Genomic DNA, 222,015 nt, shown 5'->3' with positions numbered 1-222,015 from the left:
TGGCACAAGCCCAAGCAAACCATATTACTCCACTCAAAACCACACCCCCTCCAATGGCACAAGCCCAAGCCAACCCCATTCCTCCACTCAAAACCACACCCCCTACATTGGCACAAGCAAAAGCCAACCCCATTCCTCCACTCAAAACACCAGCCCCTCCAATGGCACAAGCCAAAGCCAACCCCATTCCTCCACTCAAAACACCAGCCCCTCCAATGGCACAAGCCAAAGCCAACCCCATTCCTCCACTCAAAACACCAGCCCCTCCAATGGCACAAGCCAAAGCCAACCCCATTCCTCCACTAAAAACACCAGCCCCTCCACTGGCACAAGCCAAACCCAAAGCCAACACAATTACTCCCAAAACAGAAACCAACACGAACACCAGCGCTCCAACCACCCCAGCCTTGCCTTCTACCCAAATTATCCCAAATAAAGAGGAAGCAGGACCTTCAAAGGCCTTCAATGTCCAAAGAAAAGCACCCCGAAATTTGAAAACTGATTGGTTAACCGATGTCATCAAAACCGAAACCAACAAAAACTCCCCTTCTTTGGCGATAGTTAAAAAGGAACCTGAAGAATGCATCTCCAGTCTACCACCGCCACTTCAAATGGCCTCTTCTTTGGAGATAGTAAAGAATGAACTGGAAGAAGGCATCTCCAGTCTACTACCCGCCACTTCAAACTGGCTCTTCTCGTCCAACCATGCAAACCAAAGAATGGGTTAAAGCATTGGAATTGCCTCAAGCTTTGAAAACCCCATTTTTCAATAAAATGTTTAGGGATGTAAAAAAAACTAACAAACTTTCAGAAGATTTTTGTGGGTTTCGTATTTGCTGGAGGACTTGATCCAAGGTAATGTTTCCTGCAAATGCTTAATTATTCCTAAAAAATAGGATTTGTACACCATTTTGAAACATGTTTTGCTGTTTTCATGCAGTGAAATGTTATTTATTGCGGATAACCTATGTCTACACGTGACGCGCGGGGACATGCTTACAATGGCTGATCAAACATGGGTAGACAGTATGATTATTGACGTTTGGTCATACATTTTGCACGACCATTCTAGGAAAAATGTCAAACGTCAGTACAAGAAGATTTTCTACACAACCGTGCTCACCGTAAGTTGTACTAGCACTGTTATTTATCAATTATGTTATTCTTGTGAGACTAAAGACTGCTATAAACAGATTTTTCGTGAAGGTGGGATAACTACGCGAGAAAAATTCAATGACAGGTTCTGTCTAGAAGGTCGGGCTTTCCAAATTTCAAAAATGGACCTCTGGGAAGTGGACCTCGTAAGTACATCTCTGGCTGTCATACCTTATAATATCATTTACCACTCAGTTCAAATCTAATCTTTTTTAATTCTATCCACAGTTGTTTTTCCCAATCATTGATGACAGCCATTTCTACCTTGTTTGCTATAACTTCATACAAAGGCAATTTCAAGTAATTGATAACCGGCAGTCACCTATGCAATCGCCCTTCGAAAGAAGATATAAGAATGCACAAATCTTGGTATGACACTACAATTAAAATTTAAAATAGTTCAATTTTGGAATTCTAGTAGCACTAAAATACATTACATAATGTTGTTTGTAATGATGTATCAGGATGACTACATTCAACAATATATGAACGACGTAGACCCCGTTCTTGCTAAAAAGTATGGCGGTTTGGAAAAGATATGTCTGAAATTGCCATGGCAGGATTCAAAGAATTACAATGACTGCGGCATTTTTTGCATGAGACACATGGAGACGTATGAAGGTGAGGTGAAGGGGTGGAAAACTGGCTTTGGAGTTAAAAGAAATGTGAGGAACCAAATAAAGACATTGAGGATGGAATACTGTTGGCGTGTCATTGGCTCGGAGCTCAACAAGGCCAGGAGCGAGGTCTACAATTCCTTTCGTAAATGGATAAGTCAATGAATTAGGAACTGTATACATATTGTGTAATTAAATTTTACAAAGAATTTTAGTTCACATGAGTACAATAATGTACTCATAGACAGATGGGGTAATTAAACTATTCCTATAATTGTAATGATTTATTGTTACAATAAAGAATATGTTGTGTAATTTCAATTCTAAAAAATTGTTACTTCACATCCTCACACTTATGAACGTGTATACATGAAGTGTGTTTTTTATGAAATTTGATTTTCAAATACTTGTTCAATTATGTGTTAAATGAATAAATTAAGTGAAATAAACATGAGCCGCATAAATATTCGCTTCAAAGACCTTCTCTTCATAAAATATGTATGTGAAGCCTCGAATTTCATGAAAGAAATATGAAGAGAATAAATATTCGCCTCTAATACATATTTTCGATGAAGCGAATACATTTTCGCCTCAAATTATTGATAATGTAAAGCCACCATCTCATCCATGAGAAGCGGGATGACTTGTCATGTCACTGCACTTACCAAGACTTGTACATACCAGTTTGAACATAAAGATCAATTTCATCAGACAAATATGAGGAGAATAAATATTCGCCCGAGATACATGGTGAGGTTCGCAGCGAACACATATTCGCCTCAGTTTTATGTTTCATTTTCTCAATTTGTAACTAAAAGGATACTTAATATTAGTTGACTGGGGGCGAAGTAATATTCGATTGATTTAGGTGTTTGTAATTTTTTAGAAATGAATTAGTGTGGTCATTCATTTGGTATTTCATAAAACTTCGAATGCATAAATTCGACCTTATTCTTTGTTTCAAATCCAACGTACATACAATACTATATACATATCGGATTTCACATGAAACTGGAATTCGATAGTTGAGATGACAAAAGAACAGTGAACGGAGTATTGGCGTCCATGCTGAAACTATCGTCCCATTGTTGAGGAGTTGAGAACTGAGGAGTTGTCGTTGGCATTGCACTTGATGGCTGGAAAGGAATATCAAATTTATTTAAAAGTATGTTATTATATGAATATCAATAACACAATTATTAGTAAAGAAGGTAAGTCAGCAATTTCATACCGGAATATGTGATTCACTAGTTATTCTTGTTGATTTTCGTTTTCTTGAGTTCTTCTCCAGTCCACCTTTCCTTCTCTTACCCGACTTTGTTGGCTTCTTAGTTTTCATTCCTTTTGCTTGAACAGGGGCACCCTCGGCAGAACGTGATAAACCGGTTGGTGGAGTTTGCATATTTATACTCTCCTGCAATTTTTTATCCACAAACGTGCACTGGCTCAGCATGATTTCTTTGACATGATTGTAAGTGTCATCTCTTTCGGCTGCCTTGTTAAATAAATGCATGGACAACCCACACAAATCTCTGTATCTTATGTTATGAAGCTCACTCGGATCAACATTAGTACTGTCCACGATTGGATCAGTTCCAAATATTCCATCTTTGGCTGTTCTTGTCCACCTCTTCAGTATCAACGCCGGAGGAATCTTCAACACGTCAATCGTTGTGAAAATCTTTAGGATGTGAGCACACAAAATCCCTCCAAATTCAAATTTACAGCAGCTACACTCGATATTCTTATCGTCATTCTTATGAACTGTAACTGTATGAGAGCATCTCCTAGTGTGGGGTGTTACCTTGTATTTTCTGTGTGTGTCGACATCCTCTAACATTTCAACACCACAATCATGCGACATAAACCATTGTTGTTCAAAGCACTTAAAGACCTTTGGGGTGTAAACTTTGCAGGCATCCTTTAAGATCAAAACTGGATAGTTAAGACTTGGTTGGCTGGTAATTGATTTGAAATCAGCCTTCAACACATCATATCTTCTTTCATCGAGTAGTCTTTCAAAGTGTTTGAAAAATTCTAAAAACTTGTGTTTGTAGGAGCAGTACCTTTTCAACATACTGTTCATACTCTCACTTCTCTGTGTTGTCGTCATATCAGCACAAAACATTTGTCGTCCATACACTAATGCCCACTTTCGCCTGATGCTAAACATGCATTTCAACCAATCGTTGTTTTCAAGCCCGTAGTTTGTCAACATTTGATTTCAAGCTTCAACAAACTCTATCTCTTCTTCAAAATCATATATACACGAAGAAAAATCCTTAGAAAAATCTCTGAAATTATGGAACACCGAGCTAAGATGTATGGCTGCATTTTGAAATATGTGCCAAATACAGAGACGATGATTTGTTTCGGGCCATTGAGACGCCAAGGCCTTAGCCATGGCCGCGTCTTGATCTGTAAGAATGGTTTTTGGTTTTTTCCCATGCATAGCTTTGGTGAAAGTCTCAAACAACCAATCAAAAGTCATCGCAGTTTCATCGTATAATAGAGCTGCTCCAAAAAGAATTGATTGTTTGTGATGATTGACACCTACAAAAAGCGCAACTGGACGACCTTCATTATTCTTCTTGTATGTGGTGTCAAAACTGACCACGTCTCCGAAGTATGAATAATCGGACCGCATGTTGGAATCACACCAAAAAATATTCGTTATCAAATCGTCCGCATCAAGTTGAAAAGCATTATAAAAACTAGGATCATTGGATTGTTTGTTCTGCAAATACTCTAATACACCCCCTGTTTCCCCAAAATTACACTCTCTGGTTCTTTTCGTGCGCAGGTAATTTTTGTAATCCTCAGGAAGAAAACCTAGATTCTCCCTTCCACCGATTTGTTTAGACATTAGAGCATGTGATGACTTAGGAGGAATTCCCACGTTAGTGGCCATCTCGATATGTAAGCCTGCAACTGCAGAAATATTCCTATGGCATCTATACAGGTGAGTTTTTTTTGGACTTGCAAGAGGATGACTATGATCACTAATAAAATTTACCACTTGGAACTTTCCATTGTCTGCACGCTTTATCCTCAATTTCGCTTCACAACAGAACCGAGTCACAGAACGTCTACGTTTCACATAGACATCACGTTTGTCCTTTCCCCGTTCACCCTGTGCACTACAACAAAAAACTCTATCCAGTATTTTACCCTCCTTGTCTACATGTTTTGAACTGCGCCTTATACCAAATCCTATTAGTTTAGCGTATGCTAAGTAGAATACGTAGCCTTCTTCTTCACTCTCAAATTCTCTACCTAAAAGTGGAATTAAGTTGGATTCGATGTCCTCCAAAGGTTGGCCGTTTCCATCGAAATTCAATTGACGACGACAAGTAGCAGATTCGCTGTTCAGTTTGAACAAGTGGAAAATAAAGGTTTGTAGATTATTGGAAAATGAAAACAATATAAGCGAAGAAAGCTTCACTTCAACAGTATGAAGATTGTAATATTAGGCGAATATAGTTTCGCTTCATAAGATATTATCTCATAATATAGTAGTGAAGAGATCTTCGCTTACATGTGCACTACAAAATTGGAGAAGTTAAACAATGTTACCTTAAATCAATAATATCATTCTCGTCCATATCATTCTCGCTGATACGTATTCCTTCCTGATAATCAAAAAGAACAGAACATTTCATGTCGAGTATTCAAAAAACATAGAAAAGGTTGGGAAGAAAAGTAAAGGAGGTATAGATGACATTCAAAAACATACCATTTTATAATTTAGGAAGATGGATTGATATTATAATGAAGTCTCCGGCGAAGGAGAGGTCGATGGTAGACAATGTAGTATAACTCCGGCGAAGAAATGGTCGTACAGTAGAGAGAGAGAAGAGTACAAAGTTGTCTAGCTTAGCAGCATGGCTTGCTGCATGCAGCATTTAATGAAACGCAGGTGTTAGGTGGCGGTGAGGTGACTTGTTAAAAAAATTATTTCATTTAAATAATTAAATGACAAAAATTATTATGAAATTAAATTAATAAATCAATCAATCAATCAGTAAGCGAAGATTTCTTCACATTATTATTTTGACAATTGTTTTACAAATATTATTTTGACAGTAGTTTTAAAAAATATTAATTATTTATCAAATTTATACTTCAAGTTATACAGTATTTCTTAATGTTTCAAGATTTAGTTAAATATAAGGCTGATGTTTAAAAAACACAATTCTAAGAACAAAAAAGAGAAATCTGAAATCAAATATAACATTAACAAATTCAAGAATGAAAACTATTCAAATATTCAGTAACAAATTCAACCAACACATGTCTATTACAAAAACAAAGGCTGCAAATCACAAGCAGCAATGGATTCTAGCAAGCTTGTGTGAGGAACACCAAACACATCCAAATATGTCTTCAGAGGATTCTCTGCCTCAAATACCCAAACAAGTTCATTAACATCGTGCCGAGACTTGTCGTATACAACTATAGTTTTGTCGTCCTCGGGCTCGACAAATGGATTCTCCATTTCTTTAGTTGTACCTCCTCCAGCAATTACAAACCCCATAAGATCAAGTTTGTAAGCCGGGATGAATTCCCCTGCAAATATGAAGGTGTAACTGTCGAAGAGTTTGGGCAGCTGAAAGAAAATACAATACATTATTAGTAATCATGGACAATTGAATATCATATGGAGGAGTAGGAATAAGACAAAACTTACATTGTTCAAATACCGCATTCTGCCAGCTCTTGGACCGCCCACAGTCCCATGATTATCTCGCTGCACCTCGTATGGTTCCTCGTCCACGTAACAGTTAAATCTGATTGATGATTTTATCCCTGTATAAAAGCAATAGGTGTTTTTAGTTTCATATATGTGAAAATGAATATTGAGTTAACAGTAAAGGGTTAAGAATAACAGAGTCTCACAATCAATGGTAAGGACCCAACTCCCGTTCAATATGCCCTTCAATACTTTGATAGTGCGACCGCATCCACCATTAGAATCGGTGGATGCTATGACGTGGGTAACATCGTCTCGCCACCTCATTGACACCGTGGCACCACATGTGTTAGCATATTGTTGCATCAAGTGCTGTTTAAGAACAATCATAAATATTTCAGTTAAACAGGATGAAAACTTAAACAATATGGAAAAAAAAAAGGGAGAAATGTAGCGAAGAGTACTATCTCTTCACTTGTTAATTGATTTGGGCATAAAATCCAGTCTTTACCAAAGTTTTGGACGGATGCTGAGGCAGTTGCCTGCACGTGCATGAAAAAAAAAAACGGTCTTTGTGAGTATGTACTAGGGTTTCAGGGAAATAATATCACAAAACACAACACTAGGTAAGTTTTCCTAAATAACATTGATTTACAGTCAAGGTGACATTTTGAGAGTAGGGTTTCCTAAAGATTAAAGAGACAACAACATCACATAACAGAATCTATTGTAGTAGTTCCATAATCCTAAATATTAAAAGTTACTAGTCAGGAATACGTACCATTGTGGAGTCGTGAAGATGTGGATTCAGGTTCGGTCGACGGGGAGCCGGTTACGAATCGCCGTGAAAAGGAGGCAGGAAGAGAGAGAGATGAATCGGGCGGAAATGATAATAAAATAATCATATTAGGGGGTATATATATTCATGTAACCGGGGCGAACATGTCTTCTTTCGAAAAACGACTATTCATTCCATGTAACATGACACAGGGACCAGGGGCGAATAAGTGTTCTCTCGAGAAGCGACTATTCAATCCATTTTACATGGAACATGGTCTAGGCGAACAAATGTTCTTTTCCACCGAAAAAATTTAAATAAATAAAAAAAAGTAATGAATTAATTGAAGCAAATACATCTTCGCTCATGAAGGTCTCCAGCCAAAAAAAATGAAATAAAAAAAAATTATGAAAAAAAATCTAGCCGGTAATTGAGGCGAAGATTTGTTCGGTTGCTGCATGTCATCTTCAATTAATTGAATTAATATTTAATAAACGGAAATATAAAATCCTTGTCATTTGGGTCTTTACATAGACGGGGAAGTGTCTTTACATGGTAGTCAAGCGGTCTTCTCATGGGTGGGTAGGGGGGTTTTACATGATGTTTTTATTAGAATGAATTGAAGCAAATATATCTTCGCTCCAGAGAGTCTCGAGGCAAAAAAAAATGAAATAAAAAAAAAATAGGAAAAAAAAACTAGCCGGTAATTGAGGCGAAGATTTGTTCGGTTGCTGCATGTCATCTTCAATTAATTGAATTAATATTTAATAATCGGAAATATAAAATCCATGCCAGTTTGGTCTTCACATAAACGGGTAAGTGTCTTTGCATGGTAGGCAAGCGGTCTTTACATGGGTGGGTAGGGGGGTTTTACATGAGGTTTTTATTAGAATGAATTGAAGCAAATATATCTTCGCTCCAGAGAGTCTCGAGGCAAAAAAAATGAAATAAAAAAAAAATAGGAAAAAAAAACTAGCCGGTAATTGAGGCGAAGATTTGTTCGGTTGCTGCATGTCATCTTCAATTAATTGAATTAATATTTAATAATCGGAAATATAAAATCCAGGCCAGTTTGGTCTTTACATAGACGGGTACATGTCTTTACATGGTAGGCAAGCGGTCTTTACATGGGTGGGTAGGGGGGTTTTACATGAGGTTTTTATTAAAATGAATGGAAGCAAATATATCTTCGCTCCAGAGAGACTCGAGGCAAAAAAATTGAAATAAAAAAAGTAAATAAAAATTCCTAGAAAATAAAAGATTGAATTACTTGAAGCGAATATTATATCGCTGCCTGTGTTATTTAATAAATTAAATTAATATTTAATAAACGTAAAGAAAATATGACTGTCAATTCGGTCTTTACATGGACGTGTAAGTGTATTTTCATGAACGGCAGGCGTTCTTCTCATGGGTGGGTATGCGGGGTTTACATGAGGGTCATGGCAACGGGCGTGTAGATCAAAGCGAAGATATCTTATCTGGGTATTATCTGAATATTATATTATTTCCTGGCGTTAACGGGCGCTTCCGTTAACGGCGTCTTGTGTGAACTCGGGCCTAAACCCGGATTCCGGATTCTCCCTCCCTCCGTCTCCTGCCCAGATTGATTTATTATTAAATTAATAATGCTGCAATCTGATTGGTCCGCCACAGGGGAACACGGCAATCGGTAGCAGAAGATCTGAACTGTCATTTTACAGGTTTATATGGAGGGGTGAGCAAACGGGTAAATCCAACCCATATTCAACTCAAATTAAATTTATCCAATCCATAATTCAACCCATATTATTTACTAATATGGGTTGGGTATAGGTTTGGTTAAGTATGGATTGAGTAACCCAATTTATTTTATTATTATTTTTTATTTAAAATGTATTTGACTCATTTAACACATTTTTATTCGTTTAACACGTTTTTGACATATTTAATACGTTTTTCACATTTTTCATGTTTTTAACACGTTTTGACATGTTTAACACATTTTCACATTTTTGACATGTTTAATACGTTTTTCACACGTTTAACACGTTTTTGACACGTTTAACACGTTTTTGGCACGTTTAACACATTTTGACACGTTGAACACGTTTTTCATGTTTTTGGCATGTTTAACACGTTTTGGCACGTCTAACACGTTTTAACATGTTTAACATGTTTTTCACATTCTTAACACATTTAACACGTTTTCACACGTTTTTCACGTTTTTGGCACGTTTAATACGTTTTGACACGTTTTCCACGTTTTTGACATATTTTGACACGTTTTCCACGTTTTTAACACATTTTGACACGTTTTTGACATGTTTCATACGTTTTTGATACGTTTAACACGTTTTTGACACGTTTAACACATTTTAACACGTTAAACATTGTTTTCATGTTTTGACATTTTTAACACATTTAACACGTTTTTGACACGTTTGACACGTTTTTCACGATTATGACACATTTAACATATTTTGACATGTTTAACACGTTTTTGACATGTTTAACATGTTTTCACATTTTTCACATTCTTGACACGTTCAACATATTTTTAATATGTTTAACATGTTTTTTAACACGTTTTCCACATTTTTGGTACATATTAACACGTTTTCCACATTTTTGGCACATTTTAACACGTTTAACACGTTTTTGACACGTCTAACATGTTTCTCACATTTTTATCACGTTTAATACATTTTTCACACGTTTGACGTGCCAAAATGTGAAAACATGTTAAACATACTAAAAACGTATTAAACGTGAGAAAAACGTGTTACAATTTATCAAAACGTGTTAACGTGCAAAAAAACATGGTAAACATGTCAAAAATATGTTAAATGTGCAAAAACGTGTTAAAATGTCAAAAACGTGTTAAACGTGCCAAAAACGTGAAAATGTGCCAAAAACGTGAAAATGTGTTAAACATACCAAAACGTGTTAAATATGCTAAAAATGTGTTAAATGAGCTAAAAACGTATTAAACGCATTCAACATGTCAAAAACGTGTTAAACGTGCCAAAAATGTGAAAAACGTGTCAAATATGTCAAAAACGTGTTAAATATGCTAAAAACACGAAAAACATGTTAAACGTGTGAAAACCGCGTTAAACTTGTTAAACATATCAAAAACGTGTTAAAATGTCAAAAACGTGTTAAACGTGCCAAAAACGTGAAAAGCGTGTTAAACTTATGAAAAACGTATTAACGTGTTAAATATGTTAAATGTGCCAAAAACGTAAAAAAAACGTGTTCAACTTGTCAAAAACGTGTTACACGTATTAAAAATATCAAAAACATGTTAAACGTGAAAAACGTGTTATTAGTGTGAAAACGTGTTAAACGTGCCAAAAACGTGAAAACATATTAAACGTGTTATAATAGTGAAAACGTGTTAAAAATATTAAAAACGTATGAAAATCGTGTTAAACATATCAAAAACGTGTTAAACATGTTAAAATGTCAAAAACGTGTTAAACATGCCAAAAACGTAAAAAAACGTGTTAAATTTATCAAAATTGTATTAACGTGTTAAATATGTTAAAACGTGATAAACGTGCCAAAAACGTAAAAAAAACGTGTTAAACTTGTCAAAAACGCGTTACACGTATTAAACATGTCAAAAACGTGTTAAACGTGTTAAACGTGTCAAAAACGTGAAAACATGTTAAACGTGTGAAAAACGTGTTATAAGTATGAAAACATGTTAAACGTGTTAAAAACGTGTTCGACTTAAAGTTGGAAGATGATTAGTTTATATTGGATTAATAATAGAGAATTAAATTAAATTTATATAATTCGGGTAATTTGGGTAACCCTAACCCAACCCAAATTAAACCCAACCCATATTCAACCTAACCCATACTCAACCCAATACATATTAATCAACCCAAATTAATATTTTGGGTTTGGGTTAGGGTTGGGTTTGGGTAAACCCAAATTATGCTCACCCCTATTCATATGTATTTGTACTTCATCATGCGGCCAATGGACATGTTCAGGGCAAGGAGTTTCAGACCCTCCTTTTCCAGTTTCGTTTTCGATTCTAACCGTCAAGCACCCAAAATTTAGCCAAAAATCAACATAATTTAACAACTAATACATCAATATTAACAGACATTGTTAACAATGTTTAATTAGCCAATCTCAAATTAATCCTTCTTTGATAACTATATAATCAATATCAGTTAACTACCGCTCAATATACTCACAATCACTCAAGAAGGGAAGAATGATATTCTGAAAAGGCTTTCGAAATATCAGGGATGAATTGTGCTGGAAATCCTCTATGTTCTCTCTACCTTTCTCTTTTTCGTCTCTAGCCTCCATTTATAGCTGTCGGGGTCGTCTAAATTCTTCTTCGATTCGGTCTTATTGGCGGGCAACGGGGAGACTAAATTCAGTCGAAGAACAGGAAGATCATGGCATCATGAATTTGAGGAGAATCTGTTACGAATGTTAATTAAAAGATGGTCGAACGGAAATTATAGAGCCACATGGATGCTAGAGATCGATTGGATGAACTGTTTTAGTTTTGAGTTCTTTATTTTGTATTCTTCTTTTTGTGTATGGATGTCACTAACTTGTTTTATCTTTTCATTTTAGCCATAGTCTATTTGGTCAGCTAATCTACTAAGTTGTAATAGAATTTTGTTAGAATATGCAGACCTTTCAGATAAAAGGATCTGAATATTCTAATTGTTCAATACGTATTTTGCAATTAAATAGCAGTAGCTCAACATCTTTATTCTCATCTTCCGTATCAATCTCTTCTCTCATTCACCCTTGAAACTCCTAAATAATCTCTTCAAGGAATCAATTGATACAAGGGTGAATGAAGATTGATCTAACGATATTAAGAGATTCATGTGGGAGGACTCAGAGCTTACATTTTTTTTAATTTAACTGTCTATCTTAATTTCTTTTAGTCTTTGAACTCTTTTATTTTATTATTTGGCCATTATTTTGTTAGACCACATCATCAGACAGACTATGTAACAGAATTAGGATCGCTGAGTAGATTGTTAATTAGCTGAGAGAATCTTGCTTATTAAGTTTTTAGGGAATGAATGAGCAATAGCTCCCTTTTGTTTTTCGCTCATTTTCTGTCAAATTCTCAAGTTACCTCATGTACGAGCTTTTGATCATCAAATTCACCTTAAAGAGGGTACTTAGCCAATATGTTAGAGATCCTATATTTATATTGTCATTCAAAATGGGGAAATTGAGATCATGGTAGATGATATGCTAGATAAATGAATAATACAGCATAGTCATAGTGCATTTGCGGCACCAGTGGTCCTAGTACGAAAAAAATATCTTTCGTGGAGACTATTTGTCGATTACAGACAACTAAATGCAACTACAGTTAATGATAAATTTCTCATACCGATCATTAAAGAACTGCAAGGTTTAAAAGTTTTTTCCAAACTCGATCTTCGCTCAGGCTACCATTAGATTCGAATGAAATAAACAGATTGTCACATGATTGTCTTCCGTACTCATGAGGGGTTGTACAAGTTTTTAGTGATGCCATTTTAATTGACCAATGCGCCATCTACTTTTCAAAGTCTCATTAATATAGTGCTAAAGTCTTTCCAGAGAAGGTTTGCGTTAGTATTTTTTTATAATATTTTGGTATATAGGCATATAGCACTAATTAGCAAAAACATGTGCACCACTTAAAATAGGTAAATGAAACCTTGAGAATCAATACTCTATTCCTCAATCGTGAGAAATGTGAGTATAGAAGTTGTCATATTGTTTACCAATGCCATATTATTAATCGAGAGGGTGTAGTTGCTGATCCGGAGAAAATCAAGGCCATGGAAAGCTGTCCAACACCGGGTTCGATCAAACAACTACAAGAGTTTCTAGGTATTACAGGATACTATAGAAGATTCCTCCAAACGTATAGGGTGATTGCTCATCCTTTAATGGAGTTGTTAAAAAAAGACAACTTTGCATTAAACGATCAAGCTAATGAGGCATTTAAACTACTCAAATCACGTATGATGACCCCTCCAATCTTGACTCTTCCAGATTTTTCTATTCCATTTGTGATAAAAACATATGTGAGTGACTTCGCATTGAGGCAATTGTCCCATAGCTTTTATCAGTCAAGTGATATCTGTTGCAAAAAAAAACTCTCCGTCAACATACGAAATAGAGTTGTTAGCTCTCACATTTGTAGTAAAGAAGTGGAGACCATATTTACGCTATAAATCGTTTGTGGTGAAAATTGATCATTAGTCTCTTAAACACCTCCTTTTATAGCGAGTTCAAACCTCGCCTCAAGAGAAGTGGTTGTACAAGTTGGTCGGCTATCATTTCTCTGAGCAATACAAGAAAGAACCTGATAATGTTGTTGTTCATGCTCTATCCCAAAGACTTAAAAGAAGTTCAGTGTGCCCACCTTTCACTGTATCATTCACCTGTCATAAAATGAATCAACATAAGTTAGAATTCTGATCTAAATTTAATCAAACTAATTCAGGAGATAAAGGAGGATAATGAGGCGCACCCGAGCTTTACCTTCATTGATAGAACACTGAGTAAAATAGAAAATCAGTGGTTGGCAGTAATTCAGAGTTAAAACAATCCTTATTGACTCTATGCATAATAGTCCCACTAGAGGTCATTCAGGTATGTCAGTAACACTAAAGAAATTACAACTAGTATATTGCTGGACAAGTTTTGTAAGAGATGTTCAAGAATTCATACGTATTTGTGATATTTGTCAACAGAATAAGGCTGACAATGCATGCCCAAAAGGCCTTCTACAACCTTTGCTCATCCCAAATAAAATTTGGGAATCAATATCAATTGATTTCATTGAACACTTACCAAAAATAAGAGAAAAACAACTATTCTGGTTATGATTGATCGTATTTCAAAAATGGCTCACTTTGTGGGTCTTCGACATTATTTTTTATAGAAAAGAAGATAGAAGGAGGTGTTCATTGAAAACATCCTCAAACTCCATGGGATGTCACTCTCAATTGTAAGTGAACGAGACAAATTTTTTCATAGTATCTTTTGGCATGAGTTTTTGAAATTGCAGGGTGTACACCAAGCTTTGTCTTCGAATTATCATCCATAAACGGACAGACAAATGGAGGTAGTAAACGTTGTTTGTGAACTTACTTGAAGTGTATGGAAGGACAATGTCCACACCAATCAGATAAATGGTTTGCTCTCGCAGAATGGTGGTACAACACTAACTTCCACTCAGCCATCCAAAATTCTCCTTTTAAAATAGTATATGGTTATAAACCACCGGTACATGTCCCATATCTGGCAAGAGACTCGAGAGTTGAAAATATTAACCAAACTCTTCTAACGAGGGAGACAACACTTCAACTTCTCAAATTCCATTTGGAAAAAGCTCATAATCGGATTAAACAAGTACAAGATAAACAAAGAAAATATGCATAATTTGTAGTGAATTTGCAGGATTCTAATTAAGTTACGACCCTACCGTCAATTATCTATGAGAAATAATTATCACAAACTTTTTGCTAAGTACTTTGGACATTTTCGTGTTATGGAGCGAATTGGAGAAAGTGGCATGCCGATTGGAATTGGAATAAGAGGCAAAGATACATAATGTCTTCCACATATCTCAATTGAAGAAATACATGGGCACGCCGAGTAGGGTGGAAGAAATTCTGAGTTTGAACATGCCTGATGGGATTCCGGAGACATTTGAAATGAAAGGGAACTGATCATGGAAGACGGACGACGTCGTCAGATGATGATTAAATGGTCAAATCGCGGAGAATAGGAGAATTAATGAAAAGATGTAGAAGCACTGATTTTTCAATGCCCGGAGACATTTCTGGCTTAAGGAAATAAGAAGAAACGTTCGATTCAACTCCGACGAGGACGTCGAAGTTCTAAAGAAGGGTGTATTGATAGAAGGGTGAATGAAGATTAATCTAACCATGGTAAAAGATCCACTATGAAGATTGAGCACCAGGAGTTTACATATTTTTTATTTTAACTATTTGTCTTAATTTTTTTTTAGTCCTTTAGCTCTTTTATTTTGTTATTTTGGTAAATGTTTTGTTAGGCCATATCATAGTAATGATGTACCATTTTTTTAGTCCTTTTAACTCTTTTCTTTTGCTTTTTTTGTCATTATTTTGTTAGGTCATATCTACTATGTAATAGAATTAGGGAAATATTTGTTAAGTAGATTGTTATTTCGATGAAAATTCAGTCGAAGAACGGGCAGATCATGGCGTCATGGATTTGAGGAGAATCACGAAAAAATCGTACATACCACGTTCTTCGCAGCAACTACAACTTCACTAAGGAAATCGACGAGTTGTGATTGTTCTTTGCTCGACTACAAAGAACTGGAGTTTCTTGCTTTTCTAACCTCCATCTTTCGCCTTCTTTGTCGGGTCTGCCTCCCTAGTGGAGCTCTTGTTGATGATTTAATTCTTCAGAGTTACATTAGTGGTAAAGATGCAGGCTTCATATTTTTCATAGATGGGCCTCTCTAATTCATTTGGGCCTGAATTCAGTGAATAGTTTGGAATTTATTTTATTTTAAATAAGATAATAAAAATTAGTAATAATAGATAACTTAACTCAATTATTTTTTTTATTTTATTATTTGATATACTTTATCTTTTCTAAAATACCTAATAAATAATAATAATTCTTTTAAACTATTATTCACCTTAATTATTTAATGGTAACACTTGAATTTTTCTTTTTTGAAATAGTCCCAATTAATTGTTTTAAAATTTAATTGATACAATTGTTCCTTAAAATAATTTATAATTCTCATGCATTTAACATGTGCATGATTTTAAACAAATATTTTTATAAGTTTAGAATTATTAAAAAATAATAATAAATTTGAAGTACAAAAATAGTGTCTATACAAATGTGAAATCTAAGCTGGATCCAACATGAAAATATGTAATATTACTTGAGCATATGGATAAAATATCAATTCAATACACTTTTTGTGAGAAAATTATTGTTAGAGGAAGGATCTCAAGGTTCAAACAACACTTAAAGGAGAATAAAATGAGATGTTGCAAAATAAAATTTTAGGTGAAGTACGAGAAAAACTTATAAACATAAATTCAGAAAATTCCAACAAGTTGTTATTGACTTATAATAAAGATATTTGGTGTGATTATTGTTTTGATTTACGAAATTATAAATATTTTGTGTGATATTAACTGATAAGTTAATTTGTTGAATATTTAGTTTAATCAATATTTTATTTGATAATTTTTTTGCATATATCTAATTGATTATATATAGAATTTAAGTATTTAAAAAAATATATATCCGGTCTGATCTGTGGTTTGATCTGTGGTTGAACTAAATTTATCGAAAAACCAATCAGAATTGTTTTCACATATTGCGTTTATATATATATATATATATATATATTGTCATTTTTATGTTTAAAAAAAACATTATTAACAAAAAAAAATGATTAGAGCTGGTTTTATTTGGGATTAAGGCTGTTATTGAAAGTATTAAACAAAAAAAAAAAACTTAATAGAATAAGATTGTTGAAATTAAAACTATTCTAATGGTTTGATAGATATAATATTTAAATTATAGATATTTTTACTAATGTTAACCAAATAACAAAAAATTTATGATTACTATATATTTGTTATTTTTTTTTTGTATTTCATATATGAAAATAAATATTCAATGTTTTTGTCTTAACATTTTTTAATAAAAAAATGTATATTAAGGAAAGAGCTTGTAATTTTAACTTTAGAATAACAAGAAAAAATAAGTTAATGTAATTATGAGTGGATCGATACGGTATACTGTAACTTTTTATTCATACTGTATATTGTATTGTATTGAAAATTTCGGTATAAAAAAATCATATTGTTGTCGTACCGTTATTTCGGTATACCATTATTTTGGTATACCGAAAATTCAGTATAATACACGTAACATACCGATCTTATCGAATATTGATGATATACCACAGTTTCAGTACAATATTAATATTATACATTTTCTATTGAATAATGTTAAAATTTAATTAGATTTTTAAAATTTAATTTTTTTATAATTATATTAACATTAAAGTTAATTTAGAGAAAGATTATTAAGATTTGAGAGAAATAATAGACATTTTAGAGTTGAGCTTCAAATATATTGAGAATTTATTTATTTTACTAAGATTTGTTGATTCGTTGATGTCAGATTAATTTTGTTGAAAAATTTAAAATTGTTCTTGAAATAAAAATTAATTTTTTTATATACCAAGATTTTAAAAATTGCATATCTTTATGACACCAATAGTTTCGATATCAGTATCATATTTTACCATATTTTTTGGTATATATATTTTTAGTATTTTTTGGTACGGCATTTTGATATACCAAAATGTCGTTAAGTTTATCACAATAATATAATAACAAAGACAATAACTCTACACACTAGGTAACTCAAGTGTCAAAATTCGGTGTTTAGGGATCACATATTAAATTGGAGTTAAATTCATAATAAACAAACAAATGTTATTAAATTTGATAATATATACATAATTAAAAATATATCATAACATTAATTTACCTAAACTAACATAAAATAATATAAATAAATATAATTTAAAAATAAACTATCCAAAAGGTCAAAACAAACAAAAACAAACTCTCAGAATATAACAAGTTGTGCGAGTTCAATTTGTAAAAGTCATGCTCAGTAGAACAAAAATAAAATGTTCCATTCCACCAAAAACAAGATGAAGCTCATAACCGAAGTCTTCCTTCATGGGCTAGCACATAGTAACTTTTGATATAAGGTTTTCCTCAAATTTATATGTTTTCAATAAAAATCAAGCTAAATATTGTGAGTGGGCCACATAACTCTAAAATCATAGCATGATAAACAATATTATGGGCTGAATTGGGTTGTTTAGAGACTACATAAAAATATTAATTGGAGAAGAAAATAAAAAGTGTAGTAATATTTCATGAAAAAATATTAAAATAAAAATAGATATATATATAAGATATTTTGATAAGTGAAATGATTGTTAATCTTTTAAAAATTATATAAATAAGTTGCTGAACAAGGCCTTATCAATGGGACATGACTCTATCAGTGGTCAAAATTCAAAACTGGAAGTGCCGCCATTTCCCCCAAATGACAGATGGAGAAATGGAAGAAAAGCATGTCGAACGATTTTCTAAAAAAAAAAAAAAAAAAAAAACATTATTACACTTTTTCTCGTTAAATATATTACTCAATTTACTAATTAAAATACTAAAATATTTTTTATTTTAAATTATTATATTTTATTTTATTTATATATATATATATATAATCTTTAAAAAAAATACATATTCTTAAAATTATCAATTGTTATTACATTTTTTCTCTCATTTAATTTTTCAAATAAGTCACTCCAAAACAAAAACAAGTCCTAACTCACAAATAATAAATTGTGTAAATTATAATTCTCCCGCTAATTTTATTTTATTTTTATGTTTTTATAAATATATTTTTATGGTGATGGATGAGAACGATATGTGTGATTCGTCTAACCACACCAATCTCACTCTAATTCTGTATTTAAACTAATAAACTGAATTAAATATATAAATTCATGAAAATATTTATTTATTTTACATATTTTATAAAAATAAATAAAGTTTATTTTTTTATAATAATATAAAATTTTAAAATATGATAATATATATTATATTAAAAAATCATTTATATATAAATAATAATAATAATAATTAAATATGCTATAAATGGTATTCCGTGGTGATTATCTGAAACCGAATAAGACACAAAAATGATAATAAAAAAATTATAAAAATTCGAATTGAGATGAGACAAGTACGATAAATGTATTATCCATTATTCATGTTTTCGTGCATACTTAAGAATAAAAAGAGTTAGAAATAGTTTGATACTAATTTTTTCTTTTATATAATTTTTTTTTCATTGATTTAATTTATTAACTAACATATTAAAATACTTTTACTTTATTATTTCTAAATTTTATATAAAAAAATATTATAATAATTCAAATAATTAAAAACTACATTAACTTATATTTCTTTATCAAATAATTTTTTTTTAAATAATAATATTTTATTTTGTTTTCAACTTTTTATTTCTCATTTATTAAATATAATTTATATATATATAGTTACGTACATAGTATAGCAAAAGAAATCATATCCCATTAGATTTTCAGAACCATTTAAAAAAAAAAAACTAAAATAGTATAGTTAATGGTGATATCCCAGTTAGTTATGTTTTGTGTTATAACTCTTTTATCTTATATTATTTAAATGTCTTTTTATTAAAAGAAAAACTTTTAACATTCATCATTTTAATATCAAATTTCTAAAGCTCATGAGCCATTTACTCGGTGGTGTGGCCAACTTTAAAAAAAATATATATATATAAAAATAGAACTAATGCTTTTATCTTTCGTTTTTGTTTTTATGTGCCAAAGAAAAAAAAGAAGAAACTTTATGTAATTAAAGCTGACTTAAAAGCAAAAACAAAGTGAAAATTATTAAAGCCATTTCAAACTTAAAGCAAAATCTTACCATCCTTTTATTTCCCCTTTCCACTTATTTATATAAATAATTGAGTTTTCTTTATTTTATATTTTTTAATTTATAAACAATCTTAAATTAGTAAAAATTTGATCTCTTAAGTACTATTATTGTATAAAAAAAACTTAATTTCTCTAGCCCAAATCATAGGTTTTATATATTTATTAATGTTAAAAACATAGAAACAGTGTTACCTAACCATTATATATACAATCATTGTAATTAAACAGTTAAACTAAAATTAAATTATTAACAAGTTACAAACTTGTAAATATTTTCACAAGAACAACAAAAGTAGACAAAAAAAACCACAACACAGGAATTTCCAAGACTTGTTGTTTTGTTTAGATCAAACTATATATATTATATAGTCTATGGTTAGTTAATATTTATAGTATTGATTCTTCTTGAAAGTAGATCTTAAGAAGAGTAAACATGCAACTGTCAATCCAAAACATGCAGATCCTCCAAAAACAATTGCCACAATTTTCTGGGTATTTTGTCCTGTCCCTGTCCCTGCAAATTATTAATTTTACACTCAATTTAGAACAAGATGGTCAATTTATTATAAATTCTAATTAAAATTACCTGATTGTGTTCTTGGAGAGACTCCATTTGGGTAATAAGTGTAACTAATATAACACTTTTGAAGATAAATTTGAGCAGAAATTGAATTTCCACATTCAATCTTTACCTTCTCCACAGCATTTTTAACACATTCAACACAATCAGAGTTTCCCAAATCACCTTCACATTGACCCAATACAAAAACCGATTCATAGCTTCCTGCATAGAACCCATCTCCGGTCATCATCATCCCTTTCTCGATCTCGCCCAGCGCCGTCCAGACGGCGCTGGGAACCAAACCCTCTTCCGGTTTGCAGACTTTATGCAGAAATTCGGTGCCTGATACCTGCCGGAATCCGGCGATTTCGTACCGGAGATAACAACCAACAAGCTGGATTCTTACAGCAATGGCGTCGCCGCCGCAGAGTTTGAGTGAGATTTGTGGAAGCTTGTTGACGCAATTGTTGCAGTCGGGGATTGAGAGGTCACCGCGGCACTGAAAGAGACCGGTGATTGCTGACTGGGAATCGCCGGCGGTGGATTTGAAGAATTTGGAAAGGGAGGATTGGGAATTGAGGGAAGTGAAGAGGGAATTGAGGTTTTGGATGTAGATGGATTGTGGGTCTGGGAATTTTTGATTGGCGCATCCTTTTAAGACGAGGGATGTGTAATCGGTGGTGGAATTAGAAGGAGATATGAAGAGGAAAAGGAACAACAAGAGGAAGGAGGAGAGAGAATGAGAGAGATTCATGTCAGTCAGTGTATATTCTTCTTCTTCTTCCTCTGTACTGTGTTTTCAAATAAGATTCTAGAAAGAACAAAAAAAAAAACAATTAATATTGTACTCTCTTCATTAATGGATGACGGTTGGGAGCCTAGAGGAAGACATTTGACGCTCGCTGAGTTTATTTATTTATAATTTATCCCCAAAATTAATACAAATATATATATATATATTAAATTATTATTTTTTAAATATTAATAATAATAATAAAATATAAATTTAAATATATATAATTTTTTCTTCTTTTGTCCACATAATAAAATACCAATATCATACTCTTAAATTATTAAGCAAAAATTTAAAAATTAAAACAAATATTTAGATGTAATTTTTTGAATTTGTATTTAATGATTTTAAACATACTTCTTTGTTTAAAAAAGATATTATTTATTTATTTTATTAATAACAAAATATAAAAAGTAATATATTTATATAATTTATTTTAAAATTGTTTTTTAATTTTAATACTATTTTAATATTTAAAATAAAATTAATAAAAATTATATATATATATATATATATATATTATTACAAATCTAAAATAAACTGTAGGCATAAGCTCAACCAAACTTATACAACACCAAATCAAAATAAACTAACTAAATCAGAGTTTGCGTCGAATTTTAGAATTTCAGTCCTACAAAAACGGTCTAATTTAAAAAATTGATAAAAAATAATAATTTTAATGAGATTTGAATCACTATACTAAAACATTTTATAATTAAAAAAATATACTTTTAAATAAATATCTTAATTTTTTCAGTTAACTAACCCGATGACGACTTGTTGAGCAAACTCTGTGTACCACCAAAAATAAGTTAAATAAGTTGAGTATATGGTAAATCAAATTTACTCGTAAATTAACAAATATTTTCAGTAATCGGTAATCGTAAGGTTAGTTTCCTTATGATTGATTAAAATCGTAAGGTTAGTTTCCTTATGATTGATTAAAAGTTAGTTAAGTTTTATAATATTTCCTTATTTAAATGATTGTTAATATTGAATTACATTTGATAGGCTTAAACCATAAGCTTATTTTTATATGTTTGTAATAATATTTAATCATTAATATTATATATATTTGTTTTAAGTAGAAGCTATCATAATCTAACCCTCATGACATATATATATATATATTGTTATATATATTTAAATATGACATTTTAAAAAATATTAAATATTTTTTTTATAAATAATTGTTAATAAATAACTCATTATTCAATTATACATTATTTAAAAAATATTAATATATATATATATATATTAAAATCAAATAATATATATATATATATATATTAAACTCAAATAATATATATATATATATATATATATATATATACATTATTTTATCTTCTATGTCAAAATACATTTTTCTACACATTTTTTACTAAAATAATTTATGTATTATAAAGAAATGAAAGTTGTTTAAATTTAACTAAATTAATAATTATATAACTTTTTTATTAAATATATAAACACCAAATTAGGTCAAATAAACCTAGAGATTAAAAGAACACAAATTCATTGAGAATAGTCATGTGCTCTACAAATATGAACTAGATAGAATTAGGAGAAAATAAATAACCAATTAAGTTAATCTACTTTATTTTTAAAATTTTAATATTAAACTAATACATATTTTTTTTTCTTTTTTATAAAAAATAGAAGTTGCATAGGACATCAATATTAACTTTCGCGGAGAAATTACCTTAAAAATATAAATATAAGTTACTATAATAATTTTATATAATTAAGTGATTTAGTAAATATATAATTTAATTTATTTTTGTTAATAATTAAATTGAAATATTTAAAAAATAAAAGAGAAAAAAATATTAAAAAAAAAATAACAAATAAGAATATAATTTAAATGGCTACAAGGTTAAATAATGAGAGATGAGGTAGAGGGTTATTTCTTAAATGTAAAATATGTTTAATTAATTAAAACTAGTATAGATAATGTAATTGATTTTTCAGCCAAAAACATAATTTTAATTTGATGGCTGGATCATATAGTAATATTTTCAAATTACACAAATTTCATAGTAATTAAATAGTTGAATGGGTGATAGACATATAATGTTTATGATGTATTTCACTGTTGTTTAAATGGTTAATGGTTAACCTTACTGTCTTTTGAGTGTGTTCTAATATTTTTTATACTATATTTTTGTTTGTTATAAATAAATGGCTCTTATTTATATTATATTGTATTTTTTAAAATAATATATTTTAATTATATATTTATTAAGTGTCATTTTTTAAGGCCTAAACTAAAGTCATTATTTTTATTCAATTTAAAATGTTTTAAAATAATTAAACATTTTAAATAAAAATTAAATTAGTAACTGATTTAAAAATATAAAGTTATAATAAATTATTAGTTAGACATTCATCTAAATTTTATTAAAGTAAACCATTATTAGTTCGATCAAATACATAATTTTTTTTATAATAAATCCAAATCAAATTTCTAGTTAAACTTACAACTCACCCTTGAAATCCACAACAATTCTTCCAAATATGTGTCAATTCATTATTAAAAGTTGCAATTAATTAATTAATTTTTAAAATTCAACTCATTAACTAATTTTTGTAGAGTAATCAAAGTAAATCAATCTTATTTAATAGATTAAAAGTTTTGAGTTCAATTTTTAATAAAAATATTTAAATTAGAGGGTATGATATAATTATAAGGTCGTAATAATATTTTTATTTTTTAAGCATTTAATATTTGTGTTTTAATTTTTTCATAAGAGTTACTTGAATTAAATGAAAGTTGAGTAAAATATTTTCAAAATAAAATAAAACACTTGATTGGTTATACAAACTAGGAAGATTCTCGTGCGATGCACACGGATAAAAATATATTGTTACAACGTCTCGCGTTCATCAAATTTGATGTTAAATTTAAAATATATGGTGTTATTAGCTTGTTTAGCTAAAGAGTTGTATTTGTTTTGTTAGTTTTGTTAGGATGGGAGTTCGAAACATACTTATACCATTTTTAATTTTATTTTTAACCGTTTTAAGTTTATGAGCGGGTCAACCCAGAATCCAACTCAAATATCAATTTAATCTTACATATATATCCAAATAAACCATAGCTCTCGACCCGGCAATCCGGACACTTTCAAAATTAAGCATTATTATATATATATAGATAGATTAATTAGTTAAAAATATCTCGCGTCCATCAAATTTAGTGTTGAATTTAAAATATAATGTGTTATTAACCTAATTAGTTAAAGAGTTGTATTTGTTTTGTTAGGTTGTGAGTTCGAAACATATTTATATCATTTTTTTATTTATTTTTAACCGTTTTAAGTTTATGGGCGGGGCAACCCAAAATCCGACTCAAATATCCATTTATTCTCACGTATATATCCAAATTAATCACAGCTCTCGACCCGGCAATCCGGACATTTTCAAAATTAAGCATCATTATATATATATAGAGAGAGAAATTAATTAGTTAAAATTGTCCCACGTTCATCAAATTTGGTGTTGAATTTAAAATATAAAGTGTTAATAGCCTAGTTGGTTAAAGAGTTGTACTTGTTTTGTTAAGTTGCGAGTTCGAAACATACCTATAACATTTTTAATTTTATTTTTAACCGTTTTAAGTTTATGGGTGGGTCAACCCAGAATCCGGCCCAAGTATCCATTTACTCTCACATATATATATATCAAAATTAACCATAACTCTCTACCCGACAATTTAGACACTTTCAAAATTAAGCATCATTATAATTATATATATATTATTAATAAAAGATTAATCCCTTCATAAATTAGTTAATGTATTTAAAATAAAATAAAAAAAGGAAATGATATTAAAATTAAACAATAAAAGCAATTTACAGACTCATGTGTAAATGACAATAAATATGGAATAAGTTACAAATCTCATATATATTTTTATTAAAATGCATAAGTTGAATGTAATATGCATAGTATATTTCATTAATCTTATGAAAGTAAAATATTATTGTAAACAAGATAAAAGTTGAAACTTAAATTTAAAGTTGACTACATTTAACCAATTTTAAGAAATGCTTATATATTTTTTTTAAATACCCATTTCGGTTGGGTTGAATTTTTTTATTTTTTATAAATTTATTTACAATTTCTTTTGTTAAGTATTTTATTAAATATTGAATTAGATGAGATAATGTTCTATAATTTTTTTAAACTATTTTGTTATACATTAACAAATTTAATAATATTTTTTTTAAATTAAATTAAAATTTTAAGTGTTTCAAATAAATTAAATATATAATTTATAAAAACAAAAACACACAATTATATAAATGATAATCTGATATTAATTACATAATATATTTGTAGTTAATTTACAATAAACAATTTTCATTATTTGATAGCTTTAGTTTATAAATGAATATTTATTGATAAATCAACATGTTTAAGTTGTTTTTAGTATGAAACAACATAAAAACTGTGTGCTTGAAACCAGACAAAGATCCAAATTATGATTTTAATATATTTTTTTATCTCATCAGAGAAATGATTAATTGAATTTTAATATATTTTCCTCTCTTTGTCATTTTTCATAATATAATATTCATCTCATATGCATGTTCTAACCAAATTAAACATCATTTCATTTTCTCATCAATTATATTACCTAATTAATTAATTAAAATATTAAAATATATTATATATATATATATATCATTAAAAAAAATTACAAAAAAAAAATCATACCTCCTTAAAATCATCTCTCGGTATTCCATTTTTTATCTTCTTGATATTTTTAAATAACCCACTCCCGACACTCCCAAAGAAGGCCTAATAATTGTAGGTTATATGGATCATTATATGAAATTATTTGAAACTAAAATTTATTCTATAGAGAAAATCACATCCAACTTCAAACTATAAGTATTAGTATTAAAATTTATTACAACAATGTTTGTTAGTATTAATTCGATCTCAATTATTCTTTATAGTCTAATGACAAAATATGTGAATATCCCAAGCTTATTTAAAGTTCTGAGTTTGAGTCGGTTAGACGACAAATTTTGCTCACCTAATTAATTTGTTAAGTTTGTTTACGGGCAAAACTGAAGTGGTAAATCCGACAAACTCACCTTCCACAGCCCACAGGTTAGGACAGTCCACCAGGACAACCCATTTAATTAAAAAAATAGATTTTAGATAAAATTATTATATTTTTAAACATAAAAATGTGTAAATTAATAATTTATGATGAAAAATTGTATTTTTATTTGGTTATGAGTTTTAATATCAATAAAAAATAATTTTGTTTAATAAATTTTTAACTGAAATGAAAGTAGACAAAATTATTTTTCACAATTTTTCTACGTGGAGATGGGCCAACTCAATGTTCGGGGCCAACTCCGAAAGAGAAATTTTTGGTTGTCAATTAATTGGCCCTATTTGGAAACGCGAACTCCGGAATTGAGATGGGTTTGGGCCAACTTCACTACACTATGTGTTTTCAAATAGTAAATTACGCGTAGATAACCTAGTTTGGGATAAATGAGTCATTTTCAATATAAATCATGTTAAAAGATTTATATAACATAAATTGACAATATATTTATAAAATTATTCTGAAAAATGATATATATATATATTTTAGATGAGCAACATATATATAAATTTACTTAGAAAATAATATTTTGATAAAAATAAAATAAATTTCTGAATTAAAAAAAAAAAAAAAAAAGTAAGAAAAGCTCACAATGGAAAAGGGGATAAAAACTCTGACTTGAAGAAGTTGAAGTGGTAGTCTGTGGGAACACACAATTGACCACCATAGATACTCCCTCTCTAAAACCCCTCCTCTCCAAATACTCCATCTTTTCTCAAAACTCCATTTCTCCGCTTACCTTTCTCCGCCCGCCGGTTCTCATTCACGAAATTACTGGTACGGTTTCTTATTACATTTGTCTTTCTTCTGTACCCATATTCTTGCAATGTCCAAGATTATTCTCTAATTGGTTTTCTCTTTTGTTCGTTAACTGATCGGTTTTGTTAATTTGAGAACTATTCGACGGACCTAATTTCAAGCGATTGTTTTGAGCTAGATCTGTATGGAATATCGTCTATTTTGTTTGCCTCTAGGGTTCTGATGATGTTTAGAACACCAGTCACACTTCTCTCACCGTTGTTAGATCCTAAAGATTACGTCAATGTCAGATGTGCATTGTTAGATTAAAGAACCTGGATTAATTGCATGTCGTTTAAAAGAACAGAAATGGAATAATATGAAGACAATGATACTGAGACAATGAAAAATAACTTGATGATGTTAGTCATATGGTCTTTCACTTGATAAACTCGAGATGGGTTTGAGTCTGTTCTAGGGGATTGACTGATGAATGGAAAATATTGAGTTGGGTTGTTTTGGATCTTCTTGATATGTACTTTATTTGCAGGTATATGTACATATATTTCTTGATTTTGTGGAACACATGGACAATGTTTTCTAATGTTAAAAAATTGTACATTTAGTTATTACATGATATGCTTGTTGGGTACATTTAGTTATTACATGGACAATGTTCTTCACCAACTGTTTTGAACATTTGGAATCTATTTTATTTGGCACCTGTTAATGCTTCATTTGACCACCATTTGCAGTGATTGTAGTATGAATTTGTAGTTGTGCTCACATACATCAATTGTGACTTATATTAATTTTTGTAGGAAAAGTGGTCTGGGAAGAAAAGTCATGGCTCCAAATCCGAGAGTTGCCAAGGCATTTCGCGCGATGAAGGATCTGGGCATCCTTGAGGAGAAGACGAAACCGGTGTTGAAGAAACTTTTGAAATTATATGAAAAAAAATGGGAACTGATCGAGGAAGAAAATTATAGAGCCCTTGCCGACGCTATATTCGACCAAGAGGAAACACAGGTATCTTCTTTTTTATGACCATCTCCATTTCCTAGTGGAGTTCCACTAGGCATTTCTCCCTGTTGTCCAGAAGCAACATCTTATATTCATTTTTCTTTCTTTTGCTGGTTTCAGGTGGAAGAAAAAAAGAACCCCCCTGAAAATAATGATGTATGTTTATGTTCCTCATAATTTGCAAAGGTTTTGGCTGCATTAGTCACTGAAGTTTGTCCTCTTTTCTCTTCTTATTTCTTCTATGGTTAACAGGTTAACACTTTGGAGGCAGAGGCATCTGAAGTTGATGAGACTGAGCGGCCCTTGAAAAGGTTGCGTCTAAAGCATCAAGATAACAATGGCTCAGTCTCTATCAATAACCCTAGTCCCTCAACTGGTGTAACTCCCCTGAAGCACAAACTACCTGGAGAAGGCTCGTTACCAGAAAACCAGTCTCCATTGACTAGAAACAAAACAAAAGCTTTGACCATACATGAACAGTCCGAGGCATCTCAAAAGGGTGCGTCTGACATAAGTCAGCAACTTGTCATTAGGGGAACAGGATCTGATCCAGTTTCTCCTACAGCACGCTACAAGGACAAAGGAAAAGCACCTCTTATTGCTGAAACTGTGTCGGGAGACACAAACTCAGCTTTGCAAAAGTCATCCCAAGCTTTGTGTTTGAAAGAACCTAAGCCTGAGCCTGGTACAGAACCATCTAAAAGGAAAAGATTAAATACAACTCGGGTATTGATCACGCCAAAAGACGAACCAATTACTGATGGCATGCCTGAAGTCGTTCTTCCAATTTCCGTGATTCATCCAGGTGCATTTAATCTCGTTGTTTGGACTGCTCACTCTTTATCTGCCCCTTTGGACATTGAAACTGTGCTTCTTATTTATTAGCCCTGAACAAGTATTGAAGATTTCAATCTGCCAAATGTTCTAACAAACGATTGTCAACTGTTGCTATGAAAAGTCAATGATAATTTCAACTTCTCTTCCGATTCTTCCGTGTCTTATGGCGATTGTGTCGTTGATACTCGCAAATTGTCAAACAATTGATTTTGCATTTGTTGCAAGCTTAAATTTTCTATAAAGTAATCAATAGTATATTTATATTGTTGGACTCTGTTCTGTTATTGGGGTTCAATTCTTCTGTGTACCTATTAAGAAAAACTTACTAACATCGTTACTTACATCCCTTGGTGTAAGTCAGTCATCTAAGTTTGAGTATATTTGAAAAATCGTTTGCTGGACAAGTAGTACCACAGAATGACTGCAACAACCCACTAAAAAATCTAAGTTATTATTATCATCTTTTTCTGTTGAGGCAGTTATAAATTATTGATTTATTTTCTAATTTCAGATCCTTCAGACAATGAAGTTTCTTTACTTGAGGAACACAGAGTTAGAGATGACGATTGTCCAGATGAAAATCAAGAAGATGGACATACTTTGCTGAATAAAAAGGGTGCAACTGAGAAGGCTGCAAATATTGGGGATGGCCCTTCTTCTACTGATATACAGATAGCTGCCTCACCCTGTGGAGAGGTGAAAATTTCTTTGACTTGTAGTAATTCAGCTATGGGAAGGTCTGATTTCCATATGCCTAGTATAGATGCTGTTCTGAAAATGGTGCAGGATAATTGCCTCAGATCCTACAAAGTCATGGACCCAAGTTTCTCTGTGACCAATCTTATGAGAGATATGTGTGAATGTTTTCTGAAACTAGGAACTGACTCTGCAAATGAATCACAGGAATCGGTTGATGTCACACAAGCTGCTGGTTTATTAGAGCATTCTGATACAGTAGGTGGAAATAAAAAGGCTATTGATCCTATACCTCTAACTAATTCTGCTGATGCTGATCTGGCAGAGGATCATATTTCACTGCCTTCTACTGACGCTGATCTGGTAGAGGATCATATTTCACTGCCTTCTACTGACATTGATGATGGCCAGCAGACTGACAACATAACTGCGGAGAATGGAAGTGCCAATGAAGTAAATGGCTCTGAAAATGCTTCTGATTTGGGAGTTCAAAGGAGGGATAATAGGATTCAGTATGACCTTGACATTGCCAATGGGCACGAAAAAGTTGTAATTTCACTCATGAACGAGGTTAATGATGAAAACCCACCATCTTTTCGTTATATCCCCCACAACGTGGTCTTTCAAAACGCGTATGTTAATTTCTCATTGGCCCGACTTGGTGATGATAATAGTTGTGCAGCTTGTTCGGGTAACTGTTTATCATCATCGCTACCTTGCGCATGTGCCCGCGATACTGGTGGTGATTACGCGTACACTATAGAGGGTCTTGTTAAAGAAGAACTTTTAAAAGAGTGCATCTCCATGAATCGTAATCCTCAAAAGAATTGCCAATACTACTGTAAGGAGTGCCCACTTGAAAGATTGAAAAGTGAGGAGATCATTGAACCTTGTAAGGGTCACTTGGTACGGAAGTTTATAAAAGAATGCTGGTGGAAATGTGGCTGCAATAGACGATGTGGTAATCGGGTTGTGCAGCGTGGAATATCTATCAATTTGCAGGTGAAACACAATACTTTATATTTTTTTTTGGGAAAAGATAAATATCCATGCATAACATTGATTTCCTCTATTACCATTACCATTTGCATTGGTATCAGGTTTTTATGACACCAGGAGGCAAAGGATGGGGCCTTCGCACACTGCAGGACCTTCCAAAGGGTGCCTTTGTGTGTGAATATGTGGGAGAAATATTGACAAATGCGGAATTGTTTGAGCGAGTGTCAGCCAGATCAGATGGTGAAGCACATGCATACCCTGTTTTACTTGATGCAGATTGGGGTGCAGAAGGCGTCTTAAAAGACGAAGAAGCTCTATGCTTGGATGCTACTTATTATGGGAACGTTGCAAGGTTTATCAATCACAGGTAAGTTATGAACTCTGCATCATCTATGTTCCCCAGATATAGGGCCATGACACAATTTTCAGTTTTTTTGTCTTTCTTTGCTCCTCGCATAAATCACAATATAACGGGTTTGTTTTCTTATATTCTGTTAGATGTTTCGACTCCAATATGGTTGAGATACCAGTGGAAGTGGAGACACCTGATCATCACTATTATCATGTATGGTATCTTGTTCATTTTTCACATCAATATTACTCTTGTGATTTCTTTTCATTTCCTCCTTTTTGTACAGCTTGCTTTCTTCACGACAAGAAAAGTGCAAGCGATGGAGGAACTGACCTGGGTAAGTTATTGATCATTTGTTCTTGGAGGCTGGTCCGGTTTATTGCTCTTTCTCTTGTTAAGTACATTTTAATCTAGTTCTTTGATTTATGCACATTTCATTTTTACTTTTTTGAGTGCAGGATTACGGTATTGATTTTGATGATCATGAACATCCAGTCAAGGCCTTTAAATGTCATTGTGGCAGCAAGTTCTGCCGGAATATTAAACGCAACAGCAGTAAGTCAGTGTGTAATTGAATTTCAACATTGACTGCACTTGTTTTTGTTATAAACCCTAACACTGACACAGTTTTATAACTTTTTGGAACAGGATCAAAATCTAGAAAATGAAGTCACTGAAATATAGCTGATGTCTTATGGGAAGGAGCAGCAATAGCGTTTTTGGCTTTTGGATGCTATTGTTGACAACCTATATTTTGCATAAAAACAAAAACAAAGCGATCAGCGAAGAAACCTGTTATTTTGTTGCGGTTTAAGTTGAAACAGTATGTTATTCTGAATTAGTTCTAACTAGTTCATGATTATGGGCTTTAGTAGTAAGCTCTTTTGGGATACTTAGTTTAATCTTTACTCTAGACCTATCAGTTTTTAAAATGCTTACAACTGTCATTTTTGTTTAATATTTACTCTTGGGTTTTATAAATTATGGATTTTACTTGCATTTAAAATTTTGTAAAAAAAAGACAACTTACATAAAGCTGAGGATATTTTTACCTACTACTCCAAAAAAGAAATGAAAAGAAAAACTTTCTAGATTATTTCATTTGATGACCTGTTTTCTTTCTTCAAACCCTAGTAGCTTCATGTGGAGCAATTTGCCGTATCCTGGATTAATGATACAGTAAATTGCGTGTCAAACTATTTAATGCTAATAATGTCAAACTATTTCTGGATTAATAATTGTCATTGTTATTATTTTTCAAATTCTCAAATATTTGTTGTATAGTCAATTTTTACTTGTTATTTTAACTTAATCAATCAATTTTAATCATAGAGCACAAAATCAATCATTAAAAAAAATAACCTAAATTTTAACTTTTAACAAACATTTGCAATTCTATCATTGTGGTTCTTATGTTATGTTTTTATTTTATTTTATTTATGACAGAAATCGGTAATTTGTTGATCAAATTAACTCCAAAGTTTGAAACTTGGTTTGTTTTGGTAATCATGGAATTTGTAGGGAAATTCTCCATTATCAATCAAATAACTGAGTTATTTAACAACAAACAATTACAAAGAGATAACAACAACATAATATTTGATATTAAAGTTCGACCCAAAAATTGGTCTACGTCTTCGTCGAACTCGGTTAAAAAACTCTATTCCACTATCACAATTAAAATGTTTCAATTACACACTTGTACTTTATATATCACTCACACTTATATTATATATATTACTTGTGAATTACTTATGTATTTATAGAAGAAATTTCTCCCAACTTCCTTAAAAAACATAAGGCTTGGACACTTCATTTAAATTTGAGCATGACCCATTAACTCAATATCAACAATCTCTACATTGGGTTGACAGGTCGTTCTCTTGTTCTAGTGGAATCGAATATATTCATCACTTTATTGCTCGAAGCCTTCATTGTACTACGTATCTTGAACTCTAAGCAAATCCAAATAATGTTTGAATTTACTTAGAGGTAGTAACATGGGTTCCAACATCAATCGGATTGTTTTATGTTCCAACATTCCTGATTGAAACCACCCATTGTGCTATCTTCTGACTTCTTTCGAATGAAATGGTGCTTTATATCCACGTGTTTTGTTCTGTCATTGAACACAAGATTTTTGCACAAGTGTAGTGCACTTTGGTTATCTGTGAACATTGTTACATGTCCTTCAAACACTTTCAGTTCTTGTAGCAGATCCTGCATGCACGTTTCTTCTTTATAGCTTCAGTTGTTGTGATATATTCGGTTTCTGTTGTTGATAAGCCATTACAGATTGCAATTGACTATTCCAACTAATACGATTACCATTCACCAAAAAATAGAAAGCCGAAGTTGATTTCCTTGAGTATTTATCTCCCGTATAGTCTGAGTCCACGTAACCAATTACACTAACCTTTGCACCACTTCTTTTCTTGTAACATATCCCCCACATTAGTAGTTGATGATATATATCTCAATAACCATTTCATTGTGAGCCCATGTTCACGACCTAGACTCGCCATAAACCTGCTCAAGACACTAATTGTCAAGTCTGGCCTGGTACAAACCATTGAGTACACTGCACTCGAATACAGAACCTTGTCCATGTAAGTCTGATCTGACCTAGTTTTTGCCCAGTTCACAGACGACATCAAATACTGATTCATGATCGGTAACTTTGTTGGCTTGACTCCTCAAATCTCAAACTCGTCAATCACCTTCTCGAGATAGCCCTGCTCGCTGAGAGTCATTACACCATTCTTCATGTCTCTACTAATCCTTATTCCTAGAATCTTAGCGCTTTACTTAAGTCCTTCATATCGAACTCAAAATTTATAACAATCTTCAACTTATTCACACTCGAAACTTCTTTGCTGATTAGTAGAATATCATCTACATCTAGTAGAAGATAATCAACTTCTAATATACTTTTCTATTTGAAGTATATATATATATAAAAATAAGTATCATAGTTGCTTCTCATAAAGCTTGATTGAGTAATAAACACATCAAACCGACTCACGCGATTTAGATGAAAGTGAGAGAGTGATATTTCGAGTCTTTCCATTAACGTGAAATACCACTATCTTATTTTCATCTAAATCGCGTGAGTTCAAACTTCAAAGACTCGATTTATATGAAAGTGAGAGAGTGATATTTCGCGTAAATGAGCGATAAAGGGAGCGCGCGAGGGGTAATACGGACATTTTGTAAGGCGAAAATGCCCTTTTTGCAAAGTTTATCAGGCGGGGTCCTTTTTTGGATTTAGACCCCTTATAAGGGCAATTTCATCAAATTTCCCGAGCAGAGGTGGAGGCAGAAGGGCTAACTTGTTTAGGAGGAAGAGCTGGTTTGACCTCTACAAGTTTATTGTTCAAATTGTGGAAGGTTTTCTAGAGAACCTTATCATCCTCTAAATCGAAAGTCACGAATCCAAATCCATGCGGATGATTTGTATTCCGATCACATTATTACAACATCGGTTACATTTCCGTAAGTTTGGAAATAGCTACAGAATTCGTCTTCCTCCAGCGGACTGGGTAAACCTTCGACGAATATCTTTCTCCTTCTTCTTTAAGAGTTGCAGGTAAGTTGTTGCTCATCTTTTACAAAAGATCTTTAACCTCAACCTTATTTTACGGACAATAAAATCATATATGTTGTTGTTAGTTGTAGACACCTCATTTTTATACCTTAGAAATCCAATGAAAAAAATCCGGTCTAATACGATACTCATGTTTGTTATTAGACCGAGAAAGAAAAAATATATATCTTTGTTGAAGTTTGCTTGAATTATGTTATTTTCCATTATTTTTAGTAATTCAGTTTTAGTTAGTGGTTTAGTGGGTGGTTTTAAGATAGTTTCTAGTAGATCATGTCCATGTATTTCCCTATTTTTTTAGTTCCAATATCTAGTCATTTAGTAGTATTTAAATGATTTCAATATAATGAAAATTATTAAGTTTTCCTTCCATCTCTTTTCTACTTTAAAATAACCAACAAATTAGTATCAGAGCCATCTTCTTGAGGGACCTGTGAGTGAGAGATACCTACCACGACATCTACCTTTTTCTACGGATTTAAATATACCATTTACATCATGTCTAGGTAACAATTACCATGTCATGTGTTCAATGGTAACAATTACCATGTCTAGTCTGTTCAAATGAAGGCTCATCTTGAGGCAAATGATCTTTGGGAAGCTGTTGAAGAGGAGTATGTAGTGCCAAAACTACAAACTAACTCAACACTGGCACAGATGAAGAATCACAAGGAGAAGAAGACAAGGAAGTCAAAGGCAAGGGCTACTCTGTTTGTTGTTGTGTCATCTGAAATTTTCATCAGGATAATGACCATAAAGTCAACATTTAAGGTTTGGAATTTTCTCAAAAAAGAGTATGAAGGAAATAAAAAGATTTAAGGGGATGCAAGTCCTTAATTTAATTAGGAAATTCGAGATGTTGAAGATGAAGGATTCAGAGACCATCAAAGAGTACTATAATAGATTACTCACAATTGTCAACAATGTAAGATTACTTGGCACTGAATTTCTGATTCTAGATTGGTTCAAAAGGTGTTGGTAACTGTCCTGAAAGATTTGAGGCTACCATTTCCTCATTAGAGAACACTAAAGACCTATCAAAGTCAGTCTTGTAGAAATTTTAAGTGCCTTTCAGGCACAAGAACAGAGAAGATTGATGAGGAATGAAGGGTTTATAAAAGAAGTATTGCCAGCAAAAGTGCAGTCAAGCCAAAGTGAAAAATGGAAGAAGAACTGGAAAAGCAAAAAGAAAAGTGTAGGTTCAAATTCTCCAAGCACAAATAGAGGTTCTAAATCAGACTTTCCTCCTTGTAAGTACTGTGAGAAGAAAGGTTATGCACCTTTTATATGCTGGAGGAGGCCAGATGTGCAGTGTGAGAAGTGTCATGTGATGGGCATCACCAGAAAATTTGCAAAAGTAATCTTCAACAGAAGGATGTGACTTAAGTGAACCTTCAACAAAAAATGTGGCTCAAGTTGCAGACCAGGAGGAGCAGCTCTTTGTGGCAACTTGTTTTGCAGCAAATAGCTTAAGTAATAACTGGCTTGTGGACAGTGTCTGCACCAACCACATGACATTTGATCGAGGCCTCTTCAGAGAACTGGACACATCATTCAACTCCAAAGTCAAAATGGGCAATGGAGAGTACATTACAGTCAAGGGAAAAGTACTGTGGCAGTAGACAGTTCCTCAAATACTAAGTTAATTAAAGATGTGTTATTTGTGCCCAACATCAATCAAAATTTATTAAGTGTTGGTCAGCTACTCAAAAGAAGTTTAAAGGTAATCCTTGAGGGCAAGGAGTGCCTAATCAAAGATGCAGATGGAGTGAATGTGTTCAAAGTCAGAATGAAAGGGAAAAGTTTTGAACTAGATCCACTAAAGGAGGAGCAATCAGCCTATTCAACTACAATATCTCAACCTGAGATTTGGCATAAAAGGCTAGGCCATTTCCATAATAATGCAGTACTGAATTTGCAGAAGAAAGAGTTTGTAAAGGGCTGCCTCAATTAGAAGCTAACTTGCCAGAATGCAAGGCTTGTCAATTAGGGAAGCAATCAAGACTTCCTTTCAAGCCAGCAACCTGGAGAGCAACTGAGAGGCTAAAATTGATCCACACAGACCTTGCTGGGCCTCACAGAACTCCTTCACTGAATAGGAGTAAGTATTACATATTTTTCATTGATGACTATACAAGGATGTGTTGGATCTATTTTCTCAAGTTCAAGTCTGAAGTTGTTGGTGTGTTTTTGAGATTCAAACAGTGGATAAATGCTCAAAATGACTGCAAGATTCAGGCCTTAAGGTCTGATAATGGCAAGGAGTACACCTCAGAACAATTCAATCAGTTCTGTGAAGAAGCTGAGATTCAACACCAATTGACAACCCATACACTCCTCAGCAGAATGGAGTGAGTGAGAGAAAGAATCGCACTATCATGAAGATGGCAATGTGTATGCTTCATGAGAAAGACTTGTCAAAGGAGTACTGGGCAGAGACTGCAAACACTGCAGTCTTTCTACTCAACGGGCTACCAACTAAGGTTGTGGAAGGAAGGACACCATTTGAGGCATGGTATGGTTACAATCCTTCTGTGAAAAACCTTAAATATTTAGGTGTTTGTGTTATTCTTATATACCACATATCAAGAGAGATAAATTAGATAAAAAAGTTTAAGCTGGAATCTTTGTGGGGTACAACACAGTTTCAAAGGCTTATCGAAATTTTCAGCCTCAAACCAGAAAGATTATGATAATTCGAGATGTGCACTTCTTGGAGAATGACAATTGGAATTGGGAAGAAGTAGAACCAACTCCATATCCTCAACTGAATGAAGAAGAGTTGGTGGATGATGAACCAGTGAGGGGCACAAGATTGCTATCTGATATCTACCAGAGTTGCAATGTTGCAGTCCTTGAGCCTGTAGATTATTGGGAAGCTGAAAGGATTACAAAATGGTGAGCTGTAATGAAAGAGTAGATCACTATGATCGAGAAAAATCATACTTGAAAGCTTGTAAAGAGGCCAAGAGACAGAAATGTGATAGGAGTGAAGTAAGTGTTTAGAACCAAACTAAATGCAAATGGTTCCATTAACAAACACAAAGCAAGACTTGTTGTTAAAGGGTATGCTCAAATTTTTGGTGTTGATTTTTCTGAAACATTTGCTCCTGTAGCTAGATTAGATACCATTAGATTGCTACTTGTTTTGGTTGCTCAAAAGGGCTAGAAAGTGTATCAGCTAGATGTTAAACCTGCATTTTTGAATGGAGTTCTTGAAAAGGAGATTTATGTTGAGCAACCTGAAGGGTTTGTTGTGAAAAGGCATGAAGATGAAGTCTATTTGCTCAAGAAAGTCTTGTATGGACTCAAACAGGCTCCAAGGACCTGGTACAGCAGAATTGATAAGTATTTGATGGAGTTGGACTTCAGAAAAAGCTAAGTGAATCAACACTTTATGTTAAAGGTGATGAAATCAATTTTATTGTCATCTCTTTATATGTTGATGACATGTTAGTAACAGGAAGCAATGATAAGCTTGTTAAAGAGTTTAAAAGGGATATGCAAAGTTCTTTTGAGATGACAAATTTAGGAGAGGTGAAATATTTCCTTTGGGATGGAAATTATGTAGAAAATTGATGAGATCTTCATTTACCAGAAAAGTATGTCAATGAGATCTTAATGAAGTTCAAAATGGAGGATTGCAAAAGTATGCCTACTCTTATGTGTCATAAGGAGAAACTGAGCAAAAATGATGAAACTGATAAAATTGATGAGGCTCTCTATAGAAGGTTGGTTGGCTATCTAATGTACTTGAAGTAACCAGACCTGATATACTGCATGTTGTAAGTCTTTTGTCAAGATTTACTAACTGTGCAACTGAAACTCATTTTAGAGCAACTAAGAGGGTTTTTAGATATGTTAGAGAAACACTAGACTTTGGCATTAAGTTCAGTACATGTCTAAAGTGTTTTGCAGGGTTATTCAGACAGTGATTGGGTTGGATCTATTGATGATATGAGAAGTACTTCGGGCTATTGTTTTAATTTTGGTTCAGGAGTGTTCTCATAGTGCTATAAGAAACATGAGATAATTGCACAATCCACAGTAGAAGCAGAGTTCATTGTTGCTACTGTTGCTGCAAATCAAGCTTTATGGCTGAGAAAAGTGCTAATTGGTCTGAGCTTGAGACAAGAAAATTGTACAGAGGTGTTTGTTAACAACCAAGCTACAATTTCTATCTCAAACAATCATGTTTTCATGGGAAGACCAAACATTTCAACATCAAATTATTCTTTCTTAGGGAAGTGCAAAAAGAGTGATTTGTTAAGCTGAAGTACTACAAGACTGTTAGCAGAAATATTCACCAATTGGCATCTACAGCAACTCAAGCAAGGAGGAGTGTTGAAGTTTGCTTGAATTTTGTTATTTTCCTTTATTTTTAGTAATTCAGTTTTAGTTAGTGATTTAATGGCGGTTTCTAAGAGAATTTCTAGTAGATCATGTCCATGTATTTCCCTACTTTTTAGTTCCACTATCTAGTCATTTAGTAGTATTTAAATGATTTCAGTTTAATGAAAAATTTTCCTTCCATCTCTTTTCTACTTTAAAATAACCAACAATCTTTTGAAAACCGACCTAAAAAAGCTTAAAAGATAACGATCCAAAGATCGAATTTTATAACGACTCTATTTTCCCAACCCGTGACACGTTCATGTTATATGTTTTAGAAAATTTTAAATTTTGAGTATAATATTGTTGTTTACAAATTTGTGCAGAAGATGCTCAAAAGAGGAGAAAAGGAAAGAACATGTCAAACCCTAGTTAACTCGCCAATCGACGAGTCAACCCGTGCCAAAAAAAAGGGTCAAATACAAGTCAACCCATTGGAAGGAGTAGTTGACCGGTCTTCTGAAGTTGAAAATTGGCTCATTTGAAAAGGGAGTGAAAAAATTTCCAACTTTGGAACTCTCTCAAGTTACCAATGAATCCAGGAGCTTCATAAATTCATTCTGACTCCAATACTGGATGCAATTCGATGGTCTCAGACGTTTTGAAAATAGAAATGGGTGTCCTTTCATCGTGTTCAGCCCGATTTCTCGATGATGTCCTTGAACTAGGTAAAATATCGTCATAAATGAAAGGTGTTTTGAGAGATTTAATCTGAACACCCTTTCACTTAAAAATTTGTAACTTGAGCTATGATTGATGGTTTTGGGTGATTCAAGTTGGGTTGGTAAGCTGATTCACATAACGTTCGAATGCAACCATCCCCGAACCTTGACTCGACCACTAAGGCACTCACCCGATCAGTACAAGAGAGACAACACTAAGGATCCGAATCCCAAGAGCTAACTAGGGGCATGCTGCGCTTCTAGAAATTATATCTTGTACACAACTGATCCATTTCGAGTGTATGATCTACCATTGGAAATCTCGTTGAATTAGATTTCCAATGATATCAATTATTCTTCCCAGTTCGCGACATAGCTCATCCTAGGTTGCCCGTAGTGAAGCTGGTACATGAACCGGTGACATATTTTTTGCAGCCATTCTCCTGAATAGCATAGATCGTATTAAGTCTTAGGTAAAACACGAAAGTTGTAGGCAAGACTCCCACCTTTCCAATGCCTACACTCTCATCATGAGAAGATTCATAATTCCAAAGATATGGGCATACAAAGTTTCGGGTACCAGAGTTCTGGGATGACTGAAGTTTAAATGGACGAAGAACTTTGGAAAATTATAACTCGGGCTAGAAATGACCATTTGGGTCAATTCAAAAAGGAGATTCATGTTCGTTGTGTTGGGGATTCTCCATAAAAATTTCGCGTCTATTTGTGTTGGCAGATCCGAGGCCAGAGAGATTTGTTAAAAAAACGATGGTGCAAAAGGGAAAAACCGGAAAATATGAAAATTTGGACATTTGTTAAAAATTCTTTTCCGAGCGCGCCCTGGTTTAGTGAAGTAATTCCAATTTGACCCCTTTCAAAATTGAAAGAGAAAATATAAAAGCGGAAATTACAGTTGAGGTGAGAGGAAAAAGAAAGCGGTTATCAAATCGAGAGGGAGCGGTTTCTGATCACAAGAAAGTGATTACGTTCTTGAACAAAATTCGTTCATGGAAAGCTGACGAAGAACGAAGAACGATTGCAGCAGGAAGATTCGTTCATGGATAGCTGCAATAATCGAGCACCAGTTCTTGCGTGGAAGAAGGAAAGCTGTATTTGAAGAACACCTAGGAAGGAAGGAGAAACAACATCAACAAAGACGAATTGCTAAGAAACAAGAAAAGGCCGGCAAAATCATCTGTACTTCGGATTCATTCAATCTATCCTCTCTGTTTTAACTTGCTTTGCTGTTCAGGTATGTTCTTCTTCAATATGATACTCGTCTGATGATTGAAATCTGTTTACAGTTGCTGTTATTTTTGTTTGTTTTCTTTTTGGTCATTCTTGCTGTGTTTTGGTTTAGCCTTGGCTGGTAGATCTTTGATTAGGAGTAGCTAGGATTGAGGATAGGATTAGAATAAGCTCTGTCCAAAATCACAATTTCATTTTGATGAAACTGTGAAGGTTCTGTCGATTGAAAGGAAGAACAGTCGAAATACTTTCTTTTAGTTGTTCTTCGGTTGGAACCTTGCCGATCGAACGACGATCCCGGCGCGCAGGCGAATTCCTAGTGATCGGATGGACTGTCGCGGCGAGCTTCGCAACAGTCGGGAGGTTAAACGAAGCAGGAGGTTTGATTTTCGTCCACTGGAGGATTGGATTTGTCTGGATACGCGGGATGAACTGCAGCAGGACGCAGGCGGGGCTCACCGGGAATCGTCTTTGGTAGGAAATCGCCATCGCCGGAGGGAGAACGAGAGGCCGCCGGAGACGGGAGAAATATTTCATTTCTGAATTCCTTAACTTCTTAGGAAGTTACAAAGAAGCCCCTGGGCTTCTTTAATTTTTAAATAGGTATTTCTATTTTAATTTCGAATTAAACATTTAATTCGAAATTAAAATAGGCCTCAAACCTTCCTTCTATTTTAATTGAACCCCTTAACTTTGTTTCCCTTTTGTTTTAATTTAAAACTTTAAAAAATCAAAAATAAAATAAACTTTAAGGACCTGTTTGTTTTCTAGATTTAACAAACAGCTTTAAAATGAGGATTCAAGTATCCAAACCACTTTCAAATTTTCTCAAATCTTCCCAAGAATTCAAATCTAAAATTGTCCTAAAGTGGCGACTCTAAAGTCAATTAGATCGATACATTCTCGAGTGTATCGATTTAAAACAAGTACGGGTCAATTCAAAAGGCATATGCCTAAAAAAGGGAAGGGAACGAAAAAAATGTACATTATTAAAAACACAGAGTTTGCAAAATTATGAAGAAGAGATAAAAACTAACAGATCTGCCATCAATAAAATGTTTGTTATCTCGAATTACAGTTTTGATGATAGAAGGATCATCGAAGACGATGAATCTGAAATCTCTGGCTCGTCATGTGTTTGTATCCTTGAGGATTACAATATGTTTAACTCTTCGCCATACTTGTTGACGAAGTATTCTTTCAGCTTCTCTAATGTAGTATGAGAAGTTATGCCTCCCGCAAACAACTTACCTTCATCTTCTTCATTAACTTTTTAAAATTTAATCATTGAAGATTAATAGAGTCTAATGAAGAAGATAAATAAAAGTAGTTTGTGGGATGCATAACTTCTTATACGACATAAGAGAAGTTGAAAGAATATTTCGCCAACAAGTATGTTGAAATTAAACATATTGTAATCCTGGAGAATACAATTACAGGACGAGCCAAATGTTTCATCATCATCTATTATGATCATTCTATCATCGAAAAACTGTAATTCAAGATAACTGACATTCTATTAATGCCAGAGTAGTTAGTTATTGATCATCTTCTTCTTCCTAATTTTTGCAAACTCTGATTTTTTTACTAACATATATGATTAATGTGGATTCAAACATGGTCATATGGATTGCCTACATATGATAAGTATGGTTATTATTATTATGGTGTTTATTTTACAAACCCTACTTATGTGTATAATAGTTGAAAACTACATTACAAATCTTTTCTGAATGTTCATTTTGCTATGTTGTTTTTCTTAACATTCTTCCATATTTTAATTATTTAGACACTCATCATTCATAAGAAATCACAAAATTGGATTATAACATTAAAGATTGAAATTGAGCTTTCAATAATGTTAAGAGTAGCTAGCTAGCAAGATAAAAACAAGTCTAAACAAGAGGCTGCAACTGACATGCAGCAATAGATTCCAACAGCCAAGTGTGAGGTACAGAAGCTTGAGACCCCATTTCTGCTGCAAACTCCTCAGCCATAACTGCCCCTCGACAAGAAGAAGAAGATCCTTTTATCGTCGTCTCGCCGCTGCAGTAAACTACTATGCTTTTCTCTACACTTGGCACCACCATCACAAACTCTTCTTCCCTCTCTATAACATTACCACCTCCAGCAATTACCAATTCTATAAGATCCTTCTTGTAAGCTGGAATGAATTCCCCAATGAAATAAAACCTGCAACTATCAAACAGATTCGGCAGCTGCTGAAAAACACAACAAATTCAGTTTTCAACTCATAAACCAGACTCTCTGATTACGGATGAGAGGACTCGGATAGAAAGGGAACTTACATTGTTCAAAGACCGGAGTCTGCCAGCTCTAGGGCCACCATGACACCCATGGTTATCTAGCTTAACTTCGTACAGTTCTTCATCAACTGGACTCTTTAATTTCATTGATGCTTTTATCCCTGTGCACAATACCATTTTTATTAATTTATTGTTTCTAAAAGTTTCTACATTTTGAAATGAAAAGAATTGTGTGAAGAAACTTACAATCGATTGTAAGAACCCATCTCCCGTTCAATATTGCCTTGAGGACTTTCAGAGTTCTACTACATGCACCATTAACATCAGTGTCAGCTATGACATGAGTAACATTTTCTCCCCAGAACTTAGACACTTTTGCACCACAAGTTCCAGCAAATTTTACCATCAACAACTGTGCACACAAAATTACATTTACCTCTTAGAAAACACAACATCTATTTCAAAACAATCACAAGTTTTGTGGATTATTATGTTATCATACAAGCATTGTAGACATATTAGATAGATGTGGATTAAACAAGACCAAATTTCATCTCTTTCACAGTAGTATAATATGAACATTGCAAGTAGAGAGAAATGTACCTTATCTTCAGCGGATAAGGCAGAACCACAAAAAACCCATTCTTTGGCATGGCAGGGTGAGGCCGCCAAAAAGTCAGGTGGATTTGAATCTCTGGATTCAAGAAAAAAGTAAATTAAAACTGAGCAATGCCAATAATGCAAATGAAAGTAAAATAAGCTTAAAATAAATGAAGATTGTCCTAACTTGCAACCTTAACTTAAACACAAGAAGCTTTTTCACATTATCTAAAACACTTCAACACAAAAAGTAATCGTACATTTCTGCAGGCAAAGCTGTCTTTTCTGTTGAATGATTCCCCAACTTAGATCTTTCTGAAGGAAATTTATCAGAGGCATGACTTGGACATAGAAGTAAAAAATTAACCTGAAAAAGAAGAAAATTGAAACTAAGATAATCTCAAAAGATCTCACACTAATGTCATAATGTATGTAAGCTTCAATTTAATGATGGCTAACTTACAAAGTCCCATCTGCATTTCTTAATGTTAGCTGCACACGGCACATGATAACTTCTGCGGCATGAAGTAACAAGGCAACCAAGAGCTGCTCCTTTTTGGCCACAGCTGCTGCACTTCAGCTTTGCAGCCCTTGTTACCTCTGGCTTCAAATTTTTTACAGTGTCACCCACAAAATAAGCTTGAGGCGTCCTGAAAATCTAAATATTAGTCTCAAGGCCACGCCAACAGCATTAAGAACTACACCATGCAATACAAATAAGAACGAATCTTTATTAACAATAGTTTCAATATGAAAAAAATCTATTGATGGTATGACAACCTAATTTGATTCAACTTGGCTATATGAAAATCATCTAGTGATGGTAAGACATCTCCTTTAAAATTATAATAATAAAACACAAATTTGTGTGTAAAACAAAGGTAATTATAAATCTTAATGTTAGTGTTGAATTTGTTGACAGAATCTGCCGATACCTCCTTCCCCACGGGTTTTATTTTCTAATATGATCATTTCTACCAGCAATATCAAGCATTTCTTTGTCTGAAAAGAGAGAACATAAAGAAGAATTCAATGACATACCATTCTAGGCATATCTTGTGTACATGAATAATGTTAGTGTTGAATTTGTTGACAGAATCTGCCGATACCTCCTTCCCATTAACATAATGCATCATGGGGCCAGTTGTCTGTTAGTTTCCAAACAAACAAAATGAAGATTTTACTTTGGAGTATATAACAGATATTTAGATTAAAAATTTAAGGTAAGTACTTGACATCTAGCAAAGGAAACTCACATCAGTGATTTCAGATTTCTGACAAAAGACACAAATGCTTTGAAAATGTGAAGTTCCAACAGTCTTCTCGCCTGAGAGTCCATCAATTTTGGGACTAACTTTGGGTTTACAAGTTCCCATGCCTTCAGAATGAAAGTCTTTTGTTTGAGTGGTCCCATTGCCATCAGCATTGACCTCTGAAAAACCAGAATTTAGAGTTTTGGGTTTCTTCAGGGTTCTATAACCTGCACCAGATTCGAGTGAAGAACTTCTGTTTTCTTCACTAGCCCCAACTTCATTGAGGATGTTGCATAGAGGTCTCTTTGATTGATTTTCCAAATTCTGCTAAGCAAACATAAAATTAGCTATCTTTGAATAATGAAGCTCACCAGATTACTTGGAATATTAATTATAATAAGAAAAGGATAAAGTAAAATTATGTTATATACACAATACTAAAGATATATAGCATTTACAAGGCAGCAAAACATATAGGTTGTTTCAAGCAGTTTGGTAACTAGCCTTGCAATTTTAAATTAGGACACTTGATTTATTCCTAATCAAATTACTAGTAAATAAACCAATTATGAACCCTGTATGATAAACAAACCATGTCTTAATCCTAGTACTTTGGTGCTTGTGTATATAGAACATTAAGACAAGAACAAATCTTACACTGTTGGTGCTCAATACAGGGTCCCTGCCATTGTCAGTACAAGATGGAGAGTTTTTTGGTGATGATTGTACAGCAGGAACTAAAGTTACTTCTTGGAAGGCAAGTTCAATCCTTGCACCTTCAGATGAAACAGGAGAATCAGAAGAAGTCCCATCAATTAATTCTTCTTCGTTCATTTTCACTGAATTCACCAACTTAGTATCATGTGAAATAGTATAATTCTCAGATGTTCTCACAGACTTAGACCGATCTGCAGTAAACAGACAGAATATATTCACAAATCATTCGAAAAATTAAGTCTCCATCTGTGGGAAGATGGAGAAAATCAATCATCATGAAAAACATACCCGAAGGAACAGACTGAGTAAGATTGGCACTAAAGGCAGCATCAGAACTTTTGTAAATAGCGACTATGTTTTCAAGGAAAGGAATAGATCTTACATCTGTAAAAAGAACACATGCATATCATTACATTCTCTCATCAACTATATGAAGAAATCGTCACACAAAGAACTAAACGACATACCTCGATCAACACACTTCTGCTTACAAACTGGACAATCGAATCCGAACTGAGTAGATTTAGGTATGCAAACACTAAACATAGAAAAAATACTATATAAGAATCAATCAAAGGTATGAAATATAACACTTTAGAAGAAAAAAGAAGGTACGAACTTGCAGAATATGTGATCGCATGGAAGCAACACCGGGCGATTGAACAGGTTGAGGCTGAAAATTTCATAAACATTAAGAAATTAATCAATCTAGGTTAGTAAAGGCGGTATTACATTTCAGAAATATATTAGTTTATGGAGATCGTACCAGATAGTGCATTTGAGCTCGAGGCCGAGTTTCTGGTGATTAAAAAACTTAGCACGGTCAGATGCGTCCGCCATTGATAGAAATAATGGAGTCGGCGGCGGCGGCGTTGATGAATAGATCGCTGAAAAGACGGGAGGGGATAGGGTTTGGGAAAATGAAACGTCGGAATGTATAGAGAAGAAGAGAGAAAGAGCGCTCTTCTTCTTTCGAGCTTCCCGCGCCGATATACCGCAAAACCTAGACTAGTCCCGCCATTATTCTCACTTTCGCGGGTTTTTCATTTCTTCAAATTTCATATTTATTCATTTCATACGTTTAAACTACATTAAAGTATATTAAATTAAATCAAATTAAATTTGTATGTGTTTTATACATTAAATTTTATTTAATATTAGAGGAAAGATAAACTCAATTAAAATTTCAGCCAGGTCCACGAATATTGTTTGTCCCACGTCATGAAAAACTCATTTTGGGACTAGAATTATTATTATTTTTTGTCTCAGACTGTTTCAAGACATTTTTAATTTTCTCTCTTCTACCCCATATACACGTTTTAGGACCGAAATGAGTTGGACATTTTTAATTTTCTCTTTTTTAACCACTTACAATTCAGAACATTTTAAAAAATTTATCTTTCCTACCTACATAACATGCCACGGAACTTGTTTTTTTTTTAAATTTTTGTTGAATTTATCATTTTTCTTAATATTATATGTATTTATAAATAATTTATAAATTTATTAAAATTAAAATGATCCCATTAAGAATCTTTTAACATGAAATGAGAAATTATTAATTTTAATTTTTAAGAGATATCATGAATAGGGTTTCTAATTTTCCAAACTAAAAGATTTGAAAACCATTGTATCAACTGTAATTTTAAAGATTATTATCTTTAAAATTGCAAAAATATATATAAAAAAAATAATGATTTTCTAATGGTATCTCTAAAGATGTCTCACAAAATAACAAATTTAAAAGGACATAATGATCAATCATCATCAACTTCTTCTTCCAAAAGGACATCATCATCTTTCCAAAGATAATCTTCCATCTTCCTTATCTCTTTCTTGACAATGGATTCATCTTGGGAATATTCATGAATTGTTTCTTCTTCATCATCATCCTCCTTTAGAATTGTTTCATCTTCTTTATATTCAACACTATTCTGATTGGTAGACTCATCAGAGAGGATCCAACCCTTTTCTTCTATTTCTATCAGTTTCTCAAGAGCTTCTAAAGCAGCATTTTTGGCCCATCCATCACTAGAAATCAAATTGTTACTCACATAAATAGGTACAATGGTTTCATAGAAAAATCTAAATAAATCAATAAATTCAGATGACATAACATTTGGAAACCTGAATCTAACACATATTCAAAATTTGATAGACAGTTTCACAAACAATGTTTTTTTTTATGTGACTAATAAGTTTAGTTTTCAAACATAATTTCATCTTGATCCAAAATTTGTATCTAGGTGTTACCAAATATGGGGCCAAAGAAAGACTTCATTTTTATTTTTTGTATCCAGATTCAAATGACAAACAACCATAACTTTTTTAATGTCTCTGATTAAGCTTTGTTTTCAAACATAATCCAGGAATTTTGTATCCATGTACCAAATAACCCCCCATAAAGTTTTCCTATCTATCTTCATTTGGGAAAAGAAGAAATGAAATAAAGTAGAAATCTCACCTTCTTAGTTCGAAGCCAGCTGAAACAATCATTGATTCCATGCGGGATACGAGAGACATTGAGGCAGTCATCAGGTTGTTGGAGTAGTAACCTCCGTGCCTAGCAAGTTCCACCAGGAAATGCATGTCCAGTATAAACTGTCATATGAATGAAGTTAGGTCCAAGACAATAGCAACCAAATAACATCAGCCTACAATATATCACCAGGGCATTCATTGTTTGATGTGGGTTATTTTTCGATTATTTTCAAATAATCGTTATCCACTCAACCGACAACCATCACTTCTTCAATCTATTTATTCAAATTCATTAACAAAAATACAAAATAGTCTTCCTTTTGTCATTTTATCCAAATAATCCACTTTTACATCAAACAATATATATTTTATTTTTTTCAAATAACCAAGATCAAACAAGGCCCATAATCGGTTAAATGTGTGACATCAAAAAGAGCATATACCTGCTCAAAATCTTGAGAACATTTATCAATTGAACCATTCTCTTTTGTTGTCCAAATCTCTTCACTAGTAGAAATGTAATTAATTACAGCATCCATCAGCTCTCTCAGTAGCTCCATCAACCACTCCCTTTCGACCAAATTATCATCAGCAATCTTATGCAATTTCCTGAGTTCTGAAAAGAGTCCCTGTTGATAATCACATATATTGTAAATGCAAATGGGTGATGAAATTTTGATTTCTGTGAAGAACAGATTCACCTTTCTCAAACATACCTGGAAAACATCTGAGGGCATGAAACCAGATTCTTCATTGCCATCAATCCAAATGGTTGGAATAAGTCTAGTTCCACTTTCATAAAATATTCTGGGAACAAACTGCTGGACAAAACGAGTCCTGACTTGATCTGAGGCTTCTTGCATATGTAGTACAAAGTTGTCAACTTCAAATGCCAAGTGGTCGATGGACTTGACGAGGCACCTAATTAAGCTGGGTAAAATATGAACAAGTGTTGCCACATTTAAGACTAAAGAAAATTGCTGTGCCAGTGACACAGCTAAAATGATTCTCGGACCTTGACTTTCAGAAAAGATGGACTTTCCTGGTAAGGCATTTTCAAGCAAGTTGACATACTCCGTTACAAGTTCCATGAGACCTTTGAGGATTGGAGCTTCTAATTGAAGAGGTAATAAAGGTGAAATATCTTCTATAAGAGTCTGAAAAAAAATTGGCAAGGTTATACAACATTTTGAAACATTTCCTTATCAAAGAAATATCCCTACAGAGTGTTCCCAAAGGCTATCTCAAGTCATAAACGAGTTTGAGCAATAAAGTGCCCAGGTAAAACTATCAGTTATTCTCATTTCTCCTAGCCATACAACTGAAGATAATAACATTCAACTGAACAGGTTGTATAAAACATAAATATTAGTTCAAAGAACACATATGATGGACAATATTATGTAGAGGTGAAAATTTTATCAATATAAGATGAGATCCGTCTCAACCAACACTTAGGAAAATGCAAGCCTGTTCACATAATGTTTTTTTTTTGGGTTGCTCAATCTGAAATATGATAAAAGTTAAAAATGAACAACATAAGGAGCAAACCTCTTGTTTTTGATACATGTATACACAACAAAACATATGTTGCTGCATACAACAGAAAAATCAACAATAGTTCTGTATATAAGTCAATAAGAAGAACATGGGATGGAATAAACCTCTAAGAGTGTTACGAATTTCCGACCACTGCTAGTGAGCAGGCAATACTCCAGCTTCTGCGCTATAACCATGGAATAGTGACTACTTTCAGTCAAAATTCCTGACACTTGGTATCTTCCGACAATCCAAGCATCTGATGATGTGAAAATACCAATTACATTCTTAAAATGATCAATATGAACCAGCATAACCTCTTCCAGACAAGGCCGTATAAGCTCTATCAAAGATGACTGGAGCTTTATCCTTTGAAACTCTAACAAAGAGCAATATGACAAAACACATTTCACTGCTTCTACCACTGTTGTCAATCCATCGCTTATTTCTGAAATGGACTTGACATATTTAATGAAATATTCAGCAAAATATTCAGTCTGTCCACAAGCCCATTGAGTAAACTCAAAAGCATCAGAAGAATTTTCTCCAAACAATGCTTGAAAACTCTTAGCAGCTTGCACAATCATAGAAAACACCAATCTTGCAAGTTTATGCACATATAATCCACCAAATGGTTTCACATTTTGCAAAGCCACCGTACCATTTATAATGCGTGAATGATAATACTTAAACAACAAATGAGTTGCAAGATGATAATCACCAAGTCTACAAAGTCCAACCAAAGCCTTGTGTAGTTCTCGTGCACAAACTCTACTATCTCCAGCCACCAACTTCAGTTCATCTACTAGCATAGCCTTCCTTTCAGTAATAGCAGTGCCATACCACGTTAAAAGATCCGAGGGCGAATTTCCTTCCAACGACATGTTCTCAATCTTTTCAGCTTCAAACTCTAGGACTGCCAACGCTTCATCAAATTGTTTTTCAGATAGATAAGTATCTAACGTTTCTAAAATACCCTGGATGTGGATTTCAAATGTGCTCGAACTTGTCAGGTCAATAGACACATCCTCTGAGAGAATAGTGTCCGGGTTTCCCACTAATAGAGCCTTAACATAAACGTTTTTGAGGTCTTCAACAAGTTTCTCTTGTGTTGAAATATGTTGTTTCATTTGCAACAGTTGATTTTTCATGCTATCAGCTTCCTTAAATATCCTTAATTAAGAAATAACATCCATTAATAAACACACGTTTGACTACAAAATTAAGTTAAATTGGTAAGTTACCTGACAAATGCAGTGTAATTTGCAAATATACTTTTGTGAAATTCTTCTTCTGATACTCTTTTCAGCTCAAGAAGCTCGGTACATAGATGCTTAATACCCTAAACCGATGAGATAAAAAGGAATAGAAGTAAGCTGGAGTGAATTCTTGGTACAGTGTGTATATAATTTACCTTTCCGGTCATGGACTCTAGTTCGGTGTCATGATCAACGGCGCTTCCGTTGGAGACGGAAGAGGAAGAGTGAGGGCTGTTATTGTCATCAAATTCGTTTCCGTAGTCAGCCATAAGGCCACCGTGATCTCGGAATCGAAACCTGGAAGCAGAGGCGGAGGAAAGTTGTTCCATGAAACTGAAACTATTGGAAGCCAATTCGGCTGCCTACAGCTGGTGCTGTTTTGATGGATCATATTTTGGAGCGTTATCTTCATCATTCTAGCTTTGATTCCATCGCCCAAAGCTACTAACAAAGCCTGCATGACGGACGGTTCAATGCAATGCCTTCTTCCTCTCTCTATCTCTTCTTTCCAGTTCGGCGGCAAATTTGGATCGAATTTGACCGTTAATTATTATAACTTTATTTTATGTTAATATTTTAAAAATAATATAGAGAAATTTAATAAAAATGACAATGGTAACACTCCTTTGTTTTTTCTCTAGATCAATTTTTCTATAATAAAATTCAAATCTTAAATTCCAATTATTTTAAGAAAGAGGTTACAATTATGTGAGGTTTGAAAAATAATTCCCAAATTCCAATTGGATTCAAGAAAGAATTCAACATATTTTATTTGAGCACTTAAACTTTCAAATATTCTTAAAATTTAGAATTTTAAAATTCTAAATAATTTTTTAACTAAAACTAGTTAACTAATTTTATAGGAAGGACAATCAGATTCAGATGGGTTAGGGTGTGGGATGCATTTACTTTCCAGTCCACGGGAATTTAGTTTGTAGAGAATTTAGTGTTCGATTTTGGAGAATTTCCTCGGAACACCATATTATATTAGGAAGGACTGTCATCCCTATGCTTAGATCCGCATTCCGAAGTTTTTGTATGAGAGCTACACGGAGAACACAGGGATTCACATTGTCGACATCTTCATTAAACTGACAAGCCTGGATTGTTGCCGTCTGTTATTATAGACTCCCCCGAATATGAGCATCAAGTGCCATCTTCAAACTTAGTTGTGCCCTTCCCTCACAGATGTGCTTGCTTCGGCACTGAAAAGTGAATCCTCCTGGATTAATCAAGACATCCTCAATATCAAACAACTCGAGGATGTAAGCTCCGAAAACAGACCTCTCTACGACGCCGTTGGAAAGATGATAGTCAAAATGATTCGCAAACACAATGCCCAAAAGTATCTTCAATATCTCCAAGCTAGGTATCTTGAACAACTTCGAGCTTGTTAAATGTATCTTTATGTTTGTTAGTTGGTTGTGAGCATTTTTGGCTCATCTTTTCAATTGTTGATCTCTAATGGTTAATTTGAGTTTTACAATAATAAAATATGACTGGGAGAGAGCTCTTATTATAGGACAGAAAAAGAAATTTAAGAAAAGTAAGAAAATATCATAATAAAGAAGATCTTCTGATCTTATAATAAGGGCACAAGTGAGTGAGAATCCGGGCAAGTAAACGACAGTCCAAGCCAATAATATAAATATTTATATCTATAAAATATCATATTATGCAATATTTTATAAATAAGTAATAGCAAGTCTCAAGTAATAAAACCTTTAAAAGAACAATGGCATCATCTTCAAGAAGCTTTGAGATCATCCAACCCCACACTAGCCTAAAAACAAGAGAAAACATATTATTATTATTATGACACACCATTATTGAATTCTCCACATAAACTAAACAACCATTTGGTCTTAAGATCATACCAAGAACTTGTGGTTCTCCTCGAGAAGTGGACTAAAAGTGCTGCAGAACCTTTCCATGTCAAGATGAACGTCGCCTGCGCCTTCAATTACATCCATGAATTTCTTCCTGTCTGGAGCAAGCTTCATGGCTATCTGAAAAATCCATTCACAGATAGATAGATGCCAAATCAGGAAATTTTAATGATCACTTTATAAATAAGTAAACTAGGTACTTTCATGTTAGTTTGATCATGTATTGGTCACTTGAGAAGTAATCTTTTAGCTCATTGCATCCATCCATTTTATACTTACCGTGAAACTTGAACTGGCTAACCAACCATGCCATTTCTTAAGGGTGTTGGTATACGAATCTGTGCAAGCTTGTGACATTGTCCAATCCTTATGCTTCAACAAGTTGTGAAACAATCCAACCAGGAAATCCATAGCCCTGATTCCAACAATTGCACTTCACAGTTTAGACTTCTAATGTATAAATTATGATAAGATTATTGCACAGCTGGTTGACAAATCCTATTAAATCAGAAAAAACAAATGCCATAAGTTACACAACTAACCTTGTCAACCAAAGAAGACCATTTGTACAACTGGACGAAGCTTTAGCGGTCTTAGCTTCAATCTCTACTCGTATCATGCTGTATAAGTGATTAAATTTCACTGGGTCGGACAGATATTTGTTTTCCAGCCTCTACAGAATAAAAAAAAGAGGTATAAGAATAAATTAATTGAATAAATCAAGATAGATTTGATGAGATTTATGATAAATCAATATGAACAAAGTTGACCATAACATCATAGAGCAATGAAAATGAAGTAGCAGAGAAAATGGAAAAGAATAAACTGCCTTACAGTAATATTGCCTCCTATGTCAGCTTTAACAAGTGTCATCGCAGCTCCAAACTTGTCTAGACGTAAAAAGTAAACATGAGTATATCCATTCTTGCAGACAAACTAGAATATTACCTCAAAATCTTTTCGAAGAAAGAACAAAAGATGGGACTCTCAACAATTACAACAATTTGCTTAAGGTCCAAATTACTGTAGTTAGCTCCACAGATATATAATGTTTACATTGACATCATAATTTCATATAGCGCATCACCAAACAAACCAAACTGAGATTTCAGAGCAGATGAAAGAAAATAATGCAGGGTATGCTCTCCGAAGGAATAATTAAATAAAATCATTTCATCATTGACCATTTACCTAAGAACATTATGTGCAAAATAAGTGGGATAAGGAAGAAGCAAAATAATGAATATGTCAATATGATTATGTTGAAGTCAATGCATCCATATAAAGGAGTTTAGTTCACAATTATATCGTTTTACCTATAACTGGTAGTATTTGTTGACAGACATTCAAGAAAGACTTTGTGAGTATCTCTCCTTCTTCAGATTTAACATGCTTGATTCCTTCAATAGCTGGACTGAACACCGTTCCTTCCATTATCACTTTCCTGCATCAATATACAAACGAAATCAATGTCATCTATCTATTCAGAAGCTAAAAACATAAGAGGTTCTTATTATGAAACTGAATCCATTCATCATCTGATTCTAATTCGTTATAATAACTACAACACGATGAGCTTAATCTCTAATTCTACCAAAATGCTATCATAATGCTTTATTTACCGAATTGAATATGATTTTGCATTGACACATGAACTAGCGATGAGCTTAATACCTAATTCTACCAAAATGCTATCTAATGCTTTATTTACAGAACTGAATATGATCTTGCATCGACACATGAACTAGCGATGAGCTTAATCCCTAATTCTACCAAAATGCTATCATAATGCTTTATTTACAGAATTGAATACGATCTTGCATCGACACATGAACTAGCGATGAACTTAATCCCTAATTCTACCAAAATGCTATCATAATACTTTATTTACAGAATTGAATATGATCCTGCATCAACACATGAACTAGACGGAACCGAAACAGAACAGCAAAGAAACGCATTAATTATTTTAAATAAACAGGTTGATCTTATGCAATTGGACGAAGAGTGTACATACTGGATCTAGAATAATAATATAAACTCAATTGTAGCATGCTTTTTTAAGTAAATGCTTGAGTTATTTCAAACGAAACGAATCAGATCGAAAATGAAAAGGAAAACATCATCATCATCAAAGTATTATATAAAACAAAAACGTGAAACGGAAGGATGTACTGATACGGAAAATGGAAGTTAGATCTGGACAAGAATGAGATAATGATAGATGCACCTTAATTGAGGATGGATCGAAGTCGTCAACCTACCTTCTTCTTCACTCGATGCTCTTGAACTTCCAAAGTGCGATGGACTTGAAGTTGAATTATCTACGCCAAATTTGCAGAGAGAAATGTGGTGGCGTAGATGTAACGAGATCTTACAGAGAAACGATTCCTTTTATCATATAATAGATATATACTTTCAAATAAATATATTTTTCTTATGATTTTTTTTTTATGTCTATTTTTTTTTTAACAAAAGTAATATTTATTTTCAATTTTAATGAAGAGCTATAGGTAAGAAAATTTATGAAAGGTAACTAGAAAAATGATAAAAGTTACGAGAAAGAAAGAGAAAATTTATTATTTTTTCAACTAATCAAATTGGTCACGTACTAAAATTTTATATCTCAAATTCACTTTTCCAATCGTTTTTTTCGTTTTAAATAAGAAAATAATACTTAAAATTTAAATATAGCATCAAAATCTTGTAAGTTAATGAGATTTTTATATTTTAGATTATTTTTGTAATGTATTTTGAATTAAAACTGAAATTGATTTTAACTGTGTTCAAATAATAAAGAAATATTATTTTATGGCCTAAAGATTTTAAATTTATTCAAATTTGAGTCTATAAAGTTAGTTAGCATATAAATGGAGAGATAAAAATTACAGATATTTACATCCATAGATAATGTTTTTATAAATGAAGAATCTATATATATATATATATATATATATATATATATATATATATATATATATATATATATATATATATATATGATGCTTAATTTTTAAAGTGTCCGGATTGTCGGGTCGAAAGCTGTGATTAATTTGGATACTTGGGTCGGATTGTGGGTTGACCCGTTTTTAAATTTAAAACGGTTAAAAATAAAATTAAAAATGTTAGAGGTATGTTTCAAACTTACAACCTAACAAAATAAATACAACTCTTTAACCAACTAGGCTACAAAGACTTTATATTTTAAATTCAACACCAAATTTGATAAACACGGGACGTTTTAATATTAATATAAGTTCAACTTTTTAACTAACTAATCTATATATATATATATAATGATGGTTAATTTTTAAAGTGTCCGGATTGCCGGGTCGAGAGCTTTGGTTGATTTGAATACTTGGGTCGGATTGTGGGTTGACCCGCTTTTAAATTTAAAACAGTTAAAAATAAAATTAAAAATGTTAGAGGTATGTTTCAAACTTGCAACCTAACAAAAACAAGTACAACTTTTTAACCAACTAGGCTACTAAAACTTTATATTTTAAATTCAACACCAAATTTGATAAACGCGGGACGTTTTAATATTAATATAAGTTCAACTTTTTAACTAACTAATATATAATGATGTTGAGTAAATTGATACTTGGGTTGGATTGTGGGTTGACCCACCCATAAATTTAAAACGGCTAAAAATAAAATTAAAAATGTTATCCGTAATTTTTTTTCACGGTTTTTTATATTATTACTCGTGCAAATGCACTGCCTAAATGCTAGTTATATAAATAGCCACTCCATGTAAATATATGTAAATATATACAAAGGAATGATTGGGGGATTGAATTTGAGGGAGGAAATGATGTAGCACAGTTTGATTAGTCAAAAAATAATAAATTTTTTCTCTATTCTCTCTCCTCACCTTTTATCTTTTTTCAATCAGTGATGTAGTGACACATCATTCTCTCCCTCATTCCTTCCCTCAAATTCTCCCTCCTCCTGTCCCTCCTCCTCGTATATATATATATATTTAAAATCACTCATATTTAAAAATATTTTATTGTCAAGTATCTCATTTAAATAAAAAAATATTTAAAAATATATAGTAATTATATATATATATATATATATATATTAAAAAAAAATCTGATAAAAATGGAAGACTGAAATTTTTGTGTGTTTGGTAAGTCTATAAAGACCAAACAAGACTATTTGTTAACAAATCTCATACAGATTAAATCAATATTATTTACCCAAAATAAAAAAAAAACAGATTACATTAATCTAAATATATTTATTAACTTTAATTTCAATTTTAACGAGTCTAAAGTAGAATTAACATGACAAACCACGTTTATGTTTTCGTTTCAATTTCTCATTTTAATTAATTTTAATATTCTATACATACATAATCTTAGTAAAGATTGTTTTACATGTGGTTCATAAATTTAGTGAAATAAAATCATACATTTCCTTCAAATTTATAATGTGCTCAAGGAAACATTTTTATAGAGTTGGAAAAATATAGATAAATTTTTTTAGATAACTTTTTTTGTGTGTGTATCACTGTATCTAATTCAAATGTTAATTTATATTAAAATTATAAAAATAATTTAATTAAATATATATTAATAAATTTATTCATATTTGTTTTTGATAAAGAGAAGTTAAAGAAATTAAAATCATCTTATGCAAGTCGTCACTAATGGGCTTCAGCTCAGTTTGAAGCAGCCCATTAATAAGCAGCCCAGTAGCTTCGTGTCTACAAAAGTCAAAGAATGGGTTTAATTTGCTAAGAAATATATATATGTAAAATAAATTAAAACAATTCCATAATAAATATTAATTAATATCTTCATTAAGTTACTTACCAAGTCTTTAAACTATAAATGGTATATAAACCCTCTGAGTGAGAACAATTTCATAAAAAAAAATCACTTCCACCATGAATTCTTCGAGTGCAACCATCATTAATCTTGAAGAGGGTTACGACTCGAGTAATGAAAGTGGGATTAGAGAAGCCAACTTTGTGGTTCCTCAATACCCTCCAACATTCCGTCCTTCTCCTATTACTCATAACATAGTCAGGTACCTCGAGAAAGATAAAGAAAAAGTAGTGGTGAAACAACACAATTCCGCTGCAGAACAACTAAACGATAGTCATTCAAGGGACCCTCTAGAATTGACACTATCGATGTCCTATATGGCATCACCGCTGTCGTTAGACTTGACTCTGGGCAATCCTTGGACGATCGGAAACAAACCCAACCAAAGGAAATCAAATGATGATAAGGAGAAGAAGCCTATACATGATCTTAAGTTATGGCATTAAGTTCTCAATAATTCATGCAATTTTAGTCAATAATAATGTATGAGTATGTTTATTATGACCATTGATCTCTTTATATTGGTCAATTTTAGTTCATTTTAATGCAATTTACTTATTGTTACATGAATAGGATGACATTTTACTTCAGTTTATTTAATATTTTTTTTTTTGTTTATTATTGTTTTTGAATGAAAGCGTCTCATTTAAAATAAAATAAAATCAAAGAAATTGTAATGTGAAATTCAAACTTGAGGTTAAATTTATTTAAAAATCAATTTAAACTTAATCAAATTCTTAAAATAGGTTGAAACATAGACTAATTATGTTATTAATAGTTTTTTATTGATACAATACATTGTCGCATCACCTCACGGGTTGGCAAGTGGAAAAAGTCTACATAAGCGATTAAAATGTCAAAAGTTTAATTTTCACAAAAAAAAAAAATTAAAAAATGTTTTAAATGAAAACGGAAGGTAACGGCGATAGGTGTTATCCTAGTTCACCAACCAAATAAAAAATTATTCTTATCCCCATTAGGTTAAAATGTAGACTTTGAATTGTAATAACTTTTTAAACTAAAAAAACATTTCATTAAAAATAGTCAAAATTTTAATAGAAGGCTAGTGTAATATTTTATGAATTATTATTCAAATTGTATTGTGAATTTTAATTTTATTTAGGGATAAAAATATTATTTGAATCATCATATAAATATTATCCAAATTTATTTCTAGATTGTTATTACTTTTAATAAACATAACAAATTCAATTTTTGTGAGATTAGATTAATATAAAAATATCTATATCAAAACATCTCTATTTGGACACAATGATCATGAAAAAAAATAAAGATTGATATTTATATCTGATAAATCTTATTAAAAATTTACAAAATCAAAATAATTAAATATTTATAAAATTAAACTTTCTTTTAAATTATAAGTCATATATCAAACAATAATAATAATATTTTTCAATTTTTAAATAAAATATTAATTTTGACATAAATTGTGACCAAACAATTTCCAAACATGCTCAAACCATGTAGTCATTTGTTTTAGAACAATCTTAGGTTTAATCAATCATAGTGCATAACCAAAATAAAATTTAAACAAAGTAATATTCAATTGGTTAACAAAACAAAATATAACTAAACAATTCATTTAAATTGTCAATTATATTTTAAATGAAACAAAATATCAAAGTTAACAAGAATATATCCCCAAACCTGCTGTTTTTATTATTTGCAACTTACTATAATTATATCACCATTACAATATGCCAACCTTCAAATAGAAAAGGCCTTCAAAATCAAATTTAGCTAAAATGGTCTCTTTTCGAATGAATGATTTTCGATTTTCACTAAACGTAGATAGATAATGCACAGTCTCTATATTGGGAGAGATCACCTGTTATAACCCATGTGTCTAGATGCACCAAATGGGGAGGCACCAAATGAGGTAGTTTTGGGGGCAACTGTTTTTATTGGGGTCTTCTTCTTCTTCGCTATCTTTGTTTCAGCACGGAGCCATGACTCCACCACTGAGAGCAAATTCCCCGCGTTTTTCAACTCCTTGAGATCGCTTAACTTTTCGGTCTTATTCAATTCACCATCTTGGATATATGCCAGATCTGTTGCCCAATCCTCTAGACCATCAAAGATATGGGTTGCATACACAATTATAGCTCCTCTCTACATTCACAAATGATCGAAAACAAGTAAAATTCCAAGGTTATACCTTTTCTTCACATTCATCATGATTCTAAAAGATTTATATCTGTTATTTTGTAAAAAATCACAATAATGTATAAAATAATCTGGATCATGATTATCTGAAGCAAATGAAACAAAAAATCGAGCATAATTTGGATCATGATTTAGAAATATGATTTGTATCCCAAAATAAAGCAACCAAAACAAATCTTATACAAAACGAAAAAAAAACTTTCAATTTTAACTCGCACGCACAACTAGATTGCAACATAATACTAGTTTCCAAATTGACTCGTTACCTGCTCGCATTCTTCCTTAAAATAGTTAAGCAAATCAATCCTTGCAACAACATCTAAATCAACTGTAACTTCATCAAGCAAAAGGACCTGCACAAAAGCATGACAAGATAAGAAAATAATCACAGTATAATAATCATTTAAAGAAGGAAGAAAAGGGACATGGGTAAAAGGATTATTTCATGTTTACAAACTCTAAATGCATTGACCAACCACCAGTAATCCACATAAAAGACACAAACGTAACTATAAAGATCCTTTTGCAACTTCTGGATATATAAAGTGAAGTATTGTCTATTAACTTACCTTAAAAGGGTGCAAAAGACCCATGCAGATTTGAACTCGACGACGTTGCCCATCAGAAACTTTATGCATTCTCCATTTCAGGTCAATGTCAAGCAGTTCAATTAGCTTCTCTCGTCTAATTGGATCAACACCTTCAACTGAATCGTAAAAGGAAAATAAGAAGCAGTGTTATTGAGCGGTTTACAAGCTAGACTAAGAGTAATGATACAAAGAGTTTGGTGTTGCCATTGCTCATACTTTGTCTAAAAAGAGAATGAAATTGGAGATACTATATATATTTATTCTCGAGACAGTTCTCTTCAATGAATGTTTTAAGGAAAGTTTCAATTACCTCCAAATATCATGTGCTCCGCAGAGAAGTCTCCTTGAAGAGGAATCTCTCCCTGAATAAAGCATACAATGTATATTTAATCATGTACCACTCTTTGAACAGGAAACAAAGGCTGACCACAAAGAGTTTTCAAGAAAATTCAGAACACCTGTAATTGGTGAACAATATAACAGTTGGGAAATTGTGATGTTGAAACTCAAAAGGAAATTTAAACTCGAAACTCGACAGTAAACTTCCCACAAAGACAATAAAATCATTATAACCCAAAACAAAGTTTCCACTTTCCAGGACATTTCAACTTGTAAATCAAATACATACAACAAGCTAATTATCTGATGCCTTGGTGGACTAGGATAATACTTACAGCACATCCGACAGTTTTACTCCAAGATTCTCCCAAATAAGCCAAGTCGCCGCTGCAAACTAGATGTGTATCATGAAAAGCAGAGCCATTTAGCACCTGAACCACATCCTTACCACCGACCATATGCTTTCCTGCTAAGATCCTTAGCAAAGTTGTCTTTCCTACACAATATATGACAGTGAATGATTAAGTTCCATAAGGTGAGCTTCACCACATGATCTTTAATTATGTTCAAAGGAAATTGGAAAAGATAACCAAGCATTTTCATATTAATGAAATCAACAATTCAATGATTGCAACTAAATAATTTCAGTAACAAGAAGATATTTGAATCATAACAGGGTCCAAAAGATAGCAGAAAGAAGAAGTAATACCAGATCCATTGGCGCCGACAAGAAGGCAGCGCGATCCAGGTGAAATGTTGAGGCTAAAGTCCCAAAACAGGGGAGATTGAGTATCATATTCGAATTGCATACCAGTTACACGAATTCCTTTCGACACTTTCTCCATCTGAAAACAGCGAATTTCAGAAGCTCTCTCCTTCTAAAAAGTGACTGACTTGGATTTCCGGTGATATCCCACTTCAGCTTTGCGCTTCTTTCTTCTGAAGTCCTCTTCCCGCCGGGGTTATAAATGGAGGAGAGATCCGCTTTCAAATTCTACCGCTGCCCACCTAACTATTGCGCGGTCGACGTGTTTGTTCTTGCTCCACATTCAATATATATATATATATATATATATATATATATATATATACTTTATTTTCTTAGAAATTGTATGATTGAAAAGATTATAGTTTTAAAAATGTCTTCTGTTTTATCCAGATTCTAATTATATATTTTTGTTACAAGGAAATAATGGAAAATTGTATAATTTATAATTATAAATTATTTTGTTTAATTAAAATAAAATTATTCTACAAGTTAGATATAGAGATGTGACAATTGGAAAGTGGGAGTGCATTACTAATTTATCATTCCTATTTTTTTTTTAATTAAGAGATTTTCATGTGGTTATTGAAAAATGTTTTGGGGATGTTTTTTTATATCATATAGTAAAAGGAAAATTATATACAAGGTTGTTTTTATATAATATATTAAAATTATATATTATTATAAAAAAAATTAAAACTCTGATAAAAAAATTAAAATTGTTGATGTTATATATAAATTGCGACAAAGGTTTGTGATTAATCTAGGCAAAATTACAAAATTGAGAGAAAGTCTGGTTTCATCTATAATCAACTACCATTAAACTATTATAAATTTTGTCTTTAATTAAGAAAATATATATATAAGAGATGTTAGGTAGATGAAATTTGGAAAGTGAACGTGAAAAGAATAGGCTTAATTTGATGGTTAAAAAAATAAATAAGTTTTTCTAACCAATAACTTTGTTATCCTCCCCTATTATTTCTCATATATATATATATATAAATATAAATATAATGTTACAAAAATATGAAATAAAATGTACAATAAATGACCAATTTTAGAGATTTATTCATGAAATGTGTTTAACATACTCAAAAACTAAAATATTTTTAGATTGATAACTGATTTGTCTTTTAATAACTGAAAATATATAAGTGGTTAGAATGTTAAAAATAAAGTAAAGTGTACGATTTAACGAAGTCATCTAAATACAATCTTGATTGAAGACACGTGTTATAGACATTTTTTTTTATAATAGTTTTACTCTCTTTGTGCTGAAACTTATAGTAGATGGTTGTCTCTCAGAGTACACTGAATCTAGTATTGATTCAGCACTAAAATTACTGCACAACGAACTTGACAAAATATCTGAATCGATCACTGAATTTAAAAAAAATATGTCGAGTCAAGAACTCAAAGAACACTCAATTGAGTGAATGTCTTATTTTGTCAAGTTCATTTAAGAGTGAATGTCTTATCAATTAATACCAGAAATTTGTTTGAATTTGGTCCGAAATTATATTATGAAACTAAATAATATAAATTATATTTTATGATTACAGTGTTATTTTAAGGGGCTTAATTACACTTGTGGGATTTATTTGAAGAAAAAAAAAATGGAAAAATTCTTCCGCCATTAGAAGCAGACGCGAATGCTCGTTTCCCGCCGTGACAGTAATCCACTCTCAACTCAACGGTTCCAGAGACACGATCGATCGATCGATCAATCGATTCAACCAAAACTCCATGAAAGTAACCTCTCATCAATTGTTCACTTTTTTCAAATCCCCATCTTAATTCAACACCCCTACTCGGAACCCTATCTATTTCTCACCTAGGGTTTTACATCCCCAAACCATGCCGTCCGTCCCATCTCCAGGTAAAATCATTCGTCTCGAGCTCGAGAACTTCAAGTCTTACCAAGGACACCAGATAATCGGTCCATTCTTCAACTTCACTGCTATAATCGGCCCTAATGGCTCCGGCAAATCCAACCTCATGGACGCCATTAGCTTCGTCCTCGGCGTCCGTACTGGTCAGCTTAGAGGTTCTCAGTTGAAGGACTTCATTTATGCTCTTGATGACCGAGATAAGGAGCAAAAAGGAAGGAAGGCGTTTGTTAAGCTGGTTTACTTGCTCGGTAGCGGAACAGAGATTCAGTTTACCAGAACTATTACTCCGGCCGGTGGAAGTGAGTATAGGATTGATGGGAGGGTTGTTAATTGGGATGATTATAATGGAAAGTTGAAGTCGCTTGGCATTCTTGTTAAGGCACGCAATTTTCTGGTCTTTCAGGTACTCTATCGAAACCTTAACATGGATAAAGTTATTATATTGTTAATATTGTTTTTGCTTTCATCTTGATAATTGTTGCTCCTTGGATAAATTAACTGCATATAGAACCTCTAGAAGAACGATTAGACGTGAATTAAGTAAAACATCATAAGTTAACTGCATCCTCTGTAGTCTGTCTTAAAAAGGCTTAAACATGAGCTCAGTGAGGTTAAATATTATGTTGCATGCTAAATGGAGAGGAAGGGAGGATGTGGTTCATATTTAATTGTACTCGGCAATGGCTTGAGAAGAGTGCACGATGCTACTTTCTTTGGATTTCTTATTCTTCATCAAGTTTCTATAGTAGTTCTCTGCCTTTACGTGTAGGGTGATGTGGAATCAATTGCATCAAAAAACCCCAAAGAACTTGCTGCACTAATTGAGCAAATATCTGGGTCTGAGGATCTCAAAGACGAGTATGAGAAACTAGAAGAGCAAAAGGCCAGAGCCGAGGAGAAAGCGGCACTTGCTTATCAGAAAAAAAGGACAGTAGTGTCTGAGAGGAAGCAAAAGAAAGAACAGAAAGAAGAAGCTGAGAAACATCTTCAGTTTCAAACTCAACTGGTACAGATAAACTTTTCTCAACTGATTTCCTGTTATATTACTTTTTTTTTGGTACAGGCAAGCTTAAAAATCTAATCAATCAGGAATAAATGTATGTGGCACATTTATTTTTGTGAATAATCATATGGCAAATATAGAACCTTATTGCAAGAAATCAGATATCAATATCGCCATATCCCGCTTGTGACTGGAGACTTAGAGTTCTCACTTTTATATGATTGACTGATTTAGATGTGGTTCTCTCATTCACGACACCGATATCAACTGCAACTGATTTTGCTTTGTAAAAACTGGGATGGTTTTCTACTCTCATTGGCTTTGTAGTGTTCTTTGTGATAAATAGAACTGTTCTCACAAGTATTCTTCTGCCAGATTAGTTCCAACTTTATAGTTAAAATGCTCCATTTAAAGGAACACCTTAATTGGAACTAGTTATCCAATAATGATTAAAACACATGCATATTATTCTAATGGTTCTAACTCGATTGTAAAATAAAATAATGATTATGGTTGACGTTGTATGTAAGTTGAAATTATATCATCAGGCATCATGCCAGTTGATGGATTCCAGCAATTTGTGTGCTGTTTTTCTATTTTTTCTCTAGAAAGTATTTGTGGATTGCAAGGTTATTTTATTATGTTAGATATAATAAAGGTTTCTTTGCAATCTTTTTCATTTGTATAACCCACAATGATGGTTTCCTAATATATTTTTTCCTACTGCAGAAATCTGTGAAGAAAGAACACTTCCTTTGGCAATTGTGGAATTTTGAAAAGGATATTGAGAAGGCCAATGAGGACCTTGAAGATGATAAAAAAAGTCGAGAAGAACTTGTTCAGGAATCTTCAGGTTATGAACATGAAGTGGCCATAAAGAAGAAAGAACAAGCTAAATATTTGAAGGAGATTGCACTATGTGAAAAGAGAATCTCAGACAAAAACAATAGAGTTGACAGGAATGTATGTTCTTCCCTCAATGTCTCCTTTTAATCAATTACTTACTTGATTTTTCTTGACACTAATTTTCCAGAGCAAATGCATTATATGCCCTAAGGGCCACCCATTTATATATATAACCTCCAACTTGTGATAATCAAGCAAATTGCCCCAGAGTTTAGACAGCTTGTAGTCAGAAAATTTGTCAACAAACCCTCATATGCATGCTTTCCTTGTCATCAGTTTTTGTTTAATGTATTGTGTTGACATGGCAGTCACTTCAGCAAAAAATGGCTAACATGACAGCCATGCATGTGGGCGTTTGTTGACCGTTTCATTTATTGTTGCCATTAAATCAGGGAGGTTTAATTAAATGACAATAAGTCATTTCCCAAAAAAAAATCAAAAAAATCAGGGAGGAAATATGTTCCAAACGGGTTCACATTAGGTTTGTATGTCAATTTTCCATAAATTCAGATTATATTTATATATTTTCATATTTCCAATCGCAAAACTAATAGTTTGGTTTTAAACATGACTCATCTTTGGTATATGCGGCAACTCGTTATGCCTTATGGAATTGTATACTCCTAGAAAGTATCCAAAACTGTAATAAGAACAAGTGTAAGTTGCCAATAAGAACTGGGAATCAAACTAGAAATATGTTTCCATTACTTCTATTCTTGTCTCCTTGCCTTCACGGGTGAGTGTGATAAGGACAACCAGACAAGCAAACTTTTCTGAAGTTAGCAGCCTGTCTTTGGTTGGAAGAGGGCATGCTTTCCACCCCGATCATAGATGCATTTGAAATTGATTAGAACTGTTCAGTAATAAATGAACATAGACTTATACTTTAAAGGGTTGCAGAATTCTGTAGTTCTGGGAATTTACCTTAGTTTTTTTTGCTCATTCCTGCGTTATTTTGTAATTGTTTGTTTGAATCTTCCAGCCAAGGTTTTGCTTCTTTTGCTGTCAGAGATAATAAAGCAAGCATATATCAATTAACTCCAATCTGAAACCATATTTGTGGTTCAAATTTGCTTTATAAATCTTTGTTTCTTTTGCTTACGAGGCATATGATGCTTAACAATTTCAAACTAAGCCAATTTAGTCATCTAATGCAACTTCCAACCATTGTGACATTTGTGCCAATGCTGTTAAAAATAGACAGATATTTCTAACATGAATGCATATTTCCGGCTTAACTTGCTCTCATTTTGCAGCAACCTGAGCTTCTGAAACTAAAGGAGGAATCTTCTCGCATTGCCCACAAGATCAAAAGTGCTGAGAAGGATCTTAAGAAAAAAAAAACAGAAAGAAGGAACCATGCAGAAGAAATAAAAAAGCTGCATAATGACTTACGGGACCTCACTAAACAACTGGAAGATCTACATGAGAAGAGTAAAGAAGCTGACCAGAAGCTCCAGTTAGTTGGTGATCAATTAGCGATATATAACAATATGTATGTGGTAGATTTCTCTTAGTTTGCTGAAACAATTCAATTTTGCTTCTATACACAGACTGTTAATTCAGCTGTTATTAGACTATGACATACAAATCACATAGACCATGGGAGATGAGATTAGCTGTTAAATTCGTAATTTTCGCTCTAAGATCGTTTTATTCGTAAAATTATCTCAACTTGTCTTTATTGGTCTTGGATTGGCAGAGTAACAACAAAGAATCCCGGGAATGCGGCACCATTATCCTTCAAAATTAAATGATGACATTTTCCCTAGAAGTATACTATTGAAAGTGCAATGCTTTGCATGCTGATTTCTTGCAGAGATAATTAGTTATATTACTGTGTTTGGCATATACATTAGCAAACTCATGCACAGCTGTTTGAGCAATTTAACTTGGGAATCTGTATATTTTGCTCAAACAACCTTGAAATTTTTGCTTAAATGTTACACAATAATCAATTTAGTTTCATAGGTGAATTACTTTTTTTTTATTGTGTTTTTTCAGAAAGGAAGAGGCTGGGATGAAGACTGCAAAGTTAAGAGATGAGAAAGAGGTCCTGGACAGGCAACAACATTCAGATATTGAAGTTCAGAAGAATTTGGAAGAGAATGTGCAACAGTTGGAGAATAGGAGGCAGGAATTGGAAATGCAGGAGAAACAAATGCGAGCAAGGATGGAGAAGATTCTTGATTCAGTTGTGAAACACAAGGAAGAACTTACACGGGTGCGAAAGGAACAACGTGAGATGAGTGAAAAACTTGGAACTTCCAGGTTAGTCAACATAAAACTGTAGAATACTTTTAGACTGTCCAATAATTCTTGCAACTTTTCTGCTTTGATTTCTTTTAATTTGACCAGTTAGATTATGTGCGTGCACACATTTAGTTATATTTTTGAATTAATACGAGATAAACAATGCACCATAATTATACATGTTAGATGGCAATAATAATTTCATATTAATTTCTTCAGTAAAAAATGTTTCTCATAGATAAGGATAGAGATAGTTATAGGTAGGATGATCAATCCACCCGCCAAAACAACCAAAACTATATCTAATGTATTCTATCGGCTTAGGGTCAGATATTGATTGTGTACAACGGATTTAAGTTAATTGGATTGCCCTATATAACATCCCTACGTCCCCACCACTCTTCTTCTTCGATTCTCAATAGCCCGAAGCCACCCAAATGTAAATCAACTTTAAGTGATTCACACATTAATAGAATTGCTTATTGATTTTGCTGCTCCTTACTCTTTCTGTCTTACCTTGCAGTATGTTTTATTAATGTCTAATCTTTTTTCTATTTATTTGCTGTGACAGGAGGAAACATGAAATGCTGAAAGCTAAAATTAATGAAGTTGACAACCAGCTTCGTGAATTGAAGGCTGATAGATATGAGAACGAGAGGGATGTCAGGTTGTCTGAGGCTGTTGAAACTTTGAAGAGCCTGTTTCCCAGTGTCCATGGTCGCATGACTGATCTTTGTAGGCCAACACAGAAAAAGTATAACCTTGCTGTTACAGTTGCAATGGGTAAATTTATGGATGCTATTGTTGTTGCAGATGAACATACAGCTAAGGAATGCATCAAGGTACTCTTTTATGAATGATATACTTATTTATGTTCTCGCCTTTTCTTCTTGTTCAATGATGCATAGTTTTGGGTTTTAGTTGCATGTCAGTTCACCATTCATCACACACTTTGATATCTTGCACATATTTTGAAATAGATACCTAACTTATAGAGTGGACCATATTGACCTATCTAGCAAACACTTGATAATACTATTAGCATAATAAGAACAATATCCTTTACAATTGGTAGTGATAATCTCCTTTCTGTAACATTAGATGGTGTGATTTTATTTTGTAAACCCTCCACAACTTTTAAAGTTCAAACACCTCCTTTTTTATAGCATGATATTAGAACTGGCTAATATAGATAATAGTATTAATGCAAACACAACTTGTTTGGTTGTCTTTTTAGTATTTAAAGGAGCGGAGGCTTTCTCCTTTGACATTCATACCTCTTCAGTCAGTTCGTGTGAAGCAAATCACTGAGAAGCTGCGAGCCTTACGGGGGACTGCTAAGTTGGTCTTTGATGTAATACAATATCCTTATTATGGTCTGTTGTCTCATTTTTGTCCTCTTAAGCAGTTACCTAATTTTTATGCATGCAGTATTTTAGTTATGAGCCTTCTATATACATTTTATTTTTCTGCTTCTCTTTTTCTGTTTCCTTTTTGTTGTGTCTCTCTTACATGCTTTCCACATTCGACATTATAAGTATAACCTATATGCTAGAGAATAAACTTGTTGAAATGTTAAGTCCTAATCTTGGTTCTCTGGTAAGATATTTTGCTATTTTAAAAACCCACTTAAAAGCTAAACTTTTTATGCTCGTCTTTGATTGACATTTAGAGAGATTAGAAAAGTATGAGAGAAGATAAGTTGTCATTTACGTTATTATCTTCTAAGTGGAGGGGAAGTTAGGAAATGAGAGTTGTATGATTTCAACTTATTTTGTTTACCTTGATTTGGAGGATGAATGAAGGAGAAGAGGGAGAATCATTAAAAATGCGTGGAAGATGCTTGCTATATCTCTGGTGTATTGTTTAATCTCATAACTTACTTTTCCAAATACACAGTAAAATCCTTCATTCTCTTTTCTTCTCCCTTCCATGCCTGATGGATCCTAGATAAATAAATGTTTAGTAATGTACTCAATAATAATGTCAATATAGTCCCCCTTCACATGCTACTCCCACTTGCATTTGTAGAAACGAACTTACATAATATAATAGGAGAACACTCATTGTAGTAATACTATAGCACATTGGCTAATAGAAGGTTACTGGTAGGGGCTAATATAATGCTTATAGTGTTCTAGGACTTATTTTCATTTTTGGCACCATATTCTTGTTCTTTGCTGAGGAACATTCTATTCTGTATTGGTGGTGGAAATGAGTGATTGTCTTGGGACTAGGGTTGTTTACTTAACAATCACACATTTGACCCAACTTTGGAGAAAGCTGTTCTATTTGCTGTTGGTAATACCCTAGTTTGCGATGATCTTGAAGAAGCCAAGACTCTGAGCTGGAGTGGGGAGCGGTTTAAAGGTATTATATAGTTTGTCATTGTTTTCCTTTTTCTTGATCCTCCTTTATTCTCCACTGGACTTGTGTAATATGGTTTATTGCGTTCTCGCAGTTGTGACAGTTGATGGTACTCTTCTCACGAAAGCTGGTACGATGACTGGTGGTACTAGTGGTGGCATGGAAGCAAGGTCACATAAATGGGATGATAAAAAAGTTGAAGGTTTGTTGGATTAGCAACCATCTGTATACTTGTATATTTTCATGGAAAGTATTGAACTTTCTTTATACTTGTGGCAGCTCTGAAGAAGAAAAAAGAGGGATTTGAGTCAGAACTGGAAGAACTGGGGTCAATTAGGGAGATGCAACTTAAAGAATCGGAAGCATCTGGTAAAATCAGCGGACTTGAAAAGAAAATCCAATATGCAGAAATTGAGAAGGTAACTGAATTGGTCTTGTATCTCATATATACTTTTGCGCCTTCCATTGGGTCTTGAAGACAACTAAAATTTTGTTATTATATGCCCTTAGAGTGGAGTCTTGTCCATCTTTTTCGACTCTGAGCATGATCCCTAGACTGTGCTCATGTTTCTTTTGTTAAGTTGCTTTGTTTACATTATTTTTTCATTGTCACCTTGTCATGAACAACCCTTCAAAAGTATGACATGAAAGCTTGTTAGGCATGGTCACTTCAAATTATAGCAGCTTAAGTGCTTTACATAGTTGATTGGCCTACTCTTTCCTTGTGACTGTTTTTTTGTTGTGTCCTCCAGATTTAGCATTTACTTATCATTATCCTTTCTTCGCTTAATTGGATTTAGCATCTACTTGGTCCATCGGTTCATCTGTGAATCATGGCACAATTTTATGTAATAGAGTGAAAAAAGCGTAGTGGCTAGCAGATGCAATGCATACCCCCAGGTTCACTGGATTTTTTTTTGTAATATGTGAAGATCTTGATTTGAAGGGAGAGAGAGGGGTGAGAGACAAACAGGTTGGAGTTTCCATGGAGGTTGATTGACTTCAAGTTACTAATTGAGTGTTGATGTGCATTGATGTTGTCTACCATAAAGGAAGCATTGCCGACTTCCTCACAGCACAATGTAAATTGAACCTCTTAAGTGCAATAATAATGCTACTTCATTTTCGCCATGATTTGTTAGTTAGTCTTGAAACTTTTTCATCTTCAACTTTATGATTGCTGCTAGTTTTGCATGATGGTAGCATCGTGATAAAATGATACCATAATAAGATTAGGTCCATCTAAGCAGAGTAATATGTGAGGGAATACCTAAATTCTATGACCTGACAAATAACAGTTTCGACAGTTGAATCATGTCTTTGTAGAACTTGGTCAAATAGAAGATTTATAGGTGATTCATTAGTTAAGATGACAACCAGAAAGGCCTTAATTGGATTCAATACAATAGCTTTTGTTTCTTGTACCTTTTTATTTTTATTCACTTCTAAACTTTCTTTGATCTCTGTATAACATGCTAGTACTTGCATTTATTGGCGATGCATTTTAAATCATTTACATTTTTATGATCTGTTGCAGAAAAGTATTGAGGATAAGTTATCAAATTTGAAGCGTGAAAAGGCAAATATCAAAGAAGAAATTAACCGCATTAGGCCCGACCATGAGAAGGTACTATTCTGATCATTTGCTACATCTGTATGTATGTCAATGATAACCTATAAAAATAAAATGTCCATTATGTTCTTTGTTGATGCAATCATGTTCACTGTGTTTTTACAGTTCAACAACATTGTTAGTGAAAGGGCTTCAAGGATTTCATTGTTAGAGAGGAGAATAAATGAAATCGTTGATTGTACCTACAAGAAATTTAGTGAGTCTGTTGGTGTGAAAAATATTCGCGAGTACGAAGAAAACCAGCTAAAGGCTGCTCAACAGTTGGTAGACCAAAGGCTAAGCCTAAGTAGTCAGCAATCGAAGCTAAAATACCAGTATGTCTACATCTTGTTCTCAATGGTTGTGCTTTTGTGTATTATAAGTTTTCATGTACCTCTTGAGCTGAATATTGGGAAAACAATATGCATGAGCATTAAAAGTTATTGATGATCTGACATGTTAGGTTCCCTACTTTTGATCATTGATGGGGATCTACTTTTGGGTAGCTCTTATTATTGGGTATTATAAGTTTTCCTTTGTTGTATTGGTTCTAATTCTATTTTTTTCCACCGATTATATATGAAAAGAAAGCTGATTACAATATTCATTTTCTTTTGCCTGCCTACACTTACTGTACAGAAAATTCTCATTAATTATATATATTATTATCTTTAAAAGCTTGTCCTAATTATTAGGAATAATAATCATCTTTTGTTAAATGTAAAATTCTAAGGATAATGATCCCGCCAATATAGGGATTAAGGGTTATCGCAGGAAATTCTTGTAAACATGTATTTGAAGGGCACTATCCATGGAATAAAATTAACACACAAGTATTCCAAATTTTGCATAATATCAGAGCCTTGTGAGTCTCACAAGTGATTTGATCATCCTGAAAAACCTATCCCACACTAGTACACCTTCAAGGTCACCTATTCCACAACTTTTGGCACGTTTAATACGGGAATTTGGAAAAAGATTCAGGCTGACTTATGTACTTTGATTTGACATGCTTATCATTAATATAGGGCTCGCCTTCCATGGTTAGAGAATCTCCTCAGGAATATAAGATTTTCAGGAGGCTGATATTTTTATGTTGTTTTTTTTCTTCTTTCTCCAGGTTGGAGTATGAACAAAATCGTGATGTGGATGCTCCTATAGCAAAGCTGGAGTCTACTCTTGCTACTTTAAGAAATGCTCTAGAGGAGGTTAAGACTAAGGACTCTGCTCTTAGGTTATCAATGGAAAATGCAACTGGTGATATTGACGATTTGAAGGTGGAGGTTCAAGGTATGTTTCAATTTCTTCTTCCACCCCTTATTGTCTTGCTTATTTATCATGTAGAATTCATACCATGATTTAAAGTCTAAAATTTCATCAATGGTCTGACAAATATGTGCAGTCATTTTTGTCTTCATTGTATAGATCATCAGTCATCCTGGTTCCTTTATATATATGTACCCCTTTGCATATCCAAATCTTTTGTAATTCTTGTTCATTGTTTGTATTCAGGCATTTATCCCTTGGTTCTTCTTCAAGGATGGTTTTGCTCACCATTTTTCTTCATTCATGACTTGTATTTTGGTTTACATATTTTTGTAGGAGCTAACTGATCATTTTTCACTTTCTTAAGCCTTTTACTAACCATCCAAGTAATGAAAAAAATAATCTAAACGTTGGATTAGTTCATATAACCTGTCACATATTAATCATAATAGATAGCTATTGTGGATTGTCACAAATAATTCTTCAGGGATATGATGATAAGTTGATAACCAAGTTTTTTCTGTAACAATGATTTCATTAAGCTAGGATAAATGCAAAGGACACATCTACTGTAGAAAATCAAACAATTTCAGTACAAGTCACGGCATGAACTGCCACGAATTAAGCCAAAAAGGTAAAACATCATAAGATATGAAGTACCAAAGGTACACTTGTCACTGCATAAAATGCCATTAGAAATTAAAATATCTTTAAACTGAAAAATGATAAATACTCTTAAGCTTTAAAACTTGATGCTTAGCAGTTGCAGCTGTCTTTTCTCATCCAGTCATCCTTCATTCTTAGTATGATGTGTATTAAATTGATGTGTTATAGGTACTTAGTAGCTAGAGGTTATAGCAGTTAGAAGCAGTTATTGATAGTATTATAAATAAGTAGTGTGTAATATGTATTATGTTGAATATTGAATCATTTTTCATCCTGCCTAAGGGTTCTTCTCTTCTTTTTAATGAATGTGGAAATGCTTAAATTGTTCTCTGCATTGCTGAACAAGGGAACCGAGCAATAGCTTTCATCGAACATGAAATCATTACCAAATAACCTGCACATCTTGCTGATTCCGATTTTCCTTTTTCCTAATGGATAGAGTGGAGGTCTAAGTCAGAGGGTTGCGAGAAGGAAATACAAGAGTGGAAGAAAAAAATTTCCAATGCCACAACTAATATAAGTAAACTTAATCGCCAGATTAAATCAAAGGTCAGACTAATGCCAAGTTTTCCTAATTTCACTTAGAATTATTAGATCATGCCAAAAGCAAACTGTAACAATTTCAATTCTTGGTTTACAGGAAGCGCAGATAGAACAGCTTACTCTGTCCAGGCAGGATACTTTGGAGAAATGTGAATTAGAACATATAGACATTCCGACTATATCGGATCCAATGGATGTGTCATCACCAGTTCCAGCACCAGTAATCGACTTTAGTGAATTAAGTAGATCACATTTGCATGATAAGAAACCTGCTCAGCGAGAGAAACTGGAGGCAGAATTTAACCAGAAAATCAGTGCCTTAATTTCTGAAATTGAAAGAACAGCCCCAAATCTGAAGGCCCTGGATCAGTACGAGGCTTTGCTGGAGAAGGAAAAAGGTGTAAATGAAGAGTTTGAGATTGCCAGGAAAGAAGAGAAGGAATGTGCTGATAAATTCAATTTAATTAAGCAGAGGAGGTAATGACATTGCCTTTCTATGAACCATTTTTATTTTGGAAGAAGGTAAAAATAATTTTTACATAAAAAATTGATAGCACAAAAAGGCTATACTCTCATGCCTCAAGAAAGCAACAAATAGGCTGCTCTCATGCCCATAATAAAGTTAAAAATACATCAATGTGTGTCTATTTGAAATAAACTTAAAATGAAAGTTAGCACAAGCCAAACAAAAAACTAACTGAATAATTATGGATCATTTCATTGACTATGTTAAAACCTCCCAACCAGATACGTTCCCAGCCCTTTAAAAAAATGACAAAGAAGTGAAAAACAATCTTTTGATTCTATCTTTCTTTCAAATGCCCTTACATATGAACCATTGTTCAAACTTGATCAGTCTTTCTCCTGCTGCATGATAATTTACTGTCAGATATAACCTATTTTGAAAGAAAACCTTGAGAAGATTTTATTAAGGTTATGAGGAAGAAATTATTGCAGAATAATTGTTTCGCCTTCATTTCAAAAGGAGATAAGGGTTTGGATATGTGTTGATCTTACAAGTAGAAACACATCAATTAATTAGCCCAATCATTTGGCCTGTGACTACTCCCCTTTGCATGCACAAAATTCTCCTCTTTGCATTCTACATACTGCAATATTCTTTTGATAGTGTTGTACTTGATGTCTTGATTTGCGCTAGAGCTTTGGAGCTCTAACTAGGTAATAATGTTGTCTCTATATAGGTGTGGACTGTTTATGGAGGCATTCAATCACATATCAGGAAATATTGACAAAATCTACAAGCAACTTACAAAGAGCGACACTCATCAGCTTGGAGGAACAGCATATTTGAACCTGGACAATGAAGATGAACCGTTTTTACACGGCATCAAATATACTGCTATGCCCCCAACAAAGCGTTTTCGTGATATGGAGCAACTTTCTGGTGGTGAGAAGACTGTTGCTGCTCTTGCATTGCTTTTCTCCATCCACAGGTTTGTATACTTTAGTCCAAACATATGTAGTTTTTTTTTCTTAATCTTGTTTTCACTATATATTATTATTATCATTACAGTTATAGGCCATCTCCATTCTTTATATTGGATGAAGTGGATGCTGCGTTAGACAACTTGAACGTGGCTAAAGTTGCTGGATTCATCCGATCAAAATCGTGTGAAGGAGTTCATAATAATGAGGATGTCCCGTCTGGAAGTGGATTCCAAAGCATAGTGATTTCTCTCAAGGATATATTTTATGACAAGGCTGATGCTCTGGTTGGAGTTTATAGAGATTCCGGAAGAGGGTATGTTCCATAACCCTTATTATATTATACAAAAATACACTAGTTACTGTCAATAAACTTATTGGGACTCTGCTCCTCCTTATTGTTCTGCCTTTTATTATTATTATTCTCTGTAGTTGCTCGGGGACGTTGACTTTTGACTTGACCAAGTATCGGGAGTCATAAACGCGAGAAAGGAAAGGTAAGGTTTAATTTGTAAAAAGAAGTTGCACCAGTAGGTTTGGATTATTAGGAGGAATTACTTAAATATGTAATGATAGAGATAAGAAACATTCTATTATTAATGTTTTATGTATTTGTGAGATACATCAACTATTCTCGTTCTCCATTTGGTATCTTTTATTAATCTCTTTTGCCACTTTTTTCAAATAAATACCTAATGTAATCATTGTGTAATTGTCGTAACCTACTATTTGGCATTTAACAATTGAGTGATATTGCTCCAAAGATGATTGTCATTTAACATTTACTTTATATGTAAATTGTATGTTTTCATTGTGTTGAGTTAACTACTAAATTAGGTTAGATATAAATTTTTTGTTTAATTTATATATAAGTCTTATTGTTTTTTAAAATATAAGTTATATTCTAATAATCACGAGTTTTAAAATAATTAATTATAAAATAATCATAGCTTATATTATATGTTAGTTGTTAAAATTTATGAAGTTAGTTAATAAAATATACTAGTGAAATAAAAATTGAGGTAAAAGATTTTAATGATTGTATTAATGTTTTTCTCTACCACCTTTTCAGCTTTTATACATTTATTACCTAAAATTGTTTTATCACACACTTTATTTTATACAAACTTTAATTTTTATTTAGAGCGAACAAATATTAAAAAAGATTCCAAACTATATATTATATTAAAAAAAAAATCAAGATAATTTAAGAGTACTTATTTGTACATTTAACTAAAGAATAGGGATTAGTTTAATTAATAATAACTAGATTGAAGTTGAACCGCTCTTAAAATAAACCGGTTTCATTGGCTATGACTTGGTCACCAGCTTCGATTCGAAGCAGTCGAATCCCAAAACGTGTTTTCTCTTTCTTTCTCTCTCTCTGGAGTCTGGATCCATCAACAAGTGCCTGAGAGGATCGATATTTTCTTACAAGGAAAAGGAAACTGAAGGAATTCTCTTCATCGGATAGTACTACCGTTCGAGATCGAGCTGTTTTTCCATTTCTTGGCAGAGCTATCACTCTCAGTAATCATGTATTCTACACCTCTCTTATCTTTCTTCTCAAGTTTTTTTTACCTTTTGATGAACGTCTTTGGTGTTTATAGATGATTGGATGTTTTTACGACTAAATTCTGTTCAGACTATTAGGCAACTCTAGTTTTAATTTATTTGTTTCTCATTCAAGGGCTTTTCCTGTGAACCTGTTTATTTGTCTTGACAATTTTGTTGATTAGACCTTTTTTTTAGATTTTAGATTTTAGATTATTCTGATTGCCAAGACGATAGATCTACTTGTTCAATGGAAGAAGAAATCGAAACACGAATCTATGTTCTAGTTTTTGAAGTTTTGTTTTGTTCTTTATTCTACAAATGGTACTCTTTTGTGGCTGGTTGTTCCAATTTATTGTATTGTTGCTTGCCCTGAATTCATTCTATTTTGATATACATTAAAAGTGATATTGGATAATGGAGGTGTCGTATCCTTCTTCTTATGTCTCTGTGCCCTATTTATTGCAGAAATGTATGATAATCCGAGACCCCAAATGGGGATGCCAAGACCGGCAGTACATCCTCAACAAACTCCTTTTGGGAATGATTTTGTTGGAGTTGGTTCGGGACTAATAAGAGGTGGCCTAGGTGCTTATGGAGAGAAAATACTAGGATCAAGTTCAGAATATGTCCAAAGCAATGTAAGTAGATGCTATCAATAGGAATTCTCACCTGGATATAGGTAGTAGTTTCTCTAAAAGAGGAATCATTTTTTGTCATATAGACAATTTCTGCACCTTTATGCTAGATCTTATTACATTTTCTAACTTCTTCCTTTCCTTATTAGCTTGTGTTTTTGTCTTTCTTGAGTTTCCATAAGGAATCTATTTGGTGCTTATTTGAATATTAGTGACTAACCAAGGGTAGCTCAAGTGGTCATTGACTGTGCTAGCCTCTTCCAGTGAATAAACACCTGTTATATTAGTGACTATGTTAATATAGTCAAAAGAGTATAATTGTTTACTATATAATTCCAATACTTTCCTGTTTCGTATGTTCTTATATATTTTTCTTCAATGGGCAGATAAGTAGATATTTTGCTGATCCTCAATACTATTTCCAAGTTAATGATCAATATGTGAGAAACAAGTTGAAGGTTGTCTTCCTTCCATTTCTGCATAGGGTAACAATTCGATCCATCTCTCTTTTCCTTTTAGTTAATCACTTATTTTTGTCATATAATCATATCTTTCTTTTGCTTTCAATTTCCTAGGGTCCTTGGACAAGGATATCAGAACCAGTAGGAGGGAGACTTTCTTACAAGCCTCCCATCTATGACATTAATGCTCCAGACCTGTATATTCCTCTGATGGCATTTGGGACATATGTCATTCTAGCTGGAATCTCACTTGGGCTTCAAGGGAAGTAAGTAGTGTCATAAGCATATATCTATATTTGGATTGTTTGATGAAAAAAATGGTTATTTGGGTTTAAATGTCATTTGTAATTTAGTATTTTGATGATGATGATGATTGGAAGCAAAAGGCCTAGGACTTGTTATATTAAATTATAAGTTGAGATGATATTGGGTCTGAATTGGCTGGTGTACTGGCAGGTTTAGACCGGAGTCTCTGAATTGGCTTTTCATAAAAGGTTTGTTGGGTTGGTTCATGCAAGTATCCCTTCTAAGGGTGTCCTTGTTCTCATTGGGAAGTGGGGAAGCACCCTTACTGGATATCGTGGCATACGGAGGGTATACGTTCACAGGTATGTGTGTGGCTGTTTTGGGGAGAATTATATCGGGATATTCCTACTACTTCTTGATGCCTTGTACCAGCTTGTGTATGGGTATATTCTTGGTGAAGACAATGAAGAGAGTTTTGTTTTCGGAACTAAGGACTAGTTATGACTCCACTAGGCACCATTATCTTTTGCTTTTCATTGGTTTAGCTCAGTTCCCACTCTTCATTTGGCTATGTAATATTAGTGTTAACTGGCTGTTTTAGATATTTTTTTTTACACTTTTGTTTTTGGTTTGTGTATTTATTTTGTTTGCAATTAGAAAAGAAAAACTAAATTAGTGTTTGGGTATATTATTTTATATAGGTTGCTTGTATTTCTCATTTGCTATATATATATATATCAAGTTTTTTGTTTTACTATTTGTCTTTGGGCTTGCATATATATGTCTTTATTTTGGTCTGGATAAAAACATTTATAATGTTATGTATGTAAAAAATTATAATGAATAAGAAAATAATGTTCATGATCTATAATAAATAAACTTGGATTATGACTTGTATAAATGAAGTAAAAAAGTCACATTATAATCTATAGTATGATCTATAGTATGATTTAGAAAATATTTTAATCATGTTCTAAAAAGTAATCTTATACCAAACAAAATACAAAATTAAGTTTATCCAGATTGGGTTAGGGTTAAAAATAGGTTTATCTGAAATATCCAAACATGAAATGGATTTTTATATAATGAATTTAATATTTTTAATATTAATTAATTTAATTATGTTAATAGATTTTTAGATGGGTTAACTCTTTGAATTATTTGGATTTGGGTATTAAATATATTCAAGAAATTGGTTAAACATATCAAAATATATATATATATATATATATATATATATATATATATATATATATATATATATATATATAATTCATTGTTAAAAAGGTAAAAAAAATTAAACTAGTCATAAACATATTAAATATGTATTGAAGTGATTAAAAAACTTAGTTGAATAATTTTATTTTGTAAATAAATAATTTTTAGTAAAAATTATTTATTTGAAAATTGATGTTTGAATAATAATGAAAATTAGTGGGTTAGCCTCTAAAGACAAGTATGCTTAGAACTCTTAAGAAAAATTGAAGGATCCTTACTTTCACCATGAATGATTTTCTCAGAAAATGTTCAATCTCCAAACAGTTGGAATCAGCTTATGCTTTAATGCTTAAGACCAGTTTAGATCGAGATTGTTTCTCAATGAATCAATTTCTCACAGCTTGTTCATCTCGCGGTTTCATAGATTATGCATTTCAAGCTTTCACCCAAATGGAGAATCCTAACGTTTTTGTCTACAACGCGTTAATTAGAGGCTTAACCCATTCTTCTTCTTCTTCTTCTCCAGTTCGAGCTCTGCCAATTTACATTGACATGTTGAGAAAAGGAGTAAGTCCATCCAGTTATACGTTTCCATCCATTATTAAAGCTTGTAATTTGTTATCCGCTAAAATGTTTGGGGAATCAGTTCATGGACAGATTTGGAGAATTGGGTTTACATCTCATTTACATGTTCAGACTTCTTTGGTTGATTTTTACTCAAATCTCTGTAGGATAATTGATGCCAGAAAGGTGTTTGATCAAATGCCTGAAAGAGATACTTTCGCAAGATCTACTATGGTTTCAGCTTATACTCGACTTGGGGATATGACTTCTGCAAGGAACCTGTTTGATGAAATGCCTGAAAGAGATATTACTTCTTGTAACACGATGATGGATGGTTATTCCAGAATTGGAGATGTTGATTCTGCAGCTTCTTTGTTCATTGAAATGCCACAAAAGGATTTAATCTCATGGACAACTATGATTAATTGTTATACTCAAAGCCATAGATACGAAAAAGCATTGTCTGTTTTCGATGAAATGAAATCCAACGGTATCAATCCAGATGAAGTTACGATCGTTACCATCATATCTGCTTGCGCACATTTGGGGGCTCTCGATTTCGGAAAAGAATTATATCATTATGTAATGCAGATTGGTTTTCATCTCGACGTCTACATTGGTTCAGTATTAATTGACATGTTTGCGAAATGTGGAAGCTTGGAAAGATCCCTAGTAGTGTTCTACAAATTGCAGACAAAAAATCTCTTCTGTTGGAATTCGATCATTGAAGGACTCGCTATGCATGGATTTGCAGAACAAGCTTTGAAAATGTTCGACAAAATGATAGCAGCAAACGTGGAACCAAACGGGGTTACATTTATAAGTGTTCTCAGCGCTTGTACTCACGCAGGACTCATCGAGGAAGGACAAAGGATGTTCGAAAGCATGGTTAAAGATTTTTCTCTTTTGCCAGAGATTCAACACTATGGATGCATGGTTCATTTACTATGCAAAGCAGGTTTGCTTGAAGACGCGTTGAGATTAATTGAACAGATGAAAATCGAACCAAATTCTGTCATTTGGGGGGCTTTACTTGGCGGGTGTAAACTTCACAAGAATGTGGAGATTGCGGAAATTGCAGTTGAAAGGCTGGCGGTTATGGAGCCTAACAATAGTGGGTATAGGACGTTATTGGTTAATATTCATGCTGAAGCAAACCGATGGAGTGAAGTGTCGAAAATTAGGTTGGATATGAAGGAAAGAGGTGTAGAAAAGACATGTCCCGGTTCGAGCTGGATTGAAATCGAGAATGAGATTCATCGGTTCACTGCTTCGGATAAATGTCATTTTGCTATACTTGATATATATGTTATGTTGAATGAGTTGAATAGACATATTAAGTTAGTTGGTTATATGAATGAACTAGAACTTGTCTAGTAATCTTCACTTCAAGATTTTCTTTGGAACAAATCTTGTTGCGATGCATTCATGATTTTTATAATCATTTTTGGTTGATCCACTTGATTTGACGATCATTTGACTTACAAAGTTTTTTAAACCAATATATGTTCGATGTATTAGGTCAACTCTCTTTTTGAAGATCTTACATTTTTTTGGTTAGCCACCTCACCAAATCTTAATTGAGGCCAAGGTATTATATTATCCTAACATTTTATAATTTTTTGTTTTTTTTACGTCAACTTCACTTTTATCAAAGTTTTTAAGTTCGATTTAATCAAAATGTATTAGATTCGGATACCCACCAACATATTATAGGCGGCCCTAGGGTAAGGTCAGTTAGGCAGCCATTTAGGACTCCCTTCCTACGGGTACCCAATTCCTAGACCGAATAAAGTTCCTCCCTAAGTCATTATACGTGTTAATATCATTTAACCAATTACATAATTGTTACTCAACTCAAGTGTCAAAATGTGTTATTTACTAAAAATTTTAAGTTTGATTCTCACTTAAAAAAAATACTATGATTAAACTAAGGTCTAAGGATAGATTCGACCTAAGAATAGTTTGATTAAACGAAAGTCTTAACTTCGATTCTCACTAAAAAAAAATAATCTAACTAAACAAATGTTTTAATTGTCTGGTCATGATAGTCACCCCAAAATAAACTCTGTTAAAAAAAAAAATCCTAATATATTTGTGTTTCTTGAGTTGTTGGTATTGAATAAATTCCAATTAAGAAAGAAAAAAAATAAAAAGAAAGAAGATCAAGGAAAGAATAGAGTTTTTAATTTACTGTAGTTTGAGAAACAATTGTATATAACCTGATTGTGTAGGGATATGAATATATATATAAGTTTAGGATAAAAATGGTAAACATAAAAGTGATCAAACAAGAACGCATTTTGATTTCTCATGCATCCACCGCCACCGGCACCGTTCGGGCCGCTCTTCCTCTTTCTTCGCCGCCGATAACCTTTCGTCGCCGCCGGCGCTGCTTTCGTTTAGGTTTCTTTTACTCTCCCTGACTCTCTTGTTCGCTCACGATTCCATTATATTTCTTCGCAAGCTTCAGTGCTACCACAAATGGCGAAGCATTTCCTGAAGCGGTTCGTCAGGAGCATCGGTAAATTCGTTATTGTTCATATCGTTCTCGCTTCTTATTTCTTTATCTCGATACCTTTTCATTCGATGGAAGTTACGCCTTAGTTGCTGTTGTTATCCTAATATTTTGTAATTTAATAAAATCTTCCTGCTTGCTTGCTATCATTCAGTAGTTGCTCAAATGGAACGTGATAGATACATAGAGAGGAAATTGTGTCCCAATTTGCTCGTTTTCTGTTTACTAATGCAATTCCATTCGACCTGAACAGGAATCATAGTGATTGAATTAGATTTAACTGTAAATCCTTTTTTAATGGTCACACAGATGTCAGTTTACAATTGTCCAAGAAAGAGGAATCATACAGAACTTTCACACATAATATACTTATTAGGCATGAGTCTCACTGCGCAGAAGGAAAGAAGTTTGATACAGGAGTTGTCAAGGAAGACAAGAGCATCGCACAGACAGGGAAGCCTAAATTGGATGAAAAGGCGATGCGTGATTCTAGCTCTTCGGTTGATGACAATCCCAGTGATCACAAGTGGAAGCTAGAAATTGAATGGCTAAGCAAAGCTCTTCGACCTGCTGTAGAATTTTGTAGACGGGCTCTTCCAACAGGTTTGTCTTTCACTTCGTATTTATTGTTGTACTTTGAATGATGTTTATTTCTTTTGTTCTTTAATCAAAGAGCTGTTACCTTTATCTTTCATTGATCCCACTCCATTTTATTATTTTGCACAATACAATTTTCTTGCTTTTGTGAAAATATAAGGCTAGATTCTAGTGCATTCGTGCTCTGATTATTTCATGTACTTGGAGGCTAATAGACTTGTATTAACTATAATATTGTATGCAGGTAATGGCACTGAAAACAGACCCCCTACTAGCAGTAAATCGTTTTCAGAGATTGTTGCATATATCCAGCAGAGTAATTTCGGACTCCAAGATTGGAGCTTGAGCGATCTAACTATAGGTTTATACCTTATATATCTTCAGCAAGCGGCCAAAAATCCATTTGAAGATGTTAAGGGTGTCCAGATATCATCAGATCCAATAGTAAAGACTAGACCCTTCAGAAAATTCCATAGAAATATTATCATCAAAATACACGAGATGCATTATGTTTTTCCCAGAAATGGAGATCATACATCCAGGAAACACCTGAACCAAGAATTTTTGTTCACAACTTCACATGGACTACTTACTAAATATTGTTCATGTGATTTAGGTTCATGATTTAATTTATCATCTAGAATTGGCGAGGGGGGCATACAGGGATAATGCCGCTGGTCTTGCAAGGAAAAGCATGCTTCGGGAAAGCAACATACTGAAGTTCATCAAAGACTCTAGTATCATGCGGCCTGGATACTATATAGGCATCGATCCTCGCAAGCAACTTGTGATTCTTGGTATTCGTGGAACTCATACAGTTTATGACCTTGTTACTGATATAATTTCTTCAAGCAGTGAAGAAGTCACATTTGAAGGCTACTCTAGTCATTTTGGCACTGCTGAAGCAGCTCGTTGGTTCCTTCATCACGAGATGAAAACCATAAAGAAATGCTTGGACAAATACAAGGTTAATGGTTGTTTTTAATATGTTTTGTTAATTAATTATTACCCTCCTAATATTTTCAATGCTAGTCATCCCTACTTCCTGCTGTTTCTGTTGTTGTCTAGAAAGGCAGCAGTTTCCTGTTATAGGAGATTCTAGGTTCAAAGTTTATTTCTTGTTCCTTTCCTGTTTCCTGTTTTGTCATTTAATTGTTTCACTATACGCAAAGCATAGATCAATACGAAACTGTGAAGTTGATATCTAGTAGCCCATCCCCTAACAGTTTGAATTTTGCAAGAGATGATAGCTTAAACGTTTCATTGGATTTAACTTATCCACAGGGTTTCAAGTTGAGGTTAGTAGGTCATTCATTAGGAGCAGCTACGGCTTCTTTGTTGGCCATAATGCTCAAAAGAATGTCTGCTGAGGAGCTGGGTTTTAGCCCTGATATTATCTCTGTTGTTGGATATGCTACCCCACCTTGTGTCTCCAGAGAACTTGCTGAATGCTGCTGTGATTACGTCACTACTGTTGTAATGCAGGTTGGTGAATGTCTCTACATAAGCATAATCAGATTTTTTATGATATCGCCACAGTTGATATCTCTCTTTTTGTTACTTTGAATAAACGCCTTTTTCATAGAAAGAAAAACCTTCATTTTAGAAAGAGCCATGCAAGACCTTAAAGAATTACTCCCTATTTGCAGGATGATATCATTCCGAGATTGAGTGCAGTTTCGTTAGCAAAATTGAGGAATGAAATCCTTCAAACTGATTGGTATGGTTTGTGTTCATATCTTTGAGTTGTATATACATGCCATGCATTCACCTATATGATACTTTCTGCAATCTAAACAATTAAGGTGATTTACATTCCTCTGTTTCAGTAGTCTTCAATGTGGTCCCAGTACTGTGTATAATTAACGTAAATGAAATTACATCTAGAATTCTCAGTAACCATGCGTGTTTTACTGATTTTTCTTAACAGCTAGAAGATGTATGCATGTGGTTGAGAGCCTCAAATATAACCTTAAGCTGAGACCTAAAATCATTTGTGTTTTAAGAGACTCAAACATTATTAACTCCAATAATCTGTATTTTTTCTTTCCAAATCCAAATTGAGACTTCAAGTTTAGTAAGATATTCAAGTCCTGAATGAACTTTAAAGACAGGCCGGTTGAATAAGAGGTTATGTTACACTACATCATCTCCAACAGACCTTGGGGATCAAAATGCTTCATTTAATTTTGAAAATATTAAAAGTTAAAAGTTAATTATCCATCCCATGTCTAGCAAATATAAAGACCAGGAATTGAACATATCATTCATATTCTGTGCTAAATGTTCTTAACAAGTCTACAATAATTTGAGAATTTTCTTTATTCATTTGCTTAATCTCAGGTTGAGCGTGTTAGAGAAGGAAGATTGGGGAAGTGTTAAGGATTTTGTAACGAATGCAAAACATGTTGTTTCTTCTGTTCAAGATGCAACTAGGAAGCTCGCCGATTACACCAATTTCAGAAGTGAAGCGAGTGTTCTTTCGAGTACGAGTAGGCACATCTATTGTGATATTTTTCTAAATAGTCACCAGAAACCAATTTGATTTCCTCTGGATTTTGGTTTGAACAGGAGATTCTACCAAGAGCAAAACAAGAGAAGTAGAAGTCTCCAGTTCTTCTTGTTCCGTTGTTAAGGAAAATGAAGAGCCTTCTGGTCATGCGTTGCCTGAATTGTTTGTTCCGGGGACTGTTTATTATCTGAGAAGGAACATGGAAGGCGGGGGAAGTACAAGGAGAATGAAAGGAAAGGCGTATTTCAGTTTATGGAAAAGAGATAGAGGGGAGCATTTTGAAAGGATTCATCTATCGAACAACATAATTTCAGACCATAAATGTGAGGCGCATTTATATGCTCTAAGAGATGTCATCAAAGGTCTACCTGGTACCCTCCAAGATTCCATTTTTAAGTAATCCATCCTAATGTCTTTTAGGTTCAAATTTTCTATATAGTAATAATATATATATATATATATATATGTATATATATATATATATATGTCGAGTTATGTATTTTTCTTCAAATTTCAAGAGGAGATATTGTTGTTGTACACTTGTGTACATATATGCTGGATTATTTTTCTTTCTTGTGCATCATTTGCTATAATTAGATTTAGGGTTGCAAAACCGACTCAACTTTCAAAACCGATAACCGAACCCAACAGAACCATTGTGGTAGTTACAATTAAGAGTTAAACTTGTCTCCTAATAGGTAAAATGTCAACTGTTTGGAATCTTTTACATACTTAACCATGCAAATGATTTGTAAAGTACCATGTTGAAGACAAATAGAGACAAGACAAAAAGTACGTTAGAAAGAACAACAATTAACATTATCCACTCTCTTCTTTTCCACTTCTCTTATTTTGGTCACATTCCACAACAAGCTATATATAATATAAGGTAGAGCTTCTCATACATCAACCATTTCTCTACAAGTTTAATATTTTTATCTTAACTAGGTTTTCTGTCTTTGCACTTTGTACCTTTTTTATTTAAATATCCTGTATTTTATGTTATTTTCTTGAGGAGGTTAGCCCATCAAATTTAAATGAGAATATAACCCGCTAGTTAAACTTTTTGTTTTTGCTGATACAAATAATCAAACAAATTTATTACAAATCATTACTTAAACAAATATACACATGCCCGGGCATTGTATAATTTAATTTGAATTTTAGAAAATTAACATGATTCATCAATCGTCACTTATTTCATCTTAAGACGTTATTATTGTCACTTTCACTATTAGACGAGACTCGTATTAGTATTAACAATTAACTCAACTAAGGGTATGACCCGTTTTATTAATACAAATATTATTTCATTTAAAAATTCAAATAATGCAAATTAAAGAATAACATTTATTAAATATAATCAGTACCTAGCTACATGACATACCCCTCTATTGAAATTTATTTGGAATCATAATATTAATCTCCAATTCCTCATGCTAGAATTAATTTCAAATTAATTGTATCCAAGCCTAAGCTCCAAATCCAACTTATCATCATGGTCTTCCCTCTCGCCCAATATCTTCTTCTTCGTCGCTAAGTCGACTCCATGAACTCGACCAAAGTTTGAGCTCAAACTCATTTGAAAGGCAGCATGAAAAGTAAGAGGAGTAATCAATCCTTGATCCAAAAAACGATTACCATGAAAGTTGGGCAGTTTTGCAATAATATTGGCACACGAGGAATTAGGAGGAGAAGAAGAATCCATAAACTTGTAGTAATTCGGTTGGATCGGTTCGGTTTGTTTGAGTATTGCGTAACTCTTGGTGGCCGAGGTTGGCTTAGCTTTTGCTCGATCTTTCCTGTGTATGTTCATGTGACCTCCTAAAGCCTGGGCTGTGGTGAAACCTCTTTTGCAGAATATACAATCGTAAGATCGGCCCGTATCGATCCAATCTTGATCACGATCACGATCATTATCATTATCACCAATATCATCCCTTGTTCTTGATGATGTTATTGAGTTTTTCATATTCATGGAGGCTTGATCTAGATCAATATAAGTTTCCATTGAAAGAAAAGATAGAAAAGATGAGATATTGATGAGAAAAATGGGGGGATTAAGAAGACAAATTTTGAAGGGTTTTAATTTAATTAAAGATGAACTATAAGTAAAGATGAAGTTTGGTGGAGTATTTCCTTTCAGATGGCCGGCCGGCAATTGTATAACATACAATTAATTAATTAAACCATAACAATAATAATAATAATAATATAGTGTTATATATATATTAACATATACCTTTCATTGTCTTTACATTAATTATATTTATATATTTGTATCTACCAAGGTTTTTCAACAAGTTTGTCATCTTTCTATCTATCTTTTGTCTTACCCTTTTTTTAAAAAAACTTAATTCATTAACCATCTAATTAAGAAAAAGAAACTATGATGATGTGATGTGTCACAATCATGTATATTATTGAAAATAAATAAATTGAGTATTAGAGAAAATTGTATACATATATATGCAACCCCCAATTATTTAATAATACTATTCATTTTCATTTATAAATTATAAGAACATGCATGCATGTGCAATATATGTATCATTGGAGATCCACCATATAAAGGAAAATAAAAAGATTTATTCTTAACCTACTACTTTAAAACTCTACTATTATTATCTAATTAAATAATCTAAAAACGATAATTTAAATTGTTATTCCTTTATTTTTCTCTTCGGATTCATGAATTAAAGTTAAGGTGGGATTGAAAAAATATTGTGATAAGTTTGAAATATATATTTTTTTCGAAAAAGTCTTAAGCTTACTTGAGTCCTGACCTAATGTAAATCCACCCCTAATTTGATCCAATATCAATGGAATAATAAACTCAAACCTAGGAAATCAATACTAGATCCAAATATTTAGCCAATAAATTAGTACAAGAAATCTGTATTAGATTATTAATATTATTATAAGTACAAAATAGTGAAGTAAACAATGTGATTGACGTCATAGTAATGTAGTAAGTAGTATTGAATTTGATTGTTTCTGTTTGCATAACAAAGTAGCTAGGTTTAATTAATTAATTAAGATATACGCTAAATGAATAATATATTATATTTCCTTCTATATATATATATATATAAAAACATTTTTTATTTTGAGGAGGAACCTTCCTTTCTTCAACCATAGGCCTAGCTAGCTAGCTAATTAATTATAAGACCAAGTAAATTATTTTAAATTATTACCAATGTTAATTTACTGAATTTGTAATATATTATTAATCATGTAGAAATTTTGTATTTAACAAAAAAAAAATGTAAAATAATAGCTCTTATAATAAATAGTAATGAATTAATAACAAAAGGAAAATAAGAAATAATAATGAATTACAAAATAAAATATCATATTTTAATAGTGAAGATAGGGACAAAATTACATAGTGTAAATATTAAGTAGTTAAACTAAAATTGAGTGAAAACTGTAGGGTAAAAATAATTAATAAATAAATAAATACCCTTTTTCAATTTTAACCGTAAAATATCATGATCTTCACTCTATGGGAAAAAAACCACAATTAGTAGTTAATTAGTTAGTTAATCCGAAGAAAAGTTGTTGACGAGATCTGAGATTGCAAATCTCTTAAATGGCTGGTTTTTTTCTTTGTTTTTTAGATGAATTAGTAAGTTACCTATACGGAAAATTTGACAAAATTACCCTCATAATATAGGTAAATGAGCTGTCACCAGCGCATAATTTTAAATGCGTTGGTGACCCTTCATATTATTATTTTTTTTTATGAAATTGTCCATGTGTCGCGAGACGCAACCGGATGTCATGTGAAAAGTCCACAATCGCGAGACGCAATTTTTTTTAATTTTTTTTTTGGACTTTAAAAAAAAACAAATTTCGTCTCGCGAATGGGGTTGCGCGATTGTGGACTTTTCACATGGCATCCGGTTAGGTCTCGCAACGGGGACAATTTCGTCCAAAAAATATGAAGTGGTCGCCAACGCATTTAAAATTATGCTCCGGTCACCGGCTCATTTTAGTTCCTTTATAGGGTCATTTCGTCAAATTTCCCATCATCGATCAAAACTTCAAATCATTAACAAAACAACAGCCTAAAAAAGTATACAAATATTCGGCTTCATTCATTACATCATATAGCAAGTCTCTCCATCGATCTTTTATGTCTCTCTGCCAACAAACTATAAAAAGGAAAATGTTTTTTTTGAAAAAGAATGGTAGGAATTACAACACCTTTCTTTCTTCCTTCCTTCTCTATATATTATTATATAAGAAGATAGCAGCACCATATACAAACAAATCCAAGAAAAGTGAGTTGAGCTTTACATATTTCACCTGAGAGTTTCCCGGAATAAACAAAATTTCTTTCTTTCTCTCGTGCCTCTTTTTCCCGCAAGCTTTTCCTGGGAAACTCACATGAACCTGCAAAAACAGATAGAACAAATCCAATGCCTTAAATGAATGGTAGGAACAAGAATGAGATGATTCTATTAAATTGATTTATTTTTACCAATAGAAAGAATGGGCTCCTCATCATCAAGAGCTTGAATTCAGACTTTTCGTGTCGATTACAGCTCTCCTTAACTCGCTAAGTTGTCGACACACTTCTTCAATGAACTGCAATCCATGTCCGTTCTTAAGCGAATACAGAATGTGTGACAAGAGTTCGCGATCAGCCTCCAGCGCTTCCAGCCTCACATTAAGATCTGCAATCTCATTCTGAAACGAATTCAATGCTTCCGACGAGTTTTTCACCAATTCCTTTTTATCATCATTTTCTTCTATCAAAACCTTTTCATCATCCTTCTGTTTCTTACCATTTACGCAAAAAATATGATGCAGCTTTCTCTCCAACTCTTTAAGACAATGCGAAATGTACTCCTTTTCTGCATTGAAGTCCAACAACGAGTTCTTTATCTCCAATATCTTTTCGTTTATTCTATTCTGTTCTATTTTATTGTTTCTGCTCTCTGTTTCATCTTCATCCATCCTATAAATATCCAACTCAGCTTCCATATCCTGCATCTCCTTCTCCTTCTCGGCTAGGAGTTCGTTTGCTTTCTCTAGTGCATCCATATCGTACTCGGCCTGCTCCTCCATCAACCTCAAGTACTGTAAAGCCTCCATATGAAGTGCAGCTTTCTCTTCTTGCAAACGAGTGATCATGGACATGGCCTCATTGGCAGCTTCTGCTGAAGCGTTCCTTTCTTCCTCCAATTCCTTGCACAGATTCGCCATAGATTTTCTGTCATGCTCGTGCTGTCGTTTCAACGTGTCAACCATACTCTCGCCTTCGATTTCACTCACGCTGCTTCCCTCTATGTATTCAGAACCTGATATATCATCCCTTGTCATATCGTTCTCATGCAAGGGATCCGGATTAGCTGTTTGTTCTGCAACCTTTGATGTATGATCAACATTTTCAGTTGATTCTATAGTCTTTGAAACTTCGGTGGGTTTTTCATCAGATATCGCTGCCATCTGACAAGTTCCAATACCACAAGCTGTCAAAATAAATTTAAGAAAGGCGGGTGAGCCAAAATGCAACCCACAAAGAAAAACAAAGCAATTAAAACACAGTAATGAAGGAAGATTATTCCTCCAAAACCGTCCAGTTCGAATTCAGATACAGATGAAGCAAAGTCCATAGAATGCACAATCCACGAATCAATGAAGACTCCATGTGTAGCATGCTGCATGTATTATCATATTTTATGTTTTAAAACTAGCCTTATATCTCTATAGAATTTGATGATACATCTCCTGAGAAGCAAAACAAATCCAACAGCCTTTAAAATGTATAATTTCAACTCTAGTTCGAGTTGTCTTTTTTGCATTGAATGCTCAGTTATTGTATTTCAGCATGCAACTCTCTTTTTGTTGTTGTAATAATATGAACTTATTAGGAAAAAAAACAGAGATGACAGAAGATTAACTTACATTTCTCATCTGGGTCTGGAACAGAAGAACTTGGATTATCGTGGAGAAATGGCTCGAGTTTACTTGTTGGTTTTTCATCGTTATTTAATCCGTTGACGAGAACAATATTCTTACCTTTTGATTGTTCCCATTTGATATCTTCAAGACCATATCCAATTGTAGATACCCAGCCCTTAACATCACGAGAAACATTTTCGTTTTTCTGCAAATATTGATCTAAAAGTGAAACCCCAATATCAGAAGCTAATTCGGTATTCTTCTCCACGGATTTCGTATCTCCATTTTGCATTTGATCTTTACCATGTCGTAGGACAATGAGATTCTTGTCATCTATAATTTCTCTAAGGACAGAATTCAAATCATCATCATCTGAAAATGGGAACTCAGACTCTGTATCAGAAGCAATCTTAAGCTCAGTATATCCAACATGAGAGAAATGATCGCCTTTATTACCAAGTTGAGGATTTACTGGCCCAGAAAATCTGTCCCTTATTCTCTTCAAACTGTCCTGATGATTTAAACGAATATTTCTTGGAGGGTGGTGAGGCAAAGGTGGTTTTGGGTGGGTTCTAATGCTGCGACCAATTGGAGGTAGCGGTTGCAACTTAAGGTTTGGTTTGACTGTACAAAGCTTACTACAACATGTACAAGTTTTCGAACTTACAGTGCTGGTCAGACCATTGTGATATTGTTCAATGTCCATACCTAATTTGTCTGAGTTTGATCCATTCTGCAAAGGCAACGACATCATACATTCTTCGCACATTCCTCCTGCATCAACAAGTTTGTTGTGGATGTGACAGTATACCAATGCTGATATTCCAATTTTATGATTCTTACAAAGTAGAGTCGTATAGAAATCAATCCTCTCATCTGCAAAAATATGATCTAGCCTCGAGCATAATATGCAAGGAATTTGCAGCTTACAATGGTGAGCAAATCTAGTAAGTAGATACGAAAGTGCAGCGTCAATTAATAACAGTAGAATCAACAGCCATTCAGAAGCCATTGAATATAAGCCATTAACAAATCCTCTAGGATTCCTCTCTAGAGTTATCTGTGATATACTACTGGTCTTTTCCATTCCAGAAACAGCAAATTCCCAATTAAGAAATGATATTTCAACTTTAATCCGAAAATAATGAACTGATATTTCTCCCCCAGCCTGGAGATGATGCTGACAAACGCATGAGACAACTCATTTAGAAAGAAATCTAGCATCGACATTTACATGCACGGAAATTATACATCGCAAAATCAAGCAACAGAGAAATCGATAATCTGATATCGTTGATGAAGCAAGACTATCTATCTATCGAATCGAAGAAATTTGAAATGAAGCTAAACGCCTAATTGAACAAATGCCAATCAATCTCATCATCAAGAAACCAAAATTCCACAGATATATCAATTGAAGTTTACGAGAATTGCGCATTTTGATTCTGAAATTCCAGATTACGAGTCCGGGAAAACGAAATCACAAGATCAATCGCATAATCACATATACATTTGATTTGATTTACCTTTAGAGAGCATGAATTGAACAGGACACCCCCTACTTGGCAAGAGATAGAGAGAGAAAGAGAATGAAAACATCCTCAACCGTTAATCGTCTCATTTTATGAAGAAATCATTATTATTATTATTTTTATATAAGTTTTTTTAAAAAATTTATGATAATAAAATAATATAATTTAATAAATTCAACAGAGAGCCATGTGATGGTAAAATGATTAGACCCATTTGCAATAATATAAATTTACTTTTACCAACTTGACATAATCATTCAAAGTGTGTGCCTTTTCTTCCCCAAGTAAAAAAAATAAATTATATACCCAAAAATATTTTCACTTATTATTATGTATAACTTTAATATATATATATATATATATATATAAAAGATAATTGAATACAAGAACTTAAATTAGACCACAGCTATTCATTTGGATAAATATGAGTACATAATATTTAACAAATTGAGGAAGAACAAAAAAAAAAAAGCACACAAAATTTGTTGCGAATTCATAGAAGCAGCAGCCACTCCAGATGGGTAGAAACGCGTACTCTTTTGTGATCATGAGAAGCCGTTAGTTAAAATGATGCATATTCGTCAACTGACAGACCCCTTAATTGCGAGTTTGAGTTTTGATCGCGATATGATTCCATTTTAGTGTCTAGGATACCCAACTGAGCCTTTACCCATGGTGGGTTATATCTTCCTTCAATCCACAAAGCCTCGCCGGTATCTTTGTGCTTAAAATCAGGATACTTCGGGTTTCTCTGCAAAAACATGTCGTATATTGAGCAACCATCATTAAATCCAAAGACTATTACCATATGGAATCACTCTTGATGCAATCTTGATACAAACCATTACCAAAAAAAGAATATGAACTCCAAAATTGAATTTCACATTAATGTTAGTATGTTATTTCTTTTTAAGAAAGCCTTTTACCTTTTATATCTCCAAATCAAGGCTTTTCCAATGAACCGAAAACTAGGACTAATTGATGTTTTCTACTACGAAAACTCTGTTAAGGGAACTCATTTCTCATGTGCCTATCCTATTACATCATTCGTGGAAATGAGTACCTTGTTCTTACGATTATCCCACCATTCCAATGGATTAGCAAAGAAAGCTTGCCATAATGCTTCAGTAGACCCGGAAACGTTCCCATTTTGACTGTTGATTGGCTTACCTGTTAAATAATGAATTAATGAGCTCAAGCGAGGTTCCAGATGAATCATTTTGCAGCAATAAATAAATGTACCTAATGATACTGCCTGATTCGAGTCGCCATTGACCAAAGTGTTAGATGGCTGACTCCTTTCAACAAAGTTCAGCTGCTGAACAACAATCTGTAAGCAAGATCAAAAAAATATCAGACCTTTAGATAAGTCACACAAGAAGGGGGAAAAGACCGTGGTTCAATTACAAACCTTAAAAAAAGTTTGTTGTTTCCCATCATCGTTCTCAACTATATCTGAGATCAATCTACCAGAAACAAAGATTTGATCACCTTTTTCAACATGCTGAAAAGCAGTTTGAGCTAATTCATCCCAGAATGTCAAATTAATCCTGAAAATCATTAGTTTTTACACTTTGATTTGACAGAAATATCAATAATTGACACAAGTATTTGACTAATCAATGATCAACAAGCTAACACAAGTATTTGAAGAGTTTGTTCTTAACATTCTAACGAATACATAAAAACATAATGCACGCACTAATCGATTAATATACTCAAGAATCACTATACCAGGAGGTTTCTGTGGATGATTTCTTGAAGGCGAGACGAGACCAGGCTAATGCCTTGCCGGAGCTAAGTTTCTTAATCTGAACAGGTGAACCTACGGTGCCGATGATCTGTACGAAGTTACAAAGCTCCTTCTTCCACTGAATTTCAGAAGGTCTAGGAAACTGTTGATCTTCATAAGCGCCATATCCATTGCTTTCGTAACCAATTGAACATTTAACACCAAGTTTGGAGCATAATCGTTTGTTCTCTATCTTAATAACAGGAGATCGAAATGAACAAATGGATACTGAAGAATTCAATAAACTAGGGTTCTTAAGATTATACAAATGTATAGAACTTGAACATGATAGTGTTTGCAAAATAACCATTTCGTCTCTTTCTCTCTCTACCTGCGAGCGGGGAAAGGAAAGAAGAAGATATTTTGTATCAAGATGGGCCGGGATGGGCCGGGCCTTTATATATAAGCCCATTAAGAAAGATTGTTCATTTTGTTTCCAACAAAACGACAGCGTATTCGTATTCGATCTTATTCTGTCTTCTTCTCCATAATCCCCAATAACACCGCTCTTTCCTTTCATCTCTCATTCATCTGGCTCGAGGATTTTGATCCCTAATTCCTTACGACCGTATAATTCAAGTTGGTCTGATCTTAATCTACCAGGAAGGTATGTCAATTTATATTGATCTTCAAATTTGGATCGAGTTTAGATAGTTCTTGTGTGTTTGAAGTATGGTCAATGGGTTTGATGTAAGATTGATGATCTGCGAACCTCTACATTGTGTATTAAATTTGTTCTTTTGCTACTTGTTTAGTTTTCTATGGCGAACCGAGGTCAAATTCCCACGAAGAACTCAGCTTTGATCGCCATGATTGCTGACGAGGTAAAACTTTCGTATCTGACTATGTTTAAAGATTTCAACTTTCGTAATGGGGATGATTTGGGTGTTACTGAGAATCATTTGAAACTTATATTATTAGATGTGATGTATTGGCCATTTGGGTATCTGTTTTTGTTTGTCAAACTCCAAGAAAACTGGATTCTTAGTTTGGGATAAATCTGACTTTCCAAATTTGTTTGTTGTAGGATACAATAACTGGGTTCTTACTGGCTGGGGTTGGTAATGTTGATCTGAGGAGGAAGACGAATTACCTCATCGTTGATTCCAGTAAGTTTGATTCTGGGAAATGGATTTTTTTCATTTTATGGCTTTCATCTTCGATTAGATTAGCCATTTACAAGAAATCAGAGGGAGTCTGTCTGTCTCTTTATGTTCTTTCTAGTTCTTTATGTTTATTTTGCTATGATTTAGAAACAACGGTTAAGCAAATTGAGGAAGCGTTCAAAGAGTTCACAACAAGGGAGGATATCGCAATTGTGTTGATCAGCCAATACGTAAGTTTTCTCTTATGTTGTTCATACTCATTGTTTTGAGTGTAAAAGAGTAATCTTTGGAATTGAACTGTTTTTTTTCAGGTGGCAAATATGATAAGGTTTGTAGTAGATAGTTACAATAAGCCTATCCCTGCTATTCTTGAGATTCCTTCCAAAGACCACCCATATGATCCTGCCCACGATTCGGTTCTTTCGCGAGTCAAGTACCTATTCTCTTCCGAATCTGTTGCATCTGATCGTCGCTGAAATATGTTTATGTCATGCTTCAATCGAGCTCTCTTTGAAGGAAAATTTGTGCCAATAAAACCGTGCTTTTCGCTATTATTGTTCATTACTTGAACTCTTGATTGTGATAAATTCAGTCTCGTTTTTATGCTCGAGCATGTATCTTCTGTTTTCTTTGAATTTAATGTGATTTCATTCAATTATACTGTATTATTTGTCTGCAATTCGTTTTCGAGATGAGTTCATTTCATAATATGATTTGATACAATTTTTTTCAATTGAATATATACATGTTATGCATATTGGCTTTCTTCAATCTTCGAGAGTAACGACATGGGAACGAAACTTTAGCAAAATCATATATCTAAACATATATATATATATATCAAAATGTTCGAAAATAGGAACATGAAGTGACACTAGTTCATGTTCTCTCATGGGGGCACAAGCACAAAGTCGATACAAAAAACATAGACTGCACCAACACCACACCATTGGAAAGGTATATTCCATTGATTGAGCAGCAAAAATAACAAAGCCAAATACACTAAATTCAATCTTCATCCATCTTGTCCCACTTTAATGAGCTGATGATGCATGTTTGTTCCTCTGATTATCCACAAGTATCTGCCCATCTCGGCATTCAGAAGAACAGAACGCAAGAAATGTACTGCAAATCAAATTACAAATGCTTCAGATCACATACCATATCAAAACAAGCAAATAATTCAGCAAGATAAACATCAGATCCATCAATTATACTATATACCATATCAAAACAAGCAAATGAATCTCATTTAAAATGTTGTAATAACTTTAACCTAATCTAATACAAATGAAAATCTTTTAATAACCTAATCTGCACAGAGATTAACCAAAACTATACCAAATAGAAAACGGATCTGATTGATAAGAGATGAGAAGATGATTACCTATACATGAAAACCTCATCATTCTGGAGGAGCTTCTTTTTACAGAAGTGGCAGCTATCGAGAAATCCGTGAATCGGCACACAGTGATTAACCTGATTCGGAGGAGACGATACAACCAAAATCGAATGTTCCGATCCTTCTACCCTTACTTTCTTTGCCATCTTACTCGGCGGCGGAGGAGGATCCTTGCGGTTTCTCTGATGACGGCCAGGTAAATCATCGGAGAGTGCTAAGACGCTGATCCGGCTGAAGCTGGAAGATCTTCCGATTCTGGTACGCTTGATCGTCATATTGTTCGAATTAGGGTTTGAAGTCGAAACTAGTCCGCGTCTACAAGAGGGGCACTACGAAAGGATGATATGGACTCATAGGTGTCACCTTTTTATAGGCTCTTGTGGGACCATTTATTTTATAACTCACTTCTTATTTTTTTCATCAATATTAATTTAAATAATTCTATTTCTTTTATCACATACTATTTTTTACAAATAATTCTACTTTTGAAAATTTTCTATTTTTTAACCTAATCAAAATAAAATAGTAAAATTTTATTAAAAAGTATTTGAGAATATTTATTATTAAATTGATATATATATATATATTTTAAAATTAAGAAAATAAACACGGCACTACCCTTTGTGGATTATTTTGATGATGTGAGATTATTTTTAAGTGAAAAGACTTAAAAGTATTTGAAATATATATATATATAATAAAAAAATAATAATAATTTAAAATATATAATATTTTAGTATTTTGGTTAATGATTTAAGTGATTTGATGAATAAAAAGATAATGGAACGATATTTAATTTTATTTGGGTTTATCATAAATATTTTAATTATTTAATCAAAATAATTAAAAAAATTAAATATAATAGTTATAGTTTAAATTTAAGCATCCAAGAAAATAAATTAAGGTGACTTATAAGAATGAAAAGAAATATTAATAAAATAGTAGATAAATATATGTTTTATTTTTTTAATTAAATAAACAAATATTGAATTAAATTTTAAAAAAATTATAAAGTAATTTCATATATTTACAGTATAATTTTTTTTTCATATCTAACTTAGAACCCTAACAAAATAAAATTATATTAAATGATGGAGTATCAATACTTCCAAACAAAATTAATACATTTAAACTCAAAACCTAATATAAAAATAACTATATGCCCCTCTTTTATAATTAGTCATATTTATTACTATTTTTTTATTGTGACATCACAATCTTCTTTTTAATTGCGTGTTGTAGTTGTCATCAATTCATAATCTCATTTAGTTAGATTATAAAGTAATTATTTTTATTGATTGTAATCTTTATTTTAAAAAGCAAATTAGTTTTAGTCTTTTTCCTGTTTCACATTCTCTTATTAATTTTGCTTATACAAAACTAGTCAACTTCAAATTTTATTTTATTTTTTTACAATTTCTAAATCAATTCTAAAAGAATCTCAATTCTCTTTCTTTTACAGATATATAAAACTTTTATAATTAAGTTTATTATTTAAAAGTAATATTTATTATTTATCTGAACTAAAAAAAAATATTGGTCTTGGGTCATTGTTGATTGTTGCTGTCCCCGACTTGTTCATGAAGAAAATATATTATAGATAAATCAAATCACTAAATCAAACAGTATAAATATAAAATATATTATTTATTAACAAATCTTATATATATATTATTATATTTGTCAGACTCATAATTCTTTTTTTCTTTCTCAATTTTACTTGAAAAAAACTTCATTCAATTCAATCACAGTTTTCTATATACAATACAAATATACACTTATTTTTATTAATTTTTAATATTGTTTACAAAGAATATTAATAAAAAAAGTTGAAGGAATTTATTATAAGTTTTGAAAAAGTTGAGGGGTGAATAAACAAATATATCCTTCTTCAATAATTACTCTAATAAACATCATCATGGAGGATATGGCAAAGTTCTTTAAAAAAGAAAGACGATAAATTCTCTCACTTCTCTCTAGCCTTCACAAATGTTCCGATTAATTCAATATTGATTTCATTTCTTTGTTTTATTGATTTGAATATTGATTTTAGAAAGCATGGAGGCTACTGAAGTTGAATTGATTCATTCTTTGATCTCGATTTTGATTCAATAGTAGTTCAGTTTCTGTAATATCCAAAAGGTGAGTTATCTTTCGTGTATTTCTATTCATAGTTCTTCGATCTTCTTCAAAATCGTTGCTGATTTGATATACAAATTCAACGGCAGTTATGTTGCGTAGTAGATTTAGAGCTCTGACTAGGAATCATCAAGCTGCTGTGGCAGATCATGGCACAGTTCAATCGCCATTTCAGAATCAATCAATGCCTATTTTGTTCTTAGGAAGTTCACCTAGGGCATTCAATGGATTTCTATCTAAATTCTTCGTTCATTTTGAATCTAAAATTACTTATCCAGTTTTTTACTCTAACCTATTTCAACCTTCTACTGGAAACAATCCATTTGATTATGCTAGAATTCTCTACTCTGATCAAACTCCAAAGTTTTCTCCAATCAATGAACAGAAACACTCTTGGGAAGAAGAATCAGATCTGAAAGGCATTTGCCTTGCACTAATTGATGAGAAGAAGAATGAATCGGTCCTGTTTGGATCAAAGCTTAAGGTTCAATCCATTTCGATTCAATCTGTTAGAGAGATGGAGTTATCAGAGGACTATACGTGTGTGATTTCTCATGGACCTAATCCGAAAACTACTCATATTTTTGATAACTGTATTGTTGAGTGTGACTGTAATGGTGTGCCTTTTGGTGGTGGTGGTGGTGTTTCTAAATCGAACAAGAAAATGAAGATGAAATCAACTTCTTCATCTTCATCTTCTTCATCAGATGGATTTCTTAGATTCTGTTATGCTTGCAAGAAAGATCTTGGGCATGGAAAAGATATTTACATATATGGGTTAGTAATTTTTCATTGATCATGTTCATATCATTAGATTAATTAAGATTGTTATCGAAAGTTGACTTGTGATTATAATGAATTTTGATTTCAGGGGTGAGAAATCATTTTGCAGCCGTGAATGCCGTTGGGAAGAAATGCTTTTTGATGGATTAGATATTACAGATTTGGAATGAATCAAAAATTCATCTTTCTTCTTCTTTCAGGTTATTTTCTTGTTGTTATCCTCTATTCTCTCTCTTACATCATTTCTGGATGGTTTATTATGTATTTTAGCATGTAAGCAACTGTTTGATTTATTCCATTTCAAATAAAAATGTTTTTTTCCCTTTTATTATCTTGTTATAAGTTTATCTCATTATTCAATAAACTATTTTTTTATTTAACAAAACTAAAAATAAAATAAATTTAGTGTTTTGAAACTTTGGTTTTACATAGCGTTGTCAATTTGGGTCAGTTTTCGGCTGGCGAGTTCAGGCGGGCGGACATGTTAACAAGTTGAACGATACTAATTTAAATAGCGTTGTCAATTTGGGCCAGTATTCGGTTGGCGAGTTTCGGGCTGACAGGTTAACAAGTTAAACGATATTAATCTAAACCTCACTTGTTTAGTAATTCATGTCAAAATCTCTAACCTAAACTTAATTCGTTTGAACCAATTACCTAACACAACTAGACCTAAATCCGATAAAAATTAATTCATAAAATAAAATTGAAGCTAAATCATAAATATACTTATAAAATTTTAAAAAAAAAAAAAAATGAGAAAGTGAATAGAAAATAATAACATAAAACTCAACAAAAGAAACTTTAAATAAGTTATCGGGTCTAGTTTGAGTCATTTTAGGTCGACTCAATTTTGACATGTTTATTAATTATGTTAAACAAGTCGACCTAATTTTAACCCGAACAAAAAAAAATACATGACAAACTTAATTTTTTTGTATTCGTCGTTCGATTTAAAGTTAATTTAGTCTGCCAACAATTTAATAAAGGATATATAAAAAATTATGATTAAAAAAATAAACTAATAAAACTTAGTTTTAATATCTAGAAAGTACAATATCTGGCCCCTCTAATAAAATAAAATTCAGAGTGATTTAGTTGCATCACAATTACACCCAATTTATTTTATTAGTTGATTAAGTCTTCTTCTTTTAAAGATTATGAAATAAAGTCAAATATGTTACCATCAACATTAATAATTCATTGTAAATAAGCTTGGACTAATTAAAATATAATTTACTTTGGCATATTTTAATAATAGAGTTATACTATTTAAACTATATGACAGTCATCAAGTTGTTCATTAATAATCAATAATTTATATTATATTTACAATGAGAAGTAATATCTTATCTTATCTTTAATCAATTGCATTATTAAAATATATGTTAATATCTTGTGGGCCACTTTATGTCCTATCTTTATAATGTGGGCTTTTATTGTTTTTAATTGATGACAACTGACAAGACTTGGGAATAAATCCAAAAGTTTCAACTCTTTTATGTTTTTTTTAAATTTTAATCATTTATCACTTATTCAATCATTTTCTCACACATGGGATTATATTTTGATATTATAATTCACCAAATTATTTTTTTAGAGGAAGTTATCCATAAGCAATGAATTAATACATTTTTAATAATAAAAAAATATATGAATACAAGACTTTTAATGGTTTAAAACTTAGAAACTCTTGATCATATCAAACAAAAATGTCAAAAATTACCCTTTTAAATAAACCTAGTACCAAAGGTAAATTATTTTTTAGAACTGAAAATTTAGTTTTACAACTAAGTTAACATATAATAATTCAATTCCATATTTTTAATAAAAAAAAACTTTTAAATGCCTAATTTTTTTCTAATGAAATTGTATTAATAATTACACTTACACAATTATATTATATCTCAATTAAATTGTATTAATAATTGAAACTTTTGATCATGGAAATATTATCAAGACTAAACCAAGCAAAGATGAAAGATGTCATGGGCAATCTAATATAATAAATTTGATCATTTTAATTATAACAACATAAATAAATATTCATATGACATATAATAAATTTATTAAGTATCATTTGGATGTAGGTTAGGGTTATTCAAGATTTTTTTATATATCTATTTATATTTAAAAAAGAAAACATAATTATTCATTATCATGCTTAACCTCAAAGTGCTTTATGGGTTATTATAGTTATGACTTCCAATCTAAATTCTTTAATTTAAATTTTATGCCTATTCTTTTTATTTGAGTATTGCCAAAACTTTTTTATGCAAAGAATAAATAATTTTAATTATTATTATTAAAATTATGGATTTTAAGTGAGTTAATTAGATCAGTTTCTTACTATTTTCATCGTTAAATTAACATACATAATAAATAGTTTGAGAGTACAATAGGATTCAATTAGGGTTGTGCTTAAATGGATTGAAGGTTTTATATCTTTGTACTACTTTTTGTATCAAATTTAAATAGTTTCATCTTGCTTTAGTAATACAAATGTTACAAATACACATTTAAATTAATATACCTATATTATATAATGATAGTGCAACTTCAAAAGCAAAAACATCTACATTTTTATATCAAATGAATTGTAATCACCAAATTGTTTTTCAAATATAATAAAAACATTAACTCCCAAAAGTTTTTATGTTGTTATTGACTATTTAAGCTTATTTTGACTAGAATCTAGAAGAGATATAATAATTTCACATTAAATCAACTACAAAACTTAGTAAGACATAATCATCAAATCCATATCTATTTTATTTTTTCAAAAATGTCATAGTATAAAAATAATGATCATACAAAAACCTAACAGAAATAAAAACACATGTGCAAAAGATCACAAATTCACCATTAATAATGACACCTAGTTCATAAAACCATTTTCAAATAATTCATTATCATATCTTTCAAATATCAACCAAAATACAAAAAATATCATATATTCATAATATATTTATACCCTTTTTCTTATAATACTCAAATCACTAAAGATGATCCATTGACTGTTCAAATAACCATAATTTGAACAAGCCGTTCAAATAACCATAATTTGAACAAGCCCTAAATAAACAAACACATTGAAGACTATGCCTTTTTTTTTGAAATCTAACCATTAGCCATGAACTAAAAACAATAATAATTTGACCAGAAAACTAAGAAAAGGGTCAGCTGACAACAAACTTAAATAGCATTATAAAGTCTTAACACTGATAGATAAAAGCATAATATAAAGTATCAATACAAAGATAGATAAATACACCAGTTCAACACATTAGATATAATAAAAGCACTGAAATAGGAAATAATAATAATACTACAAAGAAACAACATAGTCATCTTATGGCAGATTCAGTTCTGATGAGCTGTGTCAAGATCAAAAAAACAAAATATTCAATTAAAACTAACCATCAAGAACAAATTAAAAAGGATGACATGAGGGATTTCAAAGGAAAAGACTTTTACCTGTAGTTAAAGGAGGAATTGGCTCTGATCAGCAAGCAGTTTCAAAAGGATCATGATAGAAGGGAATTAACTATTAAAGCTAGAGGCGAAGAAAACTCACTAAGATTAGAAGAAGCAAAAGGGTACGATAATCATATAAATGAAACAACAGCAGATGTAGAACTATTTAATTCCTCTTCCCACTTTCTCCGATAAAAGGTAGAAAAAGTAGGATAATTGGAATACACAACTCTTCCCCATTAGAAGGATAAGATTAGAAAGAAAGAAAGAAACTGTTGAAGTAGGGAGGAAAGACCAGAGATGGCTAAAGTGTAAAAGAGATGAACCCTAATGTCTGTCTATTGATGATGTCAATAATTATAATAGCAGCCTTCTGCATCAAAATCAATAATGAAGGTTATCTTGCAACATCTCCAACAGTCCAAACCCAAATTCATAAATCCATGAAACTCGTGATCAGTATACTATCCACCTCCTCTTGATTTATCTAAAGACTACTTAAAAGGAACTTCTGAAGGAGATTAACTTATTCATTCTATATACAACTTATATTTACAAGAGTGAAGGTCCACCCACCCTCGATTACTTCATTCATCTGATATATCGAGATTGAGAATGCGACGCAAGGTCTTTGTCGCGGTATCAGCAACATCAAACAAATCATTAACTGAACTGTCATGATATGCTCTGGTGGGTGAAGAAGGTGCAGACTTGGCCTTCTCAGATATAGGGTCAAAGTCAATTTCAGAGGATGGAGAAAGAGGCAATTCAAGTGACACAGTACGTTTAGGATGATGAATTGTGAAAAACTTAGGCATTGGCAATGAACTGGGAGGGGGTGAATTTGAATATGCTGGCCCTGCCCAGAGTTCAGAGTAAGAAAATCTATCAAACCTATCTTCTTTAGGAGAACCAACTCGTCCACTCTTAACAGGAATATCCATTGGATTACTACATTTAGAGGTTTTCAAATCCTTTGGCGAAGGAACCGATGAATAGGAATTCTGAGGGGTAGGAAGTATACCATGTCCTGATTGAAATGATCGACAATTAATATCTCTAAAACCTTTCGAAGGAGGAGAATCAAAAGAGCCATATCTAGAAGGACTATGACTTTTGATGCTTCTACTATGTTGAGCAACAACAAACAACGTCTCCATCATGCTCACAATCTACTCAAGAGCAGAAATATCCTAGATCTACAAACTAACGACACAAATGAAAGAACGAAACAAGTGAAAACGATAACCGCGTTTCAGATCTCCAATATCATATCAGATTCGCGTTGATTTAAGTCAAAACTGAACATAGATCGAGCAATAAACAAACAGATCGGCGAGAAACCGTCAACTTCCTCAGATCGTTCAACGCTAGGACCAAATCTACTAGAAAAATAACGTATATAAGTTTAGATTACGTCAATCGAAAGCAAAAGTAATGAAAAAACAGATCAGATCTCAGATCAGATCAAAGCAATTTCAATGGAGAAACAAGCTAAGATTTACAAATGATGAACAGATTCGAAGAATTACCTGAAACAAAGAGTGGTAGTTTGCGAAAGTAAAGAGTGTGACTGAATCAAATGACAAGTTAGATCTTTCTATCAAATTCTTTTTTCATAATATTAAATAGTACAGAACTAGAATCATCCGGATTTCAAACAACTCACAAGTCTATTTAAATCACGTTTCAGGTCCTCTGCCTTGTTTGGAAAAAAATTTAAATAAAGAGACAAGAATATGGTAAAGTGAGCAAAATATTAAATAAAGGTAAAAGTGAATAATTACTATATTTTATCTTTATCTTTTATCTTTATCAAAATTAAAATTTGCTTTCACTGTTTTTCTAAACCAAACAAGTCCCACAACACACCAATCCCTATTACAAGTTCCAAGAATCAAGCGGAAGCGGTGATAATTTTTATTATTATTTTTTGTAATAAAATAATATCCTATTTTTATTATTTTATAAAATCAAAGGAAGAAAGAGTCATGGTTTCTAAATAAAATTTAGTATAAACTAAAAAATATTTATAATAAAAGTTATCTGAAATATATATTTTTATGGTATAAATAATTTAATAGTATTATAAAAATAATATGTGAGGATAAATCTAAACTCCTATAATATATGAGAATACATAAATATATTATTTACATTGTATATTTATTAAAATATTTGAGAAAAAAATTCATCCAATATTTTTTTTTTTATTAATTTACACTATTTACAAATTACTATAATTTCAAAAATATATCATTAAGATTTTACTTTTTTTCAATAAAAAATTCATTAATATTCATTAAGCATTTCAGAATTAAATTAATATTATAATTGAACATTTTTTTATTCTTATTAATTTTTAAACTTTAACAGGATTTAAAATAATATTATTTTTCACACTTCGTTTTTATTAGTTAGTTTTATTAAAATTGATCTATAGATAAAAAGTTACCAAGTTTAAAATGAAGATATATATGAAGTTTAACATTAAAAATCAATAATCGTAAAACAAATTAATTATGTAAGCAAATTAAATAAAAAATTTAACAGTTTATAATTAAGGCTCAAATTTAATAGATAAATCACTAGATAAACTAGCTCAAGTGCTCACCAATCTACAGTTATTAGCTTGATTTCAATAAATTGTTTAGAATGAGAATTTAAACTTTGACTCATCAACAAATATAAAAGATCCATAATGCATGTAAATAAATAATCATCCAGAATCTATAATCTTTTGCAAAAAAGATTGAACCAACTCATACATAGATTGTCTCAAAAACGAAACGAAAAGAACAATAGAAACCGAAAGAGAAGAAAATCTATCTTTTCTTGGACACACCGACAGTCTTTCCCCTGCGACCGGTAGTCTTGGTGTGTTGACCACGAACCCTAAGGCCCCAGTAGTGACGTAGACCACGATGGTTCCTGTTCAACACAACCACCATTCACAAACTCAGTTTAAAAGAAAGGCGCTCCATTTCAAATTCAAGCCTTCAATATGAAAAAAAATACACACCTGATCTTCTTCAACCTCTCCAAATCATCCCTCAGCTTCATGTCAAGACCATTAGAAGTCACCTGGGAGAACTTACCATCCTTGTAATCCTTCTTTCTGTTAAGAAACCAGTCTGGGATCTTGAACTGACGTGGATTGGCAACAATGCTCATCAGGTTATCGATCTCAGCATTCGAAAGCTCTCCAGCCCTGCAAATATAAAGAACAATGTCCATGACTTGAATTGATAGAATATAGTAAGACTGAATCTTGTAGTCTATTCATCATCATGATTATAAAATTCAAAAATAAGTTGTTTGATCAATCAACTGTACAAATATAAAAGCATAGAGAAAGAACAAAAGAAGAAACACAAGATTTTACAAGTTTAAGTTATAGAAGTATTTCAAGTACCAAAAGACTAAACAATCTAACCAAGAACCAACTAACAAAATTAATAAGTGTATATTAGTCATATTCAAGTACCAAAATATTAAACAATCTAACCAAGAGTCAACTAACAAAAACTGACAAGTGTATATTAGTCATATTCAAGACTCAACTTTGGCGAATATCACAACCCTTAAGAGGTACTAACAAAAATTAACAAGTGTATATTAGTCATATTCATACTTATCCTTGGCGAATATCACAACCCTTAAGAGGTACTAACAAAAATTAACAAGTGTATATTAGTCATATTCATACTTATCCTTGGCGAATATCAACCCTTAAGAGGTACTAACAAAAATTAACAAGTGTATATTAGTCATATTCATACTTATCCATATCCAAATATCTTCACCTAGACTAATATCAAGACAGCAGAAGATATCTCATCCTCCATCATTGCTAGAAGATAAATTAATCATACCATCTTTACTCAAGCCTCATTTAGATGTTATAATCATAGGGTTTTTGTTATACAACCATGTAGATTTGAGATATCAAGCTCAAACAAAAGAGGTTATCATCATCTACTATGATTATATTGTCCATTCATGCTTGCTATTGAGCACACAAAGCTTTCATAATCTATTATTGCTTCAATTAATCATTAATCTGCTCAGTTCTAACCAGTTTTCTCTCAACAAACCTGGTACTAGAAGTAGATAACTCAGCAATTTCTATTCGATATTTAAATAGAATAGCAATTTCTATTCATTCTTTAGATATATCTAGGGCCAATGGTGCAAATAAAACTACCATACACATCACACTAAGAATATGAGTCATTTACTTAGTTTATACCTCTTGTTCATGTCGACATCAGCCTTCTTGCAGACGATATTGGCGAATCTACGCCCGATACCCTTAATAGAGGTCATGGCAAACATAATCTTTTGCTTCCCTTCGACATTTGTGTTCTGAACACGAAGAATATGCTGAAACTCTTCATTGGCTACCAACGACTGTAGAAAGACAAAGAAAATCAACAACAATATAGATTTTAAACAGTGGAAAATCGAACATGTAGAGAGGAAAGATCGAATGAAAAACTCACCATGGTTAGGGTTTGAGATTGAGCTCTGAGGAAATGTGAAATGCGGCAGCAGAGAACAAGGAATAGCTAAACCCTAGTTTGAAGATCCCAAACTCTCGCTTTAATACAAAATAAAATCCAATTTTGCCCATAATGATTTTCGTGGTGCTAATTTTGGTCTTATACTTTAAAACCATATAACTTTTACACTAAATTTTTAAATATTTTCCTAATAGTATTTTTATTATTTTTATCCATTCTTTCTTCCAAATTTTATTTTTTAATTATTTTTCTATTTTTTATTTTGACATATTTTCGTTAACTCTTTCAAAATATTAACATTTTATTCTATAAATTCATGAATTATAAATATAAATGAAAATTAATAATATTTAATTAAATAATTAAAATAAAAAATAAAATAACACATATATTTTTTTACTTGTAAAATAATATAATATTTGTAATGATGAGTGAAATATAAAACAAAAATGGTATAGAATAAAATTGAATTATAAAGATAAAATATGTATATTATTTTAATTTTTATTTTATATTTTTAATTTTAACTTTTATTAAATGTATTTAATTTTAATTTATTATATTTATTTAATTTAATATGTTTAATTTTAAATATATATATATTATATTCATAACATTAAGCAAAAATAAAATTATGTGTTATTTTAATATTATGTAATATATTTTATTTTAATTATTTTTATAAAATAAAATAATTAATAGATTTAAAAACAAAAATGTAATCAATGAGTTTAGATAAAAAAAAGTGATATTTTAGAAGTGTGAATGAAAATAACCTTTAATAAATAATAATATGAAGAATGGGTAGCTGTGGAATGGACCCTATAAAACATAGCTTTAATCTCAATTTCCTTGTAATTTCTTGGTCGGTATACAAATTAAATTGTATAGGTCTTAAATCCAGGTAATGAATCACGTTTTGATTGATTTTAAAATGTCAAAATATATATAAAAAAACATTTATTTTTTCAGTTTACACTTTGTTATGATTTTAATTTTCTATATCTTAAATAAAAACACTCTATTTGAATTTAAAAAAAATATATATATTTGTAAAATATTATTCAGTATATTTTTTAAAATCCAATTATTATTTATCGCTCAAATTTGAGTTGTTTTATTTTCAATGAAATGGGCTTGATATTTAAATGGTAAATATGAAGCTCTAATATATTTCCACACATCCACAATTCTTAAGCAATTCAAATTGTATCCAACAATTTTGAACGTCTATATTTAAAAAAAATATTATTTTTATAAAACAAATACATTCAAATCAGTAAATCGTACACAATGCTATTATTTGAAAAATTAATACAAAATTTATTCATATTCAAAATTTCTCAAATTTTTCATTAAATTATATATTTTTTAATCACCTAAACCAACTTTAACAAATTATAATGCATAAATTTTAAAAACAATACGAATACTCAATTTTATAAAAACAAGTCCAAAACAAATTTAAATATTTTTCATTTAAAAACGTGATGATTAAAAAACAAAAAATAGTACGTGAAAATAAGAAAACACAAGTTTATTTGAAAGTTCGGGCTACATGTTTTACAATGAAATCAAGAAGCTATTTAGGATAGTAAATAATTAGACTAGTTAAGTAAAGAATAAAATATTTGGAGCTAATATTGAATGGTGGTGATTGAAAGGTAAGTAAGAAAAGAGTTATTTGAAAACGAAAGGCGGTCACTCTCACTCCACTCACACGACGACGGTGGGTGGGTGTCCTTCGTAGAAGAAGAAGAGAAGAACCAACTCATATTTCTCTCCCTCCCTCTATAAATAACTGCTCTCTTCCAAACTCTTTCTCCATCCATATCTACTTCTCACTTACTCTCAAATCTCTACACTCTAAATCCTATGGAATTAGCGAATATGACGCTCGAGATCTTCTCCAAGTTAGAGCAGAAATGGCTCTACAACGGCGAAAACAACAAGAAAACGCGAATTCTCAGCATTGACGGAGGCTCCACCGACGGCATTGTAGCAGGATCTTCTCTCATCCACCTCGAACAACAGATCCGTGCCAAAACCGGCGATCCTAACTCACACATCGCAGATTTCTTCGATATCATCGCTGGCACAGGAATCGGTGGAATCTTCGCAACAATGCTCGCAGCCGACGACGGTAATGGCCGTCCTCTTTACACTGCTAAAGACGCGCTCGATTTCGTAACCGACAGGCAATCCGATCTGTTTAATCCAACAAACGTCGGAGTTTTCCGCCGGAGAAGAAGGTACTCTGGCAGGAGTATGGATAAGGTTCTGAAAGAAGCGTTAAGGAGAGAAGACGGTAAACTACTAACACTGAAGGATACATGTAAACCTCTCTTAATTCCTTGCTTCGATTTGAATAGCTCTGCACCGTTCGTCTTCTCCAAAGCCGACGCTTCAGAATCCGCAAGCTATGATTTCGATCTATGGAAAGTTTGCCGTGCAACATCAGGTACTCCATCGATGTTCAAACCGTTTCCACTGACTTCCGTCGATGAAAAAACCTCTTGCATCGCAATCGATGGAGGTTTAGTGATGAACAATCCTACTTCTGCAGCGGTTACGCACGTTCTGCACAATAAACGTGACTTTCCTTTAGTTACCGGCGTTGAAGATCTGTTAGTCCTATCTCTAGGTAACGGACCTACAATGATCTCTCCTATTAATCCAAATCTCCGTCATACAAGCCATTGCTCCACGTCCACCGTCGTTGAAATCGCCTGTGACGGTGTCTCCGACACCGTCGATCAGCTGATCGGAAACGCCTTCTGTTTCAATCGCTCCGATTATCTAAGAATCCAGGTAACTAAAGATTCACCATAGAAATAACAATAATAATATTATGAATTCGATCTTGTTAATGGAAAATAAATGTGCAGGCATACGGAACCATGGCGGCGCCGGCGGTGGCGGGGCGGCGGGGTATGGACGGAGTGTTAACGGAGAAAGGGGTGGAGACTTTGCCGTTTGGAGGGAAGCGGTTACTAACGGAGACTAACGGAGAAAGAATAGAAGGATTTGTGCAACGTCTTATGGCTATGGGGAAAGGAAGCTTGCCAGCTAGCCCTTCTAAGGAAACCGCCATTAGTCAACTTCTTAACGGCCGTTAGTTCATATATAATATATATATATATATATAATATAAAATATATATAGAATTTAAATTTTGTTATTTGTATTGCCTAAAGGGAGGCATAATCTTATACAATAGTGCATATAAAGTATAAGTGAGTGTTTTTATTTTGTAATTATATGTTTGGAGATTGAATAAAACAAATAACATTATATTTCTCATAAAAACACATCATTTTCTTCTGAGTTTTATATTTTTGTTTTTTTTTAAATAAATAATTTACTTTATGAATTAAGTTAGCACAGTATCAATTTCTTGTTATTATATTAACTTAAATGAAGGATAAATGAGAGTTATAAAATTAAAGGTATTTTTTTTTTAGTAAAAATAGAATCCGACAACTTTAAGGGTGATTCCGTAATCAAATTCAATTAATTATAATTTATATTTCTCAATTTTATTTTTTTAGTTTGAAATTGTAATTTTAAATTATTATTATTATTTTTTATGTTTTTTAAAACAAAATAACTTATTTTTTTATAATTTGAAACACGAATAAAGTTTTGAATTGATAATTTATTTTTTAAATTTATTATATTAAAATATCGAATTTAGTTAGTGTTGGAGATATAACTGTATATGTAAATTTTTATTTGAGTAAGCGTTAATATTTTGAACTTTATATATATATATATATATATATATATATATATATATATATATATATATATATATATATTAATTTAAAAAGTTAACCATTTGATTCGATATTTTGTTTTTTGAACCTAATAGGTTACGATGTCAAGTCGATATTTTTTGTTTGAATTTATAAAGTTAACATGTTAAACTTATAAATTTAAAAAAAAATCTTTTGATAATTGGTTGTGTCAAATCAATATTTTAATAAATAGATAATATATATTAAATTTTTTTTTATTATATTATTTTTTGTAATATAAATTGTGATTGAATTATAATATATAATTTTCTAAAGAAAAATAATAGTTGGATTGTATTCAATGTGAATTCTCGTGAAATTAGAATTTCGATCTATTTTCAAATACACTCATCCAAACCTATCCTAATATTTTTTACAAAACTTTAATCATTTGAAACTTATTTATTTTATTTTTTTATTCTAATAAAAAAGGAATTAAACAAACATTCCCTGAATTTGTGACAGAGGATACCATATTTCTATTGAACCTATGAATTATGAATATCCATAAGTTTCATTTGAACTTGTATCCATCAATTGGGATAAAACCTCACAAATAATAAATTATTTCCATTATATTTAAATTGAGAGCTAAAAAGTAATACAAACACATGACTAAATTAGCCACTGAAATGAAGAAACCTAATTTAATTGGATTAATAATCTCATAATATGGTATCAATTTAATCAAATTACAATGTAAATATTATAAGCTGTCTAATCTCAGTATAAAAACTTTACATAATTCAATCCAAATCATTAAATATATTAAAATGGATAAAACAAATAACCGATTAATCGTCGGTTGGTACTGTTTTAAATAATATTTAAAAATAAATAAAAATAATATGAGTAGGTACTTGTATGGAGAACAGCCCAAAAAAAATGATGGGAGGGTCCATGAACTTGACCTTCAAATGAAGGATAGGCGTTTAAGAGAGGTGGTTTGCTTTTTAATTATAAAATTAAAATAAAATAATATCAAGTAATAGTATAAATAAAATATTAAGGAGAGAATTAATTGATATTAGATATGAAAATAATAATTGAAGTTTATTGGTAGGTGATGTTATTAAATATGTGAATAGATTTATGATAAGATCTTGTCCCCTTTCTCCACTATTCATTGCTCACCCCTACCCACCCCACTTCTTTAAATATATTTTTTGTTTGCATCCACTAAATAAAGTTACCTTCTTTTGCAACCACTAAATAAATGTAATATTTAATATCAAATAAAATAAAATATAAAATAGCTAATCCATATATCTTTTGAGAAGTTTGAATTTTGTTATTCTATCACAAATAGAGGTAAAATAAACACTTATTTGTGCTAAATACAAGTTATATGATAACACTTGACACAATCCTTATTAAAATACAAATAAATAATAACATAAAAGAAAAAGAAAAACCAATAAAGCATCAAAATAATTCCTAATAAGTTTAAGGACATTAATAATTTTTAAAATTTAGATAATGGGTTGTAGTTTTTTAATGTTCTTTTTTATACTATCTATACTTTTCAAATAAATTTAAGTTTGATAGTATAGGACATTTATTTTACTAAATTGATACAAATGAAATTGTTATTTTAAAATGTAATATTTTATGAAAATATTTTCCCTAAAAGAAGAAAACAAAAATAGTGTCAAACATTTTGATCCTTTTGAATTTTGACGATGAAAATGAAATCTCATCAAGAAGTTTTAAGCGGTAATTTTGAATATTTTGAGAATTTAAACTTAACTCAAGATCAACAATATTTACAATATAAAGTTGAGAATTTGAATAAATCTTTAATTCTTCAATCTTGAATGAAGATTTTCAAATCAATTTATGTTGATAAAATAGAATATTTTAAAGAATTATAATTTTTTGATAAAATAGAATATTTTAAAGAATTATAATTTTTTGTTAACATGTTATTTTATATATATATATATATATATATATATATATATATATATATGGATTGGTGACAAGTTATATATAGTTAACCAGACAATATCTTTAAGAAAAAAATATAATTTTATATAGTTGATTATAATATGATAATTTTATTTTAATTAAAGAAAAAATAGCATGACACCGCATAATTGTGGTCCATAGTTGATTATAATACGATAACTTATAAGACTACAATTATAATACACCCATTAAAATATATAAGATAAAAAAAAGTAATAAAAAACTATTCTAATAGAAAATTATAAGTTCTATAAAATTATTTTGACCTAATATATTTTAAGGTGTAAAACAAATATATATATATAAATATATATATATATATATATATATATATATATAAAGAAAATAAAGATTGAGATATTTGTATTAATTGTTAAGTAGTATGATTAGATTGACTTAAAATCAATAATTTGAATCTTTTAAAATTGAACATAAAAATGTTAGAGAAATAGTATAATATTAAAAATAATGCATGCATGTTGTTGATAAGAATAAGTGGTGAAAAGTAAAATCTTAAATTAAGTTAAGTTGGACAACACCGACAATTTGATAAACGATATAAAAAATAAAGAAAGAAAATAAAAAAGAATGCAGTCATTGTCAAGTCTTTAAAGGACCTATTATAAGAAATATTATACAAAGACGTAAACAAATATCAAATATTCTTCAGGATATATATTTATTATTTTTAAAGGTTACTTTTTCAAATAAAAAGTTTATTATATTTTTACAATAATGCTAAAGTTAGATGAAGATGGTCACTTATATCATTGATAGTTTTTTTTTTTTAATTTATGAAATTTTTGTTTCTTTATTTTGTTAACTTTTTTATTTATTTATTTATTAAATGGTTATAAAAAATTATATATATATATATATATTATACAACTTATTAATATAAAGCAAATTAAAAATAATGCATGTTTGACATCAGTTTTATTTATATTTTTTTATTATTAATATTTTTATTATTATTATTACAATTTTTTTATTAATATTATTATTATAAAAATTAATGAGTAAGAATACAAAATTGTTAAGGATATTTACGTAAAAGAACAATTATAATAATTTTATTTATGTTATTATTTAAATAGATTTTTCAAAATATTATTATTATTATTTAATTGTTACTAAATTACTATTTTTTTTAATTTTATTTTTATTTTTTTTATTAATATTACTATTATTTTTATTTTTATCATTATTATTATCATTATTATTAATATTATTTATTTTGGTTGGTATTGCTAAATTGGTTGAATTCATCTTTAGTCCATATATGGAAACATTACTTTATACTAATTAAAAATCTTAAAAAAAAAGAAAAATTTATTTTTTTAGTATTATTAGAATATTATTATTAATTTTTTTAAAATTTAAGGTAAAATATATACTCACTAATAAGAAATTTAAATTTTATTTATATTTTACTAAAGTTAAAAGATTATTTATTATTATTATATATTTTTTTTTATTATTTATAATTTATTATTTATGGTATTTTTTAACATTAAAGTTTTTATTTTGTTATTTTAATTTTGATTTTATAGACGTTATTTTATACTATATATAAATTAATTCTCTGAATGTAATTATTTATTTGAATTAAATATAATTAATTAAAAAAGATTGTACACTTTTTGTTTGCACAATTTTGTTAAATCATATGCTATAATTTAATTGAATTTTAGGGTAGCAAATGTAAAATATTTAGTTTAAAGGATTAAATATCTTATTTTTTAAGTTGAATTAGCTAAGAATCAATTTAATTTAGTTTTAATATATATTCTGAATTAGAGTTTTTCACTTATATTATTATCAACCTTATATATAAGTCAAACAAGATGAGTTATATTTTTAACTATCTATAAAGAGTGTTAAGATTTCATAATTAAAATTTTAAAATTTGATTTATATTAAAAATAATTACAACTTTTATTTATATTTACATATATTTTTGCTGAGTGATGTCTGTTCCCAAATCCTCTGTACTCTCTTATAGGTAGGGTAAAAGTGTAATTATTTTAATATTTTTTTCAAAATAATTGTTTTGCCTTCAATTTGAAAGTAAGAAAATAATATCCCATCTTTTGCAACACTAATTAACAAATTTGCATTTGTTATAAGAAATTATATTGTTTTTATTTTTAAATTCAAACATAATGAAACATTAATTCATGCATCTTGCATAATCACAATATTTAATTCTTTTAAAATAAAATTATTTTATTATTATATACATAATACTTTTTAAATAAAGCCAAGTTTATTTAAATAAATTATGATAGAAAAAGCTCTAATTCAGATTATTTTAGTATAATGTTTTAATTATAGAATTATTATTATATTTAACCCCTATCAACTATGTAAATAATCATTGATTTTGTATTAATATTTATATAGTAGGACATTCAATTCAAGTTCACTCAGGAAAGAGGTCTTAGAATTTTTGAATTGTTCATTGTAAATACTAATTAAGTTAACCATATTAAATTTATAAGATTAAAGGTAACATATTCTGAGTAATTTTATCAAAATCTGAAATAATATGTGAAAAACTTCTAATTTTGCGAATTGTGCTAATTCTGATTTTAATTTCCTAACTATTTACTTTATGACTTTAATTTGAGTTGCATGTCTAACTCTGAAAACAAATATAACAAGTTCCAACATTGAATATATGGAAACGGTTAAGAATATTTGGCTGTCCACAATAAAAATTAAATTAATAGGTCACTTTTTAAAATAAAATTACATCAAATCCATATGAAATTTTAGCACTTAGAACTTAGATTATCATGTCTAAGGACTAACTAGTTTTTATTAAATATCACGTTAATATTAATTTTGATAGAGTTTACTATGTCGACAATTCTAATTTACATTAGAAATTTAATTTCAATATTTGACAATTTTAAGAAATTTAATTTAATCTAAAAAAATTCAAAATAATATATATATATATATATTATTTATAAAAACACAAAACAAACTATTTTTTAAAACACGTTTTTTTTTTCTTTTAATTTCTTTTACTTTTAATTAATTGTGTTAAAATAAATTTCAAATTATATATATATATATATATATATATATATTTATAAATACATGAATAAAAAACTTGAATCAAGGAATTCGTATGGATTTTACTTCCTTTTAAACTAACATTTTACATTTTTTTTAGGTACTTTAATTTTTCGAACTTCACGACTCGTCTAAAATACATCTATTTTATTTTTTATTTTAGATTTATGACTCATGCTCTAGGAACATAATGATACAAAACTAGACACATGTTTAAGTTTGGATTATGTTTAGACGCATACCCTATGTTTGAATAAATAAATAAGATGTATAATAATATTATTTTAAATGACAAGAAATTTAAATTAGAGATTGTAATGTGACACGTGAGACATAGCGCGGGAGTTCTTTCTCATGTGTAATCAAACACTGAACCAAGAACATAATTTCAAAACGCGTTTGAATATTTAAAATATTTTTTTTCTTCTAATTTCTCGAGTAGTAAATTAGGTGGTGACTCTAAAAAAGTCAAATGCACTATAGTCAAACTTACCATTTTCATTTTTCGTCTTACTCGAGACTCGAGATGAAGGTGAGTTATGAGGCTCGACCATCGAGTAACGAAAACCCCTTCCCAGGAAGGGTTGATATTTGACATTATAATTTTTTTGCAAATGATGTTTTTTTCGGATTCCCTTTCAAGACTTCATGAGTGATGTAAAAACATAGTCTCTGATGTTTATTCAGTTACTAATACCTGAATTTAAGTTATTAATCTTTTCAATTTGTTGTAAATTAAATGCTTTTATCATTTTGTTTATAAGCATATGATGATGTACCTTAATATGTTTTTTTACTCTGTTTACTTCATGTTCTTGTTTTAATTTATGTTTTAAGTTTTATTGTTATTTTTACCAAATTTCATTTTTAGAACATTGATAAAATGTTTTTGTTATCTTTGATTTATTTGGTTTTATAAAAATTTCCTTGTTAGGAAAGTACTTGATGATTCACTCGGATTCCCCTTCAAGACATCTTGGGCGATATAAAAGCCGAGTCTCCGATGCTTCTATTAAGTTACTACTACTAGCAATCAAAAGTTGTTTTATTTTGAATTGCATTAAATTGATTAGTCATAAATCAATAATTAAAATTCAACTAATTCAATGCTTTACTTTTTTATGATTGTGTAGTATGAATGTCACTACTGGATAGTAAGTATTGAATTTATCTGATTTATCTTGTTTAATATATTCTGAGATTTGAATTTATTTATTTATATGATCTAATAATGCAGTCTAGAATATTAGCCCTGAATGCCTCCTATTTCTTGAATGTTGGTGGCCATTTTGTCATTTCAATCATGGTTTGTTAGTTTTTTTTTGAAATAAATCATCTTTGGAAAAATATTTGTTTATTTATTGGTTGAGTTGTATTATATAGGCAAACTACATAGATTCAACAGTTCCAACAGATGCAGTATTTGCTCAAGAAGGTTAAAGTGGTGTTTTGTTTTTTAGGATAATGTTATTTATTAAGTATGATTTTGATCAATCTTTGTTCTCTACTTTTTTTTTTGTTATTAGTTTTATTAACCAAACAAAGAAAATGATAACTATTTGGTATTAGATTATAATGAATTGTTCAAAGTATGTTTAGAATCCCAGACAAGCAGCAAACATTAGTGGAGTTGAGAATTCAAACAACAAAAAGTAACTTTACTCTTACAACACAAACCAATTGTCCACAACCAACAAGTTCTGGATAAACCCGGTAAGCCCTCGGACTAAAGCTAAAACAGCCCACTCTTTAGGGCAACTCATTTATCAAAGATAGTAAGCTATTTAATTAAACTTATTGTGATTTTAAACGTAAAATACTGTATCTTAGTGGTTCAAGATGAAAATTTAAAACTTTTATTTGATTATGGGTTAAAATTTCACTAAAAATTATTTTTTTTATCAATCTTTTAAACTAAATCTAGGGTAACAAAAATATATCAAACCCTAAATAAATCATTATAATGAATGATTAATTCTTAATTTCTTGTAACTAATGAATGGTAATATTATGTTCTTCCTACTTGTTGTCGAGTATGCGAGTATGCTATCTCCTTTAGAAAAACTATAGCATCTTGAGCTGAAAATCTATAAAATAAAAGTTAATACATTAAGGTAACTTATATAAGTTTCTTGAGTTCACTTGTTCAGGCAGTTATCATAAATTGTTTTTGAAAGTTGAGTCAAAAACTGTTTTGTAAAATTTTCTGAAACCTTTTAAAACTAACTTGGCTATTATTGATTTAAATTAAGCCTGCCCATTTTGATACTTCCTAATTATAAATTCAATTGAGAATCAAACAGATAAGTGCTAAAGAAGTTCAAGTCTAATATGGTTTATATATTACAAATTATATTTTTGGCCTCTTCTTGTACATCCTATTTGAACTATATTTGGTTCAAATTTATTTTCAATCAACAAATGATAATAAATAATTCTATAATTCTATAATCTTTAAAACTTTCTCCTGGCTCAGATTAAGAATCTTCCTTACTTTCAAGTTTGGGATGAGAATGTATATGACGGTTCAGGGAGGGAATGCATTTACCATTCCCGTTCCATTTTATTTCGGAGATTAAGGTGACATACAAAGTGAAAACAAAAATCATTAATCTGAAGCTCGAGTATGATTTGTGTTTTTCTTTTCTACCATGACAAATCATTTTTATTATCATTTCCGTCCTATTCGACTTCGGTGAATCCCCGTGGGACATCGTTTATAACATATTCTCTATTTTATTATATAACAAAATTATATAATTTTTTTTAATATAATATATATTATAATATATTAAAAATTTATATATTATTATAAATAAATAAACTTAAAACTCTTAATTTTTTTAATAAATAAATAAATATATTAGTAATTTTATATATTTAATTGTGTTTAAAATATTCTGGACAGAACCAAAATCGGAGGATTTAATAGAAGTTGAAATAAAATAGACTTAACTAAATTATGCGATGGACAAATCTTCAAATTAAACTACATCCTCCGATTTTTGGATAACTATGTTTTTACTTGGAAAATAAACTATGTTGAAATTATGACTTTCAATGCTAATATTAAATAGGCTTTTTAGTCTGGTAAAATCAAAATCATTTGGTTTAGGTAGGAACTGGAGCTTGAGGTAAATGAAATAGTTTGTCATTTTTAGTATCTAGAATTATAAATCGGTAATTTACTCCCATGAAACTAAAAATAGTCAAACCCAATGGTAATTAAAAAACGGGGAGAGAGAAACTAAGAGAGTGTAAATTAGAAAAAAAAATAAGTATTTTTTTTAAATAATATAAACTTGTTGAGTTAATCTAGTCTGGCTGGATTTCCGGTTCAACTGGCGGGTTGACCGGATTTAACTGAGTTGATTGCATTTCTGACTTTTATTAATTAATTAAGCCCAATTTGACAACCGATTTATCGGGTTTATTTTCTGGGCTAGATTTCAAAACTATGAATATCATTTCTGTTCTTTCCTCGGTCAAAATTGAAAAAAAAAACACCCTATCTTAGTAAAAAAAACCTTAAACGAGGCCCCCCAAACTGGACATACAGTAGAATAGCCAGTTACAATTCAAATTGCAATCCTTATTATAGTATAGAGTTTCTTCTCTTATCTACAATTAAATCTTTGTTTTTCTTTTTCAAACTTAGATTTTATTTTTGTTGTCAAATGATTTACTTAAAACCCATTAAAAACTGAAAATAAGTAGAAGATCAAACAAGTAAAAGAAATGACAAAAATATAAATGATACCAAAATATTCTTATATATACACTTCAATCAAACTTCTTACATTATTGTTTCATTTTCAAATATAAAAATTATAAATCTTATATTAGACTTTTGTAGGACACTTTTTTCCACTCACCGCGTGGACTTCAAACTTATTTTAAATACAAATCTGAATTGCAACCAAATTGGTTGCATTTCTTACCAGTTGACTTCAAGAGGTCAACCGCTCTGGAGCTGATATATCCATCTCCAATTCATCTTCATACTTGAAAAATATTTCTGGCACACAAAACTTCATGTTCCAGAGGTTCTCAAGTTCTATATATACCATTATAGACATAAACTTCTTTTAACAGTTAAGCTTATCTCGAAGGATTAGGAGATTGGATACTAAGACAGTTTTAGATCCGATCTGTCTCATTTGAAAATTTTGAGGAGAAAAAGACGACATGATTAGGAGAAGAAGTTGGCAGGATTAGGAGAAAAGTAAACGGATAAAGATCAGAACTGGTTCATTGAAAATTTCGATACTAGGGCAGAATTAGAAGATGAAAACGGCAAGATTAGGAGAAAAAGGCTAGATATCGAAACTGGTTCAATAGGAGAGGCGACAGGATTATGAGAGAAGAAACCTAGAAATCAAAACTGTTTCATGATTTGAGATTGAAAACTACGGCGGTATTTATTTATAAGAAGACGGCAAGATAATTAGGTTAAAATTACCGTGGAGCTTACCTATGGGCTGGGCCTATATCCCTTTATAAATAAATCATCAGGTATAAAATATATAATACCTATGGGCTGAGTCTATCACTGATTTTTTTAATGAAACAAAAAATACAATTTTTTTTTATAATTATATTGAACTTTTTCATACAATTCGAAAAGACATCTTTTATTTTAAAATTTAAAAAAAATTAAATTTCAATGTGGAAACCGTTATATATATATATCCTATTGTCATGGTTGTTTTTAAGTGCAATTACATATCCATAATGAATAAAAAATTAACATTTTTATCGGATATAAAATAAATTACAGTATAAATATAATATTATCTCTAATTTCTTAATTTTTATAATTTAATACGCTTTTTTTTAATTTTTTTTTAACTTACCTTTATTTATTTTTATTTTATCCCTAATTTTATTCCTAATTTTATTATTGTTTGTTCAAGACTCACCAAAAAAAATTCAAGCCTACATAAACTCGAAATATAAATCTGTCCTTAATTTTTGTCATATAATTTTGATATATATATATATATATTGTTATAAAATTTTTTTTAGAGATTTTAAATAAATAAACAAATGTAAATGTGAAGTTAAAACCTACTTAATTTATAAGTTAAAGATGATTTTTTTTAATTTTTAATTAATATTTATTTTACCTAAAGTAAAATTTAACAATTACTAAATAATCATATAATAGTAAAATATAAATTTAAGTAATGGTACAAACTAGATGTTTACTTTGTGTATTTTTATATTTAGATTATATATATCATATTATTATGTATTCATAATTCATCATAAAATTTAATATATATAATTTTTATTTTATTTTGATTATACTAAAAACATAATTTAATTTTTAATTAATTAACTATCATTTTAAAATTTATTATATTAATTTCAATTAATTATTTTTCTTTTAACTATTTGAATTTATCATATTATTATTAATTTTTATTTTAATCTTCTATACACAAATATAAAATATAATTATTTTTTTATTAATTACTTATCCTTTTAATTTTTTATATTAATTTCAATTTAAATATTTTTCTTTAAATAATTAAAATATTATATTTAAAAATACTTAATATATTTTCAACTATTGTTAAATAATATGTCAAAAATAACTTTAAATTAATATTATTTCTCTCCAAATTTTAATATATAAAAAATAATTTTATATAATTTTAGTTAAGATTATGTAAATATATATATATATATATATATATATATATATATATTAATATTTGTATTATTTAAATATATAAAGTCAAATTACTAAATATGAGTGTATTTTTCTCTAATATAATATTTTGATTAGTTTAATTAATAATTAATATATGTAATATAATTTATAATTATATTATTATTTTATTATAAAACTAAAATACAAAATATCTATTAAAATAATATGAAAAGTATTCACTTATATAATTGTTATTAACTTTTTATATTAATTTTAGTTAAAATAGTTATGTTTTAATGATTAAAATTATATCTATAAAATATTTATTATTATTATTTTTTCTGTATAACAAATAATGTATTATCACATATTACTTTAATAGTTTATTTTGAAAGAGAAAATATTATTTAAAAAAAAGGAATTATAACAATTAATATATTAAGGCCTTGTTCGGATTGGGGTTTTTGAAAAAACCTAGAGAGGGAAAAAAGTAATGATTGGTGATGATTTTGAGGAGGTGATGATTATTTTTGGTAAAAAGACTTAAAAGGTATTGATATATATGAATAAAATAAAAAATAATAATTTAAAATAGAGGGTATTTTAGTATTTTGGTTAATGAAATGAGTGATGTGATTGTTGAGAAGTGATTGATTGGAAAACTGATTTTGGATGGGTTTTTAAAAAAACCCAAAGAGAACGAGGCCTAAGTTGAGATTATATTGTATATACAAAAAAAAAAAAAAAAAAAAAAAAAAGTAAAATAATAAAAGAAGAATATAATAAATAAAAAAATTAAAAAAATTAAAAAAATTAAAAAAATTCTAAGACATTATAAGACTTGGATCTTCTATAACTCATTATAATTAATAAATATAATTAATAAATCCAATTTAACCATTTTCTTTCTTTGATTATTAGGATAATTTCATTATTAGTTTATCATAGTTCACATAATTATCTTTATTTGTCCGTGAGTACTTGATTTTGTTTAACATTTGGTAATTTTTTATTTCATTTTTAGCCGAAAATTGAGTAGAGCTCCAACTCTGAACCGAGTAAGGTGGAAGACGATGATTTTGGGAGTTTACATTAAGGATGATGTCTTTAAAATATAATAATTTTATAAAGGTTCCTTCAAATAAAGTGGTGCTAGAGGCAACTATGTCTAAAAACTAGTAATTTTGTAGTAGAGATCGTCCTTTCCTTTCCTTTCAGACGGGCGTGCGAGCCACAACGGCGATGCCTTTCTCGCACGTAAAGCACCGAACCAAAGAAAAATATTTAAAAACAAGTAGAAAAGTTAAAAAGCCAAAAACTAAAAAGATTGAAAAAAAGTTACAATTAAAAAAAGGCTAAAAAGCCAAAAAAAAAACTTAAACATAAATTACTTTCATAATTTTTCAAGGAGTCAAATTAGGTGACGTGACTCGTAAACGAAACCTAATAAAAAAAAGTCGGAGTCTGAAATGGTCATATTTCAATTCGTACAAAAATTGGCGACTCTACTGGGGATGTGATGCTTGATTCGAAACAATATATTGCCTAATAAAGACATGACATTTTACACCACATAAACCTAAAAGAAAAGAAACATAAGGAGAGGCTACAAAACCCGAATTCACTTTCTTATGTGCACCATTCTATATTTTAGGCATTTCGCCCTTTTAATTTGAAAGTAACATATACTCTGCTTTGTGCAACCACACATATTGATTATTTTCTTTTGCATATCACAATTTGCATTCAGTTCTGAATGAGCGATGAAATAATAGGTACCTAGGAAAAATCTGGGATTGCCTGTTTGGAGTCATGGTGACGGTAGTGGTGAAGTTCCAATTGAAATAGTACCTACCTACATTGTTGGTGGATATATTTTCTCTTATCCTTGAAAGCCTTAGAAAATCAAAAACTAGATGTTATCCAGACTCGTGTAATAACAACAAAAACCAACATATGTCAAATCACGTATACATGGTAAAAAGGAAGACACCATATTTCGTAAAAAAATATCCTTCAAGTTCTATATAAAGAAAACTCTTAAAAATAATTTTTTTTATATATAAAACCAAAATGTGAGTAGTGCTTGCATCTTTTTTTCTTAAAACTACATTTTGGTCGTTACTCCATCACAACAAAATATATATAAAAAAAATCGATGAGAAAAAAAGTGTTGCCTAATTAGGATCACATGCTTGCATGGTGATACACATTTGGACAAATGTGTCACAAATCTACTTATTTTTACCCTCTTTAATTTGATATATTCCGCATTGCAAAAGAAAACAAGAAATTAAATTCAAAAAAATGCATGGGTATCGGTTAGTCTAAATTCATGAAGTCTACCAAAATCGTGTGTGCTTCTCTTTTATTAATTCTCAAAGTCTCACGGACCATGTTAAAACAAAACCGACCATGTTAAAACAGAAATTTCAAAACTCAAGAAAATCTATGAGTAAACATTTTATGTTCACCCCAATTATTAACTCTAAAAAAGAGAAACTCATTAAACGATTTAAAAATGAGAATTCTGATTCTAACACCCATGAATCGCTCCTTCTGTAGCTTAACACGTGTCGTGAACACGTGGCAATATAGGAAATATCGCTAGTAGCTCGATGTTCGATGCGTTTCAACCTTGATTTGCGTGTTATGCTTCTTTTAAAAGAAAACATTATTTTTAAAAGACTTTTAAAATAATACCTGAGAGCTTTGGAATTAATTATGTAAAAATAATTAATTTTATTCAAATTTTAATAATCTGGGGATCAAATAATAATTTGGTTAAAACCCGTTTTAAATTAATTAAACATAACTAATTTAAAATATTATTTATTTAAAATTAGAGTCGGAAAATAATTTTAGGAAAATCAATAAAATGATACGTGTATAAACGTATTTTTACCATAATTTATGTAAAGGGTTCGTATTTTTGGTTACGCTCGAGAAAGAGTTTTCGCGCTATGTCCTCTGCACCCGTCAAAAGACGGTTTTAATTTTTTTTAAATAAACAAAGTCTGGTTATTTAAAGTATATTTATAACATTTTTTTAATTAGTAATATGGAGGTCCTAAACAAAAATAGGCTTAGATTGCGTAAATAATTATACAAAATTATTTAAAAGGGCGTATCAACAATTGCGTTGATATAATACTGAGTAAAAACCCTGAAAATATCAAAAAAGTGTTAGAATTTAAAAATAAATTCCAAATAGGGCCTTAACCAAAATATCGATTTAGGAAATATCCCGAAAATATTTAAATATCATTTTTTGACCTTTCGGGATTATTTGAAAATGAATTAGGGTTCCAAAATTACAAAAATAAGTTTGGATTTTGAAAAGTGGAACCAAATAGGCCTTATGACCGGAATCTGAACTAGGGCTCGGAAACATGGGTCAAGATTAGAGGGTTCGGTACCGAACTCAGACTGCTCGGTCTAAATAATTTATCTTCAAAATAAAATAAGGGACACATATATAAAAAAAAAAAAAAAAAAAAAAAAAAAAAAAGTAAATCTCATTCTCTCATTTATTGATTAGGATCTATTTGTATTTGTATATTTAGTGTTGCCTTTGCGGATACATACTATTTATATACTATTATAATCGAATTAACCATTTTATCAAATACATTAGTATTAATTTTGGTGGATTTCAGTATATACGAAGGTTATTCTAGTTTACAATAGAAATTAATTGCAATATTTAACTATTTTAAGGTTTTATCGAAATAATTTTTTATTTAAATTTTTTTAAATTAAAGTAAATTGACTAACTAAATATAATATAATATAATCTTTTATTAAAAAAAAATCAACTTTTAATATCTTCAAACAGTTCATATTACTTATGGAGAAGAGAATATGACCTTATTAAACATATTATATTTAATGTTTTTCTCTAACCAATTATCATACAAAATATAATATTCAATTCTTATAGCTTGATATTTACAAGAAAGAGTGTTAAAATGTGATATAGGTAAATATTTAGTTTAAAGTAAAACAAACAATTTATTAATACAATTGAATACTAATTCTGATATATAAATAACAATTTATATTTTTTTATATTTATTATAAATATTTGTTAAAATAAAGAAAGAAAAAAGAAGTAACTTATTTTTTTTATTTTTTATTTTAAAATTAAATAAAAATCAAATAAGACACAAATGATAATATTTGACATTGTTAAACATATCTTTCGAAAAAATAAATTAAACAAACACGAAACTACAGTGATTTAGGCACGACATTGTTTCAGGTCCCGCGCTGATAAAAATGAAAAATTAGTCATAGAGCCATCTAGGGTTCCAAATAATATAAGATGAAGGTTTTTAAAAATGATGTTATTTTGGTATGTAACATTGTAAGCATTTCATGTCTGGATGGAGAAAAAGAAGTCAGGAGTTAATTAAGACAGGAGGTACTTTAATTTTAATGTTTAATACATATTGAAAAATTGTTTGAAATCAAATTTGAAAGATATTTCTAATCAGAATAATTATTTTTTTACAAACTTGTTAGAGATTACTGTTTTGGTTCATTTATTTACATAAAAAAAATATTTAATGTAAATGAATGATTTTTCTAAATCATGATTGTGATATAATATTTTTTTAAAAATGTTCTTTTATTAATAATTTCTAACATTTTAATATTTGTCACAGAGAGGAGACTCCATGGCCTTATTAAGCTATTTTATAGCTCGATCAGTTTTTTCTTAAATAATAATTATACAAAATATTAAAATATTCATTTCTTATAACTTGATATTTACATGTAAGGGAGTTAAAAGAAGTGATATAAGTAAATGTTTAATCCAAGTAAAATAAATGATTTATTAATATAGTTGAATATCTAATTCTGATTTATTAATAACAATTTATTATTCTTAATATTTATTAAAAACATATTTTTAAATGTAACTGATTTTCTTAACTTTTTGTAAAAATTAAAAATAAAATGAAAAAATCACTTAAGACAATAACTCTAATATATTTCGTGGTTTAAATATTTTTTGAAAAAACTCTATAAGAATTAATATTTTTTGAAAAAACTCTTAAGACACAACATACTTGTGCCGCGGGCTTAAGCACCCTGACTTTTATAATTTAATATAATATAATATCTTTCACTTTCTCAATTCCTTCTTTAACTAAATTTCTGTAATTTAAGTTCGCTAAATAAACTTAATTCTTATTATTTTTAGTTTGCATAAATTGAACTTTTTTATACCAATTTAAAGTATGTTAATATTTTAGTAAAAAATCAATAAACAACCACAAATAAGCAAAACATTAGAACAGCTCTAAGATGATATTAGTTTTTATATATTAAATATTGACATATTATATCTTATTTATTTTCAATTATTCAAATTTTCAAAATAATTACACAAAATATTAAAATATATTTATTTTATTTTATTTTAAAATTTACAAATAAAAATATATTATAGTAATTCAACATTTTAAAACTCAAGTAACTTATTTTTTCATCAAACAAGATTTGTTTTAATTAAAAAACTATCAAACAAGTCCGTCAAAACATGAATTGAATAAAATTTTGAAAATAAATAAATATATTTGAGTAGATTGAGTAAATCTTATTTGAATTCTTTCTTGAAAAATAACAAATTACACCATTTTTTTTTTCTTTTCTCTTGCGTGTGAGAGTGTGAGAGAAAGATTAAAAATGATCTATTGAAGAGAGAGATTCTGCATGGGATTTATCGGTTGAGAAGCATTGAGATATATTAATTTTTTTTTACATGCATTTTGAAAAGAGGAAATAGCCTAAGGTCTGGGCTAGGCCTACGACTTCTCCTTCAACTCATTCTCAGTCGTAAGTCAAAGTTAACCTGGAGCTGGAAAAGCTTCAAAGGCCAACTCTTGAAGATTTTTGCCAACTGCTTCTGGAAAACCATCCTCGTCTTTCCGCTACCATTAGACTCCCGTAATGCGTCAATCAATAAAGATCTATAACTATTCGCTACTTAATTTTTATATTGGTATATCAGTTGATTGAGTTAGCATTGATTTTACTAGTGACTGTTTCGGTTGAAACGGCCTTTTCTGTAATAAAAATTATCAAAACTGATTTATGTAATAGAATTTGTGATAACTTGATGAACGACAGTTTGGTAGTATATATCGAGAGATGTTTACCACAATTAAAAATAAACAAAATTTACAAAATTTTCAACAAATAAACACCCGAAGAACTCAATTATCTGTTTCTAGTAGTAGTTGAATTGTAAACGGACAAATATTTTATTAGTATCAGCATGATTTTGTATCTTTATTATTATCATTATTAATTATATTTTTATTTTTATATAAGTGTTGTATAGTAAAAAAATATATTCTTTAAGCACCCATTGAAGTCTGGCTCTAAATTCGCCACTGTGAGCTTATGTCGGGTTTTAAATGTTTTAATAATGTCTAAACATGAAAAATACGTTTATTTAATAATTTGATCAGTTTTATCTTGAATAACCACTCTTTTTACCCTTAAATCTTTTGAGTTAAACATGACAAATACTTTTATTTAATAATTTGATCAGTTTTATCTTGAATAACCAATCTTTTTACCCTTAAATCTTTTGAGTTAAACATGACAAATATTTTTATTTAATAATTTGATCAGTTTTATCTTGAATAACCAATCTTTTACCCTTAAATCTTTTGAGTTTAATTAAAATGTGATATGTGAAACCTGTTAGGTGGATTCACAATAATCCCGTTAGAAAATTTGTTAAGTTTTATATCTGTCAAAATTTATTATTTAATTTGTTAAGTTTTATATCTGTCAAAATTTATTATTAAATAATATAAATGTATCTTAAAATTTATATTTATTTTTAATTAATAACAATAATAATAAATTGCATTATAAATCAAATTTAGTTATAAAAATATACATTCTAGTTAGCTGAATTGTTAAATATTATGAAAGATATTTATTCTTTGGTTTCAACCCATATAAGAAATGAATCAGGTTAGTTTATCAAACTGAATTGTTGAGTTTGAATATCAATAGGTTTTAATTACACCCTTAAACAATGATAATTATAATTCATCTTTATTAATAATAAAAATGGTAGAAAAACAAAATTAAAGATATTATTCATAAATAAAGAGACAAGACATATTAAAACCTAATAAGTTAATGAAATTATTTTTTACTTACTAATAATATATATCCACAATGGGAAACTAAGGACCTAAATTTAATGTTTAAGAAACTATGATAAAATCAAATATATATAAAAAAAAGAGTTAATTGCTATTTTGATATACAAATAATTAAGTAGAGATACATTCTGCCAAATAAAAAATTTCATCCTACTTTGTCAACTTACAATATGTTTAATTTGCTAGATAAATTTTAAAAATAACCTCATAAATTATATACAACCCAGTAAAAAATATTAGGTTAAACCAAACGCCATATCAAGCTAAACCATATTAAGAACTAAACACAGCTTCTTTTCTCTACACAAATGATGATTTCATACTAGAAATGAAAATATTGATTGCATCATATGGTATATAATTGCAAGAATAAATCATCTTTACAGTAAACCATAAGCCTATAAAAGTAAAGGTGCTTCGAAAAGGATACAAATCCAGTCGAGCAAAAACGAAAAGGAAACAAAATCTATGTTGAGTTTCAGGCAATACTAATTCAAGAGTTCTAAAATAAAAATATAAAAAATCGGTGGTCAATGCAATAAGTTATAGGTACTAAAACAGCAATCCACAACAATATTTGTCGAGGAAGCAATAGAACACATATATACAAGAGATTTCGGTATAATATGTTAATAGACATTGTTAACCTCAGACACATCCTGTGACTCTATCTCAAGATTCTCTCGAACTATTTGGAAAAAAAGCGGCAGGAAATGAGTTGCACACCTTAAATCATACAACACAGTGAAAGTGATATCAATTCACTGGATTATTTATTCAACATATTATTATAAGGAGAGAATGACTTACCAGAAGTGCAACAACACTCATCTAGGTTGCCAAAAGCATGGAGCTGCAAACACAATAAAAAAATGACAAGGGTCAAAACAATTTCCTAACAACCATCCTTTTCAATACAAAACAATAATCAATATTATATAGCAAGAGTAAAATGATAAAAATCTAAATCTAAATCTAAATCTAAATAGTGGAGAAAAAAGTTTTAAAAATATACATTTTACTTTGGTGACCCTCTAGTGATTGTAATGTAAATTGTGACAATATCAGTTTTCAAAGAGGCTTGATAATTTCGCAAAAAAAATGAGAGAAAAGGGGGAAACGACTAATGGAACAAGAATATGTATGCACACCTCTGATTGGAACAGGCATGGGTCCTTCAGGAGGTGGTCTATGAGGCATGAAATCTTGGTGGTTTCCGTTCCATTGAGGAAAACCCCACCCATGATTTTGCTCGTTTGGAGGATCACAAACTGGACCAGGATAATGTTGAGCATATGATCCACCTGAACAATCAGTATAATATGTAGATGATGCAACAACTTGTAATGATAATAATAATAATAACAGTGTGTAAAATGATCAAATCAACAACTAACAAAAATGTGTATACCTGTAACAGGAGGAGCTGGAAATCTCCAGTTATTCCCACCAGTCTCATGTGGACCCATGTTTCTCCTATCAAATTCATTACAGAAGTTTCCCCCAACAGGGCCTGGATAAGGACATGGAACCTCTCTCTGAGATTGCAACCATTGATCTGAGTGAACATAAGAGAATTGATTTGATGGTGCAGGCTGCAGTGAATGCATTGGATAACCGGCATTATGCAAACTGTTGCTCCCATTATTCTCTTGGATCCCATTGACATGCTGCTGCTGCATATGGAGATTGGGAATTGGCTGACCATTAAATACACTAGAGGTACAGGCACCTTGTACAGAGGGCTGCATCTGAATTTCTCTGTGTTCATGGGCATGAAAGGGCAATGATTCTGGGTTCACTGAGGCCATATTCTGCACAATCGTCACAAGGAAACATTTAACATTTTAATAAAAACAAAACCCATTCAAAAGATTTTAAGAGTACTCCATGAGAAATCCATGCAACTAAAGGTGCAAATCATATTCAGTTACATTGAAATGCAATTCTATCAGTAAAATCATATATGTGAAATTAATTGGACAATTTTAGGAGGACTCAATGGGAATGTTCATGAAACAAGAGGCAGTCATATTTAAAAATTATTTTGAAGGCTATTCCAGTAAAATACATTGAAAAAATATTCTTTCAATCAAAAGAGATAAAATTTTATAGAAATGTTTGATGAGAATGGCACATGAAACAAAATAAAACATGAGAAAATTAAACAAGTCTGGTAAAAAATAGGGAGGTCACTTACATGACCCACATAGACCTTGGAATCAAAAGGGACTGGGATTGAGCTAGTTGGAGGCGGTGGAGGTGGAGGCGGAGGAGATGTTGGCAAGGGAGGAGAGGATGGTGGCATGTCTACAGGCAGGGGAGGGAGAAAAGGAAGGGGAATATTGTTGTCAAACTGATGCACCGCATTCAAAGGACCCAAGCCAGAGTTGTTGCTAATGACCATCTCATCATCACAATTGGGAGAGACATCCTCCATTTCAAGCTCACCATCAACTTCCTCTAAGACGCAAGTATGTTTTACAACGGTTGTGATTGGCATTATAACTTCTCGGTCTTCATGAGAATTACTTTCATGCTCTGGTGTAACAGCTTCAAAATCACCGCTATCAGAGTCACTTCCATCTTCCTCATCCTTGAGCATAGGCGGCATACAAAATCCCGCAAGCTTAAAATTTGAATTGCTGCATAACAAGACCAGACTCAACCAGCTGCACTTTGGGATAACAAATGTGTAAAAAAAAAATTAAAAAAAAAGTCTCACCTTCCATATTCATCTACAAGCATTCCGTCCATTCCTCTAATGGGATCATCAAAAGGCCTTTCTGTTCTCATTGTACGCTTAGCGAATACACTACCAGAAGAGGAACTACAGAGAGATTCGAGCTCACGGATATGGTGGCGTATAATGGAATCTGGAAGAATCCTTCTTTCCAACCATAGCCTCAGTACCTGAATAGCAGTACACGGAAAACTAATTAAGCATGTCCAGAAAGGGATGTCATATATAAGTAAAAGGTAAAAAGAAGATTTATTGCCTTCAAACACTGTCTGCAATTTTCAAGTGTACTACTTCCAGGAGGAGCAGCAGCCAACAATATGCGTTTTAAAAATTCTTGGATTGCTGGATATATATCACCAACTTCACCTGTTCCAAGACAAATTTAAGCATATTCAACATGTGTACGACTGCATATATATGTAACTATGTGAATACTTTAAACATGTGCAACGGACATGTACTTAACAAGGTGAATAATCACTTGATTACATTTAAAGGTAAGTCTAATTTAACAGAAGCTAAGAGAGGAGATAATAAAATCAATACCTAGACTAACAAAGTTTTAAATTAGCACCCAGATCAAACTGAATAAAGATAAAAGACATTACTGAAAGAGTTTAGTGGCAGATGATGGTGCTAAGACCTAAATGCCCAAAATCATAGAGAGTGCCAACGGAGAAAAACTAAACTTCTTATAGAATAATTAGCTATAATGTGTGTTGAAGAATTGGTATGACCGTCATTGTATTAAGAGAAGTCGCCTTCGTGACAACTTTATTAATACAAACTTTCAAAAAAATATATAAAAAGTGATAATGTGAAATAACAAGAGGCCATTGAAGTCTACAAAAAATGTCAGCACCAAAACACTACGTTTTGAAGTGAGACTATCCAAACTAAAAGTGTCTGCAGCAGTTCAGCAAGATTATTCTTTTTTCCCTTGGAATTATAAAGAAGTAAAGACATGCAAAAAGAATAGTATAAAAGATTCAAAGAGTGGAATCACAGTGAGTTATAAACTTAGATGGCTTACCTTTCAAACCGCGAGAACATTGCGCAATAGAATCCACAAGGAAAAACAAGTCTACTCTTCGATGTAAGTTTGGTTCAGTTTCCAAATTTCGAGCAATAATTTCAACCACCTAATTTCAAGCAGTTAAATAACAAATAAATAAACATTGTAAAATTTATGAAAATAAATGGATATGAAATCCAGTCAAGCAATTATGATTGACTAACATAGGCTTAAAAAATGCAGAGGGACAAGCTTCAACAACTATGAAATTTATTATAAGCCCAATCTGAAGTAATTTAATGCTAGAGCTAGGTGTTACTGGATTAGAGGATGAACAATGTAACAATAAAATAAACAAATCAACATGTGCATACAAGGTCTCTTACAAGTGAAATGGAATTACATTTAAATAAATATTAACTTCAGTATACAGAAGTGTATTCATAATTCAAATTAATCCTGAAGAGACTATGGGACATAATCCTTTTGACGAGTGCCATTAACTTGAGTACATGTGGAAACATCAAACACAAATAAAATAAATATATATAAAGCTCAAATCACAGATGGGCCATCCACCTCAAAAAATAAATATCTAGTACCTAATTTAGCTTTTGCATTATAAACAGGTTTACTAATTTAAATTTTTCCGTACAACTTATTATTAAAAGTAGCAATTTGACATTTAAAGGAACATTAGATTTTGTGACTGATCTATGTCAAAATTTCCTTCTCAAAAATACAAGCATGTATTACAGGGTACTCTTTTTTAAGATGTTTTTAGTAATAGCAATAACAATGGTGTGAACACCCTTGATACCTCGACAGCCTATTTGATTTATGCATCTCCCAAAACTCATTAACATTTCTACTAGGAAAAATTAAGGAGATGTTCTAAATAGTATTAGGAAATGACTAAAATACTTAATGGGTTCTTTTGAAATCCTAAAAACCTGTCATTAAACCATATTATAATTTTTTTATAAGCATACATTTAAAAAGCAAGGAATTTGTCTCCATAAATAGTACTACCCTAAAAGCTATAAGCATATGCAGAAACAACACCCAACCAATAATATATGAGAAGCAATTAGTGTGTGTACCTTAAAAGCATTGCCGTACTTGGCACAGTCAATAGCAATCCGTGAGGCTCCAGTGATGTTTTCCTTTGTCCTTGTTAAGGTTACAAGAGCAGCCTCAAAGGATGCCAGTGCGGCAGTTGCCTCAGTTTTACTACTCCATTTGTTTGCATCTTTAGGTTTGATGTGAGGCACATGAGAAGTTAAAACACAAGATCCCGTGTTGTCCACTATTCTATCAGTTTCTACAGTGTAATCATTACAGATCGATGTGCTTGGCGGAGATTCACATGCAATGGAACCCAACCTATTGGTCATGGAAGATGATGACCCCTGCCCAGATATATCCCTGTCACCTGTATTATCCAAAGAAATGGAGGCAGAGAGGGATAAGTTCTGGAGACATTCAGCAGCTTCTATATCCTTCAGTGTAGTTGGAGAGGTAATAACATGTGAACCCTTAAGTGTTTGTTTTATATCTCCAGTAACATGAAACCTATGAACAACAAAGCATTTAGCTAGATGAGGTTAACATCTAATGAACATTACAAAAATCTAATACAAAGAAATGACATAGTAAGGTTGAATGATTGACAACATTGGAAGAATCAGCTACAAGATATAGCTCAAGATCTTACACTTTATAAGCTTCTTTAATCTCAGTAGCAGGAGAATTTGAAGGCCTTGTAGTAGCTGAAAAGTTACCCTCTCCTGGAAGCCCCTCAACAATTTCTTCATCCCTTAATCCTGGATCAGACACAATTTGACAATCATGTGAAGTATCAGGTTTTCTTAGAGGCTTCTCAATTTTTTGGTGGTTATGCATAGTTTCATCTTGCCCTATACGCTTTGAAGGCGACAGTGATTCAAGTGAAACTTCATTGCATCCCAGTAACTTATACATTGATTCGCCCAATGATGGAAGAGAATTACTTTGCACGTCAACACTTTCAAGATTCTCCAGAGGCTTCTCAATTTTATGGTGGTTATCCATATTTTCATCAACACTTACAAGATTCTCCAGAGGCTTCTCAATTTTATGGTGGTTATCCAGTAACTTATTCACTGATTCACCCAAAGATGGAAATGAAAGACTTTTCATATTAACACTTTCAAGATTCTCCAGAGGCTTCTCAATTTTATGGTGGTTATCCATATATTCATCTTGCCCTCTACGCTTAGAAGGCGACAGTTCAAGTGAACCTTCATTGCATCCCAGTAATTTATCGTTTGACTCACCCAATGATGGAAGGGAAAGACTTTTCATATCGACAATTTCAAGAATCTCCAGAGCCCTTTCTTCACACAACTTATTATTATGGTTACCATTTTTGCTGACATGTTTGCAGCAAATTACTTCTTCTCCGGAACAGTGTGCCATTTCTTCAAGCAGTGGCAGCTCAGAACTAGTAGAGACCCCGGTACTGACACCTTGAGAAGCATTCATATTACTAAGATCAAAAGTTTCCATTGCAGAACCTTTCTCTCCACCACCCAGAGATATTTCAGGAGACCCCTTGTTGGAATAACTACTATATATACATGTCTTCATGGGTAATGACGCATCAGATTTAGTGCCTTCAGCAGCATTAGCTGACATAGCCTCCAAAGCTCGATGGAGCCGCTTAGATGGAGGCAAAGTTGCCTCGCCATCTACTAAACAACCCAGCTTTGCACTGCTCCTGTCATCCAAGGCCTGAAGCTGATCAACTGCAAACTGAGAACATACAGTTGGTATCACTGAATCACTTACATCATACTTGCCTATATGTGATTTTGTAACCACATTGTAATCTACATCGTGAGTGAGAGACGTGCAAACATGCCCAGGATCAGTATTTAGAATAAGTGATGATTTCTCTTCTAATAATGTAGATATATCCAGATCCTCTTTTTTGGATGAAGATCTTCCCAGACGAACCCGTGCTCTTTTCACAAGTGGAAGATGCTCATCACCTTCGTCTAGTGAAGTCGACCTTACATCAGGAAAATCTTGACCAGTTCTACGCACTTCCACCTCTGTATCCTCAGCTACTTTGGCAACAGCATCAGAAGCATCGATGATTGCTCTTTTTCTGCTTTGATTCCTTTTCTTTCTAACAACAACAGCCTCTGCCACGAGAACAGAGTTTTGGTTTAACTCTATCTCAACACAATGTTCAATACCGGGCTCAATCTGCTGTAATTTACAGCCAGAGTGGACTGTCAAGTTTTCAGCACCATTTTCTTTAGAACTACCATTTAATGTCATGGCATGTGGATCTGTCTCCTCGCCATTAACATTTGGTGATTCCCACACTCTATTGATTCTGGTTCCATCACGTAAAGCTGATGAAGGTATGTCTGCAGCAGCTTTACCATCATTACCAGGTGATAATATGCATTTTCCAGATCTAGAAGACCTAGGAGCAGTGACCTTTTTCAGTGAGGGGCAGCTATTTAATTGCACACCTCTGAATCTCTTTCTTGAAAAATATGCATTTCCCTGATTCTTCGCCTTAGGGGCTCTAGTTGTATCTATATCATGCAAATTGTCAGACTCCCTAATTGTCCCTACAGAATCTTCAACAGCATTGTTTGACCATTTACCTTCAACAGATAAAGGAGATTTTCCACAGGAACTAAGCTCCACATCAGGTGTCTCATTCTCCAATCCTAAATTGTCCTCAGAGATTCCTGAATTTTTCCATGTTACATTATCCACAGAGTTAGAAGTAACTTCACCTTTCTTCAACTGCTCATAACTATCAATTATCTCATGCACTGCACGTATAAAATCAGCACCCTTGCCATGACGTTTTGTGAGAAGAGATTCTTTCCTCTCCTCTGTAAATGGTTCAACATCTATAGGATTACTAAAGGCTCTGCAAGCAAAACAAAACAAAAAAACTTAGCATTATATATGTCAACATATAGCCTACCAGCATTAATGTGACCATTCACGAGGGTGCACAGTATTCCACACACACATTATCCATTCAAGGAATCTGGTTAAGTGAGCTGAAAGGAGATATGATAAATGTATTAGGAGAAAAAAATCTCTAACTCAGTCCATGTTGGAGATTCCATAGCACTTGAGTGAAGCTATAGGAAATTGAAAGGAAAAGAGATTCTAGAATTCGTTTTCCAAGTATCGTAAAATGTAATATGGGCTTGTCCCCTATTAAATCAAAGGAAAACACAGTTATTGGTATGTTAAAGGGAAAGAAAGGCAGACTTGGTTAGATAGAGTATTAACATAGATATTCGAACTTCATTTCAATGTCTTCCTTGATGATATAAACATACTTTCCCTATTTCTAGATCTCTTGCAAGTTCAATCAATAGTTCAGTTCTTGCTTTTGAGAACCTTGTAAAAGGTTAATCATTCAATATGATGCAGTATCCAACCTGTGTTAAGTAAATATTAATGTAGAACCTGGTACATCAGAATATAAACTAACTGTTTAAACCATTAATCAATGTGTTGATATTAGTAATATTGACCATTTAATGAGACAAGTAAAAATGTTTCACATAAACCAGTGTTCAAATTTGGGTACAATAAGATGGAAGGTGGGATCCTGTACAGCCATTGGTGAATCAGAGGTTTTCTTTTGGCCCTAATTACACTAAAGTAAAAGGCAGCTCATAAAACATAACGCATTCCTAGATTGGCATGAAGAACCATAATACCCTTATACCAGCAAGGTTGAGGGAACAGCATAATAATGAGATCTGACAAGGCAACTAACAATGAAATCCAGATTCTTGATAATGATTTAACATATCAAGGGAAAAGCACTGAGCATTGGTAAACGTTTATCTTCCAACGACAATTATTGAATTTAGGAAAAGAATACCCCTCTTTAGACTTCTATTTATTTTATGTTCTTTAGCTAAGGACATGAGATTTCAAAAATAAATAGTTCAGTTTCTAATTAAAAGCTACTAAATAAGGAACTCATAGGACAAAACTAATTTAAGGAGCATACAAATACATAATAAGTATATAATAGAATGCCAATCATCTCAATAGTCTGATTTTAGTGTCCTGATATATCATTGATTGTTCCATCATCCAACTGATATTTGCGTCAAAGCAGAAAATATGAAGGATTTAACATTCCATCCAAGCACCAGAATGAAGGTCATTAAGTCAGTTACTAATGGAAAAGAATACAATACAACAAAAATAAAATAAAATGCAAGCATCAGTAAGAGGAGCAAAGATTGCTACCATGAATCAATATGTAATATTTTTCCTCAAGCATAATCAGCTCAAACATCATTCCTCCCTATAAAATTGATACATGTTATAGGATATAACAACAAAACTAACTGCAGCGGTGTACCATTGATATAGAAGACATATATATCATGTAATAAATAGATGAGGAAACTTGATAAATCAAGAAATGCTTACATTTGCTGAGTTCCAAAGAAGTAAACCAGTACTTTCTTGCCATCAGACGAGTAACCCCACTTTTCTGGCTCACTTACCTGCCATTGCAATAGAAACATTCTTATACTTAACTTACATGGATATAAGATCCTTTTACAAGATAAATAACCTGCATCCATACATATAACATACATGGATACATAACAATAATATAGACTTGGACTACCAAAGTTCAATTTTTATAATCAACCTGAAACTTGCATCAAACTACGAAAGGATTGAATCAGTGACAGACAGATCCCTATGGTCTACTGCTATTTAATTGAACTTCCAGTATTCTATGTCATATATTTCCATGGAGCCTCATGAGAATCAAGTTTACTTACATCAGATCTATCAAATTACTAAAAGAATATACTATAAACCATCTAACTTAAAGGACTTACAAGACAAAAGAACGTTATAAAAGATTTATATAAAGCAAAAACGTTTATCTTCAAGATATAGAATCGATCACATGCATACCGTTGCAGGCCAAGCTGGGAAGCCCTTGACCTTCGCAAGAACGAGATCGCCAACCTTCCACTGCCGGCGAGCAGCAGCAGCAGCTGCTGTCGACCTTCTTCCGGTTTTTCTTCTACTTGGCGCCATCCACAACTACGATTGGACTAACGAAGTGCTAGCCTCTCTGAACAGAGAGGAAGCAGTTCCTAGGTACTGAGTGTTTAGATCCAGCCGTGGACGTCTAGGCATTGACAAAACAAACAATTCAAAGGAGCAACGGGATTGATTGTGCAATCGCCGGCGGCATCGAAAACCCTAATTCACAGAAAAATATATAAATATTTCAGCAAGTGCAACGTAGGTTAGAAGTTTTGCCTCTGTAGGAAAGTTATTTGAAGTTTGTAACCCTAGTTTTTTAGGTATGGGAGAGAAAGAGAGAAGAGAGAGAGCTGGTTTCAGTTTTGTGATAGAAGGGGAAGAAGAAGAAGTCTGTATAATGCACAATACGGCGCAGGCGCCTGTTCTTCCAATGCTTTTACTAATTTGCGCTTTTGATGATAAGTATGTATCTAACCTGCGCTGGTTTTTTTTTTTTGGAAAATCTTTTTGATTTTGAAATATACCAACCCTCCTTTGTCATTGGCAAAATATATTTCTAGAGCCAAACAAATTAGCAGTTTTTTTTTAGTTTTTTTTTACCAATATTTTGCACATTTAGATTAGATGGAAAAAAACTAGGTCACCAACCTAAAGCTATTATTTTTCAATACAAATTAGGGTTATTTACATAGAAAAGGAAAAAATAAATGGGAACTATTTAAATTATTCAAGTAACTTTTTTTTATTATAAGTTTATATTAGTGAACAACCAGGGACGGATTTAGGAATTTGAGTTCGGTTGGACTTGAATTTAAATAATAAATTATATACCTTATATATAAGACATTAAGTTAAGGTTTCCAAGATTTTAAAACATAAAACTCATCTAAAATAGACTTTATCTTAATTAAATCTAGTTGAATATAAAGTCATCCTACATTTTATTACGAAATTTCTTATTCACCTCTTTATTGTATAAAATTCTCGCACAGGAGTAGTGGTAAAAAAAAAATAATCAATCTAGTCAAAATAACATAAATATTTATTTATGAATAGTTGACCGAACTCAAAAAGTGTACAAGCTTTCAAATTCTACATTATATCAAGTTTATAACATGGAAACAATTTTGTCGTGTTTCACTAGTATGATGTTAATTGTTAGAGTATAAAATTTGAAGATTGATTTTGAATTTTAGAGCTAATAGGCGTGGAGGGTTTTCACTAATTTGACGAAATAATTGACTGTTCAACTCTCAAATTATGTTTATATTAATATTTAAGATAAACTTAATTATTTGAGTATTTTATCGAATAATTGGAATATAAGAATTACAAAACTAAAGAAAACAAACTAAGTAAATATTTTCATCAAATAATTAAATGATAGAAAAATATTAAAAAATAATAATTAATGTTAACTGATAAATTAACAAGGTTATACACGTACATAAAATCAATTATAAGTGATTTTACATCATTGAAAATTAGAAAAATAAATATTATTAATTTAAATGGAAATAATAAATAGAATATGGAAGTAGTGAAATAAAATAATATATATTATTTGGTTAGGAATCAATGATATCGGGCATATATAAAAGAATCAAGGGGATTTAGCTTGTAAAGGAACTATAGAAAATTAAGAATTAATTAGAGGAAGTCAGATTTCTGAATTTATTTATTTATTTAATTATATATATATAATGTTAAAAAAGTCAGGTGTGGGTTTAAGGGCACCTCAGTTCTTACCTCCATTCGCCTTTTGAACAACTGAGATAAATTCGCTATGAACATAGAAAAGAAAAAAAAATAGTTTATTATATTATAATTCAGTCAGTATGTGATTTAGTTTATCAATTAATTATTTATGGCAAGTTAGTAACTCACAAAGTATAAATATTAATTTCATAAATTTGTACATAATTATCTTAAATTTAACTATTTTCGTTACATTTTGAATAACAAGTTTATTTGTTACTAAAACAAATATTAATTTTATTAAAAATTAAAACCAATCTTGTTAGTTAGAAAAAATTGAATAAATTAGTTTGTATACTTTGATTTAAAAAATTATAAAATAATCAACTTATTTATTTATTTTATAAAAATAATCATTATTATTATTTTAAATAAAGAGTATGTATAAGAATATTAGATTGCAAAATTACATTAACAAAATCAAAACAATAATAAATGATAAGACAAATTTACGATAATTAAAATTATAATAAAAAATATACAACTCGTTATTTTTTCATTATGATTTCAAATTTTTTATTAACGATAAGTGATGAGATAAAATAAGTCGAACAAACTAATCCAACAATGTTGAAATAGTTTTTATCAAATATTTTGAGCACTAGTAAAAATTATTCTTGACCGAGAGTTTGTAAGCAACGTCGGAAAAATTATATGAAGTGGTAATAGACAAATCTACCTAAATGATTATTTTCAAATGAATATCAGTTTTAATGACTCTTTATTAAAAAAATGAAAAATAATTTTAAATCTGATTATTTAATATCTTTTGATGCTAAGAATGAGATGAACACAGACTCGATAAATTATGACGAAGACAATCTAAGAGTATTAGACAGAAACGACTTCAAAGATTTTAACGATAAGTGATGATGTAAAATAAGTCGAACAAACTAATTAAAAATTGCCAGAAACTCTATCAAATATTTTACTAATCTCGTTACATATTATCGAGCATTTTATCAATTTATCTTATCATTACTTTACCTCACTTCGACAAATCAACCATCTCATTAAATATTTATCACCAATATATTATTTCATAATCGAACTCTCATTATTAATTTTGTGAATCACATTTCCAATATTTTGCACTTAATTCCATCATTACCGACCCCTTATCATTAATTCAGTCCATTTTGATCGAGAGTGAGAGTTGGTAAGCAACGTCGAAAAAATTATATGAAGTGATAATAGACAAATCTACATAAATGATCAAAAGTGACATTTAAGATTATGTTTAATTGAATATCAGCTTTAATGATTCTTTATTAAAAAAATGAAAAATAATTTCAAACAAATCTGATAATTTAATCTATTTTGATGTTAGGAATGGGACGAACACAGACTCGATAAATTATGACGAAGACAATTTAAGAGTATTAGAAAAAAACAACTTCTTTAAGATTTTAACGATGAGAGATGATGTAAAACAAGTCGAACAAACTAATTAAAAAGTGTCAAAAACTCTATTAAATATTTTACTAATCTCGTTACATATTTTTGAGCATTTTATCGATTTATCTTATCATTACCGACGTTTTACCTCACTTCGAAAAATCAACCATCTCATTAAATATTTATCACCAATATATTATTCCATAATCGAACTCTCATTGTTAATTTTGTGAATCACATTTCCAATATTTTGCACTTAATTCCATCATTGCCGACCCCTTACCATTAATTCAGTTCATTTTGATTGAGAGTTGGTAAACAACGTCGAAAAAATTATATGAAGTGATAATAGACAAATCTATATAAATGATCAAAAGTGAAATTTAAGATCATCTTTAATTGAATATCAGTTTTAATGACTCTTTATTAAAAAAAATGAAAAATAACTTCAAACAAATTTGATAATTTAATCTATTTTGATGTTAGGAATGGGACGAACACAAACTCGATAAATTATGACGAAGACAATCTAAGAGTATTAACAACAAACGACTTCTTTAAGATTTTAACGATGAGGGATGATGTAAAATAAGTCGAACAAACTAATTAAAGTGTCAGAAACTCTATCAAATATTTTACTAATCTCGTTACATATTTTTGAGCATTTTATCAATTTATCTTATCATTACCGACATTTTACCTCACTTCGACAAATCAACCATCTCATTAAATATTTATCACCAATATATTATTCCATAATCGAACTCTCATTGTTAATTTTGTGAATCACATTTTCAATATTTTGCACTTAATTCCATCATTGTCGACCCCTTACCATTAATTCAGTCCATTTTGATCGAGAGTTGGTAAACAACGTCGAAAAAATTATATGAAGTGATAATAGACAAATCTATATAAATGATCAAAAGTGACATTTAAGATCATCTTTAATTGAATATCAGCTTTAATGACTCTTTATTAAAAAAAATGAAAAATAACTTCAAACAAATTTGATAATTTAATCTATTTTGATGTTAGGAATGGGACGAACACAAACTCGATAAATGATAACGAAGACAATCTAAGAGTGTATTAGCAACAAACGAGTTCTTTAAGATTTTAACGATGAGTGATGATGTAAAATAAGTCTAACAAACTAACTAAAAAGTGTCGGAAGAATCTCTACCAAATATTTTGAGCGCTAGTAAAAATTATTTTTGATCGAGAGTTGGTAATTAACGTCACAAAAATCATATGAAGTGATAATAGACAAATCTACATAAATGATCAAAAGTGACATTTAAGATCACTTGAATGTCAGTTTTAATGACTCTTTATTAAAAAAATGAAAAATAACTTCAAATATGATATTTTAATCAATTTTCATGATAAGAATGACACGAACACATACTCGATAAATGATAACGAAGACAATCTAAGAGTATTAACAACAAACGACTTTTTTAAGATTTTAACGATGTGTGATGATGTAAAATAAGTCGAACAAACTAATCAAACGGTATCGGAAGAATCTCTACCAAATAATTTGAATGCTAGTAAAAACTATTTTTGATCGAGATTTGGTAAGCAACGTCGGAAAAAATATTTGAAGTGATAATAGATAAATCTACATAAATGATCAAATGTGACATGTAAGATCACCTTCAATTGAATATCAGTTTCAATGACTCTTTATTGAAAAAATGAAAAAATAACTTCAAATTTGATAATTTAATCTATTTTGATGATAAAAATGAGACGAACACAAACTCGATATGATGACGAAGACAATCTAAAGGTATTACCAACAAACGACCTACCAACAACTCAAAAATTATTCGGATTATAAAAATATGAAATGAAATATGATCCGGCTAAATAAGAAGTCACACCAAATAAAACACAGCACCAACTCAAATTTTAATGGTGAAAAAAAATGACCTACAAGGCTAAAAGTTATCGAAAATATTATGAAGAAAATAATTTTAATTCTTTTTTAGAAGTAAAAATCTTCCTAGACACATGATACTCACCCTCTAACTAATATGCATTTTGTGAGGCGAAAGTTGGTGTATGGCATTCGTGTGTAGTGAGTTATATTTTTACGTAGAAACATATTTATTTATTTTAATTAATTAAAAGATTATTTTTAAAATAATTTAAAATATATTTTAAGGCAAATCATTTTTTAAATTTTATTCAGTAATCAAAGTCTCATAATTTACTCAACTCTCGAATTTTCATAAAAAAAAATATGACGAACCAAAATAATAAATTTGATTAAAGAAATGTTATTTTAAAATTTTAATCTTAAAATGCTAACCGGATGATTTTAGAGTCACCACTTTAATTTATTTATTTTAAATCAAGAAAAACATTTTACGTATGTAAACGTAATTTTTAGAGATTTTGTTTAGTCCGATGTTTGGTGACACTCGAAAAAGTACTTTCACGATAAAAAATATAATAAAAGAAACATGACAAATTACAAAGCACGTGGCGCAAAATGGAAGCTTGGTTAAGACGTTATAAATGATGTTTGGGTAGAAAATTATCGTTTACAAAAAGAAAACTTTTCAAAATATTCGCGAGAACACAAATTTGAGTGCATTTTTTAAGACCTTTACGTCGAAAGAAAAAAAAAGATAAGAAAAATCGAACTCCTTTTGAAACAATAAAAAAATGACATTATAAATGAGACTCCGAACATGTTTTGATCCGGAATTCGTTTTAAAACGAGAGAGATCAAGGCACACGCCTTAATGCAAAACCAAAGAAAAAAAAGTGAAAAAACCCTAGACAAATGCTAAGGGCATTTTCCAAAAATGAAAAAAAGCCCGCAAATCATGGACTTGAGACATTTTCCAAAATAAATGAAATATCAAAATCTTCAAAATGAAAAAAAACTACTCAAAGTCATCCACTATGAGCATTTTCCACAAGACGATAAAGCGTTGAAGACTTCAAATCAAAAGATAAACTCGAATCATGATGAAAAGTAGTTTTTGAAATAAAAAAATCAAAGTGGTTGTGATCCTTCGGGGATGCTCTATATAAACAACCCCTAAATGCAGAGGAAAAAAAGGACTGCTCGCATCAAGTTTGGAAGGATTCCTATCCTCAATTTTTAGGGTTCACTTATCTTTATTTTATTATTTTTAGACGCATGTCCTAAAATTGAATAATTAAATAAGGTGCAGAATAATATTTTTTTAAATTACCAAGAGTTTAAAATAAAGACGGTAATGTGTCAACGTCAGACATAGCGCGATAACTCTTTGTAATGTGTAATCAAATCCCGAACCAAAAACATAATCTATAAAATGCGTTGAATCTAAAAAAGTCAAAGTTAGTATAAATTTACGTTTTTAAATGTATTATAGTCCAGTCTACCGTTTTAATTTTCGTCTCACTCAAGACTCGAGAGGAAAAAAAGTTATTAGACGCGACCTTTGAGTATTAAAAACTCTTCTCGAGAAGAGTCGATTTTTGAGCGTTACAATCTTATAATCGAATAAATAAAGAAAAAAATATAAATATTTTTTTATTATATATTTGTATATTGTGATAAATATATAATTATGAGGTAATAGAATATATATATTAAGAAATAAATAAAGATATTGAATTTTTTTTATATACATAATTTTTTAAAATATATATGAAATATTAGATATATAATTATGAAGTGAGATAATATTTATATATATATTATTGAGAAATAAATAAGGAGATAAAATATTTTTTAAAAGAGAAATGTTAGGAAATGAGAATATTATTAAAAATTGTAAGAAATTTATTTGGATTGAAAATTTAATAGGAAATAGAATTTTAAGATTTTCAATGCACTCTTAAAACACATAAATTCATTATTTTTTTTCAATATATAATTATGAGCTATTATTTCTTTTATTTAAATTTGTCTTGTAAGTAGCTCAATATATAAAATTATTTAAAAAAATTGAAATAAATTAAGTTAATTTTCAATGAAAATTCTTAATATTTTGATTTTTTATATAGACTTCAAAGGAGGTCATATAATTTATTTTATTTGTATACATACTAAAGCTAAATGAAAATTTGATGCCATTAGGAAAAAAAAAATGAGAGTTGATCAACACTATTTACTTATTCGAAACACTTTAACTAGGAATTGGTTTATAATAATTTTTTCATTTAAAAAAAAATTAATAAATAATAACATTATCATTAACCTTGAAAGAATTATTACATGGAAACAAAATCTTTGAAGAATATAAACTTTGATTTCATATGAATTACTCAATATATCAAAATCCACGACAGGAAGACAGTTGCAAATATTAAATAATGTCAACGCAATTGCCAAAAGTATTTAAACATCCAAAATCATATTATATTATTAGCTAACGTTTGGTCTTTTAGTATTCCATTTCTCTCCCCGTCGTCTTCCATTTCCCCCTATCTATACGGCGAAGCCCTAGAAAGTTTGTCCCAAACAATCCTGAGCTTTTTCCGCCATCGGCTTTGGATTTCCTCGCGAATTCTGTCAATCGGGGCAAGGTATCACTGGATTTCATGCTTATCAGATTAATTTCATGTCCAATTGATTCAATTTCTTGTCATAAACCTAGATCTTTCATACTTCGACTTGATTCAGGGACATTTCATTAACGGGTTTCGTTGCGATTGTGAATTGATTCTAAAATTCAAGGGGAACTGCAGAGTTTCGTTTTATTATCGTGTATGTGATTAGGTATGGGTAGGGTTAACAACGAAACCACTAGCCCTTCATCTACGGCATCCTCTTCCATCACAGAGACAGTCAACGGGTCCCATCAGTTTAAGATTACTGGGTATTCTCGTTCAAAGGAGATTGGGATCGGGAAGTATATAGCTTCTGATACTTTCATGGTCGGTGGTTATGCATGGGCGATCTACTTTTATCCAGTTGGGAAGAGTGAAGAAGACAATGCAACTTATGTCTCTCTGTTCATTGCCCTGGCCAGCGAGGGAACAGACGTGAGGGCTCTCTTTGAGTTGACCCTTTTGGACCAGAGCGGCAGGGAGAGACATAAGGTTCACAGCCATTTCAATAGGGCTTTGGAGAGTGGTCCATATGCTCTTAAATACCGTGGAAGCATGTGGTAATTCTGTCATCTTTATATCCCTATTGAGTTGTGATTGAATGTGAGCTGTGATTGTTAGCTGTGTAAATGCATACAATAGAAATTAGTTTTGGTGTGAAACTTATATGGCTGGATAACATATGTAGAAGAAAGCTAAGATCAAATCTGTTGTAAAGGGTAATGCAACCCATCTTTTAGTTATTTTTGCTAAATCTTAAATTTGGAATCAATTTGCATTCTGAGTGTTACTAGTTTGGTACGGAACTCAATATTGCGATCAATAATTAGTCAGATGACAAATTGCCTTTCTTCATTGGTTGTTTTATTGACTGTATTTTATGTTGACATTTAAAATTTAAAAGTTACAAGGATGAGCAAAAGATAGTATTGGATAAATAATTGTAAGTTAGGAGATAGTAAATTTACTGGGAAGCTGTAAACACTTTTTATCTCTAAAGCTCGGTGCCTAGTAATTAATGGCATATATTTGCCCTATATGAAAACACTTTTATCTCTAAAGCTGGATCCAAATATGACAAGAAACTGTCAATTAGTCATCCACACCATGACGAGGAATCTGGTAGAAATAATGTGATCCATTCATTATCCACACCATGATGAGAAATCTGGTAGAAATAATGTTTCCAAATGAACCCATTATTGTTGATGTATTTCCAGATATTGACTATACACTTGTGCTGTATATTAACTTACCCTCATGTTGACCAAGAAACAAAGACACACGCCTAGAATTTCACTCTCATGCATGACACGTGTTAGACCTCATGTTTTCCTATTCTTTACACTTTTTTTGTAGTAATATACTTTTGTACGGAACTATGATGATGTGTGATTGAGTGGATATTATTCTTGAATTGCAGGGGTTACAAACGTTTTTTCAGAAGAACTCTTCTAGAGACATCAGACTACCTAAAAGATGATTGTCTGTCAGTTCATTGTAGTGTTGGTGTTGTCAAATCACAGACTGAGGGCCAGAAGGTCTATTCTATACCAATACCACCATCTGACATTGGTCTGCAATTCGGGCAGCTTCTGGAAAGTGCTAAGGGAACCGACGTGAACTTTGAAGTGGATGGTGAGGTATTTTCTGCCCATAAGTTGGTCCTTGCAGCTCGCTCACCTGTTTTCAGGGCTCAACTTTTTGGTCCCATGAAGGATGAGAACACAAAGGGCATACAAGTGGAAGATGTGGAGGCACCAGTTTTTAAGGTTTAGTATAGATTTCTCTGCACTTTTGTTTTCCTATTTTTCAAGTAATCTTTCTCTATATGGCATGGGTTTCATACTCATTACTTCATAGTTTTACTTAACCTTTCCATGCGCTTACGATGCCTACCATTAACATTTATGGCGGGTCTTCCACTAAATCTATGTTGTGAAAGGATAATATTTGAAACTAATTTGAAATAACTGAAATCTGTGATAAGACTTTTGGTTGAATTATGACATGTTTTTTAGGTCAATAGCTCTTCTTTTGAGTTGGTTATGTCCATTACATGTACACATGAGTGATCACTAGCTTTCCATTTCATGATTACTGGTGAGAAACAATAGTACTTCTACTTTTTTTTTGTGGTAATTCTCATTGTCAAACTAGAAATATATGTAGAAATCATTTCAAAATAAATGCTTACAATGTTCAAATAACTACATGACAATTGTAAATGCATAAATGAAACTTTTAATAACTGGTGGTCATGTGACAAAGGTTTGGTATTTATTCTTATTGGTTATGTTACAATCTCCTGTAGGCTTCGTATCAGATTTTGTGGATCATGTACTGGTATTCTAAATTTTAAAACTAATTCAATAGGCAAAATAAATTCACACTGAAGGTAACACGGTTCAAGATTGAATTGGTGAAGTAGGGAAAATCAATATAATCATCTAGAGTGAATGTTTCAGAGTGCAAGTGTGTTGGTTGTATTTTGATCTGAGATGATAATCTGCAGAATGACCTCATCCTTCACGAGGGAAGGAAAAGAAAACTTATTTTGAACAATAAACTACTCTAGATGGAACTGAAGAGTAGGCTGTTGTTCACCCATTTACCTTCATTATATTTGTAGGTTAATTTATTTTGTTCGGTATTTATGCTGGTTTCACCCAACTCTGATTATGCCAATGATGTGCTTGTAGGCATTGCTTCATTTTATGTATTGGGATGTCTTGCCTGACATGGAAGAACTTACTGGTTTAAACTCAAAGTGGGCTTCTACTTTGATGTCACAACATCTTCTTGCTGCTGCTGATCGTTATGGTATGGAGAGGCTGCGATTGTTATGTGAGACTAGTCTGTGCGAGGATGTTGCCATAAACACTGTTGCAACAACATTAGCCCTGGCCGAGCAGCATCATTGTATACAATTGAAATCTGTTTGTCTTAAGTTTGTAGCCTTGCCTGAGAATCTTAGAGGTAAGCTTCTAGATCTTTCGATTAGTTGACATCCATTTGCTGTTAACTTTTTGTTGAAACCTACTTCATATTATATGGGACTTGTTAATCTGAGATTCTGTTGTGAATATTTTCCTTGGTTATTTTTTCCACAGCTGTGATGCAGACAGATGGGTTCCAGTATTTGAAGGAAAGCTGCCCTTCTGTTCTAACTGAGCTCTTGGAGTATGTGGCTAGGATCAGCGAGCACTCTGGTGTTGCCATCAAACATGGAAACGAGGTTTTCGTAGATGGTAGCGATGTCAATGGTAGACGCGTGAGACAAAGGTTATTATAGTTGCCTTTTGCTTTTTCCTAGGGGTAGAAGCATTTGCAGGCATCAGAATTTAGTACTACCTATAAAAAATATGAGAGATGTAAATTTAGTTTTTCATTTCTTTGTATGATTGCCTGTCATGAAAAGGATACTATTTTGGTAGTCCACTTGTCTGAAAACGTTGTCGTTTTCCCTCCGATATCTTGGTTGGGGGGTTTTGGAATGGTGTTGTTGTTTGTGTATGATGTCTGGCTTGGATTGGTGTATTGACTTTAAGTCAATTGGAAACTAAATATAGAAGTTATATAAGATTTCATGTACATTGTTGGTGTATTTTGCTTAAATCATTAAAATGCTGCTGTTGGGATTTACTAATTGATTATCTTTGTCATTTGGGAATGCTTTGTCCACAAGAACCGATCTTTCCTTGGATTTTGTGGTGGAATTTTGGCATTGATAACATGAAAAACTCTTAACCTTAAATCACTATCTTTTCAAAGTGTTTATCCTTTGAAAAACTGGGAGAGGTCTTTGGGTTAGGGCTGTCTTTGACAGTGTCTTCTCTTCCCTTTAGTGGCCTATTTCTTGGGAGGGGTTTCTTATGTGTTCTCTAATGGCCTTGAATTTTCTTTAGCTTTCTTTCTTGTGAAGGATTGCTGTTTGTTTTGGCACATTTGGTGTGCCTTATTCTTCTTTGTTGTAGGTAGGTGATTAGAAGAGGGATGATGATCATATGGTTAAATTTAATCCGTTTTATTCAATCTAATTAAATCCAAATTATTGTAATACAATTTGTAATATTGATTAATAATTTTATCCTATCTAATTAAATTATAATTTAATCAATTTAGAATATTAATTAATATGGATTGAATTTGAATTACGTATTGTTTGAATATTTTTTTTATCTAACTGTTTAATAAATTTATTTATTTTATTTTGTTAATTCACGTTTAATATATATATATATTATAAATCATCTACCTATAAAATAAAAATTAAATTATTTTATAGTTTTCAAGAAAAGAAATTAATTGTCTAAATAATGCTAAAAAAAAAGAAGTAAAAAAATGACTGCCTAAATAATATGTAAAAATTAATAATATAATGGGAAACAAATAAAATATGAAAATTATATCTTATTTGAATATTTGATTAATCAATCAAATACTAATTCAATTAAATCGAAATTCAATTAAATCCAAAATATAAGAATTAGTATTTAGGATATCAGAATTAGTATTTCAGATGAGATTGGATTTATAATCAATTTAAAAATTTATATATGAATATAAATGATATTTGGTTTAATACATATAATTAAAAATACAATTTTTTCATTTTCTATAATAAATTAGAAGTGAACAAATAAATTAATAGATATTTTTTTTCTTTTGATTAAATTGACATAAATGAATATTATGTGGTTAGATTTTTTACAAATCAACATAAAACAATTGATTATTCATTTTCATAGTAATAAAATGTAAAGAAATATATTGATAGAAAATTTAAAAAAGAGAATGAAAAGACATAATTTAATTGACTAAAAAATTAAAAAAAATTCGCTCCATTTTCACTTTTTCATTCTCTAGACAAAAACATAAAAATATAAAACTATTTAAAGCTAACTCATTTAAAGAAAATATGAAAAGTTTATATAAACTTATATAATATTAACATTTATAATATTAAAAACTAGTGTCTATTATTCTACTAATTTTTATATATATATATATATATATATATATATATATATATATATATATATATATATATATATATATATATATATATATATATATATATTAGGGTGACTTATTCAAAATAAAAGGAAAAATAAATCTATATTCTTATATTTTTTCCTAAATTAAGGCCTTACTTAAATTTATTGTTTTTGTTAATATATATAATTAACGTGATAACATAATTTATTTTGATAAAAAAATTAAATAAAGTTTTTATTTTGTAAACAAAATATCTTCTTCTTCGTCTTCTTCGTATCTCTCGTTAATGTTCTTCCTTCCGTTTTGAGTTCTCTGTGTGACCGCTTTAATTTCTCTCCACGGCAAGTTTTTCGATTTCTCTGCATACTTCGTCTCTAATCTATATTATCACTCTACCGTAACCGATCTTCACTCACCTTCCCGTTTCTCCTCCATTATTTCCGTTCGCGATTTTGCTGTTGCCGTCGTTCGTAAAATACGCAGTGAAGCAGGAGAGTTAGGGTTTACCTAAGACGTCAAAGATGGTTGTTCCTTGGGGTGGTCTTAGTTGCTGTTTGAGTGCTGCTGCTCTCTATCTTCTAGGTAGAAGCAGTGGAAGGTTTGCCTCTTCTATCAATTTGAAAATTATAATACTCAGTTCCTGAATGTTGTTGCGTCAATTAACTTTATTGATTTCTTGTTTTTCTTATTCTTTTGGATTATAACATAGGGACGCAGATATCCTCAGATCTGTCACCCGAGTTAATCAATTGAAGGATTTGGGTGAGTTGGATGTTTTAATGCTGTAAATTTTCGTTTTTGTTGGAACTGTTAGTAAATGGTGTTGGGATCAAGAGTTTTTTTTTTTTCACTAAACAAGCTGACAGAAGCTTATTGCTCTTGGTAAACTAGTTGCCAGTATCTGGATCTTTGAAAAAAATGTGTTCTCTTCATTACTCTTTTTGCATGTTTATTAGAGAGTTATTTAGTAAAAATACTTTAGGAAAGGCATATACCTAAATTCTTGTCTCTTCAAATAGTACATGTGTTATTTCTCTTGTGTTGAGGCTCACCCACTATGTACTGATTATTGATTACAGATGAACTAGCTACATTGGACATGAGTATATGCAATGTGAAACATATGGGTATTGTAGGAAAAAAGATGAGAGTATTGAAATTAAAATTATGGTCATAATGAAATCTAGTTATAGATGAAATTCCTGATAAAAATCCAAAATGTTCTATTAACTATGTAAACATTGTAAAGAGTTGGGGTATTATCTCCTAAGCCAAGCAATTCCAATCCAAATCTTACATACAATGATAGATTTGTTATTTTTATAGATAAGGAAATCTTAATCTAAAGAAAATCATAATGCAATTGAAATAAATCATGCATGAATATTTGCTCAATTTCAAAAAAATAAGTCTATATCATCATCAGTGACTCTTTTTTCTGGACCTTGCATTCATGTAAATACTTTATTGGCAACATGTTCTTCTCTCATGTTTATTCTGAAGTCCGGACTAACTGCCATGATAGTGATACTGTTGGTGCATATTTGGTGATACTTCCCTTGTATAATTTTCAGCACATTTATTGGATACAGCTGCCAAGGTTTTACCTTTAGTTGTCACAGTATCTGGTAGAGTTGGTTCAGATACCCCAATTACTTGTCAATACAGTGGTTTGAGAGGCGTGATAGTGGAAGAAACAGTAAGTTTCTTTTTCCTCTGGAAATGGTACATTACTTTGGCCTTCTTTCATTTTGGGGGCGTGATACATGGAAATTGTTTAATTTTCCAGGCAGAGCAACACTTTCTTAAGCACAATGATGCAGGTTCGTGGATTCAAGATTCGGCACTTATGTTATCCATGTGTAAGGAGGTCCCTTGGTATCTGGTGAGTCAATTTGATTCTTATTACCTTTTGTCCCCTTTCCTCTTTGTCCACTTTTGGCTTCCCTTCAGTTTAGACCTCCCTGCAGCTTCTGCATTTTGATAGGTATCATCACACATGAAGGTGTTGATGGTGATAAAACTTTGCCTATAATCTGTCTTGATGCTGATGAACTTTTAGATCCAATACCACCAATTTGTTTTCTTCCCATTACAGGATGATGGTACTGGTCGTGCATTCATTGTTGGTGTCCGAGGTGCCTCTGGGTTGGTTCTAACTGTTGGAAGTGAAGTGTTTGAAGAGTCAGGCCGGTCTCTTGTTCGTGGGACACTAGACTATATCCAAGGTCTTAAGGTTTGTACTAACATGGTGTTTGTTGTTTAAGCGTGAGTTTGGCCTCTCTCATTAAAAAAGCGTACAAATTAGAGTGTATACCAAGCTGATATAAATGTTGATTGTGTTTGTTGTCCTTATGCTTATTCTATTCAAGATGCTCGGAGTAAAGAGAATTGAACGGGTTCTTCCAACTGGTACTGCCTTGACAGTTGTTGGTGAGGTCAGTCAAAGGAAGCGTATGAAGTTCTTTGTTTTACTATCTTGAATTTTTTTGTTAGCATCTCTCCACATCACATTTGATGTCTACCTAGATATGAGACAATCCTTCTAGATAATGTTCTGGGTAAGATATTTGTCTGTCAATATATTTTCCCTTCCTTATTTACACTATCCAAGGTTCTAAGGTTTAACACAAGATTTACTCTGCCCAAAGATGAGCTAATGTTTACCTGTAAGGGAAATAATGTAGCCCTTATTTCCGGAATTATGCAAGTATCACAAGTAATTCCTCAATATAGGTAGTTTGTTATACTACATTCCAACAAAATAATTATAATGATGTACCTACAAGCTTTCCATTTTTTTAAAAATAAAGTTTGTATTAACAAAGTAGTCGCAAATGTGACATCTAATAAATACAAACAATGTCCGTACCAAGTCTTGAACACATGATTTGGACTTGTCATTGAATACCTTATCCACCATGCCACAATGAATTGGTAGCTTTTCAAATTACTCTTCATCGATTAATGTTAGAACAAAATTATAAGTTGCTAATCAAGTATATTATGGAATAAGTTAATCTTGACCATTTCTGTTCTGTTATTTTTTTACATTCTTTTTTAGGGTTTTTACTCCTTTGATATCCACGTTTCTCAGTTTGTTCTCCATTATAAACTCATCACATAGCTACATGACATCATTTCTTAAGAAAGAGCACTACTTGATAAACTTTAAAGGTGTACCATTTGTGTGATATATTTTCCATGTTTTTGTCACCTCTTCATATTTCAATATATAGATTTATTCTTCATGGAAATTGAGTTGCTCTTTGTTGTAAATTAGGAATCTTTTTACAATAACTTGATCAAAAAGTACAATGTTCCGTGATACAAAGAGGCTTCCATGTGCTCTTTTTCCACAGAAATACTACATGTCATAAATATATATATATATATATATATATATATATTTGTAAAAAGAAATTAGAACATGACAGTGGAATATAAATTTCATATGAACTGAGAGATGACGTCATATAATAAAAACAAATGCATCTGAAGATGTTTTTTAATGGCCTCTCTTTGCAACTCCAAATGCAACAACTACCTTATGCATGTCATTATACCTTGGAAATCACTTAACAGCTGGTCCGTATGTTATACCTTCTATAACACATGTTCTATTAATCTCCAGGCTGTCAAAGATGATGTAGGTACAGTACGAATTCAGCGACCTCAAAAGGGACCATTCTATGCAACTCATAAAACTGTTGACCAGCTTATTGCTAATCTTGGTAAATGGGCAAGGTTGTTAATTTATATGCCTTAAAGTGATATCAGTACTTGAAGACACTTTTGTATTGTTCTTTTTAATGATTATTTCTTGTACAGGTGGTATAGGTATGCTTCAGTGGGATTTACAATATTTGGATTATATTTGCTCACAAAGCATGCGGTTCAATATATTATGGAAAGAAGGCGTCACTGGGAGTTGAGAAAGAGGTATATTTGTATTGCAATTTTCTTTCCAATATCAATGTATTGCATTTTTCTTTCCAATATCAAACAAGCTCTTGGTGGTGTAGAAACCAACAAGTTGCATAAATACAGTTAAACATAAGTTATACTAAGACTATTACTTAATCGCACCTTTGTTGAGCTTGATAAGGACTCAATCAGTTTCAACATTTATTGACAAGCCTGTTTTATGGAATTTGTGAGAAATAAAAAGAATGTATGAATTTAAATTGGGCAAGCTAGGCTACTAAACTCACTCGAATATCTGATTAAATGGCTCATTATTAGTAAAAATATTTAACATTATGCTTTGTAAAATATATGCGAAAATATGACTCTTTAGTACTATATTATAAAGTTTTATTTTCTAGGAAAGATGTTAATTCGTTATGGTTCTTGATGAAAGAGACGAAGATAAGATCGTAATCGACTCAAGAACTAGATGAGATATTTTTGAAGTTTAGGTCATTAGGTGAGACAAGAGAGGCGTAACCAAACTGTTCTTATCATATTATTCCATATCTCATATTGATTGGAATACAAGCGCGAGAATCAGGCTCTGATACCAGTGTTATGGTTCTTGATGTATGATATTGAAACAAGAATATCGGAAGAGGGAGATGAGACACTTTAGAGACCTGAGGAGAGAGAAAGACCTCTACTGTTATTCATCATATTATTCATTCATTCATATCTCATTTATTACACTGTCTTATATTTATACTACTATTCTAACCAATTAACTAAACCACTAACCAACATCCTAACTAACATATTAACTACAATACTAACTAATATACTAACTATCTAACTACATACACGGGGCATAATTCTACTTGAGGTTGAGCCAACAGTTTGAGTTTAAACTAGTATATAAATGGATTCCACCTTAACATGTACGAATACCAACGTATTTTTCTCAGTTTAAATTTATGAGCAGCCTACTTCTGGCTTCATCTCTCGCTAGATGTATATAATTGGAGTACATCTTCATTCATGCTTGGTATTCGTCTTAGTGTAGCTTCTCATATACTGAGTTAATAGTTATGTAATGTGATTTATTTAACAGTACTAATAGATGGCTAGGTAAATAATGAGTTTAATAGTGTTTTGATTTAGACTGTTAATAGGAATATCAATTCTTCTTTATTTGCCAGGCTAGACTGTTTTAAAATATTCGAGTTTTCAATTGCTAGGCTAGACTGTTGTATAGAGCCCATCTTCTGATCTTCCATTCCTCATCCTGCCATAAAATATTTTATCTTTGTTGTAGAATAGTGGATTTAGGTGTAATAGATATTCTTTGACTTGTGAGAATATATTATAGATGGTGAGTGAGGAAGTTACCTGTTGTTAAAAGGGTCTAATGCTCATTATCTGTGATTGAATTTTCACCAGAAGTGGAGATAACTATTCTTCTGTCATGCAGGGTTTTAGATGCTGCTGCGAAAAGATCGGGTGAAGATAATACAGGCACTTCCTTATGTTCTTCACCTTTTTTATTAGTAAATATACTTGGTTGGTACCAAACTTTGGTTGATTTTGACATCCTCTGGTCCTATTTTTGCAGGACCGGATGGGATTAATGAAGATGGGTCAGATTTCATGAGAAAGGACAAATTGACGCCAGATCTCTGTGTAGTATGCTTAGAACATGAATATAATTCTGTTTTTGTGCCGTAAGTATTCAATTATTCTTTTTCATCTTTGTCCATAGAATATTCACAACACTTAGTTTAGCTTATAAAGGATACATAATGCTCAGATGATGGAAGACTTATTTGATTTGTTATGCATAAGTTGACAGTTTTAAATGATCTTTATAAAATTGAGGTTCTTATTTGAGATGATTTTATTTACTAAAAGAATGTTCATAAAAACTTTATCTTTGACAACATTTTCTATTCCTTATTGCAAAACCGTTTGAGAAAATACGAAGTCATTGACTTAACATATTCAGTCCTTTTTGATAGTAGCTAATTGGATTGTGGTTTTCAGGTGCGGGCACATGTGCTGTTGTGTGTCATGCTCTACACACTTGACGACCTGCCCACTCTGTCGGAGACGGATTGATCAAACAGTGAGGGCCTTCCGCCATTGAATTCAATCTCCACAACCTTATGTGAGATCGAGTAAGGGAACTATTCAACTTGAGACATTATTTTATTTTATTTTGCATATTCTGAATTTGAGAAAATGAGTGATCCTTAAACACTCTCCCTCAAACTGAAGCAAAGATGCCTAACTTCTCACATATACCCTTACTTTTCTTCTTGGTATAGCCTTCCTAAACACATAAGCAAGTTCTTTTCTAGTACAAACATGTCTTGTGGAGATATGTGGAATAATTTTTTTTATATCATTGATATGGTAAACAGGACACCAATATAAATAAATACAAATAAAAGTTAAAAATAATATTGATAAACCAGCTAACATATGGTAGGTAGGTATACCACATGAATTATTAACTAATCTGTCCTATTAAATCTTCCCATTATTATGAAACTAAAAATGCATACAAATTACAATAAGATGCGTCTAAAAGACCAACATATCTAATATCACCCACTATTCTAGTATAGGGACTTTCCTTAATTTTCCTCTCATCTATCTCCTTATGAGTTTCAAATATATGGTGGGACCAGGTTGAAGAGATAAGGTAAGTTAGAGGTCATCATTATGATCATGATGATCCTTAGAGGTGTTTGGTTGGACAAAACCTTCATCCCAAAAGATGGGAAACTTGAGTTTAGCTTCCGTGTGAGGCATGAACCAGTCATCATAGATGAACCTGCATAGGAGACGCAGAGATGGATCATCATCAACATTAATTAAAATAACTTCTTTTATTAACCGTTTTTATCAAGATGAAGTAACTTACACTTTGACAGGAGGCCTGGATATAATTGCCAGAAACTGTAGATCTTCATGTTCATGTGTATTCCATAACTGCAGTACAACAAGGAATATATTGATATTGTAATAATTCATTCATGAATGAATTAGTTTAGGTGGGGTACCTGGTGAGGATGATTAACGGGTACAATAAAGGTGGAATTTTGGAAGACTGGAATCTGATGAGGGTTTCCAGGAAAGTGAGAGGGGTGTGAATTGGAAGCAAGAAACAAAGTTGCTGTCCCTTTTAAGATTATGAATACTTCTTCGCATGAGTGCCTGTGGATCGGAGTATGGGACCCTGGGGCAAACGTTTCAAGCCACACCTCAACCTAACCAGCCAGCCAGTTAGACAAATGATTAATAATAATAATTGAATAAAAACTAATATGTTTGGAAGATGGGAAAACCTCTTTCATTCCATGGGCAAATGAACCAGCAAGAGTAATATGGGAATAACCAGCTATTCCATGGCTATTCTGAGGAATCTCACTGATGTTCCTAAATTGTATTGCTGTTGATCCTGCATGCATGCATATGCATTTAGTTTTGATTTAAAGATGATATATGTTAATGATATGCAGGGTAATTAAGTAGGGTATGGTAGCTGATGATGAGAATTAAGAGGTACTCACCGGTGTTATTAATGGAGGAGGAAGAGGAGGAACTTAAGAAGAAGATGATATGCAGAAGAAGAGACTTGAAAAGGTTCATCATTTATTATTATTGTTCTTCCACTTTATAATTCCTTCATTTCTCATCTTGATTCATATATATATATATAGAGATTCTGTGATTTTGGAATTCCTTGTAAAACCAAGTCAAGTCTAACTTGAAAACATTCTCTTACCCTAGGACCTGTTTGTTTACATGAATTGTATAGATTTAACATCTCAGTCATCAATTTATATTTTGATTTTTCTATGAGATCACCAATTAATTAATAAATATAATATTTGAATCCATTCCCATCAAGGACAGGCCTGCTAAGGTAAATATGAAGGTGAAATGAATGACTTGACATTGATATCAACTCAAGTAAAGGCTAGATCAGACTCATTTATGAGGTCTAGAAAAAATTAAACCAATGGGTCCACCTATTTGTTTGTTATTTGAGATATTTTTGATTTTGTTTAACCATGGAATTAAAATTGGGTGTTTAATTTTAATTTTTATGATTAGTAGACCATTGAAATTATAATTGAATGAAATTTAAAATAATGTGATTTTATAATTTTTTATTTTTTTAGTTCAAAATTGTAATTCTAATATATATTTTTTTTTTGTTTTATTACCAATTTTAAAATTAAAAATTATATAAAAATGCTTATTTACATCAATTTTTGAATAGACATTCATTTGATTATAAATCACTTATTGGACTTCAAACATGATTTTAATTCTTTATACAAATACAATCATGTTGGTCAAATAAGAAGGCATTTCAATTTCTCTCTCTTAATAAATATTTTTTTGTTTGACTCAATTTATTGGATATGATTAACAAATTTCAAATTAATTAATAAAGTTTTTTCTTATAAAAAAATTAATTTTTTATTTTCATTTGCGATTAAGATTTTATTTTATCGTTTGTCACATCTTTTTATCTTAAATTTAAATAATATTTTGGATACATTTAACACCCAAAAATTAAGTCAATAAAGATATAAAAATACATAAATATATGAAAATACATTTGATATTTATGAATAATATTAGATATATTTGAGAAGAATAAGCTTGAGTATTTATTAATAACTAAATAAAATTATATTAATATATATGTGAAATTATAAATTATATATTGTTTAAATTGTAATTAATAAATAATTTTTAAAATAATTCACAAATAATTTATTTTAAATTTTATGTCTAAATATATATTTTAAAATTTTAAAAATATATAAATAAATATATTTAAATTTATTACATAATTAATTATTTAATTAAAATATAAATATATAATAATAAAAAATTAAAAATTGATAATTTTATGGACTGAAATAAGTTTATCAATCATTATTTGAGAATTTAACCAGCTAAATCAAATTAATACTACAATAAATGATTTTTATTTTTACACGTTATAAGAGTTGACTTGAAAAAAAAATTGAGATAGACGGAAAAAAATTAATAATATATAACTGAAATCACACTTTTCATTATGCAATAAATGTAACTATTATTATTTGTAAAACGTTTTATTTATTTGATTTTTTTACTGTTCATCTATTAAAGTGATTTTCTAAAATATTCGATTTTTTTTAATAGTTCACGTCTCATTTGATTTTTTTTTCTTTATTTATTAATTTGTTTTTAATGTATGAAAAAAATATTAAAAATTTAGTATATTATTTTAACTTATTTTAAGTGGGATATATATTGGACTGCTCTACTTTTCACTATGATTATAATTTTGTAATTTTATCACAGTTAAACCCTTCATTTGTAATATTGTAATATTTTAATAACACAACTATACGAGTGGAGTTTGAACTTTTATTTTTTATTTTTTATACAATCTAAGACTAAAGTTATAGTTATAATTATAAATTGTAATAATTATATACATGCATTACAAAATGGACAGTGCACAGTTTGAACCAAATTTTATATTTAGACTTTTCAATGAATATATGTTTTCGGTCAATATGAATATGCTTTGAATTACACTTGGGCCATGTTTGTTATGCAGTAATAAAAGTAATAAAATGTAGATACAGGATTATAATACTAATAGTAAATTTAGTTAGTTGTTTGGTTTATTATTTTGTATAAACGGTATATTTAAAAGTGATATAATTTATACTTTAAACTAGGTACTATCTTGTACCTAGTAAAACCAGTTATAAGCATATAAAAAAATATATTTACATATTTACCCTTAAATTTGATTACGTATTTTTTTTCTTTAAAAGTCATATTTTCATATTTATCTTTCTATTTTAATTATTTTTTCCTTGAACATCCATATAATATATGTTATCTTAATTATAATTTTGGTAATTATATTTGTCTAAATTTATATAATTATTTTATTAATTATGTGAGCAGTGTGTAAGTAGTTTGGTTTTGAATTATTTTCTTTAACAACTAGTATATTTTTAAATGAGGTAAAAAAAATTACTTATTACTAAAATCATAATTTAATACGTGATAAGAAACTTGTTTTTTAAATTAAATAAAAGAGTATAAGATTTTCCAATAAATATAAAAATACAAAAACTGAAAGTGAGAATCAAAGTCTTATTATTTAACATGAACAAAAATTTTCTTTTGTTAACAACATTTTATAACATAACACAAAATGTGTTTACAAATCACAAGTAATAATAAAAAAACACATGAATGAAGAGAAATAATAAAAAAAATTAAAATTAAGTAAATATTAATTTAACAATTAAATTAAATTTATATAAATATAAAAGGCAAAATCGTCTTTTACATTTTATACAACATTTTTATACTACTTACCAAACACAAATTCATTAAATCTATACAATTTATAACTCTTTTATACTTTCAACCAAATACAAATAAAATATATAACTTATACATCTTAATACCCCTTTACAACTTATACCTCTTACAATTAATACCCATATAACTAATACGGTATAACAAACGCTACCTTGAAGTATTAAAATAATAATAACTTCCACTTATTAAATTCCTTTGAATCTTGGTCTCTAAGTAATTTGATGTAATGGTTGAATTATATTTTTTATAATTCATATATTAATATACAAGTTCACTAATATTTATTTTTTCATCATTCAATTTATGGGATAAAATACTAAAATAATTTATTTTATGTTTACAAAAGTTAAATTTTAAATATATAAAATTTAAAACATGAACCAATTAAAACTCAAATAACATATAAACAAGATTTATTCCAAAAAAATAATTATAAATCCTAAATAACCCATTATTACATCAAACAAACCGTAAATAAAATGATATGTTATTCCCTCTTTTAGCTTTTTAGCTTAGTAGCAAAAAAAAAAAGACGGATATTTTCACCTTAAGGTTCTGGATTTGAGAAAAGAGATGATGAATATTCTCACCTTAAATAAAATGATATGTTAACTTATTCATTCTTTTAGCCTAGTAGCCAAAAAAAAGACAGAAATTTTCACCTTAAGGTTTTGGATTTGAGAAAAGAGATGAATATTCTCACCTTAAGGTCTTGAATTCGAGCTCGTTAGGCGACGAGTTATACGTTTGTTTAAGTGTGTTTGCGGTCTATATATTTAATTCGTTATCATATTTTTTTTAAATAATATATTGCAAAGTCAAATGCAAACTCCAACCACCTGAATGGAAAATACCAAACCCACCTTGACAAAATTATATAACAATATAAAAATTGAAAAATGTTGGGGAAATGATATCAAATGTTGCATTAAAATAAAAAAACAATCTAAAATATATAATTTATTGTGTCTGTCTTTAATCCTAGTTACGTTAACCTTATAATTTTCAAAATATAAACATATTCTCATGAGGACTTTGACAAATTCCGAAATTGAAATTCAAACTTTGGGTGCTGAAAATTTGTATTCCCTAAAAATCATAAAGAATTGAGGATACAAAAATAGCATCTTTTTCTTCCTATCAAAAGATAATCCAATTCCAACCTTTAACAACTATTAAATATATACTAATAACGAGTTTAATTGAAGATTGCAATCCTCTGGAATATAAACTAGAAGAACATGATTAAAGAGAAAGAATGGAAAGCTAAAACTAAACACTTATAAAAACTGTATTAAACGATTTGAAAGATTTTTTCGTTTCAAGATTTTTTCTAACAAAAATCACACCATCTTATAATAAATTATCGATCTGATAAATCTAAAAAACAATTAACTTTTTTACGGACTTTATTGCCTTTTCAAAACGAATCTCATAAATATAAAACAAAAGAAATATTTAGTTTAATTTTAAAATTTTATTAATTTTACTATTTAAAAAATTAACTAGTTAAATTTTGGATTTTACTAATGTAAAAGTGCTTAATAATTTTTAAGTAAAATTTTATTTTAAATCTGTTCCTTAGTCCTTATACAATTTGTTTTTTCATAAATAAAAATCAATGAAAATAAAGATAATAAATTTTAAAAAAAATACAAAATTTGTAATTTAATATTTATTAAGTAAAAAACAATATAGGTTTCATTCAATTGAATGTAATAATTACTTTCAATAATAAGTTGGTGGCTGAAGGGTAGGCCCTAGTTTTATAGGACCACCCCATTATGTATTCCCATCCCAACGGTCCTCTCTTGTTTGAATCCAGTTTTTCCTTTCTCCAGATATTTTGTTTTTACCATTTTATCCCTCAATTTCTGCCGTTTGAAATATTAGTGACTGTACTTTCACTAAGTCTTGTTTGGAAGGGATCTCTTTTTAAATTCACCTCTCAAAAATTATTTTGTTAAACAATACTATTTAAACACAAATTTATTTCATTAAATAATACTATCTTTCAAAACTTCAAAAGTACTGTTGCAATTGTTTTTAAATATTAAGATATTTATATAAATTAATTAAACATCTATCTATTATTTTAGAATATGAGAATATCTATTTATTGTAACTATTATCTTCTTAAAATATTGTATTGTTCAATTGACTAATTTATTGTTGAATTAAATATAATCATAATTTAATGAATTTAATTTAATTAAAATTTTCACCAAATTTAAGTAAAATAAAGTTTAAAATAATAAAATTTGTTGAAAGATGACATTTCTAAAGTCTACCTAAATAATTTTATATGTTAAGTGATATTTAATAAATGAAGATTATATTATAAATAGAGTAATCTTTAAAAGTAAAGCACCATTAGAGGAGACACATTACTCTAATTTAAAATTATCTTTATAATAAAGACAGATTAAAAATGTGGTTAAATAATATTCTTTGCTCTAATGTTATTGTAGACAAGATAAAGCAATTATTATAATAAATTAAAATGAACAAAATGACAATAGTATTTGTTTATTTCATTCACAAAGAATAATGACAATGAGTCACATGACTATGGAATGGGTTGTCTGGTTCCTGATTCTTTTTATATAGATACAAATAATATTTATTTTTAATTTATTTATTTTATGTTTTTTATAGTAAGAATTTAATATTACTATGGTAATGAAAAAGGATAACTTTAAAACTAAAATTTATGATTATTTAAGTATTTTTTTTTGTTGGTTAATGAAGATGTCAATATGATCTTATAATCACACTCACTTCAACTTAAAACGCTTTAAGTGTAAATTAAACACACCTCGTCCCGTCCCTTGAACTACCTTAGTGAATTAATTATTCAAATATTTACTTATAAAGCTTGTAACAATGGAATTTTTGGAATTTTGTAATAAAATCTTTGTTTAATGAAAAAATGTTATTTAGATATTTTATAGTTAAATTATTATAATTTTTTATATTTATAAATATATGTCTTTTGAAGATAAAATAAATGTATTTTAGTATTTTAATTTATAAAATGAATAATTTAATTTTTAAAATATTAGCAATGTGATAAAGTGAGAATTTATAAAAATACAAAAAATATTCCAAAAAAACTATCAACTAGCTCATAAAGAAAATTTGATGAATAATTAATTAAGTGCATACTTATACTTATTAGCATGTTCATACAAGGCCTAAATGTAATGAAATAAAAATAAAAAAGAACTGGAGGTTAGTTTGGTCATTTATGTATTAGGGAAAGAAGTTAAGAATTTGAAACGCATGTCCGTTTGAAGATAAGCAAATAAAACAGCTCCCTTCTGCAGCACATTGTAACCCCCCATTTCTTGTCTCTTCATCTTCTTCTCCAAACAACCCTAGAAAGAGAGAGAGAGATGACCGGAGTAGTAATGGTTACAAAGGTTTGCGGCGGCGGAGGAATGGGTTCAATGGGAAAGGGTAACCACCATGCCGGCGGCGGCGGTGGTTCTAGAGTAGTAGACGGCGGAGATCAAGACCAAAACCATCAACAACTTTCAATAGTAGCTTTCCTCATAACTGCTCTTAGGAAATCAATGGTGTCTTGTCGGATAGATCGAACTGACGAAGAAGTAATCTCCACCGTTCGTAGTATGGAAATCGGATGGCCCACCAACGTTCAACACATCACCCATGTCACTTTCGACCGTTTTCAAGGGTTCTTAGGCCTTCCTGTTGAATTCGAAGTTGAAGTCCCCTGTAAAGTCCCAAGCGCAAGGTTTGATTCTTTTTTTGAAAAAAAAAAAAATCAGATCTGTGATTTACCCTGAATCGATTTCGTCCATTTTTACAGTATCAACGTCTTTGGAGTTTCAGCAGAATCGATGCAGTGTTCTTATGATTCAAGAGGAAACAGTGTACCCACTATTCTTTTACTAATGCAGGACAAGCTCTATACTCAAGGAGGATTAAAGGTACAATCTTTTTCTCAAATTAAATAAACAAGATAGAAAATTTAGGGTTTGTTTATGTTTCTTTTTAGGCTGAAGGGATTTTCAGAATTAACCCAGAAAATAGTCAGCAAGAGCAAGTTCGTAGTCAGTTGAACAGAGGAATAGTGCCGGAAAACATTGATGTTCATTGTTTGGCTGGATTAATCAAGGCGTGGTTCAGAGAGCTTCCTTCGGGTGTTCTTGATGGTTTATCTCCTGAACAAGTTCTTCAATGTAACAATGAAGATGATTCAGTCGAACTTGTGAAGCAATTAAAGCCAACTGAATCAGCATTACTTAACTGGTCAATTGATTTAATGGCTGATGTTGTTGAACAAGAGGAATTCAATAAAATGAAACCAAGAAACGTTGCCATGGTTTTTGCTCCAAATATGACTCAGATGTCTGATCCATTGACGGCATTGATGCATGCCGTTCAAGTTATGAACTTGCTCAGGACATTGATTATTAGAACGTTAAGAGACCGTGAAGATGCTGCTAGTAGTAATTACTCTTCTTCTTGTTCTTCTTCCTCGGCTGAGGAAATGGAAATGGAATTGGAAATGGATTGCGAATTGAGAGGACCGCCCTTATCAGAATTCGAAGCAGATGAAGAAGATGAAGTCGAGGTTGAAGAACATTTCTTGAGACAATTTGATGGCAATGTTTTTGAAGATAACAAAGAAGAAGACTTGAAGATCACTTCAATAAGAACGGAAGATGATGATGAGATTGATATGGTGAACAAGATAGAAGAAGAAGAAACTTCTTCTTCTTCTATTACACCATTGATTACTGTCTAAAATTGCAAAGTCTTTTTGCATTTCTAGTAATGTATTTGTGTTTAGCTGATTTCAGAATCTCTTTGTAAAAACTGCTATAGGGTTTTTTAGGAAAAAACACCCTTGTCTTGTGGTTTCTAGTGTCTTACTTGCGATTGTCCAATAAAAGGGTGTCGCTAATTTTGACGGTTTTTGGTTTGTAGTGTGAAATGGGAAGGCCCATTGTTGGATTTGTATCAATTGATTGATGAATCAATCTTTTGTTTTAAACACATTTTCAATAACATAGTTACAAAACCAACCAAATCTATAAAAGAACTTTAAAGAATGTGGGCAAGTGTTTAAAGATCGATGATTAGTGTTAATTTCAATCAATTAATTTTTAAAATGTCGGATTAAAAATGTCATAGGCAATCTAACAAATACAACCCTTTAACCAATTAGATTAAGAACACTTTATATTTTAAATTCAACTACAAATTAGATAAACACAAAACATTTTAATAATATAAGTTCAACTTTTTAACTAACTAATATATATATATATAATGATGCTTAATTTTTAAAGTGTTCGAATTGTAGGGTCGAGAAATAAATATTTGGGTCGGATTGTGGGTTGACCCACTCATAAACTTAAAACGGTTAAAAATAAAATAAAAAATGTTATATGTATACAACCTAATAAGACAATTATAACTCTTTAACCAACTAGGCTAATAACACTTTATATTTTAAATTCAACAACCAACTAAACCAATTAGATGAACGCGGGACATTTTAGCAATATAAGTTCAACTTTTTAACTAACTAATCTATATGCTTAATTTTTTTTAAAGTGTAATTGGAATGTGGTTTGCCAAGGGATAATAGGCCGGCATCAATTGAAAGTGGTTAAAAAAATATAAATCAAATATTTGATTGACAAAAGTGTGAGGTCACGATGTTAAATATTAAAAAATATGAATCAAATATTTGATTGACCACAGTGAAAGTTTAAAGTTACGGGAAGAGAGATTCATTTAGAAAAAATATGTGAAAAGATAAATTATTTTACCAAAGTGAATAAAATGTGGAATGAAAGCGTTGTATTTTATATTTTAATATATTATTCGTGATTTATTAAGAATTTTAAATATTGAATACATTTTATTATTATTGTTTATTAAATTTATTTTATTTATAATTTTATCTATGTACATCGTACGAGAATCTTTTTAGTTGTCATAAAACTTCTTGAAAGAATACTTTACAAAAAAATTTATTTAGAAGGTAAACAATAATCTTGTACTTCTACATTGTTAACCATGAACAAACTAAAATAATAAATCTTTATATTTTGAGTTCAACAAGAAATTATCTGTAAAAAAAATTACAAATTATTATCATATATTCTCATTCAAATAAATATATATACCAACAAAAAAAAAATAAAACAAATTATTAGATCTATTCATTTATCGAAATGACACCCCATAAGATAATTTTTTTTAAAATTATCTTTTACATTTGAACAAAAAAAATAATTTAAAATACATAATAACTTGTATTTTTAATTTACAATAAAATAGTTTAATAAACAACCAAATCTAGAAAGGAACTGGTAAAGAATGTCGGAGTCATGATGGAGAAAAGAAATGAAGAACATGTGTTGCGATTGAAGGTCAATTACATTTATTATTATTATTATTATTATTATTATAATAATTATTCTTATTATTAGAGTGATAATAGGGAGGTATGCAGGGGAAATTTGAGGAAATGACCCTAATAACAAGCCTAAATACGCATGGTGTGAGCGTATAATTTAAATAGCGCTGGTGACCTTTTTTTTTCCTGACGAAAATATCTATATTGCATCACGCATCCTTTAGTTGCGTGACGCACCCGAATGCATTGTGAAAAGTCCACAATGCCCTTGCTATATAATTAAAAAATTGTCAGTTCTTCCCATTTTTTTTTATTTCTTTCTTTCTTGTTCTCTCTCTTCACTTCCCATTCTCCCCTTCTCCTCCTTCTCTCTAAAAAGACGACCCCCGACGAAGACGTCGGAATCCCAACGAAGGAGATGTCCGCTGCTACTGGTATTCTTCCTCTTCCTTCCTTATTTCTTTCTTTGAACGCATTGTTTGTTAGTGTTAGGGTTTAGGGATTAGGGATTGATTAGGTGAATGCCACCATTGCGGCGAAATCCAAGTGCGTGACGTAGTTGCGTGACGCACCCGAGTGATGCAACCGAGTGACGCACCCAAAACCATTTATAGTTAGTACTTGCATTTCATTGTTACAGTGTCTCTCGATTGATAGTATCATTTATTTCAATTGTAGTTGAAGTATTTGTTGTGTACAATAGAGAGTGGAAAATTGCAGCCGATGGTACCAGGTCTTTCTCTGCACAATCATGCAAAACTATGGATATACCCCAATGTACTACATTTGCTGAATTAATTGATATAATCTATGAGACGATTAATGTGCAAAAGTCTACATATGATTTAATGATTAAAGTCATGTATAATCCTTCTGCAAAACTTCCCCCTATTGTTATTGAGGGAGATAATGACGTGGACATCTATTTATCACGGTTGATTTCGGGTCGAAGTTTGTCACCTTCGTCACTACTTTGTGTCTCATTAGTAGAGAAGTACCCAAGTCAAGATAGTACACTACCATTACTTACTAAAAAAACTATACCCGACGTTGTTTCTCGAGTTGTTTCTTAACAGATTTTATTTGAAAGTGAAAATGAAGGAGGATGAGAAGAAGATGAACGGGCTCATCATGAACCGATTAATTATGAACGGGTTATTGACTTTAATTATGAACGGGTTAGTGACTTTCAAGCTACTACTAGTCCTACACCAGCAATTGCACACACGCCGCACCGATCATCAATACCTACACCATCTAGTGCAAGAGCGTCAATGGGTACACCATCTAGTGCAAGAGCATCAATGGGTACACCATCTAGTGCAAGAGAGTCAATGGGTACACCATCTAGTGCAAGAGCGTCAATGGGTACACCATCGACAGACCCGACAGACGTATCACCGACATACCCTTTATTTGCATTGGCATTAACTAGTGAAACCGTATTGGAAGTCGGTGTGTTATTTGATACTAAAAAAGAACTTCAACTGACGCTATATAAATATGTGATGACTTATCATTTTGAATTCAAAGTGAAAAAGTCTCGAAAACATCTTTGGTATGTGAAATGTATGGATGAGACATACAAGTGGAGCTTACGTGCTGTGAAAGGTAAGTTTTCTGAGATGTTTGAGATTCGGAAATTCAATCGACAACACTCATGCTCAGTTTTGTCGAGGCCGGAGAAAAAATTGCAAACACCGGCATGAGTTATTGGGCAGTGCATGAAGGGGTAAGTACATGGACCATCACCATAACCACTTGCCTAAGAAAATAATTGAAGACATGCAGTCAGCTTATGAGATGTTTTTGACTTAAAATAAGACTTTGAGGGCAAGGGAAACAGCTTTAATGACGGTGCGAGGAACGGTAGAGGATTCCTATGGAAAATTGCCTTCATACCTATACATGTTGGAGAAGAATAATCCGGGTACCATAACAGATATCCAGACAGACGAGCTCGACCACTTCAAGTATATGTTCATGTCTCTAGACTTCTCAATTAGGGGTTTCAAAGCCTTTTTTCGTCCTGTATTGTGTGTTGATGTCAGTTTTCTCAAGCACAAGGTGGGAGGTCAACTATTGGTGGTTGTTGCATTAAATGTCAATGAGCAACTGTATCCTGTTGCATTCGGCGTTGTTGATTCAGAGAATAATAACTCCTGGACTTATTTTATGCAAAAACTTAGAGAAATAATTGAATTAGTTGATGATCTCGTCTTCGTATCCGATAGACACCCAAGCATCGCCAATGCCTTGTGTGCTGTTTTTCCAGAAACAGACCACGGTGCGTGCACATATCACATAAAGATGTATATTTAAGCCAAATTCAAAATTGATAATTGTCATGTGAAGTTTGATTTGACTTCTCGTGCGTACACTATCCCCCACTTTAATCGATTTTTTGACAAGATTAGGGTTAAAGATCATAAGATTGCTGTCTATTTGGAAGAAATTGGGTTTCAAAGATAGAGTAGAGCATATTTTCCCCGGTAAGCGATACAATCAACTCACAAGCAATTATGTAGAGAGTTTTAATAGTCAGTGCAGGGAAGCCAGAAAGTATCCAATTTCAGCAATGGCTGAGTCTTTAAGAACAACATTACAAGTATGGTTTAATGAAAGAAGAGAAAAAGCGTCCAACCACCAAGAATTTTTATCTCCAACGTATGAAAAGTTATTATGTGATGGTTTTGAGAATGCCAGATTCTATACCGTATCATCCCTTAACCGATTCGAGTTATATGTGCATGACAATGATGCACATTTTAAAGTCAATTTGAAGGACAAGAACTGCACTTGTAGGGTATTTGAAGTCTCCGATCTTTCTTGTACACATGCACTGGCTGCTGCCCGTCACAGGAATGTGGTTTCTTATGACTTATGCTCAAGGTATTTAATCGTTTTGAACCTATTTATTTAACCTATTTTTTAATCGTTTTATTTTCTTTCTCATAGGTATTATACAACTGTATCTTGGTTGAATGCATATGCGGAGACATGTTATCCGATTGGTGATGAAGAGAATTGAGATCTTCCCGATATTATCAAACAACACGTGTGTCTAAAACCACCTGTGAATGTTAAGAAAGGTCGGCCACAAACTAAACGTAGGACATCCCAAGGTGATAAGATCTTTTAACTTTGGTAGTTTTAGATTAGGGTTGGTGAATTATGGATCATTCTTCGGCCTCTTATTTCTTCTCGTGACCAATACGTCTTTCTTAGGAGGAGGAGGAGGAGGAGTATTGCATATTTTCAGTTCCTCTTCGTCATTTTCCTCCATCTTCTTCCCCACCTTCTTTATAGCCTTCACTACATTAGCCTTCACTGCATTAGTCTTCTGAACAGTCTTCTTTAACGGCTGCTTTCTCTTCACTGCATTAGCCTTCACTGCCTTCTTCCCTTCTTCATTCTCATTCATTATCTCATCGTTCTCAACAATCGAATCTTGAACAACGTTTTCAACGTTCTCATTCTCATTCACTGCCGCATCTTGAGCTTCTTGAACAACGTTCTCAATCGGATCTTGAACAACGTTCTCAACGTTCGCATTCTCATTTACTGCCTCTTGAAGAATGTTCTCTATCGGCGGATCCTTCTCATTCTCAACGTTCTCCTCTTCAATCGGATGCGTCAAACAACAACCAAACAGAACATTTTTTATCTAATATTGTAAAAAACAGAAAGCTCAAAAGGTTGGCGAATTACCTGGTTGGTGACATGGTTGACGAACTGGTTGCTTAGACTGAGAATCATTTTTTCAAACAGAATAAAATTATTTTGTTGATTCAATTTGATGTCTCTTACGTCTCTCTTCATCTCTTTGACATATTTCTTGATCTCATGACGTATACACTGAACAGGAGATGTCGATGCCGGTGATGATGGAGGTGTTGAAGTTGCGGATGGGGGACTAATGTGACGCAGGCTACGAGCTTGGTGACTGCTTTGCTGGGGGGATATATCATCATATTCAACCTTCCTCTTCCTCTTGAAAGGTTGGACAGTAGTAGGTTCTTCATCTTGATCTTCATCAACATCTTCATCTTCATCTGATTCAGTCTTTCTCTTTGTCCCCCCATCAGTAACTCCCTCAAACAAATCATCGAATGAATTGTCAATTTATTCAAAATCCTCCTCACTGTACAAACTCTTCTCCGTGGAGGACTCTTCCATCGTAGACAACACAGAGCTATTAAAGGCAGATTGTACCTCCTGAAATGTGTTCTTCCTTTTGGATTGATACAATAGTATCCTTGGGCGAAAAGGGCCATCAACATTCTTCCTTGTGGCGAATCTAGGGACAAAGTTTTGAATAACCTCATAGATCCACACTTGTAGTGCTAGTACAAACCCATAAACGTTATAAGCAAAAGAATTAGTAACTCCACTCCCTTTCCTGAACATATATACAGACCTCATGGTGAATCTAAAGGACAACTTTCCCCATGGAAATCGGAGGAAATCTTCAACATCTTCAACCATATGGATGATTTTGACATTTAAAATCCGTTTTGGGTCAAATGAGAAGAGGTACTGGAAAATCAAGCAGATTAACTCGATCTTCCATGCATCTTCCTTATCGGTGCATTTCATAAAACAAGATTCCAACTCCTGCATTCGAATTGTCATATTCCTTTTAAAATATTTTATCAGCAAGGGTGGACAACCTCGGCATTCATCTTTGTATTCAGGCAATCTGTCGAAGTTGAGGCCTGTAATCAATGCATACTCTTTCATACCAAAAGTATGTTCCTCCCCATTCAAGTTAAAAATCATCCTATTCGAATTGGCCTTAACCTTCCGAAGCAGCAACTGATGTAAAATTGTTTCTGAGAACAACAAGTCTGGGACTCCTTTCAATAAATACTGAAATTGGAATTTAGAGCCCTCTCTATAAGATCCAGCGCTTCAAACCTATCAAATATTTTTTTAGGGCTAGGACAGATTTCAATGAAATCCTACCAGGAAAATCAGAAACCATGAAGTCTGCCATCTACAAAAGGGAAAACAAAAACAACAATGTTTGTGAAAACCTTTCACAACAAATATAAACAAAGGAGAAGCAACCGTCAATAACTAGAAACAACCGTCACATGCGTGACGCAACTGCGTGACACAACTGAGTGACGCAACCACAAGATGCAACCCTAAACCTAAACCATGCATGAACCATTTGCAAGCAAGAAGCAACCCTAAACCCTAACATAAACCATGCATAAACCATTTACAAGCAAGAAGCAACCCTAAACCCTAACATAAACCATGAATGAACCATTTGCAAGCAAGAAGCAACCTTAAACCCTAACATAAACCATGCATGAACCATTTGCAAGCAAGACGCAACCCTAAACCCTAACATAAATCAACATAACTAAAACTAACCTGATGAAGTCAATGAATGAACGAGAAGACGAAGACGAAGACGAGCAGGAAGAGTCGTCGAGGCAGGTGCGTCGTCGAGCCAGGTGCGAGAGAGAGAGAGAGAGAGAAAGAGCATGAATAGTCGTCGAGGCTTATTTGGGTTTTATAAAATCCAAATAAATTTGACACGTGCCGCCAGCGTGACGCATCCTGCGTGATGTAACCAACCAACCAACAAACTTGAATTCAACGAATCAGGACGAATCAATGACGTTCTGTAAAGGAAATCAACACAAACAATCATATGTATAGGATATCAACACAAACAATCATATGTAAACGAAATATAAACGAATATAGTGGAAATTTTAGCTTCGGCCGTCGTCGTTCGTCGTTGGAGCCACAGTTCGCCGTTGGAAGTTCTTCGCCGCTCTAGGCCATTGAATATAGTGGAATGGTCCACGGTGCCTCTTCGATTGGTTTTTCGGCGATGAAAAAGAAGAAAAAGTTTTCTCCGCCACCATTAGGGTTCACGACGGAGAAGAACTGGATGACAGAGAAAATTATAAACTGAACTGCAACAATATTTTACAATAGAAAATAAGAAGAAAAAGAATAAGAAATGAAGGAGAATGTCTGATAAGGTCGATCGAAAATATCATTTTTGAGTTACCTCCATTGCCCTTCCTTGCCGTCGCAACTTTTCGTGAAGCGGGTGAAAATCTTCTTCTTCAAGTTCATAAACATAACATTATAGATTCATAAATAACAATGAACTGTAATTCTTATAAATTGAACTACAACAACATTTTACAATAGAGAAAAAGAAGAAAAATTAAAGAAAAAAATGAAACATTTTTGTTAGTAATACATTGAGAAAAAGATTTATGTGCATTTGAAAATATTTTAATTGTCTTTTGATGATGGAGATCTAAACAAGGGTCCACTAGTAGAAAATAGGTCATTTGTAACGTCTTTCAGTAACGGTTTTTGCCCTTACTGATACCCTTTTTTTACTAGTGGTCATACGAATGCCTGATGAGGTCGGTCGAAAATATCATTATTGAGTTACCTTTATTGCCCTTCCATGTCGCCACAACTTTTTTGACATACTAGTAAAAATCTTCTTCTTCGAGTTCGAGATTGAGATGCACTTGAATGACGACTGATCAGGAAGAGAAAAGTTTCACCTCGAAAGGACATTGAGGAGTATCATCTTGAATCGGAGGATCAAGAAGGGATATAGAGAGAAGGTGGAAATGGAAGGAAAGAAGGGGGTAGAGTTTGTGGGATGGGAGAAAAGGAAGAGTTTTTTTTATAATTTAATCGACCTGAATGGGGAAATTTGAGCAAATGACCCTAATAACAGGCCTAAATGCGTTTGGTGTGGGGGCATAATTTAAATAGCTTTGGTGACCCTCTTTTTTTTAATGACAATTATAGCCTTACATAACGCAACTCCAATTGCGTGACACAACCAAAACCCTATAAAATCATAATTTTTTTTTCATTTTTGAGAAATTTAATTTCTTCTACACTAAACATTAACGTTTTTTTAAAACTAAACTAAATTGTGTTTTAAACTGAAATTAAATTCTTATATATTGAAGTGTAAATTGAAATGTGTTTCTTATAAACTAAAGTGTAATGAATGATACACTGAAGTGTAACGTCTGATAAACTGAAGTGTAACATCTAATATATTAAAGTGTAACATCATTTAAAATCAACTGTAATGTTTAATATACTGAAATGTAATGTCTGATACACTGAAGTGTAACGTCATATATACTCAACTTGTAATTTCTTTTACACTAAACATTAACGTTTTTTAAAACTCAACTAATGTGTATTTTAAACTGAAATTTATAATCTTATATACTAAATTGTAATGTATTTTAAAATTGAAATGTAAATTTTTAGAAACTGAAGAGTAATGTCTGATATAATGAAGTGTAATGTCATTTAAATTCAACTGTAATTTATGATTAACTCAATTATAATTTCATTATAAATGAAATTTAAATTCTTATATACTGAAATGTAATTTCTTTTACACTAAACATTAACGTTTTTTAAAACTCTATTAAATTGTGTTTTAAACTGAAATTTAAATTCTTATATACTTAACTGTAATGTGTTTTAAAATTTAAATGTAAATTCTTATAAACTGAAGTGTAATGTCTAATATTATAATTTAATATATCAAACATTACACTTCAGTTTAATGACATTACTCTTTAGTATATTCATAAACATAACATTTCAGGTTCATAAACATCAAAGTATAGGTTTCATAAATAATAATGAACTATAACTTCTTATAAACTGAACTGCAACAACATTTTACAATAGAAAAGAAGAAGATCAGTAATTAAACCAATTAGTTAGTTATACTGAGAAATAATTTTTTGTGCATTTGAAGAATTTTAGTTGGTTTTTGATGATGAAGATGTAAACAAGGGGCCATAGATGTCTGATGAGGTCGGTTAGATATATCATTATTGAGTTATCTCCATTTTCCTTACCGCTGCACTTTTCCGACAGGCTGGTGAAGATCTTCTTCAAGTCCGAGATTGAGAAGCATTTGAATGACGACTAATCGATGTGCGAAGGCGAGGAAGAGAGAAGTTCCACAAGCTCTCTTGATAGCGACTGTTAAAACGATGTGCTTCTAGAGGATATTGAGAAGTCATCTTCGTAATCGAATATGAGTCTCCGACTGGGATATAGAGAGAAGGCTAAAGGGGAAGGAGAGAAGACGGAAATGGAAGGAGATAAGGAGGCTAGAGTTTGGTGGGACTGGGAAGATGAATTTAAAGAGGCGCCCTAATTTTGTAAAAAAAATGTTATTTTTCCAACGTGGTAGCCACGTGGTGAGTGGTGAGTGCACTCTTTCCCGTGTCGCTCCCTATATCATTATTCTTATTATTTTGGTCTAATATTTTGAGGATCTTAAATTATATATCTTATTTTTCTAAATCCAAAATTTCATTGGCAGTCTCAAGTTAAAAGATCCAGAATTCACATTAATTTCAATTGAATTGTAAGCCTCAAGTTTTTCTTTCATTTTCTCATCTCATAGTTAGAAGAATATCTTAATAAAAAAAATATTATTTAAAATGTAAATAATAATCTTGTACATCTATGTTATATTTTGAATTCAATACTAATAGATAATAAAGTGAAAAAAATGAAGAAAATTATAAATTATTATTATTATTATATATATATATATTCTCAATAAAATAAATATATAATAAATTTTATAATTTAAAATCCATACCTACAAAAAAAAAATATAACAAAATAACAAATTTTTTATTAGATTTATTAATCATAATGAAAATTATCTGTTACATTTGAACAAAAAATAATACATAATAATTTATATTTTATAAATACATTTATTTTAACTTAGAGTATTTTAACCGAAAACTTCTCTTTTAAACATTTATTCTTTCTAAAACTTAATTAAACACAAATTATAAATGAAATTCAATGATCACTTGTACTATTTAAAATATTCACATATACTTTGAAGAAGATTTTAAAATAATTTTCTATTTGAATGTAAATTTAAGAGAGCTATATTATTGTTGAAATTATCATGTTCTAGAGACTTATTTAAGAAAAAGAAGTAAGGCACCAAATTTTGTATTTTAAATGATTATAAACAATTATTTTCACAATATTAGTTTTTATCGTTATATTATTTTTGTTATATTTTCACAATAAATTATATTATTAAGAGTGATAAGAGAGGGATTTAGAGGAAGAATTAGGGAAGAAATGACTGTCAAATCTGTTATTTTTTTAACAAATCAAATTGTACTAGGTTTCTCTCAAATTTTTTCCCAAATCATTTCTCTATTATTAATATTTTCATTGTTTTTAAAACACAATTTTTATTATAATAATTTATAATATTAATTTAAAAAAAACTCACTTAACCGTGTACTTAAACGTATGTACTTGTACAACTAACTCTAAGCTTAGAGTATGCACTAATAAAATATTATTTAAATATATATACTATCAAAAATACATACACTCATTTAGTCTCTTTTAATAAATTATAATTAATTTTTATTTTTTAATTTATATATTCATTAATTAAATAATAATATATTTTTCTTTCGTTCTTTTTCATTAATTAATTAACTTTTTATTTTTATCTTTTTCATAAATTTGTTATTTTTTATACGATATTTATTATTGATTATTTTAATTTTATCTTTTATATATATATATATATATATATATATATATAATTAATTATTTTAACTTTATATATTTTTTTATTTTTTTATTTTTTTATTTTTTTTATAATAACATTAATTATTAATTATTTTAAAATTATTTAGTCTCAATTATTCAACAATACAAATCTTTCAATACAAAAATAAATCAATTAATAATTAAAAATTAAATAATAATAGCAATTTATTTATCAAACAACAATAGATTAATACTCAAATATTAGACAAAACAATATTCTTTACTATTATTATAAGTTATGAATCAAAAATTAAATAAAAAATTATTAATTTTATTTTTGTTCATATTAAATTAAATAAGAAAGAAACTCTTCACAAAAATATTACAGTAAAACATAAAATTCACAAATAAATTGTTAAAATTTTTAAAAAAATGAGAATTTAATTAAGAACTAAGATAAATAAAAACTAATAAAAAAAATAAATAAAAAAAAGAAAAACTAATATTAAAATAATAAAAATTTTGTGAATGAAATAAATTTAATTAGTATAATTAATAAAAAAAATGAGATATAAAATATTTGAATATTTAATTAATAAATAAATAATTAAAAAACAAATTAATTATGATTTAATATAACATACTAAATAAACATATTTTTATATTTTTAATAGTACGTATATTTAAATAATGACTTTTTCTTTATTAATGGTGAACTATTTTATTTTTTATTTTTGTACAAAGTACATAAATTTTAAAATAATTAATATCTTATATTTAATTTCTAATTGTGACAATTTTAGCATAGTTACTTATATAGTTATAGTCGTGATATTTAATATTTAATTTTTATTTTTTATTTTTTTACCCCCAATATTATTATACTAGTTTTATTAAAAGTGCTACAATTTTTATGAATTTTTTTAACCCATTATTATTATACTAGTTATTGCAGAAATTAATGATCTTCATGTTATTATAATATAAACAGTCTTATTTAAACAAAAAAAATAATATCTTTATTGTTATCACTCTTTTTATATTCCTTTTTATATTTTATTTTATGAAACTTATCTGATTATGATTCTTATTAATTATGTTTTACCTGAAAAAAAAATAGGATTATGTTTGACTCTTCAAAAATAAATAAGTGATATGGATTTTGCTAATGTTGACTAGTTTTCTTAATATAATAAAATAAATTTATTATAAAAAGTATATTTTTTAAAAATATAATATAAATCGTCTTATTTAAACAAAAATAAATAAATATAATAAATAATAATAATTTATATATTTTAAGTGAATTTATAATAATAATTATTATTTTAAACTTTATTATTATTATTATATTATTTTAATTTTTTTATTATTATTAAATTCAAACATTTATTTATTATTATTATTATTATAACAGTAAAAAAATTATTTATTATTATTATTTTTTTATGATAAAAGAAAAAAATATAAAAAATGTAATTACTATTATTATTATTTTGAATTTATTTGCATTATTATTATTATTATTTATTGTATTTATATTTTTTACAACATATTTTATTTTTTAATAAATAATATCATTATTGTATTTCTTTTTTTATAATTTATTTTATTTTGAGTTTATTTTTGAATTATATTTGAAAATTTATTATTATTATTATTTTCTTAGTTTTATTAATTTTTTTCAAAATTTTATTTTATTTTATTATATATATATATATATATATATATATATTTAATAAAATAGATAGTGTTAAATATTTTAAATTAATATTATAAAATAATTTTATTATAAAAAATATTTATTTCAAATATAATATAAATAGTTAAAATTGTTATAAAAAAACCCAATTATTTATTGTTATTATTAATTATTATTTTATTTATTATTAATATTATTATTGTGGTTTTATGAATTTTATAATCAATTGTTGAAAAGATGTGTTATCTTTAAACTTTATTATTATTTTATTATAAATTTTTATAATGTAAATAAGTTAAAATCATTATTATTAAATTATTAAAACAGTCTAATAATAAAAATAAAGATATTTTTTTCAAATTATATATTAATTAAATTTCAAAATAATAATAATATTTTATTAAAACAAATAATTATTATTTTATTATTATTAAGTATTATTAATAATAATAAGTTATTATTATTAATTTTTTTTATTTTTTATTATTAATTTTTTTATTAAATTCAAACAGTTATTTATTATTATTATTTTTTATTATTATGAAAGAAAAAATGTAAAATAAAAAAGATTTTATAATTATTATAATTATTTTGTATTTATAATTATTTTGTATTTATTATTATTATTGTTTATTGTATTTTTTTAACATATTTTAATTTTTAATAAATAATAACTATTTATTTTTTTATAACATATTTTATTTATTTTGAGTTTGTTTTTTTATTATATTTGAATTTGTTTTTTAGTTTTGTTTAAATTTTATTTTTTAGATTAATTATTAGTTATATATATATATATATAAATTAAATAAAATATTCAGGTAATAAAATAAAATAAAATTAATAATAATAACTTATCATTATTAATAATATTTAATAATAAAATAGAGAATAAAAGAATTTTATTATAAAAAGAATTTGTTTTAATATAATATAAACAGTTAATAAAAAAATGGAAAAAATTATTTTAAAATAATAAATAAATTTTAAATAAATAAAAAAGATAAAGAGATACTTTTTATTATTTGAAACTTTATTATTATAATTTTTATTATTATTACTTCGAAGTTCATTTTAAAATTATTTTTATTATTACATTATAAAAAAAATCAATTTAATAATACCAATTTCTCCAAATCATATATTATTTTTGTTTTTAATTTAGTTTAAATCAATTTCACAATATTATTAATTTTTTTATTTTTTAATTAATTTTCAAAATTTTCATAATATTTTATTAAAGGCAAAACAATTATTTATTATTATTGTTATTAATTTAATTATTAAAACATTTATGTATTATTATTATTATCTTAAGTGATATCTGTAAAATAAAAAATATTTTTTTAAAAAATATTTGTTTATAGTTTTAACTTTTATTTTTTTTAATGATTTGATTTTGTTATTAGAATGGTAAATATATAACTTTTTATATATAGGTAGTTTTTTATATAAGATATAAGGTGTATAGAAGTATAAATTGTATAGGGTAGTATAAGTTGTATAAGTTATTAATGTTTGGTAAAAATTATAAAAAATGGTATAAATTATAAGTGGTTTATAATTTTGTGTTTGGTAGGGTATGTTGTATAAATATGAATTTAAAATTATTATTATTTTTATATTTACTTATATTAGAAATAATATTGTTTATTATTATAAATTATTGTATTGTTATTATTTAATAATTAATATAATTTTAATTAAATTATAAAAAATTAATTATAATATAAATTGTAAATTATATTTATTTAATTTGAATATTATTAATAATTATAATAAAAATAACTTATTATAAATAATATTGTTTATATTAAGTAAATATATAAAATTATAATTAATAAAATTATCGTTATAAAAATAAATATATATTTTTAATTAAAATATTGAATTATTTAAAAATATATATATTAAAAATAATTATGTATAATAATAATAATATTAAAATTAAGTAAAATATATTTAATATATTATATAATAATAAGTTATATATAATATTAACTAATAGTATAAATAAATTAAAAATCAAGTGATATAAGAAAAGTGTTGTGTCTAAGGATAAATTTTATACCAAATATGAGGTATAAATTATGAGTAAGGATATATACAGTATATGAGGTATAAATTATGAGTAAGGATATATATAGTACCTTCAGCTCTCTTTTATAGCTCTCTTTTGTATTTTTTTTAAAATATATTTTCTTTTTCTTGCCAAATGAGGTAAGTGTTGCCAAATAGGATATGTGCGGTATAAAAAGTGGTATAACAGTGTTGTATATATCATTACTCATAAATTATATAGAGGTATAAATTTATACCAATAGTAAAATTCAAACAAATAACATATAAAAACAATATACTAATATAATTTATACTATACCAATAGTGTTATAAACCATAAACCCTGTATATATTTATATTATATAAGTAAGTGTCAATATTTTATATAAGAGAATAAACATTGTAGATTTAACTTTATTTTAAAAAAAGTTTCATATTTTATATAATTGAATAAATATTTTAAATTTAACTTTAAATTAAAAAAAATTATGAATGAAAGATATCGTTTACAAAAAAAAAATCTAATTGTCTGCATCATTAAGTAACCTATCATTCATCATGCAAAGTAGTTTTAAATGACCCTTTACATTTCAATATCCTCTAATAGAATGTGCACATAAGAAATAAATTAGAATAAATTAGGGTTTCATAAAGGGCAAATCACACAATAAAATCATTAGAATTAGTGTTCCCTGAACCAATAAAGACTACGTCCCTTTCTGAAGGATTATACAAACCCATTTTAGGGTTCATAACACACTTAATTTTTAAAACATAAGTGATTTTTTTGTATTCCATTTCAAGGTGTCAATTGATAAACCAAGGTTTAAGCAAAAGGGGACATTGCAATTAATGCAAACAAGCAAAACAAAGAAGACTCTTAACGAGGAAACAACTATACATTTGCCCATCCAATTCAGAGTAGAGATTAAATAGCTAATCATATGAAAAAAAATGAAGATTTGCGAAGCTGAGAAATACTAAGTTAAGAATTTCTATCTTGGAATCTTTAGGTTGTTATCTTAACTACACTGTCGACCAAACAATAATATTGATATAAACGAATTTGATTTTGACATTGGCGATTAATTTTTCAGCAGAAAAAAAAAACTGTGTTTGATTTTGAGGAGAGAAATAGAGGTTGGAGGGGATGGTTTTATGAACTTTGAAACAAAACAAATGTCTAGGTAGGTCTGATATTATTTTGTTAAAGAAATAATTTATAGCAAAGAAAAAAAAATCATTTCTAAAATATAATAATAATAAATTAAACAAAAATGGCTTTCCTTCTCAACTTCGTTGTCACAGTCACGCGACTCTTTAAAAATCAAAAGAATAGGAGAGAATTTGAAAAAGAGAATGAGCAAAGAAATGACACGCAAAATGGAAAATTGAAAAAGAGAATTCGTTAGAAAATGACCATAAAATTAATACACTTCTAGAAAAATATCAATTATCTAGAAAATAGAATTACAAACAAAAAATTATACCCAATTGAAATTAAAAATATATATATATAATTAAAACTAATCTATTAAATAAGTTGTTTATAAAATTAACAAAAAAAAAAAGAATAACATTATAATATTAGGCTCAATTAATTACTACTATTTTATACCAAATAAAACCAAACAAAGGAGGGCTGCAATTAAAAAAAAAATCATAAACTCAATAAAATTCAACATTTGCCATTTTTTCCAATCACAATTAAAAGCTTCTAAAATACAAAGAACCTGGGTACTCTGAAGTACAGCGAAATGAAGCTATTTTTCATTTTTCTTGTTCTTCTTCTTCACAACTTTTCAATGGTACAGTCTAGAAGACCCAGCAACAGCATATCGTGATGAAACTGACGACATGGGTAATGGATCTTCACTATGACGGTGGAGGTACTTCTGACGGTGATCATCGTGATACTTTTGAAGTGATCTCTCTGTCTCATACTGTCTTTCAGCTTCATAAGCTCCTAAATCAGCATTTGGATTGGATCTTTCAACTCTATAAGATGGTCCTTCATCCTTTGGATATGATCTTACAACTCCATACGATCCTTCACCATTGCGATATGATCTTTCAGGTTCATATGATCTCTCCCTTGGATATGAATATTCAGAAATCAGTCTAGCTCTTCCAGAATGATTTATGGCATCAACCTCCCTATAAAAGGCATCTTTTGCAGCTAACAAATAAGGATCAGAAGAGGGTGGTGCTACAACTGTAGCAGGATGGTTCAGATACTTGTTTACCAGATCATCTTCGTAGTAGTTGGAACGATAATTGTTCAATCTATCCATTTGTGGTTCTTGTGCAATAGGACGTATATCGCGTGAAAGGCCATATGTCCTATACTCATTTTCATCTAAAGGAGGCCTAGTAGTTGGAGCAGAATGATCCATATCTATTATATGCCTTCCCCTTTGAAGACCGTGACTTCTGTACTCTTTTTCTGACAGTATAAGTAGATCTGAAGGAGATCTATCTCTTGATGGGGTTCTTCTGCGGGGATGGTGAAGAGCTTGATTTGGAGGGGAATCCAACATTCCTCGGCTCTTCCTTGACCTATCATGGGACCTACCACTCTCATGGTGTTTATCCTTATTCATCCGGTGTCTGCTTGACTCACCACCTTTGTTAGATGATTGTGAAAAAGGGTCGTTTGCAGCAGTCTGAAGTCTTGAGCCCAAAGAATTTGCATGTGGATGTGGTCCTGAGCTTAGTCGGAATAACATTGATAGTTTTTTTACCTGCATGATAATATGCAAACATTGGAAACTACCAGCTTTTGTTGTTTTGTGGAAACTTTCTTGTGATTCAAAGCTTTAGATTTTTATTTATTTTTTAGACCAAAATTTATTGTGGAGACATGCATAACCCAAACTTCAAAAGACTCTTTCCACTAGAGCCTACTCTGAGTGAGTTAAGAAAAACTTCAGAATTCATACATGTTGTCATGGAAAGGTGAGGGACGCTTACTTGCTTGACTGTTAACTCAGTCTTAAATTTGCGGGTCCTTTCATTGTAGGTCTCGCCCATTGCCTTCTTGAATTCTCTTTCATGAAGAGGAGGACAGTCTTTGAAAACTTTGAATCGAACCTGTATAATGTAACAGGAAAATGTAGTATATGTTGCTCTGAATTTTGTACAAAGAATTTGAAATTTTACAAAGAAAACGTTAAAGAAAAGGAAATGAAAAAACTTAGAGAGTTAAGACAACCTGTGCTGGGAAGGACCCGCCAAAAGCATCAGGCTCTAGTCTCTTACCACCGGCAGAAGATGCCTCGTAAATTCCATGCAACAGGTTGGAATCATAGTCATAAAGGAAAAGCTTCAAACCAGGTTTTATACTCATAACCATATTTTCTTTATTTAACGGGACAGCCATTATAGAATATTTGAAACAATCAGGTCTAGTTCTAGAATTGCAGAAAAATATCAATCCATCAATATCATTGGTATCCTTTCGGTCTGCTTTTCCCTCAATGATGTTAGTCTTCTTCTTTTTGTCCTCATGATGAGTGGATTTTACATCATCTCCTTTCAATGGAGTCTTCTCCTCATTTCTCGTTTTGATTAGTGAGATTATCTTTGGTTCCTTCTGATTTCCACATTTTACAGATATTTCTCTACTACTTCCCTCCTCTTCCTTCTGCTGCTCCAATGCCTTATTGTTTGAGGGGTCACCTCGATCACTCTGTATCTTTGATTTCTTCTTCAAAAGTCTTTTTTTGATTCCACCCTCTGGCTTCAAAAGCTTTGGAGTTTGAGTTTCCAAGGGTTTAGATTCCGAGACTGGTTTATTTATCCACTTACCTGGTCTCTTGAGTTTAGGGGGCATGGTCAACAACCCAACCTTTTTTTACAGGAAACTAGTTAGTTCGAGTCCTTCCAGTTGATTTTCCAAAATCAAAACGGGTGTATATGAAATGCATCTATTGCAAAAGAGATAAACAAACATGGGGATATCATAAGATTCTGCAAACCCAATTCTTAGAAAGGCTTACTAAACCCATCTTTAGATGAACAGCTTAAAGTTCCAGACATCAATTTCATAGTTTATTAGGTATGTATATGCTAATTTCATTTCAGATATTAGTAATAAACAGATAGATGCATCAAAAGAACAGAAACCCTAGCTTAAAATAAAGGAATCAAACCAGTAAAATTCATGTAAATTGAATCGTAAGATCTTGAATTAAGTATAAATGCAATATGCTTAACTGAAAATCTGGCGAAGATTGATGATAAATAGCTCGTGAAAATTGATCCAATTAAGGCTTCAGAGAGACGGCAACCGCAAGAATGCAAAGATGTAAAACATTGATGGAAAAAAATTAAGTAATTGACCATATATAAAATAAAGCCCGTGTTTATCAAAATAAAACCCCCTTTCTTTAACTCAAACTTTAATTAATTTCAAAATTTACCCTAAACTCTATTTTTACAATGTTCATAACATTGATTTTGCTTAATTGACTATTGGGTCGTTACCTTAATTACCTTAATTGTTTCGATATGTAATAAAAGAAATTAAAATTTCTAAATTTGATTACTTTTATTTTTATTTTGAATGTTTATTTAAAGTTCAAACTAATGAGAAAATAATATTTAATATTATTAAATAATGTATTATTTTTTATTTTTAATTATGGGCCAAATTATAAAACATAAAATTTTAAATAACAAATTTTATTAGAAAAAATCAGTAATTAACATTATTACACATAAATTTATTATTTATTTATTAAAAGATAATATAATAAAATAAATTATGAATTCTTATTTTATTTTATTTTTATTACAGCATATTTATATATATATATATAATGATGCTTAATTTTAAAAGTGTTCGAATTGTCGGGTCAAGAGCTGTGGTTAATTTGAATATATATGTGAGAGTAAATGGATATTTGAGTCGGATTCTGGGTTAACCCGTCCATAAACTTAAAACGGTTAAAAATAAAATTAAAAAATTTATAAGTATATTTCGAACTCGCAACCTAACAAAAATAAGTACAACTATGTAACCAACTATGTTAATAACACTTTATATTTTTAATTTAACATCAAATTTGATAAACACATGACATTGTAACAATATATTTGTGTGATTCGCACCGAAATCTTCCTAATTTCTTTTAGTATACTATTGGTGCCACCACATTGAATAAACAACAGCAAGCTGATAGACACGACCGCCATGTAAAATAATAAATGACAACACTTTAATTGATATCACACAATTATTCACGTTAATATGTTTTTTTTCTTAAATTTAAGTGTTCAAATATATATTTTTAATTTAAAACAAATAATTTTTAAATAATAATTCATTATATTTTGAAAAGTAATAGTGATAGCAAAATTATAGATGAATTGGAATCGTAGTTAGAGTTATGAGCTTATGAATTAAAACAATTATTTCTCTCCATTCTCTTTTTATTAATATTTTGTTTCTTCTCCTTATTAATTCATTTTCAATAATATTTTACTTATTACTTTCTTAAATATATATTTATATAATTTATGCAAATTACTTTATTTATTTATTTGTATATTTTTTAAAATAACAATAGAGAAATTGAATAAATTAAATTAATAAAATATATATTTTTTAATCATATATATTATATATCTGATAAATATATATAAAAAGAGAATAAATTTTATAAATATAATTATTTTTATTACAAATAAATATTTCTCTCTCTTACTAGTTATATATATATAAATATATTACTTTAAATTAATTAATTAATTTATTTATATAATTTGAAATGAGTAATAATGGAAGTTGAATAAATCAAATTATAAAATATATATATATATTTAAATATATTTATATATTAAATAAAAATTAATTATATTATGGAATTTATTCACCTAAGATATTAAATTAATTATTGAATAATTATTATTATTAATTTTTTTTTTAAATTTTATAGTAAGTAAGAGAAAATAAATGATTGAGTAGAGTAAGAGAAATAATTACAAATTTTATATATTTTTTCCATTTCTTTATATATTTTAAACTAAAAGTTATATATACATATAAATAACAAAATTAATATATAATATTAATAATAAATTTATATGATAAAATATATATATATATATATAATTAAAAAACAATATAGTAATAATTTAAAAAGATTTTATTCAATAATTTTAATAATAAAAAATTAAAAAAAGACAGCATACTTGAAATTGCCAACTCATTTCACTACATCATTAATTTCAAATTTTTAGTTTACCTTATCATTACAGACTATTTTAAAAGCCACGGTACATGACTCAAATTAAGCATAAATAATTATAGTTATATCATAAATATATATTTGTATTAGATAGAGTTGTATAATACAATACATTATACAATATCCAAGTATAAAGACTTGAGAAGAAAATTATTAAATAATATTGGATAAACAACAATAACTTAATTTTAATAACTTCATAAATTATTAATGTTAATAATTTTTTTAAACATACAAAATATTCAAATTTAAATTATTTTTAAATTTTTCATACCCAACTTACAAATCTTTATTTATTTTAAATTTAAAAAGATAATTTATCCATAATAATAAGTTTTCACTTCAATTTAAAAAGTTTAAAAAATGGAATTATAATATTTAATCTCTTAAAAACTAACTATTAACACATAAAATTTTGATAGATTAAATATTATGTATACTATTTATATATCCAAAATTCATATTTTACAATTTTTTTAATAATTAATCAAATAAATTGAACTAAAAATACAAATTTAATAAAAATTTTAAACAAATTATATTAAATAAAGATGATAATATAAGTTGATATATTTATCAAATTTATTCATAAGTCACAAATTTAATTAATATGTAGACCAAATTTGTTTAGTTATTTAAAAACTATATAATTAATTTACATTAATTTTATATCCAACCAATTGAGTCTTTACAGCCATTTTATTGATCAAATTTATTTAAATGTTAACTCCTATAACATGTTTCCATTAATAGTTCTCTGTACTTCTTTCCCTTTTTTATTTTTTTCTTTTATAAATTTTATTTTAAAAACAAATATATTTAACTATAAAAATGACCATAATACCCAAAATAGATTGGTTACCATTAATTAAACCAATTGGTAGTATACATTCCAAATTGAAATTGTGAAATGCAATCATTTCAATACATTATAATATTATTAGAACTAATTAATTCATCCAACCACTTTCTCATTCAATTAATTGGTAGACTTCTATCACTCCTTGCTTTCAATTTCTGGTTTTGCCACATCCACCTCCACAGGCACAACTAGTTGACGATCATGCGTGCAGCAGCAGGTAAGTGGATTGGCTCGCGAGCACTGATTCGGCGGATTCACCTCATGCTCGGTCGAACCGATGTCCACGGTTACGGTTAAGTCGGTTAGACCTTGGATTTTTTCCTCCGCAATTTCTTTCTTCGAATCTCTATAGACTGCGTAAAGTATCATTTGTGCAATCCCAAACCCAAATCCCAAAATGTTTGGCGTCTGTAATTCATTTCATATTACAAAACAATCCAATTCAAAATTAATAAATAATAAAACAAGGAAAATGCAGAAAATAAGGAATTAATTAATTAAAACTTACTGCTACAAAGAAGTCCTTGATGAGAAAACCATAGCAGAACCACATAATGGCACAAAGTGTGAGGAAAAAGGAAAGCCAAAACGGCATGTATTCCACACTATTGCTCTTTATCACCGATTTCTACACCATATCGACTTCGTTAAACCCCTTTTTCTTTTTAAAATAAATGAATATAGAAAAATATGTTAAAATTAATTAATTACTCACCATAATACTAAGAGGAGCAGCGAAAACGCAAACAGAGAAAACTGCGCAGATCCATCCAACTATCGTCTCGCGATGTTTCCCACTAAAGGAAACATACGTCGAAACTACAATTATCGCGTAAGCTCCCACATTGAACCACGCCAACAACTTCACCGCAGATTTCTGCACCCCACGAATTGATTAATCTCATTAAATAATAAATTTAAATAAAAACACAAGATTAATTAATTAATACCCTTGCTTTATTTGTGGCATAGATTAGGAACACAATGAGATATGTTCCTTCAATGACACATCCAACTGAGTTTATAGTAATAATCATAGTTCCGTTACTCGTCTTCAAAAACGCGTAGTATAAAAGCAACATTGCACTGAACAGCGCCACGGAATAAGGCACCGCCTGGAATCCTTCTGTCGATTTCTTCTTGTATATCCGTTTGAACGTTGGCCTGGTCGATAACATATGTAAAAACCAAAATTAATCGTAATCATTCTTAATCTCGCATAAATAATGAACCATAAACATAATAAAAACATACAGTGGTGCCAAATAAACCATGAACGAGACAATGTTGCCGAGAACACCAAACATAACGGTCAATTCATGACGAGTGAAACCTAGGAAAGTCGACACCATTGTTGTACCTAATATATATATATATTATATATTTAGTATAGAGAGACAAATGAAACTAAATGATGAACTTGATTATTTGAAAAGTGTGTAAATAATCTACACTTATATAATGAAGAAAAGTAAGAGAGAGTGAGAGATTGTGTGAAACAGAAGCATGGGAAAGCCTTTTTTGTGCATGATTTTTTTATTGTCCTCTCACATATCAAAAGTATGGAAACTAGCTTACATTTGGGATTGGTCATGCTAACCAACCACCTTTAAACAATATCTATGAATAAGCCCTTCAACTATTACCTAATCTTCCTATTTACTTCCATTTTTTTTAACTAACCCATCTTTTTTTTATCAATACTTACATAATTTATTTGAAACTAGATTTGTACATTTCACTTTCAAGATTTATTGGGTTAAAAATTCATTAAATGAACCATTACAGCCTAAAATTTTGATTGTGTGTATGCGGTTATAAAATTCGAATTGTTGTTTATCTTTTATAACTTAAAGTTGTATAGTCTTTTTTTTAAGATGTTTTATTGTTAGGTTATTTCTTGAAATTATTTCGGTTTAGAAACGCTCGAAATTGGGGTGTAGTTAATCGAACATATGTTATTAAATTTGTTAATATATATAATTAAAGTCATATATTTCAGAACATTATTTCATTTAAATCAATATCACAAAAAAATATTTAAAATAAAAATAAATTAAAAAAAAAAAATCGTTCAAACCCACCTATTTATTTGGTTTTTGAAGTATAACTCTTATTGATAAAAAAAAAATTGTATAATTGTTTTATTTAGTTTTGTGGATCAATTATTTTGTTTCACTTGATCACAATTATTTAAATGATATGTAATATGTATCTTTGAATTGTTTTTATATTTTTGGATTTGTGTTAAACTTGTGAATAATTTTGATATGTATTTTTTAGTATTTTTTATTTTTGTTAAAACTAGAAAGAAGGATTAATGAAATATTTCATCATTTAAACAAAATGATGACTAATTACAAGTATATATAAAAGTAATTATTCAAGATGAGATTCATGATATCATAATTGATGATCATTTAAGTACATAAATAAGGGATAACATATAGTTTTTCCATTATTCACAAAAAAATCAATATAGTTTTTCCATTATACAACTGAGGTATGATATTAAAGTTACATTTTTTATTCATATTTAATTATTGAGTTCCTAATTTTATCTCTATACTAATTTTACAATTTAACACCCTAAATTAAATATGAAGTAGATAATTACATGTTTTTTATATATTAAATTTAATTGTTATGTATATAATATGTGTCATATTTTACAAAAAAAAAAAAAACTTTCTAATTTTAGTTTTATAGAGTTTTTCAACTTTATTTTTTTCTTAACTTTGATTTTTCTCAATTAAATATTTAATTTGTTTGAACAGTACTTTTTTTAATATTTTTCTTATATTTTAATTTTGTAAACAATAATTGAGTTGTTTTTATTAATTATTATTTCTCTTAAAACAATGATAGTATATTTTGTATGAAAGAAATTCATCAACTACAATAATTTAGTAACTATTTGAAACATTAATACTAAAAAAATAATATGTTTTGCATAATATTATTAACTTTAATTTACCTTGTAATCAAAATGTTTCAATGACGATAAATATATTAATTGAGAAATATATAACTTTAAGATGTTATACAAACTAAATTAATTTATTGATATCCATTTTTTGAATAGTTGTTAAATAATAATTATATTGTGTCTCTTTATTATAAATAATAATTATTGTTAGATAAAATATATATATATATCAGTTAGATTATTATTATTTTATAAAATAAAATAGAATAAAATTATAAGAAATGGCCATCAAAATTGAAATTAAAAAAATAGAGTTAAAAGTTATAAAGAAAAAGTGAAAATTGGAGGAAAAATTATAAACTGAAATTAGAAAACAGGTATTAATAATTAAATAAATATGACAATAATGATAGATGACAGTTAAATTAAAAAAAAAAAATCATTATGATATAGAATTTTATTTTTAAATAATAATAATAATGTATTTTAAACTATTTTTACTTTTCTTATCTCAAAATTATCATAATTTTACTTTAATTTTAATTTAAGAGGTTCTAAATAGGAAAACTATCACACAACTATACTTATCACTAATTATTTTATTATCAACTTTATTATAAATAGAAATTTATTAATCATCTCTATAAATAATATGATAAAAATTAATCAATTCATAAAAAGGGAAAACAATAATAATAATAATAATAATAATAATAAAAGTGATTACTGAAATCTCAATTAAAAGTATAACAGAAATTGATGCATAAAATGAGGTTCACGCATTAAATTATTTAATCCAATTGATGATTATTTACAATAAAAATATAATAAATAAAAAAAAAGTGGATTCTAGAGTCTGGTTGCTTGCTTCTTGAAAGTGGCAAAAGAAAACTTTTAAAAAAGAGGAAAAATAACAACTGATTAATAAATGATTTTCACCTTTTTCAGTTACAAAATTAAATGTCTTTTACATATATATTTTTGTAAGATAAACTAAAGTTAATAAATTAATATAACACCACTAATTTTTTTTGAAGTTATGTCATGTGTATTGAATGGTGTAACATTTTTTTAACATTATAATTTATCATGACTATTCATATATATAGTTATTATCATTTTAAATTATAATATTTATAATGAAAACCGATTCTAATACTTTTAATTTTACAAATAAAACCCTTAACAGTTAAACTATCCTGATTAATTAAATTGAAAGATATTTGATTGTAATTTCCTCTCAAGTTTTTATGTTTTGATTGGTGGAGGTTATTATTGATCTTACTCAAAATATTAAAATTATTTAGATCATAAGTCCCTCTTTATTTTCTAAACTTGGTAATTATTGTTTAATTATTTCTTTCTATCAATTTAAAAAAATTATTATTACAATTTTGCTTTCAAAATCATGTAATTTGTTTTGTTGTTTGTTTTAAAGATATTTATAAATAAAATAGGTAATTCTTATTAATATGCTTAATTAAAATTATTACTATTTACAGTACTAACATATTATTCAACCTTTTTTTTTTCATTTTTCATTCTTTATAATTTTGAATGTAAAGACAAACATTTATTTTCTATTAGATTTAGTAGGCAATTTTTTTTTATCTCATTTGTACATATAAACATTAATAGTATGTGGAAAATATTGGACAAAACTTATAAAGAATGAAAAATGATAAAAAGTTGAATAATACTTTTTTTTACCTCATTTGTACATATAAACATTAATAGTATGTGGAAAATATTGGACCAAACTTATTAATTAATGATGCTCCTAACAAATTTCAATAGTTTGGCTTAGTTCATTTTTGTTTTTCATTAATTCATAAATTTTAAATTTGGTTTGATTTGGATCATTGATTTAAATAAATTTAATTTTTGGGAATGGATTTTTGTGGCTTAGCTTTAACTCTTAATTAAGCCTTCTTTAAAGTTGCTCTTCTAAAACTTTGAAGAATGAAATTAAATTGCTCTTCTCTATTTTCTATTGATTTAAATTCAAAATAACTTATTACTCCAAAAAAAAAAATGCACCAGTCCTAAGTCTTCATTTTTAATTTTTTATTATTCAACTCACAAATTTATTTGCTTAATTTGTCATAAGCACTAGTTACAAATTCTCACGCTTTCTATCAAGAAATTAAATGAGAAAGAAGAAAAAGATAAGTTGCAAGTTGTACTTCCTTCCACTAAATTTCCTCTGGTGGGACCTTGTTAATTTTCCATTAAAAAAAATTGTATATAATACATGAACTTAAAAAAATAATACAAAAATACTTATAATATCAACCAACCAAAACACAACCAAGGTTAATAATTTCATAGCAATAATGAAAACATAAAATAAAATATTCTTTCAATACGAACAAACATAACCTAATTCAGAAATCTTCAAGAAAAAATCAATAAGTTCGCCGACCGTCTTCACCGATATCGTCATAATAATTAGGGACAGACCCATAATTTAGAGTTGGGGTGGATTTGAAAAAATAAATTATGTTGACTTTAAAAAAATAACGAAAATTTTTTGAATAAAATGAGTGAATAAAATTAAGTAAGTTTTATAATTTTTTAATAAATAGATAAACAATTAATGAATTATATTAATTTTTTTTAAGAAATTAGGATGATGTCACATTTTTATCGTAATTTTTTTCGGGTGGGCTTACAAAGATCCGTCCCAGAATTAATAATAGCGTTATTGAGTAAACACATTGGTCGACCACGGTCATTAAACGTCTTAGGATTCTTTTCGAGTCAAATAGTCCAGCATAAAATAATCGAAATAAGAATTCATTGACTCAATTCAACCGAATTCACAGTTTCTATCAAATATTCCAACAACCTACTATCGACTTAATTAAGTATCAATCACTCAAAGTTAATAAAGTTCTAGATTAGGCTCCAAATTGTATCATGGACCACTCTATACATTTCCTTTGCAAATGCATGTAGATTACTCATGCAAGTTTTTTCGTTTTGTCTTAATTTTAATTTTTGGATGCTAATATGAATATATAGTCATTATTTAGCTTTTATGGTGTTTTTATTAGAATCCAAACTCAAGATTTTATTCTCTTCAAAAAAAAAAAAAAATTAGCATGCATTGAATATAGTCATATTGAATTGGACATGAACTACTTATTTTTTTATTAAAAGAAATGATTTTTGATCAGTAAATATAATGCCTCAATTTAATGTAGTGGTTATTACGATTTTTCTAGGATTTTATTATTAATCATTTCAAAACCGTGTAATCGCACCTTTTGTGTAATCGCACTTTTATATATTTAAATATCAAAATTATTTTTTATTTATATTTAAAAAATAAATGATATTTTTAAATTTTAACCCTTAAAAATGGATTCTTTATTAAATTTAATCAAACATGGTTTTTTTAAGGAAAAAATAAGAAAAAACCAATAATCAAACGAGAATAGAATATTTGTTTCAGTCCATAATATTTGTTTTGATTAAGAAATCTGTGAGTTATAAAATATTAAATATAATTTATATATGGCCAAGTGCTTGGAATACCATTCAAATATTAAATATATTGATTTAATTAAGAAAATAAATCTTATTTAAATTATATATTAACTACAAATTTTTGTAAGTTTTATATTTAAACAAATTACCAAATTATAATTTTTGGTATAATATTTGAAAATATAATTTACTTAATTAAAATACAATATATTATAACAAAACAAAAAAAAAAACTTTCTTCAAGAAGAAAAAAAAATACTTCTAATGGGATCCTAGCAATGACAGACATTTTGAACAAACAAATAATAGTTTTAAAAAAATATATTTCTTTATAACATATTAATTTTATTTGTTAGAATTATGGACGATCATAGAACCGATAAACCATTCAATCGTTATACTGGGTCAATTTGAATAAAAAAAATTCTTGATATATATATATATATATAAAAGGTTATGATATGTTATAGTCGTATATATGCTTTATTCAAATAACTTAAAATATTTTATTAGCACTAAAAAATTATTTTAGAGGTATACTAATTTGATATTTGCATCTTTGTTGAATAAGAAATTTTTGTTCGAGTAATATCAAAATTGATAAATGATCGGATATTCAATAAATTATTAAACTTATCTATATATCATATCCACCTAATATATAATAGGATGCAAAATCTTAATGGAGTATAACTAATGCAGTAAAATTGAAATTAAAATTATAAATTTTTTTAATCAATTCCGACGTGATAAACTTTTCTACAACAATTCTGATTTAAAAAGAAAAAATATTATGTGTAGTAAAATTATTGTTGCGACTAATTTATTGTTTTATTAGAAAAAACAATAATAATGGACTTGTAACAAATTAAAGTTTACCACTCAAAAAGGAAAGAAAAAACTAATATGGCTCAATTGGACTTGGATGGTGAAATGAGTCTGGTTTTGAAATAGTGGACAAGAATAAATTATTTTTACAACATAAATATATTTGAAAATTTCATTATTATTTAATTAATTATTTTGCGATGATCAAAAGTTTTGTCTTTACTTTGTATGCGGTTATACAAGTGACCTAACATGTGTTTGTATGCAAAACTGAATGTTTATATTAATTTTTTGCAAGGTGTTGAACACTGAACTCAAGAACTATATTATATTATTTGAATGAAAAGTAGAATCAAATATAAATAATTCCCGTCCTTGAAAGGCCACAAATCGAGCAATCGTTACAAATTCTGATGGAGTGTTTGTAGATGAAAAACGATTAGTATGTAGGTTTCTCGACAACATTTGTTAGTCGGGAGTTTTAACCGATGATGACAAATAAAATATCATCTAAGTTGAAGTGAATAATTTCAATAATAGTAGTATGAAGGAATAAAATAAAAAATTATGTCATTAGAATGATAATGATATGTAGTTGATACTTGATATTTTGTGACTTCATATTTGTATGTATTATTTTTAATGTAACTTTATTAATTGAAAATGACAGATAATGGAATCTGGATTGTGACTTCATTTGAATTTAGTTTAGTCGAATTCATAATTTAATTTTTATATCCAAAATCAAATAAAAAACAAATTTGTTTATAAATTGGGCCAACCAATAGATCAAAATCCACTAATTAAGACCCAATTACCCAATTATTAGTGATGAGATATGTTTGACTTGGCCTTAAAATAAACTTTTTACATAAAATAGTATAATTTCATGTAATAGTAACGTATAATTAAATCCTAAATGGGTAATATTTTATCAGGTAACGAAATTTTGGTTAAAAATTACTTGTGAGTTGTGACAAATTAACTTAATTGTAACTCTTGAATATATTATATATTTTTCAAATCAAGAGAATTTCTATAGATTTAACAGTATTGCAAGGTGTATTGATAAGAAATTGTGGTGGATGTTAAAATCTTGAGTTTACATTTAAGACTTTATCATTTATAAAAAATATTAATGATTAGTTATTCAACTAAATAAACTTATCATTAATTGATTTGGTAAGTATGCCTTTCATTGATATTTCTTGCTTTTGACTTGCACATATGTTTCAATATAAATAGTTTGAGAATATGACTCTAATTATCGGGTTGTCGATATTAGATTGAATATGATTAGTAATTCTCAAAATCTATAGGCCATTTATTAATAAATGAAGAGAAAAGTTTATTTGTCCAATAGTTATATTGATATGTATTTAGGGATGGTTAAATCATTTAAGTCGAAGGGAACCATCCCAGTGATAAAATGAACAAGAATGAACAATTAATTAAATTGGTATTGCGAATGGGTCAACGGATTAAGTATGTAGTTTGCAAACATACTTAAGTAGGACCAAGTTCAAACCAATGAATTAACTTATGAATAATATCTATCTCCTTTTGCCGCTAGACTAAAAGAGGATGTTAAAATGATATTAACATGAATGAACAATGAAACCACAAATTCGTTTATAAAATACCTAAAAAAAAGAGTAAGAAAATGCAAACATAAAACCCTAAAGAAAAAGTGTAAACACATTCCCGGGTCTACTATGAGTCATTGATTCTGATGTGTTTATTTATTAGTAAGCTTAAATAAGTCACATAATTTCGACACACGAACCATACATTACCCTAACTTAATTATTTTTTTGTATTTTCATTTTGGGTCAGAAATTGACCGTCCTAATCCAAATTAATTTGCCTAATTCAGAGTAATTTACTTCATTGCAATTTTTAATTGATTTTTACATCAATGAAATTTAAATTAAATTATTATTGAAAACTCATTAATTAATTAATTAATTAATTAATTAGATAACTACAAACTATATTTTTATATAAATTAAAGTTGTAAGATTCAATTCACACTGATCATCATGGTATCTCTATATATATAAATAATGAAAAATAAACTATTACATCATAAAATATATATATATATATATAAAAGCAAAGTATATTATTACGAGATAAAAAACAAAACTAATAATCGTGTGAAAGATGGATGTGATAGTGGGGTCCCGATTATTCGAAATACGTCAGAGTACATCATCACACACGCGCATAAAACCACGCGCTCACTCGTCTCTTATTATGGCGGGAGAGAAACAGTACTACACTACTTGTAAGAAGAACAAGGAAGGAAGGAAGGAAGAAGGGTTTGAACAACAATGGCGTCATCTCCGACTGCTTCTTCCAACTCCTCTACGTATTCTTCTCCTTTCTTATCATCATCATCATCTAACTTCGATCACCTCCCTATTACGGCATCACGAGATAGAATCGTCCGGAAAATTATTGATAATCGCGTCACTCTCATTTACGGAGAAACTGGTTGCGGTATATTTCTTTTCTTCCTTGTCTTGTCTTGCATTAGGTTTTGAGCTCTGCTTGATTTCTTTCCGGTTTATCTATGTGCTAAACTGTTCATCATCTGTTTATGATTTGTTTGGACCGGTCGTGATGTTTGAGTTGTTAATCAATAGTCGTGGAAGGTTAGGGCATTGGTAATATAACATATCACTTTGTGTTGCATTCTGTAGGGAAGAGTTCCCAAATTCCACAGTTTCTCCTCGATGAGGGGATAGAGCCTGTATTATGTACACAACCTAGGAGGTTTGCTGTTGTGGCAGTCGCGAGAATGGTGGCAAAAGCTCGTGATTGTGAAGTTGGGGGTGAGGTTGGTTACCATATAGGTCACTCAAAAGTATGTTCAGAAAGGTATAATTCTACAATTTAAGATTTTAGTTTGCAAAGACACTTATGCTGCTCTAGTGTATCCTGTTGGGAGGTTTTCACTCCTGTGTTTGTATTATAAACTAAGTGACTGTAGATTTACTGCATCATATGCTCTTATTAGGAATGTATGGAAAATAGGTTCAGACTGCAACTAATGCAAGTCAAGTGCTTATAGTATGATTAACATTTTCGAAATCTGTTACAGTTCGAAGATTGTCTTCAAAACTGCTGGAGTTCTACTGGATGAAATGCGGGATAAGGGTTCGAAAGCCCTCAACTACAAGGTCATCATTCTTGATGAAGTGCATGAGAGATCTGTAGAATCTGATCTTGTTCTTGTTTGTATAAAGCAGTTTTTGCTGAAAAACAAAGATCTGAGGTTTAAGATTCCTTCCTTTTATATTTTCTCCATTCTTGTCATTTATGCTCTTTGTGCTTTCACCTAACTGTTCTGTTTAAAATCTGAGGAAGTTCATGTCAAACCTTTTGTTTTGAGTTTCTTAGACTATAGGAGTAATGGTTTCTTTACCTGTAATGCACTTCAGCTTACTCCCACTTTTCTCCATTTTAAGGGATGAAAAACTAGTTAGACATAAAATTTGTTAGAATAAGCTTTTGAGCTGATATTTCTTTGTTCTTTCTTCTTGATGTTCTGGCTAGCGGAGTAGTGATTTAATAGCTACAAGTGTAAATTTGTAGCATGCTGCTCAAAAGTATGCCAGCACAAATGATGTTTTTTCTGAACTCTTAATTTGTATACTCATTTGCATTTGTTTATTGAAATGTGGAGAATACTTGATGATGAGGTGTTTCCATCTGATCAACTCATGGAAACTCATGTCATGGCTTGTCACAAACTCTGATTTTGGATGTTTCACCAAGGTTCGCGTTGACTATGAATCAATAAAAAGGTTCGCGAAGTATTTTAGAAATGCTTGCCAAAATAAATAAGCTGGCCAGCTCTTGAACTATTGTATCTGGCTTTCGAGAATGTTTCACGACTTTAAAAGACGAAACAGATTCCTGTAAAGTTTAACAGACTCATGCGTATGATTATTGCTTTTGAGGTTGTTGTTGATGTTGAGGTAGATGCTGTAGATGATGTTGTACATTTCTTTGTCTTATGGACTTAACTTGTGGCTACTCAAGTCACAACTTGGTTTGTAATTGGTTTAATTGGCTTTCATGCTTCACTTGACGAATGAAAAGTTTCTCACTTTCCAAAAAAAGAAATAGGTTAAACCAATGATAATTACACCTACTACATTTTCTTTGAGTTGATGTTTAAGATGACAGAACTATAACTTAGACTTGGCCAGGAGCTTCAGAAATGATCATTTTCCTTTTTTTTTTTTTGGAATTGACTTTTTAACTAAACTAAGGTTTATGGATTGAAAAACCTAGCTAGTCATGACTAGGTCACCTCTTTGGAACCTTAGGTGTGGTAAAGGACACCCCTTTTTGTCTTGAGAATTTGGAACTTAAGATCGACCCTGCCAAACTATGTAATTGAGTTATTGTTCTAGGACTTGTTTTAATTAGGTAATTTTATGGCTCCGATGATATATTTTTTATATTAATTAAACTTGAAAAATAAAGTATCTAAGCAATAGGTTCTTCTAGGTTGTCAGTCTCATAATACATAAAATTAGTGGTGAAAATGAGTACATTCCAATTAGAAATGAGTCTGTGATGAATCAGAACCAAAATCCAATTAGAACAAGGCCCAACACTATGTGTATTTGGTTTAAGTGGACATGATTGTGCACTTGGAACAACTAAAATCTACAGATATCCCTGTTTAGTTCAGTTCAAAGAACTGTTTGATTAGGAAATTCTACCATTGCTTAGATGATGACAGCTGATCTTATGCTGCATAATTTACACATGCATGTAGTTTTGATTGGCAAGTCATGAATCCTTGAAAGCATTTACAGGAAGCATGTAATGGGTGTGAAGTTATTCTGTAATGATCTTTGCAGCTGTGGTCATTTTTCTTCCGCTGAATCTTCAAGAGTCTTACAGATATTAAGTTTTCCTTTTATTTGCTAGGGTGGTATTAATGTCTGCTACAGCTGATTTTAAAAGATACATAGATTATTTCAAGGATCTTGGTAGGGGCGAAAGGGTGGAAGTCCTTGCTATTTCTAGCCTTGGCCAACATACAATTTATCATCGCAAAGTTTCATACCTGGAGCAGGTAAAAGCATTATTGGTTATATGAAATCCAGGACTGGACAGATAATTGCATTGATGCTTGCTGAGTGTTTCGTTGTTTATGATGCTTTATATCTTGAAAAACTATTGTATAATGTTAAGCTTTCTCTACCATCTTAAGACTTAAGAGAGCTGAATACTTAACATATTGTTACAAATTTTCCACGTTTAAGAATTAATCTTTGCCTTTCCACTGTTTAAATCAATATTATTCCTTTCCATTTTTATGGAAGTACTTCAATCAGATTTGCTAGTCATTATTTGCAATCAATGGTGCATAAATGTGAGCAATATATAGGTTAGTATTTTGTTTGGCCTTGGCATCCTAGTTATTCTTTTAAGAGGATAAGTGATTAGCTGGAAGTATTTCAATTATACTTGTTAGTCCTTGTGTGCAATCAATGGTGCATAAATGCGAGCAATAGAGAGGTTAGTATGCTGTTTTCCCTTGACCTCCTAATTAATCTCTTATGAAGATAAGTGATTAGCTCTGGAAGTTGGAAGGGAGTGACAAAGACAAAATTATTTTCAGTCCAGTTGTCATTTTTGTTTTATTTGAAGACAATGTTGGTCTTGAATAATTGGATATTCCCTGTTGAAATGTGTATAACTAGAAACCTAGGCATTGGAGTGGATTCCCCTTGCCTAGTGGATCCACCGAGCTAGTGTAAGACACTGAGAAGGGATTCTCATCATGTGCATGGCTTTGAGTTTCATTTCATATGTACACAAGTTTAGTGAAAATTGATCTTCAGGTTCTCTTGTAACATTATTAGTCCAGTTGCTGCCCATTAATTTAGTTTTGACTTGGCATAAAATTTTCACATATGTCAACATTCAAACTCAAAATTTGCCCCATTCACTGCTTCCAAACGTTCTTTTTCTTTTGATATCTTATCACTGCAATCTTGCAATCTTTTAATCTTCAAATTTGCTAATCTGCTATTTTAATGCTTACCCTTCCTCTGTAATGATGAACAGATAGCTCAAGTTCTTGGAAGGAGTTCAGAATCTTTACCTCGGCTTTCCCTGGATGATGCTAAAATGAAGCCTGATACCCACAACCTTATCCATGATCTTGTGTTGCACATTCACAAAAATGAACGTGACTTTACAAAAAGCATTTTGGTTTTTCTTCCGTCATATCATTGTCTTGAGCAACAATGGGTTCTTCTGAAGCCTTTTGCATCATCTTTCAGAGTTCACATATTACATAGCAGCATAAACATCAACCAGGCTCTCATGGCTATGAAAATCTCAAAGTCACACAGAAAAGTAAGGATGTGTTACTTCCTTTCATCAATTTGTAACTTCAGACAGCACTATAGTGTTTCCTTGATTTACCTATTGTTGTTTTTGTCTTCTTTATCTTTGCCTTTGGTGGTTCTTGCCTTTAGAGGCTTTAAACAATAAAAAGTGTGAGTTTGCATGAATTTCTAAGAAATAATACAAAAGAAACCTATTATGTTTAAGGAAAATAGCCATGCATGCCCCCTTAACTATCCTAATTTATGTGTTATTATTAGCTCCTCCTTTGATACCTTTGATCAGAATCAATAACTTTCTGTAGTTGATTTAAAAAAAAAAATTGACCTAGAAATTCCAGCCATGATGGCCCTTTTGAAAAATGCATCTAAAAATTACACAAAATCAGAATCTTGCGTTCAAAATTGAAATCCATTAATTGTATCCATGAAGTCTTAAAAATATTGAATTTTAGCACATCCTCTTAGCTAACTCCCTGATGTGTTTTTTTTTTTGCATAAACATAGATCTAAAATTATTAAAGTAGAGTCTTACCATTATATTTGCATCTCTCACAATATCTCTGTTTCCCCCCTTTTCCCCATTTCTCTACATACATACAAAGTACAACTACTTCTATCAATCTATCTATTTCGTCTATTTTTTTTTTTGAAAAATGTTAACTTTTATTATAAAAAACGCAAGATGCGTTCTAACGTTTATTAGAAACTAATAATAATTTTTTTAAAACATAGATTTAAGTTAATTGGGAGCTAAACATTTACTAAGCTTGATCAATTACCCCAAATGTTGTTTATATTCAAATAGATTCCTACATTTTTTTTTTTCTTTTGTTGTTTAGATTTTAGATCTGTATAGAGAAATATCAACATATACAAAAAGGTCTTAAATTTTCATTTCTATGGTAAAGAAAGTGGCAAAACGATCTGGAGGCGAAACTGCGAGAGAAGTAGCTACACTTAGAGAAGTCGTTGAGATAGAGCAATTGTGTTGTGCTAGAGGCAAAGCCTTTAGAGCGAGATGAAGCTTAGAGAGTGGGGGTCGAAGTTTGGAAAGAATATGATGTCTTGGCAATGGGAGACAATGCACAAGAGTGGAAAATGAAGACATTTCTATTGTTTAAACATAAAACTATGTTGCAGATCCATGTCAATCGTGAAAACATACTAACTTGCATTTGAGGGAATTGTTGGAATATTAGATAGTATATTATGAAATTAGAACAGTGTAAATATGACATGATTGAGAATAATCACTGTGATTAGAATTTGATTAGGATGTTATCACCTTATGTTACAACTATGATATCCTAGTGATCAACTCAACACATTCTTAGCATAACACTGCTCCTTAGGTTTCCTACCCATCATAAGATTCCAATTTTGAGAAAGTGTCAAGGAACATTTTCCAAAGGATTGCCTTGCCTTGAATTTTCTTGTCATTAATTTTTAAAATTCACATTTGATTTATGGCTGCCTGGAATCTTGTTATTATTGAAATGTCTTTTTTTCAGGTAATATTGGCAACTAATATTGCTGAATCTTCAGTTACAATTCCTGAAGTAGCATTTGTAATTGATTCGTGTCGGTCTCTGCAAGTTTTCTGGGATACAAATAAGAAGGCCGATTCATCAAAGCTTGTCTGGATTTCTAGATCTCAGGTCTTCTTGTATTCTTAATTTATCAACTGATGTTTACCATTACATTTTACTAACTATGTGACTATATTGTAGGCTGAGCAGCGTAAGGGGAGAACCGGACGGACTTGTGATGGCCAGATTTATAGACTGATCACAACATCATTCTTTAATAAGCTACAAGAGCATGAGTGCCCAGCAATACTGAAGTTGTCATTGAGGCAACACGTGCTCCTAATTTGCTGTGCTGAATCAAAAGCCATAAATGATCCACACTGTATGTTCACTTTCTTGGACCATATTGCACTTGCTATAGGAAGCAAATATATATTTCACTTTTACCTTGATTGAATGCATTTCTAAATTCCTGATCTATTCATACTCCATTCCGTCTTCTCTGGTGCTAAGTTGATGTTTACAACACAGACTACCTACTCAAAAGTAAACTACCATCTAAATTCCATTCCCCTGCACAACAACTAATTATGATAGTTGTTTTTTCGTTGTGAAAATTATTGTAGTTGTTAGCAAATCTTCCCCATTGTTTCCTCTTAAACTTGCAACATAGGATCACTTGTAGAGACTTGATTCACCCTCTCTTTTGATTGTCCCAAAATCTTGCTTTTTTCTAACCAAATTTCATAAGCTGTTAAAGTTCATCTAAGAATTCTTGAATGAAGATTTTGACAACAACTTTATCCTCCACCCATTCCTTAATAAACTGGTGCTCATACACTTCATCGTATACCTCGAGAGTATTAGAGATAAGGAAGTCAAAGAACAAAGGCTCAAGACCTCATTGCGGTCCCTACAAATAGTACAAAGCATAGCCTGAACCTGAATGAAGGTCCAAATTCTATCTTTAGTCATAAGTCTATTAAGAATTGCCAACCAAAGAATAAACTGGTGACTAGGATTCCAATAGAAACACTGTTTGTAGACCAAATATTTTTTGATGAACCATGGTGAATCAAAATTTATCTCAGTTTCCCAGATAAAAAGTGGATCAAGTATTAATATGTTTAATTGGAGGCTGCAACTATGTTTGGTTTTACTTTAGCAATTATACTAAGATCATTTGGTTCACCTTTAGGCATGGGTTATGGAAAACAGTACCAAAGTGCATTGTTTTCCTGGTTTTGGTAGTTGGTGATGCATCACATATCATGGCTTGTTTGGTATTTGTTATTGGGATTGCGTTTTTATTTTGGGATAATTTAATGGTGAAATTATATACACACCTCAATCACATCTAAATTTTGAGAAATAAATACTTATTTTGTTTTGCTAGTTGTCATGGTGATCTAATCATAACCTCTGAGTTTTCTCACTCCTTGTTAAACTTTTGTAATTTAGTTCTAGCTGATATTCTAATGAATCTAAATATGAATATTATTTCATTTCATTACTTCAGAAACTTGCATGCAATATCGAATCTGACAACTTGACATTGTATTCTTATTTTATGGTTTTGTTCCTGTCATCCTCAACAAGGGTTCTAAAATGCAATGATATTGTGTAAAATTTATCACGTCCTGTGAAACTTACATGTGTGAAAAGACTATTGCTCCCGACATGCGAAATTTTTTAGTTCTGTTGCAGAAGGCCTTTTAGATCCTTCACTCATGATACATGTTATTGCATGAAATTGTAGTTTTGTTGCAGAAGGCATTAGATCCTCCTCATCCAGATGTTGTCAAAGACGCTTTAAATTTGCTCGTTCACATCTCTGCCTTGGAGAAGATGTCTTCCAGGGGACAGTACAAGCCTACATTCTATGGAAGATTGGTTGCTAGTTTCTCATTATCCTTTGATGCTTCAGTGCTTATACTCATGTTTGGCAACATTGGAATGCTACGTGAAGGCATTCTACTTGGTTCATTAATGGATATGCAGGCTCCACCAATTCTTTGCCCTTTCGGTCAAGAAAACTTGGTATTGAAAAAAAAAAGTCTCTTAATGTTTAGTATCACATATTCTTGTTTTCTGATAACTAAAAACTTGTTTGTAGTTTGCATCGTACCTTGATTCTTACTACAGTGGTGAAAATAAGAATCCTGCCCTTGGTAGTCGAAAGGAGGTCGGTCTGATGGCTAACTTATGTGCGTTTCAGTTCTGGGAACGTTCTTTTAAGGTAATATGATCTTTTCCCTTCTAGTTTAGGAAATTTTCTACTGACAATTTTATGTAGCAAAAGGCTGTTACTACGGCTGGTTTGAGTGGCATAGGAGTGACTGTCTGCATGAATGACCAATTACCTATTCTTTTGTCTGCTTCTTAAAAGGATAAGCTCCGTCTTCAACAACTGAAACAGTTTTTGAAGTTTGATGGGATTAAAGCTGAAAAGGCATTGGTCCCTCGTAGCGATGAAGTGGAATGGTGTTCATTCCACAATCTCGCTCAACCATCACTTCACCAAGTGGCAGAAATATGTAATGTCCTTTCGTTCTGTTTTAAGTTGTACTTTTTCTGGAGCATATCTAATGCAAAATATTTTCTTTTGCAGATGAAGATGTATTACATACAATTCATAAATACAGACCAAAATTTATCAGTTCGGCACATCGGTCTTCACATTATTATCCTTGTGAGTCTCCACATGTATGTTCCCTCACATCCCGAAAAACTGGAGATGAAAATACATCTACCTGGGATGAGGAAAATAATGAGTCCCAGCATTGTGTCTCTGTACCGTTTGTTCCTTCCAATCACTTCCGAACTTTTGAAGTGGCTGGAAATTTGGCGGTCGTAGTAAAAGAGGTAAATGCTTTTACTTGTAGGCCCAAAATCTCCATACTTCCCCACTATCAACTTATAACTCATAAGGACCTAGAGCATAGTAAGTCCTATACAAAGGAAACATTAGATCTTTCATTTGTTTTATTTTTATTTTAGTGGGGTGGTTGGTTTGTGGCCTTGGTTATTGTCTTAGAAGATGAGAGGGAAACCAAAGATTACAGGTTTGAAGAAGACATCAGGTAGATTCTGCACTCCTCCAGGTGCAGAAGAAAAAGCTTGGTGGTTACTGTGCCTGATCTATTGGAACCTTCTCAAATTTGTATTCCTTTAGATTGATTTTCATTAAGTTGCTTTCACAATATCCATCGTTGGATCTCTAATTTTAGTTAGGAAAAAAGGTGTATGTTACCCATGGTAGGTCAAGTGTTAAGAATCTTGAACTAAGATGTTTTGGTCTCAGGTTTGATTTCATTAGGATTTTAGTTGGAAATTTCAGCAGCTGGACGCATTGATTAATTTGCTCTCTATTGGAATAGTTGGAATGCAATTTTTCTGTTTAATTAGTATTTTGAAAAGAGGGTCAACTTTTTTATTGGAGTAAAAGATGAATGCATTTTGCGCTCATTTAATTAATTAGTACAAGGGTAAATATGCTCTACTTGAAATAGTTAGTGGGAAAATTAATTACTTTTTCTTTTAGTTAACACCAAAGTCATCATTGTTAAGTTTTTTTTATTAATGGATGGGTATTTTTCCCCACTTAGTAATGCCTGGGTACATTTCCCTTTTAGGTGTGTTTGTGTATATATTTTAATCTTTTAGGAAGGAATGTTCATGTGTTATATTTGTCTTTTTATCCCAACTAAAAAGTAGTCTGATTGATTATTGAAAACTGCAAAAATATCTTCCAGTGTTGTTCAGTTGTCTTAGAACTTATAAGATTCTTAGACATTGTTTCTGATTTGGGTTTGAATGATCTTCTGGCTGGGGAATTTGAAGCATGTTAGTTTATGGACGGCTAACATGTGTACACAGTGCTATATTCTTCCCGATCAGATATGTATTCCTTATGTTGAGGTTGATATATTTTTTTTATTATCATGTTTGGTAGATGAGAAGTCAACGGGCATATGATATATCTTGTAATGGGAACAATCATGGAAATTATCAGATTTCTGAGGTCCCTGGTCAAGCTTCACTATGTAGATACTTTGCCAAAGGCGGATGCTCAAGGGGAGATGTTTGCCCATTTTCTCATTCATTTAATGCACAGAGACCAACTTGCATGTTTTTTCTCTCCTTACAGGTACCTTTTTCTTGCTTAGATCTTATGTCTCACTTCTGCAGCTTTTTTTTAGACTTTTCTTATTTGAGAGAAGAGAAGTTTTATGAATAAGTAAGAGTGTTGAACTAATAAGAGAGTCTTTTTTTCATTTTTTTCTCCCCATTGTTTTCTGAGGGCTTCTAAAATGAATTTTCAGGGTTGTAGAGAAGGAGAAGGATGTTTCTTTGCTCATCAATTGAGTCTTCCGGCTCCATCATCTCATAATAGTACAGTAACTACAGTTTCATGCTTACCAGAAGAAGGGACTACTTATCCCCAATTACTCCTCAGATTCTTTCCTTTGTCAAAAGGATGCATTCTCATACTGGACGACAAAGATTTTCGTTTCTCCACATGCCTCTCTCGTTTCTATGATACATCCAAGATGGTAATAACTACCTCTCTATCAAATAATTCTACGCCGGAACCATCTCTCTCAAGTGCAAGAATTCTTTGGGACCTGTCTCACCCAGAAGAGACAATTATCTCGAAAGATAATATAATCCCATGGAATGAAGTAAAATGCATTCTATGGTTTCCCAACTTTGAGAATTGCAGGGAAGACAAGGAAGGACGTAAAATTATAGTGCAAACTGTATTTCAGTATCTTGGTGCCTTGATGCTCAGAGATGACTCATTTGAAATGCTATTGATCTTGACCATGAATAACATCAGATTTTCTCATTTACAGGTACCCTTCTTTTTCTACACATTTTAATCTGTCTGATTTCTGGGCGAAATTGATGAACATTGAGCTTATTTGAAAAGTCTTATTATATTCATTGTAGATTTTTTGCTTACGAAATCGGCTGATTGGATTAATTTTATGAAATTGTTTTTGTTACAGGTGGAGAAGATAGGAAGAGATTGCTTCTTTACCCTAAAAGAGTCATTCCCTTTCGATGAATCGAGTTTTGGGAAATTAGCTGATGAGAGGAGCAGCAAAAGGTCTTTGATGCCATCTGTGCCTATCACATATGTCTTTCAGCTGCAACTACCAACCTTAACCCAACCCTAATAGTGATTGTATATGCTTAAAAAGTCATTGTAGTTTCTTTCTGTAAGTGGCTGACTCTTAAGTCTTTAGTAGTAAATAGTAGTAGGGTGGGTAGATGGTCGACGTTTTCATGAATCAACATTGTGTATTTTCTCTTCATTTCTTTTGAGATCGTGGTTTATACGTTTTCATGAATCAACATTGTGTATTTTCTCTTCGTTTCTTTTGAGATCGTGGTTTATATCTTAGACTCGAGGTTAATACAATGTAAAAATCATGACATTTACTTTAGCTAACGTGCTATGGCCAATCAATTTAGGACCTCGGTCTTTCATTTTCAAATTCTTACTAATTGAAATGCTAATTTTATATAAAAAAGAAGTAAATTTTTTTTTAGATTAATAACTTCATCTTTGAATAAATTTTGAACTATTAAAAAAAATAAAAATTATGGTATTCTGTTTGCTTTTAAACTGAAATAATGTGAAAAGAGAAATTACTATGTTAAATTTAATTATTAATGGACGGACGAGATTTCTTTAGGAGATAGGAGGAGGAAGATGAAGTAGAGGATCCAGGCCGTGATTATACGGGTTTATTATTATTAGAGTGGCGTTTAGAAGTAGGGAAAAGGGGGGACGGCTTGTTTAGTTTCTTCTTCTTCTTCTTGAGCAGGACGCCGGAAATGGCTGCTAAGGGTGCCGGAGAAGCATTGAGAGCATACAGAGACATTTTACGTGCGACCAAGAAAACATTTGCCGGAGATACGATGATGCTCTCCGGTTCGGCTGCCGAGGTGAGGAAGAAATTCGATGAGAATCGCCATGTCACCTCCGAATCGGAGATCCAGAGACTTCTTGACGAGGCTCGCGAAGCATCCCATTTCATTACTAATATGCTTGTTCAAGCCAAACTCAATTCCTCTGGCGGCTATGGTATTTTTGCTTCTTTTATTATTAGTCTAGACTTGAAAATCACTTTATCTCACCATTGCCCTAGTCTTTGTTCATTGATTGAATTGAATTCATTATGCTAACTGACCTTATATTTACATTGGGTAGTAGTTAAGGATTCAAATCCTACCATCCTTATCAATAAAAATGGAAACTTGTATTGAAATTTGTGGGTAGTTCGAGATTGATTCTCTTGCTTTAACTTGTAGTCCATGAACTTTAATGATACTAGATATTTGATTCAGGCTAGCCTCCTCTAGGTATTAGTCATGAATTTGTATTGGAAATTTGGAATGTAAGATACAAATTCGCGTGTTTTGGGGGCTTTTTCCTCTCTATGGTTTCCTTTTTTTTGGTTCTGATTCTAGCTCATGTCATGAACCTAACTCTGTCTTTGTGCTTTATGGATGATGGATCATGTGACTTTTGCATTACACTTAGAATAAACATGTTTGCAGTTGTGTAACAACACACTTGAAATTAAAACTAATGGCCAGAATGAAGCTTTTTTTTCTTTCCACAAAGTGGTTTCTGTATCCAATCTTTTTCATCACAATGTTTGCCTTTTTGTTCAAATCAAGGCATTCAATTTCTATCGATAATTGATTATTGTGAATTTGCAGCGGTGAAGGCTAGCCAAGATCACGCTGGAGCGACACTAGAGACTCCTTCAGAAGCGATTCTGCAGAAATGATATGCTATATGTAAAACACAAAAAGCTAGTCTTCCTTTTAAAATTCTTATTTCAATTCAATATCTCCACTAACACTTTTTCAATCCCCTTTTTTACTTTGAATTTGATGGGAAGTTTGAGAGTAGGAACCGCCTTATGTTGTTGCCGGATCTGTTTTGTTTTCCTACAGAATAATAATGGCTTGTTTTTGGTTAAATTTTACAACAGATAAATGTAATAAGCATTCTGCTTCTTTATTTATTAGTGTTTCCATCAATGGCTTTTTAGTGTTCACTTCAATTACAGAGCCTACATAGATGGATATTTTAAGAGATTTTATTTTTGTGTTTGATATAAGATTTTTATTATTACTATTATGATTCATATTTATGGTTTCATTTTATTTTTAGCTTTATAATTAAATAGTGATTTTTATTTGGATCATAATCTACATTATTATTTTTTAGGTTATTATGAGATTTTACAAACATAATAAATATATAGATATTTTGGGGGTTATGTATTAACTTTGTATGAACTATGAACTCTCTTTCTCTTTATTATTGATAAATCTATTATTTTAAATTTTACACATTTTAAATTATAAACTTATAGATGTTTAGACTTTAGACAAACATAATTATATAATATAATGTTAGATCAATGAAAATGAACAAACTATTTCTAATGTTTTTTAATAAACGTCTGTATAACAAATTAAAGTAATTTTTAAGATAGTGAAATCTACATCTATCATATAGAGTTGGTATCATAACATCCTAAGTGTCTTTGGCACAAAATAAACTGTCCTTCAACTTAGGTTATATAAGTCTTGCCGAATAATCCAACACTCTGATCTAAAGGAATAATTCCCAAAGAATCGCTTATATAATCCGACACTCTGATCTAGCCATGCGGATGGGACTAGACTGATGACGCTTGAGACCATTGTTGGAAAGGATTATTCATTCCTATATAACAAATAATGGTGTGTGTTTACCAACCATACAATATCTAACAAAATCCAATTCTCTAGTTCCTAAAAATTCTGATTCGTGCAGATTCATCAACAAAAGTAAGAGATAATTGGTAGAAATGAACTCCAATTTTAAATCTAAGGTTTTGGAAGAATATTCCCAAACTATAAAAATTACAATGAAATCATAACCGAAGAATTCAAAGATTCAAATAGACAGTTTGGTTTGTCTTCCTAAAGTGCTGAAACAAAGATGTTATGCAAAAAGTTTCGAATACATAGATGGAGACACAAAGACTGGAATAAGTTCAAAACCTTCCAATCCACACATATAACTTCTGCTGATCCAACCTGCATTAAAGATTAATTGACTTGTTAATATAGAAAATTATTATCAAGAAGCACCATAAATTATGATCTTTGTTAAACATAAAAATTTTGATTATTTTTTGGAATAGAGATTGTTCTGTGCAAACAAAAGATTTACACTAATTTGGATGATGGTCTAGAAAATAACTGGTGTACCAAATGAGGCAACAAAAATTACACTGCAATCTGGATGATCAAGAAAATAATGTGAAGAAGCATTCTCTAACTAACCTTGTGTGTTTTGTGACCTCCAAAAAATTGCATACCTTTTATTTAGGGTTTCTAAGAACAATTATCACGGAATCCCCTCGGAGGAACATCTTGCTAATGAAACGATCTTTGTTCACTGGTTGAGCCTTTTTCTTCCCTTTCCCTGTCTTCGGGACCTAGAATAGAGAAAAATAAGTTTTGATCATAAATATGAAGTAGCTTAGGAAGTAAAAACTTTATCCAAACCAATTAACAGGTTTAATATCCTCAACTGTGGGTTCTTTAAATAATATGTTCAGTTATATTCGTCTAGTGAATTTTAAACATTATTGGTTATTTGTTTTTTGGGTAAGGCTGTTCAGTTATGAGGGTTGAATGGGTTGACTTTACGAATAACATATATCATGACATTATAACTTAAATAACTGATTAAGCCCTCATATAGACCAACCAACCTCTGTCCACATCTCTCTAACATTTTCTAGCACCATGTTGCAATGGCGGTCGAAAGCTCTCACCCTGCCTAGGAGCTTTTTGTTATTCCTGCAATTGATGAGCACCTGAGATGCAGAAGTAGCAACAGAGATGTCAAAAGGAAATTAAGTATATCCAATACACACAAAAAAAAAAACAAGCAAAGACCATTTAAAGATAATCCATTACCTGTGTATTGTTTTTTACACTCATCATCAGAACAGAAAGCGGCCCAGTGCTAAATTCCTCTTCTTCAGTCTTTACCTGCAACAAAAATTAATAAAAACCATAAAACACTATAACAGTCTCATGTATGAAAAATTGAAAGAAAAAAAAAGGTCATCAGCAATAAAACCAGTACTGTAATAGAATTATAAAAATCAAAGCCCGGTGACATTAACAACTCTGGAGATATCAGAGCAAGGTTTTGGGGGTGAACAAAGTACTGTAACATGTTGTATTTGAGTTAATATGAGATACATAATTATCCCATCTATTATTTTCAGATAGTCCTCTAAAGGTTCAATAGCATCGCATAATCTCTTGACAATGGTGGATACATACTCACATAAGAAGCAGTTGTCTATCTTCTGAAAATGTATAATAGACAACTATGGGTCATATTCAGAAGAAAATAGGCAACTACTTCTCTTAGAACAACTTGTCAGACATTTAGTATGGCATGCGCCCAGGCCTATGTGACACTTAAATATTTTCTGACACTATTGACCCAAAATATATATATATACAAAAAAAATACTGTAGAAACTGTCAAATACTTAGCTTATTAAAATTATAACAGCAAAAAGGCAAGAGATAATTAGTTATATGATTAGTAAATTTGACAAAAAAAAAGTTTGTTGAAGAACTTACTGGTGCATCTTCCTCCATTGCCCGACTTCATAAGTCCAACATACAACAGAACCAAAAGGATGATGAAAACATTAGTATTCTCAGCTTAATATAACAAGTTAAATAACATCAATTGGAGGAGATAAACAACTAATGCATGTGAAAATGGATGAAAACCCAGTAGGGCTTGTACTTTTTTTGGAGGATAAATCTCCCTAATCCTTAAGGTGTTTTTTAATACATCCCTTGGTTTGAGGCAGTAAAGGAGAATACTAGTTTTTATGTGCGTGGCGCGACATCTTCATCACCTATCTACATCAACTTAAAGGGGAAATGGAAGCTGATACAAGGTGTTTTCTGCTTCATATACAACGGAGGCAAACAAAGAGGATAGGAATTTCAAAATACAGGAGTAATGTTAGGATTGTAAATAGTATAATGTATTTAGGTTATTCTTTTAAAACATGCATATATATTTTAAAAACACAAATAATTGACATTGTTGTGAAAAGGAGGTTTGTAAATAAATAACCTAGAGATGAATTGAAGCATTTAAACATTTAGCTTCTCACTTCATTTATCTTTCGGCTCTCACTCCTCCTTGATTCCATTATATACTTCTAATCTGGATACCTAATTCTCAATTCTGGTTCTGACAGGAAGCTGGATGTTGCATTGAAAATCAAGGTTAATAAGAAAAAATCGTATCTTTGTGGTTATCTATCAGAGAATTTTACCTACGAATTCTAGATGTAATATTTGAGGAGAATGTGTCTTGGCTCTTTCACAACTATTGGTATATATATATACTAACATTCATGCGTAAAGCCAGCTTATTAAAGTAATTTTCAAGTTTTCCTCTGTGTGTAGCTTAATAGACTGAATATGCACCATTTAACCTAATAATTGTGAAATTAACTATTTTCACAAATGATGAGTACACACAATCAGCGGTGCAGAGAAGTGATAAACAAAACCCTAGATGTAGGCAAACTTCACACCACAAAACATCAAAAGTGACGGAATGCGTGATGAATAATAATAAAGAAGAAGCACACACACCTCATGGCGAAGAAGACTAAAAGGAGAAGAAAATGATAGAAACCTGCATCGTGAAAATGGAATTAGAGTGAGTACATCCTCTAAACAACAGAAAGAGTTCAAAATACTCACTGTTAAGTGCTGCTGCCTGATTAGGTCGCCGAAGACACTCTCTCTCTCTCTCTCTCTCTCTCTCTCTCTCTCTCTCTCTCTCTCTCTCTCTCTCTCTCTCTCTCTCTCTCTCTCTCTCTCTCTCTGCCGACCCGACGCTCTTCGAATTCACTGGTAATAATAGTGTTATAGAGACTGCGGAGAAGAAGACGGGCGCGGAAAAGTATTAAAGAGGAGGCCACTCTTTATTAGAAACTAACCTATGTGCGTTTTTCTTTACAATTTATATATTTAGATCATTTTAATAAAAAAAAAATAGTTCATTTATTTTATAAATTTGTTTTTATACAATAACATATTCTACGTATGCTAAAAAATAAATTATTCTTTTAAGACATAAAAAGTATTAGTCACATTTTCAATCCTAATAATTAAAGATTGTCGATTTAATTTTCGGGTTATTTTAAAATATATAGTTAAAATAAACAATAAAAATAAATTCGGTTTTCGTTTTAGTCTTCGAGTTGAAATCTCAACTCGAAAAATCAATTCGAAAACTATATTTAAATTCGATTCAAAAACCAAAAATAAAATTTGAATTCGGTCAAATATTTTGTTTAAACTAAATATTAAACCATATTTAGGGTCTTAAGCTAAAATCATTTAGAATATATATAATATATATATATATATATATATTTTTGAAAAGCAGATATAATACTATTACATAAAGAATAAAATAAATATATAATACTATTTACATAAAAAAAAAGTGTGATTAATTGGGTTGACTTGATGAGTTTTACAAAAGTAAATAATTGAGTACTCCTTTACTTATATGGTAAAACTATTCATTTTGATATATAAGCGAAATTCTATTTAAAATTTTAATATATTTTTTTTAAAATCAATAATTTATTTAAAATTGTTGATAATTTGTAAACTCAATAATTTCTTTGAAATTCTAAAATATTATTATATATATATATATATATATTTAACAAATTATAATTTTAAAATAAATCATAAATTGAAAATTTTAAGAGCTTACATAAACAAGATTTCTTAGTCAAAATAAAAATAAAATTATAAGATGTTTAAACTTACATCTAGATAAAAGAATAGAGAAAGGTTTTAAACAAAACCAAAAACTTAGTCAATAACATATGCATATAAACATCAATTTTACCCTTTTATGAGAGCTATTGCAGATAATAAAAATATTCAAAATCTCAAATATGTCTTCCATTTTGTGGCCATTCTTGTTTAGAAAAAAAAAACTATTAAAGCAGTTCACACAGATATCTCAAAACCAATGATATAATATGAATCATTATCCCAATAGGCTCATAGTGTCTAACTAATCTCTATAAACTGCTACCTAGCAGATCAAAAGTTAAAAAGAAAAGAAGATTTAGGTTAGATTGAATACAATCCATCATCTGCAAAACTGATTATAAAGGGGTGCAGCAAAAACCCACTTGCCAATATCAAAATTTACTACTCGACTGCGCCAATGGTTAACAAGCAAGTCCGCATCGAAAGAATTCTGCCTTTCAAATGTTAGGATGAAATTAGTTGGTAAAGATTTGGAACAAAGCCACTTCAATCTGTTGAGGTGTGATGAACAGCAGCACAAATAGCAGAACCTAGACCAGCCATTCCAGCAACCTGTCTCCAATTACGAGTCCCTGCTCCAATAGCTGCTCCAGCTACAGCTCCTGCTATTAGGGCATTGACCTGTGTTGATTGCAAAAGTCACTCCAGACCATCAAACCATGTCCCAAAAACAAAACATTCAGCCTAGAGCTAAAACACTGGAAACAGACCACATTCAAGTTTCTTTAACCTTGAGTTGGGTCCAGAGAGGGTGCTTTACACAAATATTTTTTGTTTTTGCATCCAGATGACTAAGTTTAGTTTACAAATGTATCAGTATTTGGATCCACATACTGAGGCAATTTTTTTTGCAAATTGGGGCACAATGAATCCTTTCTAAGAATAAAGGAGCAAGTGAAAAAAAAAGAGAAAAGATACAGAACGAACCCAATCATTTTTCCTCCTATATGTTTGAATCCCACAGCGGGTTGTAGAAAAAATTCCAGCAAAAAGTCCTAAAGATAGCATGAACAATTTCTTTGAGTATAGTATATTAGGAATAAAATGATACACTCAGACATGCTGATGCAGAGTAAGTCACAAGGAACACCATAACATTATTGCATCAGTAAATGAAAATGAAATTCAAACAAAAACATGACGAGGGAATATGATGCACAAGAAATATTTTTTCAGACAGATATGCAACAATCTAATATCATATCAACAAAAACTAATCATATTCATCTTTACCTAGAACCTGTTTGACATACCAACCAATAATATTTAATGTCATGACAGGCATTTTAGTTCATTGAACCATGTATTTCTGCTAGTAAATGAAATTGCTGAAACATAAATTTCTTCTTCTCATTATCCTAATATCCCCTTGTAATATACAAATCCGTCTATCAGGCAATTCTTACTCCGCCACAATGAATACGATAATCGAATTTGTTACTCTTTAAAGAACAGTATTATGTTCTTCAACCGATCAAAACGATACTGCACACACGCAGAAAAGGTCGTTCTAGGAGATCTAGTTAAACCAGCAAAAGAAGTCTAAACTCGACTCCGAACGCGGCCGATGCTGCAATCCGATCCTACAACAATCGTAATCGTTGAAGTAAATTAAAGATGCTGCGAGAATACATACCTTTAGTGTACTACGATTACCTAATCCCAACAAATAAAAGGTATGTATACACATTTTTAGTTTACTACGATTATGATTGTTGTAGGAACGAATAGCAGTAGAAGCCGCGTTCAGAGTCGAGTTTGGACTGACTTTTGGCAGAATTTTTTATTTGCCTACTGGTTAACTAGATCTCCTAGAACGGCCTTTTCTGCGTGTGCAGTATCGTTTTGATCGGTTAAAGAACATAATACTATCTTTAGAAGAGTAAAAAATTCGATTGGCGGAGTAAGAATTGTCTAATCGACGAACAAAAGACGAATTTATATATTAGAAGGGGTATTAGAGTAATGAGAAAAGAAATTTGCAGAGCGCAGGAAATAAATAGTAAAAAAAACAATCTAATATGATGCACAAGAAATATTTTTTTCACAGATGAGCAGCAATCTAATATCATATCAACAAACTAGAACGTGAAGAGAAACTCACAACATTCATCTTTACCTAGAAACTGCTTGACATACCAACCAATAATATATAATGTCATGATAGCCATTTTAGTTGGATTTTAGTTCATTGAACCATGTATTTCTGCTAGTAAATGAAATTGCTGAAACATATTTATATTGGATTAGTAAATATCTTTCTTAGCCCAAACAACAAAACCAGCTCAACTTATTCAATACTGCTTGAATTGAGGAATGACTTTGTTTTTAGACCTATGAATGCAATATTAGAAGATATATTGGGTATCAGGGGAGTGAGAAACCAAGAAAGAATTGGAGATGGGAAATGAATAATTTCATTTAATCAGTCATGGTTATCACATAAGGGTAACCATGTAAATCTAACTAATAATAACTATAATAGCGAGTTCTAATGTGACTCTTATTCCTACTCTAGTCTAAATTGACTTTATCTTTAATTTAAACTTTTAATCAAATTTGATCCACGTGACAATTTGGGTTAACCCGATGACATGTCTTTTGGCTCATGTGCAACACGTCTTTTGGTCCAAGTATTTTCGTTGAGCAACAAGGATATAAAGAGAAAAGAAAAGAGGATAAAGTGTACAAGATAAAGAACGCCTCGTATGACTTAAACAAGCTTCAAGGACTTGGTACAATCGCAGAAAAAACTATTTTTCCTAATAAGGTTTTGAGAAATGCCTACATGAACACACTTTGTTCATCAAGACTGGACAAGAAGGTATGCTTTTAAATTTTAATTTTATATTTAAGGGAAATAATTAAGAAACGTTTGCTGAATTTAAAGGTTCTACGAAGCCTGGATAATACAAAGAACATATGGCATCTTTGTTAGCCATAAGAAGAACATACAAGAGGTATTAGAAAGATTCATTGTTGACAAAAGCAATTCAGTCCAAACTCCAATTGTTCCACGAGGGATGAAGAATCTGAAGATTGATAGCACATTTTACAAACAAACAGTGGGAGTTTCATTAGTAGATTTATGGACTGTCTTATTAGGGTGTTCTACAAGAAGAGAGGACAAAGAAATAATACAGCACATGAACATGTATTTTGATCCCCATTTATGATTTTGGTAAACCTGTCAAGAATATTACAAATAATTGTCTACTTATGAGATTACAGGAATAGATTAAAGTACCGCATTGGAAGCCGAATTTGCCAACTGTTTTGCCCTGCAAATGACATAGATGCGACAATGGCAATCTGAGAAATGAATTCATATGCTAAATCACATGTTTAATCTATATGTGGTCATTTTTAACACTTACCACGAAAGAAACTCGAGAAAATCCAGTCAGACCTAAAACAATCAAGTAATCAATAATGAAAAACGAAATAACACAAGAAAGTTGAAAGAACTGTATCGAATTGAAGTGCAAACAAGTGACTAGAGATGTAGAGTCTACCTAGCTTATTGGCATCGTAAGGACCGGCGCATATCCCCCATATCATACCGGACTGAGACAACAAAAACAAGTTTAAGGAACATAAAACAGAGTACTAGACGGTGAATTTGATTGGTTTACCGTGCCGACGCGAAGAATTGTATCGACGGCAAGGGAAGAACATGGGACGTCGCCGACGATCTCTTCCACCATTTCTCTTCCCTCTTCGCGGGCTCTTTCTTGTTCTTGTTTTGTACAGTGTTTTGTTTTTTCAGCAAATTTTAATAAAAAAATATGATATTCTTCCGTGATTATATTCATTTTACAAAAAGAATATGAATTCACCAATTCTCACATAGTTGGTTATTGGTTATTATACATTTTTTTTATAAATCTTACTATTTGAATTATTTATTATTAAAGTTGGTAGGTTTCAAATACCATTAACTTTATATATATAGATAAAATTTATAAATAATTAATTAATCAATGTTATTAATTTAATTATCGATTTTAATCGAATTAAGGGTTCATCTAAATGAGAGTTTGGAACCGTTAAGACAATTATTTTATATAATTTTAACAATAAAGAGTTTTCAATTAGGAGTTTGAAAAAAAATATTTGAAATTTAAATTGATCAATAAGAAGCCCTAAATTGATAATTTGTGTAAAAAGATTAGTTATTATTAATGTGAGTTAATTTCATATTAATATTAATTAATTTGAGTTAACTAATTGTATTATTGAATAAAAGTTACAACCATATTTGTTAGTTAGTGTAGGTTATATAATTTATGATATATTTTATATTAGAATTACTTGAGATACCTCTTTAGAATTTTAGAATAGTTGAGAGTTTAGAATAGTTGAGAATTTTTTCATTTTTATTCCTATAAATTTTGTGACTATATAAATGTGTAATAAAATCACTAATTTTTGTAGTTTTTTCTCTTAATATTTTTCGTTCTTTATTTTCATATTCTTCATTATCTCTTTCATATTTATAGTTTTAGTTTTACTATTTTGATAATATTTATTGAAGTATAAAATTTGAAAAAACAAATAAATCTTTAAAGAAATGTCTTTGTTTTTATAATTAAATTTGGACAAAACTACATTATCAAAAATTTATATCTTAAAACTAGTTAGGTTGGGTGAGAATTAGTGGTGATATAGTTTGTTTTGTTTCAATTGACAATTTTAAATTTAAAAATTATATTCAATTAAGATCATATATTCCATTAGATATTGAGTCTTTGTAGGGTGTTTTTTATTTAAATTATTTTTTCTTTGTAGGGTGGATTTTTTATTTAAATTATTTCTTTAAAGTGTTTTTCTAATTGTACTTAGTCTAGAATAAAAATGGATGATAATTGAATTATATTTTGTATCGAATACTAATAAACA

General features: G+C 30.5%; 30 protein-coding genes and 2 non-coding genes across 42 annotated transcripts; 15 read left to right on the top strand and 17 right to left on the bottom strand.

Annotated features, from left to right (window-relative positions):
* Positions 1-20,040: 20,040 nt before the first annotated feature.
* Positions 20,041-21,160, bottom strand: LOC124939992 (plasmodesmata-located protein 2). Of its 2 annotated transcripts, none has more exons than XM_047480463.1 (2): positions 20,407-21,160; positions 20,041-20,334 (listed from the first exon to the last, which is right to left on the bottom strand). In XM_047480463.1, exons 1-2 carry the CDS (start codon positions 21,134-21,136, stop codon positions 20,201-20,203), a joined length of 864 nt encoding a protein of 287 aa, XP_047336419.1. In that variant the 5' UTR covers positions 21,137-21,160; the 3' UTR covers positions 20,041-20,200. The 2 variants fall into 2 exon arrangements, with proteins under 2 accessions (XP_047336419.1, XP_047336420.1); XM_047480464.1 differs by having other exon boundaries at positions 20,041-20,328.
* A 5,794-nt stretch (positions 21,161-26,954) lies between these two features.
* LOC124938592 (probable inactive histone-lysine N-methyltransferase SUVR2) lies at positions 26,955-31,951 on the top strand. Of its 2 annotated transcripts, XM_047479063.1 has the most exons (11): positions 26,955-27,086; positions 27,869-28,076; positions 28,191-28,226; positions 28,323-28,875; positions 29,419-29,603; positions 29,811-30,605; positions 30,704-30,969; positions 31,101-31,167; positions 31,241-31,291; positions 31,413-31,509; positions 31,603-31,951. In XM_047479063.1, exons 2-11 carry the CDS (start codon positions 27,894-27,896, stop codon positions 31,620-31,622), a joined length of 2,253 nt encoding a protein of 750 aa, XP_047335019.1. In that variant the 5' UTR covers positions 26,955-27,086; positions 27,869-27,893; the 3' UTR covers positions 31,623-31,951. The 2 variants fall into 2 exon arrangements, with proteins under 2 accessions (XP_047335019.1, XP_047335018.1); XM_047479062.1 differs by having other exon boundaries at positions 29,419-30,605.
* A 10,741-nt stretch (positions 31,952-42,692) lies between these two features.
* On the bottom strand, positions 42,693-46,645 carry LOC124940057 (BRCA1-associated RING domain protein 1). 2 transcript variants are annotated; one of them, XM_047480535.1, is made up of 13 exons: positions 46,464-46,645; positions 46,317-46,370; positions 46,165-46,235; positions 45,986-46,081; positions 45,638-45,888; positions 44,984-45,304; positions 44,769-44,875; positions 44,191-44,377; positions 43,988-44,094; positions 43,731-43,821; positions 43,374-43,539; positions 43,170-43,288; positions 42,693-43,082 (listed from the first exon to the last, which is right to left on the bottom strand). In XM_047480535.1, exons 1-13 carry the CDS (start codon positions 46,535-46,537, stop codon positions 42,756-42,758), a joined length of 1,971 nt encoding a protein of 656 aa, XP_047336491.1. In that variant the 5' UTR covers positions 46,538-46,645; the 3' UTR covers positions 42,693-42,755. The 2 variants fall into 2 exon arrangements, with proteins under 2 accessions (XP_047336491.1, XP_047336492.1); XM_047480536.1 differs by having other exon boundaries at positions 42,693-43,079.
* Positions 46,646-47,454: 809 nt separating this feature from the next.
* On the bottom strand, positions 47,455-51,378 carry LOC124939629 (exocyst complex component EXO84A-like). Its single transcript, XM_047480087.1, has 7 exons — positions 51,132-51,378; positions 50,962-51,059; positions 49,843-50,890; positions 48,895-49,335; positions 48,622-48,807; positions 48,162-48,298; positions 47,455-47,728 (listed from the first exon to the last, which is right to left on the bottom strand). Exons 1-7 carry the CDS (start codon positions 51,303-51,305, stop codon positions 47,455-47,457), a joined length of 2,358 nt encoding a protein of 785 aa, XP_047336043.1. The 5' UTR covers positions 51,306-51,378.
* A 1,134-nt stretch (positions 51,379-52,512) lies between these two features.
* LOC124938684 (glycolipid transfer protein 1-like) lies at positions 52,513-55,270 on the bottom strand. 3 transcript variants are annotated; one of them, XM_047479169.1, is made up of 7 exons: positions 55,130-55,270; positions 54,182-54,309; positions 53,700-53,755; positions 53,408-53,538; positions 53,145-53,280; positions 52,854-52,985; positions 52,513-52,759 (listed from the first exon to the last, which is right to left on the bottom strand). In XM_047479169.1, exons 2-7 carry the CDS (start codon positions 54,297-54,299, stop codon positions 52,724-52,726), a joined length of 609 nt encoding a protein of 202 aa, XP_047335125.1. In that variant the 5' UTR covers positions 54,300-54,309; positions 55,130-55,270; the 3' UTR covers positions 52,513-52,723. The 3 variants fall into 3 exon arrangements, with proteins under 3 accessions (XP_047335125.1, XP_047335127.1, XP_047335126.1); XM_047479171.1 differs by having other exon boundaries at positions 55,096-55,245; XM_047479170.1 differs by having other exon boundaries at positions 54,182-54,312; positions 55,130-55,237.
* A 4,102-nt stretch (positions 55,271-59,372) lies between these two features.
* LOC124938360 (ABC transporter I family member 19-like) lies at positions 59,373-61,844 on the bottom strand. The gene is made up of 6 exons (XM_047478783.1): positions 61,535-61,844; positions 61,161-61,321; positions 60,797-60,848; positions 60,466-60,602; positions 60,163-60,249; positions 59,373-59,842 (listed from the first exon to the last, which is right to left on the bottom strand). Exons 1-6 carry the CDS (start codon positions 61,668-61,670, stop codon positions 59,555-59,557), a joined length of 861 nt encoding a protein of 286 aa, XP_047334739.1. The 5' UTR covers positions 61,671-61,844; the 3' UTR covers positions 59,373-59,554.
* Positions 61,845-63,199: 1,355 nt separating this feature from the next.
* Positions 63,200-76,225, top strand: LOC124940350 (structural maintenance of chromosomes protein 1). Its single transcript, XM_047480863.1, has 18 exons — positions 63,200-63,889; positions 64,256-64,492; positions 65,219-65,452; positions 66,652-66,890; positions 67,400-67,666; positions 68,220-68,490; positions 68,886-69,010; positions 69,909-70,018; positions 70,110-70,217; positions 70,295-70,434; positions 71,553-71,642; positions 71,754-71,962; positions 72,748-72,917; positions 73,999-74,108; positions 74,200-74,579; positions 75,305-75,556; positions 75,637-75,864; positions 75,981-76,225. Exons 1-18 carry the CDS (start codon positions 63,452-63,454, stop codon positions 76,027-76,029), a joined length of 3,657 nt encoding a protein of 1,218 aa, XP_047336819.1. The 5' UTR covers positions 63,200-63,451; the 3' UTR covers positions 76,030-76,225.
* A 668-nt stretch (positions 76,226-76,893) lies between these two features.
* Positions 76,894-79,165, top strand: LOC124938263 (protein YIF1B-like). The gene is made up of 5 exons (XM_047478680.1): positions 76,894-77,086; positions 77,571-77,743; positions 78,127-78,225; positions 78,316-78,467; positions 78,658-79,165. The coding sequence occupies exons 2-5, from the start codon at positions 77,573-77,575 to the stop codon at positions 79,046-79,048; spliced, it is 813 nt and encodes a 270-aa protein (XP_047334636.1). The 5' UTR covers positions 76,894-77,086; positions 77,571-77,572; the 3' UTR covers positions 79,049-79,165.
* Positions 79,166-79,928: 763 nt separating this feature from the next.
* On the top strand, positions 79,929-81,613 carry LOC124938452 (pentatricopeptide repeat-containing protein At1g06143). The gene has a single exon (XM_047478896.1). It carries the CDS (start codon positions 79,951-79,953, stop codon positions 81,604-81,606), a length of 1,656 nt encoding a protein of 551 aa, XP_047334852.1. The 5' UTR covers positions 79,929-79,950; the 3' UTR covers positions 81,607-81,613.
* Positions 81,614-82,525: 912 nt separating this feature from the next.
* LOC124938578 (diacylglycerol lipase-beta-like) lies at positions 82,526-86,258 on the top strand. The gene is made up of 8 exons (XM_047479045.1): positions 82,526-82,753; positions 83,057-83,350; positions 83,589-83,788; positions 83,961-84,311; positions 84,629-84,829; positions 84,994-85,064; positions 85,688-85,830; positions 85,916-86,258. The coding sequence occupies exons 1-8, from the start codon at positions 82,714-82,716 to the stop codon at positions 86,254-86,256; spliced, it is 1,641 nt and encodes a 546-aa protein (XP_047335001.1). The 5' UTR covers positions 82,526-82,713; the 3' UTR covers positions 86,257-86,258.
* A 940-nt stretch (positions 86,259-87,198) lies between these two features.
* Positions 87,199-87,891, bottom strand: LOC124940661 (transcriptional regulator SUPERMAN-like). Its single transcript, XM_047481193.1, has one exon. The coding sequence runs from the start codon at positions 87,865-87,867 to the stop codon at positions 87,313-87,315; it is 555 nt and encodes a 184-aa protein (XP_047337149.1). The 5' UTR covers positions 87,868-87,891; the 3' UTR covers positions 87,199-87,312.
* Positions 87,892-90,293: 2,402 nt separating this feature from the next.
* Positions 90,294-93,386, bottom strand: LOC124940261 (myosin-binding protein 1-like). Of its 2 annotated transcripts, XM_047480760.1 has the most exons (3): positions 93,299-93,386; positions 91,776-92,952; positions 90,294-91,339 (listed from the first exon to the last, which is right to left on the bottom strand). In XM_047480760.1, exons 2-3 carry the CDS (start codon positions 92,857-92,859, stop codon positions 90,372-90,374), a joined length of 2,052 nt encoding a protein of 683 aa, XP_047336716.1. In that variant the 5' UTR covers positions 92,860-92,952; positions 93,299-93,386; the 3' UTR covers positions 90,294-90,371. The 2 variants fall into 2 exon arrangements, with proteins under 2 accessions (XP_047336716.1, XP_047336715.1); XM_047480759.1 differs by having other exon boundaries at positions 91,776-93,372.
* A 289-nt stretch (positions 93,387-93,675) lies between these two features.
* Positions 93,676-95,445, bottom strand: LOC124938846 (protein OSB2, chloroplastic-like). The gene is made up of 4 exons (XM_047479368.1): positions 95,039-95,445; positions 94,716-94,854; positions 94,547-94,634; positions 93,676-94,474 (listed from the first exon to the last, which is right to left on the bottom strand). Exons 1-4 carry the CDS (start codon positions 95,404-95,406, stop codon positions 94,335-94,337), a joined length of 735 nt encoding a protein of 244 aa, XP_047335324.1. The 5' UTR covers positions 95,407-95,445; the 3' UTR covers positions 93,676-94,334.
* A 133-nt stretch (positions 95,446-95,578) lies between these two features.
* On the top strand, positions 95,579-96,881 carry LOC124938847 (V-type proton ATPase subunit F). Its single transcript, XM_047479370.1, has 5 exons — positions 95,579-95,703; positions 95,852-95,920; positions 96,124-96,205; positions 96,350-96,432; positions 96,514-96,881. The coding sequence occupies exons 2-5, from the start codon at positions 95,858-95,860 to the stop codon at positions 96,676-96,678; spliced, it is 393 nt and encodes a 130-aa protein (XP_047335326.1). The 5' UTR covers positions 95,579-95,703; positions 95,852-95,857; the 3' UTR covers positions 96,679-96,881.
* A 161-nt stretch (positions 96,882-97,042) lies between these two features.
* Positions 97,043-97,928, bottom strand: LOC124938848 (FCS-Like Zinc finger 17-like). Its single transcript, XM_047479371.1, has 2 exons — positions 97,590-97,928; positions 97,043-97,327 (listed from the first exon to the last, which is right to left on the bottom strand). Exons 1-2 carry the CDS (start codon positions 97,877-97,879, stop codon positions 97,237-97,239), a joined length of 381 nt encoding a protein of 126 aa, XP_047335327.1. The 5' UTR covers positions 97,880-97,928; the 3' UTR covers positions 97,043-97,236.
* Positions 97,929-99,545: 1,617 nt separating this feature from the next.
* On the top strand, positions 99,546-100,854 carry LOC124939803 (FCS-Like Zinc finger 8-like). Its single transcript, XM_047480249.1, has 2 exons — positions 99,546-100,520; positions 100,615-100,854. The coding sequence occupies exons 1-2, from the start codon at positions 99,835-99,837 to the stop codon at positions 100,694-100,696; spliced, it is 768 nt and encodes a 255-aa protein (XP_047336205.1). The 5' UTR covers positions 99,546-99,834; the 3' UTR covers positions 100,697-100,854.
* Positions 100,855-103,710: 2,856 nt separating this feature from the next.
* LOC124940455 lies at positions 103,711-105,674 on the bottom strand. 2 transcript variants are annotated; one of them, XM_047480975.1, is made up of 3 exons: positions 105,536-105,674; positions 104,004-105,385; positions 103,711-103,903 (listed from the first exon to the last, which is right to left on the bottom strand). In XM_047480975.1, the coding sequence occupies exon 2, from the start codon at positions 105,164-105,166 to the stop codon at positions 104,591-104,593; it is 576 nt and encodes a 191-aa protein (XP_047336931.1). In that variant the 5' UTR covers positions 105,167-105,385; positions 105,536-105,674; the 3' UTR covers positions 103,711-103,903; positions 104,004-104,590. The 2 variants fall into 2 exon arrangements, with proteins under 2 accessions (XP_047336931.1, XP_047336930.1); XM_047480974.1 differs by having other exon boundaries at positions 104,004-105,388; positions 105,536-105,634.
* A 1,009-nt stretch (positions 105,675-106,683) lies between these two features.
* On the bottom strand, positions 106,684-108,598 carry LOC124939863 (40S ribosomal protein S18-like). The gene is made up of 4 exons (XM_047480318.1): positions 108,509-108,598; positions 108,256-108,416; positions 107,026-107,214; positions 106,684-106,934 (listed from the first exon to the last, which is right to left on the bottom strand). The coding sequence occupies exons 1-4, from the start codon at positions 108,509-108,511 to the stop codon at positions 106,829-106,831; spliced, it is 459 nt and encodes a 152-aa protein (XP_047336274.1). The 5' UTR covers positions 108,512-108,598; the 3' UTR covers positions 106,684-106,828.
* A 1,755-nt stretch (positions 108,599-110,353) lies between these two features.
* LOC124937826 (probable inactive patatin-like protein 9) lies at positions 110,354-111,786 on the top strand. The gene is made up of 2 exons (XM_047478156.1): positions 110,354-111,340; positions 111,418-111,786. Exons 1-2 carry the CDS (start codon positions 110,405-110,407, stop codon positions 111,646-111,648), a joined length of 1,167 nt encoding a protein of 388 aa, XP_047334112.1. The 5' UTR covers positions 110,354-110,404; the 3' UTR covers positions 111,649-111,786.
* Positions 111,787-117,995: 6,209 nt separating this feature from the next.
* LOC124940810 lies at positions 117,996-118,067 on the top strand. The gene has a single exon (XR_007099544.1). It is a non-coding gene; the product is annotated as a small nucleolar RNA snoR60 (small nucleolar RNA).
* Positions 118,068-118,323: 256 nt separating this feature from the next.
* LOC124940809 lies at positions 118,324-118,395 on the top strand. Its single transcript, XR_007099543.1, has one exon. It is a non-coding gene; the product is annotated as a small nucleolar RNA snoR60 (small nucleolar RNA).
* A 12,195-nt stretch (positions 118,396-130,590) lies between these two features.
* LOC124938773 (protein HUA2-LIKE 2-like) lies at positions 130,591-140,454 on the bottom strand. The gene is made up of 12 exons (XM_047479277.1): positions 139,995-140,454; positions 139,491-139,567; positions 135,724-137,949; positions 135,110-135,581; positions 134,025-134,133; positions 133,248-133,357; positions 132,974-133,161; positions 132,449-132,893; positions 131,660-132,062; positions 131,400-131,552; positions 131,059-131,101; positions 130,591-130,974 (listed from the first exon to the last, which is right to left on the bottom strand). The coding sequence occupies exons 1-11, from the start codon at positions 140,118-140,120 to the stop codon at positions 131,076-131,078; spliced, it is 4,335 nt and encodes a 1,444-aa protein (XP_047335233.1). The 5' UTR covers positions 140,121-140,454; the 3' UTR covers positions 130,591-130,974; positions 131,059-131,075.
* Positions 140,455-147,631: 7,177 nt separating this feature from the next.
* LOC124937988 (BTB/POZ and MATH domain-containing protein 2-like) lies at positions 147,632-151,401 on the top strand. 2 transcript variants are annotated; one of them, XM_047478335.1, is made up of 5 exons: positions 147,632-147,770; positions 147,868-148,354; positions 149,218-149,566; positions 150,497-150,773; positions 150,908-151,401. In XM_047478335.1, exons 2-5 carry the CDS (start codon positions 147,966-147,968, stop codon positions 151,087-151,089), a joined length of 1,197 nt encoding a protein of 398 aa, XP_047334291.1. In that variant the 5' UTR covers positions 147,632-147,770; positions 147,868-147,965; the 3' UTR covers positions 151,090-151,401. The 2 variants fall into 2 exon arrangements, with proteins under 2 accessions (XP_047334291.1, XP_047334292.1); XM_047478336.1 differs by having other exon boundaries at positions 147,690-147,770; positions 147,964-148,354.
* A 1,673-nt stretch (positions 151,402-153,074) lies between these two features.
* LOC124938528 (E3 ubiquitin-protein ligase SP1) lies at positions 153,075-160,577 on the top strand. Of its 3 annotated transcripts, XM_047478981.1 has the most exons (12): positions 153,078-153,393; positions 153,505-153,557; positions 154,370-154,494; positions 154,585-154,680; positions 154,894-155,031; positions 155,168-155,233; positions 156,430-156,542; positions 156,627-156,737; positions 158,182-158,225; positions 158,323-158,431; positions 158,751-158,884; positions 160,235-160,577. In XM_047478981.1, the coding sequence occupies exons 1-11, from the start codon at positions 153,317-153,319 to the stop codon at positions 158,851-158,853; spliced, it is 1,035 nt and encodes a 344-aa protein (XP_047334937.1). In that variant the 5' UTR covers positions 153,078-153,316; the 3' UTR covers positions 158,854-158,884; positions 160,235-160,577. The 3 variants fall into 3 exon arrangements, 2 of the variants coding, with proteins under 2 accessions (XP_047334936.1, XP_047334937.1); XR_007099407.1 differs by lacking the exon at positions 160,235-160,577 and adding an exon at positions 159,091-159,132 and having other exon boundaries at positions 153,075-153,393; positions 154,370-154,680; positions 158,751-158,957; XM_047478980.1 differs by having other exon boundaries at positions 153,075-153,393; positions 154,370-154,680.
* Positions 159,149-160,427, bottom strand: LOC124938529 (auxin-binding protein T85-like). Its single transcript, XM_047478982.1, has 5 exons — positions 160,286-160,427; positions 160,061-160,173; positions 159,776-159,982; positions 159,637-159,704; positions 159,149-159,546 (listed from the first exon to the last, which is right to left on the bottom strand). The coding sequence occupies exons 1-5, from the start codon at positions 160,365-160,367 to the stop codon at positions 159,420-159,422; spliced, it is 597 nt and encodes a 198-aa protein (XP_047334938.1). The 5' UTR covers positions 160,368-160,427; the 3' UTR covers positions 159,149-159,419.
* A 5,879-nt stretch (positions 160,578-166,456) lies between the features above and the next one.
* LOC124938813 (rho GTPase-activating protein 2-like) lies at positions 166,457-168,126 on the top strand. The gene is made up of 3 exons (XM_047479329.1): positions 166,457-166,890; positions 166,966-167,086; positions 167,155-168,126. Exons 1-3 carry the CDS (start codon positions 166,529-166,531, stop codon positions 167,905-167,907), a joined length of 1,236 nt encoding a protein of 411 aa, XP_047335285.1. The 5' UTR covers positions 166,457-166,528; the 3' UTR covers positions 167,908-168,126.
* Positions 168,127-184,508: 16,382 nt separating this feature from the next.
* LOC124940665 lies at positions 184,509-187,099 on the bottom strand. Its single transcript, XM_047481196.1, has 3 exons — positions 186,099-187,099; positions 185,858-185,977; positions 184,509-185,628 (listed from the first exon to the last, which is right to left on the bottom strand). The coding sequence occupies exons 1-3, from the start codon at positions 186,717-186,719 to the stop codon at positions 184,687-184,689; spliced, it is 1,683 nt and encodes a 560-aa protein (XP_047337152.1). The 5' UTR covers positions 186,720-187,099; the 3' UTR covers positions 184,509-184,686.
* A 3,036-nt stretch (positions 187,100-190,135) lies between these two features.
* On the bottom strand, positions 190,136-191,352 carry LOC124939628 (bidirectional sugar transporter NEC1-like). The gene is made up of 5 exons (XM_047480086.1): positions 191,255-191,352; positions 190,951-191,164; positions 190,716-190,877; positions 190,509-190,628; positions 190,136-190,408 (listed from the first exon to the last, which is right to left on the bottom strand). The coding sequence occupies exons 1-5, from the start codon at positions 191,350-191,352 to the stop codon at positions 190,136-190,138; spliced, it is 867 nt and encodes a 288-aa protein (XP_047336042.1).
* An 8,195-nt stretch (positions 191,353-199,547) lies between these two features.
* On the top strand, positions 199,548-210,482 carry LOC124940369 (DExH-box ATP-dependent RNA helicase DExH8). Its single transcript, XM_047480881.1, has 14 exons — positions 199,548-199,757; positions 199,961-200,138; positions 200,362-200,535; positions 202,209-202,356; positions 203,355-203,648; positions 205,153-205,299; positions 205,372-205,552; positions 206,930-207,210; positions 207,287-207,409; positions 207,560-207,707; positions 207,782-208,035; positions 209,126-209,320; positions 209,496-210,029; positions 210,186-210,482. Exons 1-14 carry the CDS (start codon positions 199,589-199,591, stop codon positions 210,354-210,356), a joined length of 2,997 nt encoding a protein of 998 aa, XP_047336837.1. The 5' UTR covers positions 199,548-199,588; the 3' UTR covers positions 210,357-210,482.
* A 474-nt stretch (positions 210,483-210,956) lies between these two features.
* On the top strand, positions 210,957-212,261 carry LOC124940133 (mitochondrial zinc maintenance protein 1, mitochondrial). The gene is made up of 2 exons (XM_047480617.1): positions 210,957-211,270; positions 211,912-212,261. Exons 1-2 carry the CDS (start codon positions 211,021-211,023, stop codon positions 211,980-211,982), a joined length of 321 nt encoding a protein of 106 aa, XP_047336573.1. The 5' UTR covers positions 210,957-211,020; the 3' UTR covers positions 211,983-212,261.
* Positions 212,262-213,051: 790 nt separating this feature from the next.
* Positions 213,052-216,074, bottom strand: LOC124939792 (small nuclear ribonucleoprotein Sm D2-like). The gene is made up of 7 exons (XM_047480237.1): positions 216,016-216,074; positions 215,905-215,947; positions 214,864-214,888; positions 214,180-214,254; positions 213,972-214,076; positions 213,573-213,692; positions 213,052-213,288 (listed from the first exon to the last, which is right to left on the bottom strand). The coding sequence occupies exons 2-6, from the start codon at positions 215,907-215,909 to the stop codon at positions 213,576-213,578; spliced, it is 327 nt and encodes a 108-aa protein (XP_047336193.1). The 5' UTR covers positions 215,910-215,947; positions 216,016-216,074; the 3' UTR covers positions 213,052-213,288; positions 213,573-213,575.
* Positions 216,075-217,297: 1,223 nt separating this feature from the next.
* Positions 217,298-220,874, bottom strand: LOC124939884 (outer envelope pore protein 16-4, chloroplastic). Its single transcript, XM_047480340.1, has 6 exons — positions 220,749-220,874; positions 220,629-220,680; positions 220,491-220,522; positions 220,361-220,394; positions 218,041-218,108; positions 217,298-217,734 (listed from the first exon to the last, which is right to left on the bottom strand). Exons 1-6 carry the CDS (start codon positions 220,818-220,820, stop codon positions 217,600-217,602), a joined length of 393 nt encoding a protein of 130 aa, XP_047336296.1. The 5' UTR covers positions 220,821-220,874; the 3' UTR covers positions 217,298-217,599.
* Positions 220,875-222,015: the final 1,141 nt, after the last annotated feature.

This window comes from Impatiens glandulifera, chromosome 5 (genome assembly GCF_907164915.1).
Source record: "Impatiens glandulifera chromosome 5, dImpGla2.1, whole genome shotgun sequence".
NCBI classification, from domain to species: domain Eukaryota; kingdom Viridiplantae; phylum Streptophyta; class Magnoliopsida; order Ericales; family Balsaminaceae; genus Impatiens; species Impatiens glandulifera.
Note: the sequence above shows the minus strand (reverse complement) of the source record. Positions and strands in the feature narration are given on the sequence as shown.

Excerpts from the sequence above, each read along its gene's own strand:
- LOC124939992 (XM_047480463.1), bottom strand. The coding sequence starts at position 21,136 with ATGAATCTCTCTCATTCTCTCTCCTCCTTCCTCTTGTTGTTCCTTTTC. Across the intron at positions 20,335-20,406 it reads CTCTCCAAGAACACAATCAG|GGACAGGGACAGGACAAAAT; the intron begins GTAATTTTAATT and ends AATAATTTGCAG.
- LOC124938592 (XM_047479062.1), top strand. The coding sequence starts at position 27,894 with ATGGCTCCAAATCCGAGAGTTGCCAAGGCATTTCGCGCGATGAAGGAT. Across the intron at positions 28,227-28,322 it reads ACCCCCCTGAAAATAATGAT|GTTAACACTTTGGAGGCAGA; the intron begins GTATGTTTATGT and ends TATGGTTAACAG. Across the intron at positions 28,876-29,418 it reads AATTTCCGTGATTCATCCAG|ATCCTTCAGACAATGAAGTT; the intron begins GTGCATTTAATC and ends TTCTAATTTCAG.
- LOC124940057 (XM_047480535.1), bottom strand. The coding sequence starts at position 46,537 with ATGGCGGACGCATCTGACCGTGCTAAGTTTTTTAATCACCAGAAACTC. Across the intron at positions 44,876-44,983 it reads AGAAATCTGAAATCACTGAT|ACAACTGGCCCCATGATGCA; the intron begins GTGAGTTTCCTT and ends GGAAACTAACAG. Across the intron at positions 43,083-43,169 it reads GACTCCGGTCTTTGAACAAT|CAGCTGCCGAATCTGTTTGA; the intron begins GTAAGTTCCCTT and ends TGTGTTTTTCAG.
- LOC124939629 (XM_047480087.1), bottom strand. The coding sequence starts at position 51,305 with ATGGAACAACTTTCCTCCGCCTCTGCTTCCAGGTTTCGATTCCGAGAT. Across the intron at positions 49,336-49,842 it reads AATTCGTAACACTCTTAGAG|ACTCTTATAGAAGATATTTC; the intron begins GTTTATTCCATC and ends ATTTTTTTTCAG. Across the intron at positions 47,729-48,161 it reads GCTGGCTTCGAACTAAGAAG|TGATGGATGGGCCAAAAATG; the intron begins GTGAGATTTCTA and ends TTTGATTTCTAG.
- LOC124938684 (XM_047479169.1), bottom strand. The coding sequence starts at position 54,299 with ATGGAAGGAACGGTGTTCAGTCCAGCTATTGAAGGAATCAAGCATGTT. Across the intron at positions 53,281-53,407 it reads GGTCTTCTTTGGTTGACAAG|GGCTATGGATTTCCTGGTTG; the intron begins GTTAGTTGTGTA and ends TGTTGGAATCAG. Across the intron at positions 52,986-53,144 it reads TAGCCAGTTCAAGTTTCACG|ATAGCCATGAAGCTTGCTCC; the intron begins GTAAGTATAAAA and ends TGGATTTTTCAG.
- LOC124938360 (XM_047478783.1), bottom strand. The coding sequence starts at position 61,670 with ATGGAGAAAGTGTCGAAAGGAATTCGTGTAACTGGTATGCAATTCGAA. Across the intron at positions 60,250-60,465 it reads GTCTTTTGCACCCTTTTAAG|GTCCTTTTGCTTGATGAAGT; the intron begins GTAAGTTAATAG and ends GCTTTTGTGCAG. Across the intron at positions 59,843-60,162 it reads TTAAGGAAGAATGCGAGCAG|AGAGGAGCTATAATTGTGTA; the intron begins GTAACGAGTCAA and ends TTGTGAATGTAG.
- LOC124940350 (XM_047480863.1), top strand. The coding sequence starts at position 63,452 with ATGCCGTCCGTCCCATCTCCAGGTAAAATCATTCGTCTCGAGCTCGAG. Across the intron at positions 68,491-68,885 it reads CAGCTAAGGAATGCATCAAG|TATTTAAAGGAGCGGAGGCT; the intron begins GTACTCTTTTAT and ends TTGTCTTTTTAG. Across the intron at positions 74,109-74,199 it reads ATCGCCAGATTAAATCAAAG|GAAGCGCAGATAGAACAGCT; the intron begins GTCAGACTAATG and ends CTTGGTTTACAG.
- LOC124938263 (XM_047478680.1), top strand. The coding sequence starts at position 77,573 with ATGTATGATAATCCGAGACCCCAAATGGGGATGCCAAGACCGGCAGTA. Across the intron at positions 78,226-78,315 it reads TCCTTCCATTTCTGCATAGG|GGTCCTTGGACAAGGATATC; the intron begins GTAACAATTCGA and ends TCAATTTCCTAG. Across the intron at positions 78,468-78,657 it reads TCACTTGGGCTTCAAGGGAA|GTTTAGACCGGAGTCTCTGA; the intron begins GTAAGTAGTGTC and ends GTGTACTGGCAG.
- LOC124938452 (XM_047478896.1), top strand. The coding sequence starts at position 79,951 with ATGAATGATTTTCTCAGAAAATGTTCAATCTCCAAACAGTTGGAATCA.
- LOC124938578 (XM_047479045.1), top strand. The coding sequence starts at position 82,714 with ATGGCGAAGCATTTCCTGAAGCGGTTCGTCAGGAGCATCG. Across the intron at positions 83,789-83,960 it reads AGATATCATCAGATCCAATA|GTTCATGATTTAATTTATCA; the intron begins GTAAAGACTAGA and ends CATGTGATTTAG. Across the intron at positions 85,065-85,687 it reads GAAATCCTTCAAACTGATTG|GTTGAGCGTGTTAGAGAAGG; the intron begins GTATGGTTTGTG and ends GCTTAATCTCAG.
- LOC124940661 (XM_047481193.1), bottom strand. The coding sequence starts at position 87,867 with ATGGAAACTTATATTGATCTAGATCAAGCCTCCATGAATATGAAAAAC.
- LOC124940261 (XM_047480760.1), bottom strand. The coding sequence starts at position 92,859 with ATGGAAAAGACCAGTAGTATATCACAGATAACTCTAGAGAGGAATCCT. Across the intron at positions 91,340-91,775 it reads TCCAGACCCAGATGAGAAAT|CTTGTGGTATTGGAACTTGT; the intron begins GTAAGTTAATCT and ends TTATTTTGACAG.
- LOC124938846 (XM_047479368.1), bottom strand. The coding sequence starts at position 95,406 with ATGGTTATTTTGCAAACACTATCATGTTCAAGTTCTATACATTTGTAT. Across the intron at positions 94,635-94,715 it reads AACAACAAACTTTTTTTAAG|ATTGTTGTTCAGCAGCTGAA; the intron begins GTTTGTAATTGA and ends TCTTGCTTACAG. Across the intron at positions 94,475-94,546 it reads GAATCAGGCAGTATCATTAG|GTAAGCCAATCAACAGTCAA; the intron begins GTACATTTATTT and ends ATTATTTAACAG.
- LOC124938847 (XM_047479370.1), top strand. The coding sequence starts at position 95,858 with ATGGCGAACCGAGGTCAAATTCCCACGAAGAACTCAGCTTTGATCGCC. Across the intron at positions 96,206-96,349 it reads TTACCTCATCGTTGATTCCA|AAACAACGGTTAAGCAAATT; the intron begins GTAAGTTTGATT and ends GCTATGATTTAG. Across the intron at positions 96,433-96,513 it reads TTGTGTTGATCAGCCAATAC|GTGGCAAATATGATAAGGTT; the intron begins GTAAGTTTTCTC and ends GTTTTTTTTCAG.
- LOC124938848 (XM_047479371.1), bottom strand. The coding sequence starts at position 97,879 with ATGACGATCAAGCGTACCAGAATCGGAAGATCTTCCAGCTTCAGCCGG. Across the intron at positions 97,328-97,589 it reads GATGAGGTTTTCATGTATAG|TACATTTCTTGCGTTCTGTT; the intron begins GTAATCATCTTC and ends TTTGATTTGCAG.
- LOC124939803 (XM_047480249.1), top strand. The coding sequence starts at position 99,835 with ATGTTGCGTAGTAGATTTAGAGCTCTGACTAGGAATCATCAAGCTGCT. Across the intron at positions 100,521-100,614 it reads AAAGATATTTACATATATGG|GGGTGAGAAATCATTTTGCA; the intron begins GTTAGTAATTTT and ends TTTTGATTTCAG.
- LOC124940455 (XM_047480975.1), bottom strand. The coding sequence starts at position 105,166 with ATGATGGAGACGTTGTTTGTTGTTGCTCAACATAGTAGAAGCATCAAA.
- LOC124939863 (XM_047480318.1), bottom strand. Across the intron at positions 107,215-108,255 it reads GATGTCGACATGAACAAGAG|GGCTGGAGAGCTTTCGAATG; the intron begins GTATAAACTAAG and ends TTATATTTGCAG. Across the intron at positions 106,935-107,025 it reads GAGAGGTTGAAGAAGATCAG|GAACCATCGTGGTCTACGTC; the intron begins GTGTGTATTTTT and ends TGTGTTGAACAG.
- LOC124937826 (XM_047478156.1), top strand. The coding sequence starts at position 110,405 with ATGGAATTAGCGAATATGACGCTCGAGATCTTCTCCAAGTTAGAGCAG. Across the intron at positions 111,341-111,417 it reads CCGATTATCTAAGAATCCAG|GCATACGGAACCATGGCGGC; the intron begins GTAACTAAAGAT and ends ATAAATGTGCAG.
- LOC124938773 (XM_047479277.1), bottom strand. The coding sequence starts at position 140,120 with ATGGCGCCAAGTAGAAGAAAAACCGGAAGAAGGTCGACAGCAGCTGCT. Across the intron at positions 134,134-135,109 it reads AGTACGGCAATGCTTTTAAG|GTGGTTGAAATTATTGCTCG; the intron begins GTACACACACTA and ends GCTTGAAATTAG. Across the intron at positions 133,162-133,247 it reads ATTGCAGACAGTGTTTGAAG|GTACTGAGGCTATGGTTGGA; the intron begins GCAATAAATCTT and ends ACTGCTATTCAG.
- LOC124937988 (XM_047478335.1), top strand. The coding sequence starts at position 147,966 with ATGGGTAGGGTTAACAACGAAACCACTAGCCCTTCATCTACGGCATCC. Across the intron at positions 148,355-149,217 it reads AAATACCGTGGAAGCATGTG|GGGTTACAAACGTTTTTTCA; the intron begins GTAATTCTGTCA and ends CTTGAATTGCAG. Across the intron at positions 149,567-150,496 it reads TGGAGGCACCAGTTTTTAAG|GCATTGCTTCATTTTATGTA; the intron begins GTTTAGTATAGA and ends ATGTGCTTGTAG.
- LOC124938528 (XM_047478980.1), top strand. The coding sequence starts at position 153,317 with ATGGTTGTTCCTTGGGGTGGTCTTAGTTGCTGTTTGAGTGCTGCTGCT. Across the intron at positions 153,558-154,369 it reads TAATCAATTGAAGGATTTGG|CACATTTATTGGATACAGCT; the intron begins GTGAGTTGGATG and ends TATAATTTTCAG. Across the intron at positions 156,543-156,626 it reads AATCTTGGTAAATGGGCAAG|GTGGTATAGGTATGCTTCAG; the intron begins GTTGTTAATTTA and ends TTTCTTGTACAG.
- LOC124938529 (XM_047478982.1), bottom strand. The coding sequence starts at position 160,367 with ATGATGAACCTTTTCAAGTCTCTTCTTCTGCATATCATCTTCTTCTTA. Across the intron at positions 160,174-160,285 it reads CTCCTCCATTAATAACACCG|GATCAACAGCAATACAATTT; the intron begins GTGAGTACCTCT and ends GCATGCATGCAG. Across the intron at positions 159,705-159,775 it reads CCGTTAATCATCCTCACCAG|TTATGGAATACACATGAACA; the intron begins GTACCCCACCTA and ends GTTGTACTGCAG.
- LOC124938813 (XM_047479329.1), top strand. The coding sequence starts at position 166,529 with ATGACCGGAGTAGTAATGGTTACAAAGGTTTGCGGCGGCGGAGGAATG. Across the intron at positions 166,891-166,965 it reads TGTAAAGTCCCAAGCGCAAG|TATCAACGTCTTTGGAGTTT; the intron begins GTTTGATTCTTT and ends CCATTTTTACAG. Across the intron at positions 167,087-167,154 it reads ATACTCAAGGAGGATTAAAG|GCTGAAGGGATTTTCAGAAT; the intron begins GTACAATCTTTT and ends GTTTCTTTTTAG.
- LOC124940665 (XM_047481196.1), bottom strand. The coding sequence starts at position 186,719 with ATGCCCCCTAAACTCAAGAGACCAGGTAAGTGGATAAATAAACCAGTC. Across the intron at positions 185,978-186,098 it reads GCGGGTCCTTCCCAGCACAG|GTTCGATTCAAAGTTTTCAA; the intron begins GTTGTCTTAACT and ends TACATTATACAG. Across the intron at positions 185,629-185,857 it reads CTGAGTTAACAGTCAAGCAA|GTAAAAAAACTATCAATGTT; the intron begins GTAAGCGTCCCT and ends ATTATCATGCAG.
- LOC124939628 (XM_047480086.1), bottom strand. The coding sequence starts at position 191,352 with ATGGTGTCGACTTTCCTAGGTTTCACTCGTCATGAATTGACCGTTATG. Across the intron at positions 190,629-190,715 it reads CTGCTCCTCTTAGTATTATG|AAATCGGTGATAAAGAGCAA; the intron begins GTGAGTAATTAA and ends GATATGGTGTAG. Across the intron at positions 190,409-190,508 it reads TCAAGGACTTCTTTGTAGCA|ACGCCAAACATTTTGGGATT; the intron begins GTAAGTTTTAAT and ends AATGAATTACAG.
- LOC124940369 (XM_047480881.1), top strand. The coding sequence starts at position 199,589 with ATGGCGTCATCTCCGACTGCTTCTTCCAACTCCTCTACGTATTCTTCT. Across the intron at positions 203,649-205,152 it reads TCTCAAAGTCACACAGAAAA|GTAATATTGGCAACTAATAT; the intron begins GTAAGGATGTGT and ends TCTTTTTTTCAG. Across the intron at positions 209,321-209,495 it reads TGTTTTTTCTCTCCTTACAG|GGTTGTAGAGAAGGAGAAGG; the intron begins GTACCTTTTTCT and ends ATGAATTTTCAG.
- LOC124940133 (XM_047480617.1), top strand. The coding sequence starts at position 211,021 with ATGGCTGCTAAGGGTGCCGGAGAAGCATTGAGAGCATACAGAGACATT. Across the intron at positions 211,271-211,911 it reads CAATTCCTCTGGCGGCTATG|CGGTGAAGGCTAGCCAAGAT; the intron begins GTATTTTTGCTT and ends GTGAATTTGCAG.
- LOC124939792 (XM_047480237.1), bottom strand. Across the intron at positions 214,255-214,863 it reads CAATGGAGGAAGATGCACCA|GTAAAGACTGAAGAAGAGGA; the intron begins GTAAGTTCTTCA and ends TTTTTGTTGCAG. Across the intron at positions 214,077-214,179 it reads GTGTAAAAAACAATACACAG|GTGCTCATCAATTGCAGGAA; the intron begins GTAATGGATTAT and ends TCTGCATCTCAG.
- LOC124939884 (XM_047480340.1), bottom strand. The coding sequence starts at position 220,820 with ATGGTGGAAGAGATCGTCGGCGACGTCCCATGTTCTTCCCTTGCCGTC. Across the intron at positions 220,681-220,748 it reads CAATTCTTCGCGTCGGCACG|TCCGGTATGATATGGGGGAT; the intron begins GTAAACCAATCA and ends TTGTTGTCTCAG. Across the intron at positions 217,735-218,040 it reads ATAGGAGGAAAAATGATTGG|GTCAATGCCCTAATAGCAGG; the intron begins GTTCGTTCTGTA and ends CAATCAACACAG.